At 42.6% G+C, this 254,407-nt stretch overlaps 25 protein-coding genes, 1 long non-coding RNA gene, 27 other non-coding genes and 2 pseudogenes across 59 annotated transcripts; 23 read left to right on the top strand and 32 right to left on the bottom strand.

Moving 5' to 3' along the window:
* Window positions 1-2,886: 2,886 nt before the first annotated feature.
* On the bottom strand, window positions 2,887-5,430 carry ABT1 (activator of basal transcription 1). The gene is made up of 3 exons (XM_020904441.2): window positions 5,146-5,430; window positions 4,269-4,474; window positions 2,887-4,113 (listed from the first exon to the last, which is right to left on the bottom strand). The coding sequence occupies exons 1-3, from the start codon at window positions 5,384-5,386 to the stop codon at window positions 3,733-3,735; spliced, it is 828 nt and encodes a 275-aa protein (XP_020760100.1). The 5' UTR covers window positions 5,387-5,430; the 3' UTR covers window positions 2,887-3,732.
* Window positions 5,431-17,335: 11,905 nt separating this feature from the next.
* TRNAY-GUA (transfer RNA tyrosine (anticodon GUA)) lies at window positions 17,336-17,427 on the bottom strand. The gene is given in 2 exon segments: window positions 17,336-17,371; window positions 17,391-17,427. It is a non-coding gene; the product is annotated as a tRNA-Tyr (tRNA).
* Window positions 17,428-17,805: 378 nt separating this feature from the next.
* On the bottom strand, window positions 17,806-17,895 carry TRNAY-GUA (transfer RNA tyrosine (anticodon GUA)). The gene is given in 2 exon segments: window positions 17,806-17,841; window positions 17,859-17,895. It is a non-coding gene; the product is annotated as a tRNA-Tyr (tRNA).
* A 6,160-nt stretch (window positions 17,896-24,055) lies between these two features.
* Window positions 24,056-24,145, bottom strand: TRNAY-GUA (transfer RNA tyrosine (anticodon GUA)). Its single transcript is given in 2 exon segments — window positions 24,056-24,091; window positions 24,109-24,145. It is a non-coding gene; the product is annotated as a tRNA-Tyr (tRNA).
* Window positions 24,146-36,361: 12,216 nt separating this feature from the next.
* Window positions 36,362-36,434, bottom strand: TRNAK-CUU (transfer RNA lysine (anticodon CUU)). Its single transcript has one exon. It is a non-coding gene; the product is annotated as a tRNA-Lys (tRNA).
* Window positions 36,435-37,685: 1,251 nt separating this feature from the next.
* TRNAP-AGG (transfer RNA proline (anticodon AGG)) lies at window positions 37,686-37,757 on the bottom strand. The gene has a single exon. It is a non-coding gene; the product is annotated as a tRNA-Pro (tRNA).
* A 1,127-nt stretch (window positions 37,758-38,884) lies between these two features.
* On the bottom strand, window positions 38,885-38,958 carry TRNAI-AAU (transfer RNA isoleucine (anticodon AAU)). The gene has a single exon. It is a non-coding gene; the product is annotated as a tRNA-Ile (tRNA).
* A 456-nt stretch (window positions 38,959-39,414) lies between these two features.
* Window positions 39,415-39,486, bottom strand: TRNAA-CGC (transfer RNA alanine (anticodon CGC)). Its single transcript has one exon. It is a non-coding gene; the product is annotated as a tRNA-Ala (tRNA).
* An 815-nt stretch (window positions 39,487-40,301) lies between these two features.
* Window positions 40,302-40,374, top strand: TRNAK-UUU (transfer RNA lysine (anticodon UUU)). The gene has a single exon. It is a non-coding gene; the product is annotated as a tRNA-Lys (tRNA).
* Window positions 40,375-49,191: 8,817 nt separating this feature from the next.
* HMGN4 (high mobility group nucleosomal binding domain 4) lies at window positions 49,192-56,047 on the bottom strand. Of its 3 annotated transcripts, none has more exons than XM_070456276.1 (3): window positions 55,862-56,047; window positions 55,569-55,755; window positions 49,192-50,271 (listed from the first exon to the last, which is right to left on the bottom strand). In XM_070456276.1, the coding sequence occupies exon 3, from the start codon at window positions 50,204-50,206 to the stop codon at window positions 49,934-49,936; it is 273 nt and encodes a 90-aa protein (XP_070312377.1). In that variant the 5' UTR covers window positions 50,207-50,271; window positions 55,569-55,755; window positions 55,862-56,047; the 3' UTR covers window positions 49,192-49,933. The 3 variants fall into 3 exon arrangements, with proteins under 3 accessions (XP_070312377.1, XP_070312378.1, XP_020760103.1); XM_070456277.1 differs by having other exon boundaries at window positions 55,569-55,709; XM_020904444.2 differs by lacking the exon at window positions 55,569-55,755 and having other exon boundaries at window positions 55,862-55,944.
* A 200-nt stretch (window positions 56,048-56,247) lies between these two features.
* Window positions 56,248-56,320, bottom strand: TRNAV-CAC (transfer RNA valine (anticodon CAC)). Its single transcript has one exon. It is a non-coding gene; the product is annotated as a tRNA-Val (tRNA).
* Window positions 56,321-57,237: 917 nt separating this feature from the next.
* On the bottom strand, window positions 57,238-57,310 carry TRNAR-ACG (transfer RNA arginine (anticodon ACG)). Its single transcript has one exon. It is a non-coding gene; the product is annotated as a tRNA-Arg (tRNA).
* A 3,473-nt stretch (window positions 57,311-60,783) lies between these two features.
* Window positions 60,784-60,857, top strand: TRNAT-AGU (transfer RNA threonine (anticodon AGU)). Its single transcript has one exon. It is a non-coding gene; the product is annotated as a tRNA-Thr (tRNA).
* A 4,524-nt stretch (window positions 60,858-65,381) lies between these two features.
* On the bottom strand, window positions 65,382-65,464 carry TRNAL-CAG (transfer RNA leucine (anticodon CAG)). The gene has a single exon. It is a non-coding gene; the product is annotated as a tRNA-Leu (tRNA).
* A 2,303-nt stretch (window positions 65,465-67,767) lies between these two features.
* Window positions 67,768-74,077, bottom strand: BTN1A1 (butyrophilin subfamily 1 member A1). The gene is made up of 7 exons (XM_070456932.1): window positions 73,965-74,077; window positions 73,239-73,586; window positions 71,558-71,839; window positions 70,566-70,715; window positions 70,040-70,060; window positions 69,907-69,933; window positions 67,768-69,499 (listed from the first exon to the last, which is right to left on the bottom strand). Exons 1-7 carry the CDS (start codon window positions 74,041-74,043, stop codon window positions 68,826-68,828), a joined length of 1,581 nt encoding a protein of 526 aa, XP_070313033.1. The 5' UTR covers window positions 74,044-74,077; the 3' UTR covers window positions 67,768-68,825.
* Window positions 74,078-86,675: 12,598 nt separating this feature from the next.
* On the bottom strand, window positions 86,676-100,161 carry LOC110151754 (butyrophilin subfamily 2 member A1-like). 5 transcript variants are annotated; one of them, XM_020915177.2, is made up of 8 exons: window positions 99,942-100,161; window positions 99,352-99,645; window positions 98,237-98,584; window positions 94,999-95,280; window positions 93,273-93,494; window positions 92,863-92,883; window positions 92,737-92,763; window positions 86,676-88,503 (listed from the first exon to the last, which is right to left on the bottom strand). In XM_020915177.2, exons 2-8 carry the CDS (start codon window positions 99,440-99,442, stop codon window positions 87,887-87,889), a joined length of 1,608 nt encoding a protein of 535 aa, XP_020770836.2. In that variant the 5' UTR covers window positions 99,443-99,645; window positions 99,942-100,161; the 3' UTR covers window positions 86,676-87,886. The 5 variants fall into 5 exon arrangements, with proteins under 5 accessions (XP_020770836.2, XP_020770834.2, XP_070312375.1 ...); XM_020915175.2 differs by having other exon boundaries at window positions 99,352-99,479; XM_070456274.1 differs by lacking the exon at window positions 99,942-100,161 and adding an exon at window positions 99,708-99,838 and having other exon boundaries at window positions 99,352-99,479.
* A 2,298-nt stretch (window positions 100,162-102,459) lies between these two features.
* On the bottom strand, window positions 102,460-114,398 carry LOC110151753 (butyrophilin subfamily 3 member A1-like). The gene is given in 12 exon segments (XM_070456272.1): window positions 102,460-102,661; window positions 102,663-103,330; window positions 105,066-105,092; window positions 105,568-105,594; window positions 105,981-106,007; window positions 106,091-106,111; window positions 106,292-106,492; window positions 107,478-107,759; window positions 109,138-109,485; window positions 109,720-109,809; window positions 113,244-113,304; window positions 114,234-114,398. Coding segments are annotated over 11 exon segments (1,782 nt in total). The 5' UTR covers window positions 113,272-113,304; window positions 114,234-114,398; the 3' UTR covers window positions 102,460-102,598.
* Window positions 114,399-116,713: 2,315 nt separating this feature from the next.
* On the bottom strand, window positions 116,714-131,100 carry LOC110151755 (butyrophilin subfamily 1 member A1-like). The gene is made up of 7 exons (XM_020915178.2): window positions 130,519-131,100; window positions 129,680-129,933; window positions 127,273-127,437; window positions 126,983-127,003; window positions 126,867-126,893; window positions 122,928-122,954; window positions 116,714-121,471 (listed from the first exon to the last, which is right to left on the bottom strand). Exons 2-7 carry the CDS (start codon window positions 129,870-129,872, stop codon window positions 120,954-120,956), a joined length of 951 nt encoding a protein of 316 aa, XP_020770837.2. The 5' UTR covers window positions 129,873-129,933; window positions 130,519-131,100; the 3' UTR covers window positions 116,714-120,953.
* A 14,430-nt stretch (window positions 131,101-145,530) lies between these two features.
* Window positions 145,531-145,602, top strand: TRNAW-CCA (transfer RNA tryptophan (anticodon CCA)). Its single transcript has one exon. It is a non-coding gene; the product is annotated as a tRNA-Trp (tRNA).
* A 1,004-nt stretch (window positions 145,603-146,606) lies between these two features.
* On the top strand, window positions 146,607-146,678 carry TRNAM-CAU (transfer RNA methionine (anticodon CAU)). Its single transcript has one exon. It is a non-coding gene; the product is annotated as a tRNA-Met (tRNA).
* A 1,969-nt stretch (window positions 146,679-148,647) lies between these two features.
* TRNAR-ACG (transfer RNA arginine (anticodon ACG)) lies at window positions 148,648-148,720 on the bottom strand. Its single transcript has one exon. It is a non-coding gene; the product is annotated as a tRNA-Arg (tRNA).
* Window positions 148,721-149,039: 319 nt separating this feature from the next.
* On the bottom strand, window positions 149,040-149,121 carry TRNAS-AGA (transfer RNA serine (anticodon AGA)). Its single transcript has one exon. It is a non-coding gene; the product is annotated as a tRNA-Ser (tRNA).
* A 4,595-nt stretch (window positions 149,122-153,716) lies between these two features.
* On the bottom strand, window positions 153,717-153,789 carry TRNAR-UCG (transfer RNA arginine (anticodon UCG)). Its single transcript has one exon. It is a non-coding gene; the product is annotated as a tRNA-Arg (tRNA).
* Window positions 153,790-156,052: 2,263 nt separating this feature from the next.
* TRNAW-CCA (transfer RNA tryptophan (anticodon CCA)) lies at window positions 156,053-156,124 on the top strand. The gene has a single exon. It is a non-coding gene; the product is annotated as a tRNA-Trp (tRNA).
* Window positions 156,125-160,861: 4,737 nt separating this feature from the next.
* TRNAG-GCC (transfer RNA glycine (anticodon GCC)) lies at window positions 160,862-160,932 on the top strand. Its single transcript has one exon. It is a non-coding gene; the product is annotated as a tRNA-Gly (tRNA).
* A 338-nt stretch (window positions 160,933-161,270) lies between these two features.
* Window positions 161,271-161,342, top strand: TRNAM-CAU (transfer RNA methionine (anticodon CAU)). The gene has a single exon. It is a non-coding gene; the product is annotated as a tRNA-Met (tRNA).
* A 445-nt stretch (window positions 161,343-161,787) lies between these two features.
* TRNAS-UGA (transfer RNA serine (anticodon UGA)) lies at window positions 161,788-161,869 on the top strand. Its single transcript has one exon. It is a non-coding gene; the product is annotated as a tRNA-Ser (tRNA).
* A 1,095-nt stretch (window positions 161,870-162,964) lies between these two features.
* On the top strand, window positions 162,965-163,036 carry TRNAQ-UUG (transfer RNA glutamine (anticodon UUG)). The gene has a single exon. It is a non-coding gene; the product is annotated as a tRNA-Gln (tRNA).
* A 496-nt stretch (window positions 163,037-163,532) lies between these two features.
* On the top strand, window positions 163,533-163,604 carry TRNAQ-UUG (transfer RNA glutamine (anticodon UUG)). The gene has a single exon. It is a non-coding gene; the product is annotated as a tRNA-Gln (tRNA).
* A 1,642-nt stretch (window positions 163,605-165,246) lies between these two features.
* On the top strand, window positions 165,247-165,328 carry TRNAS-GCU (transfer RNA serine (anticodon GCU)). Its single transcript has one exon. It is a non-coding gene; the product is annotated as a tRNA-Ser (tRNA).
* Window positions 165,329-168,203: 2,875 nt separating this feature from the next.
* Window positions 168,204-168,276, bottom strand: TRNAR-UCG (transfer RNA arginine (anticodon UCG)). The gene has a single exon. It is a non-coding gene; the product is annotated as a tRNA-Arg (tRNA).
* Window positions 168,277-169,621: 1,345 nt separating this feature from the next.
* Window positions 169,622-169,693, bottom strand: TRNAM-CAU (transfer RNA methionine (anticodon CAU)). Its single transcript has one exon. It is a non-coding gene; the product is annotated as a tRNA-Met (tRNA).
* A 235-nt stretch (window positions 169,694-169,928) lies between these two features.
* Window positions 169,929-171,881, bottom strand: LOC110151757 (uncharacterized). The gene is made up of 2 exons (XR_002318158.2): window positions 171,357-171,881; window positions 169,929-170,296 (listed from the first exon to the last, which is right to left on the bottom strand). It is a non-coding gene; the product is annotated as an uncharacterized lncRNA (long non-coding RNA).
* LOC110151756 (histone H4-like) lies at window positions 170,459-170,981 on the top strand. The gene has a single exon (XM_020915179.2). It carries the CDS (start codon window positions 170,471-170,473, stop codon window positions 170,921-170,923), a length of 453 nt encoding a protein of 150 aa, XP_020770838.2. The 5' UTR covers window positions 170,459-170,470; the 3' UTR covers window positions 170,924-170,981.
* Window positions 171,882-174,608: 2,727 nt separating the features above from the next.
* On the bottom strand, window positions 174,609-175,063 carry LOC110143294 (histone H2B type 1-C/E/F/G/I). Its single transcript, XM_020902920.2, has one exon. It carries the CDS (start codon window positions 175,041-175,043, stop codon window positions 174,663-174,665), a length of 381 nt encoding a protein of 126 aa, XP_020758579.1. The 5' UTR covers window positions 175,044-175,063; the 3' UTR covers window positions 174,609-174,662.
* Window positions 175,064-175,384: 321 nt separating this feature from the next.
* Window positions 175,385-175,897, top strand: LOC110143292 (histone H2A type 1). Its single transcript, XM_020902919.2, has one exon. It carries the CDS (start codon window positions 175,438-175,440, stop codon window positions 175,828-175,830), a length of 393 nt encoding a protein of 130 aa, XP_020758578.1. The 5' UTR covers window positions 175,385-175,437; the 3' UTR covers window positions 175,831-175,897.
* Window positions 175,898-177,165: 1,268 nt separating this feature from the next.
* H3C8 (H3 clustered histone 8) lies at window positions 177,166-178,157 on the top strand. The gene has a single exon (XM_070456270.1). It carries the CDS (start codon window positions 177,663-177,665, stop codon window positions 178,071-178,073), a length of 411 nt encoding a protein of 136 aa, XP_070312371.1. The 5' UTR covers window positions 177,166-177,662; the 3' UTR covers window positions 178,074-178,157.
* Window positions 178,158-185,541: 7,384 nt separating this feature from the next.
* On the bottom strand, window positions 185,542-185,994 carry LOC110132950 (histone H2B type 1-C/E/F/G/I). Its single transcript, XM_020886597.2, has one exon. It carries the CDS (start codon window positions 185,965-185,967, stop codon window positions 185,590-185,592), a length of 378 nt encoding a protein of 125 aa, XP_020742256.2. The 5' UTR covers window positions 185,968-185,994; the 3' UTR covers window positions 185,542-185,589.
* A 959-nt stretch (window positions 185,995-186,953) lies between these two features.
* On the top strand, window positions 186,954-187,452 carry LOC139031533 (histone H3.1). Its single transcript, XM_070456931.1, has one exon. The coding sequence runs from the start codon at window positions 186,990-186,992 to the stop codon at window positions 187,398-187,400; it is 411 nt and encodes a 136-aa protein (XP_070313032.1). The 5' UTR covers window positions 186,954-186,989; the 3' UTR covers window positions 187,401-187,452.
* Window positions 187,453-192,335: 4,883 nt separating this feature from the next.
* LOC110132952 (histone H4) lies at window positions 192,336-192,731 on the top strand. Its single transcript, XM_020886599.2, has one exon. It carries the CDS (start codon window positions 192,363-192,365, stop codon window positions 192,672-192,674), a length of 312 nt encoding a protein of 103 aa, XP_020742258.1. The 5' UTR covers window positions 192,336-192,362; the 3' UTR covers window positions 192,675-192,731.
* Window positions 192,732-195,540: 2,809 nt separating this feature from the next.
* On the top strand, window positions 195,541-195,614 carry TRNAI-AAU (transfer RNA isoleucine (anticodon AAU)). Its single transcript has one exon. It is a non-coding gene; the product is annotated as a tRNA-Ile (tRNA).
* A 1,702-nt stretch (window positions 195,615-197,316) lies between these two features.
* LOC110132955 (histone H4) lies at window positions 197,317-197,730 on the bottom strand. The gene has a single exon (XM_020886604.2). It carries the CDS (start codon window positions 197,689-197,691, stop codon window positions 197,380-197,382), a length of 312 nt encoding a protein of 103 aa, XP_020742263.2. The 5' UTR covers window positions 197,692-197,730; the 3' UTR covers window positions 197,317-197,379.
* A 4,614-nt stretch (window positions 197,731-202,344) lies between these two features.
* On the top strand, window positions 202,345-204,880 carry LOC110132943 (histone H1.3). Its single transcript, XM_020886588.2, has one exon. The coding sequence runs from the start codon at window positions 202,534-202,536 to the stop codon at window positions 203,197-203,199; it is 666 nt and encodes a 221-aa protein (XP_020742247.2). The 5' UTR covers window positions 202,345-202,533; the 3' UTR covers window positions 203,200-204,880.
* Window positions 204,881-206,298: 1,418 nt separating this feature from the next.
* On the top strand, window positions 206,299-207,241 carry LOC110132944 (tropomyosin beta chain pseudogene; annotated as a pseudogene).
* On the bottom strand, window positions 207,004-222,794 carry LOC110132946 (histone H2A type 1-H-like). Its single transcript, XM_020886591.2, has 4 exons — window positions 222,280-222,794; window positions 210,978-211,112; window positions 210,179-210,267; window positions 207,004-210,062 (listed from the first exon to the last, which is right to left on the bottom strand). The coding sequence occupies exons 1-2, from the start codon at window positions 222,662-222,664 to the stop codon at window positions 211,045-211,047; spliced, it is 453 nt and encodes a 150-aa protein (XP_020742250.2). The 5' UTR covers window positions 222,665-222,794; the 3' UTR covers window positions 207,004-210,062; window positions 210,179-210,267; window positions 210,978-211,044.
* LOC139031409 (histone H3.1) lies at window positions 210,437-211,783 on the bottom strand. Its single transcript, XM_070456268.1, has 2 exons — window positions 211,727-211,783; window positions 210,437-211,112 (listed from the first exon to the last, which is right to left on the bottom strand). The coding sequence occupies exon 2, from the start codon at window positions 210,905-210,907 to the stop codon at window positions 210,497-210,499; it is 411 nt and encodes a 136-aa protein (XP_070312369.1). The 5' UTR covers window positions 210,908-211,112; window positions 211,727-211,783; the 3' UTR covers window positions 210,437-210,496.
* On the bottom strand, window positions 215,460-216,660 carry LOC139031410 (histone H4). Its single transcript, XM_070456269.1, has one exon. It carries the CDS (start codon window positions 215,829-215,831, stop codon window positions 215,520-215,522), a length of 312 nt encoding a protein of 103 aa, XP_070312370.1. The 5' UTR covers window positions 215,832-216,660; the 3' UTR covers window positions 215,460-215,519.
* On the bottom strand, window positions 217,535-222,276 carry LOC110132947 (histone H3.1-like; annotated as a pseudogene).
* A 165-nt stretch (window positions 222,795-222,959) lies between the features above and the next one.
* LOC110132949 (histone H2B type 1-C/E/F/G/I) lies at window positions 222,960-223,418 on the top strand. The gene has a single exon (XM_070456930.1). It carries the CDS (start codon window positions 222,990-222,992, stop codon window positions 223,368-223,370), a length of 381 nt encoding a protein of 126 aa, XP_070313031.1. The 5' UTR covers window positions 222,960-222,989; the 3' UTR covers window positions 223,371-223,418.
* A 7,658-nt stretch (window positions 223,419-231,076) lies between these two features.
* LOC110132951 (histone H2B type 1-C/E/F/G/I) lies at window positions 231,077-231,561 on the bottom strand. The gene has a single exon (XM_020886598.2). It carries the CDS (start codon window positions 231,509-231,511, stop codon window positions 231,131-231,133), a length of 381 nt encoding a protein of 126 aa, XP_020742257.1. The 5' UTR covers window positions 231,512-231,561; the 3' UTR covers window positions 231,077-231,130.
* Window positions 231,562-231,796: 235 nt separating this feature from the next.
* On the top strand, window positions 231,797-232,327 carry LOC110132948 (histone H2A type 1). The gene has a single exon (XM_020886595.2). The coding sequence runs from the start codon at window positions 231,832-231,834 to the stop codon at window positions 232,222-232,224; it is 393 nt and encodes a 130-aa protein (XP_020742254.1). The 5' UTR covers window positions 231,797-231,831; the 3' UTR covers window positions 232,225-232,327.
* Window positions 232,328-234,154: 1,827 nt separating this feature from the next.
* On the top strand, window positions 234,155-235,457 carry LOC139031407 (histone H3.1). The gene has a single exon (XM_070456267.1). The coding sequence runs from the start codon at window positions 234,155-234,157 to the stop codon at window positions 234,563-234,565; it is 411 nt and encodes a 136-aa protein (XP_070312368.1). The 3' UTR covers window positions 234,566-235,457.
* On the bottom strand, window positions 234,726-235,603 carry LOC110132945 (histone H1.4-like). The gene has a single exon (XM_070456266.1). The coding sequence runs from the start codon at window positions 235,402-235,404 to the stop codon at window positions 234,775-234,777; it is 630 nt and encodes a 209-aa protein (XP_070312367.1). The 5' UTR covers window positions 235,405-235,603; the 3' UTR covers window positions 234,726-234,774.
* A 2,626-nt stretch (window positions 235,604-238,229) lies between these two features.
* On the top strand, window positions 238,230-238,668 carry LOC110132954 (histone H4). The gene has a single exon (XM_020886603.2). It carries the CDS (start codon window positions 238,296-238,298, stop codon window positions 238,605-238,607), a length of 312 nt encoding a protein of 103 aa, XP_020742262.1. The 5' UTR covers window positions 238,230-238,295; the 3' UTR covers window positions 238,608-238,668.
* A 3,542-nt stretch (window positions 238,669-242,210) lies between these two features.
* Window positions 242,211-243,258, bottom strand: LOC110132942 (histone H2B type 1-C/E/F/G/I-like). Its single transcript, XM_020886587.2, is given in 2 exon segments — window positions 242,211-243,182; window positions 243,184-243,258. Coding segments are annotated over 2 exon segments (381 nt in total). The 5' UTR covers window positions 243,244-243,258; the 3' UTR covers window positions 242,211-242,861.
* Between the last annotated feature and the right edge of the window lie 11,149 nt (window positions 243,259-254,407).

Here is a 254,407-nt window from a genome sequence, read left to right as displayed (position 1 = left end):
AATACATTTTCTTGTCCTTCCCTCCCCTTTTATCCTTCCCCTGTGGTTTCCAGGGTAATTCCAACCACGCCCTCTCCCATCTTGCAGTATCCTGGGACACAACTGGCGTTTGTGCCTGCACCAGGCTCCTCTGTAAGTTCTTCTGTATCCTCTTGAGTTGACAGCATGCCTGAGAGGGGAGGCTGAGGAAAGGGAAAGCCGAAAAACTACACTGCTGTTCATGGAAGCTTAGTTCAAGTCTGGGGGTATTCCGCATTTTAACGTATTAAAAAAAAAAATTAAGAGCCTAGAAAAGCAAACACTTTAACCTGCTTCTTTCCATTTCATTTCCCCTGGCTGAGTTTATTACTCAAGATAGCTTTGTGTTGGTGTGAGAATGGTGGGCACCTTTACTAAAAAATTACCGCTTTTGCTGGGAATTGGATGTGGGACTCTCTCTTAAAGGTTGGGAAATCTAATTAACACAGATCTTCCTCTGCTGAGGATGGGGTCACATCAAATAAACCCATCTAAGTTGAAAGCGTCTGTAATTCAAAAATGCATTTAATACACCTAACCTACTGAACAGCATAGCGTAACCTGGTGGTGGTGGTTTAGTCGTCAAGTCGTCTAGGCTCCTCTGTCCATGGGATTCTCCAGGCAAGAATACTGGAGTGAGTTGCCATTTCCTTTTCCAGGGGATCTTCCTGACTCAGGAATCGAACCCGAGTCTCCTGCATTGCAGGCAGATGATTTACTCCACCCTAAAAGTGCTCAGAACACTTTCACTAGTTGGGCAAAATCTAACCTAAAGCCTATTTCATAACTGTGTTGATTATCTCGTTATTTATTGAATACTGTACTGAGAGTGAAAAGTAATCATTTATCCTTATGATTGAATGGCTGCCCAGCTCCAGGAGAGTATCACACCACTTTTCACTAGCACTCACTAGCCATGGAAAAGATCAAAATTCAAAACTGGAAGTAGTTTCTACTGAATGTGCACCATCTTTGCATTGAAGTTGAAAAATTAAACACTGAACAATTTTAAGTCAGGGACCACAAGCAATCCACTGAAATATTAACTCTCTTAGGGAAACAGGGCACATTCCTGAGGCTTAGACAAAGGATTTTTCCCCTTCAACTCTACTGTAATACCAGTATTATGTTACAAGACTACTTCCAGAGATATGAAGAACAATGGAAAAGTAAACTGAGGAAGAGTGCTTGGTGACTTTTGGACATTTTCAAGGATAATTTCACAAGCCTGGACACACCTATCAAGAGCCCTCCTACTCTCTTAAGCAGGATCCCATTCCTCATTTTACCAATTTATTTAATTTTCTGCAAATGCAGGGTCCTAGCTTCTTGGATAGGGTGGAACTAAGTTGATTCAAAGAATTCATTGCAACAATAGGTTGGTAACTTAGTCTAATCATATAGAGGATGGTTGAGCGTTAAATCACCCAGTTTGCAACACTTGGTATTAGATTAATCCATTCATATTTGCAGTAACTCTTCACTATAAGTCACATGATGTTCATGCAATAAATATTTACCATATACACTGGGGAAGACGCTGGTAATAAAAAACATTAAGGAGCAACTTGTGTCATAGATGAGCCTAATTTTAATAATGGAAATGTGGCGATGGTATGATTTTGTATGCTTATTAAACAAGTTAATTCACATAAAAAAACTTAAGCATTGTTCAAATGCGGAGAAAACTGGAAGTATAAAAAAGGTATTTTCCTTTCAAAGGGCTTAGAAGTGAGGGAATCACGATTATAGTTCCTGGGAAATTGATTTTCTTCCACCCATTCTTACTTTCATTTTTCACTTCACTTGTGACTTACTCACCCATAGGTGTGAGCTCTACATGCAGAACTGTTTAAACTTGAGACTGAAATGCCGACTTTGAATATCCTTATATATAACATCAATCTGGAAACACAAGTTCGTTCCTTCAAAAAATTAAGCCCTATGTGTTTTACTGTTAGTAACTTAGGTTTCTTCATCTTGGTATTCTCTATGTAGGAGAGGTGACAACAGAACTTTGAATAAATGAATATGACAGCTTGTCAGATTCTGAAACTGGATCTTCCTGGTTCACATGGAAGACATCATTAAGAGTCCACATGGAATAAACCCACAAAATGAACACAGAAACAAAAATACCAAGTTCCTAAGATGAGGGTATAACACTACACAGATGTGTTTGTGTGCTGGGTAGGAGGCATAAGGATTGTGAAAAATGTTACACCTAACAGACCATAATTCATTTCTCTCCTCCCAAATAAACTGCACCTATCAAGCTGAGATCTTAACAAAACTTGGTTATTTAGAGCCAAAGTAGATGAATCCACTTGACCCAAAGAACACACTGATAATTATATTGATGACAGTTAAGCAGAAAGTACAAAAAGAACCTAAGAAAATAAATGGTGCAAGCAAAACTCAAATGACTTATTATTATCGTTCTAACACTTCCTGTAAATTTAAAAGCCAGAGTTTTAGTCTATTGTGAGGCTGTGTGTAGATGTTTTCCAGTTTTTTGTTGACATCTCAGTTTTCAGTTCCCCTCAGTGGTTTACATGCACTCTATCACCTCCAGAACTGCTCTGCATGTTGTTTGTGAACTTCCCTGGTCTAAGGGTAGACAAAATGTATAAATGCACCCGAAGGGCATCATGTGTGCACAACTAGCTCCTAGGCCTTGCTTACCTTTACAATGGTCTGAACCCAACACGCCATCCGTGGAGCTTTGTTCACAATTATAGGAGTGCATCAGGCTCTGTCAGACTTCGGTTCACTTCTCAGGATGTTGCTTACTTTCCCAGATAGAATCAATCAGGCCTTCCCATGGCCTCACTCTACCTCTTAAATACATCTGGCATGATGCCTATAGTACTTCTATACATTTATTTCTTAAGCATCTGTCTTTTTCAGCAGTCTATAAGACTTACACCAAGGGCCATGTGTCCTCATATAGTGACTTAGTAAATGCTGAATTAAATAAATGTTAACAACAAGGCCTAAGAAATTGATTAGATAGGTAAAGGTTGAATTAGGTAAGTGTTAACAACATGGCCTAAGAAACTGATTAGATAGAAAACTATCCAGGTTAAAACAGAAGGAGGTATCCTGTGTCCAGGAGATGGAACGAAGGTGGGTGAATTCTGTTCAACACACAGAAGTTGGAACTTATCCAATGACCATCTCCACTCCCCACCCCATAAACTACAAAGGCATGTTTAAAAATATGTTATTTACATATATCTTTTTCTATTCTATAAATACATGTTGAAGGTGGCTCCCAAGCCACTCTAGCCCATTAACCCCTGTCCCTATTAACCTTTTCTAAATAAAAAAGATGTTGCTGCTGCTCAATAATGTGGTTGGTAAACAGCCGTCTGGACTAGCCATTATCACTCTAAATCAAGGGAAAGGCTGTTCCTGGGGCAAGAAAGTAGGACTTTTAAAGGGTCCCAGTGGGCAGGAGACAGGAAGCCACGAACTGAACAAGGTAAAACAGACATGAGCAGTAGTCATAATCATGCTAGTAACAACTAAGTGCCTCAGCCAGGCATGTACAGGAGCTGGGAGGAGGAAAAGGAGAGGCCTACAAAACTTCTGTCTGAGGAACTCAGACTTCTGGTTTGAGAAACACAATAAAATGTCCGCCTGGGTAGTCATTATAAGGTAGACAGGACGCTGGACTGGGCTAGGAGGTGGAAGGGGCCTCTCTGACCCTCAAGAGTTCCTGACCAGTGAGGCGTCCTCCCTGCTCTCTGAGGGTGTAGGAGCTCCAAAGATCTTGGCAAGAAGCCCTCGGTTGGAGCGGGCCTGGTCCTGAGCGTTAGCCAGGCGAGCTCGTTCACGTCCCCCTGGCCGAGCTGCCTTCCGGGCCCTCAGCTCCTGCTCAGTAGGACGCTGGGCAAAGGCCCAGGAACCATTCGGGCGGGTAGAGTCCCCATCAGCCGCAAGGAAACGCTGTCCGCGCTCCACACTTCGAAGATAGAAGTCAGTCTCACGCTTGGCCTGGGCAACCTCAGCCCTCAGACGCTGCCTACGCACCTGGCGCTCAAAAGCAAGATGCTCGCTGAGATGGGACCAGGTAAAACGGTGCAGGTACTGTGGACAGGAAAACAAGAAAACATCTGAGTAGGGCAGATCAGAGATGGGGAGTCGATGGAAGGGATGGGGGCCAAAAAGATGATAGGGGTGCGTGGGCTGTGGCCGCAAAGGCGAGAGAATGAGTGGTGCGGCAGACAAGCCAATCCCCTCACCTTGAGGTTCCACAGGTCATAACGGAAGGGGCTGCGCCTGCGGGAGCCCATGGGCGTGTTGTGAAGACTGGCCGCCACACGCTTGGCTACTCGCTTGTCCCGGAACTCCACCCAGCCCTCCGTGTAGTCCTTGCTGTATTTGGACCGCTTTTTCCCTCCAGCCGCGGAGGCAGCTGCTGCCTTCTTCTTGCGCCGCACGAACCCGTCTGGAGTCCAAGACAAAGCAGTGGTCAAAGAGGCCCGTACAGTATCCATTCAACAGCACCTCCCACTTACCAATTCTCCAGACCTCCCCGCAGGCCAGGATCCCACCTTGTCTTTGCCCAGAAGTGGCTAACTGCATAGTCCACACTTTACCCCTTGTCTAAACTCAACCTTTTCCTCAAATGTTAATTCTTTCATCATTACGTCTGCCCCAATCTTTCTATTTAAAACCTGCACCGGCCCCCAACCCCAGTTCCAATTAGTGACTGAATGGGAGTTGGGCGCGGCCTATCACATACTGTCTCTTGACCTGGGCCTCGACACGACAAAGAGATACATTCAGTTTTGTGGAAAAGTCACTGAGATTTTAATTCAGGCCGTACTCATTTAACAAACTGGTAAATTCGCCTCAAGAAAGTAGCGTGGGCGAAGCCAAGATTAGAATCCAAAAAGTAGCGAAGAGCTTAGGCTCAGCTAGGTATATAGGGCTACCCACATTCCATTTCAGCCTTCTAAGAAACGTGCGCGTCACCTATTTACCAAAGAAAACAGACGCAGGTCCCCGACCCCGTCAGAGCCTTCACGAGCAGCTGAGGCAACAAAACACGCACTGTGTATTCATTGCCAGCGAGTACCACCCCTCTTCCCTCACCATCAAGGCCTGAGCACTTACCCTCCGCCTGGAAAAAAACACGCCCGACCTCCCCGTAGGCGCTGAGAAGGTTCCGTACGTGTAAAGGCCTAAAGCGGGGCGGGATGTGGCCCAGGTACACAATGCCCGGCACTACCCGTTTCTTGCTGCCGCCAGCCGCCTCTTCAGATTCCTCCTGTTCCTCCAATGCCTCTAGTTTCTGGTCACTCCCTTCCAGAGGTCCCAGCTCCGCAGCGCCCGGCTCCAAACCCTCTGCCTCCATGCTTGCCGGTACGTAAGACGGAGCAGCGTAAAGCGCCGCGCCTCTGACGCACTTGTGTGCGACGGCCTGCGTTGGGTGGGCGGGGCCAGCTCGTCTGACGTAAAACGGCAAGAAAGAACTGGGCCGTGCCCGACAGTGCAGGACTAGCGGAGAGGGCGGAGGCAGGCCCTGGGTCAGCCGCGAGATTCAAAGCCTGAGAGCCCTTGTCTCCCGAGCTGAAGAGACAAAGGCGAGGTAGACCCTCAAGTATAATTTACCCTAGAGGATTCCGTGGTGAGATGCAAAAGGAGGAGATGAGGCATGCTCTTCCGGAAATTTTGGAGAACTATTTTGGAAGTGAGGGGAGTTTTCTTTGTATTCCAGAGGTCAAAGTAGCATTTTACCCAAAGGACTCGGGTGTGGCTCCAGTTGGGGGATGGCTCAACTTTTGAAGTTTACTGAAATTTCATTTTTTTAATTAATTAATTTTGACTGTTAACTGTTTTTCAAAATTTAATTTAGGAATTTGAGTTTTTAAAATTTAAGTTTTCAGACTGTAATTTACCTTTGCAAATAAAAGTTTTAGAAATTTAGTTAGACTTAATTTTTTAAAAATTCCATTTGTGACCTTTTCACTTAGTTAAAATCTTTTTTACTTTAAAATATTAATTTAAAATTTGATTTTGTGAATAAATTGTCTAAAAGTTGTAACTTGCCACAGTTATTTCTTTTATTTTAAAATTTGGCGCCTAAAAGGAAATGGCAACCCACTCCAGTGTTCTTGCCTGGAGAATCCCAGGGACGGGGGAGCCTGGTAGGCTGCCATCTATGGGGTCACACACAGTCGGACACGACTGAAGTGACTTAGCAGCAGCAGCAGCAGAACTTAATCCTCTCCTTACCCCCTCAGCCTCCTCCATGGAGCTGCTGGGTGATTTCTTTCAGCTCTGTCTTCCACTTGGCTGGTTCTCTCTTCAGCTGTGGCTTATCCACCACCTGAACCCATTAAAAGTAGGGCTCCCCAGGTCGCTCAGCGGTAAAGAATCTGCGTGCCTGTGCAGGGGACGCAGGTTCAATCCCTGGGTCAGGAAGTTCCCCTGAAGGAGGAAATGGCACCCCACTCTAGTATTCTTGCCTGGGAAATCCCATGAACAGAGCAGCCTGGTGGGGCTACATGGGGTCCCAAAGAAGTTGGACATGATTAAGCACACGTGCACAAACCCATAAGTACTTAGTGTTACTGGTTCTGCAAATATCTTTCTTTTTCAGATCAGTAGCTCTGTTTTGAGTGTATGGCCCCTTCTGTTTTTGATGCCTTCTTTTCCATTATTAGTTTAAACATCCTTATCTTACAGTCTCCATCACACTCACCTAGTACCTGAAGCAGACGGGCACCCTGTTGTTTTCTGATGCCTCTTTATGATTGTGTTTGTGACGTGGGATGGGGGACTCGTTCCTAGTTCCAGGTTCTGTCTGTGGAGCTCCTGGGTGGCCTGCTTTGCAGGCAAGTTCTTTTTTTTTTTTTTTTTAAATAATATTTGTTTTTATTTATTTATTTGACTGTGCTGGGTCTTAGTTGCAGCATGTGGGATCTAGTTCCCTGACCAGGGATCAGACCCTGGGCCCCTGCATTGGGAGCATGGAGCCTTAGCCACTAGACCACCAGGGAAGTCCCAGGCAAGTTCTTCCAGATGGTTTTTGCATGTGCCTACCAGGTGCCCCAGAAAAAAATAAAATAAAATTTGGCGCCTGTTTTACATTTGTGTTAATGCATGATTTGTATTTATACTTCTGTTACAAACATCTACTGGCAGATGTATAGTTAGCCTTGATTTAAGCCACCCGCTAGGACAGGGAGCTTTATTCTCCCTGGGATTTGTGTTTTCACAGTTTTGGGGTCCAGGGTACCCAAAATGTGCCTCAATGGTATACTGATTATGTTGAATTAAAGTTACTAAAGAATCTGGTACTACTACAAGAACGACACTCTTAAGACTCTTCTTTCTGTCTCCCTAAAAGCAAGAAATCTCTCTTGTGAAAGGTGTACTCCATGCATTTGGTGGAAAGACACCATTAGCACCAAAAATATTCTGGGTTAAGGTTATATAAACAAACCTTACTTCTTTAATTTACTATCTCAAGCCTAAACTGTATTTAGATTCTTCACTAACTGGGCACCCAGAACCTAAGTTTCTTTGTCTAAAAAGTATAAAAGCTGCCTGATTTGGCCACTTCTTAAGTCCCATTTCTATGGGACCTCCATGCTCATGAATTATATTTCTTTCTTTTTCTCCTGTTAACATCTTGCAACCACAGGTACTCAAGAAGAGAAGGGGAAATTTCCCCCTCCCCAACAACAGATTTGCTGTTAGATCTCAAACTAATTTTCCCTCTTGTAGTCAAACACTCCAGAAAGCAAACTCACTCAGAAGGACAGCGTGAATAGTGGAGTGCAGTTTGTTACACCGGCTGGTCTGAGGTAGAGTTTCCTCTTTAGCCAGGGTTCCTGACCAATTTTTGTGACAACCTTTTATGCCCAAAGTGTGCCAAGCCCACATCCACAAATTCTTTAAAACCCACTCTGGACAATGTTAGTAAGAGATACAGTCAGGTTTTAGCCATAAATTCACATTCTAAAGCTATCTGGACATACAGTTTAGCCCACATCAGTAGGTATTAAGATTACAGAAGATAGTGATTGATTACATAGTGGGCATTGCATTTCTTCTGGCTCTGGAAGGTCTAGGTACGGGGTCTGCCTGGTCTGGTTTTTATCTGTTCCGGAGATCTGTTCAGCCACTGGTATTCTATCTCCGTGGCATCCCAGATGTACAGTCCAAAAGTTTGCTGAGAGTGTAAGATGAAGTTCCTTTTCTTTTAAAAATTAACTTAGTCCAGTCAGGGCAACCTGCTCCTTTCCTCTTTCATTCCCCACTCTTGATGCTCTCAACTTCTAGTGTGAGTATCACTCATAGGGACATATTGCACATTAGGTCTTTTGGCATGTACTTGGGTAAATGCAGTCAATCTCAACGACACAAATTGGACAACTCACTGTAGAATACAAGGTCCACATAACAAAATTAACAGAGCAACTGTAACAACGATTGACAGTCTTCCACCAATCACCCTTTATCCATCACAAAACAGAAGCCCAAAAAGGTACTGAGTCATCTGACATTTGTTTTACAGGAGTTTGCGTATCTCTAAGAACCTCAGTAACATTTCCAGACAAGACTGGGATATACACACAGCACCCAACCTTTATTTTGGCACAAGTCTCTCCTTGAGCAGCAGTCAAGATGTCCAAAGCCATTCTATTTTGAATTACTGCCTTTCTCATTTGTATTTGTTCAGTATTTAATGCTTGAATTACCCTCAGGCTGTCATTTAGGGCCCTTTGGGTGAAATTAGTTAGGACTTCAACTCTAATGATTATAACTGTAGTGCCCAACGAAGGAACAAATGCAGCAGCCAAATAATCATACCAATGGAAAACTGATCATGACCATCTGGCCAGTAGGGAGGGTAAATTTAAGGGCTCCTGTATTGTTGGCCTAATGTTCCCATGGGCAAAGGCAAGACCTAAAGTACATCTTCCTACTCACCCTGTGGGTAGCCATGGCCACAGATTGGTCTTGCATAACCAATGAGTGCTGTTTGGGGCAATCCACCTGATTCTGGGGTTGACTCCCTAGTCCATCCCAGGCCATTGGGTGGATTAATTGGTATCATAAATAACTTTACAGGTCTTGTAACACTGTTCTGTCCATAGAAAGCCTACTGGCTTCAAGTCCATTTTGTCTGTTGTCTGGTTATATCCAATAGTGTGTACATCCTGTTCCCAGCAAATGTCAGCTATCATAACAAGTTATCCCTTTTCAGGAGTAATCCACATATATTCATTTCGTATCTGGTAAAATTGGTCAAAATACCTGTTTTTTTTTTTAATTGTTTGGACTTATTGGCTGTCACAATATTGATAAGCATTTTCTGAGCTAAGAATATAATTAAAATGTATCCCATGACCTTTTGTCAGATCATCAGCCTTTTTATCGAACCAATGAGTAGTGGCTGCTGTAATGACAGTTTCCACACTTGACTTCTGTTGTTTCATCTGAAGAAAATAGTCACATAAACTAGGCATGTCACCCCTTCGTAGAGGCGACACCCACCATGGGAGTCCATTCATGACAGACATGGGCATAGCTCCACACACCCAGCAGTTAGATCTATTATGGAAGTCAGCGTAGGAGTGTGCCCATGAGATGAAAACATTGTCTTGTGCTGAAATTATGGTTAGTCCCAGGATACCAGAAAGTCCATGTAGTAGGAGTTGATTGCAGAGCTTCATTTTTTTCTTTTTAAGATGATCTTGGTTTCACGGAGATCAGTGGGGTCCTTTTGTGTAGTCCACTTAGCGTCCTCCAGGTCTGTATGGTATGTCCTCTTCACCCTCGTGTGATGGATCCAGGGAGTGACACCTGCAACTTTAACTGCCGTAGGTGTAGTTAGTACAACAGTATATGGACCTTCCCAATGTGGGGCCAAGGAGTCATGCTTCCAGTCCTTGACCCACACTTGATCACCGGGCGCAAATTCATGAATCTGCTCCCCAAGGGGGAATGACACCCATTCTTGGACACACTTAGTTACCTGGTTTATCACTTTACCTAATTATTCCATCCTCTGGGACATCCCATTCCTCTCTTACGTGGCAAATTTGCCAACACCTGTCTTACTATGGGAGGGGGTCTTCCATAGACAGTTTCATAAGGAGAATAACCATGGGAACACAGGGTCATTCTTAATTTGAGCAAGGCCACCGGAAGTAAGTCCATCCATGAGCAGTCAGTCTTTATGATCCATTTTGAAAGTGTATCTTTTAGGGTTTGGTTAGTTCTTTCCACCATTCTGGAACTCTGGGGCCTATATGCTGTATGTAATTTCCATTTGACATTTAGAGGTTTACATACTTGTTGAATTAAATCGGCTACAAAAGCAGGGCCATTGTCAGATCCTATACTGGTTGGGAACCCAAATCTGGGGATTATTTCTCAAATCAGACAATGAGCCACTTCATTTGATTTTTCAGTTCAGGTGGGGAACGCCTCCACTCAACCTGAAAAGGTATGTTCCATGACTAGTAAATAATGATAATACCAGTAGGGTCTCATTTCAGTAAAGTCCACTTCTAAATGTTCAAAGGGCAGAGTACCCTTTAATTGTATTCCCGGAGATTTCTGCTTATGCCCAGGGGCAGCATTGACCTGTGAGCAAGCAGAATAGTTCTGGGATTCCATTTTACACAAGGAAGAAAGCCGTGGTATTAAAAAATATTTCCGAATTAATTCTTCCATTTTGTCACATCCCAAGTGGGTTGTCTGGGGTACCTGAGACACTAATGAAGAGGCCATTATCTCGGGAACCAGCAACCTGCCATCCAGCAGTTCCCATCAGCCCTTTTCATTCTTGGTGGCCCTTTCTGTTTCAGCCAGCTTGGTCTTGGGCCAGGGTATACTGTGGGAGAGTTGAAGTTAACTCAGGCATTCTCAAGAGCACAAGAGTCTTAACAATCCCACCCCAGTGCCTCCAAATTCTTCAGTGGCTGGTTTTGCAGCTCTGTCTGCCTGTCGGTTTCCCCACGCCTGCAGGGTGCCCTCTTTTTGGTGAGCCCAGCAATATATTATCGCTACTTTTTCAGGTTCCCATACAGCATCTGGTAGGGTCAAGATTTCTTCCTTGTTTTTAATGTCTTTTCCGTTAGCTATCAAGAGCCCTCTCTCCTTGTATAGGGCCCCATACACATGCAAAGTAGCAAAAACATACTTAGAGTCAATATAAACGTTAGTCTTCTTACCTTTTGACAACGGGAGGGCCCGAATGAGAGCCCATAATTCAGTCTGTTGAGCAGACCAGTGAGGTGGCAGAGAACCAGCCTCGATGATTCTCGCATACCCTGACAGCCGTTGTCCTTGTTTCACCAGGCTGGCACCATCAGTGTACAGGACCCAATCTGGGTCCGGGATTGGCTGGTCTCTCAGGTCAGGTCTGCTAGCATAAACTTCTTCCAGGATTTCTTCACAATTACGTGAGGGTCCGCCTTCCCCCACAGGAAAGAGTGTAGCCGGATTTAAGGCCTGACAGAGCTCAATAGTAACATGGGGGTTCTCACATAAAACTCCCTGATATTGGGTAATCTGCTATGTTGACAACCATTTGTGGGGATCCCCTCATAGGAGAGCATTGACCTCATGGTGGACCTTTACAGTTAAGTTTTGGCCCAAAGTTAGCTTGGTTGCTTCTCAGACCAGTAAGGCAACCGCAGCAGCGGCCCAAAAGCACCTGGGCCACCCAGTGGCAATGTTGTCCAGCCGTTTTGAGAGATAGGCCACTGGTCTATCCCATGTCCCCATAGCCTGGGTTAATACCCCCATAGCCACTTTGTCCTTTTCAGTCACATAAACAGTGAAGGGTTTAGTAAGTTCTGGCAGACCCAATACAGGTGCCAATGTAATTGCCAATTTTAACTTTTCAAAGGCCTGTTGCTGCCTCTCAGTCCAATATAGTGAATCCCCTTCTGGCCCTGTTAGGAGTTCACATAAGGACTGGGTCATCTGAGAGTATCCTGAGATCCAAATTCTACAGAACTCAAAGGCTCCCCAAAATTCTCGGACCTATCGTCAGGTTTTTGGTCGTGGGATTCTCAAGATTACTTCTTTCTTGGATTGGTCCAACAGTCTTGTGCCCCCTATCAGGACAAACCCCAAATGTCTTACCTCCTCCTTGTAGATCTGTGCCTTTTTCCTCGAAACTCGGTGGCCAGCCTCCATCAACAGTTCTAGCAAAGCCTTAGTTCCTTCCCAGCAGTGTTCTTTATTCTCTGCAGCCAACAGCAGGTCGTCCGCGTGTTGCAGCAGCCAGTATCTAAACCTTTCTGGTTGGAATGAGTCCAGATTGGAAGCCAAGGCTTCCCTGAAAATGATCGGGGAATTCTTAAATCCTTGTAGGAGGCAAGTCCAAGTGAGCTGCTGTTTGGTGCTCCCTGCTGGATCTTCCCATTCAAAGGCAAAAATGGGTTCAGATACCGGTGCAATGTAGAGACAAAATTTTAGATCCAGGCAAGTATAGATCTTATCACTTGGTGGGAGGAGGCTGAGTAAGGTATATGGGTTAGCAACAGTGGAGTGTAGAGTTATGGCTGCTTGGTTGACCAGTATGAGGTCTGGTACAGGCCTGTCCTCCTGTCCCCCTTCCTTCTTAACTGGCAGGATCAGTGTGTTCCAGGCTGACTGGCATTCAATCATGATGCCCGCCTGCCGTAGCCTATTTATATGCGGCAAGATGCCAACTTGGGCCTCCAGCGGTAGCGAGTACTGACATTTCCTGACTGGTATGGCACCAGGTTTGAGTTCTCTTACCACCGGAGCTTGATGTTTGGTGAGCCCGGGCTGGGGCGTTGTGGGGGGAGGGGGGTGTATCTTTTGCCCAAACCTCAGGGAATTGTTGGATCAGCTCTCTCTCTGGATTGTTTAACCCATCTGGCTTCCTTTCCGAAGGATCATGCAGCCTCCATTCATCTTGAGGGGTTACCAAGAGGATAAGTAAATAGGTGGTCGAGGCCACTGGAGAATGGGTCTTTCTTGGGGGGAAAGGTCACTTGTGCCCCCAATTTAGACAAGTCTCTCTACAACAGACATACTGGGCATTCAGGTATGTACAGGAATTCATGAGTCACTTGATTCCCAGCCCCCCCCCCCCAAATCTGGCATTTTTGGGGTAGACAGAATGGTCTAATCAGCTTGTCCCTGGTTACTCCTGCAGCAATGGACCTTCTCTGGGGGGCTACCAGTTCGGTCACCACTGATATTTCTGCTTCAGTATTCACCATAAAGTCAATAATTTGGTCCTCCACTTTTAGTTTTACCATGGGCTCTTGGGGACCTTGTGTCTTTGAGCCCCAGCACCGCTATTCAGCCTCCAGTTCAGCCAGCCCTAAAACAGCCAATGCCAGTTATTTTTCCCAGCTTTTCTGGGACCATTCATTTTTCCAATGGCCAAAGCCTCGGCATCAGGCGCATTGATTTGGTTGCAGGGCAGTCCTGGGCTTCCTTGTAGGAGGATTGCCAGGAGACCAACGCTGATTTAGAGGGGGTGGAGGTTTTGGGGAAGGCCCAGGGAAGGGCCTTCCCAAGGCCTCCGCCAATAACTCGATCCTCTGATCTGCTCTCTTGTTATCTTCTCTCCTTTTTTTCTCAGCCTTCTTTTTTGCCTACATGTCTCTTTTTCTGAACACCTTACTAGCAATCTCTATTTGTGAGCTGCTCATGGCTAATACTCCATCTACCTTTTGGAGCTTGTGCCTGATATGAGGGTAGGCTTGAGATACAAAGCCTGTATTTATCACAATTTGAGACCAAGCTGCCTCTGAATCTATTAATGTATAAAGTCTATGGGTCTTGCATAGTCTTTCATAAAACTCAGTAGGTGTTTCAGTTTGCTTTTGGACTACTTCAGTAGGTTTTGCCATAGTTGTAGGAGTAGGGGCCGCCCTCTTGAGACCTTGTTTACGGTACACCCGGGGGCCACTTCTTGTAGCCATTTTCTAGCATCAGTATGGATCCTGTGTCTTTCTTCAGTGCTAAAGAGGGTGACTAGCAGCTGGATTATGTTGCCCCACGTAAGACAGTAGGTTCGAAAAATAGTCTCCATCAGACTGATATGCCTTGTGGCTCCTCCGAGTACGGTGGAGTGAGTTTCTGCCAATATAGTAGGTCCATAGAGGAACATGGTTGGTAATAGTAGGTTCAGGGAGGCTGGTGGTAGTGTCTGTCTGCTCCCTGAATCGGAGGCTGTTGCAGCTCTCTGTGAGGCATTCCCACTCCCCCTTGGAGGAGTGCAGCCTCTGTCTAATTCCTGTGTCTCCTTCCCCCTTTGCGTCACTACTCACCGGGAGAGGCGGATACTGCTAAGGAGGTTCGGCTGAGGCTGAGCCCTGTGGACGATGACCAGAGGCTCCTACAGCCGGGATCGGAGCCTGCCGAGATGGCGGCTCTACGATCTCCCCGGGAGTTGGCGGGGGAGCAGCTGATGGAGCCCCAGCAGGCCCGGGATCGGTGATCATTAAGGCGGTCTCCGGTCCTGGTAAGCATTAGGTGGCCGGAGCGTCATCCAGGATGGGGGAGAGGGCAAATCGCGTCCGTCCGGATCCGGCAAATTTCTTGTTTGTCATCAGTCGATTTTTGTGCCATTAATGTTTTCCCTCTCTCTTTCTGAATGGAGTCTTGCCCAAGGGGGAGGATCTCGAGCCAACCACAGCCATGAATCAATATATGGAAATTGATCCGGGTGCCCCGGCTTTCCTGTGACTACTACAGAGACTGCTTTTATTGTTTCTAAGTCCATGGTGCCCTCTGGTGGCCATCCTACTCCCAAAGAGGGCCATTCAACCTCAGACTGCGGAGTCGGTTAGGCGTCATCTTCACCCCACAGTCTTCGCCAAATCCCTTAAAATTCTTAATCATGCACTCCAATACAGTTGCCTTAGATTCACTTCCTCCCATCTCGCTTACCTTCTCGGACCTTCTTCTTCCTTCCCTTTTCGTTCTGTCCACGAAGTTCTCGGTATCCTAAGTCCTTCTTGATTTTTCCACTCAATGAAACACTTAAATTGCCATTCCGCCTCCTTCTTAATCGGGGTGAGTAGAGCCTTCTTGCCAGAAGAGGGATCGGCGTGTCTTCACCTGCAGGTCCGCACGGCCGAACCAGAACACCAAGTGGTCCAAGATTGTTTCTCCTCTGACTTTGAAAGTCCGTTCTGCCTTGGCGGACTTGATCGGGTGCAGACGAAAACATAGATGGATTCCCACGTCCCAGACTGTCTCCGGAAAGGTCAATTTGTATTCACTCGCATATCTTCCTCCTTTTAGCCTGACAACCCTGAGAGGATCGAGCATTCCACAGCAGATGGGACCCCTCCTCTGGGAGGGCAGAATATAAGCACACAAAGACCAAGTTTCCTCCCCCCAAAGCCCTCTCGCAATCGCCTGGTAATAATTTACCCCAAGACGACGCGGACACCACCTTCTTTATGACTTTGACGGTCAGTGTGTGTCCCCTATTCCCTCCCAGGGGGTTGATCAGGCACCCTCTTCCACCCCGCAGGGTGGGAACCTCCTTACCTGAGCGCTTAACTCCCCTGCTGCCGTCCACTACCCACTAACGTGAAAGATTTCGGCGTGGAGAAGCGGAATCTTTCCACAAGTGCGAGGCGCCTTCCCCCTTCTAGAGAATCCGCGCCGCGAAGCCTCGGAGTAGCCCCAAATGGGACTTGTCTCTCACAGTGAGGGGTTTCCCGGCCAAAGCACGAAATGTAGCCAAACGCTCCGGGAAGCAAACTCACTCAGAAGGAGAGCGTGAATAGTGGAGTGCAATTTATTACACCGGCGGGCCCGAGGCAGTTTCCTCTTTAGCCAGGGAACCCGACCGATTTTTGTGACAAGCTATTATGCCCAAAGTGTATGTGCCCAAGCCCACATCCCCAAATTCTTTAAAATCGGCTCTGGACAATGTTAGTAAGAGATACAATCAGGTTTTAGCCATAAATTTACATTGTAAAGCTATCTGGACACACAGTTTAGCCCACATCAATAGGTATTAAGATTATAGATAGTGATTGATTGGATAGTGGACATTGAATTCCTTCTGGCTCCAGGAGGTCTAGGTATGGCGTCTGCCTGGTCTGGTTTTTATCCGCCCGGGAGGCCTGTTCGTCTGCTGGTACTTTATCTGCATGGCTTCCCAGATATACAGTCCAAAAGTTCACCGAGGGTGTAAGATGGAGTTCCTTTTCTTTTAAAAATGAAGTCAGTCCAGTAAGGGCAACCTGCTTCTTTCCGTTTTCACCTCCTTGAGCTGAACAACCGCTAGAACGGACTAGGCCCTGGCCGTTCCCAACTATGGCGCGGCCTCGAACGCGGTCCCTTCATCAAACCAGAGGCCGCTTTCCCGGCTCGCTCCCTTCATTTTGTGTCTGGAGGACTTGTCCGTTTGTGCGCGCTCCCTGTGTCCTTAAGGCGCCAAGGTTCCTCCGACCCACATCTGCCTTGGGGTCGACTGCAAGGCGCCCTGAATGCGTACAAATACTTGGGCCGGCTTCCTGGAAGGGGCTGTGGACGAGTTTGTGGCTCAAGATTTCCCATCCCGCTGGAACTAGGGAGGCAAGAAAGCCAGAGGATGGAAGCAGTCGTAAATCTATCCACACTCATAATCCGAGATGACCGTCCTTGCGGAACAGTACTCCAAGTATATTTTCTAAAGTTAACTCGCCGCGCTCTTTGATGGAGTGGTTCTAGAGACTAATAAACTGTATTTCTCTAGTTCTCATATGACTGTTTCATTCACTTATGAACGAGAACTTTGTCAGTTGCTTCCTACTTTTTTGGAATGGAGAGAGAAACAAACTAGGTTTCGCTTTTAGCTCTTGACACCGACGTCTTCAAACGTCTTCAAAATACTGAGCCACAAAGAGTGAAACGAGAAAACTTTTGGGGATTGACTGAAAGGATGAGGGAGGTGGGTCTTGTGCAGGAGTAGATGATGTCAGTTGCCACTGTGATGGCCACAATGGTAAATTATGCTGTGTTCTTTACCTTGGGTGTATTTGAAATTGTCATTGCTAAAACGTTTATTCACAGAAGTCTCAACAGAGAGCTCTAAAGGGACTTTGAACCTTTAAGAAAAATGAAAATGAAAAAAAAACATTGTGGTAGGGTGACCTTTACCCCCTTTGCCGTAACCCCTTCTCAATTCCTTGAAAAACCACTTTCTGGAGACTCTTTAGCGACCCAGATGAAAAAAATCTTTACTGACTGCTTCCTGTGCCTACCTCAGGTTCACGTGTTTGTTTATATATCTATTCCTACAAGGTCCTCGTTTTTAGGCCTGCAATGGTTTTCGTAAAATGAGACCTCCTTCGAGCCGGATTCGAACCAGCGACCTAAGGATGACCACTAATCCCGTTTCACTACAGTCCTCCGCTCTACCAACTGAGCTATCGAAGGAGCCGCTAAGAGTACTTAGAATACTTTTAATAATCATTATTTATTATAATTTTGTTTTGACTAAGTTTATTTAAAAAATAGAGGCAAACATGCAAGGTGCTAGAAATATTCTAAAATTAATATGGGTAGTGATTATAGAAGTGTATTTTTAAAATTAATTCCCTTGAACACTAAGGAGCTTTGTTACTCCTGCTGGTCTATCCGCTTAGATCCTCTTCTCTCAATCAAAAGTGAGACACGACTGATAAGGTTTTCCTAAATGCGTAGGAGAGGGACGTATTATCTTAAAGCGGAGTTACTGTCAAATTCATTTGAACAGGGAAAGATCTTTGTCCATTGACTTGGTTCGGTTCGGCGTGTAATTTCCAAAAACTCTCCTCCTTCGAGCCGGACTCGAACCAGCGACCTAAGGATGACTAGCAACCACGTACCTACAGTCCTCCGCTCTACCAACTGAGCTATCGAAGGATCACCTCTAGGTTGCCTTATAGACTTCCTTTTCTAATGTCTATCCAGATGATTTCTGCTTTGATAATATGCATTCATCTTTAAAAGTATAATTAATTTTAAGCAATCTTTTTAAATGCTAAATAGGTCCTATATCATGATCTGGTTAGTTGCTTTCACAGATTTAATAAATATCTAAAATCCATTGGGTTGTACATCTAGGACGTTTGGATATTATTCTATGTATATCTTGAACAAAAATTCTACCGGTATCCCATGTCCTCCTCCCTAAGTATTATATACCTAGGGTGGATTTCTTGCATTACCCCTGATTTCCTGCTGTTCCCTCTAATTACCATTTCCTTTTTCTCTAGAAAAAAGTGTCTAGGTTTGTTGGATAAATGATATAATTACTGAAAACACAAACAACCGGGTTGAAGAGGATCCCTAAGTTGTGAATAGAGCAATATCTGGTGCATTTTCGTATCATTGTGATTCTTTCTGAAAGTCTAATGGGAAATCGTGTGTGTTCATAGCTCTAATGATGTGGAGTGTCCATTTCTTTTAGTTGGATAAATAATTTGGGTGGTTCATATTAATGAATGAATAATAACGAATGATTCAGTTCAATTCAGTCACTCAGTCGTGTCCGACTCTTTGCGACCCCATGAGTTGCAGCCCACCAGGTCTTCCTGTCCATCACCAACTCCCGGAGTCTACCTGCCCAAACACATGAACATCAAGTCGGTGATGCCATCCAGCCATCTCATCCTCTGTCGTCCCCTTCTCCTCCTGCCCCCAAATCCTGCCAGCATCAGGGTCTTTTCCAATGAGTCAGCTCTTCGCATGAGGTGGCCAAAGTATTGGAGTTTCAGCTTCAGCATCAGTCCTTCCAATGAACACCCAGGACTGATCTCCTTTAGGATGGACTGGTTGGATCTCCTTGCAGTCCAAGGGACTCTCAAGAGTCTTCTCTAACACCATAGTTCAAAAGCATCAATTTTTCAGCGCTCAGCTTTCTTCACAGTCCAACTCTCACATCCATACATGACCACTGGAAAAACCATAGCCTTGACCAGACAGACCTTTGTTGGCAAAGTAATGTGGTGCAATTAAAGTGAAACCAAAATACCTATAAATTTTAAAGGCAAATATAAATAAATGTTTTTTCCAGAGAAAATCGTCAAACATTGAGGTTCAACAGAGATTGCCTTAGACTAAAGCAGAAATAGACATAAGTGGGGAGTACACTAAATTATCTGGAGAGAAAAGGCTTTCTTAAGGAGAATATTTTATAAATATCTGTGCTTATTTATACAAATTTATGCAAAACTATATTGTTTCTACAAAATGATAGTATTGAAAAATATTCCAAAATTTTCCTTAAATGGCAATTGCTAACGCCTTCTATTTAGGAATATTGAGAGCATGTAGCCAATATTGAATTCAGTAATTAAATCCCTTTTCATGAAAAAACTACGAAAATATCTAGCAACTTTCAGTGTTCCTGACGTAACAGAGAATTAGCAGCTGGAGAGGAGAGATCCTAGAAAGTGAAATTTCTCTTTCATTGTCAAGTGTCCTATCCTTGCTTCAAATACAAGGTGGAAAATAGCAGATATGCCAAGAGTAAAAATTCAGCATGGTGCTGGATTCAATTGCTGCTTCAGAACTGTTGAGTCTGTTGGGATGCAGAAGTCTTACTGGGGTGATACTTAGAGGAGCAGGAAGCTCCCAGAAAGGAAACTGAAAAGACAAGTCCACCTTGCCTCTTCCTCCTCCAGCCTTGCATTCTCCCTCTAGCTTCCTTTTCGGCAAAGGAAGGGGACAACAGAGGATGAGATGGTTGGATGGCATCACCGACTGGATGGACATGAGTTTGAGTAAGCTCGGGGAGCTGGTGAGGGACAGGGAAGCCTGGCATGCTGCATTCATTGGGGTCACAGAGTCAGACATGACTGAGTGACTGAACTGAATAAAGAGCCTAGTAGTAAGTCAGCAGTATGGTTTATAGAGTCCTACCTCCTTTATCACAAGGCAGATTAAACGATGAGTGTCTTAGTCTGCACCAGCTGCTATGACAAAGTACCATAGACTGGGTGGTTGAAATAACAGAAATTAATTTTCTCACAGTTCTGGAGGCTGGGATGTCGGAGATGAAGATGACAACCATTCAGTCCCAGGTGAGGGCCCTCTTCCTGATTTGACAGAGAGGACTCCGACGTCTCCCATTATGAGGATAGTACTCCTACGGGGCCAGGGCCCCACCCTAACTACCACGTTAACCGTAATTACTTTCTAATTCCAAATACAGTCACATTTGGATGTGGGAAGAACACAGTTCAGTCCAGAGCAGTGAGCTTAGAGTTCAGTCAATAGTTTAACAACTGGTAAAACGTCCGTGTGAATTTTAAGACAGTATTCTTGATCTTCATTTTACCTCTAATGGAAGCTAAGAGGTTCGAATTTTAATACCTAATCCAATGCTATTGGAAACTAGAACTTCTAGCTCATGGTTGAAAGCTCCAAGTTGGTCCCAGTTCATAAACAGTCATCCCAAAGCTCAATCCATGGATCTGAATTGTGAAATTAGGCCACCTTTTTCTTTTTTTCTCTCCAGTTCCACATTTGCACCCCTAATATAATCATGGAAAATAAATGTTAAAAAAAAAAAAAAATGAGTGGAGGCCAAACTGACTATTGTACCTGGGTAAATTCTATCCAAGGAAGAGTAAAGAGAGAACACATAGATGGAGAGAAGGCAAGGCTGACCTCTAGCCAAATTTTGAGATAAACGGATTTCTACAGACACTTGGAATATTTGCGTTTTGAACTCTTTTGTCTCAAATGGAGTAGGTGCAGGAAGATGGAGGACTTTTTCTTACAGAAAATTATTCATTTTTTTTTTTTTTTGTCAGCCCTGATTGCAGTGAAAAAGAAAAAGGCAGAGCAAGCTTTTAAGAGGATTAAGAGGGTTCTAGAAAGGCCTGTGCAGCATGCATACACAGCATAGGAACATAGAGTCACTTTCTTCAGTAAAATGCTCCATCTTCTCCATTTCAATTTTATCACTTTGCCCCAATTTCATTGAGACTAGAAAATAACATTAAACAGCAACAACAAAAAGTTTCTAATGATGGAATTTCAGACAAAGAAGCAGTTGATGTTTAGATGTTGGAGAAGGGCTTTCAGATGACTTTACTGCAAGTGATGGGCCTCTGACAATGCCCAAGAGTTCTCTCTTCAGGACTAACTGTACAGTACCTAGTACCTAATACAGTAGTTGGTACCTGGTACTCCACAGGCCCAGAATAAAAAGTGGCAACTACTACTTTTGTTTTTGGTTTGAAGAAAATCCAGATCTAAGGATGTAGCCATGGTTATATTCTCTTCTCCTATTAATATTTACCTTAGAAAAATAACTTGTACACCCTTGATCGAAATAGGAACTACACGAAATCAGAATGAAGGGAGGAATTTCCTGGGACGCACAATCCATCGTGACCTTGGGTCCACCGACAGAGTTTGTTTTTTAAGCCAGACAGAAAGCAGATCTTAGGGGACATTTGTACGAACTCTGGAGAATCTGTTTCTGGGGCTAGCAGAGTCAACCGGTGGAAAACTTAGGAGTGAGGGAATTGGCAGGAACTGTTGGGATGGCCAAAAGTAGAGTCTCATTGGTTGAGAAATTTGAATTGCCCTTCTGGATGCACCTGCAATTTCCTTCCTGTCCCCAGTTTCCGTAGATATGTTTCCAGTGTGAAACTCTTGCCCAATACCGAACACAGGTACAAATCACAGTGGCCACGAGTTCTGAATTACTTTCAGATATTAAAGTGAGTGAGGGAGGCATCCTTAGCTAGCCCTGTGGGGAATTAGCTCAAATGGTAGAGCGCTTGCTTAGCATGCGAGAGGTAGTGGGATCGATGCCCACATTCTCCAGCTTTATGTTCCACCTATGCTTTGGCCTTTATTCCCATACTTCTAAAAATACTAAACACCTTGCGTAAACATTACCACTTAAAGAAGCAATTCAGTAACATTGATGACCTCTCCTTTGTCTTCAGTGATAGGGTAGGCAAGGTTGGATTCTTTGGGTTTTCTCTCCGTTTCTGAAGATTGTCTCTACCAGGTGATTTACACATCTACATTCCAGTTATTTATACGTTAATGTTACATTTTTATTCTCAGAATCTATTTCCCACATGTCTGACCTCTTGAAGGTAATCTCACATTCTTACACTGAAACAGATGATTTCCACTTTTTAAAAAAACTTGGGGGATAATTGCTTTATGTACCTCTTAATAAGACTGTAAAGAGCTAAAGAATATGTAGGTATGTTTGAGGTTTGGGGGGGTTTTTGTTTTGTTTTGTTTCTTAGCGTTCATTCTTCCTCTTCTGAAGTCATCTGGCTGTTTCTACGGAGGTGGTGGGGCTGCTGCTGGCACTGACACTGCAATATTGCCCAATATGGCCCAATTATGAGAGGGAAGCGCTTCCAGGTGGCGCTAGTGGTAAAGAACCTACCTGCCAGTGCAGGAGACTAAGAGACGCCGGTTCGATCCCTGGGTTGGGAAGATCCCCTGGAGGCGCGCACGCAACCAACTCCCCTATTCTTGCCGGGAGAATCCCCTGGACAGAAGAGTCTATAGGGTTGCAAAGAGTCGGATACAACTGAAGAGAGTTAGCAGGCAAGTACAGCATGGGAAGGAAATCGCAGTGGAGAACTTGTTTGAACTGGAAGCTAGGGTGCCTTGGTGAGAATATCCAGGACTATCTAATAAGCTTTGCATCCAAGACCCATGTTATCTTTGAAAAGAAGATTGGACCATTTTTCTTGTTTACTCTTCTGCCTTCAATTCGCTTTCAAAGAGCAAGGATGCTACCAGTTTCTAGCTGTTAATACTGGTGGTTGCCAATGTGTTATAGGCAGTGTCTCTCAAACCTAGTTCAATAAGCCTGGACTTCTCTGTCCTACATTAACTCTCTAGGTGGTTCACTCACCAAAGTTTGAGAATTGCTTACTTAAAGAATAAAAGTTCTGAAGCATGGGAAGGAACATGCAGAAGTTTCAGGCACAAAATCCTCAGACAACTCTTCCTTACTTAATATCTTTTATAGTTGGGGACTCTTCTGTAGGTATTCCGAATCACATTTATCAGATGGGGTAGAAGTGTGGTTAACATATTTTAATGAATTGGCATAAAATTAACAATTATTTTCTATTGTTAAGAGAACTCAACCTCGAGCTCATTCTCAAATTGAATAAAAATTTCCCCCTTGTCTATTAATTTTGTAAAAAACTTCTATTCTGCAGTGGTTCTCAAATCTTGCCACACGTTCAAATTACCTGGGAGCTTTTAAAACTACCAATGGCTAGGTCCCATCGCCAAAGTGGCATAAGTATAGGCGCTTTGTAAAATATTCCCAGGTGATTCCGACATCCACCCACGTTTCCCAGCCAGTAATGAGAATCACCTTTCTTTGCATAAGTAAACCTAGAAGGGGAGGTAGTATCTCAGAATTTCATCCCTCCTCCGGGGGTTGTAGTGGAGCATCCACCCGGAAAGAATAGAGCAAGTTCCGGGAGTTGGTGATGGACAGTGAAGCCTGGCTTGCCGCAGTCCAAGGGGTCGCAGAGTAGCACTCGACTGAGCGATTGAACTGAGGGCTCTAGTAACATCAGGGGGCGCTCGTGCTCCGCCAGTTACTAACCATTGGTGAGCGTGTTCTAGCAGGCCGCCGCCCCCACCCACCCGGGTTCTTCCCGCCCGGGTCTTCGGATCCCGAGGGGTGTGGCGAAGACTTGTCACTGGATCCCTCGATCCCTGGGTTGGGAAGACCCCCTGGAGAAGGAAATGGCAACTCACTCCAGCATTCTTGTCTAGGAAATCCCGTGGACAGAAAAGCCTGGCGGTCCACAGTCCCTGGGGTCGCAAGAGTCGGACATAACTTAGCGACTAGACCACCAACACTGATCCCCCTGGTCGGGGTTCCGAACACCCCGCAGAGAAGCACCCCGACAATGGTGCTGAAGTTTGATCGTGCGTGTTAGAAATTGTTAAAGAAACATATTCTCTGCACACACGTGAGTCTTCAACAGATGCACAGCAAGTATTTATATAACTGACAAAGGCCTTAAGGTTGGGGATTTAATTTAAAACCACACAAAACATGAATTCCTTCGAGCCGGATTCGAACCAGCGACCTAAGGATGTCTATGACGTTTCACGCTACAGTCCTCCGCTCTACCAACTGAGCTATCGAAGGAATTACGTTCCGTAGCTCACCCGCAGAGGATGCCATCGCTGCCTAAGGTTGGGAGACTATTGGTGTTTGCTGTTTTGTTCGCCCATGCCGTTGATAAATCCGCTCTGGTGGCCTCCACGTTTTCTTTCTTTATAAAAATAACCTAGCACTCCTTCACGGGTGACTGGCCCGGGCCAAGGTGAAAACGGTAGCACCCACTGGTTTGCAAAAAGAAAATAAAACAATGAGGCATGAGGAACTAACAAAAATTTAGCAATGATTGTCTTTTACTGTGATGAATGAATTTAAATAACCAGTCTTAGAATTTGAAGTACTTTAATCTGCAATTTTAACAGATAATTAATAGAAGGAGGAGGAGGAAGAAAACAAGTACCGGTTTAAACTCTTCAAACCATACTAAGACTTAATTGACATTAGTCCTTGTAGATAAATCAGACTATCATACTAATTCTAAACTCAGAAAACAATCTGTCCATGGGGAGCTAAAATAACATTTTAAAACTAACTAGAGGTAGAAAGTACTGTCATTCAAATACTAGTGACTTTTGCAAAGTGTGAGTCTAGACTAATTTTCTGTGACAATCTGAACCTCAAAATGGCTATTACTCGCTCTTAAATGAAATCAATCCACTTGAGGTGGCAACCGACATGAGGAACGTGCTGTGGTCTCTAGCTTCCACTCAGGATCATTACATTGTCATACTGTTAGGGGAAGCACACTAATTAAAACCGCCCACCCTGGCCAGGCACCATAGTAACCATTTGCATGAGTTGTTTTATGACAGGAGGTTCTGGTAAGAAAGACAACTAATAAGCCTCCATCAACCGGAAGAGTTCGGGAAAGGTCAAAAGGAGACACCACATGTGGACCACCTCCGGGAATCCTCCTGTCTGGCATCCATCTTGGCTGAACAAGGCGTGCACCACCAGGAAGGACTCTGAGTCAGACAACCCGGAAACTATGATGGCACTGTAACACTGATTTCTCTAAGAGCTATAACACGGTCAGTTCAAGACCCGAGAGCTGTGACACGCCGAGGGGGGCTTTAATGTCCGTCACTACAAATCTTTCTTGTGACGAAACAAAAACTGAGAAGCATACACTCGCCTGACAGCACCATGAAACTCGAGACTGCAAGCCCTGTGACAGAGCAGTTCTCCTGGCTTCCCTTACCCTCCTTCTCTCCACCCTGGTCCCCTTTCCCAGTAAAATCTCTTGCTTTGTCAGCACATGTGTCTCCTTGGACAATTCATTTCCCAGTGTTAGACAAGAGCCCAATTTTGGGCCCTGGAAGGGGTCCCCCTTCTTGCAATAAACTAACAGCCCAATTTTGGGCCCTGGAAGAGGTCGCCCTTCCTGCAACAAACTAACAGCCCAATTTCGGGCCCTAGAAGAGGTCTCCCTTCCTGCAACAACATGGTGGAGCCATACACAGTGGACAAACAAACCCCTTGTGCAAGTAGAACACTGAGACTAGCGTTCACTCTTCCATGGCACAAATATTTGCCTTTTGTTTGTCAGTTTCTGAATAGGTGTTAGGGAAATTTAAATGGAGGCAGTCTTATTCAGGCTTCAGAAGCAGGATAGCAGGCCTCTGAACAGTTTCTAACCTGCCTGGACCTTGCCGGGATTCCGAGCCTGCCTGCAAGCGTACCAAGTCAGGGGGTACTTTAGACAAGAAAGGGAGCAGGTCTTGAAATCCTTGAGCCCCGGCAGGTCTGGCCAACCGTGCCTGGGGTTTAACCTATGACTGGCAAGATAAAACAAAAAGCATTGTAATAATGTAAAAGTAAAACCAGAGCTGCTCTTTTGCAGCCTGGGATTACAAATTCAGTTCCGTTCTGTCGCTCAGTCGTGTCCGCCTCTGTGCGACCCCATGGACTGCAGCCCGAAAGACACCGGGAGACCCCAGAAGCCGGAAGACAACAGGCCTCCCTGTCCATCACCAACTCCCGGAGCCTGCTCAAACTCACGCCCGTCGAATAGGTGATGCCATCCAACCATCTCATCTTCTGTCGTCCCCTTCTCCTCCCGCCTTCTCTCTTTCCCAGCATCAGGGCCTGCTCCAAATGTTAGGTAGTTAGAATAGGAAAAAGGAGTTCGAAATTGTGGTGGCTAGAAGATAAAGGAAAAAGCCCGCGAAAAGGAAACAAAAGAGTCTGTGGACCGGAGTGACAACCTCTGGTGAAACAAACAGTCCTCCTGGCTAGCCCAATTTACAGAGGGCAGGCTTAGGGGGAAGGAGATAAAATTTATAAAAAGAGGAAGCCAAGAAGCATGGAGGTCTCCCTTTTGGGGTAGGCCCGCCCTCATGCCTTGAGGGTGTATTATACTTTGCTCCCCGAATAAAACTGAGTTGTAACTGAGCTGAAACACTGGTCCTCCCTGTCAAATCTTTGTTTCCTGCGAGACAGAAAGGAGGAAATTACACACTCCCCTCACACAATGAGTCAGTTCTTCGCATCAGGTGGCCAAAAGTATTGGAGCTTCAGCTTCAGCATCAGTCCTTCAGTGAATATTCAGGACTGATTTCCTTTAGGATGGACTGGTTGTATCTCCTTGCTGTCCAAGAGTCTTCTCCAACACCACAGTTCAAAAGCATCAATTCTTCCACGCTCAGCTTTCTTTATGGTCCAACTCTCACATCCATACATAACTACTGGAAAAAACATGGCTTTGACTAGATGGACCTTTGTTGGCAAGTGGAGCCTCCAAAGCTGCTATTTGAAGTCTCTCGGGTGAGAAGGATGCATTGCCTGGGACACTTTCCCAACTGGGACTCCAGATTGCTGTCATTTGGGACTTCCCAGTGCTGTCCAAGTGAGGATGTAGGTTGTCCCCTTTTGATGATATATATGCTGTTGAAGGAGGAAATAGAGCAGGCTCTATCTTGAAAGCAGGACTCTTATCTTAGGCCAGACTGTGGACTTTGAGCTATATGCCCAGTATCTATGGAAACCACATACCAACTGGAAAACCAGGCCCCTGGAAGGAAGAGCCCCAGGGCTCTCCATCACCTAAAAGAATGCCCTAATTATCTGTGTATCCAAATAGAATCATACATTCTATTATGCTTATTGGGGTATGATCACAGGCCTGTTGATAATTGTCCACTGTTAACTACCTAGGCATAAGGCATATGATCTCGGGTTAACTTTGATTGTATCTTTCTTTTTCCTTTGTTCAGACTAGTTTCAGAGAACCTTATACACTTAGAGTATATAAGGTTTTCACAAAAACTGGTTGGGGTCCTTGGCTAAGAGGAGACTCTGCCTTGGGCCCACCGGTGTAATAAACTGCGCTCCACTGTCTGCATTGTCCTTCTGAGTGAGTTTGTTTCCCAGAACTCGTGGCTACAACACAGTTACTTCTCTATTGTTTCTATTTCTTTTCTTTTAAGAATTAAGTCAAATGATCTCTGTTATAAATTCAAATTGTTTATTTGTGTGTAATGAATGGTTTGTTTTGTTAATGAATCCTTCTAACCTAAAGCGAAAGTAAAACTTTCCACTAAACCTTTAAAAGCAAGTTGCTAATCACTTAATCTGGTAGTTTACCCCCTCAAGTCTCCATAAAACTGAATCATCTGTTTTGAGAGGGGCTAATCTGAATGTTTTAAATATGAAATTTATCTCCTCCCCAACTCCAACTGATGGGATAAGTTATCCTATTTTATAGATGTACTTAGTACTACCCATTTTGTAAAAGTAAGTATCCATTCCTTCCTTCCTTTTCTACCACTCCACATTACAATACAGAAGATTCAGGCAGTTAAGACAGGCCTTAAGGAGCTTTCAGGAAAGAAAAAGTAGTAGATTTGAGAGATTCTGTGAAGTGTGTGTACGTACGTGAATAACTTGAATTCTTGTAGGTCAAGAATCACGTCTGGTTCTTCCATATGTCGACTGAGAAAAAATGGACATGAGAGTTGCGAGTTGTTTTATTTGGCACAAAATGAGGACTGCAGCCTGAGATAGCTCTGAGAAGCTGCTCCAAAGAAGTAGGAGAGAAGGTCAATACATATATGATTTTGGTAAGGGGGAAGTACATGCAATCAAACACAGATTCTTTTTTTACAGAAAGTTTCTGCTGGTCTCGTGAAGCTTCTGTTACTCATGAAGAGCAGTCATCACCGTGAAGGATTTTAGTGCTGTTCTAGATTTGAGGAGATGCTAGAATTGGGTTCATAAAATCACCTCCTGATAATATCTAACAGTTGGAAGACCTGTCCTACCAGCTTTCCTGGAGCACAGGCTGCCTCATTTCTGCACTCCACCCGGAACTCCTTTCAGGGGGTGTTGAAGGTCAGCAGCTGCAGCAGCACATGATTTAATTCTTGTAGAGTTAGATGGCAAGCACCCATGGCAAGTGCCAATTTGTAGTTGAGACGTAGGTTACCAAGTCCAAACTCGCTCTACTCCCTGCAGACCAATTAACCGAGAAACCAGGTGTTGAGGCAAAGAATAGGACTTTATTCTGAAAGCTAGCTGATGGAGAAGGTGGCAGATTAATACTTCAAAAGAACCATCTTATTTGGGTCTGGATGCCACGTTCTTTTCTAGAACAGAGATGGAGGGTGTTGAGGAAGTAAAGTAAAAAGGGCCATCAGTCTTGCAAAACATCTCCAGGAATGGCCACCTTGTGGAAGGGATGTGTTCGTTTCTTCTTTCCTGCAGCCATTCACAAGTAGGCAGCATCAGATTATTTCTCTGAGCTGAACAAAGGCACCTGAGTTTGACAGTCAGGCACTGAGGCAGGGTTCTCTGAGGCAGACCATTACATATGATTATAATAACAAAAGCAACACAAAGCAAGTCAAAGAAACAGTTCCAAAAAGGAGTCAGAACTGGCTCTTCCCTGCAACTGAAAGGTTGTTGCTGAACGATTAGACGCGGGATTCTTGGCCTCCGGAGGAGACGAATTCAATCCGGGGCCAGAGACGAGGCTGGATCGCTCAGAGCTTTTGTGTAATAAAGTTTTATTAAAGTATAAAGGAGATAGAGAAAGCTTCTGACATAGGCATCAGAAGGGGGCAAAAGAATACCCGCCTCCTAGTCTTTAGCTGTCTGTTATATAGTCACTCACAGTCTGTTAATGAAAAAGATGTCATAAAATTTAGAATGATACCAGATAATTCATCCCTGGCCATAAAACGATTGACTTGAATCTTGTAGAAGGGCAGAATACCAACAAATAATTTCATTTACATAGCTTAGGGGAACAATACCTGAGTAAGTAAATTTAGGCCATTTGGAGGAACCAACTTGAAAATAGAGTCTGGGGTTCATTAACATAGCTTAAGACAACATTTCCATACAAAAAAGAAACGTATTGGTCAACTCAAGGTTTGAGAGTAGTTAGCTTCAGGTGAGACCAGGTGTCATGGCAACACAGCACTTTAAGTGAAACCTCTTTTAAATTTGTATAGAGAAGGAAAGACATATCGCTGGTTTGTTTCTTCCAGCCGCTTAAGAGAGATAAAAATGTCTGGCACCTGCAGCTTCTTTTTTCCATTTGGAGACCCCTGGCCTTCCTGCCTGTTACCCTCTCACAACAAACCTACTTTTCCATATATTTACACAATAAAGTATAACAATGTGAAAATGTTAAGAAACAGGAAAGTTTTGGAGTTCCTTTCTTTTTTGCCTTCATAGGTATTCTTAGATGCAGGTGGAAGGCGAATTTTGAATCTTACTATAACAGGAAAGAACAAATCTGACTCCATTTTAAACATATTTCTTTTACTTTAACCTTTGAACCCACATTCCTCAGTGGTAAAGAATATGCTGGCCAAAGCAGGAGACTGCGGGTTCAATCCCTGGATGGAGAGGATGCCCTAGAGAAGGAAATGGCAACCCACTCCAGTATTCTTACCTAGGAAATCCCAAGGACAGAAGAGCCTGGAGCGTTACATTCCAAGAGGTCACAAAAGACTCAGACTAGACTTAGTGATTAAACACTTTAACCTTTGCATTCTATTAGCTTCACTATAAATTAATCACTAAAGGGAAGTTGCCTAAGGATTAAAATATACGTAAAAGCCCTTCTCCAGGAACCATGCCTCCCAGGCCTGAGGGCTTAAGGTGAAAAATACCTTTGTTTAGCTTCTGGGGAAACACCCTGACCCAGCCCCCCTGTGAAAGGATGCTGGAAAGAAAAAATTATCAAATCCCCTCCGGAGTCTGGTGAAAAGGAAATATTTGCAACAACTTACTGGGTTTTTTTGTTTGTTTTAACTTTATTGCCTCACCTTCCCCTCTTTGTTCCATAAAAGACACAAGCATCCAAGCCAGGCCGGAGGGTTCTTGAGGCCATTTGACCACCATCTTCTGCAGTCGGTTGGCTTTGGGGATAAAGTCACTATTTCCTTCCCCAACACCTCATCTCTCTATGGATTGACCTGTGTGGGACGAGGAGTAGGAGCTTGGACTTGATCACAAACTTTAGTGATGCCAGTCAGGGCCTTGCTGCCAGAGGCCAGCAGGTGGGTTGCCCAATTCTAGGATAAGGCCCTAGCGGCTGCAGGCACCACTTGTTCTGAGAATCTTCCCCTTCAAAATCCCCTGAAGCGGCACCAAATGCTTGCAGCAAGGGATCAACAAACTTCTAGGAACTGAAGAACTCGCTCTCTTGGTGAGTCGCTCACGATGGACAACGGGGAACACCCTCCCCCACATAGCCAGGGCTTTTCCTCCACCAGGCCGGCCAATTTGTTTTGCGTTTGATTGAGACACCCTGTTGGAGAGAGCAGTTGTTGGACTCTATCCTTGTAAACCAGCTTGTTTGCTTCTACTGTGTGTTCATTCTCGTTGGGATGTGTGCTTCCAGTGATGGGATTTGTTTGTGCTTTGGGGGCTATGTTGTTCTTGAACTTTTAAATATGGGAAATACTCCATCTGTCCCTAAGGAAAGCCTTTTGGGGGGGGTATCTTTAAAAAGTGCGCAAAATATTGCTGTGAACCTATGACTAAGAAAGAGATGATATTGTATTATGATAATGTGTGGTTCCAACATATATTAGGATCAGAAAAGGGACGACACCTGAAGGGCTCACTCAGTTACCATGCAGTCTGGCAGTTGGAATTGTTTTGTGAAAGGGCAAGGGAAAAGGGTAAGATTCCCTATGCACGGCATTGATGCTATTGCATCGAGGAAAAGAACTCAGATGACTGCCAGCCTACAGTGCAGCGGTCTGAAAGGAAATCCAAGAGAAAATCTGTTGTATGAAAGGGAGCGGGAGAAAATGAGAGTGAGGGCATGTTATGTCACACCTTAAATCCCACTCTGGCCAATATGGCTCCCCTATCTGACCATCTGACAGTTCAGATCGCTCCCATGCCGCGGACCTACTCACTCCTTCCACCTCTTCATCTTTTCCCTACTTACGGGGAACGATTAGAAGTGAAGGAGTCTTTTGGGCCTAGAAAAGAGAACAGCAGTCTCAAAGGCCCTTTGCTGAATCATCTAACTTCGGAGAAAACAAAGCATAACTTTAGTTCCATCCTGATGCTCCAGGCCAGTTGCATCTATCTGGGACTTATCACCCCCTGTCCGGAAACCTACCATCCCCTCCACCCGCCCAGAAGACTTATCACCCCCTGCCCAACTACAAGTGTCATCTCAACAAAAGAGTACTCAAAATAGCCCGCCTGATTGACGTTTCCCTTATCGCTTCCACAAACCTCCCTATAAGTATGAAGCCTCCCTGATCCCTTTCGGCGCTCAGCCTGTTCGTTAGGCCGACTGTCGCCCCTCCTTGCCTGAATAAAGGTAACCTACTTCTGTTGAGGTCGTCTTTCCTTTTCTGCCTCACCGGAACTATGCCTTACAAGAAGTTCCTATGCTAATCCCTGGGGTACAGGGCACTTAGTTTCATATCACCATCTAAGGCCCCATGGGGCACTCAGTTTGGACCAGGAGCCACTTTCAAAACGGGGCATTGTCTCTTGAGCGGATATCCTGTAGGAGGCTTTAAGGCAAAAGGCCAACCAGCCGGATGTCTATAGATGCACAATCCATTCTCAACTTCAGATTTAACTGGAAAAACCATAACCCTCCTTACTGAGAGGACCCACACCACCTGACTGAACTCTTCACTTCTGTCTTTGCCATTCACCATCACTCTTGGGCGGACATTCACACCCTTATGAATTTGATGGTGACTGAGATTAAAAGGAAGATGGTCATTGACAAAGCTAGAGAGGAAGCGCACCAGCTTCATCTAGCAGACCCAGATGGAACTCCAGAAGCAAATCAGGTAGTTCCTACCACTGAGCCTCACTGGGATCCTAAAAACGGAGACATGCCACATCTAGAGCATTACAGAAAGTGTATCTTAGCAGGTACCTAAGCAAAAGAGCTTAAACAAAATTCTGGAGATACCAATAAAACCCAATGAAGATCCCATTAGAGTTTCTAGAAAGAATTTATCAAGCTTATGGGCGCTACACTGATGGAGACCCTAAGGCCCCTGAGAATATGATGGTAAACATGACCTTCATTGGGCAAAGTGCACCAGATATAAGAAGAATGTTACAAAAGTTAGATGCTGCATTTGGAATGAACCCTTCTCAATTAGCAGATGTGGCTTTTAAACTGTTCAACAACAGGAAACAATGACAGAAAAGAAAATGCAAAACGGCTGGCAGGGGCCCTGGATTCCTGGAAGGCAAGTAACTAGAAGAGACTTAAGCCACAATTGAGAGAGGAACAACGTTCTTACTCTAAGGAGAAAAGGAATTGGAAAAAAGATTGCCCTAGGCTAAAAAATAAGAAGGAAAACAATAAAACAAAGATAGGAGCCACTCAGATGGTTGAAAGAGAGGAATATTAATGAATGAACAGGACCAGGGGCTCCATTGGACTTGAGGCCCAATTCTAATTTCCCCACATTCCTGAGTAAAGTTGACTGGGGAATAAGTTGACAGACTTTTGATACATGCAACTGCAACATACTCTGTAGAAAACACCAAGGTAGCACCAAAAAAAATCTCAATTCATCCTGCTCATTGGAGTCTCTGGAGAAGTACAAAATTGTAGACCCACATATTCACAAAATTGTGATTGTGTCTGACTTTACTTTTCTTCTAGAGACTGTCCTCCCAAGTTCAGATCTAACTGTAGGCTAACATGTTCTTGTAGGCAGCCTCTTAAATTACTGACCTCTGGCTTTTCTTTGATATCTGGCTCAATCCAGGATCAGTTAAACTGTAGTCATGAACAGAAAGTCTGGACTCTGCTTTCAGATTATCTGTCCTAAGAAAAAGCCACTTAAGTTTTTTTTTTTTTTTTTTATAGGTGGGATTTATTAAACAATGTTATATGTATAAAAGATTGTGCTAAGTATTCTAAAGTCGATGCAACTAAATTATTCTTTCAACAAATATGTGAGAGCTTACTATGTATCAAATTCCTGAATTCCAAAATGTCATAATGTGTTTTTTTCTTTTGTACCCCCACAGTGTGGCTGTATTTGGAATAAGGAAGTAATTAAAGTCTGATTGGTGTTCTTGAAAGAAGACACATTCAGGAAGCTCATTCCCTGTTTCTGTCTTTGAGGACACAGCAAGAAGACAGCCCTTTATAAGCCCAGAAGAGTGCTCACCAGTAATTGAATCAGCTAGTGCCTTAATTTTATACTTCTCAGCCTCCAGAACTGCAAGAAAATAAAAAAATTTTAATTTAAGCTACCCAGTCTGTAGTATTTTGTTCTGGCAGTCCAAGTAGAGTAAGAAACCAGCAGGAACCTATGCTCTTTTTAACCACCTTCCTTTGCAGTTGAAGTGTTAGGTCTAAGTTAGGTTAGCTTGTGTTCTGGACCAAGTTCAGGGATGGTCTTGGCCTTGGAGATGTTTGCATGGGTCTTGGGTTCAGAAATTCAGTTTTTAAGTAGGTCAACTCAATTTTAACAAGATAGCCCAATGGCCATAAGACTGGGAAAAGGCAATCTGTTCTAAGCAACACAAAAAATTGTTTATACACCAGAAATCCATTAAGGTAATTGACAACAGGACATATGACTTATTAACACCAGTAATATTTGTTCCTCTGTGTAGGACATCCCTTTATAGTTTTTATCATACCAGGAAACCAAAACATTAAGCAGAGGCTACTGAGTGAGCAAAGGGAAATCAGGCTTTACAATAAGACTTAGGGTTTGATATCCACAACATGTGGTCTGTAAATGTTCAATGAGTGTTCTCTCTAGTAAATAAAATGTTCATATAAATCAGAAACAGGGTCTCAGTTCCCTTGATTTTAGTGGATAAATACTGGTAATTTCTTAACTCTATTTCTGTCACTGTCACCTATTTTTTTAAAAGTCACTTCAACCACCTTAATTTTGTAATAGGTATCCAACTTGGAAAAGTTGCTTAATAAAAATATGTTCATCAATTGATTTGAAAGACTTCTTGTCTTTAAAGGAAACTGGAAAACAGTTACTTTCCAGGAAAGCTGCTGGTTGTCCATCCATTTTCAGTTGACTCGTGATTCTCAGTTTTACTGTGTTTATACTGACAATACTTCCAAATAGTAGGGTATCAACTTATTTTAAAACGTGATTCTATATGCCCAGCCATAGGTGCTATTGATTTAAATAGGTGAAATATGGAATAGTTTTAGAAATGACTATAACATTGGATATCTTAATAACAATATTCAGGTTCCTGAGTAAAGAAAAAAGCAAGATTTGGATGGGGAAGGTTGGAGAGTGGTAAACAGTCATGTCTCCAGCATGCCCAGAAATGGGCACTCTTTCAATACAGTTATCAATAGTTCTGGGGCTTTGGGTCTCAATAGGTACAGTTAAAATTATCAGGTTTTCAAAGCGACATAGATAAGGTTAACATCTAACTCCTTTTGCTCTGATATACACTAGGCAAACTTTCGCACGAATTTTGCCTTCCGAAATTTGAAAGCAATGAAAAACACACTAGGGAAATTTCCCAGGTAGTGAAATGGATAAGAATCTGCCGTACAGTGCAGGGAACAGGGGTTCGATCCCTCATCTGGGAAGATTGCACTTTCCGCAGAACCCAGCGCCACAACTAGTTAGCCTGCCCTCTAAAGCCCAAGGGTTGCAATTACGAAGTCCACGCGCCGTGGAGCCTGTGCTCCGCAAAGAGAGGAGCCCGCGCACGGCATCGAAGGGGCAGCCCCTGCTCTCCACAACGAGAGAAAGCCCGGGCACAACAACGAAGACCCAGGGCAGCCAAAACACACACACACACACACACACACACACACACACACGGGCACTTAGTGGTTGGTTGGTTTTTTTTTTTTAATTTTAAATTTATAAAGCTGATATTCTGACTTTAAAGTTGGTCTTGACTATCCACACTTCCATTAAGAGAGAATGGCAGAAATGCAATTTGCACTTTAAAAACCAGGCTTAAATCTTTAGATTTTATTATGTAGGCAGTTTCAATCTGTTGTGGGTTGGATTTTCATCTATGTTGTGTTATTGTTGTTTAGTGGTTAAGTCGTGTCCGACTCTTCTGACCCCATTGACTGGATCCCGCCAGTTCCTTCTCCAGGGGTTGACCAACCCAGAGATCGACTCCACACCTCCTGCATTGGCAGGTTTCTTTACCATGAGCCACCAGGGAAGCCCCCATTATCATCTATAAGGAGATCCATTGTGATGTTTATGTGTGGGTGATCAGGAGCTGAAAGGGTATATGGGATAGTGGTAATAGAAAATCTGTCTCTCGTTACTACATAATGACACTTGCTTGAACCAGAATGTAGAATCACCATTCTCAAAATTCCATGAACATTGCTGCCTCTGCCCCCAAAACTTTCTTTTGTTTGGATTTTCTTCTCCATCCTCACACTTGACCTTTCCCAACATCCTTGCGTCCTAAATCGTTTTTGATGGGGAACCACCCCAGAAGTTCAAATATACAAAGCCAATGCCCTACCGGAGACCTCGTATCTCTAAGCAAAATAAAAGCTCTAATAAGGCCAGAAAAGATGCGTTGCCGCCAGGGGGCGATGAGGCTTAACTTCGTGGAGCCAGAAAGCTGGCCCGAATAGTACAACAGAGCCAGTAAACTGTAGCGGGTCACCAGGATTACATAATTCAGTACTGGATAGTTTTGGAATCCAAAATCTCTCATGTCTGGCAACGGTAGGGAACTTCGTTTCGGAGATTAGGAAAGTGTGGAAATCTAGCTGAGAGAAAAGATTGAAAAAAAGAACTACTCCGTCGCCCAACGTGGGGCTCGAACCCACGACCCTGAGATTAAGAGTCTCATGCTCTACCGACTGAGCTAGCCGGGCGGCTGGTTACCAGCTTGCTCTTAATGAATTAAGAGACTATGTCGAATAGACCTCCTGGATCGACGGTGATTATAGGATTCTAAATTTTATTTGACTGCTTTGTTATATAAGCCAGATGATATGAAACGGCAAAGAATGTAAGCATTATTAGAAATTATTGGCGCGCACTCCAATCACTTTCACCACTTCTTCGTCTTCCTCTCAATTCTTACCAACCTGTACTGATAGACCACAAACTGTTTCTGAATTCAAGAGTGGTAATCTGAACGTCCTAAGGTGACCCCCAACTCTGGTACTCCCAGAGCTTCAGGCCTGGTTGACAAGGCGGGTGGTTACAAGCTCAGTCCCAAAGGCCTCAGGTCCTCGAACACAGACACTGCACAAGGCCTTCTCCGTAACCCGCTGAGACATTCCTTTCCTATTTCTATCACCTGTCAACCCTGGCCCCTCTTGCCACGCTGGGTAGCTGTGGTCCTGAAGGAATTCCCTGCTGTTTTCTCCTTCCTTTTCAGGCCCCTTATGCTCGTTCATTTGTTGTCCTTCTGCATATTCAAAGTTTATACACATAGAAAAATGGGGTGGGAATGGGGTGTTGCAACTGTATTTTAACATAAAATGTTTGACAACCACTGTAATATAGAATCCAATGATTTTTGTGTATTTTGTTTGCCACAGACTGCAAAAGTTCATTGATTGTAATATGCTAAACAAATATCTGTTTAGAGAGTATACCAACAGTAGGTTCCAGCAGTACGGAAAAAGTGCCCCTTCTCCATAAACAAGCAGAACCCCTATTCCTAAATAAGGCAGGAAAACGCAACAAGGAAAGCTGAAAAAACTTGTCCAAAAGTTTCCAGCCTCACAACTCTATAGGTAAATATTTGATTTTTCCATTTGAACCCATTTCTTTGATGTGATGAATGAATGATGGATAACATTGAATTGAGATGTGACCATCGTCTTCCTATACATTTCATATGGCCACAACCGTGGAGTTGGAACTTCTAGAATAACCAGAAATATTTGGCTTTGCAAGAGTCAGTTTATAGCTGTTGGAAAAGTGAATAAGAGCCAAAACTGAAAAGTACTTGCCTCTCTTAAATTATCAAGTTACTTATTGGAATCAAGTGCGTGCACAGCCTCCATACTTCTACACGAAAATACAACAGTTTAACTTAACAGCAAATATACCAATTTCTTTTGGGTGAGTTTGACTTAACAAAAATTCTACAGCGTGGGCAGACAAAACCTGGGCTCGTCCGGGATTTGAACCCGGGACCTCTCGCACCCTAAGCGAGAATCATACCCCTAGACCAACGAGCCCCCATTCGTAGTGAGTTTTTTTTTTAACGGATTAAATATTTAGCTTCTCGCTCTTCATTTGTGTTCAGTTTCATTTGTAGATGTACATAACTATAAACTACATTTCCTCCACTGTTTCTCTTTCCCTTCTACCCTCCCTTTCTAGTTTCAAAACCAGATCGACTTGGCTCAGAACTTCCCTGGATTTCCCCGCAGCCCAGTTCTTCGAAGATTGGTTTGTATAAAGCCTTATTTCTCAATTCTTTGTAAGAAACAACTGTGACATTTACTTAAAATGCAGAAACTTGTAGTCTTCTTCAAATCTACTGAGTCAAAATCCCTGCGGGATGAGGCCCAATAAGCTGCATTTTTGACGAGCTTGACTTCTTAGTATTTTCGACGAAAATAGTAAAAATTCACTCAACGGGATATAAAGCTCTGAGGTGGTGAATAAAGAAAGAAAATTCGTTGCACAGGGAACAAGGGGATACATAATTAGGGTCCTGAAAGTCGATTTTAGTGGAAAACGAGACTGATTCAGGAGGCGTTAATATCAAGGAGTGGAACAGAGGGACAACTGGTGGTCTACCAACCTGGACCGAATGGTTGCTGACAGACGGCAAAAGGTAGATTCTGGAAAAGGGCTTAGTCCTTTCTTACTTAAAAAAAAAAAAAAAAAAAAAAAACTACAAAATTCAAAGTAGAAAGAAAACTGTTCTCAAGGTGAGAGTCCTCCCTTCAGGTGAGGGATGATCTAGTCAAAAAGGAATCCTCAGCTGAGCAATCAGAGATCATTGACACTTGCCCTGCATCTCAGTATGTTTTCAGACTATTTTGAGGACAGTGGCCACTAAAAAACTGGTGACAGTTTTTCCTTCTAATAAATTTAATAATTCCTAAAATGTCCCGCTCTTCTGTCCATGGAATTTTACACACACACACACACACACACACACACACGGTGTCCTGCTGCTTTTCTGCTTCTCTAGGGCAAAACTTCGAGCACTCTGACTTACTCAAAACACAGGTGGCCCGGACTCCCTCGGAAGGTTTGGTCTGTGGCAAAACCATGTAGCAGGTTGTCTCGTGGGTCAGTCCCTGAATTGGTAAGTAGTCAAAACTACACTACAGAGTTAAAAGTAAACCTGTGGCCCGTACGGGGATCGAACCCGCGACCTTGGCGTTATTAGCACCACGCTCTAACCAACTGAGCTAACCGGCCACTCGCTGCCCAAGTTCTTTCCAAGCTTTAATAAGAAACTATTCCGGTTCTCGCTATTTGTTTTCTTTTTTCTTTTCTGCTCTTATGAATAGAGTGATGTATCTGAGCCACTGGATTTACCTACACCAAAGAAGCCTTCGTTCTTTTCCCATTTGTCCTACTTTTTAGTACCATGACTCAGCAACAATAGCCTCTCCTCCCTTTTCAGTGTTTCCGGACCAGTTAACCTCAGGTAACCGTTCCGTTTCCAGGTTGTTCCTCTTCGGCCAAATGTCCACTGAGTGTTCTGCTGCGTTTTCAATTTCATTCATTTCGGATAAAAATATCCTAAACTACCTCAAAGTTATCCTGCTTCCCTCTCTACGTATACAGTTCTATACGTCGTGGCTACAAGGGAACCATAGAAAAATTAGACTAGGATACAGAATATTCATAGATTAATTACGTAAAAGGACCTGGAGATGCCGGGGATCGAACCCGGGGCCTCATACATGCGAAGCATGCGCTCTACCACTGAGCTACATCCCCGACCCCTAAAATAACTCTTTGCAGTTGTTCCCAATGCTTTGAGTTTGATTTTTCCTCCTCTGTAACTAAGATTTTCTGAATGCTTAAGTTAAATTCTTCTTTGCATTTTCAGTGAAATCTTGCAATGGTTAATGGTGCAACATTCATCGGCATCCCGAGTGGAGAGAGCCTTACGGTGACTGGACCCCTGTCAAGCATTTAACGTAGAGACCGAAGGATATATGACGAGGAAAAAAAAAAGAGTGGGACTGTCCTTTTAAAGCTTCTTCTTCTTCTTTTTTTTGTCTTTTTCAAAGTTTAGCTGAGACCCAGTACGAAATCATGTCGCTCCCTCAGTCCCTCGACCCACATTCAGGTGTCCAAAGTGCGACCGAAAGATGATTTACTTACCCCTTAAAGTTATCAGCTTTGGATTGACTTCCTTTTGAAAGTACTTTGGGCCCAGATATAGACTATTTGACTTATTTCTCTGGGAAACTTAGGAACTAAAGGCCAACATTCTGCAGTTTTTGACTGTGCTGAATTCTGTATAGTACTATTGTATATATCTCCATATGCAACATAGAGATATAGTGCTTATTTATACATAGAGCGTTTATCTATACTAGAGAGAGAGAAAGAAACTGGGGAGACATTATAATTAATGTAATATGGTTATATCTCGGCCTAAAAGAAGACTGTGGCTGAGTTTCTATATCAAGCAGTTTTCGAATAGCCAACTCTGAACCGTAATCACAGTCGAAATGTCTAAAATGGCTCGTCTGAATGTATACATAAAATGACCATAGCCAGTGTATTAGATCTCACCTATGTGAGCCCGGATAGCTCAGTCGGTAGAGCATCAGACTTTTAATCTGAGGGTCCAGGGTTCAAGTCCCTGTGCGGGCGGCTTTGTTTTCTTCCCTCTTGTTACATGTTTATCCCCAAAAACAGTAACGGAAAGGAAGGTAAGCTCAAATCATAGACTGATTTCACTAACGAAACAAGAAGGGATTATGAGCATAGTTATCATAACCCAAGATATTTTCAGACTGTAGAAGGGCCTTTTAGCCAGAAGTCAGAGCACACATTTCACCTAGATTCTGGAACACAATTAAAAGTTTCATTGGTCACAATTTACCAAAGGCCAAACTCTTTCTTGAAAAGCAACCAGTGTGCAGAACTGCTCTCTCTTCCCTACATTGGTGAGCTCCGCTCAGCACTCAGCTTTGAGGATGCCCAGGTAAACTGTACAGAGGAGGTGGTGCCATACTCAGAAATCATGGCCCAGGGTCAGAGCTTTCCAAACTTCTTTGGCCATGATCAATTTGTACTTTAGTTTACATCTGGACCCCTACACACACATGTAACGGGAACAAAAAGTTGCCTGAATTACCACTTACCACATGTATTGCATTCTATTTTGGATTCTATGTTAGTCTCAAAAATGCTGCATGATACCCATCCTTAAATTCATTTTATATCACCCTCATTTGGAATCACTGGGCTGTAGGGTGATAATAAAAATGAAATGTAACATACAGTACAGAACAATAGGTACTGTGCTTGTTACCAAGACCAGGCCCATACTGCTTGCAGAATGACAGACCAATAAATTGAGAAACTAGTTGCCAGGGCAAGGAATAGCAACATTATTCAGTGTCAGCAGACTGAGAAGATGGTGGACTAGTGTCCCAAAGAACCATCTTCTCTAAGTTAGAAATCAGGTTTCTTTTATACTGAGAGGGGAGGGGGCAAAGTCCTGGTTCTGGGATATATTAATTTCTTCCTTTCTGCAACCATTCCCTGTCGGGCCTCGTCAGGTGTCCTGTGAGCTAAACAAAGGTATTTTAGTTTAATATTCATTACATGGGAGGCAGGGTTCCCAGAGATGAGCTCTCACCTATAATCTAAGCTAATAGCCAACATCCCTTTAGTGACTAACTTGTAGCAAAAGCAACAGAATACAAACGTGAAAGTCACTTATTCTTTCCTATTACACCCTGAGTAATCTGCCAGCATTGCCTTTTCCTCTAAATCCAAGCTCTCTCTTCTAGAGACCCCTAAGCCTCAGGTCACCTCAGCACAGCACCAACACTATCTTTGCCCTGTTAGGAACTACTGAAGAAGCATAACTTGGCATTTGGTAATTCCCCAAAGTGGAAATTTCATCCTAATGGATCCAGCAAATAACAGACAAATAAGATTTTACCTTGCTATTAAAAATAATCAAGGACTTCCCTGGCAGTCCAGAGGTTAAGAATCCAGGCTTCCACTGCAGTTATCAAACAATTTATAAAACATCTAGAAAAGGATAACAGAATACTCCTTGTCAGTTGACTTGTTGGCATGGTAGGCAGCATATCAGCCTAATAATGTAAGAACCTTGAGGCCGTCCTCAGAAAATGCAGCATTTGCAGCAAGAAAAATACTGCAGAAGAAGTAACCCAATCTAATCATCATTATTTTTTTTCTAATCATCATTATTATTGCAATGAGTCACATAAAAAATTTCTCCTTTAAGCTCTTACCACCTTAGAACTTTGATAAGGCCACTCAACTGTCGATGAAGTCTTTTTCTCTAAGAAAGTGCATTTGGGCTGTGACTCCATAGATTTTTGTTTGTTTTTTAATAATGCTCACAGTTTTTTCAAAAGAAAATAAACTTCTTCTAACTTTAGTTAAACATGATAAGTGGTGAGGGGGGGTGGTCACAAAATTGAATATTTTCAAATGTTGAGCTGCTACACTTCTTGAGAAGATGAAAGTCTTACCAATAAATCAGTACATATAGATAGATGAGAGTCCAAGGATTCTACATGCAGCCTTTGGGGGAAGTTTGAGCTAGAAAGAGAAGTTAACCACTTGAACTTTTCCATTTTGCAGCTTGGATCTTAGTGGGCTAAAACACCACACTCCTGAGGTGTGTGCCAACAACAAAGGTCTACTTGGATGCTAATTCAGATGCTACAACAAAGGGCTATGTGGCTAATTGACAGACTTGCCAAGAATGTTACTCCAGTTCCAGGAGGTGAGCAGTTTATATGTTAGTTATAAAATGACACTGTATTAAATTATATACAGACAAATTATATCTTCATTCTATACTATTTTCTTCATCTCTAAACCTGTCCCCACTAGCCTATATATCTTGAAGCACTTAAAGTCAAATGATTTCTAGGTAGAGGATTAAGAGGTGTAAGCTACTATGTATAAAATAAGCTACAAGGATATATTGTACAGCACAGAAGATATAGTCAATGTTTTATGATAAATATAGAGTATTATCTTTAAAAATTATGAATCACTATGTTGTATGCCTGAAACTTATATAGTATTGTAAATTAAATATGTGTGTGTGTGTGTGTGTGTGTGTGTGTGTGTGTTCAGTCACGTCTGACTCTTCGTGATCCTACTGACTGTAACCCATCAGGCTCCCCTGTCCATGGTATTTTCCAGGCAAGAATATTGAGGTGGGTTCCCTTCTCCAGGGGATCTTCCCAGCCCAGGGATCAAACCAGCATTTCCCGCACTGTGGGCAGATTCTTTACCGCTCAGCCATGGAAGACTTCAATTTAAAAATATCTTTTAAAAAAAGTAATTCTAATCATTTGCTTTACCAGTCAAAACCTGCATCCTCCACTCATAAAGCCTAGGTACCTTGAGGTAGTTCCACTGGTTAAGGCATTGTACTATAGAATTAAAAATGTTTTATTTTTTGTGTGAAAAGTGTTTTAAACCTATTACAGTACAGTACTATGTAGCCGATTGTGTTAGCTGGGTACCTAGGCTAACTTTGTTGGACTTACTAACAAACTAGACTTAACAAATATGCTCTCAGAACCAAACTCGCTTGTATGTAGGGGACTGACAGAATTTCTCTCCAACCTGTTTCTTTACTCTTATGCTTCATCTAATCTCAAATTGTGGCTGCAGGGTTGTGGAAAGACATGGGCACTTTCCAGGTCTTCTCATCAAAGGTCATGCCTAAAGCTAAATCCTTTGTGCAAAGCAGCCTTTGAGTTTTTCCTTGCAAGGATGAATGGTTTAGAAACTAAGGAGTCAAACTTTGGAACTTTTCACTTTTGCTTTTTCCTACTCTTCTTTGCAGATGGGTGAGCTTTTTCTCTGTCTCTGGAAGCTGAATACCATCATTCTCTGGTGAAGGCAAGGCCCTTGGGCCTGTCTTTTAGCCTTGGCACATAATGGAAGCTCTAAAAATATTGCTGGATAAATCAATAAATTTAATCCTTAAAAGCATATCGTCTTCTCTTTCTTTTCACTTTAACAACACTATACTCCCTACAAGCACCAAATTCAAATTTTCCTTTCCTTTATACCACACTTGGCTAGAGTGTGCAGACAGCACTTTTCAGCTCTCATATCTAAATGAATATATATATATATATGTGTGTGTGTGTGTGTGTGTGTGTGTGTGTGTGTGTGTGCGTATATATACATAGCTAAATATGTTATATATTTAGCTATTGGTTTTCCCAGTTGCTCAGCAGTAAAGAATGAACCTGCAATGTGGAAGACATGGGTTCCATGCCTGGGCTGGGAAGATCTCCTGGAGAAGGGAATATGTTATTAAATAAAATCAATTTAGTTAATAACACTTCTTCATATATTTGAAAGTTGCTGAGAAAGTAAATCTCAAAAGTGTCATAAGAAAAAAATTGTAACTGCTAGGTGATGGATGTTAACTAGGCTTATTGTAGTGATCATTGCACAATGTATACAAATAGTGAATCATTACATTGTACCTCTGAAACAAATACAATACTATATGTCTGTTATACCTCAAAAAAAATTTTAATGACTAAATTAGTGGCTTAAGCATTTATTTCTGTGCTCTTTCAAGATTTCATGTGGTTAACTTCATCATGGTCACCTAAAAGAAATTTGAACAGATGTGACAAAAATAATAATAAAAGTACTAATATCTACATGTGTGATGGGACTTTCAATGTGCCAGGTACTGTGTTAAGCATTTTTGCTGGGTTTCTTAACTTGGGGACTGGTGAACTTGGATAGGAAAAAAAAAAATTACATCTTTAAAACCCCTAACCTCTAACTGAAATTTTGCATATCCTTCACGGATGAATGTAGGCAATGAAGAACTGTAGGTCAGAAGAACTGTAGAGCAGAACTGTTACATTTCCATAACCCATACTTGAGATACAAAGTATGTTACAGATATCTCATACTTAACTGTTTCAAAGTTACAGTAGTCATAAGATGGGTCTTGATGTTTAATATTTAATAGCTGGAATCAAGATTGCTGGGAGAAATATCAATAACCTCAGATAGGCAGATGATACCACCCTTATGCAGAAAGTGAAGAGAGACTGAAGAGCCTCTTGATGAAAATGAAAGAGGAGAGTGAAAAAGCTGCTTAAAACTCAACATTCAAAAAATGAAGATTGTGGCATCTGGTCCCATCAATTCATGGCAAATAGATGGGGAAACAGTGGAAACAGTGACAGACTTTTTATTTTATTGTGCTCCAAAATCACTGCAGATGATGACTGCAGCCATGAGATTAAAAGATGCTTGCTCCTTGGAAGAAAAGTTATGAGCAACCTAGACAGCATATTAAAAAGCAGAGACATTACTTTGCCAACAAAGATCCGTCTAGTCAAATCTACGGTTTTTCCAGTAGTCTCGTATAGATGTGAGAGTTAGACTGTGAAGAAAGCTGAGCGCTGAAAAATTGATGCTTTTGAACTGTGGTGTTGGAGAAAACTTTTGAGAGTCCCTTGGACTGCAAGGAGGACTGCAAGTCAATCCTAAAGGAAATCAGTCCTGAATATTCATTGGAAGGACTGATGCTGAAGCTGAAGCTCGAATACTTTGGCCACCTGATGCGAAGAACTGACTCGTTAGAAAAGACCCTGATGCTGGGAATGATTGAAGGTGGGAGGAGAAGGGGATGACAGAGGATGACGTGGTTGGATGGCATCACCGACTCGATGGACATGAGTTTGAGCAAGCTCCGGAAGTTGGTGCTGGACAGGGAAGCCTGGCATGCTGCAGTTCATGGGGTTGCAAAGAGTTGGACACGACTGAGCGACTGAACTGAACTGAACTGAACTGAAAAAGTACACATTGATATACCGGAAATTATTTTGTTTGATAGCTTTTTCTGTAGTATAACTGGTTTTCTTTGTTATCCTATTTTAATGCTTTTTAAAATGTAATTTGAGAAGGGCTTCGTTGGTTTCAGCTGCAGGCCTGAGGGCTCCCAGGCACCTTGGAAGCCCCGCACCCGTGGGGACCTCCCAGTGCTGGCAATGCCCTTGGCCCAGACTTTACTGAAGGGAACTGGAGGTTGGAGCTCCGGGCCGGAAGCCCGAAGGTCTGAGAAGGCTGTGAGGAGCAATCCAGGGGAAAAACTTCACGGTCTTGGCCTCCCCCATTCGCCTGGGGAATCACGATGCACTCCAGCCAGGACTGAGCGAGGCGGTCGAGCAGCAGGGACGGCCGAGCGGCCTAGATTTGCTCAGAGGTGTGTCCCGGCGCTTTGGGGCTTCAGGAAGTGGTGGAGAGGCGAGGACATCAGGGTTCACGTCCTCGTCTTGGTGCAGTTAAAGTAGCATGTTTGTATGACCCTGGGTGGAAGGCGCGGCGGGGCCTGGAGAGGAAGGACGTACATTTTCCAAGGAGCACTATGACTGTGTTGAGAGAACAAGAGCAGACCCGGAAAGTAAGTTTCCCTGCCTCCTCTTTCCAACTCTTTCAGGACCAATGCCTCAGTTTTGACGGTCAGAAATTTTATTATTGAAAACGCTAATACTAACACATATATATGGGATTTAGAAAGATGGTAATGATAACCCTATATGCAAAACAGAAAAAGAGACACAGATGTACAGAACAGACTTTTGGACTCTGTGGGAGAAGGCGAGGGTGGGATATTTCGAGAGAACAGCATCGTAACATGTATATTATCTATAGTGAAACAGATCACCAGCCCAGGTTGGATGCATGCATGAGACAAGTGCTCGGGCCTGGTGCACTGGGAAGACCCAGAGGGAGCGGGTGGAGAGAGAGGTGGGAGGGGGGATCAGGATGGGGAATACATGTAAAACCATGGCTGATTCATGTCAATGTATGATAAAACCCACTACAATGTTGTAATTAGCCTCCAACTAATAAAAATAAATGAAAAAAACAAACAAACAAACACAAGAAAAAGAAATCAGTTGGAAAAATTATAAAAAAGAAAGAAAAGAAAACGCTGGATCCCTCAGTCTGTTTCGCGTCAGACACCCAAATTCTCGAAGTATTAATAAACCAGAATGTTAATTTATGAATTTACAGATAAGAATGTAAATGCTAAGTGAATCAGGAGGGTGGGCAAGAGAGGTTTAAAGGCTAATTTGTAATTTCCTAATTTGTTCTTCTCCACTTCAGAAATATTTATCTAAAAAATTCTCCTCCTGTACAGAAATAGTATCCCTTCTAGCTTTATGTTGGTAGAGGTACACTAAAATTCTGAATTCCTATGGCCACTTTCCCCCTTCCAAATTGTCCTTGCATTACTAATCTTCACTGGAAAGTGCAGCTGTTTAGCTTGTAGAATATTGTTACTTACATTTGATTTTTTTCCTAATGGTATCTGGGGAAATTCCTTAATCAGAAACAGCAAATTATTCTTTTGGATGGATTATCTTTGAGGTTGGGTTACCAGTGATCTTTTTAACAATGGGGAGCCTTCTAGATCCTGGAGTTATACACCTGGGTCTTAATCTGGATTTTACTCACTGTATGACCTCAGGGAAATTATTTAATTTCTGTTTGCCTCAGTCTCACTAAATGCTAAAATGGGGATAGTAATATGATTCAACTCATACAGTCATGGAAATAAAATTATACATGTAAATCACTGAACAGAACAGTGTCTGGAAAACAATAAGCACTTAATGAGAAATATCTTATTACTGTTGACTAACTTCTGTTTTCATTTCACTGCTTAGGTGTCAAAATGTCTCAGAAAGTGTACCCTTTCATGCTCTGGCATCAAGGGTGAGGGCCTTCCTTCTGTGGGATTATCACAACAAACACACAGTGATGACTTTCTTGAATTTGATTTTGGATCCTTAACAACAGGGAATATTGATCTTTGATACTGTTCTGTGGTTTGGCAAAGAGAAAACACACATATTTGTAATTTACCAAATAAAATGGGGTGGGAATAGTTGAACAGAGGCAGGATAGTAATATAGCATGATAAGAGTAGAATTTCCAGCAATTCAGTTGGGACAGCCATCTAACTGGTTTCCTCCTTCAACTCCTTACACCCTACTGCCCATGCATCAGTCACACACACACACACACACACACACACACACACAGAGATAACTTAGATTGTGTAGATTCCCTATTCAGAAATTTAATGGCATTCCATCATTTGCAGAGAAAAATGACAATGTGGAGAGTCTTCCATTTTCTGGCCTCTCACTATCTCTGCTACCATATCAACTATCACTCTTACCCACCCTCACTCCAATTCAGTCACTTCTGCCTCCTTGTTCTTCCTCGGCACACCAAACACATTTTCATCTCATCTCTGCGCTTGATTTTCCCTCTGCTGGAATGCTTTCCCCTCAGAGACACTCTTATTCCTTTACTTCATTAGAAGCTCTGCTCAAATGTCATCTCATCAGAGAGGACTTCTCCAACCACCCTATCTAAATAGCACCCTTACACTTGTTATTTAAAGCACTCCCTCACATAAATTTGTGTATTTTCTACACCCTCCCCCACTAGAATATCAGCCTGGTGAAAGCAGACTTTGTTTTGCTCACTGCTGTACTCCCAGCACTTGAACAATGCCTTAAACTAGAAAAAGGGAAGACTTAATGACTGTAAAGAAACAAAACAAAACAAAAAGAATGTATGGTTATCTATGTAGAAAGCCCAAAAGAATATACAAATATAAGAATGAGTTTAGAAAGGCTGATGAATCAACTTCAGCTGAAAACAGAAAATGTAGTAACTAAAAATATACTGTATAAAGGTAGCATCCAACAGTGTACTCTCCCTAAGAAATATTAACAAAAGAAAACATTTAATGGAGAAAATTATAAAACTTTATTGAAAGATATTTTAAAAGCCTAAATAAATGGAGAATTATACCATGTTCATGAATTGGAAGACTCAATATTATACTTAATCTATAAATTCAATACAAATCCAATAAAAATTTCAACTTTTCATCTGATTTGGAACTTGTCAATCTAATTCTAGAAGTTGTATAGAAAAGTCATTGGCTAAGAATAGCCAAGATACTCCAAGGAAGGAAAGTTTGTTGATGTTGAAGGTGGAGGTGGAATTGTCCTGAGATATCAAGACCTTTCTCTAAAGTGGTAGTACTCAGGATTGTATGGTACTGCCACAAGGTTAGACAACTTGACCAGTGAGTCAGAACAGAAACCATCAACAGACTCCCCCACCCCTCTACACAAAGAAAGTTGATTTATGAAAACAGTCAGTGTTATAGATCATTGGGGAAAGGATGAACTTTTCAGAAAATGGTGTTGGAACAACCACTTACCATATGGAAAAAAACATACTGAATTACTATCTCATGTTTTTGTAAAAATCAGTTCAGAGAGGACTAAAGACAATGTGAAAAGCAAACTATAAAACTTTTTAAAGGCAGTAAAGAGTAGCTTTATGACTTTTGAGTAGGAAATGATCACTCCCCTACCACGAGTCTAACTTGTATCCAGCTTTATAAGAGACTTTTCAAAAATAGTTATTTCCAGGAGCACATGGGTGACATTCCATAACATCTTACAACTTTCAAACTCCCCTCTCCAAAAAGTCAACAAAGTCTATTGTTACAATAAACAGGAAAAATTTTCAAAAAGGGTGATTATTTCACATGAGGCATTTAAGAGATTTTCACAGGTCAACTCTGACATGGAAGAAAGGAACTAAAAACTCCAGGATTATAAATGAGATGATTCACAAACTACAAACAGGAATCCTGATTCTTCTGAGCAAAACCATCTTAATGTCATCACCAGAAAGCCTGAGTATTGTTACCTGATGCAGCTGATTCTAGGGGTGTCAAGGCCGTATCATGACTCCTGGTTTCAGGAAGTCAAGAATGTGCTGATGACATCAAGAAAGGAGAAGACATGAAGTAATTTTTCTCCATCGCAGTAAGGCTTCTGAGCCACAGTGGCTGACATGTGTGAATGTCAGAGAATCTCTCCCGGGAACCAAGAATAATCTTCAAATACTTCTATTTCCCTCCATTTCAATCCAGCTTCTGAAACATTCTACTAGTGGTTATTTGCCCTTTCCACAAAAGACAACAACGAAGTATCTCATGTGCTAACAACATAACTTAAAAAAAAAAAAAAATCTACATTTTTATAAAAGTTGATTTAAAAATAGTATTTCAAACAGTAGAGTCACTAGAAGTACAGAGCCATCAAAAAGGTACACTTCATTTGGCATCCCCAGTGCCTTCTGCTTTCTGTGACTGGACTGCAGAGGCATCTCGGTTTTTCGCAGGGTTGTTCCCATCCTTGCCGACTTCTGCTTTCCCCTTTCTCCCTTTGGCCAGCTTCTCTCCCTTCTTTGCAGGGGCCTTTTTTGGCCTGGGCTCTGGTTTTGGAAGGGCAGGTTTAGCAGACAACCGTGCTGATCTCCTCTGTGGCTCATCCTTCACCTTCCCTTTGTCACCTTTAGCATCTCCTTTTGCCTTTCTCTTGGGCATGGTGGCAGCAGCGCTTGGCAGCCCAAGGGGTTCTTCTGTCTTTCTCACTGTTCCTAGAAAGATTTCTTTGACAAGACACAAAAAGTGTAAGTCATAAAGAAAAAGACTGATAAATTTAACTATGTTAAAAATTCATGCTTAACTATATTAAAATTTGTAATTTATATAGCAAAAAGATGTATAAGAAAGTTAAGTTACAAGCTGGGGAAAGATCTTCATAATACATATAACTGACAAAGGATCAGAGTCCAGACTATGTAAAGAATTCCCACAGATCCATGAGAAAAGGATGAAAAGAAAATTTAAAAACAATGGGCAAAAGTATTAATAAGTACTTCTTAGAGAAAGCATAAATGGTGAATAAGCAAATAAAAAGGTAAACTTCATTAGTAATATGGGAATGAATACAAAAACCAAAGGATATAGCATTTCATATCCATCAAATTGGTAAACTGTCTGACAATATTAAGGGCTCAGCAGATGTGGAACAATTAAAATGCATACACTTCTAGGGTGTGTGTTCATATGTGTGTAAATTAGTGTGTGGCATTATTTAAAGCAATTTCACCTCTAGGTGTTTACTTGGAGGAATTCTTGGAGGTGTGCATAGGAGACCCCTACAAGAATGTTTATAGCAACTCTAATTTAAAGAACCTAAAAAGCACCCAATGTCCTTCAATAGAATAAATAAATTTTGGTAATATCTGCACAGGGGAATACTATGCAGCAGTAGAAATGAAAAGATTACAGCTACATGCAAAAATATGGATGAATCTCAAGAACACAATGTTGGGCAAAAAAACAGAGTTGCAAAATGGATCTACAGTATAGATCCACTTCTAAGTGTAAAACTAAATGACTTTTTCTATGCGGTTAAGACTAAAAAGAGCAAGGGATAAATACAAAAATCAAAACTCAAAGGAAGCTGAGAAAAGGATGGTGTTCATCCAGAAATAAGAGGGTGGGAGTTCTTTCCCTTAAACTAGAAGAGGCTGGGGAATGAAACATGAGTAATGCACCATTATTCTCTATATTTTACAGAGAGTAATTTTATGTGTCTGCTCAAGAATAAAAGTCACTTTAAAAAGGTGGATAGCCCAGAGCACAGATTCAAGGTCACACAGAATAGAAATGATTTGAGTCTCAGTAATTAGGACTTGGGCCCATGGCTGGTATTCAAACACTATGGAAATTTTTTAAAGTTTTAGGCCAAGATTAGCTACTCATCCCTGTGTCCCATCCTTGAAAATGTTACCTGGGGAATTCTGTAACCCTATGCCCTGCCTTACTCCATATTTTATTTTAAGAAAAAAAAATTATCTTTTATGTAAATTGCTCCAGAGTTTTGTTTGGTACTTTTGCTGGATCTCACCATCTAGATAGAGTGGGCAAACATGGTCCTTGAGTAAACTTAGATTTTTTTTGAGCAAACTTAGATTTGATTTTTATATTCCTTGGCTAACAAAGGCAAGTGACCACCTATAAATGGTGCTAAAACATCAAATTACTATTTTTCCACTCTGACTAGAACTTCTGGAAATTTTGTAGTTTTCCTTCCTTCTTGTGGAACAGAGTGAGAAATGACTTAAAATAAAGAGGCTCAGTGGTAAAGATGTGCTTACAATGAAGAAGATGCAGTTTGATCCCTAGGTCGGGAAGATCCCCTGGAGAAGGAAATGGCAACCCACTCCAGTATTGTTGCCTGGGAAATCCCAGGACAGAGGAGCCTGGCAGGATATGGTACATGAGGTATGGCCAGTTATTCTCCTTCCATCTCACTCCAGCTTGTTTCTTAGCCCATGTCCTATCCTGGGAATGCTCACAGTCTGTTTCCTAGGCTCAGTCTTCATGTTAGATCCCTTGAAATCCATCCCAAGCAGAGGAACCAGGGTCACCACATGTCAAAGGCCCAAACACAGCAAGTGACAACAAAGATAAATTCAAGAAAAACAGGCCACAAGCTGGATTCTGGATCTGAGTATATGAATAAGGGTTACATCCTTGAAACTCACACTTAGGAAGTTTATCAGGAGAAGAGGTGACTGACCTTACAAATATAGGAGATAAATGCACAAATAATGAAAAAGCTGGCAGGATAAACGTTGTGTCATTTTCATGAAGACCAAGGATATCGGGGAGGAAAAGGCTCTCACCGCACATATTAATTTAACATAAATTATTTGAGGTAGAGTACATGGAATTTTTTTAGGTCAATGAAACTATTCTGCATGCTACAAACTGTAATGTTGGATAATGACATCACACATCAGAGAAAACCCACAGAACTACGTACAAAGCATGAACCTTAATGTAAACAATAATTATAATAATTAGTTATTAATAATATATAAATATTGGCCCATCCATTGTAACAAACATACCACACCAATGCAAGTTGTTAATAATGGAGGTAGAGAGAGAGGAAATATATGGGCACTCTCTGCTAAACCTAAAACTGTTCTAAAGAAATAAAGTCTACAGTTAAAGTTAAACAAAAACATTTTAAAAAAGAAAGAAATAATTTGCTAGGTGATAAAATATATGTGTCACAGGACTATAAATATTCCGTCATGCATGTGAATGAAAAGAAAAATTATTAATTGACAGATCTTTTCTAAGATTAGTTTTTACTTAAAAAATGTTTAATTGAAATATAGTTGATGTACAATATGATTTTAGCTTCAAGTGTGGCAGATAAATTTTTAAAGTAAAATAACTTTTGGGAATACAGAGATAAGACTTTCAATGGTATCAACGAGGCAAGAAATTATCAAGACAGATACTGAGGTTGTTTTCCCAAGACATGGCAACAATTTTAAAAGTTTTAGGAATCTAACAATTCCCTTTTGTTAAAATAACACTTCTCATGGCTAAGTTTTATTAACAGACAACAAAACAAGTTTGTGAAAGTTCTGAATCATTGCAATTCATATTGTAAAGAACTGGACTGAAATTCTTGAGAAAATCTCAATTTAACCCTTCATTTAACCAAATTGCTTGTTTTATGATGTGGAAAGGTATCTCTCTTAGTAGCCTTAAGGGAAGGGGTGGTGGATATCCTTTTTTAAAAATCCTTTTCTTAGCTATGAAGATTTGTGGGGTTTTTTTATATTAGAAAAAGACCTATGATGTTTAAATATACTGACAGAAATAGTTTTTTAAAAAGACTAAGAGAAATAAAAAGCAAATGATGTTTTTCTTCTGCAATAAAAATATACAAATGGCTAGTAAAATGAGGAGATGCAGGTATATTAAAATCTTCTGCAAAGTTAACTTCTGGGAATTCCCCAAACTGTGTCAATAACATATAAAATGCATCAATCTCTGTCCCCAGAAATGGGCTGAATTTGTCCACCCCCCACCCCCAACCAAATTCATAGGTTGAAGTCTTAACCCTCAGTACCTCAGACTGTGACTGTATTGGGAGATGGGGCCTTTAAAGAGATGAATAAGTAAAATGAATTGATATGGGTGGGTCTTAATCCAATGACCGTCATATTGGATATTAGGACACAGATAATACAAACAGAGAGGACCACATGAGGATACAGCAAGAAGATGCCATCTGTAAAGCAAAGAGAGAGGTCTCAGAATAAGCTGAACCTGCCACCACCTTGATCTTGGACTTCCAGCTTCCAGGACTGTGAGAAAATAAATGTCTGTGGTTCAAGATGTTCAGTCTGTGATGTTTTGTTATGGCAGTCCTAACAAACAAGTATAGGAGGAAAGAGTGTAAAGGCCTCAGTGACTTATGACGTATCTTGTATTAGATTAATTCTGATGTTTTGCCCAGCTCTCAAAAATCTTTTTTCCCTGCTTTTTTTTTTTTCCTCTTTCATCATGAGCCTGTCTCTACTATCCCAGGACCAAATCCCACCTCATCCCATACACACCCCACACCTTCCCAGCAAAGGCACATTTCAGCAGCATCCTTTTGCTCCTTTGATTGTTACTGAACTGGGTTCTAGGAAGTCTGTTCTAACTTGGGTTCTGGTTTCAATCCTACCCCAAAGTCAGAAGGCCACCCTCTTCTCTCCGCTTCTTACTTATGGCAAGACAGTGCCTTGGGGTTGGAGGGAAGACCTGGAAGATGGTTACAACACCAAGCTTAGGAAGGAGAGAATAGATATAGTATAAATAAATAAAAGATCCTATTCAAGGTGCGGTACACTCTCTACAGGAGCAAGAGGTCACACAGTGTCACTCTCCAAGGCCTATTTGTTCTCCACATTCCAAGGTGGGCAGACTGAGCTTCCAATGAGGTTAAGTGAGAGAGACTGGGGGAGGCAGGGAGGGTTAGTAGGTGAAGGTAAGAAAGGGCAGAGTTTAAAAGGGTAGGGCTACTGCTAGATCTTGTCAGAACACACCTGATTTGAAGAGAAGGAGACAGCCATAAGCTTCCAGACAAACTGTCACCCATCTACAACACATTGGCTTGGGGCACACTCAGCTTCCCTGCTAAAGAACTCCTGCTCCTTGGCATCAGAGAAAGATGGAGAGGATGAATCCTCATCACCTTCTGGGCCCCTGAAACCCTTGTTCCTCTCAAGGCACCACATTAACTCACCTGTATTTCTGAGTAGTACAGAGGAATTTTAAGTGAAAATGTCTCAGATAAGTTTGCATTGAGCATCTGCCAAACTTACTGTCTTGCTAACAAGCGAAACTATTAGAAGATGATAAAAGCATAGGTCTTCCAGAGAAGGTATGAAAATGGAGGAGTAATAGGGCTGGGGAAGGGATGCCTATACACATTGTGTGTTAAAAAAACGGAAGAAAAAAAAACAGTTCACAACAGTTTATTAGTAAGTATTGTCCTTTCTTGTCTTAAGGCCATAAAAACATCACATTCATATTAGTCATTTGAGGGAACCTGGAGCAATGTGATCTGAAAGACTGGGCTTGGCTGTTAGAAATAGTAACAATAATAATACTAATTCATCTAAGAAGAAGATCCTGAGGATATACCCAATGCTGTTTGGTGTTATAGCAAGACTTCTTTCCCAGAAAAGCGTTTGATTAACTCACTTAACATGGAAGCAGGTCATGTCAGAAACAGAGTTAAAAAGCCAGACCCCAGGGCACAAATACTGGTTTTAAACAAGTGCTGCCAGTGACTTCTCAAGCTTCAAAACAATACGCAAAATCCACAGCTGGCCCATTTCTTAACTTTGGGATCTTTTTCCTTGGTGACAGGGAAAGGCCAAAGTGGAGGCAGACTCAGCCCTTCGGTGTCTCCTTTAGGAGGGGGTTCTCAGTGGCGAGGCCTCGTAAGCTGGGGAAGGGCGGTGAGAAAGAGTCCAGGCCAGGGCAGCCCAGCCCACAGCCCTGCTGGCTCAAGGTTTTCAAATCCCCTCCTCACCTCCCTTTTTTTCTGCCCTAGCGTCTCCGTGAGGGGTCTTCTCATCCCTGAAGGACCTGAAATCTCTGTAACCTTCACGTCCCGGATTCCGCTTTTCCCAAAGATTCACAGTCGAAGGCCAGGAGAGCCACGGCAACTGTTCTGGAGAGTGGAAGGCAAGGTGGGGCTGTCGGGGGCCCGAGGTCACCTAATCACGACAAGGGCCAGATTGCAGAAGGGTCGCCAATCTACGGAGGGCAGCGGGATCACCCCGGTTTTCCGGAGACGCAGGCTCAGGCTCCCCGGGTACTCACCCGAGTCTCGCGGCCGTCCGAGGGGCGCGGGACTCCCAGCTGCCGGCCTGCAGCGCCGGTGCCCGGGGCTGAGGCGGGGCCGTCGCAGACCGCAGGCTGGCGAAGAGACGCCCGGAGCTGGGCGCTGCCGGGAACAGGAAGGCAAGTCAAGGCAAGGATGCGCTTCCGGGGCTGCGGGCTGCGGGCAGCCTCGCCTAGCCCGGGACTGCCCGGCTCTCCCCCGCGCGAAGCGTGTGTCCGCTTCCGGGGCCGCGGGCTTCCGACCCACTCTGAGCAGCGTGGCCTCAGCACCACGGCCTGGGGCGAGAGAAATAAGAAAAGGAGGTGTGAAGATTGTTTACTACCTGAAGTTTTAAAGGTGAGCCCGGGTCGCTAAAGAAAAGACTTGTTTCCGCCCGGTTTCGAACCGGGGACCTTTCGCGTGTGAGGCGAACGTGATAACCACTACACTACGGAAACGCCACAGGAGCCAACCTCCCCAGTAGATACTTTCTGCTAAAAACAGACTCCTCCCATTTCCTCCCCCCCTTCCGATTTCTCATTTTTATCCTTGCAATTGTGCATTGTTAATATGCGAGTGGTTCTTCTACTACTCTCCCAAATAAGAGAGGCCAATTAGATGCGCAAACCAAGCCCCTGTAGCATACAGATCTTAAGCCAAATTCTTAATATATTCTTATTCTGGAAATGACCGGATGGGGGAGAAAAAGAGACTTCAACCCCTTCACTCTTACTTTTCTTCCTCCCGCCCCCCTCACTATTACTTTTCAATCTGAACTTTTGGATTTTAATTTCTTTCTCTTGCCTTACTGCTGGTGCTGCTGCTAAATCACTTCAGTCGTGTCCGACTCTGTGCGACCCCATAGACGGCAGTCCACTAGGCTCCTCTGTTCCTGGGATTCTCCAGGCAAGAATACTGGAGTGGATTGCCATTTCCTTCTCCAATGCATGAAAGTGAAAAGTGACAGTGAAGTCGCTGACGACTCTCAGCGACCCCACGGACTGCAGCCTACCAGGCTCCCCGGTCCATGGGATTTTCCAGGCAAGAGTGCTGGAGTGGGGAGTCATTGCCTTCTCCCTTGCGTTACTAGGTTACCTCACCATCTGTCAGTCAAAATGGCCTGGCGGGGCTGGGCGGGTCACCCACCCAGGCATAGTTCTCTGTCCGGCTTTGGCTAGCGCCACCGCATGGTTGACCGCGGAATTTGCTCTGCAAAGGAGTTCTGACCCCAGTTGTGGTCAAAAGCGGGTCCTTCTCGCTCCTGAGACCTACAGGCAGTGGAAGTTGAAACTTCACCTTGCAGTGGATTTTCTAACTCCACCCAGTTTCTCAGTGGTCAGCAGAGGTAAATAAGGAAAAGTGAGGATGCGCACTACGAGCCAGCCAGGAGTCGAACCTGGAATCTTCTGATCCGTAGTCAGACGCGTTATCCATTGCGCCACTGGCCCCAGCACGTGGGTGGCTAGGAGGCGGACCTACCTTCATCAGAAACTAGGCGGCGGCACATTTCCACTTTTTGGAGTGCGCTCCTGGGCCCGAAAGCCACGTTTTCTTGGCTAATTCAGACTGCAGAGCGTAAACCCTCTGGCGGCCACTTCGTCTGCACGCGTCCCAGCGTCTGTGCTCCTTTCTCAGTATGTCTATACCGACCCCTGCACCCTCTCTGTCCCCAAATCACCTCTCCCTTCATTCATTCATTCATTCAACCAGTATTACCATTCAAGGCACTGGAAATACGACCAAAGAAAACAAGTTGTGATCTTTGACCGCAAGAAGATTGCATGGACGTAGCTAAGACGGTATTAGAACACCCAATAAATGAAATAACTGTGATAAGCACTTAGAGGTAAAAAAGACAAACGGGAAAGAGAATTAAAAAGTCCATCAAGGAAAGGGATGAATGATAAATAAGGTATCTAGGAAAAGAGCAATCTGGAACTGTGGAAATCTCCAGGGCAAAATCCTGGAGGTGGGAGCTTGCTTGGGACATTTCAGCAGTGTCGAAGAGGCCAGTGCTGGGCGGAGAGGGGTAGGAGACCTCGGGGAGATAACCTCGGGCTTTGTACGCCCTTGTCTAGACTTTGGCTGTTACTCGTTAAGAAACTGGAAACCTTTGTGATGCCAAAATCTTGGCTCTCTGTCCACCCATGCTGAACAGAAAAACGGAAGCAGTCATAGAGGAGAGGGAAAGAGTGGCTTCATTTCTTTGTCAGGCAAAGGGGGAACACAGTAGGCTGGGCCTCAAGAACTGTGCCCCCTCCCCCGCCCCCGCCCCTTCCCTGGGGAATAGGGAGAAGTTATACAGTCAGGCAGAGGTTTATGATAAGGATCAAGGCAGTAACAGTCTAGCATTCTTCTTCTTCCAAGTTTCAAAAGGGTGGGGTTGCTGACAAGATTAGGGTGTGTGCCAATCTTGGGTGATCAGGTTTCCTAATTCTGATGAGCCTCTCTAGTCCCTTTAATCTTGCTTCGGGTGGTCTCCGGGCTGCCCCTCCTTTGATTAACACTGTTAGAATCTGCTCTTTGGAACTCAGAGAGGGTCATGGAGGCTGGAGTCTTACCTTCAAGAAATGGGGGACAAAAAGGCCTCCCTCCATGCCCAGGATCCCTCTGCTCCACATAATATCTGCAAAGACCTCCCTTTGTTTTGAAGCTTTTGTAAGGTTGGTTTTTTTTTTTCTTTCTTTTTTTGGCTTCCTCAGATTTCTCTGGTGTTCTGACATGAGCTGAAGCTTGCTTTAATTTTGTTTTTAGAGATCTTCTACTGGGTCTTTTCTTCAGGGTTTGTCCCAACTAGAAAAAGAGAAACAGAGAGTCCAGAAAAAACATAACCAGTAGGAAAATATACATGTATTTCTAGAAATTGGCTTATGTGATTGTGGTGATTGACAAGTCTGAAATCTGTATTGCTGGATGGCAGTCTAGAAAAATCTCAGCCAGCAGCTGATGCTATAATCTTCAGACAGAGTTTCTTCTTCCTTAGGAAAACCTCCATTTTGCTCTTAAGTTTTTCAACTTGTTAGATAAGGGCCATGCACATTACTAAGGATAATCTCTTTTACTTATTATAGTCAACTAATTGTAGATGTTAATCACATGTATAAAACACCTTCACAGCAATATGTACAGTACAGTTCATTCGTTCAGTCATGTTCAACTCTTTGCAATCCCATGCATTGCAGCATGCCAGGCTTCCCTTCCCAACTCTCACACCCATACATGATGTACATTAATGTTTAATTAAATAACTGCAACATGTACATTAATGTTTAATTGAATAACTGGGCTCTGGAGACTAGCCAAGTTGACATGTAAAATCAATCATCCCTGTGGTGGAGTCTCCTCCTCCCTGGGTCACAGTGCACTAGTCTTCCAGTTCTCTCCCAAGTATTTGGGAAATAGTAGCACTGCCAACTATTTCCACTCTCAGGAGTCTATGACAGAGATCTACACCTTCTCCAATTGCAGTTGTGTGGAACAGAGTCTTTGCAGATCATATCCAGATTTTCGAAAATGATTGCTCTTAGTCTCACTTTTTCTCCCAAGATTTGTCTCTGGCTTGTTAAAAAACTCCTTTGACTTCTCAGAATTTCTGTGCAAATTTTGAACACCTGCCAGTCAAAGGAAAAACCCAAACCAAATATTACTGGCTCTGATGTCTTTCTAAATGTCCACTCCAGCTTGAACAAAGTCATGTTAGGTGTGACTGTGCTGTTTATGATTATCTTGGCTCCAAGCACATTAATAAAATGATGGTTAATCTTATATTATTAAAGAAATCATTGCTTACTTATTTCATGGAGTCAATCAGACTGTGCGTCAAGTTCATAGACTCAATCGTTTTATGAAAAAGAAATCTAGCAGAGTCAGGGCTTTTTAACCTCTCCCTCACATCATGTTTGCAGGCAGAGATTCATGCCAATGGATGGTTTAGAGTGAGACAGAGATATCCTTTAATATTGATACAGTTTAAAAATACCAACATGTTAATTTCAGCGTTTTCAGAATGGTCAGGGATTTCAAGCAAGCAGCCGATTATAATTACAGGTTTCATTTGGGAAGTTACTTTCACAGCTATGGCAACAATTTATAAAACTCTTGCCAGTTCCATTAAAGTCCTTTGTCTAAGGACATATCTATTTCACAGAATAGAATGAATTTGGAACAGTTACAAATGCACAAGCACCTATGAAAATATAGTACTTCTTGTGGATGCTTTCAATTTAACAGTTTTATCAAGTAGATCCTTTGGATAAGTTATCGAACAAGAAAGCTTCTCTTCCTCTAGCTGCAGAGGAGAGGAGATTGTTCCTTTACCTCTTTCCAAGACTAGGTTTTAAAAATGAAATCTTGAATTTTTTAAAGATACGACTTAGTCAAGCAAGAAGCAGGCAGGTGGGAGCCAATTTTACGGAAAGAAATGGGGTAAGGAAGAACTCGAGTTTTAATTAAAATCCATGAAATAAAGAACACAGGGCGTTCTTTCTGCAGGGACCAGTTTCTGGTGCAGAAAGTGTTCTGGTGCAAATGTGTTACACGACTCAGAGGGGTGTTCTCGTGTAAATGTGGCTAATTTCCTTTCCTCCAGGGGCCCCAGGTCATACTTCACCCAAGGAAGCCTTAGCTGTTGAACTCTTGCCCTTCCTGGCAATTTCCGGAGACTCCTCTGGCGCCGCCCAGGGCTTCAGGCTCGCTCCCGAGATTCCCTCACCTCACTCCTGCACGGAGGGTCTCAGTTTTCCAATGGCCGCGCGGTTTTTTAGGCCTTTGGGGGCAGAAGCAGGGGTTCATCTTTAGGATTGGGGAGATCATCTGGGGAGCTCACCCGAGCGTCAATACAAGGAAATACATGCACAAGGGAGGGGAAAAAAAGCTAAGATCATTCCTTTTCTAGGTTGATTTGGAAGCTGGCAAGCGTGTTGGCTCCGTGGCTTAGCTGGTTAAAGCGCCTGTCTAGTAAACAGGAGATCCTGGGTTCGAATCCCAGCGGGGCCTTTTGTGGTTTTCCTGCCCCCAAAAAAGGATACAGGGAGATCGCAAACTCAATCAACTTTAAGGTGTACATTTTCCCTATGGTGTTTTACGAAAGTGCTTTATGTGGCTCTGAGAGTGGGGACTGTTTTAGTGTTTACAAAAAAAGAAAAGAGGATACCAAGATAAATTTGTTTTTCTTTCAGAATAATTTCTACCTTTCTTACATTTTCATGTAATTTTTTTTTCAGCAAGTACCAAAGGAGCCAGGGAAAGCATAAGGCAAAGGAACCAGATTTAAACTACAAGCGGCATAATAATCTCTAGTCATTCTATTCTTATCCCTGGTGAAATCCTAAATGGATGCACTTTCATAATCTACAGGCAATATTTTTAATCAAGATCAACCTCTGAAATGATCTATAAATGTGTTGCTGAGAAGTCTTGTTGTTGTTCAGTCAGTAAGTGTGTCTGACTCGACTCGAGTCCGTGGGCTGTAGCCCACCAGGCTTTTTTGTCTTTCACTATCTCAAATGTGCTCAAATTCATGTCCATTGGGTTCGTGATGCTATGTAACCATCTCATCCTCTGCTGCGCCCTCTATTTGCCTTCAATCTTTCCCAGCATCAGTTGGTTCTTGGCATCAGGTGGCCAAAGTATTGGAGCTTCAGCTTCAGCAGCAGTACTTACAATGAATATTCATGGTTGATTTCCTTTAGGACTGACTGGTTTGATCTCTTTGCTGTCCAGGGGACTCTCAAGAGTCTTCTCCAGCACCACCATTTGAAAGAACCAATTCTTTTGAGTTCAGCCTTCTTCATGGTCCAACTCTCAAATCTGTACTTGATTACCGGAAAAAAATTTAGCTTTGACCATATAAACCATTGTCAGTGAAGTGATGTCTCTGCTTTTTAATACACTATCTAGGTTTGTCATAGCCTTCCTTCCAAGGAGCAAGTGTCTTTTAATTTCATGACTGCAGTCACCATCTGCAGTGATTTTGGAGACCAAGAAAAGAAAATCTGTCACTGCTTCCACTTTCCTCCCTTATATTTGCCATGAAGTGATGAGACCAGATGCCATGATCTTATTTTTCTTGAACCTTAGAGAATGCTGCAGCATCTCAATTCATACCAACCACTGAAATCCAACCATATAACATGAGTTGTAAGTGACTATTTTAAAAGGTGGTCTTGTGCTCACAGTTTTTTTGGAAAGGAAAATCAAAGAGGAAAATACTTGTCACAGTGATTTCAGAAAGAAGTTATCAGGAGAAGCATCCTTTTGATTGTATACCCACAGGATGGATATCCCACTAGAACAGACTGAACTGAAGCTGTTAGTTCTTCAGGCTGACTTGAAGAAGCAGTCCAGGAGGGTCTAGGGTGCCTTCTTCCAAACTCTATAAGAGAGAGGAAGGAAATATGAGAAGTGGAAAAGAAGTCTAGAGTCTTGCTCATAATTTGGCCCCTTTATATAGAAACTCAAGATCAGGGAAAGGAAGTTCATTGTAACTGTTACCCACTTGCTCATCTCCCAAGACCAACCCTTCTACCACCTGGCCCAGAAAGTCTCACCAACCTGACTTCAGAGCACATGATTTTGTGTAGATGGTCAACAGTTGAAATATGATCTTCTGTTCTATCTGCAGAAACAAAATGTCCCAACACTTTGAAGAATAGTTCAGAAAACAATTCCACATTCATGGAGACTTCCTCCACTCACTCTGCAGGTTAATTCCCCACTTTTCCTTATAGACATCACAGAGCAATGGAAGTGTCAATGAAAATTCAATAAATAATCAACTTAAGAAGATAAAAAAGGGAATTTTATTTGAGCTAAACTGAGGATTAGAACCAGGAGACAGATCCTCAGAAAACTCTGACAACTGTTCTACTTGTTAGAAGTTGAACGAACAGTCTTATGCATTTTTGAGACAAAGGATAGTACATCAACATGACATGCTGATATTTTATGTGAAGTTCACGAAGGTTATACCTAGTCCATAGAAGCACATACAAAGCAAGCATACAGTTACCATATTCCCTACAAAACTGGTAAAGAATGCTATTCTTTTAAGAAAAGGAAAGAGGGTAAAAGAAAGAGGGAAAAAATGATCTTTATGGTGGAGCAGTCACTTCCATCTTTGAGGTGCTCTGGTTAATGTGCACACTGCACATTAAGGAGGGAGGAGGGCCAAACAAACACACAAAGAGAATTTTATGTTTAATTTTTCTGCCCTACTTTAATATACAAATTTTATTTCATCAAGAGACAGACCCTCTTTTTCATATGCTTCTATATTCTGCACAACAAAGCCTTTTTCCCAGGCCCAGATTACAGACCTCAAATGGTAAGGCCAGCTGGGTCATGGTAGAGATGTCCACACTAGATCACTCCTTAATTCTGTTACCAAATCTGCCTTAACCTTCACCCTTCTGCTCCATCAGGCTCCATGAATAACTTTATGAGGATGCTTCCAGCCAAGTGACCCTCAATAGATTGCCTGATATGTACCGTTGAGATAGTGTTACTGGCTACGGAAGCTATGGAATATTCCAGGTGAAGAATTTAGCCATCTCTTCTAAAGTCTAACTCTCCATGTATCCATCGTGAAAGCGATTTACGTATACAGTGGAAATGATTTACAATTAAATACTTGTTTATCTACTCAGTGCTTATCATGTGGCAGGCACCATGCTAATCTCACTTTGGTCATGAGTTCTGTCCTAAGGAGGCTGATGGAAGGGTGAATCAAACAGTTCAATGGCAATTACAGTATAGTGAGATATAACCCCATTGAAGTGGAGGGTACAGTAGACCACACTTTGATACTCAGCTCAGACTGAGTGGAGATAGGAGGTGGGGAAAGACTTCCTAGAAGGAGTGATAGCCAGACTGAGCACGGAGGAGATGTAGGCGAGATCCAGACAAGAAAGTGGGCTAGAGATGAAAGGTTGTTTTTGAGCCGTGAAAGATGTGGGGATTCTTGGCCTCCAGAGGAGAGGAATTCAATCTGGGGCCAATGATGAGGCTTGATTGCTCAGAGCTTTTGTGTAATAAAGTTTTATTAAAGTATAAAAGAGATAGAGAAAGCTTCTGACATAGACATCAGAAGGGGGCAGAAAGAGTGCCCCTCTGCTAGTCTTTAGCCGCAAATTTTTTGTCTGTTAGGAAGCTATTGATCAGATAAGAGAGACACCTCAGGGCTGAGTTTCACCGGGCCCCTCTCCCACAATATGCATTTTTGAGATAGGATGGCATGAGGTGTGTCATCCCCCAGCCATAAAACAATTGATATGAATACTGGTTTGTTGAGCTATTATCAGCCCAAGGTTTGAGAAAAGAAGAAAAAAAGTTAGTCTTAGGTGGAACCATTTTAAAGAAAGGCAAATTCCATAGCAAATGCATAGTTTCATTAACATAGCTTAAGAAAAACATTTCCATAAGAAAAACGCTTTGGTTAACTCAAAGTCTGAGAAAAGTTAAGTTCAGGTGGAACCAGTGTCGTCGTGGCAATGCAGAATTTTAAGAGAAAAAAAATCTGACACTTTCAGGCCATCTCCTCCTTTTGGAGACCCCTGGCCTTCCTGCCTGTTACCTTCTCAAAGAGAGGAGTAGAAGAGGTGCTCCAGGCAAAGGGGACAGTGTGTGGTGAGGAAGAGGATGCTCAGATTGGGTAAGTGGAAGCAGTAAGAGAATAGAGTGTGCAGATCTTGAAATTCTTCTTTGTCTGGAGATGACCATAGGCATCCTCAGTATTTATGGCATCATGAAAACCACAGGTGGACTTGATTGGACAGCTGATACAGTTCAGATGTTTCAAAGATCATATGTTACCAAAGCAGTATGGGTGGAACTTGAGTTTAAAAGTTATGCATTGAGTGGGGCCTCTAGCTGGGCTGCTGAGGTTCTCTATGGGGTCGGATCCTTCCGACCCAAGGATCAAACCCTGGTCTCCCACAGTAACTGAAAGTAATTGTTCTAGATATGATCTAGGTGTATGCACAACATAGGCTAAAAAACTGTGGCCAAAAGGGACGAAGTAAAAATAGAATGAGATATATGACACAGGGGCATTTATGTAAATTAAAAATGTATCTAGTGAAACCAAAAATGTGTTCTACAAAAACACACAGCAAAAAAGAAAAGGATGATCTTTCCAATGATTTCTTAAGGGGGAGTGGGAGATGAGAATTAAAATTGAAGAAAGGCAATTAAAAAGGAATCTATAAATAAATAAAACAAAAGAATGGCCCTGTAGACATCAGTGAAAGGAGTAACTTTTATTCAACTCCTTGAATGTAAAGGAGAGAGGGACAGACAGCTAGAGACAGGGAAAGGAGGTTAAAATGATTGGATCTTAACTTGTGTCCTGGGTACAAAGTGCTTTCATTTTAGAACTTGGCTAATTTCTTTTCTTTAATATTTAAAACTGTTTTTTATTTTGGATAATTTAGGAAAAAAGGAAAAACATATTAGCCTACAGGGTGAACGTGGGGGCAGGCTGGTGATACAACCGTTTGACCGATTCAAAAACGTATGCAATGTCAGGAGTGGGATTCGAACCCACGCCTCCAGGGGAGACTGCGACCTGAACGCAGCGCCTTAGACCGCTCGGCCATCCTGACTCGCTGTGTTCAAGCTGCCCTCAAATTTCATTTCAATGTCTACATGAACGATAGTCTTTTTTTTTTTTTTCCCTTTTTCGGAGGATGCGGAAATTTTTCAATTAAAAAAGGCGACCACCAGTTTACGTACGGCCCCGGACGCCGACCCCGAGTGGAAACACGGAGTCAAGTGCCGGGTTGAGGGGGCCGCCGGGCAGTGTCTTCTGAATGAACGCGGATTCGATTCCAGGCTGCAGCCGGAGGGGCGGCGCTGGGCTGGGTACCCAAGAGTAAGGGAAATTTCTCTCCACTCTCGACAGAATTCTTGTTTATATAATGGCACCCATATTACTGAAATTGCCTTACTTAAACTGACCTGCTCCTGGGAAGGCTTACGCTATTCAGTTTGGTGCTTGCTGGGACCCAGCCCTCGGGTGCTCATTAACTTCTCCCTCCTTTTCTTTCTGTCCGCTAGACCCTCGAGACCTATGTAAGAGGGTCCCAGTGTCTTGCTTCTTGATCTGAATTTTCTAGCTGTACCCTGAGGATTTGTGGACTTTTCTGAATGGATGTTATGCTGCTCTCAAAAAGGAGGCATCAAACTAAAACCAGTTCTGCCTTTCTCTTTCTACAAGGTTGTCACTCTATCTTCCCTTAATTCGTAAGATTTTCGTACATCTGTGTTTATGTCCGGCAAAGCTGAACCTCAAAGACTTTCCAACTAGTTTGAAACACTCCTCAAAAAGTATTTAGTTTAAGTCCTTTGAACTAAACAATACAGATTCTTTTTATTTTTTAAAGGAGAGGATGAACCCAAATATTGGTATCGGTTATATTTGAGTGAGATTTGGGATCATTTTTTCTTTTTAAAATTAACTTTCATGTGTATTCAAGGAAAAAGACTATTTCCATTTTAAATTTTAAAGTGGCATTTAAAATTTTAGAGTGGCAAGAGTAAAGGCACGTATAGTTGAGAGTCGACTCGGAGTTTTCCAGAGGGCAATTTCAGGAGACCTGAATGTTGTTTGGAGGCAGAAGGAGCAGATGAATAGGGATATGCAGAGAGATGGCACGGAAGAGCTGTTGTTGATTAGTGATGATAGGAGTTGCACAGTTATTTTTCTCTTAATGTGAATATCTGAATCTCTTTTAAAGAGAGGCAGGCCCTTTCAAACATGTGATGGCCAGAGTTGGGTTTTGGTGTGTGAAATGAAGTCCTGTTACTATTATTTCAGGAGTATTTGCATTTTAAAGGCTGGTCTTTAGCTGTGGGGTGAAAGGTTTTAGTTTCTGGTTTAAAAAGAAAGTCAGGCCTTGGAAATACTACAGTTAATTATTTGCAGTGGTGGAAGAGGCCTTTCTGGACCTTCTGAAACCACAGCATCACTGATTCTGCTTCAGGTCATTAAGACAGTCTTTGACGAAGCATCAGCAAGGCCACCTTTCTTCTCTTTCGGAAGATTTGAAAATAAAGCCAGAGCTACCAAGACTGTTTATTTCCTCATCCAGGCACTGGTATCTGGTGCCAGATGGAAAGGGAGCTGCAAGGCTTATCACATAAGTTCAGAATCTACTGCCAGCTCAGTACGGTGTTTGGTAACCATTTTCCTTGAAGACCATGAGGAAATAGGAAGGGGAGGGCAGTTGCAGAGCTAATTGAAACCTCTGACTATTTTTCTTTCTATTCTCAGAGAGGGGTTCCTGTGGCAGCCCCATTTATTTAGGGTGAGATTTTATATATACATTTCAGGATACACATTGTACATTAAACTGGCAAAACAACTACTTAAGATTCTCATGTATTTTTTAAAGAAGTTTGGACTTTTAAAAAATCTTTTACTTTCTAAAAGTAGAATTTGAGCATAAATGAATACTTTGAAAGCAGAGGTAAATGGTGGTCTTCTCTCAGGAGTCCAATGTAGGGTAGGGTGAATACAGCTTGAGGAAGGGGCAAGGAAAGGAGGATCACCCAAGTTTATTTGTTTTTCCAGTTACGAGGCATCACCAAATATTTCCTCTAGAGGCTAAGGGCGGGTAGCCGCTGGCACTGTGGCCTTTTTGTAAGTAGCTGGCCCTTCCTGGGACAGGAGGCCCTGTGCTGTCTGTCCTAGTGAGCCTACTGCCATCAGGTCTGGGGATGGGTCTTGGATAAACAGAACCACAGTGCTTTGACCCACTGCATTTCCATACAGGTTTCTTCTCTCTGTTTTGTGTCAGTTCCATTTGTTGGATAAAGAAAGGGAGGTGCAAAAAAAAAAAAAGAAAGAAAGAAAGGGAGGTGCAGAAGCTGTTTTCAACAATCAGACAGACTTATTTATTAGGTTAAGACCATGGGTGACATTGATCCTGGAAAACCCAATGGAAATGGAAGGTGGGAGCCTGGACAAGACACACATATACAGGAAAATGCAAATACAAACAAGTGCAATCAATCTAGCTGTGCTGAGCACAATGACACAACTTTCGGGGTACACTGAGAAGCAGCAAGTAGGAAAGCTGGGTGGGGAGAGAGTGATTCGTGGCTCAGTATGGAAGTGGATGGTGGTTAAACCTAATTAAAGGTGTGGTTGAGCAGTTTTAAACCACATGTTGGTGAGACATGGCCACTGGCCATGAGACAATGGCCAATAAAGTGGTGATATCACTGAAAGATGACGCCTCAAAATGCCTCTAAAGTGGAGAGATTCTAGATCAAAAGGAAGAAGAGAACCAGCAACTTGTGGAATCAGCAAAGTGAGGTTGGAAAGAGCCCCTTTGCATTTTGTTTAAAATTCTCTCCTCTCTCATTCTATCTGACCTCCTCACCTTCTTTACTCCCCTTCCCATTGCTCAGATCCACCCTGTAGGAATGACTTAGAAAATCTGAAGTGTGGGCCCTATAACTCTAGGGACAAGTCAGATGTCCATTGCTGGCCTGAGTTCACCTCATTTTCCTCTATCATGATGTCCCCTCCAAGTTCCTTTATGGGATTTCAGCCACCGGTTTTCCCTTCCCAGAACCCTTTGGGTTTTCTGCTTCCTTAAAACCTATTCCTCCATAACCCCTATCCTGGACACCAAGATGTTTCTGTCATAACCCCATGCCGACCTAACTCCATCTCGATCCCGAACTGCAATTCCCTCTCTAGAAGATTTGGCCTCTGGGATGGGAGACCATAAGAAGCAGTTTGAGTCACCTCCCTGCCCCTTAACTATTGTTACAGAAACAGATTAGGAAGGGCCTATTCCTCACACTCTATCAGCAGCAACACAACCTTCTCAAGATTAATTAATCCCTACCCAACAGGAAGAAACAGGGGCTGAGTAAAGCTGGCAGATGAAGCCCTGGGAGTGGTGGAAGAGGGGGTTAGAGTAGAGGGAAAGAGCTGAGCTGGAGCATTTCTTAAGGCACCCCTTGGCTGGGCTGGAGAGGGATTAGTTTAGAATGGAGGGTTTCTATATCCCCGGAGGCAGAGTCCTCCCCCATGGGGGACAGTGGGATCTCCTTCGAAATGTCCTTGGCATCAGCAACTACTGTGACTCCCTCAAGCCCATGAGTGACTGGGCAGATAGTCAGGGGCTTTTTACCACAGGACCACAAGCAGAAGAAGGGCCGGAGGGGACCAGAGAAAGAGGCCTTGGAGAAAGTATAGATATGAGATCCATCAGTCATGTTGTAGAAGAAGATGTCTCCTGATTCATAGTCAAGGAAGACCCCAACCCGGCGGGGGGGTCCAGCCAGTGGGAGAGGGGTCCGCAGTGGGGTGAGAGCCCAGTACCCATTTCCATACAGCTCCACAGCCCAGAACCCATTCTCGGGAGTCATGGGGTCAAATCCTTTCTTCGTCACATTCTCCCTACACACCCCAACTGCCCAGTCCGTCCTGTCTCCCACCTCCACCTCCCAGTAATGTCTCCCCGAGGTGAAGGCCTCACGACCCATCACACAGGGCCAGGAGTCAAATCTCTCTGGTTTCTCAGGAAGTTTCTGACGTGAATCTTCCAGTCGGACAGATTTTGAATCTTCATACAGAAAGAGGTGGGGGTGGGCAGTATCTGGATCCAGAGTCACGTCCACTAGAGGTAGAAAGAAAGTGAGTCTGAATATCAGTGAATGTCACTGATGGTTGAAAGAACCATCCTTTCTTCTCTGAAGAAGTAGAGACCTGCTCTAGCAGTTGACAGGTCTTCTCAGGAAGGGAATTGCTTGGCCTGCTCAGCTGTCTCTTTTCCCCTCTTCCATCCACAGCCATAGGGTGATGTATCAACTGACTGTCCCCAGTACCCCATGGGACCCTGTCAGAGGGGGCTTGCCTTCTAGCCATCTTCCAGGGGCCCTTTATGTGCCTCAAGGATAATGTTGAGGCCATTTGCCATCACCTTTCCCCTCTATATATTAGTGGTTTTTATTTCTAAGTATTGGAGGACTTTGAATACCCGCAGGGTAGCACCTCAGAGCCCTTAAGATATTGAGAGTCACTGACCTGCATGCAATGTAGCCTTTTTCCATTCTGTAGTGAGAGAGGATGGGGGAGGGGGAAAGAGTGTTATTGACATGTTTATAATAAGAGAGAGACAACTTTGTGGATGAAAAAAGAACAAGAACATAGAACTTACTGAGCTCTTCCAGGAGTTTCTCTGGAAAACAAACAGAAATACCTTAATGACCTTCTAGCCTGGGTGTGTGTGTGTGGGGGGGGGGGGGACAAAACAGGTGTGAGAAACAGATAATGGAGAAACCGTTTAATTCATGACTACCTGATTATTGAGGCATTATCAGCAAATGAAGAACAAGGATTTTGTTTTGTTTTCTAAGAAATATGCAGGAAGTTCCTACTCACTTGGTATCAGATCTTTAATCATTACTGAGAAACCAAGTTAAAAGTAAGGATAGAGTCTGAAGGTTAATAATGAATAAACATCAGGTCTATTATCTCAATTAGAATTGCTTTTGACTCATCTTATACCCAAACCTCTGTTATTCTTCATATTGGATGCCACTAAATTCAGGAGCTTTATAATCCCCTCTGATTTTTAGAATTCTGGAATCAATTATCTTCCCATTGGCAGTCATCCTAAAGGACTTGGGTTCGACCTCATGTGGAAGCACTCATGACAAGTAAACTGGGATTCTATGACTTACCTTTAGAGCTGAGTTCATTCCTCCTCTGTCTGGATCTTTCCTTGTATAGTCTCCAAGTGAAAAATATGGACCCAATTGTGAGAAGTCCTAGGACCACCAAGATGACAGCCACAGCCACCATCCAGGGAGTCAGCCTTGGGAAGAAGGAGGCTAGAACAAAATCCCCAAGAAGGACATCTGTTGAGAAACTCAGAGCAAATCTAGCTCCTCTCCTGATTCCAAAGGGGGCTGGAAGAGAGGATGATCTGGACCTCTCACATTCCTCCCATGGCAAGAGAGTCCCTCCAATACCACTCTGAGGTTTTCAAATAAATTTTGGTCTTAGGTAAGAGACAGCAGAGAAAAAGAGGAATGAAGATGAAGAAGAGTCATTTAGGGACAGGACCTGTGGAATAAAGAATATAATAGACCAATTCATGTTATCATGGAAATTTCTCCTTAGCCATCAATGCAGGATGGGAGCCAAGGGGATGAAGGAAGTAAATAAGGAAGGGGAAATATCACTTCTGTGTGCAACAGAAGGGGACTCAATGACCCAAGAATAAGGAAAGTTCCTGAAGGAACCAGAGGTAGAGTGTGAAGACTCTGGAAACTTAGAGCTCTAGCATGGGATAGGGAGGAGGGGGAGGTAAGGATGGAAAGAGGAGAGCTAATTTTGCTAGATCCAGAAGGCTTTGAATCAGGAAGACCACACCCTTCAGAGACAAAGGTTTTCCGAGATATATCTCCTAAGAAAATCTGGAAGACTTTCCTATCTAAGATACATCTTCTAAGATGAAAAATCTGGAATGTCTGTGAGATCTATGTATAAAACTTATGCCTTCAGAATCTCTAGTGAAGTTGGTGGGGCTCAGCAGGCAGGAGTTTAGGTGGGGAAAGTTTAAGGTGAGGAAAATAGACAAGTCTGCCAGGAGGTTGTGGCTGGGCAGATGTCCCATGTGATGTTGCCCTGAAACTGTGTCAAAAAGGAACCTAGCACCTGTTTTACTGACCTGGTATGGAAATCTCTACTTCTTTCTCCTGGCCAAGAAGGAGGTTCCGGATACAGCAGGACACATTCTTCATGGAGGTGTCCCTGATGATCACTGAAGCTCTCACAGTAAACAAACCTTCTTCATCAGGATTCCTGGACTCTGACATGGATGGAAACTCTTCTCCCTTGTGAGTTCGCCACTGTACTTGGGGCTCTGGGTACCATCCCACTGAGGTACATTCCAGCTGGATCTCTCCACTGTCTTGAACTTCCATACTGATGTGAGGATCAGAGCCCAGAGCTATGGAGAAAGAAGGCGCCTTACTCCTTTATTATTTATTTATTTATTTATTTATTTTTCGCCTTACTCCTTTAATGGACACCCTCTGGGAGCCTTATAACCATAGGGCTATATAGTTTGAGAAAAAGAAGCCTAAAGGAACTGGAAATGAAAGGGACCCATCTCCATGTTTTACTACACAAAGGAACTGAGGTTTCCATAAAAGAAGATATCTTATCAGAGATGAAACAACTATTGGCTTAGAGTCATATTCCAAGTCATATTCCATATATTATGTATATATGTGAGAATTAGTATTCTTTTCATGAAAAGGGCCACCATTTTCAGCAGATTCTCAAAGGTGTCTATCATTCGTAAAAGGTAACAATGACAGTTTTATGCTATCAAATCTCTAGGGCTTTATAACCAGTCTTTAAGAAACTTCCTTAAAAAGGAAAGATGAATTATATATGATGCTACCATGTGGGACACCCTGTTATGAAACAGGGACCTGCATTTCACCCAGGTATTTTTCAAACTTCATCTTTATTTGAATATATGCATAAAAAGCAATATACATTGCACAGTAATATTTTACAAATATATAATGCTTTTAAAATTCACAAAGCAGTTTCTCATATTCCAGGCATGAGGGATCTTAGTTCCCTGACCAATGCCCCCTGCATTGGAAGTGCTAGACCGCCAGGGAAGTTCCTATATTGATTTTTTTTTTTTTTTTTTCATTCTTGCAAAATCTTGTTCGGCAAGTTTTACGGTAGGAAATATAGCTCAGAAAGAAACTTGCTTGGTGCCAGGTGGGAAAATCAGACTTCAAAATGTACTTTGTTTCTGAGTGTTTACCATTTCCTTATAGTTTCACTCTGAATTCTGGCTTGAAGCAAAAAAGAAACAAAACCAAAACTTTTGTAGGTAGGTCAAGACCCTTAACAAGCCACTATGTTCTACAATCTCACAAAATCAATCTTTGGGTACTAAGCCACCAAGTAAGCATTGGGGTTGCTCACTACAGCCTTACTGTAAATGGTGAATAGCAGACACAACTTAAATGCTCAATTTTGGGCTTTGACCAAGCAAATTGTGATGCACTAATAGAAGACAATGTTATACAGTCATTACTTCTTACACTTATTTAATTAACATGGGGAAATGATTATCTTACAATTGAGAGAAAAAAGCAGGACATCGTGGAAACAAAGTTCCAAGAAGAAAAATCACTCGCTGCTCCCTGTCTACTCAGCTCAAACCCTCTTCCCACTAATCTCCTACTCTAGGCCTGCCAACCCCTTCCAGCCTAAAACGGATTTGGGGAACAAGTCTGATGGTTTCCAAAGTAACAGAGCCACAGGAAAATATTATCTCGCATGGAGTCACTGGAGAAGGTCAAGACCCATCCACTCACCAGCCACCTTCAGATGCACGGTGGCCTCTTCGTAGTTTTCGTCCTGCCTGAAAAAGCATCGGTACTCCCCATCATCAGAGGCTTTGACCTCCTGGAGCCTCACAGCGACGCTGCCCTCGGCGATGTGGTCCTCCACCAGCGACACTCTTCCCCGGTACTCAGCCATCTCCTCTCCCTCCTGCTCTCGCCCTTCTCGGCTCACGAACACCGCGGGCGAGACCTTCTCCCGGAACCAGCGCAGCTCCATGCCCTCCGCGCTCACGTTGGGGGAGAGGCGACAGGGCAGCTCTGCATCTTCACCCACCATCGCCAGGATGGGCTCCGGGGGTCCGATCACGTCAAAGCGAGCTGCCAAAACACCAAGAGAGTCGGACGGAATGTGGAGGTGGGAGTTGAGGACTGATACAGACAAGGATCCCAATGAAGGGCACTCTCCCACTACAGCTTCAGGGAGTCCATCTGGGCCCTTGGGGAAGTCGCTAAGGACAGCCAAATGGGATTGCTTACAATTACTGAGAAATTTCAAGCTTGTAGGCTAGAAATTATCCTATAATTGAGAGAAAAAGACAGGACATCATTGAAACAAATTCCACCCAGAAAGATAATTTGCGGCTCCCTCTCTACTCAGCTCAAACCCTCTTCCTACTTATCTCCTAGTCTAGGCCTGCCAACCCCTTCCAGCCTAAAAGGGATTTGGAGAACAAATCTGATGGTTTCCGGACCTACCAGAATCCAACTTGGGCAGCTGGAGGAGAATGAAAATAAGCAGACACCCCGGGAGGCAGGAGTTTGGAAAGACTGCCATCTCCAACCTTTCTGGGCAGCAAGATGCTGGTGGGCTTGAGTTTGTTGGGAACTTCAGCCTAGGAGAGATGAAAGAATAGGCAATAACTAGTGGTTGTTGAGACACCGTGCTCCTGCATCCTCCCAGCAGTTCTTTTCAACTTGGAAAGCATCATTTGCACATTAAGCTTCCTCCTCTCCTTCTGCTATGGGTAGACTTTCAGTCCAGGCTGCCGTCAGCACACATCCACCTACCACCCAGGTTAGGTAGTACCTAACCACACAGGTTAGCCAGTCATGTCTGTCCAAAACAGCAAAATGGGCCCTAAGCGCCCAAGAGAGTCTTAGGAGAAGGCAATTGTGATGCATAGTACCCATTAACGGTTTCATGTATTATAAATAGACAAGTCTTGGAGCCACTGTGTCAAAAAAATCTTTTTTTTCAAACACAATAATTTGACATCTGCTTGTAGCAATGATAATAAAGATACAGTGATGGAGGCAGAGATGGAGACCAGGGAAATAAGCAGGAGCAGGAAAGAAGAAAGGCTGGAGGAGACAGAACAAGAAAGGGGAGCTGAAGAGAGCTAAAGGGCTTGAGGAGTAGGGGGCCTGGGACTAGGGAGGAAGGAGCCCAGCAAAGAGAAAATGACTCTGGCTGCTGGCTCTCTCAGGGGGTGAGAATAATCCCAGATACTGACCTCTGATATTGGAGGAAAAGGCACCATCAAGCTTCTGCTACCAAATGAGAAAGCTGGTTGTGGCCCCATTGGCAAAAGTTAAAGGAGAAGGAAGGGGGAAGTACTCTCAGGAAAGCCTGCCTCCCCGCACCCTTCCACCCCAACACACACTCCCTCCTCATCCCTGATGTATTTACTTTGGGGGAAAAAAAAGTTCCAGAGGGGAGAAGGGTCTATGGATTTGTGGTCTTCAGCTTAGAAATTAGGATATGCATTGATAATCTTTACAGAAGGGGACAGAGTGAAAAAGAAAGAGGATTTAAGAAAACACTAAAATAAGATGCAAAGCCTTGGGCCATCTCCAATCCTGACTTTTTTAATCTCTAAAATGGAAATATTGTTAATAATACCTTCTTTGGAGTAGTGTTGCAAAGATTAAATGAGATTAAGTATGTTAAGTGCTTAGCATATAATAGGGATTTAGAAGAGGGGAAGTTGTTATTCTATTATTATTTATATGAGCTGAAAACTAAAGATAGGCTGAGAATGCATGGGTATGATTCAGTTTTCAGGGCCCAGAGTTGCCTCTCTGCAAAGCTACCTCCCTAAAAGCAATTTATGAGGCCTACAACTCCCTGTTTTGGGTTAAACCCCTTATTGTCATAGAAAACATTTTAAAGATATGTATTTTTAAAGGTAGAAATCACTCATAATGTCAACAAGTAATGATAGCCTCCAGTGATAGAACTGTTGCTTTCTATAATTTGATATACTTTTATATAATTTGGGCTTCCCTGGTGGCTCAGACCATAAAGAATTTGCTTGCAGTGCCAGAGATCAGGGTTCGTTCCCTGAGTTGGGAAGATGCCTTGGAAAAGGGAATGGCTACCCACTCCAGTATTCTTGCCTGGAGAATCACATGGACAGAGGAGCCTGGCAGGCTACAGTCCATTGGGTCACAAAGAGTCAGACATGACTGAGCGACTAACTAACGCTTTTATGTAATTTGCAACACTGTTAATAGCTATATTATATCATATTGAAGGTTCCTATAATTCCTGAGATCATGGCACATCTTGGGTTTTTTGCCTATTATAAATAGTGCAGTTTATACACAAGTCTTTGTCCACATCTTTGTTAACTTACTGATACACTTTCTGCTGAATTCCAAGAAATACCATCATTAGGCCAAAGGGTATGAACATACTGTCAAAGCTTCTTCCTGAAATGTCAATCCAATCACACCATCAGTGGAAATGTCCTTCTCACCAGCACTGAGGTCTGTTCTTCCTCCTCATCACTAATGGGCTGGATGAAACTGACCAAATTATTACTTTATTATGCATTAATATGATAGTGAGGTTGGTCATTTTTCATATTTATATATTTTAATATATTCTGGAAGTAAACTTTTCAAGTAATTGCCTTTTTTTTTGACAGAGTGGTGCTTTTTTTTAAAAAAATCAATATGTGTGAATTTTTTAAAAATTGAAAACATCAGCTCTGTATTATATTTGTGGCAAAAACCCTTCACCACTCATTTGTTCTTTTCCTTTTAATTGAGCCTGTGATCAAGACCAACAAAAGAGAACTGCTCAAAAAAGAGAAAAGAAAAGAAAAAGATATTTCCTTCAGTGGATATGCCCGAGTGCCAGGAGAATGAATTTTCTCAAATACAAATCTGATCTTGTCATTTTGCTTAAAAATGTCTGCATGTCTGCTTAGTGACCCCAGTATCCAGTTCAAGCACCTTAATCTGGTCAAGAAAATGCTATAAGATCTAGTGGCCTTCCTGCTTCCTTTCTCTTTGCCTTTTCTCCCTAGTCTCCCAGCATTGGCTAGCTCACGTGAGAAACACTTCTAAAGTCTTCAGTGTTATCATAACATTTAAGGTAAATTAAAACATTTTACTGCATTAAATGTGAAATTTCAAAAGAAATGTGACTCTGACTAGACTTTACCCCCTCCAGCTGAAATCGATTCTCCAGGAAGATGGGCCAGGTTTATCCTGTGACATGGACAACTTCCTGATCCCTCTTTGCTGGCATGAACGTGACCTGAATCCTACTCTGAGATGCACATGCATTTATTTTTGTCTTTTGTTTCCAAGTCTCTCTTCCCCTCCTAAACTGAGCTCTTCGAGTTCATACTCTCTGATTTCTTATCAGCATATAGACTGAAGTAGAATTTGCAGCTTAAATCACACCAACCAGTCCTTGGCTTTCCTAGTTTGAGATGTACCCGCCTCATTTTCAGCTTTCGTTTGTGCTTAACTTTCACAAATATCACTGATGAGTTTCCTCTCCTTAATTCATTCTGATTAGACTTCTTTCCTTTGCTCTGCATTGTCAAAATATCTAATAATAATTTGGGAAGAGGGGAGGGGGAAGAACTTATTTTCACCTAAGAGAGCTAGACTGAAGGAAAGGAGCCAGGAAATAGACAGCTAATAGAACTCAAGCTATTATGTGGCAGCCAAGATTCCGGTTGGATAATATCTGAGTCATTTCAACAGAAACCAACAACACTGGACAGGATCTCTGAATTTTCCAGGCTCCATCAGCGAACAGAGATTCTAAATGCCCCCACCTGTCATGACTCCCATTGTTTGTGGGGTGCCTTTGTTATGTGGGGCTGCTATGAGCAATTTCCTGCTGTTCTGGAGACTAGACACATAAATTTTTTCTCTTAGACATGAAACCATTTGGGCTGAAGAATGTGATGTGCTCTGTATAAGAGCAAATTGAATGCAAAAATAGAAGGGCTTCTCCCCACCCCACTCCGCTTTTCGTCACACGCCATTCAAATTTCCCGATATTATAAACTAGTCGGAGCCAGTGATTACTCTCACCCTTGTCTTGACCTCCAACTGCATTTTACTGAGGTAACCACTAGCATTTTTTTAAAAAAGAAACAGTCAGTTTCTATTCCGTCAAGGTCATCCATACAAAGCTTTTTTTTGTTTTTTTTAAACAATAGTATAAAGAGCTTATAAGAAAATCACCAGTCTCACCGTATGGGTCCTCATTCCCTAGAAACAGCCTTTTCAAATGTTTTGTTGCCTTATCTGGTATTTATCTAGGTATTCATTCTCAAGAGGAACAATTTATGTTGCTATTTCTTGATGAATTAATTTTTAGATATTACTTTTTGATGCTCTAGTATGGTCAGTGATGATTTAGTTCTTGTGATGGTTGATTTCATGTGTTACCTTGATTGGGCTAAGGACTACAAGGTACCTGGTAAAGTGTTATTTCTGGCTATGTTTGTAAGGATATTGCCAGAAGAGATAAGTATTTGCATTAGTAAATGAGGAAATTGCTCTCACTAATGCAGGTGGGTATGTATCATCCAGTCCTTTGAGGGCCTAAATAGAACAAAAAGATGCAGGAAGGGCGAATTTGCTCTTTGTCTGATCTGAAACTTCCAGGTCCTGCCCTCAGATGTTGGCACTTCCGGTTCTCTAGCATTTGGACTCTGCCTGGACTTACATCACTCTCTCCCCTGCTTCTCAGGTCTTCATGTTTGGACCAGAACTACACCACCAGTTTTTCTGGACCTCCAGGTTACAAAGGGCAGATTGTGGGACTTCTTTGCCTTTATAATTACATAAACCTATCCTTCTTAATAAACCTTCTTTAATATGTATCCTATTGGTCCTGTTTCTCTGGAGAACCCTGACTAACACCATTCTTTTAGATCACCAATAGAAGTATGCCATTTTTGTTCAATGTTTCCTATACCATGGTTATGTGGCTATATTTTTATGAAACCAAGTTTTGTATGTAATTACTTTTATTTTCCTGTGCAATTTTTTTGTGTGTGCTTAGGGGAGATGGGGAAGGGAGGGAGTTACATGATTGATCTTATTTCCTTTGTTTGATTTTCTGTGTTCCCATCACAGATTCTCCCCACCCCTTTAACAGCCTCTAAGTACAGTTTCCATAGTCAAACATCTCAGATAATTTATTAGTGCTATTACAACCCCTCCCCATTCCCATCCCTCCCAGAGCAGCGCTTCTCTAACTTAAGCGAGCATATGCTCCACTGGAGGGTCTTATTAAAAACAGATTCTGATTTAGATCTGGACTGGGACCAGGTTTCTCCTGGCTGCTGCTGGCCCACAGGAGCTTTATCCTGTTCTTTACAAGGACGCTACAGGTGAAGAGGCAGCTGCTGGCTCTGCACGAACTGTGGAGATGTCCTGGGTGATGGTTCTGGCTCAGGGTCTTGGGCTTAAGTCTTTCGCATGTGGCTAAATTGAGCTAAGACAAAGGGCTGGGGGAAACAGGCACGTGATGCATAGCACCATATCCTGTGGCTTGTCATGAACTTTGTGGCCAGCCACTTTTTCTCAGGGCACACACTATTGGCATGCTAGTAATAATTAGATGTGATCTAATGATATGTTGACATTATAATGCTGACACAATTCCCCCATTTATTAAGCCTGTATTAAGTTCATGTGCATTGTGTACTGATCACTTTGTAATGTACAGAAATATTGACTCACTATGTTATGCAGCTTGGACTAACATGCTTGTTAGGTTGTAGGTCAGTTATGCTTCAGAACAAACAAATGAACCAACTCATAGAAAAAGAGATAGATTTGTGGTTACCAGAAGTGGAAAGGTAGGGCGTAGGGGGAATTGAATGAAGGTTATCAAAAGGTACAAACTTCCAGTTTTAAGATAAATAAGCACTAGGGATATGAGGTACAACATGATCAATATAATTAATACTGCTGTATGCTGCATATGAAAGTTGTAAATAAAGTCAGTCTTAACAGTTTTCATTACAGGGAAAGAAAACTTTTTTCCTTTTTCTTTTATTTTGTATTTGTATGAGATGATGGATGTTCACTAAATTTATCTTGGTGATCATTTCCTGATGTATTTAAGTCAAATCATTATGCTGTACACCTAAAACATATACAGTGCTCTGTGACTTAGAGCTCAATAAAACTATAAGAAAAAAATTATGTGCATTATAGCACAACAGATTTGTGTATGTAAAGAGTGAGTAGAAAGGAACTGAAGAAGCCTGAGGAAGGTGTGATGGATTTTTGTGTAGAAGGGCAGCATTCCTGGGGTAGAGTGAGGTTAAACGTGTCCCCCTGAAGCAAGAGTCTGAGGACTGGTTGAGGGGTGACATCTCTGAGTCATATTCCTGGAAATACTTTTGAAACAGGGTTCCTAGAACAAAGAAGAGACTCAGGAAGGGAATGTATGGGAGCCAATAAAGTGAGATTGGATTGTGCAAGGGATAAATAAGAGGATATAAGGAAGAAGTTGGGGTTACAGGAGCCACTCTGAGTAGTTCCCAGAATCCCCCCACTGACCCTCTCTTTCTGTTACTTGGTGGGATAAAGTCCTCCAAAGAAGGGCTACATTAGCCCTCTGGAGGACAGGCTATAGAAAACATGAAAACACAGAGTTTAGAATGTTAGAAGCAGGCTATGAATTCATCAGGGCTTTCCTGGTGGCTCAGCAGCAAAGAATCCACCTGCCGATGCAGGAGACGTGGATTCAATCGCTGGTTCGGGAAGATCCCCTGGAGAAGGAAATGGCAACCCACTCCAGTATTCTTGCCTGGGAAATCCCATGGACAGAGAAGCCTGATGGGCTACAGTCCTTTGAGTTGTAGAGAGTTGGACACAACTTAGTGACTAAGCAACCAACCAACAATCATGAATTCATTATTGGTCTGATCTTACTTTGAAGTTTTCACAGAGAGGTTTTATAAGAAATACAAGGCCTTCCATGCTACTCTCTTATGAAAAGAGAGGTGGTGGGGGGAGGGGGAGAAATACAAAGCCTTGTTTATAGAACAATGGAGGGAACACCAGAATTCTCCAAGTTCTTGTATGAATTTCTTTGGAAAATTACCCATTAAGATTTGACTTAAAGATGTAGGAAAGAGGATGGAATGTGAGCATGAAATGCACAATGGAGTGACTGTTCCCTTCTGTGAATACTTGATTACTGAAAAATTATAGATACATCATGAACAAAGAATGCTTTTTGTTTCAATTTTTGTTCTGAGAAATCTGTGGGAAGTTCCTCTTGGCTTTAGACATTGAGAGATTTTGCTGTATCTGAGGAACTGAAAGTCTGGGGCCAAATTTGATGTGGATGGGAGTGAGTGCTGGAGGCTGATAGTGGGGCCTGGCTTGCCTGTGACCATGTTGAAGGCCACAGCCAAATCCCACCTGTAGTTGAATGAAATTGGATTTGTTGGTTCTTGTTACAGTAGTGTGGATTCCACACACCATGTGGGGCTGGGAGGTAAGGAGTGTATCAGTGAGAGCAGGTGCACTAGATATTACAGGATTTAGGACTGTGTTGGATTTGGGGGAGGTTCAAGGAAAGAAGGGTTTGTTCTGGATGAAAGCTGTCAGAAAGCAGTGGGCTGTTGTAGGAGTGAATATTCCAATAATTTTTATTAGAAAGTAAAGGAACAGAGTGGGCGAAAATTGCAATTGGTGGGAATTTCCTGGCAGTTTAGTGATTAGGACTCTGAGCTTCCATTGCAGGTGCCCAGGTTTCATCCCTGGTTGATGAATCAGAATCCCACAAGCCTGGCAGTGGAGCCAAAATTAAATAAATAAATTGCAGTTGGTAAAGATGTAGCAATTACTGCAGTTAGCCGAAAGAGGGAGGTGTATGGTCAATTTTGTGGCTTGCTTCGTGTCCTTGTTTTGTTTTTGCCTGTGCTGACAAGATCATAGAGTGGATTTGTTTTTGTCTCTCTCCATCACAAGCACAGAATGGTCTTGTCTGATGTTGGTGTCTGTGAGATGTTTAAGTGAAGAACACTATAGCCTCTGCTAGGCTTGTTTCTCTCTTTCTTCCTCAATCAGAGTCTGCATTTTCCTTCAGATCTAAACATATTTGGGGCATTATAACCTTTAGAGTCCCTTCCAACTTTGAAAAGTCTGGAATCATATTCCTTAATTTCTAGACTAGGATGACTTTTGAGTGGAAGTTATCTAAAAGGGTATGAAATACCAGCCCATGTCTAGAGATAGGAGGAGCACTGGGGATGGAAATACTACTAGAAGGTTTTGAGGAAGATATAGAAATTTGGTGGATCTTGAACAGTGGTGTGAAAGATTGAATTACTAACCTCAGTCCTTCCAATCCTCCCGGAATCCTCATCTTTGGTATGGTCTCATCATGGCAAAGTATATTTCCCCACCTCTTACTTTTGCATTTGACCATGTGATTTACTTTAAGCAGTGGCATGTAGAAATTGACAACATGTCTATTCCAAGACCTCTTGAGGTGCCTTGCCTGTTTCCATTCACCTTTTTTTTTTCCTTTTATCTTTTGGCCACGGCATGTGGAATCTCAGTTCCCCAACCAAGGATTGAACTCTCTCCCCTTGCATTGACAGTGCAGAGTCTTAACCACTGGACCTCCAGGGAAGTCCCCGCCATTCACTCTTGAACACCATAAGGAACTGACTGTCATAAGAAGAAACTGCTTTGATCAGCCATTTAGTCTTAGGATAGGAGACAAGTGGAATAGTTGTCCCAGCCAACTCATAGACTTGTCATGAGAAGCTGAGCTGCTTAGCCACAGCAGCTTCAAGCAGAAAAGCCCAGCTGAGTTGAGGACTAGATTAGCTACACTCAGCTGACACCTCGACATATGAATAATAACAACTGAGTGTTATTTTAGGCCAGTAACATTTAGGATGATTTGTTACTTAGCAATAAGTACCCATTGTAGAAACTTGTTCCTAGAAGTGCAGTGGTATCTTATTAAAAAACAACCTTCAAGGAGGTGCAATATAGGGGTAGGGGAATACTATTACGTATAAACTACAAGGATATAGTAGTTCACAATAGTTAACAATAACTAAATATACTATAACCTTTACAAATTGTGACTCACTATATTCTACACCTGTAACTTATATAATATTGTACAGCAAATACACATCAATAAAAAAATTTTTTAATAAAAAATAAAAATCAACTCTCTGAGGATCCCTGGCTGTGAAAATTAAACTGACAAAGACAAATTAACAGGAGAAAAGCATACAAATTTATTGAATGTTTACATGTGTTACTTGAGAGATCTCACAAGAGATTGAAGACCTGAAGAAGTGGCCAGAGCAGGAAGTTTCAATCCATTTTAGGCAAAGAAACAATAGTGAGGAATTGATGAGACAAAGGGGCTCAGGGTAAGGGTCAATTGTGAAGTAAATTGTGAAGAAATAACAGGTTTGTTTATATAGCCTTCCCCTTGGTGATAAAGACATCTTCTTGCTACCTGGTACAGGGAAGTTACCTTTCATATGTGGAATTTATATTTCTGCTTTCAGGGAAGAAAAGGTGAGAGGCAGGTGCCTTCCTCCTGCAATTTTCTTAGACTTCTTCATCTTAAGATATTCTATATGCCAAGGTGCTATGTTCTGGAGCAGTGTGCCCAGCACTAGCTTCTGGAGGCTACCCATTTCTCTAACATCAAGTTCACTAGTATAACATCTTCAAATTTTTCTATTTTTCTCTTTTAAAAGGAAATTCTTTCTTTTCTTTCTTTCTTTCTTTTTTGCCTCACCCTGCAGTGATCTTATTTTACCCACCTCAAACTGAACTCATCTTCAGCAGTGAAAATGCAGAAACCTAATCACTGGACCACCAGGGAATTAACAGAAATTGTTCTGTTACTTCCTTGTTTACAATAATAGTTTCCAATTATAGTTAGAAGAAAACACAAACTCCTTTTGCTACCTCAAGAGTCCATACTGAATTGGCTCTCCCTATTTCTCTGGCCTGTCCACTATTTTCCCTACCATCCTTTGGCTGCTCTGATCTTTCTATTCTGGTAGTAGCCCAAATCCAACTGCACCCTAGTCCTTTCCCCTTGATATTGTTTTTCAAACTGTGTAGTAAGAGGTCTGGCCTTTGTCTAATCTCCTGGGAAATAACCTAAACCCTTAGAATTTCCTAAGTATTAAGAGTGTTGTGTTAGTCCTGCTGAGCTCACTGGACTGAACCTGAGAGTTTATTCTAATGAGATGGTGAGTCAGCAAAACAGAAAGGCCAATCACGTGCCAATGGGATTGAGGATTTGAACTTTTTGTGTTCAGCTTGACTCAGAAAGAGAGAGGGGCCGGAGAGGAGTTCAATCATTATGTGGTCCATGATTCAATCAGTCAAGGCTACATAATGAAAGGTCAGTAGAAAGTACGGCCACGAAGCATGGGTGTGCTCCCTAGTTGAAATACTCCATGCATGACACCTGTCATAATTACTGTTATTTTCATCAAAGCCTAGACAGTGCTTGGCTCATGGCCAACAGTCAATGATTGTTAGATGGATATAAGAATAAGCTACATGTGTGCTGATTCATAGTCCCAAGAGACTGCTTGCATTATAAATGTTAGCTTATTTACTGATAATTGTACATATACTTTATCTGTGTCAGATTATTTATGTCTCTAATATCAAAGTCTTCTAAGCTTGATCATTAATAGTAACTATAATTAAAAAGTCTTGATTATATACATACCTTGTGTTTTATGGTATGAAAGGGTTGATTTAGAGCTAAGCATCAGGGAGACTGGGGAGAAAAAGGAATGATCCTGTGAACCAGCCTGGCAGCAATGTGCCTGGCTGTTACCTGTCAAGCCTGTGTAAATAGTTATGTGATTAAGGAAAGCTCTCCATGAGTCCAGGGATATGTAAGTTTCACTTTCCCTTAAGCTGAGAAAACTTCTAATAATGGCAGGATGTGCCAAGAAGACCTAACTTCCAAACCCCCCACCGCACCTCCCTCCTTGGCCCAGCCCACTCTCCTCCACACGAGGATCAAAGGGGCACAAGATTAACCACTGAGGAAACTATTACCCAGTAATCACTGGTGATAACTCCCAGTCCATCTGAGGTAAAAGATTAAAGTCTCTCTTTGATATGTATCATTGAGTTACGTTGCTGTACAGCTGAAACTATCACAACATTGTTAATCAACTATTACTTCAATATTAATTTTTTTTAAAGTTTCTCTTTAATTAAACTAAGATGCCAAAAATCTGAAAAACTTCCACTAGAAGGTCTTGATTCAGAATTCTTTGAATCTGAACAGAAGATGTCTGGAGTCACCCGACATTTGGGGGTTGAATCTCCTCTTGGGGTTGAATCCAAGTCACAGTCAGAACCAAGAGTCCGGATGGGAGCCGCAGACACTGTGGCTCTCAGCCCTTGAGAGTGCTGGGCTCATTATACCGGGCTCAGCTCGTGACACCCAACGGAAGGGCGAAGTCCCCGGGGGCCATTCCCCCTTTCTCCATACTCTACTCCGCCTCCCTGCCAGGCCCCAAATCCAGGAAGAAGGAAATTCTGGATATTTAATTCCCCATGCTGTTAAGAATGAGTAATCTGGTACCTTCCTGATGGTCCAGTGGTTAGGACTCTGTGCTTTGCAAGCTGTGCAGTGTGGCCAAAAAAAAAAATAATCCTTTTAGGAAGAGGAAATAATAACACTTGGGTGACTCCAGACATTTTCTGTTCACTTGAGGTTTGATTTTCAGTAAGATTCTGCTTCAGTTTGGTTCTCAGCACTTTGCTATGAGGCCCCAGATAGTCTGTCTGCTTTCTACCTATTTCCTGTTGTTCCTTTCTACTTGTTTGTCCCATTCTCAGTCTTTGCTCTGGCAGTAGGGGGTTATGTTCTTTAACTAGTTAGTTTATTTCTGCTTTGGAGCCCGTAGGCACAAGATTCCTGCCGCTTGGGAATCTTTCTTAGTCCTCAAGTCTCAGAAGACCCATCACTTCCTTCAGGAAGCCCTCCTTAACTTTACCATCTAATTTTCTATCTAAAGTAGCCCTCCTCAGCTCCCACCCATTCCTCTCTATAATATGATCCTGTTTATTTATTTCCTTCATGGCACAACAGACTGCACATGGTCAATACATTAAAGGTGATAAATTTCTTGAGAGTGAATGAATAAGTAAATATATGAATGAAAGATTGAGTAAAGGAAGCTGGGAGCTGAGCTCTATGCTATTTTGTACAGTGATTAGCAGAGCATTGGGTTCATGTTTAGTTTCAATAAACACTTAAAACATCTAAATTTTATGTTTAGAAGGTGCCTTAAAGATGAGACAATTTTTTTTAAAAGTATGAATGAAAACTCTATTTTCCTTAAACAATGACAAAAATCACTTTAACTTGCTAGACAACACTGTTTCACTGTGAAATGGGGATCAGTATATTTCTTATGAGAAAGCAAGGATACTGAATGAATAAAAGTGTTTTGTAAACTATACTAAAAGATATGCAAACCCACTCAAAGTCTTATTTTATGGAATGCCAAAACACTGAAAAGCTGTAACTTTTCTAAGATTAATACAGGCAGGTATTAGTAGCACTTGTTTCCTGACTCGCAGTCTGGTGCTTTTAGTTAAAACTGCTCAAATGTTATCATGTCAATAGTACCAAAAATAAAACACACGCACATTAATAAACCAGTTTTCCATCTCAACAAATCACCAAGTTCAATGTTCCAGATTCTTTTCTAGAACGTGTCCATCGTGACGCCTTGTTTACTGTAGGAACTGCAGTAATACAATTTTGAACTTTATAAGTATCTTTTAAATTTTTCAGCCAGGTTTTACAATTGGATGACTGAATTACATAAAGTCCAAAATACTCCCATTTATGTCATAATTTTAAATGCCTGACTCAATTCCAGGATCCTCTATCCTGGTTCTCAAAGGATGTTTTACAGATTTTTGGGGGGGCCATCTCTGTTACATTTTGAGTCTACAAAGTTAATACTGGTCCATAATAATAATACTAAGCTCTTATTTATCATTTTTCCTCTCATTCTCTCACTAGTGTAGATAATGCTTTCTAGAGCCTCCATGACCTGTGATTCCAGCATTGAATACAGAGGCAGATGGTGAGGATCTAGCTACCTTCTAGGAGCCAGACATTAGATTTGCAAAAACATAAAAAAATACCACACTTCTCAATAAACTTTATTTTACATGGGAAACAACAGATAGTGATCATTCCTGAAACATATTTTTCTTTTTAACCTATAATTGACTTGATCCTTTTTTAATATGTTAATAAATAAATTAAAAAAGTTCTTAGTTTAATCTCTAATGCCACATATATTGATAGATATAACCCAAATGAGCAAAAGCACTTTTCTGTCCTCAATAATTTTTTATGTGTCTAAATGCATCCTGAGGCCAAAAAGCTGGAAAGCACTGCTCTCCTCACTGAACCTGAACTTTGAGACCCACTTGGTCCAATGCTTATCTGCTCATCTGGGACCTTAAACCTTAGGCCACACCCAATAACAAAGTACTGATGCCTTGTTTATTGTAGGGACACCTGAGCCAGGCCAGGCCAGGCCAGGCCCAGATGCATTCTTGTCCTTCATCCTCCTTCATCCTAGATCATCCTGAATCTAGGCCTGTGGAGCTTTACTGTGTGCTCTGGAAATCCTGGGGGTGGACCTTCTGTCTTACTTCCTCCATCTCTGACCTCCATTTCTGGCTCCCTGCCCCTCTTACATCTAGTATGTCCTGTTGTCCTCGCCCCAGATCCACAGTGAAAGTGAAAGTGCAAGTTGCTCAGTCGTGTCTGACTCTTTGTGACCCCATAGACTTTACAGTCCATGGAATTCTCCAGGCCAGAATACTGGAGTGGGTAGCCTTTCCCTTCTCCAGGGGATTTTCCCAACCCCAGGATCAAACCCAGGTCTCCCGCATTGCGGGTAGATTCTTTACCAGCTGAGCCACAAGGGAAGTCCAAGAATACTGGAGTGGGTAGCCTACCCCTTCTCCAGCAGATTGCAGGTGGATTCTTTACCAACTGAGCTATTAGGGAATCCCCAGATCCACAATACCTGATGTCAATTCCAGTCTCAGGCTGAATGCGTCATCCAATGTTAAAGCAGCTGGTTCTCTGCCTGTCACTTTCTCACACTTACTTGTTGGTTGGTAGCTATGCGGCAGCACTTAGCGTCCCTGAGACTGGCCCCTGCCCCATGGTTACATGCAACAAGCTACTAAAGCAATAGCCTAATGAGGGAGACACATGCTCTGGGGCTTGAAGACAGGTCTAGGGGAACCCTGGGGGAGAGTCTCCTGTGACCAGAAGGAAGGAGGGTGGTATTCCTCCAGGTGGTGCTGTGGTAGAGGTGGCCTGAGTTTCCCTACCTGGCTGTGAGACCAGGGAATTGGCGGTTGTGGTGGGTCTCTGCCCTGTGAAGGACCAGGCCCCCCTCAGGCACTGTGACCCCTTGGGCCCCTCTAAACGATGGACAGATACAGAGGGCGCTGTCATCAGAACCCAGTCTGAAAAAGGGCCTCAGGGGCCCAGAGAAGGGTGAACGTGGACATGTGTAGATGTGTGACCTGTCCATCATGTTATAGAAGGACACATCTCCAGCTTCATAGTCCAGGAAGACGCCCACCCGGTGAAGGCGCTCTTTCAGGGGGAGAATCTTCTCTGGGGAGGAGAGGGCGCGGTATTGGTTCTCAAACATCTCCAGGGTCCAGAAGCCGTTCTGAGGAACCAGGAGGGCCTCCCCTTTCCTCTCAACATTGTCTCTACAAACCCCCACAGCCCACACCATCACGTTTTTGACTTCTACCTCCCAGTAATGTCTCCCTGAGGAGTAGCTCTCCAGGCCCAGGACACAAGGCCGGCAATCAAATCTCTCCGGGTTGTCAGGCACGCTCTGCCTGGAAGGGCCCCTTCTCACACTTCTCCGGTCCTCTGACAGGAAGAGCTCGGGATGAGAGGTGTCTGGGTCCAGGACCACATCAGCTGCAGAGGAAATCTCAGATTTAGGCCTGGGATCTCATAAGACTGTGAGATCCTGAGACCAGGACCTGACTCCTGATCCCCTGAGAGATCCCAGAAAGCATAGGGAAGATCCCCTGGGTAACAGCCTTTTCCATGAAAGCCCCTTGACCCCAGATCCCAGGGAGCTCACAGATAGAATTGAATTACTGAGTCTGCACTTCTCTCTCTTGAGTGGCAGGAGGCCTGCCTCGGGTAGAGGAGGACTGGGGCTCTAAGAAATACAGAAAGATAAGCCAACAAGCTGAAATGAATGGCTCCCACTTTCTCTCAAAGTTCTCAGATCTGTCAGCTTTTCTATTCAAGATATATGATCTCTGGGGCTCGAGTTAGAATAAAGTTTCCCACTTGGCTTAAACTAGCAAAGAGGATCCATCCTCTTCCCCTCCCTCAATTAAGCAAATAAGGCCAATTTTTCCCTATACAGATAAGGGTGATAAAGGGTCCCTACATGGTCCTCTGTGTCCTACTGGTTTAACCCGCTGACAACTGATTTAAATGACTAACAAGAGCACCCTTCAGAGGCTAAAAAAGGAAGGTAATGTCCCCCAAAGTCATCCTGCTGCCTGAGAGGTAAGTATGGCAAAAGGTAGGGGAAACTATAGCCATCCATTTTGCTTTAATAATATAGGTGTGCACTACTCTTCAACATAGTGTTGGAAGTGTTGGCCACAGCAATCAGAGCAGAAAAAGAAGTAAAAGGAATCCAGATAGGAAAAGAAGAAGTGAAACTCTTGCTGTTTGCAGATGACATGATCCTCTACATAGAAAACCCTAAAGACTCTACCAGAAAATTACTAGAGCTAATCAATGAATATAGTAAAGTGGCAGGATATAAAATTAACACACAGAAATCCCTTGCATTCCTATACACTAAAAATGAAAAAACAGAAAGAGAAATTAAGGAAACAATACCATTCACCATTACAACAAAAATAATAAAATACTTAGGAGTATACCTACCTAAAGAAACAAAAGACCTATACATAGAAAACTATAAAACACTGGTGAAAGAAATCAAAGAGGACACAAACAGATGGAGAAACATACCGTGTTCATGGATTGCAAGAATCAATATTGTCAAAATGGCTATTCTACCCAAAGCAATCTATAGATTCAATGCAATCCCTATCAAGCTACCAACGGTATTTTTCACAGAACTAGAACAAATAATTTCACAATTTGTATGGAAATACAAAAAACCTCAAATAGCTAAAGTAATCTTGAGAAAGAAGAATGGAACTGGAGGAATCAACCTGCCTGACTTCAGGCTCTACTACAAAGCCATAGTCATCAAGACAGTATGGTACTGGCACAAAGACAGAAATATAGATCAATGGAACAGAATAGAAAGCCCAGAGATAAATCCACAAACCTATGGACACCTTATCTTCGACAAAAGAGGCAAGGATATACAATGGAAAAAAGACAATCTCTTTAACAAGTGGTGCTGGGAAAACTGGTCAACCACCTGTAAAAGAATGAAACTAGAACACTTTCTAACACCATACACAAAAATAAACTCAAAATGGATTAAAGATCTAAATGTAAGACCAGAAACTATCAAACTCCTGGAGGAGAACATAGGCAAAACACTCTCTGACATAAATCACAGCAGGATCCTCTATGACCCACCTCCCAGAATATTGGAAATAAAAGCAAAAATAAACAAACGGGACCTAATGAAACTTAAAAGCTTTTGCACAACAAAGGAAACTATAAGCAAGGTGAAAAGACAGCCCTCAGACTGGGAGAAAATAATAGCAAATGAAGCAACAGACAAAGGATTAATCTCAAAAATATACAAGCAACTCCTCCAGCTCAACTCCAGAAAAATAAATGACCCAATCAAAAAATGGACCAAAGAACTAAACAGACATTTCTCCAAAGAAGACATACAGATGGCAAAAAAACACATGAAAAGATGCTCAACATCACTCATTATCAGAGAAATGCAAATCAAAACCACAATGAGGTACCATTACACACCAGTCAGGATGGCTGCTATCCAAAAGTCTACAAGCAATAAATGCTGGAGAGGGTGTGGAGAAAAGGGAACCCTCTTACACTGTTGGTGGGAATGCAAACTAGTACAGCCACTATGGAAAACAGTGTGGAGATTTCTTAAAAAACTGGAAATAGAACTGCCATATGACCCAGCAATCCCACTTCTGGGCATACACACCGAGGAAACCAGATCTGAAAGAGACACGTGCACCCCAATGTTCATCGCAGCATTGTTTATAATAGCCAGGACATGGAAGCATCCTAGATGCCCATCAGCAGATGAATGGATAAGGAAACTGTGGTACATATACACCATGGAATATTACTCAGCCATTAAAAAGAATTCATTTGAATCAGTTCTAATGAGATGGATGAAACTGGAGCCCATTATACAGAGCGAAGTAAGCCAGAAAGATAAAGAACATTACAGCATACTAACACATATATATGGAATTTAGAAAGATGGTAATGATAACCCTATATGCAAAACAGAAAAAGAGACACAGATGTACAGAACAGATTTTTGGACTCTGTGGAAGAAGGCGAGGGTGGGATGTTTCGAAAGAACAGCATGTATATTATCTATAGTGAAACAGATCACCAGCCCAGGTGGGATGCATGAGACAAGTGCTCGGGCCTGGTGCACTGGGAAGACCCAGAGGAATCGGGTGGAGAGGGAGGTGGGAGCGGGGATCGGGATGGGGAATACATGTAACTCCATGGCTGATTCATGTCAATGTATGACAAAACCCACTGAAATGTTGTGAAGTAATTAGCCTCCAACTAATAAAAATAAATGAAAAGAAAAAAAAATAATATAGGTGTGATGACTACAGTTATGACCTGTCCGGATATAAGAAATGTTTCAGACCCCTGACATTCTGCAGCCGTCTCTGCAGTTACTTTTGGGCAGTTACTATTAGTCAGTCTACATCTAATACAATTGTGTTAAAATGATTTTCTTCTTTCTCCAAGTTTATATGTCTGATGGTGATAATTTTGAAATTTGAAAGAGGAAACGTCTGAGTGCTGTGGGATCCAGCAAAGGCTGTACTCTTTGATGCTCTTGAGCAGAAGGTGACAAATCATAAAACTCAAAAGTGCTCACTGGGACCAGGTCATTGGACCCTGTGCTTTCCCTCTTGCCCACAACCCCTCCCCTATACACAGAATATCAGTGCTCTCTTGGAGCAGGAAGGCATTTCTGGCCTCTACACACCCCCGAGCCAGGTCTGGGAAGTTCACTGCCTTTCCCACACATGGCTCTTCCACTGTGTAGTCTATATACCATCTCCCACGTTAGAGGCAGCTAAGCCAGTATCATCGTCTTTCAAATTAATTAGGACTCAGAGAACAACGGCTACTAAAATGTAACTTTTGGGGGGCTCTTCTATGTATGGTTTTCTGGGTTTCGGCAGCTTCAGTGTTTATGCATTCCTGGTGGCTAAGACAGTAAAGAATCTGCTTGCAATGCAGGAGACCCGGGTTCGATCTCTGGGTCGGGAAGATCCCCTGAAGAAGGAAATGGCAACCCACTCCAGTATTCTTGCCTAGAAAATTCCACAGACAGAGGAGCCTGGCGGGCTATGCCTAAGGGATCGCAGAGTTGGATACGACTGAGCGACTTCCCTCACTCACTGTGTATGGTAGACCTTTGGTGATCATGGATGCTGCTGCTGCGGCTAAGTCGCTTCAGTCATGTCTGACTGTGCAATCCCATAGATGGCAGCCCACCAGGTTCCTCTGTCCCTGGGATTCTCCAGGCAAGAACACTGGAGTGGGTTGCCATTTCCTTCTCCAGTGCATGAAAGTGAAAAGTGAAAGTGACGTCGCTCAGTTGTGTCGGACTCGTAGCGACCCCATGGACTGCATCCTACCAGGCCCCTCCGTCCATGGGATTTTCCAGGAAAGAGTACTGGAGTGGGGTGCCATTGCCTTCTCCGGATTATGGATGGAATTATTCTAAAAAGGAAAGGATGGTCAGGAGTAAACTATAGAATTGGTTAAGACCTGTAGAGTATCCCTGACAGCAGAGATAGAATCCAGCACTGGGTGGGATCCTGCTAGTGCACTGATCCCAGGCTCCCACTTCCCCAGCCAGCCTTGGGCCCCCTTGCTCCTCTAATGCATCCTGTTGGCTGCCTGGTGGGGAGAAAGCTCAGGATCCCAGGGACTGTTAGAGGCGCTCACCCGCATGTAAGAGGCTTCTTCTCCATCCTGCAGTGGGACAGGCAGAGAGACGAACTTCATGAGATAATGGCTAACCGAGCAGAATTCAAATCATTCAGGGAGTAGTTCAGGAAATGCTAAACTTACGCAATTCTTCTTGAAGTTGCTCTGAAAAAGAAATAGAAACAAATGAATGTCTTTAAGAGAAGAACTAAGAAAATCTGAGTTTGTCTTAAATAACGAAAAGTTGATCTTTTCTATGAATACCACCATCCTCCTCCCCCACTGCCTACGGAGCTGTCAAGATACCAGAAATGATATATGATCAGGTGGCTAGATACTATCAGTACTTATTTAGATTTGCTTTTGTTCAACAACATAGGGCAGGTGAATGGATGCAGCATTTGCAGAGTGGAAGAAAGTCAGGTCTGAGGGATTCATTACTAGGATGTGAGAGTTCCAAGCCCTTGCTGCTGCTTTTATTCATGCCCGCTCTGTTTCCCAGGCTTTTAGCTGTCCGAGTTGTGTCCTTTATGACACAACTCCTACTCTTTTACCTTTTGTTTGGAGTTCTTTCTCTTTTTCCTCACGTTGTTTCTCCAGTTCCTTATGTGCAATTTCTTTCTCTTCATTTTCAGCCTCTTTTTGCATGGACAGAATATTTTTTTCCAGCTGGAGTTTCTTGATGAGATAGATGCTCCCAGCAATGAGGAGAAGCAGAGAGGGCAGGATGACACCCAGGGCCACCATCCAGGGAGATGTTCTGGGAATGAAGGATTCTGAAAAGGGAGCCCCAAAATCCTATTTAGGATTTTGAGAAAAAGGAGCTCCAGAATGAGAGCCCCTCGGCACAGATCTGAAGAGCTCTCTCAGGTCCCTGCTCCACCAGCTTCTCTCTGAGAAACCCCAGCGAGGGAAAGAAACTTCGACTCTGCACTGGCTCACCCCACAGTGATTGCCAGGATTGGGGGCTCAGCAGATAAAAAAGCAAGTAACACCTTGAATCACCATGGGTGGGACCAGGCTGACTAAAAGCTAACCAGCCATATAGAATCAGTACAGCCACCATGTGATATAAGCCACCATCCCTTCTTGCCTGGAACATTACAATACCTTTCTCCCTGCTTCTGTCCATACCTTCTGCCCTTCTGCTGTCTGTCCTCAGCACAGCAGCCTAAGTGAGATCATGTTATTTCTTTGTTCAAAACCTTGCAATGTTTCCTATCTCATTGAAACTAAAAGCCAAAGTTCACTTGTGTCCTACACTGCCCCATACGATCCAGACCCATGGCCTCTCTGGATTCATCTCCTCCAATTCTCCCCGGCCCAATTCATTCCAATCATATCTGTGTCTTAGGGGGTCTTTGAAAACTGTCAGATAAGCTCCTGACTCAGCCCTGTGTCTACGCTGTTCCTGCCACCTGGCTTGTTCAGTCCTCAAACACCTGTGCACGGCTCACTCCTCACTTCCTCAATGGCCTCTTTTCCCCTGAAGCCTTCCCAGATCATTCCATTTACAATTACAATGCCTTATAGGCTAAAGTCCATAGGGTCACAGAGTCGGAGATGAGTGAAGTGACTGACCACACAAGCACGCACGTCCCTAATACTCCCTATCACCTTACTCCCTAATATTTTTCTACAATGCTTATCACTATCTGATACAGTCCACAGTTTAATTACTTCACTCCTTGTTTGAATTAATGATTTCACTTATTGTCCTCTGGTGTTCTAGAATGTGAGACCCATGAGGGCAGGCATCTTCTTGTATGTTGTTCACTGATTTATCTTCGATTTTGAGAACAGTACCTTGAACATATGAGATACTTGTTTAGTACTTCTTTAATGCATTTATGAATGTCTATAGACAGACTTTCTTCAGCACTGTCCCTTGGGAAATCTCATGGGGAGGAAGGGAGGGCTTCAGCAGACACCACCCACCCACACCATCATCCATTGTTTTAGGACTGTTCTAAATGTTTGAAAATTGCTGTAGGATAAGGACCATGAAAGAGGAAAAAAAAGAAAAAAATCAAACAACTATCAGATTTATTCTTAAGGAGGCTTCCTACCCCTGTGTTTTGAGACGACTTGATTCTCCTCTTATGACAAGGAGGGGCCTCAGCTCAGCTGCAGCTTCCAGCTCTTCAGGGCTCAGGATCCTTCTACCCACCACCCTACCTCCCCATCCCCCTGCTGGGCTCCAATCTGTCTGCTGAGCATCCTGCCTCGATGAAATGAGCCTCCAGGGAAAAATGAGCCTCTAGGGAGCAGGGAACTAACCTGGAATGAAAATCACAGTTTCCTTCTCCTGGTTGAGCAGGGTGTTCCTGACAGAGCAGGACAAGTTCCTCACCGAATGGTCCCTGATGATCACAGACACGGTGACCAGGAAGAGCCCATCTGCACTCACAGTGTAGGCCTCTTCCAGGGGGGGCATGGTCTCACCATGAGGGTCCCTCCACACAGCATGGGGCTTTGGGTACCACCCTGCAGATGTACATTCCAGCCGGATGCCTCCATCCTCGTGGCCCTTCATTTCAACAACAGGTTTTGAGCCCAGACCTGGAGAGAGAGACCAGGGCTCAGTGAAAGAGGTAATGCTGTCTTAGCCAAAATGTCTTAGGAGAGCACCTCTTAATGATGAAGAGGTGAGAAAGCAAGAGGCTGGTGTCCAGAAAAAAATGATTAGGCACATTCCATGCACTCTCTTCTATGAAGGGAGAAAGAGGGAAGGATGAAAGAAGGAAGGAAGAAGACAGTAAGCAAAAAAGGAAGGAAGAAAACCTTGATTTTGAACACCAGGAGGTGAACATGTGCAAAAAAATTGTGAGATCTCTAAGAGGGGAAATGCTTACGTTGCACTCTTCTTTGGGCTTTCCCTACGGACTCCATCACATGAGCAAGCATCTATCTGCCTCCTAATAAAGGTTGACTGATTCATTCAGCTAGAGATTTTAATTTTCTCACTTCTGGGTGGGTGTGTCCACTCTGATCAGAAACAAACAGGTCTAGGCTTTTACCTTCTTCCCTGAGGGGACTTCTCAACAGCTCTGGCTTTTTGAAATTTTAGCTCAATATAATAAGGACAGAAACCTGCCAGGCTGGCAGAATTTTAAGAAACTTTTTGACTTCAAGGTACTGTCTCTCTTCTCCTGGTTTAGGGCTTCACATTGCCACAGCTATCTGATAATCCTAAGGAGGTGTTGGTTTTTAGGAGAATTGACAGAGCTAGCGTGCAAAACCAGGCCTTATGCCCCAATTCAGAGATATTCACCTTCCACAAATTATACCAAAGACAAACTTAAACCTCACTTAAGTCTTACTGATTCTTCCTCAATTTGATCTTTTCAAGATGGAAAATGAAAAAAAAACAACTTGTTGCAGAATGAAAGGCTGGCACGGAAACTCTGAAGTGGGATAAGATTCAAAAGAATTCAGCAACTTGGGAAGAAATTCTACAAAATGTTTCAGGGGGGTTTAGTAAGGGCAAGTATGAGACAACAGATCTAAGGACAAAACCAGCCAGCCAATTAACCAAACCCAAAAACCAGTAAAACAAACAAAAAATTGTACAATGACTCAGTTGAGAGCAGGGTAGGCCAGGCCAGGGTCATGTTTACCGTAATTTGCCAAGCTCTCTTTCCCTCTGCCAAGGTGAACCATAAAGTTCCAGGCAGGTCTGTATGAAGTAGAGCCCCACCAGACTCTTGAAGGATATACTTCATGTGTCAGAAATAGATTTTTGTTGATTTAACCTACTAAGATTTGAGGGCTGCTTGGACCAGAGCATAAGCTCAATGATCCTGACTAAAGCATATGTCAAAGATGATTAAAAGCATGGACTGGTAAGAGGCTCACGGGGAAAGGTGAAAAATAAAATAGATCTCAGGCTTAGAATAGAGATAGCTCAGGTGTGATGTGATGACCACTTACAGCTTTATGGAGTAGATTCACTTATTCCTTCAATAATATTTACTGAGCATCTGTTAAGCTCCAGGTTCAGTTCTAAAGATGTGGATACAGCAAGAACAAAAAAGAGAACAACCCTTTATGAAAACTACATTTTAGTGGAAGAGACATAATAATCTGGATAAATAAGTAAAATGCATACTATGTAAGATGGTGATATGTCCCAAGGCAAAATGCAGGGAAGGGAAAGGAAGTGAAAAGTGTCAAGAATGGTATTTGATCCTCACAGTCATAGAAAATAATTTACCAGAAAGAAAAAATAGATTGAAGTCACATGTGAAAAACTTCTCTTTGGACTTAATGAAAAAGGTGTGGAGCATCCTATATGATCGGTGAGAGTGTATACTGGTACAAACACTTTGCAAAACAAATGCGTAGTATCTATTAAGGATGAAGATAAATATTTCTCATTATACAGCACTTTTACTCCTAGGAACCTGTCTCAGCTGGGGATTTTGAAAAGCGGCACATTATGGATTGAACTGTGTCCCTACAAAATTTTTATGCTGAATCCCTAACCTCCAGTCCCATAGAACATGACTGTATTTGGAGACAGGGCTTTTAAAGAGGTAATTAAGTCAATATGAGGCTGTCAGGGTGGGTCCTGATCCAATCTGCTGGTGTCCATATAAAAAGAGATTAGGACACACAGGGTTACAAGAAATGCACACCCATAGAGCAAAGGCCACATTAGGACCCAGAAGACCAGGTGAGGACCCAGCAAGAAGGTAGCCACCTGCAGGCCAAGAACAGAGGCTGCAGGAGAAACCAAACCTGTTGACAGCTTGATCTTGGACTTAACAACCTCCAGAACTGTGAGAAAACACATTTCTGTTATTTAAGCCACCCAGTCCGTGGCCTTTCGTCATGGCAGCCCTAGAAAACTGACACTGTCAGTAGAAGGCAGTATCCTATTTGTTGATATGAGGAGTGGTTGTAGCTCATAATAATTCAGTAATCTGTAGGTTAAAGTTCTAGGAGCTTTTCTGCATGAGTACTCTGTTTAATGGGCCTTCCCCAAGTGGTTCAGTGATAAAGAATCTACCTGCAATTCAGGAGATGCAGGTTTGATCCCTGGGTTGGGAAGGTCCCCTGGAGAAGGAAATGGCAACGCACTCCAGTATTCTTGCCTTAGAAATCCCATGGACAGAGAAGCCTGGTGGGCCACAGTTCATGGGGTCACAAGGAGTTGGACACAACACACAGGCTAAACAACAAATTCTATTTAACAATAAAAATGTCTAATTCTAAAACATGGTACTGAGAAATATGCTTAGAGATTTCTCAGAAGTAGGCATAAGGATAATCTGTAGGGATTAATCATTCGCCCCTGCTCAAGATGACAGCTGTGTGTGTCTCAAGAGCCGATACCCACAGTAGCAGAGCAAACCCATTCAGTGAGCCCTCGAGGAGGGAAAAGCCACCCTCTCTCTTTACAGGGAATTCTAGGCCCCAAAATCCCTGAACTGCAGGGGGCCTGGAGTGAGGAGAAAAACTTTCCCGAGGAGTCAGGCTGTGAAAAAGCAGCTCACAAAATGAAAGCACGCACCTGCCACTGTCAGGAGCACGATGGCCTCATCGTAAGATCTGCCTTCTTGAAAATAACAGCGGTAGATGCCGTTTTCGTGGGCGGTGACGTTGTGTATGATCAGCCCCACGCTCCCCTTGCTGATATCTTCGCTCACAAAAGTTGTCCTTCCCCGGTACTCCTCCATCTGCTCCTCTGTTCTCTCCCGCCTGCCCTTGTACACGAACACCGCAGGGGAAAACTGTGTCCGGAACCACCGCACCTCCATGTCCTCAGCGTTTTTCTCAGGTGACAGGTGGCAGCGTAACGTGGCGTCTTCTCCCACCATGGCCAGGATTGGATCAGCTGGTCCCAGGACAGTAAACTGGACTGTTACACAAAGCGGTAGAATCAGACAAGGGCACCAGCCATCAACTCTCTGAGACAGAAGAGGAACTGGGTGTTCCAGGGGACAGACATGTTCTCCCTAAGGCCACAGGGGCTTCCTGGACTGAGGACTCTGGGGACCAAGGGATGTGGCTGGTCAGTAGTTAAAAAAAAAAAAAAAAGCCTCCTAGTAGGGGTGTCTACTGGGGGTACTAATGCTTCATGAACAACACATTGAGAAGGCTACCCTGATCACCCCTCATGAACCCTGAGCTCACAGAGGTTTTCTTCTGTTTCCCAAACCAGCACAGTGCCTGGGGTATAGGCTATCAACTCTAGCTGTCCAGTGTGATCACTACTAGCTAGTCCCAAATTGGCATGTGCTGTAATGTAAAATACACACAATTTTGAAAATTCAGAATACAAAAGTTAAACATCTCATTGTTCATATTTTACATTAATTAAAATTTTAAATAATAATACTTTGGTTATTTGGAGTTAAAATGTTTTATGAAAGTTTGTTTCATCGGTTGGTTTCCTTTTCCTTTTTAAAATGTAGCTACTAAGGATTTTATATACAGCTTGTCTATCTGGCTCTCACGCTACTGGAGTGCGCTGGGATCCATCTGATGACTGTGATCCATTTGATGACTGTGTGCAGAATGAAAGGGTGAGTGTGCACAACCGCAGCCCTTCTATACCCTTTGCAGACTTAAGTGTTGATTTTCCTTTCTGAGAAGTTGATAGGAGTTAGTGGCGTACACCCCTACCTGAGACCGGTGCAAACGAGCTGAGGAAGTGGAAGAAGAGAAGGAAGCCTGGCAGGGAAAAATACAGAGACGCAACTGGCTCCATAAGCATCCAAGAGGTGTCACCCGGAGAGGCAGCGACGGGAAACCTAGAGAGATGTGGAGAATCAGCCAAGGAGACTTGGCACCATAGTTCTGATCTAGGTCATACTTTCCTGTACCCGTGTTGGTATCATCCGCGCCCCAGCTTCCGTCCTGGGCCGCCCCCTTCGACTCCCGGTTCAGGTATTTCCCGATAGATTGATCCTTTAAACACTGCATGGAATGGTCAACAATACAGCGATCTGGAAGGCAGTTTTCCCCTCTCCTCGGCTCACTTTTCCAGCCAGAGATGAGTTTCTTCAGACGTCACTTGATACTCTTCCAAACCCTCCCTCCTTTTTCTCCTCCCAGCGATTCAGGCTAGACGGCAAGATAAGTCCACCCTCGCCCCCTGAAGCCTCCCCACCCCGGGTCCCCGCCTTTCCCCTTATTGGGTTTTGTTCCTCCCATCTACCGCCTCCCAACCTCTGCCCCACCCCTAGCGGTCGCGCATCCCCTCCCCTTCTTACCTTCTAGAATTAATTTCTGCGTTTTCTTTTCTCCTCCCTCCGCTCAAATAATGATTCTCTGGCTGTCCCTCTTTCCCCTAAACTCGCCCATGGGCACATTCACCACCCTCCGGAAAGCGGAGAAAAAAACTTTTCTTCGCCTCCTGTTAGTGGCGGCGTGGGGCTTGCGGGCCCCGGGTCCCGGTCCACCTGGTGATCACAAAGTCACAAGATTTTCAATGAATGATTCAGAGCCGACTGTGGGTCAGCCAGCCAATGGCATCCCTGAGCTTGCTTTCTCACCAGTTACTGGGCAGAACACACAGAAACAGTTTTGGAATTGAAATCTTAGAGCTGTGCAGAGCCTTTTAATAATTTTTCTTTTTTTTTCAGAAGCGTGATACTTTCCTTTTTCTTTTGAAGCCTTGAGATTTCCCCAAGAATTTTGGCTTTGCTTGTAATCACCAGGCGAGGCCTCCCCATTTGTGTGTGTGCGTGTGTGTGTGTGTGTGTGTGTGTGTTCAGTGGTTGGGGTGTGGGCAGGTGATGATGTCAGCATAGCACATCTCAGTTTCACATGTTTCTTGGTGCTGGATGGATGGGATGGAGCCCCGTTGCCACATGACAACCAACTGATTAATGTACCCTTTATGTCATTTTTCTTTTAGTTGGCTTTCTCTTTTTATTTATTTTCGAACTTGCGTTTCCTGGGATTACATCTCAGACAACCTGATCCAAAATCCTTGACTCAGAGTCAGATTTGGGGAACCAGAACTAAGAGATGAGATCAGTAGAAATTTCATCAGACATCATCAACAGGGAGAATCATCTTTTCTGCAAAGGCATACTTACATACATACCTGGGTCTAGTAACTGAATGAACAACTATAGATTAAATTTCTGAAAAGAGTCCCTCTGGTTGAGTCACAGGAATGAATCTCCAATCATGGAGGCCCTTAGCATGTACAGAATAGAGACTTCCTTCAGAGTGAGCCAGGCCATGGCTATGTGTGCTAGGCTGAAGAGTTCACACCATAGTCTTTATAGCCTCTGATTATGATGCATTATATGGCAAAAAGAGACCTTACAGGTTGGAATTAAGGTTATGGGTCTTAAAGTAGAGAGATTATCCTGGATTCATAGGAAGATTATCTTGGATTATCTGGATGGACAAAATCTCATTACATAAATTCTTTAAAAATGGAAAAAAGCAGGAGAGTCAAATAGATCCAGTGGAAGAAGATCCAGGGTGGATTCCAAGATGGAGAGGGATTCAATCTGCCACTGCTACTTTTGAAGATGGAGAAAGAAGACCAGGAGGTAGGGAATGTGGGAGCCTCCAGAAGCAGGCAAGAGCCCTAGGCTGACAGCCAGCAAGAAATGACCACCCCAGTCCTACAACTGCAAGAAACTAAATTCTGCCAACAATTTGAATGAGCAAGGAAAAAGATTCTTTCCTAGAGCCTCCAGAAAGGCATACAGTCTGCAGGCACCTTGATTTTAGCCCAGTGAGACCCATGATGCTCTTCTGGCCTCCAAAAATGTGAGATAATAAATTTATTTCTGTTTTAGGTCACAAAATTTGTGGCAATTTATTACTGCAACAATAGAAAACTAATACAAGGAGGATTGTGTGAAAATATTGTGAGATGAATTGTAAAACTTGTAGGGGCTTAAAATCTGGAAAAGATTCAGTTAAAGAGTGAGGATTATTAACATGTTTATTTAACAAATGTAACTTGACAACCACATGTCAGATAGAGGGGATCCATTGGTGAACAAAATAGTGATGATGATGAAGAGTAACTTCTGCCTGGTACCCGTCAGCTGAAAGGAACATCCATTAACATCAATAACTGATCAAGTGTGGAAATATCCCTTTGCTAAAAATGGACTCTACTGTGGGATTAAAAATACCACTACAGTTCATCTGGTTTCATTCCTCCCAAATTCTTGTTCTACAGACAATCTTTAGGTATTAAGTTAGGCTTTCTAGACACCTTGAACACAGGAGGATTGGTTCTGGCTCCCGGATTGCACATCACATTGACAGGGGAGGAGCGAAGCAGGGCATACATGCCCTTTAGTAGTTAAGACTTTGGCCTTTAGTCCTTTTGCACTCCTGTGTATTCATTCTCTGGACCAAGTCACCCTGACGAGCTAACCCAATGAAGTGCTGGAACTATAGGTGTGACAATTAACCCTGAAGGAACCAAGTCGGGTGTGGCTTTCATAGGCACCTACAGTGATTGTTAACTTGGAATGCTTAGGGCTGCACATGGTCCCTCCCTCACAGGGGCAATCGGGGCTGGAAAACAGGCTAGGGGTAGAGGGGACAGAGGTGGGGGACAGGTGCCCCAACAGCACTGACTTTTTGATGAATTATGTAAGTTGCTTAACTTGGCCCTGCCTCAGTTTCCACACTTTTGAAATGAGGCTGTGACATAGGGTTGCTATGAGGAGTGAAACATTTAAAGCTAAAACAAAACAAAACAAAAAACATTTAAAGCTTTTAGCACAACACCCAGTACATTGTAAATCATCTGTAAATGTTTTATTATTCAATGCCCAACCATCAGTTACTAGCTGAGTAACCTCTAGAAAGTGAGACAATATAGTGGTATCAAACTTAACTGTCCATATAGAATAAATAACTGTATGAATATTAGTAGAGTGCTTCACACTGTGTGTGCCTTTAGCATTTTATGGTTGCGATTTGTCACTGCTGTCAGGGAAGAGACCCTCAGCTGCAGGCTGGGCAGGGAGAAGCAAGGATGTGACTTCAGCCTGAGGCTCTCCGTTCTCGTCGGCTGAGCCCAGGACCACTGGGGTTTCCAAGGAAAGGTCAGGCACTAGGTCAGGAACCCCAGGACTCCCTGCTCCTGTTGACACTGGGCAAATGGTCAAGGCAGTGGGTTCCAAGGTCAAAATCCTGAAAACAGGCCACAGAGGCCCAGAAAAGGAGGTGTTCGGGAAGGTGTAGATATGAGATCCATCCACGGCGTTATAGAAGGAGACCTCACCAGTCTCATAGTCCAGGAAAATCCCCACTTTTTCAGGAGGGCTGGCAACTGTCAGTTTGGTCCGGGGCTCAGTGAGAGCCCTGTAGTCATTCCCACCAGACAGCCCCATAGTCCAGAAGCCATTCTCCGGGGTCATTTTAATCCAGGATTTTCTCTCCACGTCCTCCCTGCATACCCCCACATGCCACTCTTTCCTGTCCCCAACCTCCACCTCCCAGTAATGTCTCCCTGATGTGAAGCTCTCACAGCCAAGCACACAGTAGTGCCAATCGAATCGCTCGGGGTTGTCTGGCAGATTTCGGCGTTCCTCTGCCCGCTGCAGGCTCCTCTGGTCGTCAGACACGAGCAGGATGGGGTTTGCTGTGTTGGGATCCAAAATCACATCCTCTGCAGAAAGTTTGGGGGGCAGGATTGTGGGTGAACCATTGTTCCTAGATCTCAGAGCCTCAGCCCTCAAGCCCTGGGTCTGGTTGAGGAAGCCCAAGTCCAGGGGTGGGCCCACAGCCTGCCCTGAATGTGACCCTCTCCGCAACACCAGAGGAAAGCCCTAGGGGGCTTGTGTTCAGTAGGAAAGGGGAAAGTGATGAGCATCAGGGTCTGCTTAACGAACATCTAGAGCTGCCTCCTTCCAGCTACCTTTTTTCTGTTTCTCTCCCTGAAGTGACTCTGCCCACCTGTACTTCATAGGCGTAGATGCTTGCTAAGTCACTTCAGTAGTGTCCAAGTCTTTGTGACCCAGTGGACTGTAACCTGCCAGGCTCCCCTGTCCATGGGATTCTCCAGGCAAGAATACTGGAGTGGTTTGCTGTGCCCTCTTGCTGGGGATCTTCCTGACCCAGGGATCAAACCCAGATCTGTATTAGCAGGTGGATTCTTTTCTACTGGTGCCACCTGGGAAGCTCATGCTCCATTAGGCATATGGGCTTACATTTCAATCCTTGTGCTACCACTCATGAAGTGAATGTCTTTTCTCTTTTTTCCATTGACCCAAGCTGTATAATACTTTAAGCCTCAACTTTCTTATCTGAAAAATGGGGCTAAAAAAATTACTAATCTTTAGAGTAGAAGATAACACACGTTGTGTATTTGGTTCAGGGCCAGGCATGGAAGAAGTCCCTGATGTTTTAATAGCTGTCAGTCCATTTCTGTGCTAAGGGGCATTATGTTGAGGGCTTCATGTGCTCCCAGACCTACTCTCCATGTTCTTCCACCCTCTTCTGGACCCCGGAAATCTGTCCTTTTTGGACAGTGGCACTGGGCTCCCTTGCCTCTGGTCACCTGTTGGGTTTGGTCAGTGGGAGGCACTAGCTGAAGATTGGAAGGAGCAAGAAGAGAGGCACGGCATTTATTTCCTCCTCCCCTTCTTCCCTGCCAGCTTCAGGGGGTGATGCTTGACCAAGGGGATGACTCATCTCAGGCTGCCCTCTTTGTGAGCTACAGGTTCCTGGGGGCCAAACGCTCTCCTCCCCTTCTCTTTAGGTCCAGCATGGTGACAGCACCCGACTGTTGTGAACCCTTGGGGACTGAATAGTCCTTCATCGGTTTCCCTTTGCTCTCTTTCTTCCCTTTGTAAATAGTTTATTCTTTAAGCCCTCTTCAACCACCCATTTTGAATATACCATCTCTTTTTTCCTGACTTTTTGACCAAGTACACATTCGTTAACTCATTTAGTCTTTATCTCAACTCTCACATGAATAGCAACAACAATCATTGTCTACAAGTGAGGAGACTGAAGCTCAAAACATCAAATAACTTGAGGACACACAGTGGCAAGAGGTGGCATATGGACCTTGGGAAAGGACATGACCTTTGAGCATTGCTTTCTTTCCTTGCTCATGTTGCATCTGCACTCTCACTGCAATATTAGTTCACCCTGCCTGTCCTTGCCTTCACCTCCATTGTTGATGCCTCTTCCTTCCCATAAAGATCTGTGGAAGCCCAGGAGAGCAATTCTCCCCAGTTCTCTGGGTACTCAGTGGAAGGCTGCTGGAGACTGAGATCTCCAACTAGAACTCTCCCAGTCCCAGGGACTTGCTGTCCCAGAATCTCAAGAGTGGAACAGAAAAAGGGAATATGGTCCCTTGGGTTTTTGTCCTAGGGGATGTACAGTGATTCACTCACCAGCTTGGAAGAGGGCCTTCTTCCACTCTGAAAGAAAGGAGACACAAAGAGGAACATTCATTAATTCTGATTTTTCCCTCACCCATTCTCCTCACTGAGCCTTTTCTGTGTCCCTTTCTTCAGTCTCTTCCTTCATCTATAGCTTGGGTAGATCAGGCATAAAACCTCTCAAAAATGGTGGATTTTCTTCACTTTATTGTGTTGGGGCTGCAGGTGACATGGCCAGGCTATACTAGGCTGTGTGTGTGTATGTGTGGATGTGTGTGGGGGTGTGGGTGTGTATGCTGGCAGAGCAGGGAGTGGTTATACTGCCCAGACACTATATCTGAAGGTCCCCTCTGAGGCTGTAGAAAAGCAGGGGTGGTCCTCCCCACAGAAAATGAGCCTCTGGGTTAGATCTGAGTATTCCTACTGCAAATGCCAATGGGTCACACAGCAGGGAAAAGGTTTAAATGTTTATCTACCTGTGCCAGGAAACTCAGAGAACATCCGGGTCACTCACCTGGATAGGTTTGAGACTTCTCCCCACCTACAATGGAAGAAAGGTAGAGACATCATCTGAACTCTGTCATTTCTGAGTCGTTTCCTTTCTCTTACTTTTGCCTCATCTCGCCTTCTTTTTGACCACTCCACCCTTCCAACCTTCTGTCTCTGCCTGTTCAACTCTCACCTCCCCTCTCTTCTTTAGGAAAGGAGATTGAAGGCCCCTTTCTCTATTAAAAAAGGAAACACTCTCTATTCTCCCTACCAACTACTTCCCCCTCCCCAATCACCCATATTTCTTTTCCTGGAAAAAAGGATCCAGAACATTCCTTCCTCCCAGGGCAGAGTTAGGGGCTGAGGAACCCGGCTGGAAAATATTCTGCCAGAGACAGTCTTATATGCGAATTTAGAGAAAATGTCAGAGCTACTCACGAGCCATGAACTGGACCTTTCTCCACTCTGCAATGGAAGAAAAGTGGTGAGTCATTAAGTGGTAAGTCATAGGAAGATGAGCACGGGTCCCTGGGGGAATCAGAACTTACTGAGCTCATACTGGAGCATCTCTGGAAAAGAAGCAGAAAAAAAAAAGTACTGTTATGGGGGTGGAAGGAGGAGGACCTCTAGAAAATAAATCTTAAGGATGACCAAGTGCTGGGTTGGGTGTGAGGGGTGGGGATGGGGTGAGGTGATCCAGCTCCCTCCTGCAAAGCATGGGCCTTAGACTCCCTCTCCAGGTCAGATACCTTTTTTTCTTTGTTCTTGCTCCTTTTCTGCCCAAGCTCTTTCTTTTTCCTTTATTGCTTTTTCTTTCTCCATGAATAGAGCCTCTTTTTCCTTCCTCTGTAGCCACAGGAAGTAACCAGCTCCAGCGAGAAGCAGCAGACAGACTGTCAGGGTCCCTGCAAAGGCAGTGATCCAGCTCTGGGCCCTCCTGAAGAACGGGTCTGCAATGGGATCCAGTCTTAGTCTCTCACCCTCAGGAGAGGGTTCATGGAGTTCATCTCCTGACATCAAAATCTTTCTCTTCCTAAGTTCTCAGAGACCTTTAGGTAAGACTTCAGCAAGCCCTGCTAAGGTTTTATAGATACAGTACTAACATAATACCAGAACTTGTCCTGAAATGTCTTTCTCACATGTAAATGTGTTACTTAAGCATCATAATCAAGTTTTTTTCTACTTAAAATTTACAATATGTTACATTCACATGATTCCTGTATCAAGTAAAAGCACATAAAACATCATCTGAGTCTCCTGTCCACTCGCACAAGTTTTAATACACATTTCTCTACTGTGTGAGGTTGGACACTCTTTCATGTGTTATTCCTTTCCTGTGAGCTAATAATTCATATCCTTTGCTCTTTTTTCTACTGGTTTGTACTATATTTTAATGGGATTAGCATTTCCCCTAAATTATGAGTTGTACATGAACCCACCCACCCCCAACTTTGTCATTTGTCTTTGCTTAAGGATCCAATCTTCGCCACTTCTCTCCAGTTCCTATTGCCTGTCACCGTTCCTGGCACATAGGAAATGCTCAGTAAATCCTTCTGACATAAACAAGAGGAAAAAAAAAACCAAAAAACTAGTTCTATAAAAGGCTCTGGAACTCAGCTCAATGACTCACTTTCACTGTATACCACAGAGAACAACACATCCCCCTTTCTTTTCTTTTTAAAAATTTATTTAAAACATTTTTTATTTGTTTTTATACTTTTCTTTAATATGGCTATACTAGATTTCAGTTGGTTAATGTTTAAGTTGTAATTTTGTCTAATTTTCTATATTAAATTTTACATATGTCTCTTTTAAGGAATTTTTTTAAACTGAAGTATAATTGACTTCCTTATATTAGTCCCAGGTGTTCACATCCTTCTTCTTCCAACAGCCATGGCTCCTCACAGTATACCTGCAACTAAGCAGGGTACTCACCTGCGATGGAAATCTGGGCTGTCTTTTCCTGATTGAGGAGGGGATTTCTGATGATACAGGACACCCCTTCCCCAGAGCCGCCTTTCACGATTAGAGATGATGTGACTGCATACAGGCCTGCTCCATCTGCAGCCGGAGGTGCTGTCATAGCTGGCATGTTCTGGCCCTTGGCATCTCTCCACCGAATCTGGGGCTGGGGATACCAGCTGGCGGACTCACACCCCAGGTGGATCCCTCCATCCTCATGGCCCTTCACTTGAATGTGAAGATCAGAGCCCAGTGCTGTGGAAAGGATGAAAGAGTCTCAATTCTTGGAAGCATCCTGTGTCAGTGAGGGTCTCAACAGGAATTGGATGGCACACTCAGAAAATTAAACTAGAGTTTTCTAAGAAGCTGTTTGCCAAAAGGTGGTCATAGTGAGGAGAAAACTACATGGAATAGAGCAGTACTCCAGGGCCAGGAACAATGGAGTGCTACCACCCACCCCTAAACCCAAAGGGGAGTGAAGAGGGAGCTGTTTTGAAGACCTAAAGTGGGAGAGTCATGTAGAAAGAGCTTTCATAAGAGGAACTGTGATCTTCTGGAAGGGCATGTAGCCAGCTAGAGGTGGCCCTGCAGTAAGTAAGCCAGGGGCATAAGTACCCTGACCCCTCTCTCTCCCTCCTTCTACCTTCTGCTATGGCTCCCCATGGACCAAACCCAGCCAGAAGCTACACGGCAAGAGCAAGAGATATGCAATCCTTAAGATGGAATATGAGTCGAGTCTTGGTGTTCTGTGGAACACAAGCAATTTCATGGAATATCAGCATCAGAGGGGCCTTTGTCACTATGACAGGTGAAGACAAAAGACCAACAACAATCATGTTTGAAGATAGAGAAAAATACGAGCACTGTCCTAAACATAACCTTGACCAGACATGCCCCTGTCCTGGCTGAGTGATGCCACTCCTTTACCAGTCCCAGACTAGCCTCACTCTAGTCTTCCTCCTGGGTAAGATTTATGAAGTTATCCACCCACAGAAATATACCTCCTCCTCTGACAGCATCCCATCCAGAGCAAAGCCCACTTGCATAAACCTTGCCCTAAATCCCCTAACAGAAGCCCAAAGTCTATAATAAGTCTCCTCTGTCACCCTCTTCCTGAGACACCCCATGCTCCCCCAGGGCATGCATTACCCCTCCTGCAGCAAGGATTGAAGTCAACTGGTCCAATTACAAGTGTGCTCCGAGGGGGTGTGGTGTGGGGAACAATGACAGCCAGATGCTGCCCTTACAGGTCAGCCTCCCAGGGCTCATGGCGGTGAATACCTGGATGGGCCCCCAGAAGCCACCTGGAATGCAACTGAACCCAGACAACCATGCACCATCTCCAAGGAGATGTTTTCTTATCCTTCCCATCCTGACCTTACAATTCCCAGCTTAGACCCTGGCAGTCGGCAGGAGGGAGCTCTTTACTTGACACGATAGCATACAGGAGGGTGTCTTCCTGGAGGAAGACCTGCTTCTTTCCTGAGGGTCTCGGAGAAACAAAGTCAGAAGACAAAGGAGGCAGTTCCTGATGATCAGCCAAGAGCTCTGAGAGGTGGATTTGGAGCAAAAACTCTGTATCTGCTCCTAGGTCCCAAGAGGAACACACTCAGAACAGAAACTGGAGGCTCACCTGCAACCTTCAGCTCCAATAAGGCTTTCTCGTAGAAGTTGCCATCTTGGAAATAACACAGGTAGTTTCCACTGTCAGAGGCTCTAACGTTGCGTATGCGGAGAACAGCTTTCCCTGCAGTGATGCCATCTCTTAAAATCTCAGTTCTCCCTTGGTACTCTGCCGTCTGTCTGTCTTCCACTTCCTTGCCATGGGTGTACATTAAAACCACTTGCCTGAGGCTGGACCGCACCCACTTCAGTTCCATGGTCTCCGCGCTCATCTTCGGGGACAGGTGACAGGGCAGCTCGGCGTCTTCACCCACCATGACCAGGATGGGCCCAGGGGGTCCAATCACAGCAAACTGAGCTGGTCAGAAAAGGGGGGGCAGGGAATTCCATGAGGCCGTGATGGGAAGGGGGTGTCTCAGGCTTAGAAAAGCCTAGAGAGGAATAGGATCCTGAGAGAAGGACATTTGTCTTAATGGCATGTGAGCCTTCAATTTGCAACAGGGCTTCAAGGAATGAGGGGATCAAAGGTTCTGACTGGGTGCCAACAGGTAATTATCTGCTTCCAATACAAAAAAGCAACATTGTTTCCTACCTGAGCAAGGAGTGAGCAGTTGGTCAGAGATGAGGCAGATAAGGAGGTGGAATGGCAGGAAATCTAGGGGCCAAGCCATTTTCATCAGAGCTGCAAACAGAGAGATGCCAGAAAGAGTCAGGCAGAAATACCACCTGGAAGAAGATGGAGAATTCTGTGTGGGAACCTCCACCTCTCCAGGGCCGACTCACGGAGAAACACAGGATAAGTAGTGTGAGGACTGATGATCCTCCTCTGCCAAAATGTCTGCTTGGGAGTCTCTTCAGCTTTAGTTACCACATGGAAAATCTCCTGTAAAAATATGTATGTTAAGTGTGCAGACAGTAACCCTAACCCATCAAGAAATCCTTGGCTCTACTGAGTATGTTCAGAATCTCTACACTCGCCCACACTTCCCCAGCTATATCAGGTCCAAGCCTCCACCATCACACCCTGATTAATATAAGATGCTCCTCTCTGGGTCCTCCGATTCTGCTTGTGTTCCCTGCAGTCTCAGTACAACATCCAGAACATTCCTTGAGTTACATCCTGTCACTCCTCTGCTCAGCACCTTCTGCGGGCTCCCATTTCATTCTGAGTAGACACTGAAGTCCTTCCAATGGTTGGCATGGCCCTCCTGGAGCTGCATGCTTCTCTTCATCTCCAGGCACTGTCCTTGCTACTGCTCCTTGGACAGAACATGACAGAAGACCTCGACCTCGACTCTTCCCTCTACCTGGAACCCTCTTCCCCATACATCCACAAGCTCACTCTCTTGCCTCTTTCAAGTCTTTCCTGTAAAGTCAGTTCCTCTATGAGACCCTCTCTGATCACAGAGTTGTGGCAAACTGTTCCCATCCCCCTCAACTTCTCTCTTTTTCCCATTGCATTTTCACCAGTGAACATATCATACGTTTATCGTCTGCCTCCACCTGCTAGAATGTAAGTTCCACAAAGCAATGATATTGGTCTATTTTGTTTCCCGATGTGTAAGACACCTGTAAGAACGGTGGTGGTTCACATGGAACCCTCAGTGAATATTTGTTGAATTAGTGAATGGATGAGGGCTGACATATTAAACCATCAATACTCACTAGCATTTCAGTTCAGTTTAGATGATCAGAATAGTTGGGTGTCATCCAACTAATGAGAGGAAGGGAGGTGGAGAGTTTATGGAGATAAGCATTTTACTGTATAATGATAATGCTCTTTTGGCCTGGCTTAGAGAGCAGAGCCTGGCCTCCTGTGCTTCCACTGGGAACTTAGTTGTATTAAAGCATTTATTCTTATTTTTCAATAAAGTGGTTTCAAAGAGCAAGCCTATCCTGGACATGCAAGTGTTGCAACTTGGTAAACCTTTAGTAAACTCTTTTCACAACTGTTCTGGGAATTCCCTGGTGGTCTAGTGGTTAGGACTCTGCATTTTCACTACCAACTTTGATCCCTGGTTGAGGAACTAATCTCATGTGTGACCAAGAAAAAAAAAGTTATTTGGGGGGAAACATCTGTTCTTTAGTGGGAGAAACATCTCTGGAAAGGAAATGGTTCTCTTTCTGTTTTCCCGTTCCTCCCGTGTTTATCAATGCTCCTTGGCAGATGGCCTGCCTCTGGGCTCACCAGCAATGGATAATTTCCCTATCTTGGTCTTTGCACTGCTAGGGAAGTGCCTTTTAGGGGTGGAGATGTAATTTTTGGCACTTGCACAGAAGGGCAAATACGTCAACTTCCAAACTCACAGCAGACCAGCGCAGCTCATGCCTCTATGAAGTGCTGGGGCTCTCCCAGCTCAGAGGCAGGGCCCCTGCAACTCCCCAGTTCCAGCCCAGTGTTTCCAAATGTATCTTGGTCCATAAAAGCACCTTCACCTTATGTGATAAGAGAAGTGTGGGGCCCTTGACAGCTAGCCAGGCTTGATTATAGCTGGAGTTCTAACTTGGCTTCCACTCCAACCTCACCAGAGTTGTCATCCTCCCTAGATAGTGGAGAGCCTGGGAGTTGATTATTCCAAGACAAGACTAAGAACTCCAGATGGAGCCCTTTCCCTCCTCCCATCATGTGTTCTTTCCTTTCCTGAAAATGTCAGATGGAATGGTGTGCTGACGAATGACTCAGGGTGTGCCCATCTGTCTCCTTTAGGCCCAACCCATGGCCATCACAAAGATCACATCACTCTCCCATCAGACTTTGGTCAAGATCCTGGCAGATTCCCTGGGTCAATCAGAGGCTGAACCTACCACTTCTTTTTTTTTTAAAGTTTTGGCCAAGCTTCCTGACTTGCAGGATCTGGACCACTGCCACTGAAAGTGACTAATCCTAACCACTGGACCTCCAGGGAAGTCCCGTGAACCTACTACTTCTTAACCCCAAGGCGAGTGACTTAGAGAGTTAAGAATAAGGCCAGGTCTCACTCAGGCATTTTCATTCCTTCAACAAATGTTTGTCGAGCACTCACTGTGTGCCAGAGCCACTATGTGTTAGATGTTGGAAATGAAAAGGGTGTGGGAGGTAGGTCATGGTGCTGTGATTCACCAGCTCTGTGATTTAAAAAACCTGTTTGAACTTCAGTTACTCATGACACATGATGAAACAGAAAGTTTAGAATGTACACAATGGACTTAGCAACTTCACTTCCGGATATCTGGTCAAGCAAAACACTTGCATGGGTGCAGAGAGAATTGTGTGTAAGGTTGATACTGAAACATTATTTTTAAAAGTGAAAAAAAAAAGGGGGGGTAAACAAGCTAACCAGCCACTCTAACCACTAACAGAAGACTGGTTGGTTAAATAAAGGCTGATCTGTATGAGGGAACTCAGTGTGGCAGTTAAGAGTAATTTATAGTTACTAACCCAGAAAATCAAGATATATTAAATAAAAAGCACACTGCAGAGAAAATTAATGATTATATTAAAACAGAAAACCTAAGTTATGAATTTGTATGTACCTGTTTATACCTTGGACTTCCCTGGTGGCTCAGATGGTAAAAAATCTGCCTGCAATGTAGGAGACTGGGTTTGATCCCTAGGTTGGTAAGATCCTCTGGAGAAGGGCACGGCACCCCACTCCCCAGTATTCTTACCTGGAGAATCTGCATGGATGGAGGAGCCTGGCATGCTACTGTCCAAATCACCTTAAAAGAGTGCATGCTAAACTGAAAATTGAAGATTGAATGAGAGACACTTTTATGCTTTGCCTCCCACCTTTGAAAATTATTCAGATGTTTTCAGTTTTAAAAGTTTTCATGTTTTACTCAGCAATTAAAATTTTTTTACAATACTTACTCTGACTGCAACATATTAGTGGTTCAGAAAATACCAATACCTGTAAATCAACTGTATGTCAATACATAAAATTTCTTCACACCAATTCGCCCTAAACAAACCAGTATAAGGCCTGCATTCATAGTACCTGCTACTCTTAAACCTGTGCCAAGAACTCTCTTTGAGAACAAGGCTGGCAGAGGGAGGTGAGTGGGTTGAGGAGGAGCTGGGAGCAGAAATACGTCTAGCTGGGAATTCTTGGGAGCCTGCATGAAACTCGGACATACCCTCAGACAAAAGATTGCCTTTCACCATATCTTCTGCTCTTCGAAACTGCTCTCTAAGATGCTAGAGAGAGGACATTATTATTATTATTGTCATTATTATATAGGTAACAATTTCAATGCTGTCTTAAGAGTGAGGAATATATTTTCACTAATTTTGGGGGGATATTATTGGTTTTTTTTTGTTTCTGATTATATACAACGTCAAAACAGAGAAAAATATGAAGGAATAAAATTTAAATAATCTGTGATAGTAATCATATACTTTGCTTCATGGGACTATAAGGATTCCCAGAAGTATTTTGACCATAGATATATACTCAATGCCTGAAAATTGTCAAAATTATCATTTGACCCAGAAATTCCACTTGCAGGAACTACTCTTAAAGAAAAAAAAGTCAAGTATTAAAACAAACATTCACGTTTAAAGCTGTTCATCATAAATAAGATTCAATAGCAAAATGTAGATGCAATTTAAAGCTCCAAATTAAATCCAGCTTTGTTACAATTAGAAACAAAAACCCTTTATTAAAAACATGATTCCAAAAGCCCGTTCATGATTGGACAATGTGCTTGTATCCATTTTCCAACTGTTGCATATGTTGGTTCAGATTTTTTAAATTGCAAATAATTCTGTAATGAACATCGTTACATGCAAATCTTTAAGGCATATCTTTTTTTCAGAATCTCTTAGAACACTTTCCCAGAGATGACTAGGAGAGATAAGAGTCCTTTGCTCCTTTCTGATCACAGTAATCTCCTAAGAACATGCAGTCAGCAAGCTTTTTTCATTCATATTGTGACTCTCCCACAAATGCTCAAATTCAGGTCTTTAGCCTTTGCATTGCCCTGCTGTCGTCACCCTCTCATCCCCTGACTACAGCTCACTCGAGCCCCAATCACTTTCTTTGGGCAAGGCCCACTCTCAGCTCTTCAGCCTCCTTCTTTTCAGGGCTCGCATCCCTGGATTTTACCTATTTTCCCCACACTTACCTCTTGGCAACCCCATCTGAAAATTACAGCCCACAGAGTAAAGATAATCGATAGTTCCTCATTATAAATAAGAGTCTCTTTTCTCTGGAAGAAAGGAAAAAGAGAGATGCATGCTCAATGACAAAGAGTAACAGAGTCTGTCTGTGAAAGAATTAGTTTCTGATTGGCTCAGAGGGCTGTTTCTCATCAGTTGCTGGGCAGAAACCAATGAGGAGGTTTGAAAACTGAAACTATATTGGATTGTGGGGGGAAAAAAAAAATCCCAGCGTAATTCTCACTTTGTATCACTCTGTTTCCCTAATTGAATCATTTATGCATATGTATGTATGTACAAATCAGTATTTATTATATACACCTTCTTTATGTCTTACATATGGTAATAGACTTACTTTTTGTCATAAAAGATTTACTGAGTAGAGAAATAAAAGGTTTGAACGTGTGAAGAGATGTAGACATGCATTAATTAAAACATTTCTGTGGCTTTTGGCTAACGTCTGTTTGCATGTACAGGGCACATGGAGGCGAATATATTTTACAACAGAGCAAAATGAACAGAAAACCAGACCCTCTCCACCTTTTTTAGCACCTCTGAAATTCAGGTCTCAGATTCATTATCAAATAATATAATTTTCACATTTTCCAGAGCAGTGTTCTGGTGATGGATTAGCATATTTTCCATTTTCAGAAAAATTCTTATTTGGGGTGTTGCTGAGAAGGCTCATGAACCCTCTGAGCCTTATTTGAGCTAAATTTGTATTTTCATATGTATTTCTTTCTTCGCTACCAGCAGGATTCTTATTCCCTGAGGTTAGAGTCTGGCTGGTCTGTGGATACTGTTTCTAATAGTGGTTTTTGGGACAAAGTGGTCCTATCTGTGGCCTAGAGGCTCCCAAGACAATTTGTTTGCCTCTTGGGACAATGATTAAAGCTTAAAGGACTTCAATATGGCTTTGCTGATGGAATTTAATTATATATATGTATATATGTGTATACACACACACACACATATGCATACATACACACATATGGGCTTCCCTGGTGGCTCAGCAGTAAAGGATCTGCCTGTCAATGCAGGAGACATGGTTCAGTCCCTGGGTTGGGAAGATTGATTCCCTGGAGAAGGAAATGGTAACCCATTCCAGTATTCTTGCCTGGGAAATCCTTTGGACAGAGGAGACTGGTGGGCTACAATCCATGGGGTCACAAAGAGTCAGACAGAACTTGGTGACTAAACAACCAACAACACAACATACACATGTGTGTGTGCCCAGGCGTGTTGGACTCTTTGAAACACTATGGACTATAACCCACCAGTCTCCTCTGTCTAAAGGATTTCCCAGGCAAGAATACTGGAGTGGGTTGCTATTTCCTACTCCAGGGGATCTTCCCAACCCAGGTATTGAACCCTCATCTCTTGCATCTCCTACATTGGCTCTTTACCACTAAGCAATCAGGGAAGCCTATATATATATTTTATACAGGAAAGCCTATCTATCTATCTATATATATTTTTTTCTTTCCCCAAGCAGGGATCTAACCTGGGCCCACATCAGTGAAAGCATGAGTTTCAATCACTGGATCACCAGGAAATTCTTGGAATTTAGTAATATTACAAAAGTTTGAATTTAGGCTCTGTGGTAGAGATAGCTGGATGCTTACGAAAGTTCTATTTTCTGCCTTTTTTTTTTTTTTAAACTTACAAAGAGTTAGCATTCTTTCTGCAGTAAGGTATGATGTCTTAGATGACACATTCAAGGAAGATCACAGAGTCCGGCTTAATGAAGCCTATGTACCTTGCATCCTGATAGAACACTAGAGGCACATATTGAGGCAATATTTCTGGATCAGACTGTGTGGGTATGAGCAGATACAACAAGACAGCTTTTGCCAAATTTTCTCAGATGGTTCCAGTAGAACTGGTGGTGAACCTTCTTGCTTTCTCATTTGCAATGGGGCAAAAGGTCCCTGCTTCTTAGTATTCAAACCCAGTTTTGGGAAGTAGTACAATGAGTCCATTCTTATAGATAAGAGAGTCCAAGGGATTTAAAAATCTGCCCTCCAAGTCATCAGGCTGGAAAAACAGACAGTTAACAGGAAGTAGTGTGTCTTCCAAGGTTGTAAAACAACTGCAAAAGGGCATATCAACCACTTTCTCAGACTGCTTCCTGCTTCCTGACTCACTGCGAAATTTCATTTTTAAAATTCATCATCTATCAAAAAGCTTTGCTGCTGGAAATTATATCAGTAAGAGTGAAATAGTCCCCTCTTGTCTGGAGGATCCAAACTACGCTGACATTGAGAAGCAGCCTTGTGTTTCAGCATAGATGCTGAACTTCAGAGAAGGGGTTTCCAGGCACAACATTTTGTCCTCTTAACTTTACAGTTTCCAGAGAAATAGGCTCCGGATCTACTTCTTATCCAGACCTTTACATAAAGTCATGAGAGGGAAATATATATGAAATGGAACAAGAAAGAATTCATTGATTTAACACACTTTTATTGAGAATACTTTTTTTTCTCCATTTATTTTTAGTAGTTGGAGGCTAATTACTTTACAACATTGCAGTGGTGTTTGTCATACATTGACATGAATTAGCCATGGATTTGCATGTATTCCCCATCCCGGTTCCCCCTCCCACCTCCCTCTCCACCCGATCCCTCTGGGTCTTCCCAGTGCACCAGGCCCGAGCACTTGTCTCATGCATCCAGCCTGGACTGGTGATCTGTTTCACCCTAGATAATATACATGTTTCGATGCTGTTCTCTCGAAACATCCCACCCTCGCCTTCTCCCACAGAGTCCACAAGTCTGTTCTATACATCTGAGTCTCCTTTTCTATTTTGCATATAGGGTTATCATTACCATCTTTCTAAATTCCACATATATGTGTTAGTATACTGTAATGGTCTTTATCTTTCTGGCTTACTTCGCTCTGTATAATGGGCTCCAGTTTCATCCATCTCATTAGAAACTGATTCAAATGAATTCTTTTTAATGGCTGAGTAATATTCCATGGTGTATATGTACCACAGCTTCCTCATCCATTCGTCTGCTGATGGGCATCTGGGTTGCTTCCATGTCCTGGCTATTATAAACAGTGCTGCGATGAACATTGGGGTGCACGTGTCTCTTTCAGATCTGGTTTCCTTGGTGTGTATGCCCAGAAGTGGAATTGCTGGGTCATATGGCAGTTCTATTTCCAGCTTTTTAAGAAATCTCCACACTGTTTTCCATAGTGGCTGTACTAGTTTGCATTCCCACCAACAGTGTAAGAGGGTTCCCTTTTCTCCACACCCTCTCCAGCATTTATTGCTTGTAGACTTTTGGATAGCAGCCATCCTGACTGGCGTGTAATGGTACCTCATTGTGGTTTTGATTTGCATTTCTTTGATAATGAGTGATGTTGAGCATCTTTTCATGTGTTTTTTTGCCATCTGTATGTCTTCCTTAGAGAAATGTCTGTTGAGTTCTTTGGCCCATTTTTTGATTGGGTCATTTATTTTTCTGGAGTTGAGCTTCAGGAGTTGCTTGTATATTCTTGAGATGAATCCTTTGCCTGTTGCTTCATTTGCTATTATTTTCTCCCAATCTGAGGGCTGTCTTTTCACCTTGCTTATAGTTTCCTTTGTTGTGCAAAAGCTTTTAAGTTTCATTAGGTCCCATTTGTTTATTTTTGCTTTTGTTTCCGATATTCTGGGAGGTGGGTCATAGAGGATCCTGCTGTGATTTATGTCGGAGAGTGTTTTGCCTATGTTCTCCTCTAGGAGTTTTATAGTTTCTGGTCTTACATTTAGATCTTTAATCCATTTTGAGTTTATTTTTGTGTATGGTGTTAGAAAGTGTTCTAGTTTCATTCTTTTACAGGTGGTTGACCAGTTTTCCCAGCACCACTTGTTAAAGAGGTTGTCTTTTTTCCATTGTATATCCTTGCCTCCTTTGTCGAAGATAAGGTGACCATAGGTTCGTGGATTTATCTCTGGGCTTTCTATTCTGTTCCATTGATCTATATTTCTGTCTTTGTGCCAGTACCATACTGTCTTGATGATTGTGGTTTTGTAGTATAGTCTGAAGTCAGGCAGGTTGATTTCTCCAGTTCCATTCTTCTTTCTCAAGATTACTTTGGCTATTCGAGGTTTTTTGTATTTCCATACAAATTGTGAAATTATTTGTTCTAGTTCTGTGAAAAATACCGTTGGTAGCTTGATAGGGATTGCATTGAATCTATAGATTGCTTTGGGGTAGTATAGCCATTTTGACAATATTGATTCTTCCAATCCATGAACACGGTATATTTCTCCATCTGTTTGTGTCCTCTTTGATTTCTTTCATCAGTCTTTTATAGTTTTCTATGTATAGGTCTTTTGTTTCTTTAGGTAGATATACTCCTAAGTATTTTATTCTTTTTGTTGCAATGGTGAATGGTATCGTTTCCTTAATTTCTCTTTCTGTTTTCTCATTGTTAGTGTATAGGAATGCAAGAGATTTCTGTGTGTTAATTTTATATCCTGCCACTTTACTGTATTCGTTGATTAGCTCTAGTAATTTTCTGGTAGAGTCTTTAGGGTTTTCTATGTAGAGGATCATGTCATCTGCAAACAGCGAGAGTTTCACTTCTTCTTTTCCTATCTGGATTCCTTTTACTTCTTTTTCTGCCCTGATTGCTGTGGCCAACACTTCCAAAACCATGTTGAATAGTAGTGGTGAGAGTGGGCACCCTTGTCTTGTTCCTGATTTCAGGGGAAATGCTTTCAATTTTTCACCATTGAGGGTGATGCTTGCTGTGGGTTTGTCATATATACCTTTTATTATGTTGAGGTATGTTCCTTCTATTCCTGCTTTCTGGAGAGTTTTAATCATAAATGGATGTTGAATTTTGTCAAAGGCTTTTTCTGCATCTATTGAGATAATCATATGGTTTTTATCTTTCAATTTGTTAATGTGGTGTATTACACTGATTGATTTGCGGATATTAAAGAATCCTTGCATTCCTGGGATAAAGCCCACTTGGTCATGGTGTATGATTTTTTTAATATTTTGTTGGATTCTGTTTGCTAGAATTTTGTTAAGGATTTTTGCATCTATGTTCATCAGTGATATTGGCCTGTAGTTTTCTTTTTTTGTGGCATCTTTGTCTGGTTTTGGAATTAGGGTGATGGTGGCCTCATAGAATGAGTTTGGAAGTTTACCTTCTTCTGCAATTTTCTGGAGGAGTTTGAGTAAGATAAGTGTTAGCTCTTCTCTAAATTTTTGGTAGAATTCAGCTGTGAAGCCATCTGGTCCTGGGCTTTTGTTTGCTGGAAGATTTCTGATTACAGTTTCGATTTCCTTGCTGTGATGGGTTTGTTAAGATCTTTTACTTCTTCCTGGTTCAGTTTTGGAAAGTTATACTTCTCTAAGAACTTGTCCATTTCTTCCAAGTTGTCCATTTTATTGGCATAGAGCTGCTGGTAGTAGTCTCTTATGATCCTTTGTATTTGTGTTGTCTGTTGTGATCTCTCCAATTTCGTTTCTAATTTTGTTAATTTGGTTCTTCTCCCTTTGTTTCTTAATGAGTCTTGCTAATGGTTTGAGAATACTTTTATTGATTTACATACAAAGATATTTATAGTAGCTTTATTTCTAATAGGAAAGAAACAAAACCATCTTGATTGCAAATAATTATAGATTAGTATTTAAGATTTGTGTTACTCAGTCATGTCTGACTCTTTGTGACCCTATGGACTGTAGCCCGCCAGGCTCCTCTGTCCATGGGGATTCTCCAGGCAAGAATACTGGAGTGGTTTGCTATTCCATTCTCCAAGGGATCTTCCCAACCCAGAAACTGAACCCAGGTCTCCTGCATTGCAGGAAGATGCTTTACCGCCTGAGCCACCAAGACTTGGTATTAAGTAAAAGAAGCATGTCATGGGACAATTATATAACAAAGCCCAATTTTCATTAGAAAAACTCTGTGTGTGTATTTGCATAAAGCATAGAAAAAAATTAATATGCACTTAACTGTTGATGAGGTAAAATAGTCTAAAGGTAGGAAGATAATTAGGGAAAGGAGCAGTAAACAAATTCACAAACTAGAAAAGTAAATCTTGGATCTGGGGTAAAAAGCGTCATTGAAAGGGTCATTGCAATCATTTTATAAGGAATGATTGAGCTCTTAGAGGCACTCTATGATTGGCATTAGATGTAAAAATGTTGAAGGTGCCATCAAGTCCCAGACCAACAGAGTGATCTGGAAAAGTGACTTTTCTCTGTGAACTTTATTTAGTCTCTCCCCAGGTTGCATGTGGGTCAAAATGAAATAAAGTCTTTGTATGAAAAGAGGGTGAAAACAGCCAAGCACCATCCAGATTCAGCTTCCAGCTGTTCTGTGATGCAGACATTAAAGACAAGGAGCTCAAGACCAGAGATCACACTCCACCCAGGTAGTCTTTCCATCAGTATCTTGTCTCTGGTTTCTCTAGGGGTCCCTTTTTCAGTTTCCAGCTGGGATGGCAACACCAGCCCCTCTTGATAACATTCTAGGGGGTTGCATTATCCTTTTTGGCCTCTGTACCACTCAACTCTGGAGAATTATTAACTGTCTCCAGTCTTTATCTGCAGAAAAGGTCAGGGGGGCTCAGCTGGAGCCTTGGGGGCATTGTCCCCAGAAATGTGACTTCTCAGTCCCAATGATGAGTCCATCCTTGTGCGTTCAACTGACAGAAAGGATGGGGACAGATGGGTTCAGTGGCAGATGGTCAGAGGGGTTGGGTGGTAGAACCAGAGGCAGAAGAAAGGCCGAAGAGGACCAGAGAAGGAGGCCTGGGGGAAAGTGTAGATGTGGGACCCATCAGCCACACTATAGAAGGAGACATGCCCAGCTTCATAGTCCAAGAAGACCCCCACCCGGCTGGGGGGCTCACTCAGTGGGAGGGCAGTCCGAGGGGAGGTGAGGGCCTGGTACTTATTAGCATAGAGTTCCACAGCCCAGAATCCATTCTGAGGTGATTCTGCGATCCCCCAAGCCCTATCCACGTTTTCCTCACAAACCCCCAGCTCCCAGTAAGTCCTGTCGCCCACTTCCACCTCCCAGTAATGTCTCCCCGAAAAGAAGGACCTATGGCCCAGCACACAAGGGTCAAAAGAAAACCTCTCAGGTTTTTCAGGAAGATTCTGCCACAAGTTTCTCCGCTTCACACTTTGGTGATCTTCAGACAGAAAGAGTTCAAAGAAGGCAGTATTTGGATCCAGAGTCACATGAACTGTGGAAAGAGTGAGAGAGAACAGATGTCCTGTCAACTCTGGTATCCCAGGGCCCTCAGTAACTGGGAAGTGGGGAGAAAAGAAGCCATTCCTAACCCATGAAGTTGCCTTCCTTCCTCCATAAAAGAGCTGGAGTGATAAGCATCTCCCCCAGATGTCCTCAAGATCATACTTCAAAGAGCTGTTAGGAGAGTTCAGAGACTTACAAGGAGGAGATAATCCAGAGGTTCCAGGTCCCTGGGAGCAGGGGTGGCTAATCACAACCCCCTCACCCCATCCTCTCATCCCTCACAGCATTTTGTACAATACCCTCTCATGTCACTGCACTATTATTGTTTATTTCATATTTCTCTCCTCTACCAGACCAGGACCCCCCAAAATACAGACTATGTTTGTTCATCTTTGTATTCCTACTGTCTAGCATTGTCAGACTCTGCCTCACAGTTGGTGCTTAACAATATTTGCAGAATAAATGGCTAGGGAAGGTCCTTGGACAGCCTCTAGCCACCTCTCTCTGCCAACCTGAAGCCCCAGGACATTTCATGGATTATCTGGCCAGAGATTTTTGGCCAACTGTGTAAAACATCTGATCAAATGAATTTTTAATAGACTGTTCCTGAATCTCACAGGTTAGAAGAGTCGTATGGGAGAAATTTTTATGGGTTCATTAAACATTGGCTCCTTTTCCTCCTAGGTGCATAGTGAGATGTCTGGTCCCCCTTGGGTATCCAGCAGAAGAGTTGGCTGCTTCCAGGCCTCACCAATAAGAAAACCTTTACACAATATTTGCATTCCTTTTTCTGCCATTTGCTGGCTTAGTGTAGAGTAGAGTGAGGCCCTAGGTCAAAATCTAGCAAAGCTCCCACATCCCCATCTGATCTGTCCTGAACACTGAAGAGATGGAGTAATATGCTATTGTTGTGTTTACCTAATGAGATGCTCTGAGGGGAGAGAAGCTAGGTGGACAGAATGGCCACATCTCCTCTAAGATGCACAGAACCCACTAGAAACGGTATGTCATTTGAATGTAATCTTTCTAGTTGTACCCTCAGGCCCATGATGCTGAAGATATTGAGTGATAGTTGCTCATTCATGTCTGACTCTTTGCAACCCCATGGACTGTAGCCTGCCAGGCTCCTCTGTCTATAGAATTCTCCAGGCAAGATTACTGGAGTGGGTTGCCATGAATAGTAGAGAAACTCAAGAGAGAAAGTAGATGAGGAGCCCTTTAAGAAGGAAAAAAAAAATATGGTATAAACTTCAGGAAAGGAAAAAGGTGAAGGTGCTGAACTGAAACTGGGTAATACTTGATCTTGATGTTACTTGGATCTTCCCTGGGTCTCCATTCATTGCCTGCCCAACCACTATTTGGAGCTGGAAGATGGAGAAAGACCACTAAGATCTTCTTTTATGGAGTTCTGGGCCTGATACCGTAAGAATCAGATAGTCACTCACCAGCATAGGACCGAGCTTTTTTCCAGTCTGCAATAGAAAAAAGAGAGGTGAGTGCTCCTGGCGAGAGGCATACATTTCTTTGCCCTTTCTCTGTGCTGGTTGCCTTTCCTTCCCTCCTTGGCACCCTCATCACTCATCTCCAGAGCTTATCTGGGCTCCTTCCCTCACGTTCCTAAAAGGGAAAATGTCTAGGAGGAAGGAGGCCAGACAAAATGTATTCTTCTGTTTCCCCTTTTTGTTTCCTAAGCACAGGCTCCAACTCCACAAGGAGCTCTTCACTCATCTCTCTGCATTCCCATACCGGACGGCTTTGTGCCTCAATAGCTGAAAGGCACGAGCTTATGCAAACACGTGAAGGCTGCCATTGCAGGGGACATGGTCCTGGATACAGGACAGAACTCTGAGGGATTCACTCCTTTCTTCACTGTGATCATGCGTTAGCCATTCCCACAGCCAGGCACCTGATCCCATCTCCTGCATCTTTTCCATGACCTCCATACACTGTCCTGCATGGAGTAAGGATGGCTAGCTGCCTGGAAATCTATCTCTTATTTAGCTAGTCTCCGCAGGAAACATGTCTTTTTCATAGTTAATATGTCACTTCTTGCTGTGATTAGGGAGTCCCATATTATTTATTTATTTTTGTACCCTCACCTGGGGCGCTGCCCGTGTGCTCTGGGCACTGTATCCACTATTAGCTCACAGCTCTTGCCTTGATCCCAACATGTTATTAGCCACAACTCATTAGCCATGAAACCCAAAGCCAGTTTAATTAACTATTCAGTGTCTCCATTTCTACATCTGTAGGATGGAGATCAGACTAACACCTGCTACTTAATTTATCTGGGGGAGGACTTAGACTAATACCTGCAAAAATACTGAATCACCATGCTGAACACCTGAAACTAACACAATATTGTAAATATATTATACTCCAATTAATAAAATTTTTTAATCTAAAAAATGCATTTTAAATTACAAAAGGTAACCAAAAAAAAAAAAAAAAGAAAGAGAAAGAAATAAAGAAAAAGATACAGAGGAGAAGTAAGAATAGCTTATATTTCTAGCCCTGACCTCCTGTATGGACTACACACTTGATTATCCAACTGCCTACTCTGCATCTTCACTTGAATCACTAACACCCTCTTCAACATTTTGATTCTGTGCTTGCCCCTCCCCTTGCCCCTTGGTTTTCTTTTGGCTTCCCCATTGCAGAAAAATGGCAATTCCATTTTTATAGTTTCTTAGGCCTAAAAACCGTAGAGTCATCCTTGATCCACTCTTTTACTTTTGCACTACACTATCAACAAGGGTATTTTTACTGTTTTAAAAATAAATCCAGCACTGAGGCCCCTCTCACCACTTCCAGCACTCCCCCTTGGTAAAAACCATCCTCATTTCTCCCCTTGATGTCTGCAGTAGCTCCCAGCTGGGCCAGTCATGTCCAACTCTCTGCAATCCTATGGACCGTAGCCCGACAGGCATCTCTGTCCATGGGATTCTCCAGGCAAAAATACTGGTGTGGGTTGACATTTCCTCCTCCAGGGATCTTCCTGACCCAGGGATTGAATCTGTGTCTCTTATGTCTCCTGTATTGGCAGGTGTGTTTTTTACCTCTAGCGCCACCAAGTCAATCTCAGCGTAGTATCTAAAGTAACTTCTCAAAGCATAAGTCAGGTTCAGTTCCCCTTCTGCTCAAAACCCTCCTTTCTCAGAAGCAAAGCCAAAGCCAGCATGGATGACTTTGAAGGCTGTGTGATCTGGCTCTCCAAACCCCTCTGATTCTACCCTCTAATCTACTCTGATTATCCTGATCACTCCTGCCTTCCAGCAACACCGGCGCCTTTGCTACTCTTCAAACAAACTAGTGTGTTTCTGACTCTGGGCTTTGGCACCATTGTTCTCTCTACTTAGAATGCTTTTCCCTCAGCTATTCCTGTGGCTTGCTCCTCTACTTCATCATCACTCTATTTTATCATAATTTTTTAAATTGAAGTATAGTTGATGTGCAATATTTTGTTACAGGTGTACAATTCACCACCCTATTTTAAACTGCACCTTCCAATGCAATATTCTGTTATCTCCTGAGTGCTTATTATCATGTGCCAAACTATGTATTATACTATTTCATTTTTTTTCTATCTTCTTCCACTAGAAGGTAGATTCTTTGTGAATGGGATATTTCGGTTGTGTTCATTTCTGTGCCTAGGGCACTTAGAAGAGTAACTTAGTTACTAGTTACTAGTAACATAGTTAACAGTTGTGGATCTTTGTTGAGCTGATGAATGAATGAATGAAATGAATAGAGAATCCATGAGGGAAGCAGGAGAGTAAGTGATCCAGGACAAGAATGAAGAAATAGCCTCAGAAAGGGAAAAAGATGCCTGCTCTGTTGAAGTCAGAGCCTACAGATCAGAAAGTGCAGGTGCAGGTGGCAGGGCAGGAAGTTTGCCCCCCTCCCTTCTCTTTTTTTCTCTGAGGTGGGGGGTTGCATCACCTTTGGAGGTGTGGGAAAAGGATGTGGTGATGAAGGATCAAAGCTAATGTTCACTGAACTTAGCTACGTGCTATGACGGTACTGGGTGTCCTCCACACCTTTATCTCATTTCCTAACATCTGCTCAAAGTAGTAGTTGCAACTAAGTCAATTTCTAGGTGGGAAAAGTAAAACTTCAAAGAGGTTAAGGAGCCTGTCCCAGTTTGTCTGAATGAGTAGAACAAACAGGGTCAGCAGATGTGATGAACAGACAGAGGAAATGGGCACAGAAGTGGGAAAACGAATGATACATGTGGGTCACTGCTGGTGGTGTGGTCAGTCCAGTGTGGGGTGGCACGTGTCAGGGAGTGTCCACGGATGAAACAGAAATTGGACTGGACCATTAAGGGTGACTGCATTGTGGGGATAAAAATTGCAGATTGGACTTTACCTTTTAATGTAGTGTTTCTTCAATTGAGTTATGTAAAAACCTCGGTTAGACACAAATTAATTTCCTCTGAAAATAAATCTTCAAAGTCCTGAGGGAGCCAATTAAAAAATGTAGCAATGAAAGTTAAAATCTGTCTTTGGTTCCTTTGTCACTAATGCAGTTATGAACACAGCAGTTAGCTTGGAAACTAGAACCATTCACACAATAACTGATTATCAGGAAAAAAAAGGATATTAAGCAGGTGATGTAGAATCTGCTTAGGTTGTGTTAGTTTTGACAAAAATTGACATCAAGACAATTTTTCTTAGAAATTTGAAAATCCTTTTAGAATTTACAAATATCCACCCCAGTAAGATGGCAGAAGGCAATGGGAAACCAGAGATGGTTTGGGGCTTAAGAGGAATGTAATCAGATTTCTATTTAGCAAGTTTATTCTGAAACTCTAAACTATGGAAAACTTTTCACAGACAAGGTCTTGTTTATGCTGGTTGTTTTTTAAGATTTTTTTTGTCTGTTTCTTAATATTTATTTAAACTAAAAGTCTTAAAAGGGAAAAGGGCAGCAGTAGCTCTTGAGGGAACAGAAGCAGCTTGCTGTTGAGAGAAGGGTCTTGATAACCTATTCCCAGGGATCTGTGACAAAAGAAGAAAGAAAGATTGGGGGAGGTATTCTATGCCTGAGAAGGGGTCCTAGACTAAGCAGTAAAAGGGTTTGCCCTGAGGGAAGGAGAGAAAGGAGCCCCCTTGGGTGGGTGGTGGTAGCACTGGATGGTGAGGGGAGGGGAGGAGGAAGGGCAGGTTGACAACAAAGGGAATGGAGTTCAGTGTTGGTCATAGGTTTGAAAAATCTTTGGGGCATCCATGACATATCAACAGAGCTATTGGGGTTATATGGCTTAAGTCCAGATGGTGCAAGAATGAGCAAGTCCTCAAAGGAAAGAATCAGGAGAAAGGCACTTATTAAATGAAGCAGATAAAGCCTTAGATGAAAAACAAAAATTCCGATTTACTCACCGTCCACTTTCTGGGCTTTTCTCCAGCCTGAAGTAGAACAAAGAAACTTCGTGAGATCAATGACACGTGAGAGGGTCTCAAATCGTACACACAGGAGGAGGAAGTACGGAACTTACGGAGCTCTCTTTGGAGTTGCTCTACAAAAGGACAAGAAATGAATCAGTACCATTCACAGGCCAGGTTTAGACCCTTTCCTGCATCATATGTGCAGTGAGTCCGGAGAGCTGTCCCCAGACTGGAAAAGCCAGGGCACAGTCAGGGTCCCAGGAGGTGGGGGTGATGGTATTGAGGAAAGAAAGATTGAATATAAAAACCTCAACTTCTGGTCCTCTCCTTTCCCCTCTGTCCAATCCCTTTCCCATAGTCTTCTTTGGACCTCACTACCTCGGTCTTCTGATTCCTTTACCTTTGGTCCAGCATTCTCGATCTTTCTCTCGGCGAAGTTTCCAGATGAAACCAAGAGCAGTCAGCAAGAGAAGTCCCAGAAGAAGCAGGAGTGAGGTCTGAGCTGTCGCCCAAGGAAAATCCTTCAGGAAGACAGCGCCGGAGCCGGCAGTGCTGGACATCATTCCTGCAGTGAAAAGCGGGCAAAGGCCAAGGCCTGGGGGTGCTAGGGCGCCCAGAGGTGTCTGGGCCAGACTGGCAGCAGAGGGGCCTGGCTGGGAGAATGAATGACTCCAGCTCTGCCCCATTCTCTCCCACCGGATGGCTGGGAAACCAAGGTACTTTGAGAGTCATCATGGAAAAACAAGCCTTAAGTATAAAGGCTCTGGGTGTGTGTGTGTGTGTGTGTGTGTGTGTGTTAGTTGCTCGTGTCTGTGTCTTTGCAACTCCATGGACTGTAGCTCGCCAGGCTCCGCTAACCATGGAATTCTCCAGGTAAGAATACTGGAGTGGGTAAGCCTTTCCCTTTTCCAGGGGATCTTCCCAACCCAGGGATCGAACCCAGGTCTCCTGCATTGCAGGCAGATTCTTTAAGTGTTAAATCAAGGAGCTCCAAATCACTCCTGAAATATGGAACTGAAACTGGGGTCTGGAGGAAAGGGTGGCAATTGTCCCCTTTTCCTCAAATCGTGAGAAGAGATGCCTTCCACTGAAAATCACTCTGAATGTGGGAGGAATGTGGGAGCCCCTGACTTTATTTGCAATTGTTAACAGAAGTATATTTTTGGTAGGGAAGTGGATGATGCTGGGAATTAGAAGCCCTGAGTACTAGTCCCACCTCCACTGCAGACTCTATATGTGATTTCAGCCAAGCCACCCTGTGTCCCTCTGCCTCCACAATAAAATAGAGAGTTCAATAATATTACCTGTGCTATCAGTACCATCAGATCAACAGGCAAGCTGCGAGAAGAGAACTTAGCTATCTATATGAACTTTTATGCATGTGTTTCTTTTAAATCTCCCTTAGCACCCAGGCCATGCTATTCATTTAATTGCTGTCTAGTGGCTAAGTCACATCTGGCTCTTTTGAGACTCCATGGACTGTAGCCCACCAGGCTCTTCTGTCCATGGGATTCCCTAGGCAAAAGTACTGGAGTGGGTTGCTGTTTCCTTCTCCAGGGGATCTTCCCCATCCTTGGATGGAACCTGTGTCATCTGTATCGGCAGGTAGGTTCTTCACCACTGAGCCACCAGGAAGCCCAGTAAATACCATGGAGTCAAAAAAAAAAAAAAAAAAAGAATGTAAACCTTTTATTTCTCCATCAACAAAAGGATTCCATGTAACTAAAGAGCCTTTCCAAAGAGGTTTTGCAAATTCAGTGACACATTTTATGTGCATGAAAATTTAAGTCAATAAAATAAAAACTACCCATACAAGCCAGAACAGTCATAACTGGACATAAATATAACAGCCTAAGGCCAATGCCATTGGCATATCTGATGAATGTCATTGTTGTGAGCATTAAAGAAACAGTGAACAACCAGTTGTTGTTAACCTTCTTAATACAGTAGAGTTTTTATTGACAAAATAGGTTCTGGAAATTTTCCTGAGACTAAAACATCATGGTTTTTTGTTTGATTACTCATTACGTCTCACAGAAACCTACTTCCTCATTTGTGTACATTTGTCCTTTCTCCATAAAATTTAACCCTAGATTGTGTACTGTTTGTTTTGTATCATTTCCTAGCTATTTTGTACTGGTAATGGCTTTACAGTGAATACACTGTACGTCCTAATAAAGGATAATTTTTTAAAAGGTAAATATAAAAAAGACTGTGCAAATAATTTATTTAACTTATTTAATAAGAGAACCAGTAAAAATGTTAAAAGTGAATTAAATGAGGATTTGATTTGCAAAATATTATATTCTCTATCAGAGAGAAGTCATTTGCATCACTAAGGACAGGAACAATTTGAATTACTCTCAGTGTTCTGTAAATTAACATCTGTCTCTACAAAGTTGTAAATGATCTAGAAAAATAAGCAATGGCTTAGTCCTATGGAATCAGAGATCCCTAATGTGAGAACTACCAGACAGGGTTAGTATTCCATAGAAGAGACACCCAGTCATCTTTTTTAACCGCTGAAAATCTTTCACAAATTTTCCTGGCCATTCTTTCTTTTCCCTAGTGTTGAGCACAAAGCAATCAGGGATGGTTTACACAGAGGCAGCAAATATTTGTTAAACAAATCATTTCCTAAGAAATACTGCAAAGTAGTGCTTTTAAAAAAACCAAGAACGGAAAAAAAAAAAAAAAAGACCAAGAGGACTTCCAGAAATGATTCAGACCATTTGAAAAGAGGCTAAAAGGAAGAGAGAGAACTACACACGTGTACCACCCTCTGTCCCTTTAAAGACCATCCTCACCTGCATCCCTCCGCCCAGCAGCTGTGGCCTCACAGAAGTCCCATCCCTGGGCAAACGGTGAGTACTCAGGGACTCTGACTTGGCATCTCCCACGGGGAGAGCTACAGGCCTGCCCTCCATGGTGCAGATGGGTCCCATCCTTGTCCCAGCTCATGACCCGAGAGGACTGCTCCTGCTGCTGCTGGATATCCATGGGCTCCTGTCTCACTCGCGGGGAGAGGGAACCAGGAAGTTCACTGATCTTCTTACCTTGGCTGCAAAGTCAGTCATTCAGCAGGGTTACTCCCTGCCGAATGAGCTGCTTCCCAACCAGTAAGAGTGACAAGAGGAAGAGACAGGTAGGAATGAAGGAAGGACACTGGACCAACCTGAAGAAGGGTCACACCTCTCCCTCAGGAGTCTGGGAGAACAGATACATCTGAGTCCCTGCTTCATTTTTGTCCATAACTCTTACAATGTTTTCATCTCTATATATTGGTAGGATCACTAGGTAAAATACCCCGTATTACAATTTGTTAAATCAGGGAGCTTTAAACATAGGAGACTCTCAGTAACCATTTTGCAGAATGAATGAATATAGTTTTCTGTCTGGAGGTTTAGTGGGGGATACAGAGAATCCAAGCAAGGCAGCAGGCAGAGGGGAGCTGGCCTGGGAGGCAAGGAAACTGGCTTGAGTTTCTAAGCAGAGAGCACTGTCTGTTTGCTGTGGGCCAGACCTGTGCTGAGCACGGAGGCAGGAGCAGAGGAGTAGAGAGAGGAGTCGGAGGGCCTGGGCCTTCCAGAAGCCTGTGGCTCACACCTGCTGGCCGTCTCCCCACCGCCAATTCTCATGCACTCACATTTCTCTGCTCCTCGGGGTGACTCAGTCTTTGAACCACTTTGCGATTCAGACACTAGGCTGGACCTGGGCTCCAGTTAGGATTGTCCGCTGCCTGGTCTCTCAGGCGGGAGCACAGGCAGAGGCTGGGGAGTACTCACAGGCTGGATCTGCCCTTTGCAGGGCACCCTGAGAACTCCAGGTAGACGTATCTGGTCACGGTGCCCCTGCCCCGATGGTGACACTGTCTATGATGGGGATGAACTCTGGACTGTGAACCCCTTTCCTCTACATTTATGATGTAAGATATCGATGTTTTCAGGGAGAGAAGCAAAGTCTAGAGATCAGCCTGCACACACCTGAGTTGGTCAGTTTTGCCGCAGCACTGCCTACTGGGAATGCATATCACCTGCCATGAGGCCTTTGAGCTCAGCTGGCTTGTTGGCCATATTTCATGGGTCACTAGAGAGAGGGCAGTGACATGGCTGGGGCACCTAGGAATGAAGAACAAGCTGGACGCAAATAATTGTATATTAAAACAGAAACAAAAAGAAAGCTCAATGCAGGATGTATCTGATACACATTTTTCACTTCTTTAGTCCTATAGGGATTTGCAGGATGGTGAGAGGACAACAGGGGCAGGAGCTAGTGCTAGGAAGAAAGTTCAGGTAGGGGTGGAGTCAGAGAACGTGCAATTTTATTATTATCAGGAGACAACTTTCACGGATAGCAGGCAAAGTGGATAAAACTACAAAAATGATGCGCCAGAGCAGTTAGAACCTGGGAAAGACACAGATCAAATGATTCACCAAGTATTAATACCCTCAGTAACTTTCAGTGGGATAAATGCTCTGCAAAAGTCCCTTCCAAATCTGAGCCTCTCTCTGGCTGAGGCAGCTTTTTAAGGCCCACAAACCCAGATGATACCCAGATGTGGGTGGTAAATGTGTTCTTGACCTAGAGGCACAGCATTTTGGCTAAAAGGGCAAGTATTTCTGGGGTTATGCCATCTGGATTCATGTTTGAATCCACTTGTTTTGCTGGCTGTGTGACCCTGGGTGTGTTATTAACTTCTCCAAGCTTCCGCTACAAAACACGTTGAACTGTAGTGATGGCTTCGCAGGAAGGCTGTGTGTGTGTTTGAAAACCCAGGTGTGTTTGTGAAGCCTTGGTGCAATGCCTGGCACAGAACACTCGGTAAGTATTAGCTATGGCTCTATTAGCTCTCACTCCAATCAACTCAATACTGCGGTTGTTGATTAACATTAAGCTATTCCTCTAGATGGCAAATCCTTGAAAAGAGTTGTCTGGGCAGTTAATCTTTGAACTCTCACCCTCCCCCAGCCCCAATCTACTCCTTACATTTTCCCATCCGCTGACCCCTGAGGGCAGATTCAGCAGTCTTTGCAGTCTGGTTTCTGGAGGGGACCTGCCCAGAGGGGACGACAGCAAAATCCAAAGGGGAAAACTGAGACTCCAGAGTCTCAGTCCCAACTGGGCAGCAGGTGACAGTGGCTGTCTCCCTGCTCTAGAGTCACAGCTCTGTTGGGACACTACTGCGGCTGCAAATCTCACCTGCTTGGAAAATACTCTCCCTTTGCTCCTTCAGACCCACTAGTGATGTTCCTGCACTGACCTCAGAGTATGTCACCATTCCCTGCTGGTGTCCTTTCCCTGACCTTTGCAAACGGTCCCTCCATTAAGCTCTCTTCAATTGCCTTTCTGGACTGTGCCAGGACCGTGACTGGTTTGGGCCTCTGTTGTTATTGTTCAGTCACTAAGACGTGTCTGACTCTTTGTGATCCCATGGACTGCAGCACACCAGGCTCATTTGATTGTGTCTTCAAATGTCACCTCACCTATGAAAGTCTTTGATCCTTACAGCGTCTCCCTCCTAAATCTCCTTCCTATAAACCTTCAAAACTTTTTGTAAGTCAGGAGAGAGGTCCTGGCACTCCATTACCCTTATCAATGCAACCGTTTTAGAGTCTAGGCTTTCTCAGAATTCATAATATCACAGATCTCACCTAGTTCCCCTCCCTTTCTCCCTATCCTTTTGCAGCAGACAGTCCTGGCTAAGAAGCTTTAATGGATGTATCCAAGGTCACAACACAATTGGCTTTCAGACTTTTAGCCTAGTGATCTTTCCCTGGCCCCACGCTACTCCTGTTTTATTCTGGGAATCTGATCTGGAGGACTTCTAGTGGTGAAGAGACCCTGGTCCCAGGTATTTGGAGACAGGAATTGGCAGTGCTGCTTTTGCTTCTGGCTAAAAGATCTCCCATTGAAGGGATCATTACATAAATAGAAAATGAAAGCAGCCCCTGGTGGTACAAAGGGAGGTAACCCCCCAGGCACAGGAAAGAAATGTACTGGAATAGACTGGAGAGGCAGGGCTTGGAGAGGAAAGGAAATGGTGGAGAAGGCGGAGGGTAGGGTTGCTGGCTCACTTCTGATGTGACTTCTTGCTGCAGGTAGCACCCTTTACATCCCATCATTAGTCTCCTTTCAAAATGCTTCCATCTCAAGTCTCTCTCTTCTCCATCCTCTCCTCCTATCTCTGCTTTGTTGTTCAGTTGCTAAGTCATGTCCGACTCTTTGTGACCCCATGGACAGCAGCATGTCCTCTGCCCTTGCACCAAACCTTAATTTTCTGAAAAAACTAAGGCTGAGAGAAGTTGAATCATGGAGTAAAGTCACTCAGCCAGTGAGCAGCAATGCCAGAGTGAACCCTGCTCTGTCGACCGCAAAGCCTGACTTCTGAACCGGTTCAGCTGTGCCGCAGGCCTGCCCTGTTGCAGAGCCTGCATGTGGTGACCCTGACCCTGACCTCAGCTCAGACAGACTGATTAGGGGGCCAGCTGGCCTTTGTGCAGGCTGGTGAGTCAGGCAATGAGAGCAGGAAAGGAAGCTCCACCCAGTTGAGAAGTGTCACACAAATGCATAGTTCCTTGGCTTTGGCCCAGTGGGTCTTTTTCTTGCCCAGATAGAGTTTATTAAAGAATAACATGAAAGGAATTTTTTTGTACTCCAAGAGAAGTGAAAGGCAAAGGAGAAAAGGAAAGATATACTCATTTGAATGCAGAGTTCCAAAGAATAGCAAGGAGAGATAAGAAAGCCTTCCTCAGTGATCAATGCAAAGAAACAGAGGCAAACAATAGAATGAGAAAGACTAGAGATCTCTTCAGGAAAATTAGAGATACCAAGGGAACATTTCATGCAAAGATGGGCTCAATAAAGGACAGAACTGGTATGGACCTAACAGAAGCAGAAGATATTAAGAAGAGGTGGCAAGAATACACAGAAGAACTATACAAAAAAGATCTTCACAACCCAGATAATTATGATGGTGTGATCGCTCACCTGAGATAGATATCCTGAAGCGTGAAGTCAAGTGGGCCTCAGAGGCACCACTATGAACAAAGCTAGTGGAGGTGATGGAATTACAGTTGAGCTATTTCAAATCCTAACATATGATGCTGTTAAAGTGCTGCACTCAATATGCCAGCAAATTTGGAAAACTCAGCAGTGGCCACAGGACTGGAAAAGGTCAGTTTTCATTTTAATTCCAAAGAAAGGCAATGCCAAAGAATGTTCAAACTACTGCACATTGTACTCATCTCACACAAAGTAATGCTCAAAATTCTCCAACACAGGCTTCAACAGTATGTGAACTGTGAACTTCCAGATGTTCAAGCTGGATTTAGAAAAGGTAGAGGAACCAGAGATCAAATTGCCAACATCCACTGGATCATTGAAAAAGTGAGAGAATTCCAGAAAAACATCTATTTCTGCTTTATTGACTATCCTTTGACTGTGTGGATCACAACAAACTCTGGAAAATTCTGAAAGAGATGGGAATACCAGACTACCTGACCTGCCTCTTGAGAAATCTGTTTGCAGGTCGAGAAGCAACAGTTAGAACTGGACATGGAACAATAGACTGGTTCCAAATTGGGAAAGGAGTACGTCAAGGCTGCATATTGTCACCCTGATTATTCAACTTACATGCAGAGTACATCATGTGAAATGCCAGACTGGATGAAGCACAAGCTGGAATTAAGATTGCTGGGAGAAATATCAATAACTTCAGATATGCAGATGACACCATCCTTATGGCAGAAAGTGAAGAACTGAAGAGCTTCTTGATAAAAGTGTGAGGAGAGTGAAAAAGTTGACTTAAAACTCAACATTCAGAAAACTAAGATCATGGCCCCATCACTTCATGGCAAATAGATGGGGAAATAATGAAAACAGTGAAAGACTTTATTTTTTTGTGCTCCAAAATCACTGCAGATGGTGACTGCAGCCATGAAATTAAAAGGCGCTTACTCCTTGGAAGGAAAGTTATGACCAACTTATACAGCATATTAAAAAGCAGAGACATTACTTTGCCAATAAAGGTCCGTCTGGTCAAGGCTATGGTTTTTCCAGTGGTCATGTATGGATGTGAGAGCTGGACTGTGAAGAAAGCTGAGCACCAAAGAATTGATGCTTTTGAACTGTGGTGTTGGAGAAGACTCTTGAGAGTGTTGGACAGCAAAGAGATCCAACCAGTCCATCCTAAAGGAGATCAGTCCTGGGTGTTCATTGGAAGGACTGATGCTGAAGCTGAAACTCCAATACTTTGGCCACCTGATGCAAAGAACTGACTCATTTGAAAAGATCCTGTTGCTGGGAAAGATTGAAGGTGGGAGAAGGGGACGACAGAGGATGAGTTGGTTGGATGGCATCACCTATTTGATGGACATGAGTTAGAGTAAACTCCAGGGGTTGGTGATGGATAGGGAAGCCTGGCATGCTGCAGTTCATGGGGTTGCAAAGAGATGGACATGACTCAGCGACTGAACTGAACTGATAGATGGTATGAACAAGGCAGCTATATAATCATAGCATTTAAACACAGACCTTACCCAACATGCATGTAAGTAAGGCAAATTTACTGCGACTTGTTGCAAGGATGGCTTAATACTTCTATGAGCAAAGGCAAATTGTAATGTGAGGTGGCCTACCCAACCGACTGGAAGCCATGGCCATAGGTTTGATCCACACAGCCACTGAGTGCTGTTAAGGGTGCCATCTAATCCCAGGGTTATACTTCCAGTCTGAGCCAGGCCAGCCGGCTGGTAAATCTGGGTCATAAGTGACCTCTAATATTTGTTCACATTGCTCAGAGGACATATATCCCACATATTTCAATTATTTTTGATCTATGGGATGGTCGACAAATCCAGCTTTTTGTTCCCTTTGTTGCCAACAGATAAGGGCAGGGACAATAGGTTGACCTTTTTCTGGGGTCAACCAAAAATATTCATTCCATATCTGGTAAAATTGTTCAAACTACCTGATGGATTGGCCCTTCTTACTGGCCATTGAGTTCTCATTCTTTTTATCTTTTAAGTAAAAGGTATAGGCTTTGGCCACTTTTGTAAGGCTTGCATTTACCTCAAATGTTACCCCATGGCCTTGATCAATTTGGTTAAAGTCCAGGTTATGCCAAGTAAGAAGCTGCAGGTTGTGTTACCAAGGAAGCAAATGCTTCTCGTTGCTGTCTCAAAAACGAACAGAGAGAGCTAAAGTCCCCTCTGCATATGGGAGACACCCACCAAGGAAGTCCATCCATCACTGACAAAGGCATGGCCCCCAAAACCTAACAGTTAGAAGTATTATGGAAGTTTGCATACGAGTGGGCCCAGGACAGGAACACAGTATCCTGAGTTTGCAGTCCCAGTAGGGTCATCGTGCTGATCAGGAACAGCAGAATTATTCACAGTGGCTCCATCCTGAATCTGTGGTCACCAATGGAAGACAAGTCAGTTCTTCAATGGCTCCTCTGAATTAGAATGGGTGGTCCAATGTCCCTTTTCCTCTGCTGCTGTCTTGAGCCGGCTGTGGTGAATCTAGGGAGTAATACCGGCAACTTTAACTGCAGAGGGAGTGGTTAGTACAATTGTATACGGTCCTTTACAGGTGCAGGACAGCGTCTGTTGCTTCCAATCTTTTACCCATACTAAATCTCCCGGTGAGTATGGGTGTACAGTAATGTCTAGAGAAAATGGAATGCTTTCTTGAACATAAGGGGTGATGTCATGGATCACCTTTCCCAATTGTTCCATTGCCGTGACACCTCCATCCCTCCTTTCTGTAATAGATTGCCCTTTACTTTCCGAATAAGAGGGGGAGGCCTCCCGAACATTACCTTATAGGGAGAATACCGGGGGTGGGGGGTGTCATTTTGATCTTCTTTAACCCTAGTGGCAGCATATCCATCCAGGGGGCTCCAGTCTCTTGCACCCATTTTGCCAGAGTTACTTTGATGGTCCGGTTTATTTTCTCAACCATCCCTGAACTTTGTGGTCTATACGCTGCATGTAGTTTCCATTTGATATTCATTGCTTTGCAAACCAATTGGAGTAACAGCCACCAATGCGGGCCAGTTATCTGATCCTATACTCAGAGGGAACCCAAACCTAGGAATAGTGTCTCTCAGCATGCCTCGGGCCACTTCCTTTGCTTTCTCAGTCCTGGTGGGATATAAAGGTACATACCATCACCAGTAAATATTTGTATCCTCGGCATGGCTTTACCTCAGTGAAGACCAGGTGTTCAAATAGTGTGGTCCCCTTTAACTGTATTCCGGGAAGGGCTATCTCCTTGGAGCCGGGTTATTCCTGGCACAGGTTACCTATCATCAGCTTGCATCTGCATACAAAGCTGTTAGACGTGGTATGACAACATAACGGGCTAAAATTCACAAGTCTTGTCTTTTTCTAAATGGGTGGACTGATGGAAGTCCATAACTAGTTCAAGGGCCAACCTACAGGGGATGAAGAATTTCCCACCCGGGAGCTCCCACCATCCGTCCTCCCGCAGTGTTCCTGTTCAGTCGGCACCCAGGCGGTTTCTTCCTTGTCACAGAGTGGGGCCGCTTGGCCGGTTAGTAGGCTAGACACCACAGGCGTCTCCATAAGTTTGGTTGCTATGTTGTCCTGGGCAGTTGCTTGTTTGGCTGCTCCATCAGCGAAAGTTCCGTTTCGCCTGTGGTGTGTCTGCCCTCTGGTGGCCCTTACAGTGCATTACTGCCACCGCAGCAGTTTCCACACTGCTTCCCACGGCAACGAAACTTCCTCTTTATTTTTTATCTCTTTGCCAGTTGCAGTCAATAGCCCCCTTTCTTTATATATGGCCCCGTGTACATGTAACATAGCAAAGGCATACCGTGAGTCCGTGTATATATTTACCTTCTTACCTTTAGCCAATTTCAGGGCCCCGTATGAGCGCCCAGAGCTCTGCTGAGACGACCAGTATGGGGGAGTCGTCCTGCTTTGACTACTGCATCTGTTACCGCGTATCCAGTTGTCCTGTGTCCTTGTTCCAAGTAGCCGGTCCCGTCTGTGTAGTAAGTCTCACCTGGTTGACTTAAGGGGATGTCTCTGAGGTCTGGTCGGCTAGAAAAGACTTCCTCTAGCATCTCCTCACAGCTGTGGTTGGGAGTGCTTTGGCTCACCGGTAAATAAGTTGCTGGGTTTAAAGTCTGACAGGAAAAAAAAAAAAAAAAAAACTCTGACAGGGTTCCACCCTTAAGTTGGGGATTTTCGTATAAAAGCTCTTGGTAATGCAGCATCTGAGAGGTGGAAAGCCACCTTGCCCAGGCCCCATTAGGAGAGTGACGATGGCATGTGGCACTTTGATTATAATAGTCTGTCCCATAGTTTGTCAGCCTCTCTCATTAAAATGGCGGCGGCTGCCACTGCTCTCAGACAAGGGGGCCACCCAGAGGCTACAGGATCCAGCCTTTTGGGTAAATAAGCCACAGGTTGCTACCGTGAGCCTATTGCTTGTGCTTGCTAGCACTACCATTCTCCTTGTTCTTTCTCATGGACGTATAAAGTGAAAGGTTTGGTTAAATCAGGGAGGCCTAGTGTGGGGCCCTTTACAGCTCTCTTTAATAGCTCAAAAGCATGATTCTGTTCTGGACCTCAAATTAGAGAGTCATTCCCGGGGCCTTTAGTGGCGGCACACCAGGGTTTAACTATCTGTGAAAAGCCAGGTATCCAAATCCAGCAGAACCCGTCCCCAGCTCCCAAAAATTCTCTCACTTGCCTTTTGGTGATAGGCTGGCTTATCTGATTGATCTGTTCCCTTTCTAAACCCAAGGCACGCCTCCCCTCCTTTATAACAAATCCCAGGTACTTTACCTTAGTCTGGCAGATTTAGGCCTTTTTCCATGACATCTTATATCCGGCCTGTTCCAGCAGGCCCAGGAGAGTCTGAGTTCCTTCCCAGCATTGAATATGAGTCTCTACCATCAGAAGTAGGTCGTCCACATATTGCAGGATCTGGCACTTAGCATCTGATGGGAAGGAGAGGAGGTCTGTTGTCAGGGCTTCCCCAAATATTGTAGGAGAATGTTTGAATCCTTGTGGCAGCTAAGTCCAAGTCATCTGGGTCTTTCGACCCATCCCAGGGTCCTCCCATTCCAAAGCAGAAATCCTTTGGCTAATTGGAGCCACTCTTATACAAAAGAAACCATCTTTCAAGTTCAAGCAGGTAAAATACTGAAGAGGGTGAGGAGAAGCTGGGCTCTGTCCTCCCACACCGAATGGTGGGTCCTAAAATAGTCTCTATTAGGTGAATTGTGCCCTGCGGCTTCTCAGAATAGGGAGGGGCAAGCCTTTGCTAGTTCAAGAGATCCATGGTGGAGAGCGTCTGTAGTAAACAGCAGTGGGGCCAGGTTGGATGTGCTTGACTGGCCCCATCTACGGTGCCTCTTGGGCCTCCCTGAGAGGCACCTGCAAAACCTCTCACTCTTGTGGCTCCTTTGTAGACCTCAGCTGCCTCTGAACACTTGGCTCTCCCTTTTTTCCCTCTTCTAGACTGGGGGGGAGTGGGTATAATGCTGGTGCAGTTGCTCCCACCACAGTCAGTGGCGCAGTAGGAGGGAAGGGAGCCTCTTCCATTGGTGGAGATGGGGGAGGAAAATCTCAAGGGGGATATCTTCATTGTTAATCTAACTGGGGCAGCCTGACCTTAACTCCAATCTTGTTTTTTGACATATTTGCTGTCTGTGGGGAGGGAGGTCTCCAAGGAGACCTGGCTTTTCTTTAACAATGGTTTCCTCATTCTTGGGCAAAGTCCAGGCCCAGTTCATATCCTGCCTTAAGATAGCTGACAGGCCTCAGAGTTCCTCCTCCCCTCCCCATAGCGGCCCCAACAGGATGACTTCAGAGATGTGTCACCTATGCAGGAGCACAGGATCCATACTCGGTAGGGCGCCACTGTTGGTTTAAGACTCTGCTGTTGCCATCTTGAAATTCTTAACAATTTTTCTTTATATATTTTAAGTGAAGTCCAATGGGCCACCTGAGCAAGGTCATGAGGAGGGGGGGTATGTGCATGTTATGCCCGATGCCCGAATCCCCGAGCGGGAAGAGAGAAGGCTTCCAAGACAATGCAACTCGCAAAAAAAGGGAAGTTTGTTGCTGACTCGAGTCAGGGCTCCCGCCGTGCGTCCAACGCAGTGGTACGGGGTCAGAGAGCGCTGAGCTCAAGCTGTTACCCAATTTATAAGGTGTGCATAAGCAGTTGGTAGCTGGCTTAAGCCGACTGGTTACACGTTTGCAAAGTAATCTTATTGGCCCAAACCTTCGCGGGCTTTTTTCAAACTTGGGCGCTCGCGGGTTTTTTTAGCTTTCCCCTGATAGGTTCCCTTTTTCTTGCTAGGCGCATGTTGATTGGCTGGCTCCAGGTTACCTGATGGGGGCGGGGAATCCCACCATTTCAGGGGAAACCGAAACCCAGGTCCGGGCCGCCTGCCAGCCACAGCAGCCCCACAGTGCACAGTAAGTGTGTCCACCATTTCGAGTTATTTACGAGGCCCCATGAGCACAGAATTCCAGGGGGCCACAATGTGGGGGAGTTCAGGGAGACTGAGAGTGAGTATCAGTTCAGCAAGTTGCACATACAACTGAGAAAATGAGCTGCTGACAGGCTCTAGGGACCATGCTTCCCTTTTGATCCAAACTTTGCTTCCTGTGTGAAAAGAAGCCAATGAAGTCCTAAGAAGCACAGTCCTATCGTACCCTTTCATGTGCTACTTCCTTGTATTTGCTAACCATTTATGCTGAAGATGGAGAGGGAAATGGCAACCCACTCCATTATTCTTGCCTGGAGAATTCCATGGACAGAGGAGCCTGGTGGCTGAAGTCCATGGGGTCACAGAGTCAGACATGACTGAGAGACTAATACTTTTGCTGAAAATGATGACATAGAAAGTCAGGAAAAGATAGGGCAACACATCCTTCCTTTTCCTCTCATTCCTTCTTATTTATCAATAAGTCAAAGACTGTGTCATAGGAAGAATATAAGTGAAGAAGAGAAATAATGGCAATGGGGTTAGTTTTGTGCATAGTTTCCACTGTTCTGTTAAGAGTGAAATGTATGTACATGATATGAGATACAAATGGCGTAACTGTTACTGGGTCTAAGTGGTGTAATTGTTACTGAGTCCAAGCTTTCCCTGCTCACCACTCAACACCAACAAACCAATAAACACCAAAACCCAGTAAACCAATCAATACCAATAAAGATGAGATGTTGAGACAAGGAATGGCAACTGTATTGGGAAAGCTGGCTATTTTCTCAGATAGCAGGCTAGTGTCTCAAAATAACCACCTTATTGGGATCTGAATGCCTGTTTCTATAATAGCACAGAGAGGGTGTGGAGGTGAGGAAGTAAAGTAAAAAGGCCATTAATCTTACAAATATATCCTGGAATGAATGGCCAGCCTCAGGGAGGGGATGTTTTCATTTTTTCTTTCTTGCAACCATCTACAGGTGGACAGGATCAGGATATTTTCCTGAACAAAGGCACTTTGGTTTAACTTCCCGGCAAAGAAGCAGGGTTCCCTGAGGCAGGCAGATGATGTATAGACATCGTCCTTTTAGTGAATAAAAGCAATGGGAAGCAAAGGTTAAAGTCAAAGAAACCAATCCAACATGATGTAGTCAGATTTTGTTCTTCCTTGTAACATAATTTTAGTGATTTTACTCGGGAGTTAAGTGCTCTGATACTTGTATTTAAAACTGAAAGTGCACATTGTACAGTCCAGTAAAATCCATGTTAAGAATTAAAAGTCTGATCTTTCTTTACTTACAATAGTATTAACTAGCAAATAAAAGTCACTATGATGAGTTGAGGGAAAGACAGGCTATGGAGGATTCAAGAGAAAATCTATTTTAGTATTTTTAAAAGCACTTTCCCCACTTTAATAAACAATAAAGGGACCACACATTTTTATCATATCCTGCAAAGTCTGTAGGCTCAGCTCTGTATAGAAATGGCGTCTGCTGGAGGTAGGGTAGAGAGGGTGAGTTTTCTGGCTTATTCCAAGGTCATGGTTTGGTGACAGGTGGGCAATAGTACTGCTGGGACAGAATAGCCAGAAGGAAGAGCTGAGCAGGTGATGTTGGCAGCCCAGTATCTGTTGTGTCGGAGGTGCCTGTGCATCATTTAGACAGAAACATCCTCAGATGGAGAGGCAGGCCTGGGGCTTAAGAGAGAGATGGGTTATACATGGGAAGGGGGCCTAGTGTAAACTTCAAGGTCATTCAAGGCACAGAGAGAGTAAGGGCAGGAAAGCCATTTACATTTGCTCAGCACTTGCTAAGGCCTATAATAACACATTTGTTCCTTGAACCTTTGGAGGTGGGGGCTCCTGGCCCCATTTTACAGATGAATAGGCTGCTCAAAACCTTCTCCGACCACTCCCTCCTCCCTGTCTCTCTTTCTCTCTCTTCTGTGCTTAATTTTTCTCCATAATATTTAGATCACTCTCTGACATATTGCATGTTACTTACCTGTTTTCTTTGTCTCTCTCTGCAGCATGCCAAGTCCCTGAGGGCAGACTTTTGTTGAGTTTTCAGTACTGCTATCTTACCCTTTTGTCTGTGTCTGAGGTCTGACCTGAGGACTCTTCTGAGACGGGTTTTGCAGAATTACCTGTACAGAAATAGATGAATAATACTGTAAAATATAGTAAAAGTTCAATACTCTTTGATCCCCCACCCCTGCATGTTTCTTTTCATTTTGTCATGTATAACGCATTCTATTTTCTTGATTCTCAATATTTCAGGCTGAAATAAAATAAAATGTAGGTATTAACATATACACACTACTCCATACAAAACAGATAAAAAACAAAAACTTACTGTGTAGCTCAGGGAGCTATATTCAATATCTTGTAATAACATTTAATAGAAAAGAATCTGAAAAAGTATATATATTTATGAATTCTTTTTCTGTACACTTGATACTAATACAACATCATAATTAACTGTACTTGAAAATAATCTTTAAAAATGTAAGTAGGAATCATTATCTATCTGCGTTGTTGTGTGAGGAGAAAATGAAACAGTATCTGTAACACTTCATAAAGGTCCCTGACGAATGCCAAAAGCTGCTGTTGAGGAAATTATTTCTTCCCTTCAATAACTTGTCTCTCCTGCTTTTCCTATCTCTCTTTCCTCCTTCCAGCCCTCCTCTGCCCCGTCTTTATCCTCCCTTCCCTTCCTCCCCGCTCACCCTACTCTTTCTTTCTCCCTCTTCCTTCCTCTCCTGAGGGCTCCAGTCCCTTTTTAGGCCTCTTCTGTTGATACTCTTTAGGCTTTCCCGCCCCCCCCTGGTGGCCAATATGCATCACTGCATGTACTCTCTAGACGTTTCTTTCTGCCCAGCTTGGATACAGGATATTGGGTGAGGAAGTGAAGTGCAGCAAGAATCATAAATTAGTTTACAAAATATTTATACATTGTTAGTGAGGTAACACTTTGTAGAATTTTGGAAAAATTTGTGAATTTTATGTCATATGTGTAACATTTGTGTGCTAATGACTCCCCCGTTACATTGTCACTTCGTGTATTACATAATGTAGGTGTAATTACGCTATCTAGAGTTAACCACTAAAATGTGGAACACTGATAAGCAAGCGACAGTGAAACTCTATTGTATGAGTGATACTAATTGATTTATAACACCCATAAAAAACGATAAACAAAAAATAAAACCCATAAATCTCAGTTTTTCATCTCAACAAATGTTTGCTTTTCTCTCGGCAACATCTAATGCAGATTTTCTGGTTGGTCTTCACATGGTCGCTGAGAGACTATTGAGTGACTCTAGAGTTGAGGGCTATGGAGTCCTCTGCATTTGACAGATATAAAGGCAAAGGGAGAAAAGATGAACCCCCATAAGAGGTTTTCCTGGGTTAAGTTTCAAAGTTGCAAACTGGCTGGTTACAATTTTCTTTACATTGCATTGTCCAGATCTCAGCCACAGGGCCAAAAGTATTCACAAAGGAGGCTAGGAAATGTAGTTTAGACTGAATGTTTCTGTCCCCCTAAAATTCATATGTTGAAACCTAATCCCTGATGTGTTGGTATTTGGAGGTGGGGTCTTTGGAGGTGATTAGTTGGAGCCCTTATGAATGGGATTAGTGTCTTTACGAAAAAGAACTCTGAAGACTCCCTGGCCCCTTCCACCATGTGAGAACACAGTCATACTGAACAGCAGATGCCTTGATCTTGGACTTTCCAGCCCTCCAGAACATGAAAAATATATTTTTTTGTTTGTTTAAGCCATCTACTCTATGATATTTTTGTGATAGCATCCCAAAGGGAAAAAGACAATTGTATATCCAAGAAGAAAAAAAACAGACTGGTAACTACTCTAGTAGCCTCTGCTACAATAATTTATGGTATGTTCAGCGTCACAGAGGATCCACAACCAAAAGGAGGGACATATATCAACTCTGAAAGCCTGAGTTCTTAGACCACTACCATCCCTCAGGTAAACTTCCTGGTGTTTGTTCTTAGCGGGTAGCAGTAGCCAGGGAGTGGTGGTGAGGTGGGTGTGGTAGCCAAAGGGGGCATATTAAGTGGAGTGCAAGCTGACCGCTCAGATGGATCTTGGAAGAGGCTGTGCCTTAGCTTTTAGTCTAGTTACTTGTAATAGGTAATAAATAAATATATAAGTAAAATATATGGTATACTAGATGCTGATATATAGTATGCAGCATCTAACCTAGGAAAAACAAGGAAAAGAGATAAAGACAATCAGAGGTACACAGGTTAGGGACTACAGGACAGAATATTCTGAAAAATGATCCACTACTATAAAAAGGACACTGAAAATTAAAGTTTCCTTTTCTTAGTCTTGAAAAATGAGTCCAGAGCTCAAAATTCATTTTTCAGAATATCTTTTTCTAGTAGTTCAAAGAGACCTCTCTACTACTTAGATCTTGGAAAACAAGTTTATTGAGATTCGACATCCAACTACAGTTTCTCAGACAGGTGCTTTAACCAGCCTAACCACCGTGCCAGAATCACTTGTTTCCTTGGGCCAAATTAAAAAAAAAAAAGGTTTCTTGCTCTTCTTAGGGGCAGTTTCAGATACAGTGTTGAGATTCAGAAGAACTCTTGCAATGTGAAATTGATCATTTCAAGGAAGCACAAGAGTGGGTGTAAGAAGATGATGTTGTTTTGCAGATAGGAGCTGCACAGTTAAACCAGCCGGCCCCGGATAAATTCGTTTCCTCGAAACACTAGTATGTGGTTAGCAACTACCAGCAACTTTGGTAACAAATTCAAAACCCTGATCAGCCTCCCTGATTAGGGGGAGGGCTACGGGGTGAGGGGAGGGCACTCTTTGTTACTCTTACTCCAACTCAGAACGCCCAACTTTAAACCGAATGTTTGTTATTTCTAAAGAGACAGAAATGAAAACAAACCCTGAATGTCTATTTTTGACGTATATGGAGAAAATTAGGTAAGAAAAGGAAGGAGATAGAATAGGAAGCAATGGAAATAGAAGCATTTTCGGAGGCAGAGAGAATCAGTAAGTGATTGAATGGACAGCTGTTTTAATCCAGGAGACCACCAGGCATTATTTTGTATCCAGTTGCATGGTCTTCAGTGAGTGCCAATAATTAATTTCATAGATCAGGTTGACAAGTAAAGGAGCCAAGTGCCCCCGCAGGACCTCGTGGCGCAACGGTAGCGCGTCTGACTCCAGATCAGAAGGTTGCGTGTTCAAATCACGTCGGGGTCAATTGTTTTTAGTGTCTAGGGGATGCACTGGTCTGAAACTTGGAGGGAAAAAAGATGTTTTCTCCAATGCTAGCTGCCCTTAATGCTGCCCTTTAGAAAGTAGGTAAACACGCAGGTGTATACTATAACTGTGCTTGGGGGGTTTATTTCTGGGTCCAGAAAGACATTTTTATTCTTTTCTGCAAAAGATATTTTTCTTTTATTGCAGACATTCTGAATTTCAGTCTTTGCCAACTCCCAGCTCACTTCTGTGCTTCATGTCCCATTTCCTTATCCACATGTCTCTCTCCAACAGTCAGAAGCTTCCCACATCTGACATTACCTGCTTCACACCCAGATCAGCTTTTCCTTGCCAGAAAGGTTACACAGCAAGCAGAATCTTGGCTCTCTGCAAGAAGGAAGTCAGTTCATCTCCAGATGCAGAAAACCTGAACATAATTTTTTGTTTGGTTTGCCAAATTGAGACTAGAGGAAATGAACCATTACATCAGAGACAGTAGTCCCCTGGGCTAGAAGTTCCAAGAACTCCTTAAAAATCTGTGTTTTTAAAAAATGTACAGGACCGTGTATTTTTTTCTTACCTGAGACTCAAGCACCCTCCAACAGATTATGAACAAATACATTACAGCGCAGAAGAAAAGGAAAGCACACTTATTTTATCAGAACCTATTACTCTGTATAACTTAGAATGGCTTTAAAACATGACATATGGAATATCAGCAGATGTTTTGTTATTGATGTAATGTACATGTTTACATAGCACATGGTAACAGACATTGCACCTAAGCTTGCCAGAATAGTCATTCTCTATTTCTTATTAACACTTTTCTTAGCAGGTAGTTTAGGCCCTTGGCCATCACATTATAAAACAGAGATTACTGCTCTGGGGGAAAGAGAAAGATAAAACAGAGAAGAACAGTTTAAGAACACACTCAGCTCTGTAGAGTTGGAAAAAAACAAGTCTGTAGAAAGCTGAATATTAGGTATGAGGGCACAGTTTGTTGCAGCAGAGTGGCGCAGCGGGAGCGTGCTGGGCCCATAACCCAGAGGTCGATGGATCGAAACCATCCTCTGCTAAGATGTTTCTTTTCCTCCTGAAGAGAACTTTGCGAGTAGAGAAGAGAGATTATTAAGAAAATTTGGCATTGTATATCTTCTTTAGTGAGGTGTTTGGCCCGCTTTTTAAGCACATGAAAAGCCTATGTCTTGAGAACAAAGTAATTGTGAGATACCACCACACGCCTATAGGTTTTCAGTTGATCAGTCCTATCCGACTCTTTGTAACCCCATGGACTGCAGTATGCCAGGTTTCCCTGTCCTTCACTATCTCCTGGAGTTTGCTCAAACTCATGTCCATTGAGTGGATGATGCCATCCAACCATCTCATTTTCTGTCTTCCCCTTCTCCTCCTGCCCTCAATCTTTCCCTGCTTCAGGGTCTTTTCCAATGAGTCAGCTCTTTGCATCAAGTGGCCAAAGTAATCCACTGAACATCAAATGCTGGTGAGGAGATGGAGTAACAGGGACAGTCATTCAGTGCTAGTTGGAATGCAAAATGGTACAGCAACTGTGGAAGACAGTTTGCCAGTTCATATGATCCAGCAATTGCCCTCCTTATTAAATTGCTCAAAGGAGTTGAAACTTCTGTCCACACAAAAGCCTGCACACAGTTGTTTATAACAGGTTTATTCTTAATTGCCAAGTCTTGGAAACAACCAAAATGCCTTTCAGTAGGTGAATGGATTAACTGGTACATGCAGAGAATGGAATACTATTCAGCCTTAAGAAGAAATGAGCTACTAAGCCATGAGAAGACATGGAGAAACCTTAAATGCATATTACTAAGTGAAATAAGCCAATCTGAAAGGCTGTACATACTGTATCATTCCAATATATGACATCCTAGAAAAGGTAAAACTACAGAAACAGTAAAATCGTCATTGGTTGCCAGAGGTTGGTGAGAAGAAGAAGGATGAATAGGCCAAGCAGAGAGGATTTTTCAGGCAGTGAAAATCTTCTGCGAGATGCTATAACAATGGATAGATACATGCCTTTCTATTGTTCAGTCACTCAGGTCGTATCCGACATTTTGCAACCCCATGGTCAGATTTGGAGAAGGAAACAACAACGCACTCTTGTATTCTTGCCTGGAGAATCCCTTGGAGAGAGGAACCTGGCAGGCCATGGTCCATGGGGTCACAGGAACACAACTGAAGAGACTAAGCACGCACGCACGCACGGACTGTAGTATGCCTGTTTCTTTGTCTTTAGTTATCACCCAGAGTTTACTCAAACTCATGTCCATCGAGTCGGTGATGCCATCCAACCATCTCAACCTCTGTCATCCCCTTTTCCTCCTGCCCTCAATCTTTCCCAGCATCAGGGTCTTTTCCAATGAGTCAGCCCTTCTCACCAGGTGGCCAGAGTGTTGGAGCTTCAGCTTCAGCATCAGTCCGTCCAATAAATAGTCAGGGTTGATTTCCTTTATGATTCTACATTTGTTTGAACCCTTAGAATGCACAACATCAAGGGCCAATTGTAATGAAAACTATGGACTTCAGTCCACAGTAGACTCATCATTTCTAACAAAGGTACCCACTCTTTTGATGATGGGGGAGACTATACAATTGTGAGAAGGTGTGTGCACCTTCCTCTTGATTTTTCTGTGAACTAGTAATTGCTCTAAAAAACTAAATCTTAAAAAAAAAGAGAGAAGAAAAAACTACTATCAAGAAATCTTCTCTTTGTGAGACTTTTCAATCTTAACTCTCTGAGAATGATGCATTTGAAAGGTGTTCCCTCTTTTATGTTTCCCTCATACACCTGTTTCCCTCAGTTTCAAAAAGAATTTAGTGATGTGATTTAAAGAAAATTAATGTATGTAAGAGAAGAACAGCGAGCTATAGCTGAAGCCTGTGTGTTAACACTTTTGTCACTTTGTATAGAGTGATATTGTAAAATAAATAGAAAATTAGAAAAGCTTAACACGGAGGCCTGGAGAAGACGGGAATTTGTGGAACTTACAAAAAGGGTGTTAGGAAAAGCAACGAGCCAGCCAGGAGTCGAACCTGGAATCTTCTGATCCGTAGTCAGACGCGTTATCCATTGCGCCACTGGCCCAGCTGTGAACAGTAGAAGGATTACAGTTTTAGAAAAAGGGAAGTTGTGGCATCACTGTTGCTCAAAATATGAATGTGTGAAATCTTTCCTTTCAGTTTGAGAACCTGAGAAAGCTCAGAACTGAAATAGAAGAAAGTCTTACTGGTTCTTTTTTCTAACTCATAAAATATGACTCCTTCGTGGTCTATGAGAACCCTGTTTCGATGTAATTTGTAAAAGATCTGACAGAGTGTTTAATATTTTAAAAAGTGTCTTGAAATTGAAGGTCAATCCGACCAGGCAGAAATTTTATTATGCTCAAAAAGAGGAAAAACCAACTCGTAGTCGGCAGGATTCGAACCTGCGCGGGGAGACCCCAATGGATTTCTAGTCCATCGCCTTAACCACTCGGCCACGACTACATATATATGTAGTTTCTTTCAATGTTCTCCATGTTACTATATATCATTTATTTTAAGCAACTTCAGTGTTTAGTCATTAAAAAGGTCAATACAAAGATGGTAAGCTCCATCAATAGTTGATAAAATCGAAGAGGAGTCAACCAACTTTATTTCCAGCATGTATTAACTGAGAATGGTCTTTTTCTAGAAAGCAAATCGCCATATATTGCAACAGTTTTTAAAAAACCCTCTTACTTCTGCTGGAGTAGGAAATTAATGCTCAATAAATAATCTGGCACAGCTGTTCCTTGCAGACACTTTATACCTTTAGACATTTGATCTAGTGCCTGGAATATAGTAAGGACTCAACAAAAAGTAACAGCTTTTGTAACTGATATTTGTAACTGTTAAAAATAACTGTTATTTGTAACTTATTTTAAAGTAACAGTTATTTGTAACTGTTATTTTTAAGTTCAAGAATGAGGATCTATCAAAATATTCCCCATAAAGCCCTATCTCCCATCTCTTTGTAAAGCTCAAAATATTTTAAAACAGTAGGTAGAATATTTTTGATTAAAATAGTAATATGAAAATATTCCTGAGAATCAAATCCACTTCATCGCATGGGACTTTTTCTCACAGAGTATTTAATACTCTATGGATAATGTTTAAAAATATTTGCAGAGACCACCTCCAAAGCAAGACCAGAACCCTAGTATCTTCACTTCTCTGAAACTGCACAACCATCACCACAATCTTAACTGTATGTGCATGCATGTGGATGTGTTAGTGTACAAGTAGAAGATTTCTGTATTTCATCAACAACTCCATTTCATGAACAGAAGGAGGACAGGGCATGATTTATAAACCCCTTCTTATGTGCTGATAGGTTGAAAATGACCTCCTGCAGCACAGACCTCATGTCTGGGCTCCAGAAAATACAGTTGTCCTAGTTACTTCTTGTTGCATGTCCATGTGCATCTCAAAACAATACATCCCCAAATGAAAGCTCCATTCTTTCCTTCTCAACTTGGGTCTTTCCCAACAACCTAGACTTTTGTTTGACAGGAGCACCCAGGTACCAAAACCAAAGACTTAGAACTCCCCTTATATCTGTTCTCTAATTCCCTTTCCAGAGGCCACAGGTTTCCAGGTCTTTAGTTCAACCTTGGAACTCAATCTGTCTTTTCCTCCCAAGTGTCAAACCCATTTTATTTTATTTTTTTTTATTTTTTTCCATTTATTTTTATTAGTTGGAGGCTAATTACTTTACATCATTACAGTAGTTTTTGTCATACATTGAAATGAATTAGCCATGGATTTACATGTATTCCCCATCCCAGTCCCCCCTCCCACCTCCCTCTCCACCCGATCCCTCTGGGTCTTCCCAGTGCACCATGCCCGAGCACTTGTCTCATGCACCCAACCTGGGCTGGTGATCTGTTTCACCCTAGATAATATACATGTTTGGATGCTGTTCTCTTGAAACATCCCACCCTCGCCTTCTCCCACAGAGTCCACAAGTCTGTTCTATACATCTGAGTCTCTTTTTCTGTTTTTCATATAGGGTTATCATTACCATCTTTCTAAAGTCCATATATATGTGTTAGTATACTGTAATGGTCTTTATCTTTCTGGCTTACTTCGCTCTGTATAATGGGCTCCAGTTTCATCCATCTCATTAGAACTGATTCAAATGAATTCTTTTTAATGGCTGAGTAATATTCCATGGTGTATATGTACCACAGCTTCCTCATCCATTCATCTGCTGATGGGCATCTGGGTTGCTTCCATGTCCTGGCTATTATAAACAGTGCTGCGATGAACATTGGGGTGCACGTGTCTCTTTCAGATCTGGTTTCCTCGGTGTGTATGCCCAGAAGTGGGATTGCTGGGTCATATGGCAGTTCTATTTCCAGCTTTTTAAGAAATCTCCACACTGTTTTCCATAGTGGCTGTACTAATTTGCATTCCCACCAACAGTGTAAGAGGGTTCCCTTTTCTCCACACCCTCTCCAGGCATTTATTGCTTGTAGACTTTTGGATAGCAGCCATCCTGACTGGCGTATAATGGTACCTCATTGTGGTTTTGATTTGCATTTCTCTGATAATGAGTGATGTTGAGCATCTTTTCATGTGTTTGTTAGCCATCTGTATGTCTTCCTTGGAGAAATGTCTGTTGAGTTCTTTGGCCCATTTTTTGATTGGGTCATTTATTTTTCTGGAGTTGAGCTGGAGGAGTTGCTTGTATATTTTTGAGATTAATCCTTTGTCTGTTGCTTCGTTTGCTATTATTTTCTCCCAATCTGAGGGCTGTCTTTTCACGTTGCTTATAGTTTCCTTTGTTGTGCAAAAGCTTTTAAGTTTCATTAGGTCCCATTTGTTTATTTTTGCTTTTATTTCTAAAATTCTGGGATGTGGGTCATAGAGGATCCTGCTGTGATTTATGTCGGAGAGTGTTTTGCCTATGTTCTCCTCTAGGAGTTTTATAGTTTCTGGTCTTGCATTTAGATCTTTAATCCATTTTGAGTTTATTTTTGTGTATGGTGTTAGAAAGTGTTCTAGTTTCATTCTTTTACAGGTGGTTGACCAGTTTTCCCAGCACCACTTGTTAAAGAGGTTATCTTTTTTCCATTGTATATCGTTGCCTCCTTTGTCGAAGATAAGGTGACCATAGGTTCGTGGATTTATCTCTGGGCTTTCTATTCTGTTCCATTGATCTATATTTCTGTCTTTGTGCCAGTACCATACTGTCTTGATGACTGTGGCTTTGTAGTAGAGTCTGAAGTCAGGCAGATTGATTCCTCCAGTTCCATTCTTCTTTCTCAGGATTACTTTGGCTATTCGAGGTTTTTTGTATTTCCATACAAATTGTGAAATTATTTGTTCTAGTTCTGTGAAAAGTACTGTTGGTAGTTTGATAGGGATTGCATTGAATCTATAGATTGCTTTGGGTAGTATAGCCATTTTGACAATATTGATTCTTCCAATCCATGAACACGGTATATTTCTCCATCTGTTTGTGTCCTCTTTGATTTCTTTCATCAGTGTTTTATAGTTTTCTATGTATAGGTCTTTTGTTTCTTTAGGTAGATATACTCCTAAGTATTTTATTCTTTTTGTTGCAATGGTGAATGGTATTGTTTCAAACCCATTTTCTAAGATCAGGTTCTAACAGTTTCTTATAGGCATAACTGCAACAATTTCTTGGAAGCTTTCTGACCTCTGGTCCCTTGTCCCTGAAGAGATTCGTTCCTTTCTTCATTGTTTCAAAATTTGTATTCTGGGCCAATCACAGGACAAACATTTTGCTAGGTGCTGCTTGTTCAGTGGAGAGCCACAAAAATATGGCTACTGTTCTGAGAAATATTCAGAATGAACAATTGCAAAAGTGAATATTTACCACTGAGTTTGATAAGTGAGGGGTCCAGTGTGCCACGTAGCCCACAGGAAGAATGTAGATTCCAATCATGAATATCTTAGGTGGTTCCCTGGAGAGTCACTCAGTAAACACCAAGTTTCCTGAAGAATGTTCCAATTATACTTTATCTCTGGCCAAATGGATACTCAATAAATATATGTGGAATGAATCATGTTTAAACTTAGATCTGAAGGATGTGTGAAAGTGAGCCAAATTGGAAATGGGAGCAGTGTTCTAGACTTAAACCTTGTGAAATACAAGATAAATAAAAGAAAGTGTTGTCTGGCTGGAATGTTGCTTTTTTGGAGGGGGAGAAGGAGGGAGAGTAGTGAGAGATAACACCTTGGAGATGTAATTTAGGGCAGATTAGGTAGGCAGGGTTATGTCACCATTAACTGATGTGTTAATCTGAGACTGCAAATCAGATTGGGTCTCTCCCCTCCTTTAAAGTCTTTAAAGTTACTTTGTGGCTTTCAGGGAAGATCACAAGTGGCGTAGGAGTCCCTCATCACTGGCATCTGTCTAGTTTTCTTAGCTCTTTTTCTGACTACTCTGTCAAGGGAGCCTGGATTCCTGAGGCAGGAAAGGATCTGCCCTTCCTCGCACAATGCTGGTTTCTTGATGTTGACCCTCTGTCTTGTATCCTAGGAGCCATGTGCTCTTCTCCCAGGGCTTTTGTTTAAACAGGACAGCTTCTGTCAATCCCCCCCCCCTTTTATTTTCTTTAATTAAACTTTTACTGTAAAAAATTCAAACATTTAAAAAAGTTGAAAGAATCAGGAATTATCTATATATCCACCACCCAGATTCAATAATTGTTACCAGATTCCTGAGCCCCACTCCCCAAATTCTAATTTTGTAGTTCAAGTATAGTGCTGAGAGGGAACCAGGACAAGCTGGGAAAGTTTGCATTTCTAGGGAGCTCCTGGATGTTGCCATTGGTTCGAGGACCAAATTTTGAGAAGAGCAGACCAGGGGAACTAACTAGATACTGTGGATAGAGAAACAGACATTGGACGGGTAAAAAGAACCATAAAGCAAAGGAAAGGGTGTTGAGAAGAAATGCATGGAGTATAAAACTACTAAGGAGAAAAGGAGATTTCTGATTACGAACTTTAACCAAGAAAATTGGATTTTTAAGAATGATCATTATGAAAATGTACAGCTTATGAGTAGTAACAATTTAAGCATTTAGCAACCACGAAGGGATTCGAACCCTCAATCTTCTGATCCGAAGTCAGACGCCTTATCCATTAGGCCACGTGGTCTGGCTACAGTTACAGGGCTGTGTTTGGATAATTCATTGAAAGGAAACAATCTCAACTATCCTTGTAGCATGTGTTACTGTTCTCTTGCATCTGCAGGCAGATTGTTTACAGCTGAGCCACCAGGGAAGCCCATAATTGTAACATAGTGAGATATTGTTGCAAAAAAGGACATTTCCAGCTCCTCAAAAATCCTACTATCTAGTTGTGGAACTAGGTTGAACCTGAGGGTTAAAAATGCTGTAAAGTTAAAACAAGGAGATGACACTACAATAGCTAATAATAGAGTGCTTTATCTTTTGATGCGAATCTGGGAGAAAGGCCACAGTAGGGAAGGAATGCTTGAGCTGAGAGCTGAAGGAGAGGAATAGAGCTGGATTGTTTTATTTACTCAGGGGATCACCGCTGCCTTGCGGGGGTGGCTTTCAGGTAAAAATTGTGGATGAAAGACAAGAATTCGCTTTTGTGCACTCCAGAAATCCCACTCAAAACAGCCCCCAAACTTAAATTCAAATAGGATCAAAATTTCGGGAGAGAAGGCAATAGCAAGAAACGTGTCATCTGGAAAGCCAATTGAAATGTGATACTTTGTTGACTTGCCAGACTTGAGAAAGCTGAATTCTAAACACGGGGTGTAGGAAAAGTGAAGAGGCAATCGGATACACACCACAGAACCTCCATTGTCACACCCCTTGCCAGGCTGAGGAATTGTCAGCAGTGGCTTCACCTGGAAACTGGCTATTAGGGGCTGAATTGTGTCCTTCTGTCTGCTTCCCCTACTCCCACCTGCACCTCGTATGTCGAAGCTCTAACACCTCAGTACCTCAGTACCTCAGTACCTCATGTCTCAGACTTTGGAGACATGGCTTTTAAAAAAGTAACTAAAGTAAAAAAAACAAGGTCATACGGGTAAGCCCTGATACAATGACTGGTGTCCTTATTTTAAAAAGATCAGGACACAAACACACAGAGGAAAGACCATGTGAAGACCCAAGGAGAAGAACCGCTGTCTATAAACCCACTGACAGGGTTGTTCTTGAACTTCTAGCCTCCAGAACTGTGAGAAAATAAATCGTTGCTTAAGCCATCCAATCTGTGGTACTTTACTATGGCAACAAACTAATATCACCTTGCCTCTCCACCATCCTGGAAGAAAACAGAAAATTATTATTATTTTGAGTGAGCAAAGTACCCAGTTGCTAGGCTCGGGCAGTGATGCTCAGGCTTTCCCCTTAATCACGATCAGGGATGTTTTATTAAAACAAAGGCTGCTGGGGTCCGCCTCCAGACTTTCTGATTTTATAGGCCTGGGGTGTGGCTGAGGACTTGCTTCTCTTAACAGGTTCACAGCTGAAGTAAGTGCTCCTGGTCTGCGAGCATTCTTTAAGAATCACTGGCTAGAGGAGACTCTACTAACACAGAACTGGTAGAAAATGCTAAGAACTCAGTAGATACTAGCGATTTGCTTTGAGTTGTTGTGACCTGAATGGCAAGTGTACAGTACAGACAGCAGAAGGCTCTCGGAATTCTAGTGAGAAGTGAGGGGTCAGGAAGACAAGCCTACACTTGTGAGGATAAAGCAGTTTTTTTTACCAGGTTGAATAATGGGACCTGGTGAGCCCTGAGGTAGGAGGGGTGTGTGGGACGGGGTGGCGGGTGCAGGGTCAAGGACTGGACACTTCAGGGCAAGGAAGGCTGGGAATCTTTTTGAGAAGAAAGACCCTGATGCTGGGAAAGATTGAAGGCGGGAGGAGAAGGGGACGACAGAGGATGAGATGGTTGGATGGCATCACTGACTCAATGGACATGAGTTTGAGTAAACTCTGGGAGTTGGTGATGGAAAGGGAAGCCTGGGGTGCTGCAGTCCATGGGGTCGCAAAGAGTCAGACACGACTGAGCGACTGAACTGAACTGAACTGAACTGAGGTCTAGTGAATTTATAGGAAAAGTGGCAGTTCTTAATCCTGTTTCATTGTGGATCTAAACTGAGTACGTACATAGTTATTCTCAAGACAGGAAAGTTTAGACAGGTGGAAAGATAGAAAGTGAGAAACCAATGAGTTTCCCCTATGCAGAGCACTGGGGCTTTTAAAAGGGTTAATATTTAATCTTTCTTATCTTTCTCTACCAAGCATTAGCGAAGCTATGAATAGTGGGGAGAAAAATAATCAAGTTTACCAATAAAAAGATAAATCTTTAGGACCTGGGGGTGAGGAGAAGGCATTATTTAAATCCTAATTTAGAAGGGCATCCCCCACTCATCTGTGACCTCGTGGCGCAACGGTAGCGCGTCTGACTCCAGATCAGAAGGTTGCGTGTTCAAATCACGTCGGGGTCAACTTTTGGGGAAAGGAGCTTTCTTTCATAAAGTTGCTGGCCAGTTTGTGTTTGACTCACATAATCTCTTAAAGAGGAACCCTTCCCAGAAATTATTGAAGATCTGGCAAATAGAAGTAAACAGAATGTAGATCAACTTAAAGCATTAAGCTTATGATTTTTATTTTGCTTTTCAGGAATACCGAAGAGTAAGTAAATGGATGGAAATGATGAAGGAGGTGGAGGAGGAGGAGAAGGGGGTTAGGGGAGAGAAGATGGCAGAGGAAGAGGAGGGGGAGGAAGAGGAGGAAGAGGGGAAGAGGTATATACTCCAACCCCAAGTAAGCGGATGCCTGTAACTCTTGACATCCTGTTTGCTACCTTGTAAGAGACTCCCACCTGGGTAAGCCAGATTCACAGAAAATATGAGATAGTAAATGTTTGTTGTTTTAAGCCACTAAGTTTTAGGGTAATTTGTTACACAGCAGTAGACAATGAGTACGTTTTATCTCAAAATCATCTCCTGTGTCTACCAATACTAATATATATTACGATCCTTATCCAATCCTTATTCACCAAAAATCCAGATTTTGAAAATCTCACTAAATAGTTCAACTTTGCCTTCTCACTCTGAGACACTATTGAGATTCCTGACATAATGTTCTCTCTTGTCCAATAGCCCATCTTAGCATGAAATTTTCCCTTGGTATCTCTAATTTTCCTGAAGAGATCTCTAGTCTTTCCCATTCTGTTGTTTTCCTCTATTTCTTTGCATTGATAACTGAGGAAGGCTTTCTTATCTCTCCTTGCTATTCTTTGGAACTCTGCATTCAAATGGGAATATCTTTCCTTTTCTCCTTTGCTTTTCGCTTCTCTTCTTTTCACAGCTATTTGTTAGGCCACCTCAGACAGCCATTTTGCATTTTTGCATTTCTTTTCCACCTGGACTGTCTTGATCCCAATCTCCTGTACAATGTCACGAACCTCCATCCATAGTTCATCAGGCACTCTATCAGATCTAGTCCCTTAAATCTATTTTTCACTTCCACTGTATAATCATAAGGGATTTGATTTAGGTCATATCTGAATGGTCTAGTGGTTTTCCCTACTTTCTTCAATTTAAGTCTGAATTTGGCAATAAGGAGTTCATGATCTGAGCCACAGTCAGCTCCCGGTCTTATTTTTGCTGACTGTATAGAGCTTCTCCTTCTTTGGCTGCAAAGAATATTATCAGTCTGATTTCAGTGTTGACCATCTGGTGATGTCCATGTATAGAGTCTTCTCTTGTGTTGTTGGAAGACAGTGTTTGCTATGACCAGTGTGTTCTTTTGGCAAAACTCTATTAGCCTTTGCCCTGCTTCATTCCATACGCCAAGGACAAATTTGCCTGTTATTCCAGGTGTTTCTTGACTTCCTGCTTTTGCATTCCAGTCCCCTATAATGAAAAGGACATCTTTTTTGGGTGTTAGTTCTAAAAGGTCTTGTAGAGATAAGATAAATTAGAGACACCAAGGGAACATTTCATGCAAAAATGGGCTTGATAAAGGACAGAAATGGTATGGACCTAACAGAAGCAGAAGATATTAAGAAGAGGTGGCAAGCATACACAGAAGAACTATACAAAAAAGATCTTCATGACCCAGATAATCACGATGGCGCGATCACTCACCTAGAGCCAGACATCCTGGAATGTGAAGTCAACTGGGCCTTAGAAAGCATCACTATGAACAAAACTAGTGGAGCTGATGGAATTCCAGTTGAGCTATTTCAAATCCTAAAAGATGATGCTGTGAAAGTGCTGCACTCAATATGCCAGCAAATTTGGAAAACTCAGCTGTGGCCACAGGACTGGAAAAGGTCAGTTTTTATCCCAATCCAAAGGAAGGCAATGCCAAAGAATGTTCAAACTACCGCACAATTGCACTCATCTCACATGCTAGTAAAATAATGCTCACAATTCTCCAAGCCAGGCTTCAGCAATACGTGAACCATGAACTTCCAGATGTTCAAGCTGGTTTTAGAAAAGGCAGAGGAACCAGAGATCAAATTGCCAACATCCGTTGGATCATCGGAAAAAGCAAGAGAGTTCCAGAAAAACATCTATTTCTGCTTTATTGACAATGCAAAGCCTTTGACTGTGTGGATCACAATAAACTGTGGAAAATTCTTAAAGAGATAGGAATACCAGACCATCTGACCTGCTTCTTGAGAAACCTATATGCAGGTCAGGAAGCAACAGTTAGAACTGGACATGGAACAACAGACTGGTTCCAAATAGGAAAAGGAGTACACCAAGGCTGTATATTGTCACCCTGCTTATTTAACTTATATGCAGAGTACATTATGAGAAATGCTGGGCTGGAAGAAGCACAAGCTGGAATCAAGATTGCTGGGAGAAATATCAATCACCTCAGATATGCAGATGACACCACCCTCATGGCAGAAAGTGAAGAGGAACTAAAAAGCCTCTTGATGAAAGTGCAACAGGAGAGTGAAAAAGTTGGCTTAAAGTTCAACATTCAGAAAACTAAGATCATGGCATCTGGTCCCATCACGTCATAGGAAATAGATGGGGAAACAGTGGAAACAGTGTCAGACTTTATATTTTTGAGCTCCAAAATCACTGCAGATGGTGACTGCAGCCATGAAATTAAAAGACGCTTACTCTTTGGAAGGAAAGTTATGACCTGCTTAGACAGCATATTAAAAAGCAGAGACATTATTCTGTCAACAAAGGTCTGTCTAGTCAAGGCTATGGTTTTTCCAGTGGTCATGTATGGATGTGAGAGTTGGACTGTGAAGAAAGCTGAGCACCGAAGAATTGATGCTTGTGAACTGTGGTGTTGAAGACTCTTGAGAGTCCCTTGGACTGCAAGGAGATCCAACCAGTCCATCCATTCTAAAGGAGGTCAGTCCTGGGTGTTCATTGGAAGGACTGATGCTGAAGCTGAAACTCCAATACTTTGGGCATCTCATGCGAAGAGTGGACTCATTGGAAAAGACCCTGATGCTGGGAGGGATTGGGGGCAGGAGGAGAAGGGGATGACAGAGGATGAGATGGCTGGATGGCATCACCGACTCGATGGACATGAGTGTGAGTAAACTCCGGGAGTTGGTGATGGACAGGAAGGCCTGGCGTGCTATGATTCATGGGGTTGCAAAGAGTCGGACACGACTGAGCGACTGAACTGAACTGAAGTTGTCCAATAAACTCAGTTTTCTTTCCCAATGAGATTATTGGAGATTATTGGAAGATTCTCTGGAGAAGGAAACAGGCAACCCACTTCAGTATTCCTGCTGGAGAATCCCATGGACAGAGTAGCCTGCCAGGCTACAGTCCGTGGGGTCGCAAGAGTCAGACACGATTTAGCATCTAAACCAAATGCAATCTGAGGAAACAGAGTGCACATTGTAAAAATTACTTTTATATTACAAAGAACATACTTTTAGATATTTGTTCTAAAATAGCCTACAGTATGTAATCAATTCAGTACAACTAATGTGAGCACCAACTATGTGCATTACACTAAAGATTTCTGTTTATATTAGAAGATACAACTTCTGACTCCCAGTGGTTCATTAAAAAGTTCCATGAAATAAAAATCAGTGGCTAATATTTATCTGATAGTTTTATACTATTTTTCATGGCTTTAACAGGCATCATTTTATTTTATTTTTACAACCCCTAGAGGAATGTAAGTTAAATGACTTACATTCAACTCTTCTAGGCTCTATTTACATATGAATAAACAAATTAGGAAACTTGGCTGGATTTATTTATATCTCTCATACTCTCCAGTTATACATTATTCTGTTGCTAGGATTTGGAAGAACCTAATTTATGGCCCAAATTCTTCCTTTATGATCAACATTAATAACCTCTTAATTTACTAAAATGCTTTTTGCCATTCTTCCCCTTCAGAGCATCCTAATCATAGCCGCCTATTAAATACTGCAATTTCCCTATTCTGAAGAAGAGGTGAAGAGATTTCTAGAGTGAAAAAACCTCCTGGGCTTTCACATGCTTTAATAATCCAGGCTGTCAGATTGTGCTACTTCCCTAAAGCCCACACTCAAGAGTCATTTCAGTAGAGATTATTTTCATTGATTATCAGTGGTTTTCTCTGTGTTGTTTTTTCCCTCTGAACCAGCTGAAAAGTCCTGAAATAGGATTTATTTCTAGGCCCCATTTGTCTTTTGCTTCCAAAGTGCCACAGTGACCTCGGCAACCTGTCTCCAGGAGCAAGTAAGGAGAAGGAAGTGGGAGAATTCTTTTTTCCTTTATTATTTTCTTTTTTTATCCTGTTACCGTTGACAATATCCTCCCTACCAAACTTGGGTCTCCATAAACAGAATGACAATAGGAGGTCTTTTTTCCAAAATGAAACAATTTGGTGCTTCAAACTTGAATTGAGCACATTGGCCTCGTAAGTAACTGAACTGGCTTTCAGCCTTGATGAGAAACTTTCAGAAAGTGTTTTCATTAAAGATATAAATTGAGGAAGGGATGGAGAAAGACATTTTTATATGTCGGGTGTTTTTAGGTATTTTTCATTTTCAAAAGGCTCAAAGTCATATATCAGCAGTTTCAGTTTCCTTCTAGTTCACAGGTTTTCCCAGAATATTTAGATGTAATCTGTTATTTGATGGGATTTAGGAATATTCTGGGGAGAAAAAAAACACATCCTCATTATTTTCCTAATAATTTAGGAATAACATAATTATATGAACACAAATAAGTAAAAGTAAACCCATCGAGGCATTGGTGGTTCAGTGGTAGAATTCTCGCCTCCCACGCGGGAGACCCGGGTTCGATTCCCGGCCAATGCAGTGAGTCTTTTTTTTTTTTTTCCCGAAAAGCCACAAACAAAAAATATTTTAAGGTAAGTGTACTTCTCGTAATTTACAATTTCAGTTTTATAAATTATACCTATTGGCATGCATTTGGTTTTCCAACAACCAAACAAACCTCAATTGATAGAAGTAATCTTTAGAAGGTGATTTCTGAGTCGGTGGTATTTGGAGGTGGAATGCGGCTACGTACAGACATATATGCAGTATTCCTACTCTTCGAAGCAGCTTTAGAAAGATATTCACGATATCTTAGCTCTAGGAAAGTGCCAAAATTTATCCCCTTGAAATGAATTAAAAAAGACAGGGTACGCATTAGCAGAGTGGCGCAGCGGAAGCGTGCTGGGCCCATAACCCAGAGGTCGATGGATCGAAACCATCCTCTGCTAATTGGGGTGTGTTTTTGTTGATTGAAACCTGACCTTAAAAGGGACTGAATGCTATTTACAACAGACTATCACATCTAGCTTGTGGACTAGCTCTGAATGTGTAAGAATCCCAAAAGTTGCTTGTTAGAAATATCTCTTTCCCATCTTTAACGGAGGAAAATCTTATTCTTTATGTCCGGTAAATCTGTTGGAATTTGATCTCTCAGATTTTGGGACCACTACACCTCGTAGGGATTGTAATGTGACCTTCGTAAGATCCCTGGTATCTTGCACGTCAGACAAAGGTTACATTTTGTGATAAGGTCTGTAACCAACATCTCAATCTTCAAATTGTTGATATTTTTTATCATGGTGGCAGGCATTCCAGAACAGCTGTTAAAATGAAAGATTTGTAACAGGCAAGATATTCCTCATGGGAATATATCTAGACAATCTAATCAGTTATGTAGTCGTGGCCGAGTGGTTAAGGCGATGGACTTGAAATCCATTGGGGGTTCCCCGCGCAGGTTCGAATCCTGCCGGCTACGTAGCTTTTTTTCTTTTTTTTTTTTTCCTTACCCTCGTCTCCAGGTCCAAGTTCCAACTGTGGAAACTTTACACGAAATACAGTTTCCCTGATTATTATTATCTTTCTCCATAAAATTGGATGGAGGAAATTTTAGTCCCCTAGTATAACTGTCTGTAGAGAAAATCTTTGAAATTTACTCTGGTAAACGCTAGGGATTTCTGAGACCATTATAATTTTTTTTTTTTTTTTTTTTTTTTTTTTAAAGCTCAGGCATTAATTCATTTTGAATTACTATCTCCCGAACTTAAATTCAGTTCAGGTCGACTTTCGATCCTCGCCTGCCTCTTTTTTCCCTTAATGAACTTCCAAGAATTTGGGTATATCCAAGGTATCACTATTCTCCTCTTGAATATTTTGACGTTTCAGAACCACTATTTCAAACAGAAATTTCCAACATTTCCTTCTGGAGCCCTCTTATCATTCCATTTAGGAGGCCAGATTGTAGGGAGGAAGTACCAGTTGAAGAATATTCAAAGTTGTTTTCAGATTTTGGCTAAATTTTATTAAAAAAAACCCAAAACACCCAAACACACCAAAAACTGTTTCGCTTGCTAAAACTCTTTCTAAGACATACGCACACAGTATATGCAACAGAAATAAGAATGAATATAACAAAATTTCAACTTGTATTAAACTTGCAATCGATCTATTAGGACATGCAGATAAGCAAAAAGAAAGATGTAAAAATACTCCAAAAGCTTTTCCTTAATTTCAAAATTACCAATAATTTCCTAACTTATCTTGAACGTTTTTCTTCTTTTTCTATTTCACACGTGTCCTATGGAATTTTTAAGTGTAGACACCATATATAGACATTCACGGCCCAGGTCAGAAATTCAGTGAGTGCAGTTTTGATCTTGCAAGGAAGGCAGGTACTTAAACCCTACGTGAACTCTGAGAAAAACTGGAAGCAAAGTGAGCTCTGTTATGCTTTTCGCACTGCGGAGCACTGATAATGAGGCCTTCATTCATCCAAGACAGAAATCATCAGAATAAAGTGCATGTGACACATTGCAATCACGTTCTTAACTGCTTGCCTGGAAGAGGATGTGATGGCCCCATGGTGTAATGGTTAGCACTCTGGACTTTGAATCCAGCGATCCGAGTTCAAATCTCGGTGGGACCTGACTTTTAGTGCCTTCCCTCCCCATCTCTTCAATCACTGTGGTACCTCGAGGAGGCCAGACACCTAATCGCTTGCGAGGCTAGACACCCCATCCCTGTCAGCTAGGAGGCAATGTCCTGCAGAACAACTTTCTCTATCCTTTCATCTGAGATTTCACATCTGTTGTCTTCTTCTCTATTTCTTTCTCTGGACCACAGAATCCCCTCAGATTGTAGTAATTTAGATTGCCATCTGCTTGACTATTCGCGTTTTATACCCCTGACCTCAGTTCTGGGTCCAAATTCCATCAGTTTTTAATATGAACTGGGTCCTGAGAAATTTGTAGTGCCTGTGAGCCTTGGTCGTTGCATTTCACTCGGATCCTCTGCTGACTGGTATATAACTGATTCTTTAGAAATATTTTTAAAATAAAAATTTTAGTTCACAAAATCCTGAAGAGAAGCACAGGCTCGTCAATGAATATTCTGAAATCTTCCAGCAAGCACGAAGTTGTAGTGGCCCCATGGTGTAATGGTTAGCACTCTGGACTTTGAATCCAGCGATCCGAGTTCAAATCTCGGTGGGACCTTCCTTAGTTTTGGTGGCCAGCCAATTTTCTCTTGGTTTGCATCAAATTGATAATGTATACATCAGTTTTCAGGCATAATCTTCCCACTCATGCATCCTTCTCCGGAGAAGCATCCTTCCTTACTTTCTTCTGGGACTCCTATGAAGTGGGTCAGATTTGTAAGTGAATTATGTACTTGAGTGATTAAGAGTTCAAATATCAGAGGCCTTTATAGAAGTGTCAGAAGACAGGCTCCACCTGTGACCCTTTTCTCCTCTGGAGCTCAGGCAAATGCTCTGTAGCCTGTAAAACTCTGCACACAGACCAGAAAATGTCCAAAACATAGAAAAAGATTCTAAGCTATCAGTCATTTGAGAGCCTCCACTGTCTCTTTACAGGAGGCTGTCTCTTAATGTTCCCATAGAATCTATGCTGAAGCCTTTTAAAGATCAACTGACCAGGATACAAATCTTCCTGTGAAGGTTACTTATATCAAGGTCCCATGGTAAAGTGGTTAACCCTCTGGTCTCTGAATACAATATCACCTGTCAGTGGGACTCTAAATTCCTTCTGTTGACTTTCTCACCACAATTTAGCATATGTCCTCCACTACTACTCTCAATGACAGCAAATAAGAGTCCCCACAAACGCCTCTGGCATTCTAGATAAAGTTCTGCAAAGTTCTTCCTGCCTATTAAGCCCCAGTCATGGAAGTGCTTTAGAACCTCTGCATTAATTTCCTATTGCTGTTGTAGCAAATGATCATAAATTTAGTTACTTAAAACAACACAAATTTACTAACAGTTCTGGAGTTCAGAAGTCTAAAATCAAGGTATTAGAACAGCTATGTTTCTTCTGGAGACTTCAGTGAAGAATATTTCAAGAGACTTCAAGAATATTTCCTTGCTTTTTTCCATTTTAATGGCCTCTTCCATGCATTGCCTCTTGGTTCTGCAATCACATTTCCTACTATTGAATCTGATCCTCCTTTGGGTCCACTTGGATAATCCAGGATACTCTTCCATCTTGAAATCCTCAATTTAATCATATCTGCAAAATCTCTTTTACCATGTAAGGTAACATATTCTTAGATTACCATGTAAGTTAACGTATTCTTAGATATTATAAGTGATATCATACAGTATTTGTCTTTCTTTGTATGTCTTATCTCACTTAGCATAACTCTCTCAAGGTCCATGTTGTCTTGAATGGTAGAGTTTCCTTCTTTCTTGTGGCTGAATAACATTCCATTGCACACACACACACACACACACACACACACACACACACATCTCATTTTCTTTATTCATTTCCTGACAATTTTCCCCCCCATATCTTGACTATTGTAAACAGTGTTGTAATAAACATAGGAGTGCAGATATATTTTGATATCCTGTTTTCATTTCTTTTGGATAAATACCTAAAACTGGGATTGTTGGATCATAAAATAGATCTAGTTTTAAGTCTTTTGAGGATCCTTCACACTGTTTTCTTTAGTTCTTGGAGTGTGGTCTTTTATTTTTTCTTCCTTTATCAAAGCAAGAGGGCCATTTATAGGGAGAAAAGACATTTTCTTCATTAGTTTAAAAAAACAACGTAATTTCACAAATAGAACTCTGTTGTGTGGAGAAATATTATTTTATCGGAGAACAAACATGTGGGTGACGAGGTGGCCGAGTGGTTAAGGCGATGGACTGCTAATCCATTGTGCTCTGCACGCGTGGGTTCGAATCCCATCCTCGTCGTCCTGGCCCCTCCCGCTATGTGTGGGAGTGAGGTTTTAGTGCCTTACGAACAAGGTATAAGTCGGTGTTCCGTTACTACGGAACTATCAATAACGCTTCCACTATCAATAACGCATGTTTTTATCCCCTTTTATAGAGATTAGGAAATGCGTCGCGTGGATGAGAGAGTTAAGAAAGCGCTGCCTCTGCTCAGGCTCAGGTGTGCTCACCGATTCTCCTGCTTCTCCACCGGAGTCAAAAACTGATTCCGGCCCTTCTGAGTTCCGTTGTCTGTTAACACCCTGCCCAACCCGCTGGCCGCCTCCTTCCTGCCTGCGTTCCAAACAGTGGAAGCAAATTACACCTATCAGGAGTTTTCTCAAAATGTCCCCGTTTCCGCCACACCTTCGACACAGCTGAATCAGTAAACCTGAGGGAGACGTCTCTGTGGTAGCAGGCACCACAGGTGACTCGGATGGGCTGAGAACCACGGGTCATTCTTTTCATTCACTGCTCCCAACAGCTCTCCAGCCATGGTTCCTTGTCTCGGCAGTTTTTGTGTATATATTTGCCTTTTAAATCCCAGGCAGCACGTTTCCAGGTCCAAGGCACTCTTTCCTCACACCTCATCACTTCCTACCCGCCCCGCCGCCGCCCCCAATCTCTTCGTCAGACTCTAGCTTTATCTGATCCCGGGTCCCTGCTTTCAGAAACTATTCACATGTTCTGCTTTCGTTCATGCAGTCACTTCTGCCTGGAAAGTCTCTACTCCTTGGTGGCAAAATATTTTTGCAAGAGGCACATCAAATAAACCTGTTCCGTGAATTCTCAAATGAAAGTATCATTCTCCTCTTTGTATTTTGTATGAATGAATTTAGTCAAAGACCTTTTCCAGGAGTTCCAGGCTCTATGTGTTTCCTTCCTTATTTGATCATCTTCTGCCACTTATATCTTAATTTTAGCACATAATCCCACAAAATCTCATCTGTTCCCCTCATTTCTTTCACCTTACAGGAAAACTATAGCAAAGGGCTGAGTACATGGTGTGGAATAACAAAATTTGAAGGGACCGAAAAGATGATATTTTGGAAAACCCTCCCTCCCATCACCTGTCTCTCTTTTACGGATGAGAAAACCAAGGTAGAGAGCAGACACATTGCTTGTTAAAAGAAAAATCATGTAACCAACTTTTCCTTACTAAGGTTCATGGGAACCAAGTTCTTTTAGATCAAGAGGTTAAGGTGATAAGGTCTTTCTAACGTGTTCAAATCCAGTGACTGGGATTATGATTTTTGAAATTTGGAAAATCCTTCTAAAGTACACGTCATAGGCCAGCAGATCTTCCAAAGGCTCATGAGGATTGAGACCTATGAAGTACAAATTTTGCAGTAAAATCTGTTTTTGAATTTTATTTTACAAGATATGGCTTCTGTGGTTCATGTGGTTCAAAGATGGCTCACAAACTATAACCCATTTTATTTGGAAAATTAAAACTGAGGAACGATGATTCAGATTGGAGGCCAAAGTGGAGACTTGAGGAATTGGGTAATATGTTTTTTTATATCTTTGAATTTTCTCCAACAAATAATCACAGGTATTGGATATCTGAGCAGTCAGTCTTAGCCCTCTTGCCTCTCCATCCCCATGTTACCTTGTTTGAGAATAAGGTTGTAGGGGTACCACCCTTTTAGATCCTTGTCTCCTCAACTTTGCACACTGTAAACATTCAAGAGATAATCATAAAATAACAGGATACTGTATATGTGTATATGTATACATGTGTATGTATACGTGTGTGTGTGCATGATGTTGACATGGGAGGAAAAAAACCTTTGTCCAGGCAGAATATACCTAGGGTTTTTGACACTTCTTTTAATACACATTAAAGGATTATTTGGGGCTTCTCAGTGGGTAAAAAACCCCGCTCCCTTGGTGCAATGTAAGAGCAGGAGACACAGGCTGCCTCCCTAGGTTGGGAAGATGGCAGCCCATAGTATTTTTGCCTGGAGAATCCCATGGACAGAGGAACCTGGTGGGCTACAGTCTGTAGGGTCGAAAAGAGTCCCACGCAAAAGATAATTTTAAATGTGCTAATCTCTTCTATTGTTTTCCAAAAAGAGAGAAAGAAAGAGGAATATGTTTAGTAGAAAAGAGCTAAGCCTCCATATGACTTGAATCTGGGAACATCATATGTTTCACTAAGAACTCAACATTGGAAAGTTTTCTTCATCCTAACTATTAAATTCAGTTATTTAGGTACAGAAAAAAGTTTTTGTATATTTTGTGTGCTTGTCTTCTCCGCCTTCCTGTTCTGCATACACACTTTGCAAACAGTCCAGCTCTTTAATGACCTTAATATTTTCTTCTGTAATTTCGGTTTGAATAAAAGCTGTTCTCATCCTTTTGATGGCAATAAAACCAAAGGAAAAAAAGGAAGTTAAGATGGAAAAGACAGGAGAAGAGTGGAAACCAGGGACAGATTCCTGCAGCCGGAACTCAGGACCGATAGAGAAGAGGTTGTGGCTTTGGAGGAAGCCATGGGAAACGAGAAGCAGCAGGTTTCCCCCTGTGCTACCAACTGGGGGCTCAGTTGGAGAGAGTTCCACTTACAGATCGGAATTCCCTTTTCAAGGACAAGCTGAATCTGTGAAGATGAAACTCAGGAGCTCAGATCCAAATTTAGGGAGAACGTGAGGGCCCCCAAATTATTGGAAGCTTTGTTAGAGTTTTGATTTCCAGCCACTCTTCACTCTGGTTCTCCGAAGGCTTTTGAGAATAACCTCTTAAAAATAGGGCAGAAAGAAAAAGGTTTGAGACACAGTAAACACAGGGTTTTCGATCGCCTATCCAGGAGACATAGCTATTAAATTTTATTACAGGATTGAAAAGTCAAAACTAACCACGAAGGGATTCGAACCCTCAATCTTCTGATCCGAAGTCAGACGCCTTATCCATTAGGCCACGTGGTCTCCGAAGACAGGCGCTTCCTGAGACACTTAGTAAATTTTCTGGTCCCGATTCGTGAAAACTGCGTGATAGCAAAAAGGCAATGGTCCCCGCGCCACCCGCGCCCTGTGTTTAGAAAAATGGAAATTCGAGATTACAGGGGTTATTTGGGACCAAGGAGTACCGCCTTGTGAAAGATAAGAACTGACAATTATTTTGGTCTTGGGTACTCCATGGAGGGAGTATATGGCACATAAAGGATGCCAAAACGTTGCATATACACACACACACACACACACACACACACATGAAGTGGACACACACACACACGCACACACACACACACAGCCTTGTTGGAGACTCCATCTTATTTTTGAGAAAATTATTGGCCTGGAAATTCAGCCAAAATGATTTTTGAGCATGATTGGTGTCTTTCTTTTCATGACTTTTCCACTCAAGCAAGCAAGAGTGTCCGTGTCATCCTTGAAGATGGAGGACAAAGAAGGCTTCTGTAGTATTTGCTTGTGTATATCTTTTCCTTTTTGTGTCTACACTTTTTTCTTTGCTGTAATAAATCTTAACCTTGGATATATCTTGATTCATGTGAATCCTTCCAGCGAATCACCAACTACTGGGTGATCATAGGGCTACTGGAAACATCATCTTCCCTTTCCCCCGTTGCACTTAGTGTACAATCTTTTAAAGAAATATCTGTACTGTACATAGGTGTACTATATATAGTTACATATTGTTTTAAAAGCATATCTATGCTTTAGGCTACTTAATGAGTTTTCTTAGTTCTTAGCACAGTATGTAACATAAATATCTGAATAGCAATCCTTTCTGAGAGAGGAAAAAAAAATAAAACAGTCCACACATATATTTAAAAAATAAGCATTGAGAATAGTTCTATTAGAGGTTGAAAAGGAAGGTAGAGGGTAGAGACACATTTACAGTAGCGGCCGAAGTGGTCTTCTCAGGTCAGCGTACAACTAAGGTCACCAAACTCTGCACTGTGTCTCAAACTGTTACTTATTTACTCCGAAGATTAAAACTCTAGTAGTTGCAAAGAATCTGCGTAGGAATGGCCCAGGAGATTTTTAGTTTGTCACTTTAAATAGCCTCAATTTCTTACAAACAACTGTGCTTTCTGAATTATGAATAGAAGGAAGCATAACAAGATCTGGGCTTCCACTCCTGCTCTCTCTTTAATTCAGCACTTTCGCAGCATCACAAGACGATGAACGCTGTCATGAAAAGTGGAGACAATAATAACACGGTTACTTTGGCAAACAGAAGAAATCACGGAAACGGTTTCACAATTATTTTCAGGGTATTTTCTAGTGGGAGTTCAGAAAAAAGTGAACCTAGCAGAGGATGGTTTCGATCCATCGACCTCTGGGTTATGGGCCCAGCACGCTTCCGCTGCGCCACTCTGCTCCACGGCTCAAATAGCTTACTAATAATATCCTTAACTGTACTAGGAAGCACGCCTCTAACTTTAGAAAACTGTAAGGGCGGGGGCGGGGTGGGGTATTTATTTCAATACTTTGGCTACAAGATGCCGACAGCTTGGATTAATGTCGCTACCAGAATCAGAGAAAACAAGGAGTAGAAAAGTAAACATTAATACGTAATTAAGTTACTGGGCGCAGAAGGAGGAATGGTTAGATAATTAAATGAGAATCACAAGCTTTAATAATCAGAGAAGAAAACGAAAATAAGATGTGAGAGGAACTTTGGTTCGCGCGGCTGGCGAGATTTCTATCGGAGGCTCGCTAAGCAACCATGTATTTGCCATTGGGGAAAAAAAATCTTTTGGTTAGATTTCCCTTGGCTTGCTGATGGAAAAGGTGAGGTCTTGAAACTTTTAAACTTCTCTGGAGAGGGCTTTCGATTTGAAGGGGTTTTGTTACCGGGAGGGAGCAGCAGTGCTGAAGGCCCCGTAAACGTGGAGGTAAAGCGGGGCCCTAATTTCCAACGAAGGTTACAGCAGTTCCGGTCATGTGGGCCAAGGCTCCAGTGCAACCGTCCCAAAGCATCCTAAGCGGCAAAACAGAATTAGTAAAAAAATGTTAACTTCTTTAGTCTGACCCAGTTTTAAAATGCGTTCGAAAATTCCCACTTAAGGAACGAGGATCCACAAGAGAATCCTCAGCGAAGGGCCCGCTCGGTCGGCGGGGACTAAGTTGTCATGACGTCACCCAGAACTGCGTCATGAGGGGAGGGGCTGGCAGGCTAAATGAATGTGCCCGCGAAAGCGATTTCAGTTCTCACTTCGGTCCGGAACCCGCTCATATAAAGGAATTGCCTCTGCTTTGTCGGTGCTGTTTTGAAAGTTCTCTTAGCAGCTTTACCATGTCTGGACGCGGCAAAGGCGGGAAGGGCCTTGGAAAAGGCGGCGCTAAGCGTCACCGCAAGGTTCTTCGCGATAACATCCAGGGCATCACCAAGCCTGCCATCCGTCGTCTGGCCCGGCGTGGAGGAGTTAAGCGCATTTCTGGCCTCATCTACGAGGAGACCCGCGGGGTGTTGAAGGTGTTCCTGGAAAACGTGATCCGCGATGCGGTCACTTACACCGAACATGCCAAGCGCAAAACTGTCACCGCTATGGATGTGGTCTACGCGCTGAAACGCCAGGGCCGCACCCTCTACGGCTTTGGCGGTTAAGTTGCCGGTTTTCAGCGTTCTTAATATTTCCACCAAAGGCCCTTTTCAGGGCCGCCCACATATTTCGATGAAAGAGCTAGCTAGCACTTCTTGCTGTTTCTGTTTCCTAAGGCACATCTCACATGCTCAGTTTCTCCTAAACAAAGCCTACCTCTCGGAACCTAGCACTGGAGGATGGCATGGTAGCCCACCCCATTATTTTTGCCAAGATGATACCATGGATAGGACTGCACAGTCGGACATGACAGCACGCACACACGCAGGAAGTTTTAGAGGTGGAAGTTCACTGTAGTTTTAGGTATAATTTCGGCGCGTTTAAACGTTTTATGAGACAGTCTACCCCAGAAAGATTTTCTTAATTTTGGGGTATTTCGAACTTGGAATCGAATATCCACGGTACTTGAGTATTACAGAGAAATCGGCTTACACTCACCGCGATGTAGCGATGCCTGGCTCTCCCCCGGCGGTGGCCTGTGCTCAAGATGGCGGCGAGGCAGAGGAACAAAGAAAGCCCGCGCCCGCGGCGGGAAGCAAGACTCGGAACAAAGGCGAATTCACGAGTAGGGCGGGTCTTCCCCTCAGCGGGGGCGCGCCTCTGGGCTCGGCTGGCGTGTGGTGCTGCTGCTGCTGGGCTCTGCTGCTGGGCTCTGCTGACGAAAACTTGTACCCATGCATTGAGGGAACAATTAAGATGGACCCGCCGGGAGAGCTACCATGTATTAGGTATAGAGGACATTGTAGTCCGAATTCCTGTTTGAAAAATTTGAAAAGTCGACAGGAAGTATGTTTTTATATGAGCAACATAAATGGCACTCAGGCTTAAGTGAGCAAAAAAAGTACTATAAAGACATCAGGATTTTTTACCTCAAAGGAAATATGCACTGTTTTTGTTATTGTTTGTTTTTAAAAGTTACCGGTATACTTACTGCCTAATTAAATACCTAATAGTCGGTACACATGAACAAATCCTTGTTATACCTTAAATGTCTTAGAGATCTGGTTTGTTCAGAGGAAGATCCAATCTTACCTTTTGTTCCGTCTCAGGTCTCTTAATGCATTGATACATGTTTTCTCCAGATTTCCTGGATCTCAGTTTTCTGACTGATTTGATGTAGACCTGGCCTATAGAATGTCCTCCTGGTTTGGCTTGTTTCCTGATGGGGTTATTTTCCTTGATTTCTGTACCCTGTATGTCCTACAAAGTAGAACTGATTTTCCCTAGACTTGACTGAAATAACATTAATTCTCTAGTCAAGGAACAGGTTATAGATCATTGTATGTAAATACTATTGTACAACAGGGTCACTTGTTAAGGGGATTATGTGGGTTCTATCTAGGTCAGTCATTGGTTTAGAATAATTATTAATAGCTTCTTCGTAAAATCTGATTTCTCCTCCTTATGGCTGGCAAGTAGTTTGTAGGGTGATACTTTGAAAGCCAGAAATCAAATGGAGTCATTTGGAATGTCATCTCTTTCAAAGATATGGGCTCTGGTGTTTAAATATGAAAAGAATCAGATGTTATTGGAGCTAAGGCACTGATTTGAGGAGATAAATTCATACAATGATGTTAATTTAACAAACAAAATTGAGCAGCTGTCATGTACCAGGCACTGTTCGATGCTATGGAATTATAGCAGTGAACAATGGTGAACAAAACAGTATTTCTAAGTTCATGGAGCTTATATTTTGTTGGAAGGGGCACAGACAAAACAGGTAAAACTGTTTGTTAGATGGTGCTATGAATAAAACTGAAGCTGGGCAAAACTTTATAGTGTAGAGGAGGGAGATGGTACTTTAAATGACATAGGAAGATTTGGGGAAAAAATCTGACTCTAATTCAGAAGATGCGGGTTTGATCCCTGGGTCAGGAAGATCCCTTGGAGAAGGAAATGGCAACCCACTCCAGTATTCTTGTCTGGGAAATCCTGTGGACGGAGGATCGTGGTGGGATACAGTCCATGGGGTCACAAGAGTCAGACACGATGCAGGGATTAAACCAGCACCACCAGAAGGCTTTACTTGTAAGTGATGCTTGGGGAAAAGAGATTGAGAAAGTGAAGTTCCAAATGGAAAGAGGACTAAGTAGCAAAGCCTGGAGGTAGCAAGGGAGTTATCTGGTGAGCCGAGGGAGGCCAAGGGGGTGTGGAGAAAAAAGAGACCAAGTTTGAGAGGCAAATGGAGGTGAGTAGTTTGCTATGGCCTTGGAACCCAACACATCTGACTATTAAAAATACCTCTAATCCTAGCGAGGCATGAGAAAATCCCTGGAAAGTTACACATATGTTGTTTGAACTGGCCATCAAAGGCAGGGAAGACTTAGAGTCACAGGCACTAAGTTGTCCTCAAAACTGTTGAGGGAAAAGAATTGTTTTTTTCAACAGGGGCAGGCCTGTTAGAAGCGGTTTGTATTGTTCACAGTGCTAGACAATGAATCCTAACTTGGTGTTAAATGCTAGTAGTCTTTCCAGCCCACTGCCTTGTTCAAAGCCTCAGGATTCTGAGATTCTAAAGTGGGCAGACCCGACGGCAACTTCCCAGAACTGCAACTAGCTGCTTTAGCAACAGCTAATATTTTAGAGTTCTCTGTGCCAGCACCACCCTACGGGCTCTTTCAGTGATCACCCCAGCCATATCACATAGTAGTTGTTAATTCTTATTCCCATTTTAGAGGTAAGGAAATGCTCGCAAAGGGTTTAAGTACCATGTCAAAATTTAGCGTTCAAAGAGGCTAAATATGCTGGGGGATTTCCCCTTAAACCATGCTTATCTATTTCTTAAATATACATATTTGCTTTCCAGAATACATTTTTTTAAAAACTGTAATTACAGTTAACCATGTAAAGTGAGAAATGAATGCTTTAATTACATGTAGGCTTTAGGGAATTTCCTTCACAAGCACCATGACAAAATGTAGTAACATTTAATGTTCACAAAAGTCTGTGTAGACATAGGGAGAAAAATTTCCCCCTTCTTTCTGTCCATATTCTTTGGTTGGTCTAATTGATACAAAATATATCAACAGGGGGAAGACAAACTGAAATACCTAATTTGTATTACCTCCTCTGTACACTGGAGATCCCCAGTAAAACTGAGAAGACTACAAAATGGCTGTCACCTTAAAAATACCATCTTCAGATTAAAAAATACATGATGGGAGAGGGTAGTCAATTGTTTTCAGAGGTAACCAGGAAAAGCAATGTAAACATTGGTAAGATTGTTATGCAGATTTAAGTAGTATCCTTTAACATAAGAAAAGATTCTAGACATTTGGACATTTTCTTCCTTGTAAAGCAAGGGAAACATGCTTACAAATGGACTACTTACTTTATAAATGTAAATGTCTTTTTAGGAAACACAGTTTTCTACTAAGTATTAAGAGATTTTCCTGCTTCTTAAAAATAGCCAGCTTAGAATAACTGACATCCTTTCTATTAACAGACGTTTACAAACACACGTGGCTAATATGTAGCAAATTAGAACTTTTGCGGTCAGGATTAGTGTTGCTCAAAATTAGCTTCTCAAAATTAGCTTCTTTGGTATTAGTGGTTGGGGCATAGACATAATTTTTCCTCACACCACAATGGTAAGAAACCTTTACCCTAATGGTTGTATATTACCTTTCTCACTACTTGACCTACCCATTTTAATACAGTCTGGAGAGTTACAGATCCTTTGAGACAACGTGGGTGGCTCTTAAAAGAGCCTTGAATTATTTGCGTTGTTTCAAGTGACGAAATTTACTTGGAGCTGGTGTACTTGGTGACGGCCTTGGTGCCCTCGGACACCGCGTGTTTGGCCAGCTCCCCGGGCAGCAGCAGGCGCACGGCCGTCTGGATCTCCCTGGATGTGATGGTCGAGCGTTTGTTATAATGGGCCAGGCGCGACGCCTCGCCCGCGATGCGCTCGAAGATGTCGTTGACGAAGGAGTTCATGATGCCCATGGCCTTGGACGAGATGCCGGTGTCCGGGTGGACCTGCTTCAGCACCTTGTACACGTACACGGAGTAGCTCTCCTTGCGGCTGCGCTTGCGCTTCTTGCCGTCCTTCTTCTGCGCCTTGGTCACCGCCTTCTTGGAGCCCTTCTTCGGGGCAGGAGCGGACTTGGCTGGCTCAGGCATCGCAAAACGCACACAGGACCAGGAGGCGAACACAAAATACACCCACAAGCAAACGATCTTAGTATTTGTTTGGCCTGTATGCAAATGAGGGATGGCATAATTACAATTTATGATTGGTCTTTTCATCTCATCCTAACCTGTGATAGGCTCTTTATTGCAAACTCTTATTGGTTCTTCCCTTAGTTCACCGTTACATAATTTGACCTTTTCACCACAAAGTCCCTATGTAAATTAGCAGCGGTGTTGTTTCAGATCTGGCTTTTGATTGGCTTAAGTTTGTGTTTGGCCAATCGCATAGGCTGTTTTACCAAACCTCCGGAGAGTATAATTACCTAGCTTCTTGTGGCTCAAGAATCCATTTTTCTGGGTCTCAGCTTGTTTGTGGTGTCTCATTATGTCTGGTCGTGGAAAACAGGGTGGCAAAGCACGCGCTAAGGCGAAAACCCGCTCCTCACGGGCCGGGCTTCAGTTCCCCGTGGGCCGAGTGCATCGGCTGCTCCGCAAGGGGAACTATGCTGAGCGGGTTGGGGCCGGGGCCCCGGTGTACCTGGCGGCGGTGCTGGAGTACCTGACGGCCGAGATCCTGGAGCTGGCGGGTAACGCGGCCCGGGATAACAAGAAGACCCGCATCATCCCGCGCCATCTGCAGTTGGCCATCCGCAACGACGAGGAGCTCAACAAGCTGCTGGGCAAAGTCACCATCGCTCAGGGCGGTGTCCTGCCCAACATCCAGGCGGTGCTGCTGCCTAAGAAAACCGAGAGCCACCACAAGGCTAAGGGCAAGTGAACCTACTTAGATCTCAGTTGTGTGTCGCTACAACCTTTTACCCAAAGGCTCTTTTAAGAGCCATCCACATTCTCACATTGAAAAAGAGCTCGTAAACAGTATTCCCGTCTTCGCGTTATAATACTTAGATTAAAGCTATTGGATAGAACCTACGGCATTTTTACCCGAAGTTATCTTTTCTCCTTGACGGGACTGCTCCAAATGTGATTCAGGGAAGTGAATTTATACAGGAAAGTGGGTAGTTTCAAGAGCAAGGGTAACGTTCACAAAAGCTAGAGTGGCTGTTTCTCTAGAGAAAAAGGATACATTTGTATAGTGCCAAAAAATGCGGGTAGTGGTCTGGTATGTCGGGCTACGTCTTTTGAAACAGCAAAACGAAAGGAACGCTGGGATCAGCGCGGGCTTTTCAAATGAATTGCTGTTCACTGGTGCCGAATGGAAACCTGGCGACAGTTAGGGCGAAGTAGAAAATGGTTGCTTTTATTGCTTTGACTCTTCTTTCCCTTGAGATAGAGTAGGAAGAATTTTTTTTTTTTTTTAAGCAAGAAATTTTATACGGTCTCCGTTCAGTTCAGTCGCACAGTCTTTCCCACTCTGCGATCCCATGAACGGCAGCACCCCAGGCCTTGTCTATCACCAACTCCCGGAGCCTACCCAAATTCGTGTCCATTGAGTCGGTGATGTCACCCAACTATCTCATCCTCTGTCGTCCCTTTCTCCTCCTACCCTCAGTCTTTTCCAGTATTAGGGTCTTTAGAGTCAGCTCTTCGCATCAGGTGGCCAAACTATTGGGAGTTTCAGCTTCAGCATCAGTCCTTCCAATGAACACCCAGGACTGATCTTTAGGATGGACTGGTGGGATCTTCAACACCACAGTTCAAAAGCATCAATTCTTCGGCGCTCAGCTTTCTTTATAGTCCAACTCACGTCCATACATGACTACTGGAAAACATACAGTCTAGGAATGGGAAATAGGGCCGTCGGTAAGGATGCAAGTTTGTGCTCTTTTTCACTTCAGGGAAATTTCAAAATTAGCAACGCTGGTTAAGTTAGGCCCGGGTGGTTGTCTCCGGTGGTCCTTGAACTTATTCTACCGATACTTTCTGGAATGAAATATGCTCACAAAAGGTGTTTTTTCGGAGAAGTAAACACCAAGTGCATAATACATTTTAACCATAAAGTAATCAAAGTGCGGTTAAGCAAGAAAGAAAACCATCTGTCAGAGTGGGCTCTAAGAATAGAGCCTAAAATGGAGGCTACTAGTATTTGCTATAACAAACTGAAGCATAAATCCCATTTGGCCACCGCGGGAAAGTAAATGATTTTTCTTTTTCTTTGTATTTTTGTTTACCACTCATCTGTGGCCTGTCGCTTTCCCTGTGATTTACTAGTGGAGCTAGGAAGTGACTGTCCAGGGCAATCTAAATTCAGAACTGAAAAATTAACCATTGAGAAGAAAAGAGAATACAAGTAAAAGTGTTTCTAAAGCTTGATGCTCGGAATTTCAGCCCCATTACATAGATCTGAATCAAAACAGGCATCTTTCACGATGTTCAAGTAGTTCCTTATTTACAGTTTGAGAAGCCCTGAATTTAGAACTAGAATACTAGCTCCTTTGGATAGCAGGCTTCAACAAAAAGGAGGATCGAAAAGTGAACGAATTCATCCAATCAGAATCTTTAGAAATTGACCAATCACTTCAGTGACTGTTCAGCCAATGGAGTTGTTTCGCGGGAGTTTTGAACTAGAGTAAGACCAATCAGACTGTTTCTGAGTATATATAAACCCAATCTTTGTAGATACTTGGCTAGTCTTTTTCGCTGTGTATCGCTATGGCTCGTACTAAGCAGACAGCCCGCAAGTCCACCGGCGGCAAGGCGCCGCGCAAGCAGCTCGCCACTAAGGCGGCCCGCAAGAGCGCGCCGGCCACCGGCGGCGTGAAGAAGCCGCACCGCTACCGGCCCGGCACGGTAGCTCTGCGCGAGATCCGCCGCTACCAGAAGTCCACCGAGCTGCTCATTCGCAAGCTGCCATTCCAGCGGCTGGTGCGTGAGATCGCGCAGGACTTCAAGACCGACCTGCGTTTCCAGAGCTCGGCCGTGATGGCGCTGCAGGAGGCGTGCGAGGCCTACCTGGTGGGGCTTTTTGAGGACACCAACCTCTGTGCCATCCACGCCAAGCGCGTCACCATCATGCCCAAGGACATCCAGCTCGCCCGCCGCATCCGCGGGGAGAGGGCATAAAGCTTCCACAACTTCCTCACTCCAACGATAAAGGCTCTTCTAAGAGCCACCCACAATTTCTTTAAAACAGCTGTCATTTTAAAATCAGTGTCTTGAGTGTTTTGGTTCGGGATGCAGGTAGATTTAAAGTTGGACATGTTTAAATCTTATTTCTAAAGGGTGTCTTCAAAGACAGAAAAGGATCTAGTCGGTTGCAGCTTTAAACCCTCCCTTTGGCTGGGTTTGTGGTACTGTCGATTGGTAGTGTGCCAAGTTTTCTCGAAGGTAGTAAGTTGGTTTCTGCCTCAGAAAGTGAATATAAGTACCTTATTTTTGCGTGGTGTTAGTGTCAGGTTGGGTTACTTGAGCACATAGAAAACAAGGCTGAATTTGGGTGGAGGTGATTGTGGGTTTCCTGTTTATCCTTTTTAGAGCTATATTTACATATTTGAATATTGACAATTGAGAAACTAGAGCATTTGCTTTTGCTGCCTGTTTCTGAAACCTCAATTTGCTCAGTTCCAATCACATCCAGGTTCAAAGTGAGACAGTTTTGACTTCCCTATAAAAGGTCGTTTTACACAGAGAGCAGTGAGGGCATTGTTTGTTGACAGCGACTTATATAAAAAAATATCAATCAGTATTTCTGATAAGCTTATTGGCGGCAGTAGTCAAGGCAGAGCCATGCTGACTTCTACAATTTCACCACTCATAAAGTGTCTGCGACTAGCAGCATGAACATCATTTGGAAATTTACTGAAAATGGTAGGTTTTTGGACCCCACTCACGTCTACCGAGTCACAGTCTACATTGTACGAAGATTTATGAATGCTAGTTTCAGAAGTCTATTTGTCAGTCATGTTTAAAAAAATAAATTATACCTGGAGTGGGGTGAGGGATGGTAGTTTTGGTCTCTTCAAGAAAAGCATACTGTGAACTCTTACCAGGAGTAAGCATTTGCAAGGTACATTTATTTATATAAATTGAAATTTCTCTCAATGGCACATAACACCTAAGGGTCTATATTGAGAATGTGAGTCTATACAGAGAAATGGGCTTTCCTTGTGGCTCAGCTGGTAAAGAATCTGCCCACGTTGTGGGAGACCTGGGTTTGATCCCTGGGTTGGGAAGATCCCCTGGAGTAGAGAAAGGCTCCCCACTCCAGCATTCTGGCCTGGAGAATTCCATGGACTGTAGTCCATGGAGTCGCAGGATCGGACAAGACCAAGCAACTTTCACAGCCAGCAGCATATTGAGAAATGGAGCTGCCTTCAGCAGTTGACATTACCAGGTTTTCAGGGATATTACAAGGAGTATTACCCTGGATCTGTGTTGTGTGCTGTGCTTAGCTGCTAGTCCTGTCTTTGTCTTCACATTGGGTCTTTCCTGTACAGATCAGCACAACGTCCTATTTGGGCTTTCCGATGGTCTTTTAAAGACTTCTCCATAGTCTTTTAAAAATTTGTCAATTTATCTCCCCTTGCCCATATAATTTCATTCTCAATTTTTTTATTATGCAACATTTGAGAATATATGGAAGTAGAGATAAAAGTTTACCCATCTTTAACATCACCAACACTGGGCAAATATGTTTTATCTATTCCCCTTCTACCTTGATTGTTGCCTTGAAGACTGTTGAGGAAATTATATCATTTCCTCTGTTAGCATTTTAATATACATCTACCATTTTAAAACCTAATTATGATGTCATGATAACTCTCTCAACAAACAACATCTATGATTGATATATGTTTAATTCATTCCACATATATTTATTGAGTTTATAACAGTACCAGATGCTGTTCTGTGCATTGGGAATATACTCAGATGAGAACCAAACAGACAAAATTCTGTGCTCTTATGGGATTTATATTTGACTCTGGGATAAACAATAAATCAGATAAACAAATATCATATGTAATATCTTAGATGGTGAGAATGAGTGCAATAAAGCAAGAATAAGGATTTTTATGGAGAGTTGAAATTTAGATAAGGTGACCAATGAAGATGGCACTAAGAAGCTAGTTATCTCAGCAAAGCGCTGAAAGGTGAAGAAGCAAGCTGGGGAAAAAGGAGGAAATGCTGAAGAGCTAGGGTGGCTGTGTGGAAAGGGCTGGGCACTGCAGGAGGTGACTAAAAAGGAGAGAAATGAAAGGAAGCATGATCCTGTAGGGGCTTGTATACGACTGTAAAGAATTTAGCATTTGCTCTGAGTGAAGTGGAAGAACTTGAGAGAAGCTGAACACAGGAGTTTTTGTGTCCTTTTCTCTCATTTAATCAGGTTCTGCTTTATTCTTACTGCATGTGTGCCCAGTCAGTCCTGTTTAGCTCTTTTGCGATCCCATGGACTGTGGCCTGCCAGGCTCCTCTGTCTATGGGATTCTCCAGGCAAGAATACTGGAGTGGTTCTTCGTTGGCTCAACTGTGCTCCAGCACAAAAATCAAAGCCCAGTTTTCTTCATTTTGTGCTATTCAGACCTTGAAAATAGAGGCTGATCTGGGAGATTTATAGTTAGGGAGAAAAGAGAAAATTATTCATAAAATATAAACCTTTGGAGTTAAAGTTGATTCATAGCATAATACTTCAATTTACTAGTTTTATAACCACAGGCACATTGTTTGCTCTCAGGTACCAAACTGGATTTATTTGGGTTGTGAATTCAAATGTCTTTCAGAACCAGGCAAAGAGTTTCTGTATAAGGGAAAATGGTGAGCTCTCCAGCTTTATTTCCCTGGGTCCTTCAGTCAGTAGCAGATCTGGCTGAATCCAAGCTGTGCTCCATATAGCACTCTTGATTGTTATGTCAATTGCAGAAAAGAGATGCTAACAATAATGGCCTTTGGAGCTGTCCAGCTGGTAAAAGATTCATGACTTTATAAAGTCAAAGTCTAACTGAGTTTCTGCATGGATTATTTAATTTAATCCTCACAATAACTCTGTGGGTTGGGGATGCCATTGTTAGCTCAAATACTATGTTGAAGAAAGAGCATAGTGAGGGGGAATACCTTCTATAGTGGTTCATTTTATTAAATCTGTCATGGATTTTATCTTTGGGGCTAGAGAATGGAGGGCATTTTGTGTTACATGCATATTTTCCTTTTACCTCATCCATCCATTCATGAAAACCTTTTTGAGTGATTACTATGTGCTCAACAATGTTCTAGGTGCTGGAAAGAACAGTGCATAACATGGCAGAGATCCTTCTGTGTGGAGCTCACCGACAGAAAATGAACAAAGATCAACACAATATTCTGGCAGGTCAAGAGGATTAAGAAAACATAAAGAGTCCAAGGGGATTAAGGACTGTCATAGAGTGGGAGATGGGTAGTGGACAGTTGCCATTTTAAATAGGCTAAGTGGGGAAGCCTTCACAACTGAGATGAGACATGAAAGCCAGTGGTATGAAATCTGGAAGGGAGTGGGATCTTCATACTTCTGTAGAAAGATCATTCCTCACAAAGGAAACAATGACTGTGAAGGTCCCATGTTGGGAGCATTACTTGGAATGATGGCCACAGGTCTGTAAGCCAACTAGATAGAACCAACTTTCTCTTCTCTCACAAACTGGAGTTTCTGGATAGCTCATCAGTGAGTTTACACATTTTCCCCCAAAAAAATCTTACTCCAGTTTCCTGAATACATTAAATTCAGATGTTGTGGAATCTGGAATCATCAAACACACACTTCGGAGGACACTCAAGCCAGTGGAGCACAGTTTATTATGCCAGCGGGTCCACGGGGAATCAGTTCCCAGCAAGGACCCTGATGTTTCTGAGAGGTCTAGTTTTATGCCCCCCACTATGTGAATGGTTACATGTTAGCAACCTCTCTCTTGTATATGATTGAGTTTTACAAGTAGGTGCTAGGAGAACAAACAATTAAGGTTAAAGCAGGGGAACAATGGATTATACATCAGGGGGCATGTCTCTATGGTTAATCTAACAGGGACAGCCTGACCTCAACTACAATCTCCATTTGTCATCTGTAGGGAGGGAAGTCTCCAGAAGACCTGGTTTTCACTAGCAATGGTTTTCTCACTCTTGGGCAGAGTTCAGGCCCAGTTCATATCCAGTCTTTAAGACAGATGACAGGCTTCAAAATGGAATCTCTCCTGCTTTCCTCACACTGGCCCCAACACAGAAAATAAACTGAGGCCAGAGCAGAAACAGATGAGTACTAACCCCAGGGAGACGACTGCCAGCCAGTTCAAGAATACCAGTCATTAGGAGCAGTATTAATTCTGTGATAATTTATTTAAAATGAAAAGTAAAATTAAAAAAAGGAATTTAACCTAAATGAATCTTAGTTGCAGCACATGGGATTTTTTTTTTTTTTTAAGTTTCAGCATGAGAGATTTTTATTATCAGCAGAAATATCTAGTTCCTCAGCCAGAGATGGAACCTGAGCCCCCTGCATTGGGAGCATGGAGTCTTAGCCACTAGACAACCAGGGAAGTCCCAAAAGTAAGATATTTTGAGGTTCCAAATAATCACTACCATCGTTTTACTTTTCAGCAAAAAGAGAATTCAAATGTAATATTTCTAAAAAGGCTTTATACACTGTGATAAGTACATTTTTTAAGATTATATTAGATAATTACTAATGAGTCTCCAAATATAAATAAAACTGTTCATCTTTTGGCTGATGGCTAATAGAACTTCATATGAAAACCTTCAAAATGGTGGTGAATTGATGGCCAAACCCATGATTTTTTGAAATAAAACAAAATTAAATTTTATTTATTTATGATAAAAATGATGCATGTTATCAAGTGCTGATCTAAGCTATAACTGAACCTTGGCATTGAGCCAAGAGATCACATATCTTTTGAACCCTTCCTATTGGGAAAGATTGCAGTTCAAATGCAGAGACTTTCACTAGGGTGTGTAGGCTGTTAATTACTCTCATGTTTTAGAAGTAGTGTTCAAGGAAGGACAGGAAACTGGTGTTGTTCAGGTTTTGCCAAATAACTATGAAATTGTCTTGGAAGAAAATTTCCTCTATCCTTTGCCAACTAAAGAATGTTGCTAGCCATCTGGTTCTACAAGGTTTGAGATCCAGCAACAAGTGACTGAACTTCTTTTTAGAAAATAGAGATTATCATGCTGGAGGGTATATTAAGGTAAATTTCCAAACTTTGTGGATGAAGAATGTCACTTGCTGTTTCAGTAAACAAAGGATGTGGCAGCCATCTAGCCTTAAGCCTCTGATGCTGCCACCCCATCCCCACAACTGTGCACCGAGTGGATTCAGGATGAAGAAAAATTGGATACTGGCCCTAAGTAGTTAACTTACATATTAAAGGAATGATTTCAATGAGCCCAGACTGTTGGATCTTCTCAGACATAGAAAAGTATGCAAAATTCACTAGATTGAAATGTCTGTTTTCTTTAATTAACAGTAATTTTTGGATGTTTCAAGTACCTGCTTCCCTCTTCCCATCTCCAACTCCTATATATCCTGGTTCTCCCTTACGTCTTCAGAATAGTCCCTAAGAGCTTTCCGAGAGGCTGTCTCATGGGTTTCAGTCCTTGGTATACCTGCTGAATAAAACATAATTCTCAACTTTTGGTTTATTTCTTTATTTTTAACTGATAACCTTAAAGGCTTATTGCAAGTTTATTCTCTGCTTTTGTGAGATCCAAAAGGGTATTCTAGATCAGCGGGCAACTCTTTCTTCCAAGCAGTGATTCTGGAGCCCATGTGCCTTTTTTTTTTTCCTGGCCATGGGATTTTTAACTCCTTGACCAGGGATTTAACTCCTTGACCTGTGCCCCCTTCAGTGGAATCAACGGAACCTTAACCATTGGCCCGCCAGGGATGATGCCCCCACCCCCGTGTCCTTTTATCTTTGCATCTTAATTATCTTAAACACATTGCTTTCACATGTTAAAAATAGAATTCCACGGACTACATATTAAAAATGTTATTGGCTTTATTCAGTGACTCATGAATCTGGCAGCTGTCAATCTAGCAGACGGAAAGGAACTCCGAGGAGCTGTATGAAATGAAAGGTTTTTCTAGGCAGAAGGGAGCAGGAACAGGGAAATTCTACTAGGAAGAAAAGTGGGTTGATTATTGCAAGGATGCCATCCTTTAGTGTAGGGGACCCTAACCTCCAGAATCTAATGTTTGATGATCTGAGGTGGAATTAATGTAATAATAATAGAAATAAAGTGCGCACTAAATGTAATGTGCTTGAACTGTTTACAATAGCTAGGACGTGGTAGCTACCTAGATGTCCATCGGCAGACGAATGGATAAGAAAGCCGTGCTACATATACACAATGGTATACTACTCAGCTATTAACAATGCATTTGAATCGGTTCTAATGAGGTGGATGAAACTGGAGCCCATTATACAGAGTGAAGTAAGTCAGAAAGAAAAACACCAATACAGTATATTAACGCATATATACGGAATTTAGAAAGATGGTAACGATGACCCTACATGCGAGACAGCAAACGAGACACAGAGAACAGACTTTTGGACTCTGTGGGAAAAGGCGAGAGTGGCATGATTTGAGAGAATAGCACTGAAGCATATATATTACCATATGCGAAATAGATGGCCAGTCCAGGTTTGATGCATGAGACAGGGCGCTCAGGGCCAGTGCACTGGGAGGACCCTGAGGGCTGGGATGGGGAGGGAGGTGGGGGGGGGGGGGGTGGTCAGGATGGGGAAGACATGTATACCCCTGGATGATTCATGTCAATGTATGTATGGCAAAAACCACTACAGTATTGTAAAGTAGCCCCCAGTTAAAATAATTTTTTAAAAAAGAAAAAAATAAGCAACCCAAAGAAGTTGAGCACACAGCATCCAAAAAAAAGAAAAAAAAAAGTAATGGGCTTGAATTATCCGCAAACAATTCCCCCACCCAGTATGGGTCCCTGGCGCCAATCGATCCCTGGCGCCGAAAAGGGTGGAGACTGCTGCTTTAGGGGATGACAGGGGTCTGTTAGTCTGATTAACTGGTGATTACGCAATTTCTGGTTGAATGGTAAAGATTCCATTTCTAGGGAAGCCAAAGTTGTACTAAAGTCTTGGTCTGGTAACATGGGGGTTAGCGTTAGTTTGGGCCTGTTTCTAAAATACTTTTGCCCTGGGAAGAGATAGAACATGTAAAGCCTTTCTGGGAGGCTATTATGCCCCAGAGCCGGAAATGTAAATTGAATTACTAGAGGCCATATCTAACTACAAGGGAAACAGGCAAATAAAGTTGCTAATTGCTCAAAGAAAAGGTTAGTAGCTGTTGTGCTTCAACCTCCAAAGGTTTACAGTTTATACTAGTTAGAAATGGTCTGCACATCTGAATTGAAATAGCCCATTTCTTTTGAGCTTATCAAGTTACGCAGCTATGTGAATTACTAAAAGAAAACTTTCTTAAAGATTAAAACCAGAAATTCGTAACATAGCCAATTTTGAAGTTGCTTTTCCCCTAGAGGTTACAATAATATCCAGCATTAGAGCCCTTTGGGAAAATGTGAGTGGCTCTGAAAAGAGCCTTTGGGTTTGCCAGCTCCTAAAAACATTTACTTGGAGCTGGTGTACTTGGTGACGGCCTTGGTGCCCTCGGACACCGCGTGTTTGGCCAGCTCCCCGGGCAGCAGCAGGCGCACGGCCGTCTGGATCTCCCTGGATGTGATGGTCGAGCGCTTGTTGTAATGCGCCAGGCGCGACGCCTCGCCCGCGATGCGCTCGAAGATGTCGTTGACGAAGGAGTTCATGATGCCCATGGCCTTGGACGAGATGCCGGTGTCCGGGTGGACCTGCTTCAGCACCTTGTACACGTAGACGGAGTAGCTCTCCTTGCGGCTGCGCTTGCGCTTCTTGCCGTCCTTCTGCGCCTTGGTCACCGCCTTCTTAGACCCCTTCTTGGGAGCAGGAGCAGATTTAGCCGGTTCAGGCATGATGGAAGAAGATCAGACGAAGTTGACAAAGACAATCAAAAGAATGCGGCTTATACTGCCGGCCTATTTTTGTAGGGCCTCTATGCAAATAGGTCCTTAACTAATCGCAATAGCTGATTGGATCAATTTAGCCAGTGGAAATGGAGTATGCAAATAAGGTGATTTCGATTCTGTTTCTTGATTGGCTGTTTAAATGGAATGAACTCTGTATATCCTCCCCCACCAGCTAAGAAAAAAGTTTCCGTTTTCAAAACAGTGCAAACGATTAATGTTTTGTATATAAATATCTACTTGTGAGCCTTGTTTCTTCCTCGATGTGGACCTAAAGAGACAAAAGCTCAATATAAATTTATGATTCTAGTTTTGGGCCAAAATTAAGTTACCGAGTTAGTAATTGTAGGAGAGCATAAAATTTTCCTAAATACTGAAACGTTTTATAAATTAAGTCATTGGCATTTCCAGTTTGACTTGATCAAACATTTAAGATTTACCAAGATCCAGCATCGTCACATTTCAACAGCGGTAGTATTTTCATGTTTCCTAGGAACAGTGTCTGGAAGTGATGGCAATGTTTGTTGAAGGGCTTGAAATTCTGTAATACGATACTTTCATTGCAAAAATAAAACATTTATTCAAAATTAGAACCTTTGATAAATGACGAAGCTGGACTAGTTCAATAACATTCAAAAAAAGTTTTTGAAAGGGCTCAGATCTGTTGAACTTTCTTTTTTGTCTCCTCCCAAACTTAATTTTGAGCAAGGGGATTAAAACCAATTAAGGTAAATATAAGGCATATAAAATACAGGATGACTACATGGAGAATTTATAGAGAAAATTCAGGACATACTTCAAAAGATCAAGGGTTCCAAAGTGAGAACTGGTAGCCAATCACAAGGCTTATCCAGTTGCTTCTTTCACCGCGCGAAATTTGAAGATTCGGACCAATCAGGATGACTTCGCCTTTATAAATAAGAGCAAGAAGAGCAGGGTTTGCGTTACAACAGTGTTTCCAATCCCTCGCGATGGCTCGCACTAAGCAGACGGCTCGCAAGTCCACCGGCGGCAAAGCGCCGCGCAAGCAGCTCGCCACCAAGGCGGCTCGTAAGAGCGCCCCGGCTACCGGCGGCGTGAAGAAGCCGCACCGCTACCGGCCCGGCACGGTAGCTCTGCGCGAGATCCGCCGCTACCAGAAGTCCACCGAGCTGCTGATTCGCAAGCTGCCGTTCCAGCGGCTGGTGCGCGAGATCGCGCAGGACTTCAAGACCGACCTGCGCTTCCAGAGCTCGGCTGTGATGGCGCTGCAGGAGGCGTGCGAGGCCTATCTGGTGGGACTCTTCGAGGACACTAACCTGTGTGCCATCCACGCCAAGCGCGTCACCATCATGCCCAAGGACATTCAGCTTGCCCGCCGCATCCGCGGGGAGAGGGCATAAATTGCCACCAAGTGCCAGTATCAAACCCAAAGGCTCTTTTCAGAGCCACCTACTACTTCACTTGGAAGAACTGTATCACAAAGGTAATATCCTAAGAAACCTCTAACAAAACAAGGTCGGTGAGGGGCATAACTCCACGTGCTCCATGTATCAATCCTATGAAAGGACAGTTGGCCTGCATCCTCATCCATGTAAGAACCGGGGATTGACACCTGAAATTAACGTTGCAATCCGTAAAGTTAAGAAACAGCGAAAACAGTGATGCGATCCTCTTAAACTCTGAAAAATGATAGTAATCCTCCTCCATAAGCAGCAAATAGTGTGAAGATATTTTTATACCAGTATAATAGGATGCATTATGAAAAGTAAATGCTAAGACACTTAATCCTCTATATACTAAAGATATATACAACCTGCTTTGGTTACTTCTGGGGTCTTATTTATAACTAAGTGACTTACCTGTGTAAACCCCCCCCCCCCCCAGCTCAGTCTGTCATCTCAGTTTAATTGTATTTTTCACTTCCTGTCATGTTGGACTCAGCAATCCCATCAAGTGCAGCACTCCAGGCTTCCCTATCCTTCACTATCTCCCAGAGTTTGCTGAAACTCGTCCATTGAGTCAGTGATGCCACCCAACCATCTCATCCTCTGTTGTCCTGTTCTCCTCCTGCCTTCAATCTCCCCAGCATCAGGGTCTTTTCCAGTGAGTCAGTTCTTCACATCAGGTGGCCAAAGTATTGGAGCTTCAGCTTCAGCAACAGTCCTTCCAGTGAATTTTCAACACTGATTTTCTTTAGGATTGACTGGTTAATCTTGCTGTTGAAGGGACTCTTGAGTCTTCTCCAGCACCACAGTACAACAGCATTGACTTAGGTGCTCAGCCTTCTTTATGGTCCAATTCTTATATCTGTATGTGACTGCTGGTAAAACCATAGCTTTGACTGTACGAACCTTTGTCAGCAAAGTGATGTCTGCTTCCGAATAAGTTGTTTAGGTTTGTCATAGATTTTCTTCCAAGGAGTAAGCATTTTATAGTTTCATGGCTGCAATCAGTGCTGGCAGTGATTTTCCAGCCCAAGAAAATAAATTCTGTCGTTGTTTCCCCATCTATTTCCTTTGAAGTGCTCAGACTGGATGCCATGATCTTAGCTTTTTGAATGTTGACTTTGAAATCTACTTCACTTTCCTCTTTCACCCTCATCAAGAGGCTCTTTGGTTCCTCTTCACTTTCTGCCATTACAGTGGTATCATTTGCATATCTTAGGTTGATTTTTCTCCCAGCAATCTTGATTCCAGCTTGTGCTTCATTCAGCCTGGCATTTCACATGATGTACTCTGCACAAAAGTTAAATAAGCAGGGTGACAATATACAGCCTTGACATACTCCTTTCCCAATTTTGAACCAGTCTGTTGTTCAGGTCCAGTTCTAACTGTTGCTTCTTGTCCTGCATACAGGTTTCTCAGGAGACAGGTACGGTGGTCTGGTATTGCCATGTCTTTAAGAATTTTCCACAGTTTGTTGTAATTGACAAAAGGGGTTTACTGAAATCAATGAAGCAGAAGTAGGTATTTTCTTTGGGATTTTTCTTCTTTTTCTGTGATCCAATGGATGTTGGCAATTTGATCTCTGGTTCCTCTGCCTTTTCTAAATCCAGCTTGTACATCTGGAAGTTCTTGGTTCACATAAAAGAAGCCTAGCTTGAAGGATTTTTAGCGTTAACTTGCTAGCTTGGCAATGAGCAAAATTGCATGGTAGTTTGAACATTCTTTGGCATTGCCTTTCTTTGGTATTGAAATGAAAACAGACTTTTTCCAGTCCTGTAACCACTGCTTAATTTTCCAAATTTGCTGGCATATTGAGGGCAGCACGTTAACAGCATCATCTTGTAGGATTTTAAATAGCTCAGCTGGAAATCTACCACCTTCACTAGCTTTGTTTGTAGTAATTGAATTATTAGATCAGGCAAATAGTTGAAATTTTCCTGTCCCTGAGACAGGAAGTCCAGGGATGATGTAGTATATGATGAAAAGCACTGGTCCTTGAGTAGCCGGAAAGTGGCATGCACACACACTGCTATTCAAGGACCCATGCTGAGTACTACTGGAGACTAGTTTGCTGCTAATCCATTTGTTTTTGTGCTGCACAATACATCATTTGGTAAATGTAGTCATCCTTTCTGTACTAAAAATAGATATCTGGTATCCAAAACATTGGTTCCGTGGGACTTCCAGAATTCAGTTTCCAGCAGCACCCCCAGCTGAGTGCACAGCGGTGCTGTTAGTGATGCAGATGGGGAGAGCATAAGTTCACCAAATCTGGGGCCCGGACTAATAAGTATGTTCAGCACACCAGGAATTTAGAGCTTGTTGCAGGAAGTTACTGAAAACTCAGATTGTGCATAATGTGTCTGCACTCTGCATGAAAAGCATGATGTAGTCACTAAAGCAGAGTTTGCAGTCATTGCTTATTATTAATCCTCAGAAAAAGAGCCGATGAGACAACAGCGCCGAACTTTCTTCCGACAAAGGCAGAATCCTAGGATAAACCCTGGAGCAGTGCAAGATTTGTGGATTCTGTCAGGTTTTATAGACATTAGCAATGGGAACTCCCAGCCTTATTGCTGGGTTTACTCCTAGCCTGGGGAGATTAAGCAACACTGGAACCTCTTGAGGCCCTAAGCAAATAGTTCTGCATAGCATTGAAAGTATTAGTCTCCTGGAGGAACCAAGAATCTGGACACCAACAGTTTAATTATTAAACATTACAGACTGTTGTGGAGCAAGTCCTCAGCTATGGAAACCAGAAGTCAGATTTCAGAAACAGCTGGAATAGCTCTGTGCAATGTTTTTGAATCTTGAAACAAACTTTCAAGAGATAATGACAATGCTGTGTGATTTCTGTGTGCTGACTGAAAGGCCTATTAGCCTCCCGTTCATCATAGCAGCATTTCTGCCATTTAAAAAAAAAAAATGTAATTTTCAGGTGGCATGCAGGATATACTAAAAGCAAACCAAATGGGGTGGGGGTGGCTGGGGAGAAAGAAAACTGTTCATAACAGCTTCATTTATAAATTAGAAACAAGTTCGTATCTTTCAACTGGTCATTGGTTATATTATTTCTCAGACACCCATACAATGGCATCCTACTCAGCAATAAAATGAGAAGCTATTGATATTAATACATGCAACTGTCTACATGGATAATGCTTAGTAAAAAAGCCAATCTTAAAAAGTTATATATTGTATTATTCCATTTATATAAGATTCTCAAAGTGATGATACTGAGATGAATAACAGATTAGTGATTGCCCCAAGACAGGGAAGAAGATGTGGGTGGATGTAAGTATAAAACACTAACATTGAAGAGTTCCTTGGTAATAATAGAATAATTTTGTGTCAAAGTTGAGGTGATAGTTACATGAACCAATGCATGGTTTAAAATGGCATGAGACTACACACACACACACACACACACACACACACACACACACACAGAGGCAATATGAAAATCTGTGAGAGCTGAATAAGGCTTGTATGCTAATTAACAGTACTTTGCCAGTGTCAGTTACCGGCTTTGATATTATGATATAGTTATATAAGATGTCACCATTAGGGGAAAATTGGCTAGAGGAACTCTAGATACTATTGTAGCAACTTTTTGTGAATTTTGTTATTTCAAAACATATTTTATTTGACAACGTAAAACAAGCTGTGATAATTCTTTAGGAGTTGCTACTGTGTGTGTATTTCTGTGAATTTCAAGGCTTGTTTAACAAATTAATGTTCTTTTTTGGATATGTTTGTTTTGTTTTTCTTAAACAGCAATGTTTTCCTTTCTTCTGCCTGTTTTAGTGATGATATGTCCACTGAATTGAAATTTGGCTCATTTATGTTGGTGTGTGATTTTTTTTTAGCTATTGGTGCTGCTACCTCAAAATAAATTGTTCTGAAATATGACATTCATAATCTCAAATTTTCTGATGGAGCACTTGGCTGAGCTAATCTATACTCTTTAGGGCAGTGTGCTTGGTATATCATAAGTGTGAATTTTAAAAAAGCTATTTTGAACATTCTATTTATTTTAAGGGCATCATTTAAATCAGTGATTTATGTGCTCAGCAAAAAGAAAAAAAATTTTTTTTTAAATAATATAAAAACCTAGGAAAGATCACATTTTTATTTCTGGCACTTGTGTAAATTTCTTTGCCCACCACTGGAGTTTATGATATCTTTGCTTGAATTCCATGCACCAGCTACAGGAAAGGACAATCACCCTTCCACTCTCTGTCCTCTACACAAGAAGAGGTTATTAGCCCCTGACAATTTGCATTCTTTTCCTTTGCAATCCTTCACTGGTTAAATGTGTATGCTTAATTTGTATAAATTAAAGCACACTGTACAAACTAGTATTATATTAGAAAGTTTTGAAATCTTTCAATGTGTGTTAGCTATTATACTTTGTTTTCAGTAAGATTCCAGGAACTTATTGTTCGCCAACTAGATGCTATTTTGTTTACAATAACTGTTATTAATAGCATTTATCCTATTTTACGAAAAAAGCTGCTAAGATTCAGATATATTAATGGAGTGTCTGCGTGGTCAGTCTTGTCGGACTGTTTGCCCCTTTATAGACTGTAGGTCGCCAGGCTCCTCTGTCCATGGGATTTCCCAGGCAAGAATACTGGAATGGGTTGTCATTTCCTTCTCCAGGGGATCTCTCCGACCGACCCAACCCTCGTTTCCCGCACTGCAGACGGATTCTTTACCTCTGAGCCATTTTCTAAATAGCAGTAAATCTCCCTAGCCTGTTTCCCTTTAAATTTTAGAAGGGGCGGGGACTCGGTGCAGTTTCCCGCCTTTCTGATCATCCAGTTTTCACAAAGGTCCGCACTATCGCTACATAATAGACTGCAGGGCCTTGTATTAGGCACATTCGGCATTGGTGCTCAGTATTTAGATAACATGTCTGGACGTGGTAAAGGCGGAAAGGGCCTTGGAAAGGGGGGCGCTAAGCGTCACCGCAAGGTTTTGCGCGACAATATCCAGGGCATCACAAAGCCGGCCATTCGCCGCCTGGCCCGCCGTGGAGGAGTCAAGCGCATTTCTGGCCTTATCTACGAGGAGACCCGCGGGGTGCTGAAGGTGTTTCTGGAGAACGTGATCCGGGACGCGGTCACCTACACCGAGCACGCCAAGCGCAAGACTGTCACCGCCATGGACGTGGTCTACGCGCTCAAGCGTCAGGGCCGCACTCTCTACGGATTTGGTGGTTAAGTTTGCACTTTGTGAGGCTCTTGTAGTAAAGCTAAAGGCCCTTTTCAGGGCCACCTACTTTGTCTATGAAAGAGCTTGCATTTGGGTGTTCTGCAGGTTAGCCTGATACAGCACAGATGGTAAATTATACATAAATAATACTTTTGGCCTTTGGTGTTTGTAGTACTACTTTAATTCCTACTGTATTTTCTAGTTATTGTTCACCTAGGACCAATAGGTGTCTAGTGACTGAATAATGGTCCTCCAGCTGGTAAGTTAAGGTTCATGGGTTCTTTGAGTAGAAAAAATTGGGGGCTCTTTCAAACACCGTTAGATGGTAGCTGTTAAGTTATTTCTGTAATAAATTACACTGATGACAACAGTAAAGGAATTTTAGGGTAGGTAATGGTAGAAAAAGAAGGGTTAATTTCACAATGCAGATTTCTCTACTTAAAGTATATCTCTGTCATAATGCTATTTTTCTCTGGTACATTGGAGTTTGATTCTGTGCGTTTAGGACAAAAATGAAAGGTGCCTTTTTGCACCTGTTTTTCAAGTCCTTTTAGCTCAAATAAGTCATGCCAAAATGGCAATTTTATGGTGGCAGTTTCACCTTCAAGTGCACCACACAACTCTCTCAGAGGTCATTTTAGTTTTAGAATTTTGAATCAATGTTGCAAAAGGCACAGGGAAAGAGATGGGGTTGCACAGCATCCTCAGGATAAGACAAATAGGTGGGAGGTCCTGCTAGATGAATCTTGTCCTAGCACAATGTTCATACATCTTTTGCTCTCTGCCTCATTAGCCTTCCTGTGTGATGATGGGCTTCTGAGGATCAGAGTTAAGTTGAACAAGAGGACTGAGCAGGTCCCAGGTAGCTGGGTCTGATCATGTGGGTATTTTTGCTTGGTCTATAGTTGTCACTCACCAATGGGTTTTATCTGCATACCATGGGTTGGGGACAAGTGGTTGGCCAACTTAAGGTTTCTTAAATATGAGATACCTCATAGATGCTGAGTTCTTTATGTGCCTCATGAGTGTGTGGTGCCTGTTTTGTCCTTGAATCCCATCCTCTGTGTTTAGAACACATTTATCTCTGAGTCCAATATATACTTAGTATCCTTTGCAGAACTGCACACTCTTCAATAACATAGTGAATCTCCTGCCTCCTCTCCACTCGGCTCTTTCCTCGGCCTAACACTTGCTACTCCTTCTGGGCCCATGTCCCATATGACCTTCTTTCTCATACCCTCATTGCTACTTTGCCTGCAAATGGGCTCTAACAATAAAATCTCTCACCATCAGTGTCCCTGCTTGAGCATATTCAATGTTAGTTTTCTGAACACAGCGTTGGAAGAGGCAATCTGCTTTGAGAGTTCCTGCCTGTTCTTACTGGGTGTGTCAAGAATGCTACTCATCAGGGATGAGGGACCTTAAAGAATAGGGTAGTGGTTGCCCCCAGACAAACAGCAGGTTTGCTTGCCACACTCACTTTAAGCCACCAGACCCCCCAGCTGTCCTGTGGCTGTGATGCAAACACACTGTGCATGCAGCATCCACTTGGGCCCCTCCAGGTCGCCCCTGTGGGGTGAGCCAATGCAACCTGGTTGCTGCTGTGCTGTGAATAATAAAACCTCTGGTCTCTGAGCTAGGTGTTGTGTCTACTACCTGCAGTCATGAAAAAGTTACAAGTTATCTTATTATCTCCTAAGTAGGGTAAGATCTCAGACTCTTTACAATTTCTGACAAAAAGTGAAGAAGAAGAATAGGAAGGAGAAGAGGAAGAATGAAAGCAGGAGGAGGAGGTGGAGGAGGAAGGGAGTGGGGGTGGTGGCGGCAGTGGGGAGAGAGAGAGTCGAGCTCTCTGCTCCTCTTGGTGGCACAATCAGGCCTGGAATAAAAGTTAGGCTCTCTGGACTCGGAATCTCTCTTCCTATAGGGAATAATGAAATCTGCTGTGGGAGGAAGTGACCATAGATTGGGAATAATGCAGGTAGAGAGACCTCTCAGGCCACTATAGGGATTGGAAAGCTGTGTAGGAGGAGTGAAACTTTCTTCTACCCTTTTAGGGTTTCTAGCCAGGCTTGAGAATTTAGTTGACCTAAGAGATTAATAGCAGAAAAGAATGCAAATTTTATTTAATATTATTATATGTATATGGGAGTCTTCACAGGAAAATGATGATCTAAAAAGCAGTTAGGCCTAAGTGTTTAGTTTGTACAAAGAGTAGTAATTGTGAAATAGCAACTAACATACATGAGGAGACTAGGGAAGATAAGGATTATTTTAACAAGGTGTGTTTGTACAGATTTCTCTTATCCTGGACTCCCCATTTTTGGTGACAAGATTGTTTATTTTTTCCTGGTAAAGGGATGGCACCTTTCACATGGGATAATTATCTGCTTTGGGGAAGAAAAAGGGAAGTCAGTGCCCCATTCTTACATCAGTTGTTCTTCAAGTTCCTTGGCTGAAAATAGTTTTCATGCCATAGTGGCATATTTTGGAGTGCCATAGTCTCCGTTATAGTTGATATTCAATTATTTTTTGGGTGCCATGTGTCTTACCTTTTTTTTTTTTTTGCTGTCTTACCATTTATGGCACATTCTGGAAGAGATGGCTCAAGGAAGGTCTACAAGTTGATAATGGAGAGCAAGTTTGTTGTGTGGGACAAATCACAAACGAGGAATAGGAGCCGAAGAAGCAAACTGAGAAACATCACGGAGAACATAGGATCTTGGTGAGGAAGAAAGGTACAACAAAACACTGTGAGAAGGTTATGAAGTAATAAACAGTCTCATGTAGCAAGATTAGAAATGCAGTTTTAGATTCACCCATTCGAAGGTCTCTGAGAACTATTGGAAGGATATTTTCCCCCCATGAATAAGAGGGCCGGTTAGCTCAGTTGGTTAGAGCGTGGTGCTAATAACGCCAAGGTCGCGGGTTCGATCCCCGTACGGGCCACTCTCTCTTGTGCCTAGGAGGCCGACAACTCTTTTCTGTGGAAATTTGCTTCTTAACCTACACAGACCTGGGAGTAGAGTAGGGAGATCTACTCTTTGCTATCTCTCGGACCGTAGGACTCCAGGCTTCTCTGACCAGCACTGTGTCCGGGGGAATGCTGTTTAACTGCTCATCCTTTGGCGCCCCCTCCTCCCTTGGGCTTCCCACGTGGCTCAGTGGTAAAACTAACTGCCTGCTAAGGCCGGAGTTGCTGGCGACCCCATTTCGATCCTTGGGTCCGGAAGATCCCCCAGAGAACGAAATGGCAACTCCCTCCAGTATTCTTGCTTCTTGCCTGGAAAATCCCATGGGCTAGAGGAGCCACAATGAAAAGATATGCAGACAGTGACTCCAGGTTATCCAAAGCTAGGAGATTTCATAAATGGGAAGGATCTAGTAAGTGACACACACTGAAACATCCACAGGAAGGAGTTAGTATGAAGAGTAATTTTAAAAAATTTAAGCTGGGACATCACTATTGTTAAATAAGGATGACCAAGTAATTCGTTGTCCAACCAAATAAGTTACTGAGAGTGGAAGTAGGCTCCATTAATATCTATCTTAAGAAAACAGGCACAGAGTGAAACTGTCCCTGGATGTGTTCACCCACACCAGTGTTTCCACTGACACAAATACAAGTCCTCAGGGACTGAAAGAGTTAGAACGCAGGTGGTAGGGAGGTCTGAAGACAATCTCTTCTGCCTAGTGGGAAAATGGAGCGGTAAGGATACAGTCAGATGAGGTGGGAAGGCCATAGGTTGACCTAACGCAGGAATTTAAGGCACATTATCAATATTTTGGAAATAAAGTATTAAGATGACTGATGACCTCTTAAGTCATGTTACATTTCTAACGGGTCCTTCAAGACTGCATTGGGTAAGGCTAAATTTTAATTGATCCTCCCACCCGGGTTTATTAGCTATGGATCCATCTGTCTACGGCTATCTGTAAGGTTCCTGAGATCAGTCCTGGGTGTTCACTGGAAGGACTGATGCTGAAGCTGAAGCTCCAATACTTCATGCCACCTCATGCGAAAAGTTGACTCATTGTAAAAGACCCTGATGCTGGGAGGGATTGGAGGCAGGAGAAGGGGACAACAGAGGATGAGATGGCTGGATGGCATCACCAACTCGATGGGCATGAGTTTGAGGAAACTCCGGGAGTTTGTGATGGACAGGGAGGCCTCGCGTGCTGCGATTCACGGGGTTGCAGAGTCGGACACGACTGAGCGACTGAACTGAACAGAACTGAACGTTTCCTGTAGGAGGTAGGCCGCCTCAGGTGCCCTCTACAGGACACCAAGAGCTGGGTCCGTGGAACATTCTAGCAAAGTTAATTTTAACATTTGTGGAATGAGATTAATTCAAACACATCGAAATTAGAAAACTAACTTCTAACTACAATCCACTTCTAACTACAATCCACTCGGATTGAAGGAAACACAAAAACCCAGCAGCCGCACTGCCCGAGGTTTTCTTCGGCCTTGTTCTATTAACATGTCTGAGAGCCGCCATCTTGAGACATCAAACTTGGGGGGGGGGGGGGGGGGGGGGGAGAAACGACGACTAGCTTTCAGTCAAACCGCACATCTTTTGCCCCTGGACACCAAGCATAATACCTCTGGCTTATTCACTTGTATGCAACAGCCCTTCTCATGACCACGTGGGTGGCCCTGAAAAGGGCCGTTTGTGACAAGCAGAAGCTGCGTAAGTAACTGCAAAGCAGGTTAGCCGCCGAAGCCGTAGAGGGTGCGGCCCTGGCGCTTGAGCGCGTAGACCACGTCCATGGCGGTGACAGTCTTGCGCTTGGCGTGCTCGGTGTAGGTGACCGCGTCGCGGATCACGTTCTCCAGAAACACCTTCAGCACGCCGCGGGTCTCCTCGTAGATGAGACCAGAGATGCGCTTCACACCACCGCGACGAGCCAGGCGGCGAATGGCCGGCTTAGTAATGCCCTGGATGTTGTCCCGCAGAACCTTCCGGTGGCGCTTAGCGCCTCCTTTTCCGAGCCCCTTTCCTCCTTTGCCTCTACCCGACATAGTGAAAAGCAGTTACTGTCTTTTGCCAATACTCGAGCGCCAGATGCAGCCCTCTATATAGCAGTTTTGCGGACCTTTTAGGAAACTGAAACAGCGAGGGCGGGAACTAGACTTCTGCCCCCGCCTCTTCCCTACCTTACTGGGTGTTTGCTACTGCCAAGAAGAAAAGGGGGCGTGGAAATACTGTTGGGTGTCTGACCCTCCTGTTTCCTGGTTGGGGTCCAGAGTCGCTGGTTTTGTGGTCTCTAGACATGTCCCTGTGGTTTTTCTCAATTAATATTGTACAAGTTTCCTCACCATTTTTATTATTTAATAGAAGGAGGCTGTTCTGCCATATCTGTCTATAAAAGGGAGAGAAAGCAGAATAAAACTAATTGTAAATGTAAATGGGAAGATACTTTAAAAAATGTATTTCTTAAAAACGTAGCAATACTTATCAAATTTGGCTGATCGTCAACATTTCCGTTTGCTAAAGGTTTAGATATACATCGTTTCAACATTCCTGATAAAGCGGGAGCTTTAGGAAGGGGAGAAAAGTTAGTTGAATTTCTACTCTATGCTGGAAAAGCACTATTTACATTGTGAACATGAAGAATCCGAGGCTTGAAGACCTAATTCTGTTCTAATAAGTAGCATTGTTGGGGTTAGAACTGATGCTTTCTGATTTTGGGGTCTAATATTCTTGCCATCTACCACGAATCTATGTCAGTGAAGTATTGCCGATACAGCATGATGAATTGTGGTGGTGGGTTAGTGACTAAGTTATGTCCAACTCTTTCGATCCCATGGATTGTAGCCCTCCAGGCTCCTCTCCATGGGATTTCCCTGGCACGAATACTGCAGTGGGTTGCCACAGAATAGGAATTTGGAAATTAACCGAATTTTTAAAATTATTGACCGAAATGCTGTTCATGGTAAAAGGATAACTGAAGTTCTACACACCAGTGATAGGTATTGATAAGTTTACTAGGCAGATGCTAATATTTACTCACATTCCACAAATTCACATTGAATGCCTTTCATGTAACTACAGAGGTCGAGGTTGTTAAGAAAAAAGTCCTTTCTTTGCTGGTGTTTACCATATAGGCAGTTAGAGGATTATTATTTCCTGAGTTACAAACTTTTGAGATTTATTTCAGGTGTGCTTACCTGTGGATTTAGACAATTTGTTCTCCCACACTCTCCTTTTTGAGAAAGGCACTAAACAAGAATCATTGATTATCCATTCAACAATTCAGGGTCTATTATATCCTAAATGCCCATGTACAAACAGTGCATAGTCACAGGAGACACAGATTTGATCTTGAGTCAGGAAGATCTGTTGGAGTAGGAAATGGCAACCCACTGCAGTATTCTTACCTTTGGGAAATCTCAAAGACAGAGGACCCTGGCCGGCTGCAGTCCATGATGTCACAAAGAGTCAGACATGAACGGTCGAGTAGGCCGGCTCAGAAGCTTAGACTTAGAGAATTTCAGGACCAACCCCAAGTCTACTGAAGTGATACAGCATTTTAAACAATATCTCTAAGTGGGTCGTTTGCTCAAACCACTTGGCCGGTTTGAGAGAGTTGTTTTAGAGCTGTGGTTTCCCACATTAGCCACTAGCCACATGTGCTCATTTAAATTTAAATTAGTGACAATGAAATCAAATTAAAGAAATAATTTCTTCAGTCACTAACTACTGTTTAATAGGTGCTCAATAGCCACAGGTAAGTGTAGTGGTTATGCAGATACAAACACTTCTATCATTGTAGTATGTTGTTTTAGGCTGTAATTTGATAGAAAATTTCTTCTGGAGAACTTCTAGCCCAGTCTGAGAAATGGAGTGTGGTAGATTATGAGAATGAGACTTGATGCCAGAACTGAGGATTGGTGTATTTTTGAAGTATAACAGAAATTAGTTAACTTCTAGATGTATCAGATATTACAGATAGAAGGACATTTAAAGAAGGAAATTGGAAATTTGAGCATAGTAATGTTGTTTTAGGAAATTAAATTAATAATATATATTTATGCTTGGAGGGGATTTTCAAGCAGGAGCATGTCCTCAGGTGAGATCATCTGACAGAAAATTAAAATGGATGTGATTTCTCATTACCTTTCTGAACACATGATTATAACACAATGCTCTATTTGTTATACAGCCCTTATTTTAAATTTGGCCTTTTTGATATTTAGTAAACACAGTCACTTTTTTCCTTACATTTTTGAAAGTTAATGAATTTTAGAATGCTTACACACAGCCCCCATGACTTGCCCTGGTCCATACTACCTATATCTTTTACGGTCACTGGCTATGGTTGAGTGGGGTGTTGACGCCAAAATTGAGAAGACATGAAGTTGTGAGATGTCCATTACTTGTCTTACTTTAGTTTTTCTTACTTAGTTTTTACATCTGTAAAAATAGTCGAATTCTTAGTCTAGCAGAAAAATTCACGGTTTTAGGATCGATGTAGATTTAGGATTGAAAAGTAATAAACACAAGTTTTTTTTTTTTTTTTTTTTGTGGGCTATAATAATAGGAGAAACTTTTCAAATTTATAGTCCCATGGGGATGATCCTGCTTTCAAGAACCTTGTCCACACTATAGTTAAGAGTGTAAGTACTTGGGTCTCAAGCAATAACAGTATCTATATGCAGCACAGCTCCATCATTCTATAAACATCTGGGGAAGAACTTTTCAGGTGAAATCATGTCTCAATTATTGTCCTCTAGGAAACGCAGAGACCTATAAACAATGAAGGGAATGGCCCTGAGCCCAATGTCTTCTCACTTATTTGGTACCTAAATATGCATGGAACCAACAGTAGTTGTATAAAAAAGAAATTATGACATCTGCTGTAGGAAGAACTTTTCACCTATCTTAAACTGAGTACATATAACTTAGGGAACAAGTTCAACAAGTATCCAACAAATGATATTATGACTACAATGATTATCAAAATAGTAAAGTTTTAAACATCTGAATTTTACTTGTATCTTGAGGACTGATAGTATTAGGCTCTGGCCTAAAAAGGAATAGGGCCTATATAATGTGCTTGAAAAGGAAAGGGGCCTATATTACTGTTACTGTTGCTATTGACTGTAGTATCATTGAGGATGACAAGTAGCCCTTCTTTCCAGACACTCATAAAATACCTGTCCTGGGGAAATTGGAATGTTCCATAGCCAAAATTATAAGCTTCCCTCTTTATACACTGTATTTGTATTTGGTATATATCATGGTCTCAAGTCCCAGAGATTTAGTTTTAGACAGTGACAGTCCACAATAACTATTGAAAAACAAACCAAGTGATTTCTCTGTAGTTAGTTAAGTATGCAGAGATGACATTTTAAAAACTGATTATCCTGTCTTGGAGTTATATGAGAAAATTCTCAAGTTACTATTGAACGTAGGCCAGAATAACTAGATTTTTGAAAGTAGGGATATTTACTAGAAAAAAAATTACAACACCAAAATATCTTTCCTGTTTATTTACTTTGACAAACATGAGGCTTAGTTTCAGTATTTGATTATTTGATAGATACTAATTTTGTGCTTAATAATCCCATATTTATGCAATTCCATTAGTTCTGCATGTTACAAAGAGATGGAGTAAATCAGTCATATTTGCTATGAAATGTTACTTCAGCTCCTTAGGTGAACATATTCAGCCAATTAATTTAGGTTGTGACAGTCAGCTTTGTATTTTGCCAGTAAAAACTCAAGGAAAGTTATGAAGACTCAGGAAGTGATTTAAAGGAGAATTTTTTCTTCTAACCCTCTGTGTGCCTATTTGCAATGTTGAAAACAGTTAAGTCAAATATGTATTTTAAGTATCATTTTGGAATACAGGAAATATGTACACAATTGTATGCTAAATATTGGAGAAAAAAGGCAAAGGGATAGATTGTCATTAAGCAATTTACAATATTAACCCAGGTGTCTGTCTTTTGAGCTTAGAGCTGGTTAATTGTTATAGACTGCCATTCTAGGTCTTCATGATTTCACTTTTCTTCATTGAGGATGGCATGAGGGATTTCTAATGCCTATTTTGGGTCTAAAAAATCTGTTACACTAAGTTTGAAAGAAGGTTTTAAAGACTCTGTTTAGGGCTGTTTATCTAGAAAAACAAACGGAGCAGCCCCACACCCCATCCTTCCAAAAAACCCGTTAAAATCACGAAACACTGCAATCAAACCCAGTTTATAGTCTCGCACTCATAAACTCTTGTAAAAAGTCTATTTTTGCTAAAATAGTTATCCATCTTGTACGTAGAATTTTCTACCCCAGTGCCAATTCCCAGTGCTTAGTGCAAACAAGTTGCAGGAGAGCTGTGCTATTGCTCCCGCGAAAAAACCGATTTTCCTTGTATATTTCAGTAAAAATGAGGTTATTTATATAGGGTTGAAAAGAAAACAATGTGTATGACAATGCCCTGGAAGAAAGATTTGCAAAGGAAACAGAGAGAACTAGTAATTTTAAGGAAAATCTGAAAGTTGTCTCAATTTGACCGAAGTTTCCAAGAGAGTTGGGGGAATCAGGAAGGTTTCAGGGAGCCGGTTTTGAAACTAGGTATAGCAAATAAGGCAGAAATGAAGCCTGAACAGTCTCGGATCAGTTTCCCCCACACGCCTAATTATTTCGTGCCCAGATTTCTTATATTTTTCTTCTTTTTTGAGGGGCAAAAAACACAGCCACTCGGCAGAGCCGAGGAGTCCTCCCTAGCCGCGCGGCGCACAGAGCAGGCAACCAATCATCACTCAGCAACTCTCTATATAAACCCCCAGCCGGCGGCGCCCGGGACACGCCGTTCTGACAGTTTACGCTTAGTTTTTTGTCTTTTCTGGCTAAACAGAAGCATGTCGGAGACGGCTCCGGTTGCTCCTGCTGCTCCCGCACCTGCAGAAAAAGCACCTGTTAAGAAGAAGACAAAGAAATCCGGCGCGGCCGCTGGAAAACGTAAGGCGTCTGGGCCCCCAGTGTCCGAGCTCATCACCAAGGCTGTCGCTGCCTCCAAGGAGCGCAGCGGCGTGTCTCTGGCTGCGCTTAAGAAGGCACTGGCGGCCGCCGGCTACGATGTGGAGAAGAACAACAGCCGCATCAAGCTGGGTCTCAAGAGCCTGGTGAGCAAGGGTACCCTGGTTCAGACCAAGGGCACCGGGGCTTCCGGCTCTTTCAAGCTCAACAAGAAGGCGGCCACCGGGGAGACCAAGCCCAAGGCGAAAAAGGCGGGCGCGGCCAAGCCCAAGAAGGTTGCCGGGGCGGCTAAGAAGCCCAAGAAAGCCACGGGTGCGGCCACTCCGAAGAAGGCTGCCAAGAAGACCCCTAAGAAAGCCAAAAAGCCGGCGGCGGCTGCTGGGGCCAAGAAAGTAGCCAAGAGCCCGAAGAAGGCGAAGGCGGCCAAACCGAAGAAGCCGACTAAGAGTCCGGCCAAGGCCAAAGCCCCCAAGCCTAAAGCAGCCAAGCCTAAAGCTGCCAAACCCAAGGCTACAAAGGCCAAGAAGGCGGTCTCCAAGAAGAAGTAAATCTTGAGTGGCACCTCCTGCTTTGAAAATCTCAAAGGCTCTTTTCAGAGCCACCCACTAATATCAGGTGAAAGAGCTTAACCGGACATATATCTCTAGGTTTACCAGCGAGTTCTGTAATAAAGGTAATTCCTTTTTTTTAAATTTGCCGCTCTACTGTGATTGGCCAGCTGCGTGTGCGTCCGGGTGCGCGCGCACCACAGCATCTGCACCATGATGGTCGTCACAGTCCTCTAGTGCGAGCGCAGTGCTTCTGAAAAGCGCCACTTGTGATGGCTCTGGGCCTTGGCAGGGATGCTGAGCAGGACGCTGCACTGTGCGATGGTAACGCGACCCAGAAGTTCCTCGATGGAAGATTTTAAGCTTTGAGGGTGGGGTGGGTAGTGTATGTCTTGTGGTGGGCCCCGTTCCCCGCCAGCTCCGGTATTTCTGCCTTGTGCTCCAGCACCGCGGTCTGGTACAGCCGGACCCCGGCGCCGACCCGGTCGGAGTAGTTATCCTAGGGGAGCAGACGATGCACGCGGCCTTTGGGATCCTCGAGGAGCTGCTTTTTGGCCTTTGCTCGCACTCTGCCTCCCTGTTTTCCTCCATATTTGTTAGGGGAAAAGTGCAACCTGAAGAATGGGTTATTACAGCCTGGATGTTTGTAAGGTTTTCTTTCCCATTGGTTTGTAGAGTCTAAGGAGAATTAGCCAATCAGGACGCACTCCTGGGCTTGGTCTCCAGGAAAAAATACTGCGTCAATTAAAGATTGAGATATAGAACTTGTGTATAGTTTGAAACAGTTGAAAACCTTGCATTTTCCCCCCTCCTTCATGAATGTAGTCCTATTCGATGGGATTTTGATACTATTGATATTCTGCCTGAATCTGCATAATTGTTCCTATTATGCTGACAGTGTGAACTGCTCAGTCCGACTTTTTTGCGACCCCATGGACTGTAGCCCACCAGGCTCCTCTGTCCTTGGGATTTTCCAGGCAAGGATCCTGGAGTGGATTGCCATTTCGTTCTCCAGGGGATTTTACCGACCCAGGGATCGAACCCGTATCTCCTGCATTGTAGGCGGATTTTTTACAGCTGAGCCACGGAGGAGGCAACCCTAACATTAAGGTATAGTAAAAAAAAAAAAAAGTTAAAATGTTAAAAAAAAAAATGTAAAAGCTACTCCTGGCAGTTTATAATTTACCCGTTTATCAAATTCTTTCCCGCTAAAATGTTGATAGGGGCCAGGGAGCCATGGTTGGCAATCTCATATCTTTTGGTGGATAAGTAATAAATAGGGAGATAGAAATAATTAAGCTTTGGGAAACGCAAGGAGAATGCTTAGAGTGCTCCTCTAGCCTACTAACCAGGGCAAAATAAATGGCTCTAGGAAGATGGATGTTTCATTATTTCCACTTTATCCTATTTTTAATTTCCGTGGAATGCCACTGATTTACTGATGAACCTTGAGAAAAATCTCAGTTCTGTAGGCCATTAAGGGGTTGTAAACATGGATGGGGAAAAATTACATCTTATAGCAAACTAAATGCAGTTAAGCATTTCCTTTTAGTATGTAAGCACACGCAGTTCCTCACAATGGACTTTGCAGACCTTATTGAATTTTTCAACTGTGGCTGTCACAGATGTTTTTATGTCACTATGATGAAGATATCTTGAAATAAAGTTGACGTCATTCTGAGTCCTTGAAATTGACATTTGTTATTCCACCTGTTGCTCCTTGTTATTTGATATGACTAATGAAGCACATTATATGTATTTAAATACATTTTAAAATTATATTTTAATATGCCTGTCTTATCCTGTATTGGTATCCTAAAAGATGATATTAAAAAGGTGTTTATAGGTTTCCCCAGTGTGTCCATAGAGTCTGCCATACAAGTCATGAGTCCCTGAGCAAATTGTCAGTGGGCAAATACTTCATGGTTGAAAAGCTCCATCTTATTTATTTGCTTACAGCATACCCCCCACCCCCAAACACACACACACATACACTACACACACACCCCTTACTGGTTAATAGTTTATTCAATTTTAGTTTTTCAATTTTAAAGATAAAAAATGTAGCCCGTGATTATCTTTCTAGCTTTTCTAAATGAGATTTTATTTTTCATCCATTGCAGTTGCATTCCATACTTTATTCTTTATAGAAAGAGCCAAAAACCCTGTCTCTTAGGAGAGTGGTTTGGTTGAAAAGGATATTTGGATAAATGGGAATATGTGATACGGTTACTCGAGTCTTTTTGAATATAATAGATCGCACCAAGGGGGAAAGTTAAGAGGGAAGAGAACTGTGAGGTCTTTATTACCAGAATGAGTTTGGCTTTTGATGAAGAATGATGAGGAATAAGAATTATGTGGGAATGTGACATTCAATAAGAGTGGTACTATACAGTATCTGTAGTTAATTACATTTTACAAAGCTCTCCGATGCCTACCTCACTATAAAGCTCTTGCAGTCGGTATAGCTAAAGTCCTTGTTTTATATTATTATTAGTGTGTACCAGGTGTCTTTTGGGATCTTAGTTCCCCAAGCAGGGATTGAACCCAGCTTTTGCTGTGAAAGCACCAAGTCCCAACCACTGGACTACAAGGGAATTCCCAATGCTATGTGTTTTACAGTTATGAAAATTGTGCGTTAGAAAGATGAATGGCCAGCACTGTCTTGTCAATAAATAGTGCACCTGAGTCTCACAGTTTCTTTCTTCCTAGTGTCATTTTCTGTGCACTGCTCCCCATCTGTTATGCCTACTGGAAAATGAGTTGTCTATTTCATTTAGATGCCCATCCAGAAAGACATAACATTAATGTATTTCTGGTTTAGACCCTTTGTGAACTATCCAATTCAGAATCCCTTTGGAATGTACCAGAAGCAATTAAACATCATTCACTCAATGCTCTTCTCGTTTTAGTCTGGTTTCTGTAAATTAATATTCATATTCCTTTCCCTTGGATAGTTTCTAATTTCCAAGGAAATCAGAACTTGTTTAAATCTTACTCCAAGTCCCGCTTGGTGCTCCTCACCCGCCACCCGTGCGCCCAGTCTGCGAGGCCAGCCCAGTTCTCCCGGTCCGCACTGCCCGCCGGCCAGCCTGTCTGTCCCCCACCGCAACCATGGACGCCATCAAGAAGATGCAGATGTTAAAACTGGACAAGGAGAATGCCATCAACCGCGCAGAGCAGGTCGAGGCCGACAAGAAGCAAGCTGAGGACCGCTGCAAGCAGCTGGAAGAGGAGCAGCAGGCCCTCCAGAAAAAGCTCAAAGGGCCGGAGGACGAGCTGGAAAAGTATTCTGAGTCAGTGAAGGATGCCCATGAGAAGCTGGAGCAGGCTGAGAAGAAAGCCACTGACGCTGAGGCAGATGTGGCCTCCCTGAACCGCCGCATTCAGCTGGTAGAGGAGGAGCTGGACCGGGCGCAGGAGCGTCTGACTACAGCCCTGCAGGAGCTGGAGGAGGCTGAGAAGGCAGCTGATAAAAGCAAGAGAGGAATGAAGGTCATCGAAAACCGAGCTATGAAGGATGAGGAGAAGATGGAGCTGCAGGAGATGCAGCTGAAGGAGGCCAAGCACATCGCCGAGGATTCGGACCGCAAATATGAGGAGGTGGCCAGGAAGCTGGTGATCCTGGAAGGAGAGCTGGAGCGCTCTGAAGAGAGAGCTGAGGTGGCTGAGAGTAAATGTGGGGACCTTGAGGAGGAGCTGAAAATTGTTACCAACAACTTGAAATCCCTGGAAGCCCAAGCAGATAAGTATTCCACCAAAGAAGATAAATATGAAGAGGAGATCAAACTGCTGGAGGAGAAGCTAAAGGAGGATGAGACCCGAGCGGAGTTTGCCGAAAGGTTGGTGGCCAAGTTGGAGAAAACCATCGATGACCTGGAAGAGACCTTGGCCAGTGCCAAGGAGGAGAACGTGGAGATCCACCAGACCCTCGACCAGACACTGCTGGAGCTCAACAACCTCTGAGGGTTAGCCCTGCCCCAGCCAGGCTAGCTGCCACCCCACCAATAAACGGATGTCACCAGGAAAAAAAAAAAAAAAATCTTACTCCAGCTTTCCAAGTTTTGTTGCACTTAAAGCAACTTAAAATGAACAACTTGGAAATAGGTAAAGAAGACAATGACAGCTTGATATTCTGCACCAAGAAGATGAAAAATCAGAAAGCTTATTCCTGTACCAAAGCCACATCCCTGGGAGAGCATTCTGAAACATTCATCCTTGGAGTTCTGATGCTCTTTTGGTGAATAAACATGGTCTGTCAGGTACAGTGGCAATATCCAAGTTTAGGAAAACTCAACAGATTGACATTTAAAGATGACAAATATTGGACAGGAGCCTGTATGTGTAGTTGTCTGCAAAATATACTAAAAGGAAAAAAAAAGGTTTCTTAGCTTGGAAGGTGTGAGGGGCATGTTCATATTTTCTTAAATGCAGGAGGGTACTTAGGCAATATGGCATAAATCTAAGCCAAATGTATTAATAATCTTTCAAGCCAGCCTGAAGTTACTGTTTTTTTACTTCTACCTAGTATTTACCTGACTCCTTATAACTGCAGGAGGTAGACTGAATTCATGTACTGTGTGGAGGCCTTGATTACTCATGTCACTCTGTCACTAAAGCAGGTAGATGTTTATATAGTAGTAGTAGTGAAAGTCACTCCGTCGTGTCTGACTCTTGCAAACCCATGGACTCTAGTCCACCAGGCTTCTCTGTCCATGAGATTCTTAATACACAAATAAATATGGAGTGAGTTGCCATTTCCTTCTCCGGGGGATCTTCCCGACCCAGGAGTCGAACCCATGTCTCCTGCATTGCAGGCAGATTCTTTATTGACTGAGCTATGAGGGAAGCTGATGTTTATATAATCTGACGTTTTCTACCCTCTCACATTCTCTTTGTTCTCTTACACCTGGAATGATTCCATTGCTTTCTAATTAGTATTGTAACCAGGTTGTTCCTAACTGGTTCTTCTTAATTAGTTTCTCCAGCACCTAATTCCTCAATTCTGATCATCTGTCTTATAAAAATTATTACTTGCTCCCTATTAGCCTTTGGTTCAAGTGGGCACTTTATAGCCTTTTGTTGTTGTTGCTTTTTTTTGTTTGTTTTGACAACTTTATTCATCTGTAATTCTCTCCTTTCTACCTGGAATAATCTTTCCAATTTCATCTCAGATTCCTTCTCCATGAATAAGTTCCCCTAATTAAAAAAATCTAGTTTCCCTGCTAATGTGCTTTGATGACATTAATATTTCAGCACCGTTATTATCAAGGGAATATTTATAATGCATCTTTTCTCATTAAACCCTAGGTCATTAGTTGTTTTTGTCTTGTTTTTCCCAATAGTCCAGGTGTGTTTTTAATTGACCAATCTTTAACATCCTGTCAGATGGTGGGATTATCTCCAGATAATCAGATTCAGTGATTTCATTTACTGTATGAGGCTAAAGGTGAGAAATCTCAGCCCCTTCTATCACTGTCCTCCCAGTGGCCTCATTAGGCACTGTATTAGCTCCTTTACTACCATCCAAGGTGGGGCTTCTGAAAAGAAAGACATCCCTAAATGAAAACAAAAGAGCAAATAATCAAAAACCCCCTTAAATATAACACCTTTGCAGTAAGTTTTCAAATATACAATATCAAAATCTACCTGTGTTGCATATGTGGTAGGCAGGAAATGGGGAAAGTGTGAAATGGTATTTCTGAATCATCTTTATTTTTTAGCTATCATTTCCATAAAAGATTCTGATTATTCAGAGATTATTTACTTGTGTTTAGTTTACATGTAGTTATAGGCAACCAGCTAAGCTTGAAATGGTTATACAAGTTAATGTTCCAACAGATACCTGTAAAATGTCACGTAATTTATATTTGTGACATTTTCCCAATAAAATCAAAATTCATTAAACAAGGTCTCATATTAAGCACTAGCCTTTCAATGTATTTAAAATTTAAAAAAACTTGTGTGTCAGCTAGCAACATCATTGTTTAGATAATGAGCAGAAAGGCTAAAAACTATCTTAGTGTTTTATTTTTATAGCTGTTCAATTCTATTTCTGTGCAGCTGGCTGTAATAATTGTAGTATAATTGAACACAGTTTTATGTGACCCTGTACATTTTCAAAATCTACCCATTTCCTTTAACATATATGAAACCATTTTGACAAACATGTCAGTTTTCCTATGACAGCTCAGCCTGAGGATCACACTAATACTGTTGTTAACTATAGTAATGCTTAAAGGGGAAATGGTTTTGGTTCTACTCCTTTTTACCTAAAACTTTTTTAGTTTCAGTCTCCTCATTTGTAAAGCATAACAGAATAATAATAATAGACATTAGGAGATAACTATTGAGTTTACCTTATATTATGGAGCTTTCACAGACTAATACAGGACTTCTGGCCAACTCAATAATGCAACTGTCAATTTATATTATTTCTATGTGATAAAACTATTTAATATTAAACTAACATGAGCTCTATCAATCTTTTACTCCTGTAATCAGCAATACATTGAATGGTAATTCCTGTTTGTTCAATTTTTATTTTAATATCTAATTTCTCTAAATTTCTTGAGAATTTAATACAAAGAACTGTTCTAGATGTTCTGGTGGATTTAATGTAACTAGATACTTTTCGTGCCTTCGTGGGCCTCATCTCTTGACATCCATCATCTGATGAGACAGAAGCAGACATTAAAAAATTCACTGTGCTATAATCTCAAACTACAGAACATGGGAAATAAAGTTCTAATATGGAATGCTTTTATTTGGCATTAAAAATCTTACTTCATTATTGAAATTATGAATATACTTTCCTTACAAGGGTCAAGGCCTTCCACTTCTCAGCATCCAAGTCTGAATACCTGACAGAACCCCAAGAACATTTAATATATATATTTCATATATATATAAACTTATATTTATTACCATGGCTGGCTAACTTGGCCTGAGCATTTTTAAACTTGTTTGTTGCACTTACCTCCCAGTTCTTGTTTTTCTGTTAGTGATTCACAAGGTAAAACAGCTCACACACACGAAATCCATGTACCACGCCTAAATGCGCAGAACCTACATACAATAAAGCAAAATGGAGGTGTTTAAGTTGTGGAGGTAGTTGCTATATTGAAAACTTGCAAAGAACGTAGGGCTTCCCAACCAGCTGCATACACATAGGTTTCTTTAAACTCTGCCAAACTTGTGTTCTACTAAAATATTACAGCACCCTTCATAGATTAAGTGATTGGCTCTGAAAAGAGCCTTTGGGTTTAAGTTGTTATCACTCGACAATTAAGCCAATTTATGCCCTCTCTCCTCGGATGCGGCGGGCGAGCTGGATGTCCTTGGGCATGATGGTGACGCGCTTGGCGTGGATGGCACAGAGGTTGGTGTCCTCAAAGAGCCCCACCAGATAGGCCTCGCACGCCTCCTGCAGCGCCATCACAGCCGAGCTCTGGAAGCGCAGGTCGGTCTTGAAGTCCTGCGCAATTTCGCGCACCAGCCGCTGGAACGGCAGCTTGCGGATCAGCAGCTCGGTGGACTTCTGGTAGCGGCGGATCTCGCGCAGAGCCACCGTGCCGGGTCGGTAGCGGTGCGGCTTCTTCACGCCGCCGGTGGCCGGGGCGCTCTTGCGGGCCGCCTTAGTGGCGAGCTGTTTGCGCGGCGCTTTGCCGCCGGTGGACTTGCGAGCAGTCTGCTTAGTCCGCGCCATAGCTAGCCTGAAAGACAATGGGATTAAACTAGGAGAGGGTGCTCCTGTATTTATAAAGGACCAGACTCACTCTGATTGGATTGTGGGCAATTCCTGTTAGTCACGAGCTGCTTAATTCCGGAAGTGCTTCGAGCTATTTAACATTGGTTCATCCATCCGGTGCAAATTTCTGATTGGTTCATTTCAATCAGCAGCCATCTTCCCCCTTAAGAAAAGAAAAAAAAAAAAAAAAAAAACAAAAAACATTTTCCGAGTTGCTTTATTGATACTACACTGTCGTGTGATCCACAAGCACATTAATCATTTAGTTAGAATTCATACACCTGCTATCTTCTGCATAGTTAACTTTGTTTCATCAGGATTCTAGTCCCAATGATTGTCCCGTTTAAGAATTCACCGTCTGTCTCTCGAGTCCTTTTGCACATCTACAGTTAATGTCTCATTCTCTGTAACAAGGTCTTTTAGTACATATTGTTAAGATGTGAAGAATTTTGTACTATTAAGGGGACACGCAGCAAAATCCCAATATTCTGGAATCTCTAGATCTTTATTTTCCTGTTTTACTCAAAACTGGTAATTTGGCTCTCTTCTATGGTTTTGACGCACTTAAAATGTCAATCTTGGGTTAATGGCGATATCCGTCAACAAAAGGTTGGCATTGCGGAACTTTAAAAAAATGGCGGCGATCGAGAGACTTTCGAACGCTGCAATGGGCTAGAATCTCGGGATTCTTTCCGAGAGTCTCAGGGTGTTCGAGACAAACTCACAGTGCTTTTAGGAAGACTTGACTCGGCTAGATAACAGGATTTCTTTACCTACTTTTCACACCGCAACGCGAAGTTTCCTGTAATTAGAAGCTTTATCGATTTTTAATTGAATGATTTATGTCACCTAACAGTGTTCTAAATCAACCTATAGGAATACATGAATGCCTTTCTTTTAGAGCCAATAAAGAAAGCGGTTTTTGAACCTTAATTTACATACTATTTATCTATTGGTCAGTTTTTGTCCAATTGAAGATTAGATTTGTGAGTCTTTCTTTGTATCCGTGATTTAATACTTGTGATATCTTGTTCTCCTCGGGTTTGTTTCCTCACTTTTCTTGCTTTGTTTTCCACGCCACAGATAGCTAAGTACGCCCCAGCCTCAAATCATATTAATCACTCAGTCGTGTCCGACTCTTTGCGACCCCCATGAAATGTAGCCCACCAGGCTCCTCTGTCCATGGGATTCTCCACGCAAGGAAACTGGAGTGGGTTGCCATTTCCTCCGCTAGGCGATCTTCCTGGTCCAGGAATCGAATCCGCCTCTCCTGCATTGCAGGCCACTTAGCTACCAGAGAAGCCCCCAGGCTCAAAAAAGGGGTCCAAAAAAGAAGGTGGTGACAAAGGTCCAGAAGGAAGATGGCAGGAAATAGAAAACTGGGCTTAAGGAGGGCTGTTCTGTATAGATCTGTCTATAAAATGTGTAAGTAGTTTCACCTGGACACTGGCATCTTGTCCAAGGACTTGGGCATCAAGAACTCGTTTGTCAACTTCAACATGTAGATACTGGGGGTGAGATGTCGCGCCTGGCACATAAGTGCTTGACCATCACAAAGTGCTGGACCATCACATTCAGGGTGATCCAAAGGGCCATGTGCCTGCTCTTGTACTTGGAAGTGGCCAAGGACTCAGTGTCCAAGAGCACCAAGGGTATCACCAAATTAAACCAGCTCCAAGTAAAATTTTTCTCGATGTCTAGCATTCCTCAATGTCTCTTTATAGAGCTACTCATTTTTGTGTATTGAGAGCTATAATATCAAGATTTTTTTCAGCTTTTTGCAACATTTCTTTTAAAACAGTCATTCTTTAAAACGCAGGAAACCATAATACAATAGGAGAGGTTAAATTTTTGTTCAGTGCAACAAAGAATTTGAAATAATTGTGTACTGTAATAAGTATTAGGTAATAGTATCCTACTATTCTGGCTTTTGTGTTTTTGTTCCTTAAAATCTTTTAAATTGTTCTTATATGTACTCATTGTTTAAATTTAAAATTTTTCCGGTGAGTACCTGCAGACTTAAAATTGTTTAATGATGGCACCTGTGTTTGGGGTCCTTGTTTCAAATAATCTTACGTGTTTCACAAATATTAGTGATGAGAATGTGTTTGTACAAAGAGGCCCGAAGTGTCATTTATGCAGTGTATAGAGCTAGGGTATTTAGTGGAATCTCAAAGAGTTTAATCTCGACCAGTAGGGTGGACTATTTCAAAGGTGATTGTTGAAATTTACATTAAAAATTAAAAAATTTCACTTTATTTTCCTTGAGTCTAATATTGATGTAATTAATCCTACATTGTGCTGAAACTGGGTATGAAACCCTCATTTTGAGCCATTTTTAATTTTTATATTCCCTACCTTCAGTCAGCGGTAGGTTCTGTATTCATTTATGCAGGTAAAGAAAAAAAAAATCAATCAAAAGAAACAGAAGTAAGATGTAGAAGTGCAGGGAGGACAGAGGATATGGAAAGAAATGCATAGTTTTCCTGAAAATTTGATAGTTTCTGTATCGCTGAAAGTAAAATAACATTGATAAATTGTTTTCAGTACTTTTCATGACTTACAGATTTGCTATTTGGTACATCAGCTAGGCACTAGGAATGTACATGCCAGAGTGTATTGTGTGTTCCTGTGGAATACGGAGGTTCATCTAATTGTGAAACAATGTTTGCATTAATGTTTTTGCTTTTAAATTGTTTTCCCCTTAGCTAAAGATTGTAGTTTCAATTAAATATACCTGTTATTTTAGATGACATGGTAGAATCTTTAGAATCTTAGATGGTTCCAAACGAGCTGGCTGTCTTTATTGATGGATAACAGATTGCCTTGAAGTTAGTAGCTTCACACATGTATTATTGCACAGATTCTGTGGGTCTGGGCATGTTTTATCTGGGTCCTCTATCAGGATGCTGTTGAGGTGTTATGCAGGGTTGTGGTCTCTTGATTGTTTGGGGGAAATATGTGCTTCCAAACTCACTTAGTGGTTGGTTCTTTGTAGTTTTAGGACTGAGAATCTTATTTTCTTCTTGACTGTTGGCTTGAAGCCCTTATAGGCTGCTAGTCTTCCCTCAGTTCCCAAAGAGCCCTCTGAGTTTCTTGTCATTTGGATCTGACAAGGATGCTTGGTTTGTGAAAACCAGAATGCAGGACTTCCCTGGTGGGCCGGTGGTTAAGAATCTGCCTCCCAAATTAGGGGATAGGTGTTTGATTCCTAGTCCAAGATTCCACAAGCCACAGGGCAACTAATTTTGAGCCCTTGAGCCAGAGGTACTGAAGCCCGGGCACCCTAGGGCCTATGCTCTGCAACAAGAGACACCATCACAATGAGAAGCCCATGCACCACAACTAGAGAGCGCCTGCGTGCAGGAATGAGGACCCATCGCAGCCAAAAATAAATAAAATTTTATTAAAAAACCAAACTAGCATGCAAGAGATTGGAAGATGTTACGATCTTATTGATAACCTAGTTATAATCACAACTTTTTTTACATCCTGTCACCTATGGTCACATGCCTTGACGGGTAAAGAGGTCACAGGTCACATCCATGGTCCAGGGGCTTGATCACACAAGGGTGAACATTAAGACCAGAAATCGTTGTGGGCCACCTTGAGAGACCATCACAGGACCCAGTAGGACCAAAAAGCAGTTACCTAACACTTGTCTTTTCCCTCCTTCTTCCCCTCACACCTGCCCCCACAGTACAGAAATGGCCTGCAGATAGGAAATCTACTTAAGGGCACCTTGAAGTCGTTTTAATCAGGTCTTTGCCAGTTACTTTGTCTTGAAGCCAAGACAAACGACTTTGTTATTACTTTGGGCACTTCGTTCCCCTTTTCTTTGCAAATGCTGACATATGAAAAACCCCGGTGTGGCTAAGTCCCAGCACAGGGATAGATGTCCATGTGTTTATAGCTAGCTTTCTGAAGTTATACATGACAAAATGATCCGGAGGGTTCATCAGATGTTGCTTTATTATAGACTACCAGGGAGTAGATTTGACAAGGCAGGAAAACAAATCCCACATTCTTGGTATATTAAAAAAAACCTTGAAATAGTAGTTTATGGTCCTCGTGCCACCTAAGCCTCATCACGGGTGCCTTCACCTCCTTTAGGTTAGTCTTTCATTGTACCTCGTCTTGAGTTTCTTTCCGAGTAGCTGTTTATCAGCTTTTCTTGAGATGCAAGGAGTCTATTAAAGTAGTACTTGCATTTGCTCACCAATGGCACTTACGGCTTATTATCAGAGAATGTCTCATTTTAACAACTCATTAATTTTGCAGACTAAGGACTCCTAGTAACAGAGTTCCCCAATTTAAAAGCCATTGTGTGGCACTGTTAAGTGCAGCACAGGGTAAACATTAAATGCACAGGTACACAAACATGAGTTATATTAAAGCAGTTACTTACACCAAGAGATCACAAGCTCCCCAAGCCCCATTTCCACACAATGGAAAAAATAAATACAAAACCACTACAGCTTAATGCCACGAACTCTTTCAAATGAATAGATAGGTGGCCCTGAAAAGGGCCTGGTAGACTGATACAGAATCCTCGTTTGTGGGTTCCGGCTTAGCCGCCAAATCCGTAGAGAGTGCGTCCCTGACGCTTCAGTGCGTAGACGACGTCCATGGCCGTGACCGTCTTTCGCTTGGCGTGTTCGGTGTAGGTGACCGCGTCCCGAATCACGTTTTCCAAAAACACTTTCAGCACCCCGCGAGTTTCCTCGTAAATGAGGCCAGAGATGCGCTTGACCCCACCGCGACGAGCCAAGCGGCGGATCGCAGGTTTTGTAATACCTTGAATGTTATCCCGCAGAACCTTACGGTGACGCTTCGCGCCTCCTTTCCCAAGCCCTTTTCCACCTTTACCGCGTCCAGACATTGTCCAAGATAGATCAGAAAACCTATGCACAAATTTAGGTCTGTGCCAAATTCTTATTTATAGTAAGGTCGCGGACCTCTTTGAAAACTCCGAAAAAGGCGAGAAGGGGGAGGGGCTTATTCGTAACCTAATTTATTCCAGCCCACAAACGCCTGAGAGTCTGTGGGGCGGAGTCGAGGAGAGAAAATTTCTTTGCTTATTCCCTGAATTTCAGCTGGAAGAGTCCTGTGTAAGGGCGTTTAAAACATTCTTTTATTTATTAAGGGGCTGTACCTATGAAGGCAACATCTATTTTCAACTTTGAATATTTAAGCTAAGTCATTGACCGAGATTTTATATTGCCTCATTCTTTAATCGCATATCTAAAATGCAAACGAGTCTCTGGGAAGCATTTTTGTACAATGTAAATGAAGGTGAAATAATTATCGTGATAAACTGATCTTAAGGAGCAAGGAAATTGCCGATATTCATTGGGAAACAAGGTTTTCTCGCACATGTGTGTTACTCGGAGGCATGATTTTATTGCCTGAGCCCTCACTACTTGCTACTTTTTCACATTCTGAGGTTTAGGATCAGGTTTGTGACAGGTGTTTCCTCATTTTCAATTTTTGTTTTTTTTTCATTTGCAGGATGAGAATGTTAACTCTGATATCATAAAGGAGTACTACTGTAATTACCTGAGGAAATTCCATCTTCTTGCTCCAGAGACTGACTTTCTCCCCAGTATTATTTTTAAATTTGTATTTCACTTTTGCTTTATCTTAATTTTGTGCCCGCTGCCTGACAGCATGTGGGATCCAGTTCTCCAACAAGGATTGAACCGATTTCTTCTGCAGTGGAACTGTGAATTCCTAACCACTAGAAAGGTGGGGAAGTCCTGCTCCCCAATATTCTTAAATCTCTCAATCTGGTATTTTGCAATCTGGGCCTATGTTAGTTGCTCTCATAACTTCCACACCCCTATGTGTGCAAACTTTTTGTTTAAGAATTCAGTGCTAAACTCTTGTTGTTTAGTTGCTAAGGTGTGTCCAGCTCTTTGCAACCATCATGGATATATATATATATAGTTCGTTCAATTGAACCAGCTGTATCCATTGAGATCTCCATCCCTTACTATGGGGTGTCCCTTCCCCATTTCACCCATTTCACGCCTTTCTGAGCTTGTGTAGATGGAAGGTCTTGACCTGGAGGATGAGGAATATGTGGTATCTTTATCTTTTATCTAGGCAGGGCTCAACTCCTCTCTGTTTCTGGTATGACTCTACTCTTTGTCTTGGATATATATTCCCTGTATTCCACAGGGAACAAACTCCAACTGCTCAGCCTGGCGGCATCTCTCTCCTGCCTCTATGTGTGAAAAATTGTCTGAGCCTTGGAAGCAAAGAAAAAGACAGAGTCCATGATGTCCAATATACAAGGCCACTGAAGGATTCTGTGAAAATGTACTTTGATCATCTAGTACTAAATTAAGTGAATTTACTTCATTTGCAAAGCCCTTATTTGGTAGAAAAGCAAATCACTTTGGTCAGGTGAAACAGATATATCTCCAAAGATTTATAACCTTTTGGATTAATAAAATAATTTTAATAATCTTATCCTAACATTTCTTTCTACATTGTCTATAAATACTCCAATATCTTAAAGGTTCTTTGAATTTAATACAGCATTTTACCTGTTGGTTCATTTATTGAAAAGTGAAGCTCTTTGACACAAATTCATTTTTATTTGTTGATCATGATTTTTTGTTAAAAAAAAAATGAGATATTATGTGCTTGTGACTGGAGACTGTGACACTGGAAATAAAGACAGTCTACTAAGAGATAAGATGTTCCTGTCATCTTCATCCTTAGGCCCGGGATATTACACACTCGTCTCTCAATGCCATGGCAAATCATCATTGATAAGCAGCACACAGTATGGTGGAAATTGCAGACAGGAAAGCAGATTCTTCATCAAGCATGGGTTCATTGTGGACCAAGAAAATGCTCTGGCCACTACAGAAAAACCTGTGAAATCTGTTAAGATATATCTAAATATCAAATTAAAGTAAAAGAATGGACCGAATTTCCTTTTGTTGTCATATGAAAATGTAGTCTAAAAAGTCTGCAGATATGTTTTTTAGTTTTTCTAAAGAAGGTATTTCTGTTTAACTATGTATTATGCTGAATCTACAATACATTGGCCACTTGATGAGAAGAGATGATTCATTGGAAAAAACACTGATGCTGGGAAAGTCTGAAGGCAAAGGGAAAAGGAGGTGGGAGATTTTTACCCATTACAGAGAAATATTATCTCTATCCAGTAGAAAAGATAAAGGTTATAATATAATGCAATAAACCTTTTTGATCTAAATTGCTCTGTTGACTTTAATTCAATCTTCTTCCCTTCTTACCCAATTGTGATGGTGGTGGTGGTAGTAGTGGTAATGGAGGTTGTAAATATTTCCTCTATACATCTTGATTTTGGATTAGCAAAGGAAAAATAAATTAAATTCTATTTCATACATACAGAGGAAGAGACCCAGTTCGCTTCAGTTCAGTTGTTCAGTCACGTCCGACTCTCCGCAACTCCATGGACTGTAGCATGATAGTCCTCCCTGGCAATCAACAACGCCCGGAGTTTACCCAGACTTATGTCCATTGAGTCGGTGATGCCATCCAACCATCTCATCCTCTGTCGTCCCCTCCTCCTCCCGCCTTCAATCATTCCCAGCATCAGGGTCTTTTCAAGTGAGTCAGTTCTATGCATTAGGTGGCCAAAGTATTGGAGTTTCAGCTTCAACATCAGTCCCTCCAATGAACACCCAGGACTGATCTCCCTTAGGATGGACTGGTTGGATCTCCTTGCAGTCCAAGGGACTCTCAAGAGTCTTCTGTAACACACCAGTTCAAAAGCATCAATTCTTCGGCACTCAGCTTTCTTTATAGTCCAACTCTCACATCCATACATGACTACTGGAAAAACCATAGCTTTGACTAAGTGATGGACCTTTGTTGGCAAAGTAATGTCTCTGCTTTTTAATATGCTGTCTATGTTGGTCATAACTTTTCTTCCAAAGAGCAAACCTCTTTTAATTTCACGGCTGCAGTCACCATCTGCAGTGATTTTGGAGCTCAAGAAAATAGTCTGTCACTGTTTCCATTGTTTCCCTATCTATTTGACATGAAGTGATGGGACCAGATGCCATGATCTTAGTTTTCTGAAATGTTGAGATCCAAGCCAACTTTTTCACTCCCCTCTTTCACTTTTATCAAGAGGCTCTTTAGTTCTTCACTTTCTGCCATATAAAGTTGGCGTCATCTGCATATCTGAGGTTATTGATATTTCTCTGGGCGATCCCGATTCCAGCTTGTGCTTCGTTCAGTCCAGCATTTCTCATGATGTACTCTGCATATAAGTTAAATAAGCAGCATGATAATATGCAGTCTTGACATACTCCTTTCCCTATCTGGAACCAGTCCGTTGTTCCATGTCCAGTTCTAACTGTTGCTTCCTGAGATGTGTACAGATTTCTCAAGAGGCAAGTCAGGTTGGTATGGTATTCCCAACTCTTTCAGAATTTTCCACAGTCTGTTGTGGTTCATGCAGTCAAAGGTTTTGGCATAGTCAATAAAGCAGAAGTAGATGTTTTTCTGGAACTTTCTTGCTTTTTTGATGATCCAATGGATGTTGGCAAGTTGATCTCCAGTTTCTCAGCCTTTTCTAAATCCAGCTTTAACAACTGAAGTTCCCAGTTCCTGTACTGTTGAAGCCTGGCTTGGAGAATTTTGAGCATTCCTTTGCTAATGTGTGAGATGAATGCAATTGTGCAGTAGTTGAACATTCTTTGGCATTGCCTTTCTTTGGAATTGGAGTGAAAATTGACCTTTTCCAGTCCTGTGGCCACTACTGAGTTTTCCAAATTTGCTGGCATATTGAGTGCAGCACTTTTACAGAATCCTTTTTTTAGGATTTGAAATAGCTCAACTGGAATTCCATCAGCTGCAGTAGTTTTTTTCATAGTGATGCTTCCTAAGGCCCACTTGGCTTTTCATTCCAGGATGTCTGGCTCTAGGTGAGTGATCACTCCATTGTGATTATCTGGATCATGAAGATCTTTTTGTATAGTTTTGTGTATTCTTGCCATCACTTCTTAATATCTTCTGCTTCTTTTAAGCCCATACCATATCTGTCCTTTATTGTGCCCATCTTTTCATGAAATGTTCCGTTGGTATCTCTAATTTTCTTGAAGCGATCTCTAGTCTTTCCTATTCTGCTTTCCTCTTTCTTTTCATTGATTGCTGAGGAAGGCCTTCTTATCACTCCTTGCTATTCTTTGGAACTCTGCATTCAAATGGGTATATCTTTTCTTTTCTCCTTTGCCTTTTGCTTCTCTTCTACTCACAGCTATTTGTAAGGCCTCCTCAGACAATCATTTTGCCTTTTTGCACTCTTTTCCCTGGGGAAGAGACATAGGAAAAACTAATTTAAAGAGGTGGGTTAGAACTTCAGCTTACATAGCATCTTCATCAGAGAATAGATTTATAGAGAAATGACAGTGCAAAGAAAAGCAGTTTTAGGCTTCTAAGGGCAGCAAACTGTGAGAAGGTAAATACATGGGAGCAAACTAACCCAGATTTGTTAGCAAATTTCTGTGCAGCCTCTCTACTCTGACATGTCTACAGCCGTCTCCAGGACAGAATTTATATCTTGCCTTAAGGCAGAAGAAGAGGAGTAGAGAGGGCTTTTTCTTGCCATTATTGCTTATTAACTGCCTGCTGCTGCTAAGTCACTTCAGTCGTGTCCGACTCTGTGCGACCCCATAGATGGCAGCCCACAAGACTCCCCCATCCCTGGGATTCTCCCGGCAAGAACACTGTTGTGGGTTACCATTTCCTTCTCCAGTGCGTGAAAGTGAAGATGCTCAGTGTCAAACTGTTAGCGACCCCATGGACTGCAGCCTAGCAGGCTCCGCCGCCCATGGGATTTTCCAGGCAAGCGTACTGGAGTGGGGTGCCACTGCCTTCTCCTATTAAATGCCTAGGGAGGTAAAATAAGGGAAAGCATCACAACAATTCTTATCGACAAAGTAGGTGGCTCTAAAAAGAGCCTTTTTCAGGACAGAGAAAGCAGTAGCCTTGGATTACGCCCTCTCTCCGCGGATGCGGCGGGCAAGCTGGATGTCCTTGGGCATGATGGTGATGCGCTTGGCGTGGATGGCGAACAGGTTGGTGTCCTCGAAGAGCCCCACCAGATAGGCCTCGCACGCCTCCTGCAGCGCCATCACGGCCGAGCTCTGGAAGCGCAGGTCGGTCTTGGAAGTCCTGCGCGATCTCGCGCACCAGCCGCTGGAACGGCAGCTTCCGGATCAGCAGCTCCGTGGACTTCTGATAACGGCGGATCTCGCGCAGAGCTACCGTGCCGGGCCGGTAGCGGTGCGGCTTCTTCACGCCGCCGGTGGCCGGCGCGCTCTTGCGGGCCGCCTTGGTGGCGAGCTGCTTGCGCGGCGCCTTGCCGCCGGTGGACTTGCGAGCCGTCTGCTTCGTGCGAGCCATGGGACTAACAGAAAACTGGCAGGAGAGTGTTATGCTGCCAGTGCTGCCTCTGACCTTACTTATAGGAACAGTCAGTTTGATTCCTAGATCCCGCGCTGTGATCTAATTGGTTCTCACTTTGCCTTTCGAAGAAATATGATCGGAATTCCTTTAAAGATTAAATGTATAATCGAATTTTTATCCGGAGTCTATAGTCCAGGATAACATGAGTGCATAACAGTAATAAAACAGTGAGGTTTCATTTCGTACTGATTTTAATGTAGTTCATTCATTGCATTTTAGGAACAGAAAAATAACCAACGGACTAAACAATTCTAATCTCGTCATCAGCAAAATTTAAAAAGCCCGCCCTGACATGTCATTGGCCAGCTATTCCTCCTTTGTTCTCTTGTTTATTTATATTATACTTTTTGACAGGATATTCATTTGAGTATGCATATATATGTAAAAACATATACATCATGTACAATACACGCAAAAACCTCTCAATGAGGCATTACGGTCTTGTTATTTACGTACATATACGTCATTCATAGTCTACAAGCCCAAATTTATGTCCTGATACGGAATTCCCTCAATAGTTTTTGAATTAACAAACTATATCTTTTGTTTCAGTTATAGGGGACGGTAGGAACCTACTAACATTTTTCAGACTTTATGATGCGTAAGTGACCAATGGTTAACAATTTGGCACCTTTGTTGCAAATATGGGAGATGCTCTCCCCTGTTTAAACACAACACTTCACACTATACTAGTAAATAAAAGTTAGCTCCAACAATTCATTCGTTTTCATTGGAACACGCCCCCTATACTCCGTAAGTATTCCAGCACTTCCGTGAAAAAGTGGGTGGCTCTTAAAAGAGCCTTTGTTTTTCAGAACTGGGAATATAATACTGCTAAACGTTTCACTTGCCCTTGGCCTTGTGGTGGCTCTCGGTCTTCTTGGGCAGCAGCACCGCCTGGATGTTGGGCAGGACACCGCCCTGAGCGATGGTCACACGACCCAGCAGCTTGTTGAGCTCCTCGTCGTTGCGGATGGCCAGCTGCAGGTGGCGCGGGATGATGCGGGTCTTCTTGTTGTCCCGGGCCGCGTTGCCCGCCAGCTCCAGGATCTCGGCCGTCAGGTACTCCAGCACCGCCGCCAGGTACACCGGGGCCCCGGCCCCGACCCGCTCGGCGTAGTTACCCTTGCGGAGCAGCCGGTGCACTCGGCCCACGGGGAACTGGAGCCCGGCCCGCGAAGAGCGAGTCTTGGCCTTGGCGCGAGCTTTGCCTCCTTGCTTCCCGCGCCCAGACATGGTATGCGTTGAACAACAGTACAACCGCCACAGGAAAAGCAGAAAAAAAAGTGATCTGTAAGCAGCAACAAGATGGCAGTTATAGTGCTGCGTGGAATTGCTGCAAGCGAGATAGGATTGGTTAAAATCTTCCGTTTTCTGTCTAACCAATAAGAAAAGAGATGTGGTGGAGGTAAATTTACATAATCTCGTCACCAATGCGTTGTCAAATCAGATATGAATATTCGTAAACACCTTATTTGCATAGACCACCTATAAAAGAGCAGATTCTAGTTATAAGCGGGTAGTTCCTGATCTTGTGTTGGTCGGTGTTGTGTTTTTAGACATGCCTGAACCGGCTAAGTCCGCTCCCGCCCCTAAAAAGGGTTCTAAGAAGGCGGTGACTAAGGCGCAGAAGAAGGACGGCAAGAAGCGCAAGCGCAGCCGCAAGGAGAGCTACTCCGTGTACGTGTACAAGGTGCTGAAGCAGGTCCACCCCGACACCGGCATCTCGTCCAAGGCCATGGGCATCATGAACTCCTTCGTCAACGACATTTTCGAGCGCATCGCGGGCGAGGCGTCGCGCCTGGCGCATTACAACAAGCGCTCGACCATCACATCCAGGGAGATCCAGACGGCCGTGCGCCTGCTGCTGCCCGGGGAGCTGGCCAAACACGCGGTGTCCGAGGGCACCAAGGCCGTCACCAAGTACACCAGCTCCAAGTAAATTATGCCTGGCCGCTGTTAAACCAAAGGCTCTTTTCAGAGCCACTTACATTTTCATTTAAGGAGTTGTATATACTTTTTCTGTTCTTTCTTTCCTGGGCATTAAAATGCAGTTACGTTTGGTGCCCGAGATAGTGAAGTGAGAAGCTTATATTTTGGGAAGGAAGCTGTTAATATTTCCCCAAACCCGTTCTGTACTAAAAAGGCCAGTTTTTTTTTTTTTTTTTTTTTTTTTCTCATACAGAAAGGAAGGCTTGCTGGCTAGGTGACGTTAAGAAGAGGGAACTTACTATCCTAGCAATGGTCTGGCATCCTGGTACCAAGAATTGGTTGTAGTTCCCAGCTTCCCCCAATCTCTTTCAGGCCAGATTCTATGTTTCCACATCAACCTGACCCACAGAGTTAGGATCCTTAACTTTTATCAGGCCTCCCCTCCAGAGTTAAAGATGCTCTGCTCGCCTGCGTATGGCAGGACCCCTTGATTACCTTTGTAAAAACAACCAATAGTTTTTTAGTTTCGTGACGGGACATTGAAGTGTTGCCAACCCTCCCTTGATTTAAAGCTTTTCCTTGTTTTACTTAGTTCAAAAGTATTAGGCACTTTGATAATCATTGCATTTTCCTTAATCTGGATGTCGAGAGATTTCAGAAAAAACAAGAAATTCACCAAGAAGAGAGTTGTAGCCTAATGCTGAGAGAGGAGGTTATTCTTGTAAAAAGACTTCTTGATGTGTTGAGAGATCTGTAGATGTGAAGTGTTTTTCAGTTCTATCTGGACATCTTTGAAAGAACATTGTCTCAGAAGAACATTAGTTTGAATTTAAATTTTGTGAGGTAAATAGTCTTTGGTTCTCACAGCCTCAGTTTCTTACTTTAAAAATGAGAATATTATGGGAGTTCCCTGGGTCGTCCAATGGTTAGGACTTGGCTTTTTCACTGCCTTGGCCTGTTCAATCCTTGGGAGGGAAACTAAGATCCTGCAAACTCTGTGGAGCAGCCCCGCCCCCCCCTCCCCCCCATTATTGTAACCAATTCCATTGACAACACTTTTGTGTGAAAAAAATGCAATAATTATAATAAATACAAACATGTTAGATAGATGTACAACTCATGAAGTTATTTATGGACATTATGATGTCTTTTTTTCATCATTCCTACACTTAACATATAATAAAGACAAGTTTTTGAAGTACTATTATACTCAAAGTAATAATAATACTATAATGAATGAGGAAAGTTCTGGTCCATGAAATTAGATATTCTTTTGTTTAGTACTACCCTATGTGGACTTCTGCGGAAAATTCTTCAAGAGATAGGAATACCAAAACATCTTACTTGCGTCCTGAGAAATCTGTATGCAGGTAAAGAATTAACAGTTAGTCTGGACATGGAACAACAGACTGATTCCAAACTGGGAAAGGAGTACAAGGCTGTATATTGTCACACTGCTTATTTAACTTCTATGCAGATAATATCATGTGTAATGCCAGGCTGTATGAAGCACAAGCTGGAATCAAGATTGCCAGGAGAAGTATCAGTAACCTCAGATATGTAGATGACACCACCCTTATGGCAGAAAACAAAGAGGAACTGAAGAGCTTCTTGATGAAACTAAAAGAGGAGAGTGAAAAAACTGGCTTAAAACTCAGCATTCAAAAAACGAAGACCATGGCATCTGGTCCCATCACATCATGGCAAATAGATGGTGAAACATTGGAAACAGCGACAGGCTTTCTTTTCTTGGGCTCTAAAATCACTGCAGATCGTGACTGCAGCCATGACATTAAAAGATGCTTGCTCCTTGTAAGAAAAGCTGTGACCAAACTAGACAGCATAGTAAAAAGCAGAGACGTTACTTTGCCAACAAAGGTCAGTCTAGTCAAAGATATGGTTTTTCCAGTAGTCATGTATGGATGTGAGAGTTGGACTATAATGAAAGCTGAGCGCTGAAGAACTGATGTTTTTGAACTGTGGTGTTGGAGGATACTTTTGGGAGTCCCTTGGACTGCAAGATCAAACCAGTCAATCCTAAGGAAAATCAGTCCTGAATATTCATTGGAAGGATTGATGCTGCAGCTGAAGCTCCAATACTTTGGCTACCTGATATGAAGCACTGACTCATTGGAAAAGACCCTGATGCTGGGAAAGATTGAAGGAAGGAGTGTAAGGGGACAACAGAGAATGAGATGGTTTGCTGACATCACGGACTTGATGGACATGAGTTTAAGCAAGCTTAGAGATTTGATGATGGACAGGGAAGCCTGGTGGGCTGCAGTGCATGGTGTCACAAAGAGTTAAACACAGCTGAGTAACTGAGCTGAACTGATGGGGCTTTCCCCCATAACCTTTGTTTTAGATCCTCTCTGATGTATCTTCCCTGATAGCTCAGTTGATAAAGAATCTGCCTGCAGTGCAGGAGACCCTAGTTTGATTCCTGGGTCAGAAAGATCTGCAGGATTGGGACAGGCTACTCACTCCAGTATTCTGGCCTGGAGAGTTCCATGGACTGTATGGTCCATTGACATGTATATTCTATAGGGTCACAAAGGCTTGTCAGGACTGAGTGACTTTCATTGAAGTATCCACATTTGATGCAAGCTTCGTGACTTATTTTGCAGAAGTGAAAACCCTTCCACTGAGTGGAAGATGTTAACTACTTCATGGCCATGACCACCTAGCTCCATGCCTCCTGGAGCCTAAAGTGAAGTGAAGAGGCTCAGTCACGTCTGACTCTTTGCAACCCCGTGGACTGTGGCCTAACAGGCTCCTCCATCCATGGGATTCTTCAGGCAAGAATACTGGAGTGTGTTGCCATTTCCTTCTCCAGGGCATCTTCCTGAACTAGGGATCAAACCCGGGTCTCCTGCATTACAGGTAGATGCTTTACCCTCTGAGGGAAGAGGGTAAACCTTTTCCCTAAGATCTGATCAATTTAACACTTGTAACACCACACTGTTACTCTTTATAAGTCAGTGAGAGAATTTTGTATAATCTAATCAAGTAACCTGGGAGACCACTTCCCTCAGCCAGTTTTTAAAAACCCTTCCAAGAGCTTGAGGCTTTTTAGGGGCTGAATCACCTCTCATTGCAAGGCTTTAGATTAAGCCTTTCTCTATTCCCAATGCCAACGTTTTAGTTTGGCCTCACTGTGTGTTGGGAACAGGAGACTGAATTAACATTTTTGCTGTTAAAACATAGACACCCTAGCTACAAAAGGAAATGTAAACTGTTGCTGTTAAAGCAATGTCAAAATTACGTGAGTCTGCAGCATTTAGGAAGCATTTACTAGTATCTATGGAGAAGGCATGGCAACCCACTCCTGTACTCATGTCTGGGAAATCCCATGGATGGCGGAGCCTGGTAGACTACACTCCGTAGGGGTGTGAAGAGTTGGACAGGTTTGAGTGACTTCACTTTCACTTTTCATTTTCATACACCGGAGAAGGAAATGGCAACCCACTCTAGTATTCTTGCTTGGACAATCCCAGGGACGGGAGCCTGGTGGGCTGCCGTCTATGGGGTCGCACAGAGTCGGATACGGCTGACGTGACTTAGAAGCAGCAGCAGTACTAGTATCTATAGTCATTTTCATATTTACCCTTCTAAATTTCAGATATGTAGTTATAATCTTAAAGAACATCATTGAATAAATACATTAATCAATAATTCTTAATTAGGTGCACTAATTCTTAATGTAGGTGCATTAATTTTTGGTTGGTGGTCTGACAAATAATCACAGTTACAGAGGCTTAAAACAATACATTTATAATTTTATGGTTCTTTAGATCAGCATTCAGAAATGAATCTCATTGAGGTAGAATGAAGCTGTCAGAGGGCTTTGGCCTTTAAGAGTGAACCCGTTTCCATGCCTTTTGTAACACCTGGAGTGTTGTCTTTCTTCCTTAGCTCATGGCACCTTTCCTAGATTTCAAAATAAGCAATATCTGGCCAAATCATTTTCATGCTGCTTTCTCTCTGGATATGCACTCTGATTCCTGCTGGGGTCCAGCCCCAGCAGGATCCAGGGGGCACCCCCAGGATGAACAGCGTCGGCGAGAGAGAGAGAAGACACGTTAGACCCGCCTTGATAGGGCCAAGTCTGCGAGGGAGAGAGAGAGAGAGTGACCAGACGGGGCGTGCAGCCGAGTCTGGCAGAGTCTGGCAATGCTTTATTTTTTACCGTGGCTTTTATACCCTAAATTAGTACATTTCTAAGGGGAAGATAGTTTAACATTACATCACTTGTTCTTCACTAAACCAGGGTGTTTTCTGCATACTTCTTTGTTTATGAGGGTCTTGTACATTATCTTCTGGCCTTGGGGCCTATTAGCATTTTATGCAAGTCAGGTGAATGTAAACCTATTTTCTGTTTCTATGGTGACCTTAACTGAAAGGTAGCAGTCTCATAGGGCAACAGTACAGAGTAGAAGTATAACCTTGTTAACACAAAAATTAATCCTTCTGCAAAAGTTGTCAGTTGAGTTTATCTAAGAAGTTTACCCCACACTGACTCTGTGGCTTTGGTGAGGCAGCTTCTGCCTAGCATTCCTGGCTGACAATTAACAACCATTTCATTGTTACCACACTAGGGCTAAGTTCTTATTTCTCTAGATCTTTAACTATATTAACAATGGTTTCTATTACACAACCTTAGCACATTAAAAGCAAAAACACAGCAAGCAAAACACAGCAAGCAAACATCAACCCAATAACCACCTTTAGAATAATTTTTCTTATGTTTTCTAATAGGACTCCTTCACCCCCCAAAAATGCTCTATGTCTATTAGGGCTTTTATATACCCAGGTTCTTTATGCTATTTTATGATTAGGGTATTATAAGCAATCATGCATATTAGTACCAAGGGCATAAATGCATTTCGCTAACAAACTACCAGCAAAGGAGTTTAAATTAAAACACTCCTTTCACCCTGGATAATCTCATAAAATACCACCACCTGGGAAACTTATTGATTAAAGTTCTAAATTGACTCTTACTTGGAAAGAGATCGGGAAAGGCCTTCTGCCTGTGTCACAGAAATTAGGGAGTAGTCTATTGAAGCAAGCATCAGAAAGACAGATATCATCTTTAAGGTGAGCACCGGGGGCAGCTTTTCGGAACTCCTGAAAACCTGATCCGCCTTGCCTGTCAGGTTTTCTCTGTCATGACCTTGTCATGGGTAGGGTCTCGTGTGTTGGCTTCCGGCAGATTCCCTCTTCCATTGATAAGGGCCCTTGAATTATATTAGGCTCACTTGGGTTGTCTAGGATAATCTTCTATTTATGTATTTGCCCTCACCACCCAGCATGTGGCATCTTAGTTTACCAACTAGGCATCAAACCCCTACCCCCTGCAGTGGAAGCATGGAGCCCTAACCACCGGACCACCAGGGTACACCCTAGGATAGCCCTATTTAAAGTCAAATGATTAGTAACATAAATGGCATCTGTAACCTTAATTCCAATTTGTTATGTGTCCCAACATATTCACAGACTACAGAGTTTAGACAAAATTGTGGAGGCATCGTTGTATCTAGCACAGTAAGTGACAGTATTTTTAAAATTTGACAGAATGCTATATATTTTGCTTTTTGGTGGGAGGAGGAACATATGGACACACTATTGTATGTAATTTCTGGGAGTTCATATACTCCACTAAAGCTCATGTAGTATATCTGGTTTAGATATTTACCTCTGGGACTACAGAGAGCAAAAATTGTCTATTTACGATAATATGAAGTCTTAAGTACAGCTATATGGTTTTTTAAAATTCTTTCAGTATATATAATAAATATATATTATATAATAAACATTTATATAATGCATATATATGTTGCTTTGTTTTTTATGTATGTTGTGTTATTTGAATGTTTGCATACATTTTTGTGTATGTTGTGTTGTTAACTTAAGTGTTGTGCTTTGAGTGGGAAGTCTGCAATTCATGAAAGTAATTTACACAATGTTATAGGCTATTATGATTTTTTTCCTACCAGGGTTGAAATCCTAAAGTAGTTTAAAATACACTCCTAGCATTTGTTCAATATGGGATGTCATTTATAGCGGTTTATAACCTTAAGCAGGTTTGTAAATGGGGCTTTTCTTGTGGTTGAGCAGTAAAGAATACGCCTGCAAGGTAGGAGATGTGGGAGAGGAGGGTTGGATCTCTGGTCTTGGAAGAAGCCCTGGAGGAGGGCATGGTAACCCACTCCAGTACTTTTGCCTGGAGAATCCCATGCACAGAAGAGCCTGGTGGGCTACAGTCCAGAAGGTCACAAAGAGTTAGACACGACTGAAGCGACTGAGCACACACACTCCTAGGTCTGTAATTATGAGAAATGGTAAGTTATAATGACTGTCATATATGTGATCATATGACAGGAGAGTGGTGGTAACTGGAATGACGTATGAATTGTTTTTTCATTAATTTTTTGTTGTTGTTGTTGACCAAGATGAAAACAATCATATGAAATCCACCTTGCCAGAAACTAACATAGTTTAAGGGAGAGGATGCACCAAAATGCCTTCTGGGCATTTCTTTCCTGAACTGCCAGTGTTATGAATCCTAATATGGTAGTTCGGCAATGGCCTAATTTTTCATCAGAGAAACCTTGGACAAATTCTCTTTACAACTAAATGGCCCTGTTCTGGAAACGGTGATACTCACTTTTCAACCACTATGTTCATTAATTGCCCTGTTCCCATTAATATTTTGAAAAGTTACATTGCTTTAAGCAAATAAATCGAATACATGTACATTTTCTTCTTAGCACAACACTAATAAAAGAAGCATTGCATTACATCCCCCATATGGCACATACCACATGGTCAGCCTGCTCCTGGTGTCACAGCCAGGATCACACCCCGAACACAGGGCGCCTCCTGCGGAAGATGGTGGTCGGTGGGTTCTGCACCCAAGGCTCCAGATCCTGGGCAAGCCAGGCCTTCCCCCGCCACGCTCTGCTTCCTTGACTGGTAAGGGCCCAGAACTGCCTCACAGGTGCTATACTGGCTGGAAATTTTGGGTTTGATGTGGGGCTGCTGGGTGAGGTGAGGGTGGGAGCTTTAGCTCTCTCCTGCTCAGCAAGACCTTTCAGAGGCTGGACACTCTGGGACTGGGAAGCCTGCCGGTTCTTGGGCTGAGAGCAGGTGCCGCTCCCCACCAAATCGCATCTCCTCACCAGTAAAATGGATGCGTACACTAGCCCCCGGGAGATTGCAGCAGATTGCGGTGCCTCCCTGCTTACCCTGGTCAGCCTGTCACAGGCTCTGCCCACAGCGGGTGTCTTCCCAACTGCATGCAGCTTGGTCTGGTGTTTGCAACCGCCCGGCCCTGCGTGCAGTACGCTCCGATCACCTTGTCCATTACGGACCTGGTAAGCCCACCTTGCACTGATAAAAAAAGAGCATTGTAAAACTAAAGTTGCTCTTTCATGAATTGTTTGTAAGGCACACTATCACACCAGTTTAGATGATACTTGCATGTCCACACTTGGCTAGCCTTGAGCTAGTGAGCAGTGAAAAGAAAAAACAAAACAAAACAGCCATGTTGCTAATGACCGAAAGTAAAGAAACATTATTATGCTTTCAACGGAATGGTGTGTGTATCGGGAGTGTTAACATCCCACAGGAACAAACTGCTTTGGGCAAAATAATGGAAAGAAAAACGAGTTTTGGCAACTGGCAGTTGCTACAATCCTTCTGCTGAAAAAGTGGGTGGCTCTTAAAAGAGCCTTTGGAATATGAATAGACGCCCCTTTGTCGAAATCACTTAGAACTGGTGTACTTGGTGACGGCCTTGGTGCCCTCGGACACCGCGTGTTTGGCCAGCTCCCCGGGCAGCAGCAGGCGCACGGCCGTCTGGATCTCCCTGGATGTGATGGTCGAGCGTTTGTTGTAATGCGCCAGGCGCGACGCCTCGCCCGCGATGCGCTCGAAGATGTCGTTGACGAAGGAGTTCATGATGCCCATGGCCTTGGACGAGATGCCGGTGTCCGGGTGGACCTGCTTCAGCACCTTGTACACGTACACGGAGTAGCTCTCCTTGCGGCTGCGCTTGCGCTTCTTGCCATCCTTCTTCTGCGCCTTGGTCACCGCTTTTTTAGAGCCCTTTTTTGGGGCAGGAGCGGACTTGGCTGGCTCAGGCATAACTAACAAACAGTGCACGTTCCAATCAAAGAAAAAACTGTGCTACTGTTACATCGGTCCTGATATTTGTAGAAGCAGTATGCAAATATGGTATGTAAAGTTTGCAGTCTGATTGGATAAGTTTTGTAAGTAGTATGGAGGTATGCAAATTATGTGCCATCAGTTCTCGTTTTTAATTGGTTGCTACTGTTAAGACAGTTTAGCCAATCAAACAGCTTAATTTACAATTCGGCTTACAAGTATAATTGCCTCTGATTTGCTAAGCTAATTTGTGTTCCTATTTTTTTTCCTTCCCTCGCGGTGTGGTCTAGATCGTTAAGATGTCTGGACGCGGAAAACAAGGTGGCAAAGCCCGGGCTAAGGCCAAGACACGCTCCTCGCGGGCTGGACTTCAGTTCCCTGTGGGTCGAGTGCACCGTCTGCTTCGCAAAGGGAACTATGCCGAGCGTGTCGGTGCGGGTGCACCGGTGTATCTGGCGGCGGTGCTGGAGTACTTGACTGCCGAGATCCTGGAGCTGGCGGGCAACGCGGCCCGGGACAACAAGAAGACCCGCATAATCCCGCGCCACCTACAGCTGGCCATCCGCAACGACGAGGAGCTCAACAAGCTGCTGGGCAAAGTCACCATCGCTCAGGGCGGCGTCCTGCCCAACATCCAGGCCGTGTTGCTCCCTAAGAAGACCGAGAGCCACCATAAGGCCAAGGGCAAGTAAACTGGAATAGTCTAGTTCTTGTTCCTTGAGTATTCGATCTTAGCCAAAGGCTCTTTTCAGAGCCACCCACGTATTCATTAAAAGGGCTTACATTTTTTTTTAATCCGAATGCTTTTCAGTACAGTTTGTTCATCTTTATGTCAATATTTACATTTTGAAACGCCAGTCACCTGGTTTAAAGTTAGAAAAATTTATCTGCTATGTATGTGATCTACAGAAGCCTTCTATAACAAGTAACTTAAATTGATCAATTCAGCAGGTTCTCAGGGTTGTAAATCTTGAGAAAAGAGTTGCAGTAAGATTGAAAAGTAGATACTGAAAGTTGACATGGAGATAGTGACCTACAGTTGTTAAAGCCACTCTAGTGCTACTCCTTGTTGAAAGGAATTATTTTCCATTTTAATGGGACAAATTGATCTGCAGTTCACACTTTCGCTTTTAATAGCCAGTCTCTACTGAGCTGTGCCCTAGTTAATTGTGAATAGACATACAGTACTTCATAGACTGGAGCTAAAATTCATTTAGGTAGGCTTAATACTGGGTCACCTTGAGTTCAAGGAGCAAACAGTTACACTTGGTTTAATACAATAGGAAGTGTGAGATTATTTCAGGGTTAATGGTTTTAGTGCATTCTCGAAAATTCTGTACAAAGAAATATCAAGAATCTCTAATAAGAATTGAAGCCTGCACAGGCCCCAGTCTGTCTGGTTTGGGGTTACTATATGTTTCAGCTTGTCTCCCAGGAAGACAAAGTCCTCTTTAATAGAATATCTAACAAAGTTGGGTTTCGTATCTTCTAGGCAGAGGAGTTCAGAGATTGAGACCTGGACTTTCATTTGAGGTAGAGGTAACCAGACCATCCAAACTGGGATGATTAACCCAGTTAACCCACTGTTAATCCAGTCTGGATTCATAACAGTTATAGTAGTTGACTCTTTAATAGTTCCTAAAAGGTGTTATGTCTTTCCAGAAGGTGTCTTTCCTCTCCCTTTCCCCCATATTTTAGAGATATAATCAGATCACAACCTATATGAGTGTAAAATCTGAAACTTTTATATATCATTATTATACACTGTACTGTAATTCTAGGGATTCTTTTCTCTTATGACCACAGCTCTCACTCCAACAAAAAATTGACACTGGTACATGATGGCTTGGAATGAACTGCAAGAGCCCATCCAGTGACTGCCAAGGGAAAGCCATTTAGGTCTTATGGGGAAGTTAGAGGAGGGTGTGTTCAGGGGGCCTGGTTTGGGGGTTACAATACGTTTTCAGGCTTCTTTCCAACTTCTGCTTTCTTATGATCTCTGAACCACTAAAGTGATGGTTCTCAATCCTATTATGTCTAACACTCTTTCTGTAACAAATACTGTAGATACTCCCTTTCTTATACTGAAGTGGAATTTATAGATAATACAATCTACCAATACATAGCTGTAATATAAAAAAGAAAATAAAAGGAAAGTACTTTGTTTAAAGAGTTCAAAAAGAGAAATGTAGAAATTGATGCAAAATTAGCTTTACTAAACTTGAATGAGGATATAAAAATAACTTGACCAACCACATGCAACATACGCCTTTTCAGAAAGTGATTTAAAAAAAAAAAGCCAGTCTCAGGTGCCAAATTTTAAAATTTTTATTCCACGAAAAACATTAAGCATTGTGATAAACTGTGTTAAATTCTGCGGAGAAAAGCCACAGAACGTTGTAGAGAAATGGCATAAGGAGACATAGGCGAGAAAGGGTTGAAAACAGCCATTCAAAAGAAGGCTCACGTTATCGGAGAGTGAACTTGTCTACCAATACGTTCACTGCGAGCCATAAGGAACAGTTGACTTGTCCAATCAGAACGGGACTCTCTTTATATATACTGGAAGAAAGGGGCAGGGCTTCGTTTTTCCATCAGTTAGCCGCTTTTGGGAAATCTGTCATGGCTCGCACCAAACAGACTGCTCGCAAGTCCACCGGCGGCAAGGCGCCGCGCAAGCAGCTGGCCACCAAGGCGGCCCGCAAGAGCGCGCCGGCCACTGGGGGCGTGAAGAAGCCGCACCGCTACCGGCCCGGCACGGTGGCTCTGCGCGAGATCCGCCGTTACCAGAAGTCCACGGAGCTGCTGATCCGCAAGCTGCCTTTCCAGCGGCTGGTGCGCGAGATCGCGCAGGACTTCAAGACCGACCTGCGCTTCCAGAGCTCGGCCGTGATGGCGCTGCAGGAGGCGTGCGAGGCCTACCTGGTGGGGCTCTTCGAGGACACTAACCTGTGTGCCATCCACGCCAAGCGCGTCACCATCATGCCCAAGGACATCCAGCTCGCCCGCCGCATCCGTGGGGAGAGGGCCTAGATGTTTTTCCCCCAATAAGTACCAACTTTGAACCCAAAGGCTCTTTTCAGAGCCACCACTTTTTCTGTGAAAGAGTTGTGTGCTGGCATCTCCATTTCGAGGGAAGAGAAACCCCCCGTAGCTCAGGTAAAATAGGTATCACAAGCTCTTTTAAGAGTAGTTGGGTGGCTCTGAAAAGAGCCTTTAAGAAAGTAATCCTCTTAATGCTGCTACTTCTTGGGGATCGCCTTTTTTGGCTTGACCGCTTTAGGCTTAGCTACCTTGGGCTTATGAACTTTAGCCTTGACCGGGCTCTTGGCCGCCTTGGGCTTGGTTATCTTCACCTTTTTCGGGCTTTTGGCCACTTTCTTGGCCCCAGTAGTAGGCTTCACCTTCAAGGTTTTCTTAGCGGTTTTTTTCGGGGCGGCCACACCCGTGACTTTCTTGGACTTCTTAGCCGCCCCAGTAGCCTTCTTGGGCTTGGCCGCGCCCGCTTTCTTCGCCTTGGGTTTGGTCTCCCCGGTGGCCGCCTTCTTGTTGAGCTTGAAAGAGCCGGAAGCCCCGGTGCCCTTGGTCTGCACCAGGGTGCCCTTGCTCACCAGGCTTTTAAGACCCAGTTTGATGCGGCTGTTGTTCTTCTCCACATCGTAGCCCGCAGCCGCCAGTGCCTTCTTAAGCGCAGCCAGAGACACGCCGCTGCGCTCCTTGGAGGCGGCGACAGCCTTGGTAATGAGCTCGGACACTGGGGGCCCGGACGGCTTGCGCTTCGCGGCACCGGTGGACTTGCGGGCCTTTTTCTTCACGGCTGTCTTCTCCGCAGGAGAAGGAGCAGGAGGCGCGGCAGGTACAGTTTCAGACATGATTGTCGATTTGGTTGTCTAACAGTAAAAAAATAAAGTATCTGAGTTGAGTAGCCGGGCCTCCGAACGTCTCTGTATTTATACACAGAGCGCCACCGCGCGCTGATTGGTTCCCAGCTGTCTTCATCTTGACAGCAACCTAGTCTCAGCTCTGTCCCGGAATTGTGTTTGTTACAATTCAAGAAAGCAAAAAATAAAAAATTTCCTGTGGAGGCATCACACCAAGTATATTCTACAATGAACCAGGACATCTCATGGTTTGAGGCTTTTGTGGTTACTTCCTCCAGTTTTTATCACGTTGTTCAAAGCCTTTTTCAAAAGCCCCTGACAGTCATGCAGATTCAGAGGTCAGAAGGCCAACTTTTTGATTTTCTTTTAAAATACGAATGTTCTCTTTGTGTCTTCAATAACATGCTCTCAAGCGACATTCTATAGATTCTTGGCTTTTCATGCCTTCAACAACGCCTTGATTCTTATTGAGATTTACCCAGAAAATCTGTTTCATATGAAGAGAAATAACACAGACTTTTTCAGGACTTCCCTACATAAAACTGTATAGTAAAGGCTCCTTGGAATAGTAGCAATATCTGATAAGAAAAGTCATTATTTAGTTTGAAAAAATTTTATCATAGCTTCTTGTGACTATTTAGAGCATTAGTTAATTTGGGGCCTTAAGGCATTCAAAATTTGTCTAGGAAAATGGCAAAAGCAATAACTAATGATCATCTTGTCATGACAGTTGTGCTTGTGTTGCACTAGCTGATGGCAGAGAAGATCCATGTAAAGACTGCTTTATGGGTTTTAAAAATTATTTCATATACCTTGATTTTACTAAGAAGGATCACTTATTAAAATGTTCACAAGCTCTTGAGTTCTGAGTTCTGTCATGCTTCTGGAAGATCACTTTGGGAAAGTAAGTAACAGAATTAAGGAATATACACATGCACAACACTCACACACCTACATAATTCCTTTAAGAGAGTGACATTTAAAAGCATTTATATTCACTACTATGTTTCTTATTTAATCAAGGATATACGTTTATAGGAAATATATTGTAACTTACTTTCTGTTCACTAGGAAATAGATTGATGGGAAAAAGTAAAAAGAGCTTTGATTTTCTTTTTCACTCCTCAAAATATGTCTTTAACATACTGTGTTTATATTTAAGTAGCCTGGACTTCTTTGTATTTTTGATAAAGCTTATGTGCCCCTTTCCAGAGTAGTACTTTTTAGTGCTTAAGTTAATATACATAGGATTACAAAGGAAAACAGTTGTATTAAAATATCATTATCAAATTTATTAAAAAATGAAAATTGCTGAGGTATGCATGTATTCTTTATTAATTCACTACATAACAAGATTACCCATATGACCAAGTTTAGAAGGTGTAATATATTTAAACAATATGAGAGATGGAGATTGACAGCTGCTACTGCGACTTGATATGAATATAGCTCAGGTTCTGTCACCCAGACTGTTTGTTGCCTGCATTCAGAATAGGAGGAAATGCTAAGGTTTGGTTGTAGTATAATAAAAACAAAGTTGGAGTTTTTGTTCTATACAATGATCTGAATCCATCTATATGTCCCAGGTTAAAAGTCTATTCTGGAATTTGTTTCTGTGCACTGCACACTCATGGAGCAGGTTTGATAATCTTGGTTGTCCTCACAGACCATAGAGCTCTGATGATCTTGGTTCTCCTCGAAGATCATGGAGAAAAAGAAAAAAAAAAAAATCTAAGTCAACTGGAACTCAGAGGAATAAACCATTTATTAAATCTTTATGTGAGCTTCCTTGGTGGCTGAGACACTAAAGGAACTGCCTGCAATGTAGGAGACTGGGGCTTGATCCATGGGTGGGGAAGATCTGGAGGAGGGAATGGTTACCCACTCTGGTATTGCCTGGAGAATTCCATGGACAGAGGAGTTTGGTGGGCTACAGTCCATGGGGTCACAAAGAATCAGACAGGACACAGCGACGAACACATTAAAAAAAAAAAAAATCTAAATTTTTATGTGCTATTTTGTGGAATCCTCAAAGGAAGGTTGTAGTAAGTTAATTACTTAGACTTTCACTTTAGAGGCATGAGTTTTGAGTGGAGTTGAGAGAACACAGGAAACTGTAATATGTCATAATAAATAATGCTGAATAATTGCTTATTTGCAGATGTTTTAAAAAAGTTGTATTATCTCTTTTAAATTTCAGTGCTCATAATTTACACTTTCTTATACATTTAAAAGGGGAAAAAAATGTATAGACTGCTCAAGGTTACAAGCCAGTATGTGGAGCATGCTGTCTCCAGAGCGTGACTGGAGTAATGCCACTGGCTTGCAGAAATAGAATGTGGTTACAGACATAATGCCAGATACAACCTGTCTGTAAATTAATTTATAATCATACCACAAATTTTAGGCTTACAGCCCAATAAGTTTTTTGTAATTCACTTTAGGGTATATATATTTATATATCTCCAGTGTAGCACTCAATGGCTTTGTTTAAATCTGTAGTTAAAGCACTTCATAAAGGACAATAGCATGTGTTATCTGATTATGTAATATTCTAGGAAGTCTGAAGAAGGTATCAGGCTTCTTTGGGGAAAGTGTATAAACTGTTGCCTCAGTTAATGGCTGCCCGTTTTGTATGCACGCACAAACACAGGTATCCATAAATAGGAAAAAAATTTATATTCCATCTCCAAGAGCCAGTCCCCGCAGGCGCCTTGCCTAGCTGCTACAGCCGTGACCAAGCGACAAATAAAAGAAGGGCGGGAACTGAACGTGGTTACCGCCCCTGCTCTTGCGGTTTTCAAACAGGTCCGTTAAGTTACTATAAATACTCTAAAGGCGCCCTTAACCTTGTTCGCTGTCGTTCAATTTGCGGCTCCAACATGTCTGGACGTGGTAAAGGAGGAAAGGGTCTCGGAAAAGGTGGTGCTAAGCGCCATCGTAAAGTTCTCCGTGATAATATCCAGGGCATCACTAAGCCTGCCATTCGTCGTCTGGCCCGCCGTGGTGGTGTTAAGCGGATCTCTGGGCTTATCTATGAGGAGACTCGCGGCGTGCTGAAGGTGTTCCTGGAGAACGTGATCCGGGACGCGGTCACCTACACCGAGCACGCCAAACGCAAGACTGTCACCGCCATGGATGTGGTCTACGCGCTCAAGCGCCAGGGCCGCACCCTTTATGGCTTCGGCGGCTAAGTTCCAGGCTGCTATTTGGCATAGCCGAGTAAAACCAAAGGCCCTTTTCAGGGCCACTTAATCCATTCACTTAAAAGAGTTTGGCGCTTTGTGGTGTAATATGGAGGTGTTTAGGCTGCTACTGGGTTTAGTCCATTGGCTTAACTTTTTTTTTTAGCCCCCTGCGTTTCAGGTTGCAGACCACCAGAGCTGATTCAACTGCCATTTAATATACTTGAACTGTATATTTAGCGAGTAGTAGTGAACAGGCCGGAGAAGGCAATGGGCAACCTACTCCAGTACTCTTTCCTGTAAAATCCCATGGACAGAGGAACCTGGTAGGGTGCAGTTCATGGGGTCGCAAAGAGTCGGATACGACTGAGCGACTTCACTTTCACTTTTCAATTCCATACACTGCAGAAGAAAATGGCAACTCACTCCAGTGTTCTTGCCTGGAGAATCCCAGGGACTGGTGGATCCTGGTGGGCAGCCGTCTATAGGGTCGCACAGAGTCGGACACGACTGAAGTGACTTAGCAGCAGTAGCAGTGAACAGGCCAGCTCAGTGCGGTAGACACTTAGCACAGCCGTTAGTGAAAAGCTGAAAGGCGCCTAGAAACAAAAAGAAAACTGATGCTAGGAAGATGGAAAAATCTAGATACGCATTGAGCTTGAACTGAAGATACTAAAACAGTATGTCTTCTCGGACATAATAAAGGGGAGTGTGTGATCATAAAATATTTTGAAGGCTGTTAAATTCTACTAGAGAAAACTACTTGGTAATTATTGTAAATCGACTGTCTGTATTATATATATATTTAGCCGTCTACGGGGTTGCAAAGAGTTGGACACCACTGAGTAACTGAGCACACTGCACACGTTTACAAAGTCATTATGTTGGCTCTAAATATTTAGAGTTTAAATATTTAATAATCTATGCCATTGAATAAATAGTTTATTAGGTTTTCAAGAAAGAATCTCAATATCCCTCTTCAGAGATAAAAAGGAGAAGGAAACTGTGCACAGGGATGCTATTCTTTGTCTCTCGTTGGATAAGCCATTTAAACCTCTGTATGACTCTTTCCTTATCTGTAAAATGGAGATAAATTTACTTCCAATCTTACAGTTTTGGGGGTGAATGACATTAACTAGTACTTCATATTTTGGCTACTGTCTGTCACATGGTAAATGCTCTATGTTTTGGCTGTTGTTATTTGCATTATTGGTATTCTTATTTTTCATGACATCAAAGAGACATGGAGAAAAAGAATGTGGCATTTGAACCATGATGACATACACTTGAAGTCTTGAATAATCATTTTCTATAGGTCTTTAGCAAATTGCTAACCACTGTTCCCTTATCTGTAATGTAGGTGTAACTTAATATTTTTGTGAGGATTGAGTGAAACAACCTAGGAATATGTTTATGTATATATTCAACAAATATAGTTTACATATGTTCTTAAGAAATTGAAAGTGTACAAATGGAAGTTCTTTTGGATGTAAACATTAAAAAACCAAACAATTCCAGATAATTAAAAACTTTCCAGAAAGTTATATTTGCTGACTATATTTAAGGAATTACTGAACACTTAGGCCTTTTTCTTCAGTCCCTTTTTTCTTCAATTTTAGGAAAACAAATCTGATTAATCCAGGTGGGCAGATGCGTACATTAATCAAATATGATGGCCCAAGACAGAAGGTAACAAGATAATGGCCACACATGGGTCTCAGTCCTAAGTGGAGTTGTTTCCAGGCCATAAACTCATTTTTATCACCCAGAACTCCTGTGTTAGCTTTTTCTTCTCCATATATTACATGTTCTCAAAACCTACTACATAAACAGCATCTTTATTTGCTGGGCACTTTTTTTGTAAGCCAAGCTCTCACATCCCCCCAGAGCTAATGAAACAGAAACTTTGGGAATGGGGCCAGCAATCTATCCTTTAACAAGCCATCTGGGTGATTCTGATGCACACTCAAGTTGTTTATAGATTCAGTACATAATTCAGCTCTTGGCACTTGAATGTACAATGAACTTGGTGGATGTACCTTATATCTGTCTAGAAGGTTCTTACATCAGGCAGTGCATGTGCCATCTCAAAGGTCATTTGCCCTCTTTGCTTACTAATACAACCTCAGTTTTTTTAAGGTCTCCATTTTCTCCCTGCTTTGTGACCCAGGGAAAGCAGAGTCCCTCTCTTAGGCTCAGGAGTGGGGTTCTGATTTCACCCAAGTCCCTCAGTATTGATTAATTGGGGGGGGTGGTGGTGAGGGTGGGTATACAGCCAGTTGTTTGTGGCTCTGAGAGCCTTAAACAGTGGAGTTCAGCTTCCCCAAGAATGTAGTCATTAGGCTGAAATTGGAGTTGCAGTCAATAAACTGTGTATATGCTGGGGATGGATGTGGAATCAGGAACACTTCAGGCAAAAAATAATTGCAGAGGCCTGGAGGCTGGAGAAAGAGGCCCACAGTTTAAAGGATGCAGGGGAAGGAGGGTGGTGGGAACAAAACCAAAAGCAATGAAGAAACACAAAACAAAATAGAGAAAAAAGAAATCATTTTAGTTTGGGTTGGAGAGAGATGAGGGCCAGACTTTGCAGGGCTTGTGGCCATAGCATAGATTTTTTGATTTCTGTGTGATGGGGGATCCCAAAGGCTGTGAGCCAGTTAAAAAAAAAAAAGCGAAATATAAAGCCCCCCACGGTGACTCTGGAATAGAAACCAAATTCACTATGGACAGAAGAGTTTCAGTATCACCACAAACTCAAAGCAAGGTGATCAGAATCAGTCCAAGAGCAATTGTAATTGGCAACCTGAAAATAAACTGGTTTGTATCCTTGTGCTTATTTTTTACCTTTTTTAGACAATAAAAGGGAACTCGGATAGACTGGCCAGGGAGGCCGCCTAGGATTGTTTCTGAGACAATAATAGCAGTTCTTGGGTGGATTTGGCATTTCCAGGTGTGGGTGAGGTGCCCTTAACCGAACCCTTCATTCCTAACTTCCAAAAGGACGCCTCTACCTTGCAGTTTCCGGAGAAATGAGTAAGAGCCCTGCCTTTTATATTTCGGGATTTATTCTCTTGAGCATAAACCGTAGGCTTTCAAACCTCGGTGTTCGGCTCACAACATTAAAAAGCATCTTTAAATCCACAGTTCTTGTTTGCGTTCTGAGCCGGCGCTGAGGACCCTTTTCTTTGTCACCAGGATCGCTGCCTTTTCTGAACTGAGCGCGGGGAGGACTAGAGGCAGGATAGGGGGATGGGCTCGGAAGATCACAGTGACCGGACGGAATGGAGATTGTTGAGACAGGTTTCATAGTATGTGGCCGCACCGGTGAGAAGACTGAGTCGGCTGAACACAGAATTCTGTGAACTTTCCAAGTTTAGTTTGTAAAATGAGTCAGGAGACTGGGATGATTGTATTCTTAAAAAAAAAAAATCGAATGATGAGAGCCTCTTTAAAATCCAGGAGGAAGATAAAAAAATAACTTGTCCCCTTACTGGAGAGATGCAGCCAGCAAACATGTAAAGAATCTTAGATAAAATGCTTAGCCAGTACTCGAAAGCCCTAGGCAAAGACCTAGGGTAGGTGAGAGGGAGTAAAAGAAAGTAGTAGTAGTGAAAAATCAGTCGTGTCCGACTCTTGCGACCCCATGGACTGTGTAGCCCGCAAGGCTCCTCTGTCCATGGGATTCTCCAGGCAAGAATACTGGAGTGTGTTACCATTTCCTTCCTCAGGGGGTTTTCCCGATCCAGGAGTCGAACCCATTTCTCCTGCATTGCAGGCAGATTCTTTACCGACTGAGCTAGGAGGGAAGCCCTGGATCCACACAAAAGAATCTGGGTAGAGACCCACAACGTCATACTTACAAAGTTCCGGTTTTAGAGAGAGGGATTTTCAAACCTAAAGGCTGCCTCTCGAATTCCGCAGAGTGACAGTTTACAAATAACCAAGATCACAGATTCATAAAGTGCCCATAGAAGCCAGCGGAGGACCCTGTACAAACTTTATGAAGATAACTTGGAGCTCCAAGAATTGAGGTTAGCAGGTTATTTCAGCCGACATTCAGTTAGGCTGCTGGGGACCTTTGTAAGTGGAACCGTTGGTATAAAGCGTAGGCATTAAGTCGGCTACCTAAGTGCTTTGATAAATCAGTGTTTATGATAACACGTATTTTACGGCTCGTATTCACTCTCGTGCGCAGCTCTGATAGTGAAAACATGAGGTGGCTCTGAAAAGAGCCTTTGGGGTTGATAGTTACTACAAATATATCTACTTGGAGCTGGTGTACTTGGTGACGGCCTTGGTGCCCTCGGACACGGCGTGTTTGGCCAGCTCCCCGGGCAGCAGCAGGCGCACGGCCGTCTGGATCTCCCTGGATGTGATGGTCGAGCGCTTGTTGTAATGCGCCAGGCGCGACGCCTCGCCCGCGATGCGCTCGAAGATGTCGTTGACGAAGGAGTTCATGATGCCCATGGCCTTGGATGAGATGCCGGTGTCCGGGTGGACCTGCTTCAGCACCTTGTACACGTACACGGAGTAGCTCTCCTTGCGGCTGCGCTTGCGCTTCTTGCCGTCCTTCTTCTGAGCCTTGGGTCACCGCTTTTTTGGAGCCCTTTTTAGGGGCCGGTGCGGACTTGGCTGGTTCCGGCATTTTGAACGCAGTTTCCTCTGAGAGAAAGTAAAATGGCGTCTGCGCCACCGAATTTGTAGGCAACGTTATGCAAATGAAGGCCTACTTTCGCAATTGCTGATTGGTTCACCTGCATGCAAATAAATGATTCCAGATCTACTTTCTCATATCCTGTAACAGTTTTCCAGCAATCAAGCCAATTTTTAAAATCTAGTTAAGCTTTTAATAATAAATTCCGTTTTTTCGCGTTTTTTAATAAAGAGGAGAAAATAAAAAATAAATAAATTCCGTTTCGTTTATAACAATTCAGACTAGTTTGTTTTAAAAACAAGAAGTCACTCTCGCCAGTGCTTTGAAATTACCAAAGATGCAAAGCTCGAGGCACAGTTCTGCTATTTGCAAGGCCCGTTTATACCTCCTTGAAAGCAGTATCTTTACATCTGAATCTAGATTTTAGACCAGGGAGAGGGAAAGAACTATGGTCATCCAGACAATTCCGACTACAATGTTTCCTATTGTACACAAGATACAGAAATAGCGAGTGAAAATAAAGGGTGGGGGGGAAAGTGCATCACTTAAAGGGAGATAAGGAATTTCGTAGCCCATATGTCTCCAATCCTTCGAATTGGAAAGGATCAAATAACATCTAGTTTAGCTACCAAGGCAGGTCACAAATAGTTCTTCAGTCTAACCAGTGAAAAGATTATACACACACACACACACACACACACACACACTGAAATGGAAGAACCCTCTGTTTAACGCCTGTTTAACCCTGTGTTTAAAGTTTTTATTACTATCATCATCATCTTCGACTGAAACCAGCTCTTGGCTAATTCTTACAATACCATCTATCTTTTCTGCAGAGAGGTGTGCTCCCTGAATTTGCCTTTTTTCCTAACATTCCCCAGGCTCCTTAGCCTTCCACAGACAACCCCTAACCCCTAGTTTCAAATTTGTGAGCTAGGTTCGTAGCGCCTCCTAGTGCCTTATGAAGGCAAACATAAACTCCAGGCGGGAAGCCTCTTCACCACCTACTTTTCTAGATACAATGTGAACAGGTTGATTGTGATTTATTTATTCAGCAATTATTTATTTAGCGTCTATCACGTTGGGAACATTCTACCAGGAACTTGGGATGTCCAAATATAAGATTATAACAAATAGTATCAAATCGAAGAGGAAAAGAGACACTATAGAGGTAGGGCTTCCAAAGAAACAACAGCCTTAGATTCCGTCTTTCCCTCAGACAATGATTTCCAGATGCTGAAATTATCAGATACTATGAAATAACAATTTACTGAAAGTTTAAAGAAATAAAAATCTGATAATGCAATCAAGGAACAAGGTACAATCAAAACCAACCTAATTTTAAAAAATAAAAAAACAATAGAAATTCTAGAAATCAAAAAGAGCTATATTCCATACAGATAAAATTAAAATCTATTGATAAGATGAAACATTCGGGACCTCATATGCCCATGATTACACAACCACTAACTAAATAAGGTAACAACTGACAGAATTAGCAGGAGAAGTTCAAATTTAGAGCTGTTGGTCAAGTTTTCATTATATTAAGCTTATAAATTCTCACAGCAAATAATAAAAAAAAATGTGTATGCTTATAGAAAGTTTGGACAACACAGTCAACAACCTTGATCTGTGTGTGATTCTTGTACTTCACACATAGAGAATGTCCAGCTTTTAAAGCACACATTTAATAATCTCAAAAACTCAACACTGGCTTCAGAAAATGTCACAATGAATACAAAAGAATCAGTTTCATATATATGACACTCTTTTGCATTATCTAATTAAAGAGCAATGGAAAAGATATTTTTAGGATAATAAAAATAAAACAGTCTTGATATACGATTGGAAACTAAAAGCGCACTTCTAAATACAATGAATTAGAATATTATAAGGGAAACTATGCAATGTTATGAGATAACTATAAATGGAAATAATACACATGAAAATTGTTGGATGTATTAAAGGTATACTACAAGGGACATACATAATATTCAAAGCATATTTTAAGGAACAAGAATCACTAAAGATATACAAAATAGGTGTTCAACAATAACAAAAAGCTAGAAAAAAACAAAGTAAATCAAAATTAAGTTGAAAGAATTGGTTTTAGAATTCTTAGAATGTGTTGTACTGCTGTGAACGATGCTCTGCTTCAATTCCATATAGGCAATTACTAATGTATAGAAAGGTCATATATTTTTATGTGGTGCACATATTTACCAACCCTACTGAGTTCTTACTTGATTTCATGGTGTGTTTATAGGTTCTCATGGATTTTCACATTGACATATTATTTTAAGTATGTCAACCTTAAAATTAAAAAAAAATTTTTTTAATGGAGATAATCCACAAATGACAACCTTGTCCTTTGAAAAGTCTTATAACAATAGACAAACATCTAAAAAAATTAATGAGGAAAAAAAATTAATGAGGAAAAAAAGATCATGTGTGTGAAAAAATTACACAAATAGAAAAAGGACAGTTGCTACCAAAAGAAAGATACTAAGCTTAACAGAAAGCAATAATTTTCAAGAAAAACTTAAGTAATGGGCTGAATAAACAAGTGATGATTATGGAAATAGGACTGGCAGTTTAAAAAAATTTTTTTTCTTGTACTCTTCAGTCTAAGTGATACCACACTTGGCTGGGTTTTACAGGTACTAGTGAAATTTAAGTAACTGACAATCTCTATTTTATAGATGTTTCAGTAGAAAAATAGCTATCTTGTTTTTTTGTTTTTTTTGGCAAACTGTTTACCCTTACCTAAACTGGACAGGAACAATACTGAAAAAAAGAGAGAAATAGATGAGAAAAAGCTATAGTCTCATTTTACTTATGAAATTCCTTTTCTTTTTTTTTAAAGCTCTATTTAGAATGCAACCAAATGAAATCAAGAGATATCATTATTTAAGAAACAATAGTATATTATGTTGGGTTTATTATAAGAATGGAAGAAAAGTTTAACATTTGAAATCTGCCACTGTAAGAAATTAATAGAGAAAAAGCTGTTATCATTTGCACAGATACTAGGAAAGTATTTGTTAAGAGTATGAAATGCCTTCATTATCAATATTTTCAATAAACTAGAAGGATAAGGAGTAGCGAGTCACTTCATAAGAAGAAGCTACAGTGAGCACAACATTTAATAGTGCAATTTTAGAAGGATTTCAAAAGTGTAAAAAGACAAAAACTTTGTGGTCCTACTCTTATGCAACACAACACTGAGGGCCTGGCCAATATCATAAGACAAGTACAAGAAATAAGAAGGATAAGTATTCAACAGGAAAACATGTTATATTTATTGTTTGAAAATAATATGTCATTGTAAAAATTAACAAGAATCTATAAACAATTAGATCATCCTGAGCATAAGAGAGTTACCGAATATATGAGTACCACATAAAAATTCATGGCCTTTCTAGATTTGAAATAGAAAATTCAGACATTATTTACAACAATGTAATACAGTCTAAGGATTCTAAATCCAAGAAAAAATATTCCAGATCTGTATATATAAAACTATGAAATCCTGAAATAAAAAACAAGATTCACTCAAACTAGGAGACAGATATATGTTAGACTTCCTTCCTCAGTGATCAATGAAAAGAAATAGAGGAAAACAATAGAATGGGAAAGATTAGAGATCTCTTCAAGAAAATTAGAGATACCAAGGGTCATTTCATGTAACAATGGGCACAATAAAGGACAGAAATGGTATGGACCTAACAGAAGCAGAAAATATTAAGAAGAGGTGGCAAGAATACACAGAAGAACTATACAAAAAAGATCTTCATGACCTAGATAACCACGATGATGTGATTACTCACCTAGAGCCAGACATCCTGGACTCCTAAGTTAAGTGGGCCTTAGAAAGCACCACCACGAACAAAGCTAGTGGAGGTGATTGAATTCCAGTTGAGCCATTTCAAATCCTAAAAGAGGATGCTGTGAAAGTGCTGCACTCAATATGCCAGCAAATTTGGAAAATTCAGCAGTGGCCACAGGAATGGAAAAGGTCAGTAATTCTAATCCCAAAGAAACGCAATGCCAAACTATGTTCAAATTACCACAGAATTGCAGTCATCTCACACACTAGTAAAGTAATGCTCAAAATTCTCCAAGCCAGGCTTCAACAATATGTGAACTGTGAACTTCCAGATGTTCAAGCTGAATTTAGAAAAGGCAGAGGAACAAGAGATCAAATTGCCAGCATCTGCTGGATCACGAAAAAACCAAGAGAGTTCCAGAAAAACATCTACTTCTACTTTATTAACTATGCCAAGGCCTTTGACTCTGTGGATCATACCAAACTGTGGAAAATTCTTAAAGAGATGGGAATGCCAGACCACCTTACCTGCTTCCTGAGAAATCTGTATGCAAGTCAAGAAGCAACAATTAGAACTGTATATGGAACAACAGACTGGTTCCAAATCAGGAAAGGAGTATGTCAAGGCTGTATATTGTCATCCTGTTTATTTAACTTATATGCAGAGTACATCATGAGAAATGGTGGACTGGATGAAGCACAAGCTGGAATCAAGATTGCTGGGAGATACATTAAAACCTCAGATATGCAGATAACACCACCCTTATGGCAGAAAGTGAAGAGGACCACCCTCATGGCATCCGGTCCCATCACTTCATGGCAAGTAAATGGGGAAACAATGGAAACAGTGACAGACTTTAATTTTTCAGGCTTCAAAATAGCTGCAGATGGTGACTGCAGCCATGAAATTAAAAGATGCTTGCTTCTTAGAAGAAAACTTATGACCAATCTAGACAGCATATTAAAAAGCAGAGACATTACTTTGCCAACAAATGTCCATCTGTTTAGTCAAAGCTTTGGTTTTTCCAGTAGTCATGTATGGATGTGAGAGTTGGACTATAAAGAAGGCTGAGCACCTAAGAACTGATGCTTTTGAACTGTGGTGTTGGAGAAGACTCTTGAGAGTCCCTTGGACTGCAAGGAGATCCAACCAGTCCATCCCAAAGGAAATCAGTCCTGAACATTCATTGGAAGGACTGATGCTGAAGCTGAAACTCCAATACTTTGGCCACCTGATGCGAAGAACTGACTCATTGACAAAGACCCTGATGCTGGGAATGATTGAAGGCAGGAGGAGAAGGGGATGAGAGAGGATGAGATGGTTGGATGGCATCACTGACTCAATGGACATGAGTTTAAATAAGCTCCGGAGGTTGGTGATGGACAGGGAGGCCTGGTGTGCTGCAGTCCATGGGGGTCACAAAGAGTTGGACACGACTGAGTGACTGAACTGCACTGACACACTAGACTATGTTTATTTATTTATTTATTTTTGATGACTCAGTATGGTAAAATGTTCTTAAACTCCAAAATAACCTAAATAATTCAATGTTATGTTACAAAACTTCACTATGGTAAAGCATTGTAAAATTCCCATTAATTAGCAAAAATAGGATGATTCTCCAAAACAAACAGAAGAGAAAAGGAAGAAAAAAAGTGGATTTTGATTTAGGACAGGCAATCTAAGACTAGCTAGGGTTATCCTAGGCCTTGAGCTTTCAGAAACTACATTAAACATTTGTTTAAATCTTGGTAGGCCAAGTCAAGAAGAAAGCTCAGAGTAGCTGGATTCAGTGCTAAGTGGATTCAGTCGTGTGTCTCTTTGACCCTATGGACTGTAGCCTGCCAGGCTTCTTGCTCCATGGGATTTTCCAGGCAAGAATACTGGAATGCATTGCCATTTCCTTCTTCCGGTAGCCTGGTTAATTCATTCTAAAGTGACAATATCTCATGCAATGGTTTAGAGCCTGGTGATACAAAGGCTATGACTCCCGGCTTCCACTACAGTTGGTGCCAGTTTGATCCCTGGTGGGGATGGGTTTCCATTTCCTTCTCCAGGCAGACTGGTTAGTTTGTTCTAAAGAGAGAGTGTCTCTAACGCAATAGTTTAAAGCAAGGACTCTGGATCTAAACTTCTTAGGTCAGAATGCCCTTTGCCATTTATTAATTAGATGATATTGGATACATTTTTTTAAGCTTTGAGCACCTCAATAAGTTCAATTCAGTTCAGTGGCTCAGTTGTGTCCGACTCTTTGTGATCCCATGGACTACAGCACACCGGGCCTCCCTGTCCATCATCAACCTCCGGAGCTTATTTAAACTCACATCCATTGAGTTGGTAATGCCATCCAGCCATCTCATCCTCAGTCATCCCCTTCTCCTCCTGCCTTCAATCTTTCCCAGCATCAGGGTCTTTGCCAATGAATCAGCTCTTCACATCAGGTGGCCAAAGTATTGGAGTTTCAGCTTCAGCATCAGTCCTTCCAATGAATATTCAGGACTGATTTCCTTTAGGATGGGCTGGTTGGATCTCCTTGCAGTCCAAGGGACTCTTAAGTCTTCTCCAACAACAAAGTTCAAAAGCATCAGTTCTTAGGTGCTCAGCCTTCTTTATAGTCCAACTCTCACATCCATACACGACTACTGGAAAAACCAAATCTTTGACTAGACAGATGGACCTTTGTTGGCAAAGTAATGTCTCTGCTTTTTAGTATGCTTTCTAGGTTGATCATAAGTTTTCTTCTAAGGAGCAAGCGTCTTTCAATTTCATGGTGACTGTAGTCACCATCTGCAGTGATTTTGGAGCCCCCCAAAATAAAGTCTGTCAGTGTTTCCACTATTTCCCCATCTATTTGCCATGAAGTGATGAGACCAGATGCCATGATCTTGGTTTTCTGAATGTTGAGCTTTAAGCTAACTTTTTCACTGTCCTCTTTCACTTTCCTCAAGAGGCTCTTTAGTTCTTCTTAGCTTTGTGCCATAAGTGTGGTGTCATCTGCATTTCTGAGCTTATTGATATTTCTGCCGGCAATCAATGCATATGGCTAAAATAGCGATAATAATAGTTCACAGGTGTGTTGAGAAGATTAAAGGAGTTAACATCTGGAAAGCACTAAGAAATGTGTACGCCAAAAAAAAAAGTAAATAGAAGTAATTGGAGATGGTTGTGTGTTACCAGCACCCAAGGTTGCACTGTGTTTTGTGGGCCCCACTCTCTTTTACCTTCCTGGGCCGTCTTCTCCATAAAACCAACAAAAACAGTAACATTATTAAAATTACATAAAGTATTAGTACCTTTAGCAGAACGGTTTCATCGTTCTAGTTTTATGATATATTAGAATGTTTTCATTGACCTAAAAGTTCATTTTTAATTCTTATTTTAGAAGAAAATAAAATACATCCGTGAGCCTCTAAAAATACTGTGTGCTGTATGCTCCGAGTCAACTCTAGCCTAATGGATGTAGGTCCTTCATGCATATGAAGATGAAACTTAAAACACATGGTTATTCAAGTAGGAAATAATAATAATCCACACATACATACACATACACCCACTTAACCCTCAAAGTGCCGTAGAAATATGAGAACGAATAAACAGGTGGTGCAAGGAAATTGTCTTGGGGACTAGTTATGAGGGACAGTGCATCTTCAGAACAGGTTTTGAGAGGAGGAAAAAATTAAAAGAGGGGTGATGTCTTGTTTCTCGGCCTTCAAACAACTCGCTTCTCCGTTTCAATAAGTGAATGCCCCCTTAGACTGTTGGGGCCTCTCGTTTCCACTGGCAGATGGAAGAGAGGCTGGGGGTCAGCTGCGCCTGCGCACCAGTAGGGGTTGGTCACGAGAAACCTTGCGGTGCGAAAGTGGTGGGCAGAAGCCTACAGCTTACTGGCGACTTCGTAGGGGAGCTGAAGTGATGTACGCGTATCGTGGGGCTCCAGGAAAAACAGCGGAGCATGAGGTGGGTTGGAAAGACCCAGTGAGGGAGACAGTGTGGAGGGCTGTGGCTCCTGGAGGTGGGGCAGATAGAGGCGGGGCATGGAAGGCCCACGCTATTCTTTCCACTCTTGTATGGCCACACCAGAAGGAGGCGCTAATTTTCAGGACTTGACACTTGAAACTCAAGGTGATTTTCCAGGTTTGGGTGACTGGTAGTATCATATCGGGTGGCGCAGTGGTAAAAAATTCACCTGCAATGCAGGTAGACCCGGGTTTGACCCCTGGGTTGGGATCCCAGGAGAAATGGGATGGCTGCCATGGGGTTGCGAAGAGTCCAACACAATTGAGGGGGTTTCACTTTTTTTTTTTCCCCTCCAAGTGTGATCCCCGGATGCATTTGCATCACTTTGATAATTTAGAAATGCAAATTATTGGCCCCTACTCCAGATCTAGTGAATCTAGTGAAACTTAGGTGGGGCCTAGCAATCTGTTTTTAAAAAGTCCTTCTTGGTGGCTTAGACCGTAAAGCGTCTGCCCTCAATGCGGGAGACCCAGGTTCGATCCCTGGGTCGGGAAGATCCCTGGAGAAGGAAATGGCAACCCACTCCAGTATCCTTGCCTGGAGAATCCCATGGACGGAGGAGCCTGGTAGGCTACAGTCCACAGGGTCGCAAAGAGTCGGACACGACTGAGCGACTTCATTCACTCATTCATTCATGTAGTGCACACTTAACTCTGAGAGTGCTTCAAAGTAATGTCTTCCCGTTAATTCAGGTGTTGAAGGTGACTTACCATTTGTCAGCTTAGATAAACTAAGTTGTTTACCTTCGAGAATGTTACCAAAGCCAAAACACTTCTTAGGCCTTACCCACTCAAAACTTAATGGCAGAAAATAAACTGAAAAATGAATAAATTGTTTGTATAGAAAAGGGTTATCTAAAGAGAAGGATTTGAATTAATAAAAGCTGAATTCCAGTTACCCACAGGTTTTATTAAATGTGGAATCTCATTTACAGATGTTTTGCCATTCTCTCCTTTAGACTTCCCCCACCTAAGTAAGTAGATGGTAAATAATAAATTTCCAGTAATTAGGCCTATGACAAATAAATTCTATCTTCATGATTTAAATAAAAATAAAATGAGAAAGCTAAAACATCTTGTTTATGCTCTTCCACCCAGGTATTGATCTCCTTCTCCTTTGCAGATAAATAAATGTGCAATAAATCAGGATGGGTAGGATTTTATTGGGATATACACACTAATCAATTATTTCGGGCAGATCAGACATCATACCTCATAACTTCTATGGCCAGATTTTCATTTTCAGTTACTGTTTGCATTCATTTCTTCTCTGTACTCTTATCTCACCCCTGATTGAAGAAACAAAAATGATTTATATGTTAGCTGCCATTTTTCCATCAGTATTAATATTTGCTATACAAAAAAGAGGGTTTTGTTTACATATGCTTCTATAATGTGCTATGAGGAATCTCTGTTCCAATGTTACCTACACTTTATTAGCATCAATAGGTAATAGTCATTGTTAGCATCAATAGATAATGACTCAAAACATAGGGCTTCCCAGGTGGCTCGGCAGTAAAGAATCTGTCTGTTAATGCAAGAGAAGCAGGAGATAAGTGTTCAACCCCTGGGTTGGGAAGATCCTCTGGAGGAGGAAATGGCAACCCACTCCATTATTCTTGCTGGAAGTGTTTGGACAGCAGTTGGTATAAGTCAAGGAGAAGACTGCTGAAGTTGCTCATCTGAACAAAGTACAAAAAATAGTCTTCCATAAGACATAATTTGTGGATTCATAGTTGATTTAAACATGCAAAAGTATGTGACAGAACAGACATAAGAAGCAAATAGTTGTAGAACTCAAGTTATAGTCAATGATAGATGAAGTGAAATGAAAGTCGCTCAGTTGTGTCCAACTCTTTGAGACCCCCATGGACTGTATAGTCCATGGAATTCTCTAGGCTAGAATGCTGGAGTTGGTAGCCTTTCCCTTCTCCAGGGGATCTTCCCAACCCAGGGATCGAACCCAGGTCTCCCAAGTTGTGGATGGATTCTTTACCAACTGAGCCACAAGGAAGCCCAAGTATACAGGAGTGGGTAGCCTATCCCTTCTCCAGGGGATCTTCCTGACCCAGGAATTGAATGGGAGTTTCCTGCATTCCAGGCGATCTTTACCGAGTTATCAATTCAAAATTGTAAAAATGTAGTTTTTCTTGTGACTCTGTGCAGAATTAGCCTAATTTGAATAGATATGGCCTTTCCCCTTTGCTAGAACGTGATCTGTAGGCTCTTGGAATGTATTGCTGGATAAAAGATAAGAATATCTTTGTGTACCACAAGGCCTTGAGCTACACTGGGTGGTCTAATAGAATCATTTTTGGGGGGGTTCTTTGGGTCATACCATATGTACACTAGATCCACAGGGATTGGGTACTAAAGATCCAGTCTGGACGCCAAGGCTTGATTGAGTTTCCCTAGTTAGCAATACATACTATGTTTCACACATCGTTGCAGGAAGGTATTGTTAACAGTTGGTGACTGCTGGAAAAGTACTACTGGAAGCTCTCAGTTTGGAACGCCCTTAGACTCTGATCCACGAGTCTCTTCCCTTTGCTGATTTTGCTTTGTGTCCTTTTGCTATAATGAACCCCAATCTTGTGTATAATAACTTTCAGTGAGTTCTGTGAGTCCTTGTAATAAATTATGTCATCTGAGTGTAGTTTTGTTGAAAACTCTGAACCCTGCAGTTGGTGTCAGATACGAGTGCAGTCCTATGGACCATCCCTTAGCTTTGCCACTATATTTACAGTGGTATTAATATTACCATACTGCTTATCACCAAAAACTTGGGATAGTTTGTGGGGTTTTTTGCCTTAATTTAATGAGTTTGGTAGTTCTCATGTGAATCTAAGTCTATTCGCCTGCAAATTTCCAAAGAGTGATTAACATTTGTTCAGGCTTTGGTGAAAGATAAAGGGATATGAAAGCAGTTAACTGTAAGCATTCTTGATAGTCTTACAAAACTGAGAGCTCCTTGAAGTAAAGGACAAACTTATTTCTCTTTGTATCGCCAGTACCCATGTCAGTGACTAGCCTAGAGACATTCAATGACAATCTCTTAAATAAATTGATGTATAAATAAATAACTTGCCATGGTACAATTTACTAGGGTACTTTGACATACACCAAAATCTCCTTATAAACCTTCATAACTTAATTCTTCTTTAGTTTCTTCTTTTACCAAGCTTCTGCTAACCCTCAATTTGTTACATTTTTTAAATATTGTATTTTCTTTCAATCAGTCATCAGTCTTCACTCCTATATTTTAAATAAATTTTTATCTTCTTAAACTTATCAATTTTAAATTTCATT

Source organism: Odocoileus virginianus, chromosome 27 (genome assembly GCF_023699985.2).
Source record: "Odocoileus virginianus isolate 20LAN1187 ecotype Illinois chromosome 27, Ovbor_1.2, whole genome shotgun sequence".
In the NCBI taxonomy this organism is placed as follows: Eukaryota; Metazoa; Chordata; class Mammalia; order Artiodactyla; family Cervidae; genus Odocoileus; species Odocoileus virginianus.
This window is presented reverse-complemented; position numbering and strand designations above follow the sequence as displayed.

Bases quoted from the DNA above. Each gene is read 5' to 3' on its own strand.
- LOC110151755 (XM_020915178.2), bottom strand. From the start codon at position 129,872: ATGGATATCCAGCAGCAGCAGGAGCAGTCCTCTCGGGTCATGAGCTGG. The intron at 126,894-126,982 runs GTAAGTTCCGTA...GTTCTACTTCAG, and splicing joins GCAACTCCAAAGAGAGCTCC to GCTGGAGAAAAGCCCAGAAA. The intron at 121,472-122,927 runs GTGAGTGACTAT...CTCTTTCCACAG, and splicing joins AAAAGCTCGGTCCTATGCTG to TTCATGTGACTCTGGATCCA.
- LOC110151756 (XM_020915179.2), top strand. From the start codon at position 170,471: ATGAGGGGAGGGGCTGGCAGGCTAAATGAATGTGCCCGCGAAAGCGAT.
- LOC139031407 (XM_070456267.1), top strand. From the start codon at position 234,155: ATGGCTCGCACCAAACAGACTGCTCGCAAGTCCACCGGCGGCAAGGCG.
- LOC139031410 (XM_070456269.1), bottom strand. From the start codon at position 215,831: ATGTCTGGACGCGGTAAAGGTGGAAAAGGGCTTGGGAAAGGAGGCGCG.
- LOC110132945 (XM_070456266.1), bottom strand. From the start codon at position 235,404: ATGTCTGAAACTGTACCTGCCGCGCCTCCTGCTCCTTCTCCTGCGGAG.
- LOC110132950 (XM_020886597.2), bottom strand. From the start codon at position 185,967: ATGCCTGAACCGGCTAAATCTGCTCCTGCTCCCAAGAAGGGGTCTAAG.
- BTN1A1 (XM_070456932.1), bottom strand. From the start codon at position 74,043: ATGGCAGTCTTTCCAAACTCCTGCCTCCCGGGGTGTCTGCTTATTTTC. The intron at 71,840-73,238 runs GTGAGTGGATGG...CTTTCTCCATAG, and splicing joins CGTGCATCTGAAGGTGGCTG to CTCTGGGCTCTGATCCTCAC. The intron at 69,934-70,039 runs GTAAGTTCTATG...CTCTCACTACAG, and splicing joins GAAACTCCTGGAAGAGCTCA to AATGGAAAAAGGCTACATTG.
- LOC110132949 (XM_070456930.1), top strand. From the start codon at position 222,990: ATGCCTGAACCGGCTAAGTCCGCTCCCGCCCCTAAAAAGGGTTCTAAG.
- LOC110132954 (XM_020886603.2), top strand. From the start codon at position 238,296: ATGTCTGGACGTGGTAAAGGAGGAAAGGGTCTCGGAAAAGGTGGTGCT.
- LOC110143294 (XM_020902920.2), bottom strand. From the start codon at position 175,043: ATGCCTGAGCCAGCCAAGTCCGCTCCTGCCCCGAAGAAGGGCTCCAAG.
- LOC139031409 (XM_070456268.1), bottom strand. From the start codon at position 210,907: ATGGCGCGGACTAAGCAGACTGCTCGCAAGTCCACCGGCGGCAAAGCG.
- LOC110132951 (XM_020886598.2), bottom strand. From the start codon at position 231,511: ATGCCTGAGCCAGCCAAGTCCGCTCCTGCCCCAAAAAAGGGCTCTAAA.
- H3C8 (XM_070456270.1), top strand. From the start codon at position 177,663: ATGGCTCGTACTAAGCAGACAGCCCGCAAGTCCACCGGCGGCAAGGCG.
- LOC139031533 (XM_070456931.1), top strand. From the start codon at position 186,990: ATGGCTCGCACTAAGCAGACGGCTCGCAAGTCCACCGGCGGCAAAGCG.
- LOC110143292 (XM_020902919.2), top strand. From the start codon at position 175,438: ATGTCTGGTCGTGGAAAACAGGGTGGCAAAGCACGCGCTAAGGCGAAA.
- LOC110132952 (XM_020886599.2), top strand. From the start codon at position 192,363: ATGTCTGGACGTGGTAAAGGCGGAAAGGGCCTTGGAAAGGGGGGCGCT.
- HMGN4 (XM_070456276.1), bottom strand. From the start codon at position 50,206: ATGCCCAAGAGAAAGGCAAAAGGAGATGCTAAAGGTGACAAAGGGAAG.
- LOC110132948 (XM_020886595.2), top strand. From the start codon at position 231,832: ATGTCTGGACGCGGAAAACAAGGTGGCAAAGCCCGGGCTAAGGCCAAG.
- LOC110151754 (XM_020915177.2), bottom strand. From the start codon at position 99,442: ATGCTTATGGAGCCAGTTGCGTCTCTGTATTTTTCCCTGCCAGGCTTC. The intron at 98,585-99,351 runs GTAGGGGTGTAC...TTTGTGTAACAG, and splicing joins CTCGTTTGCACCGGTCTCAG to TCCAGTTTACTGTCCTGGGA. The intron at 88,504-92,736 runs GTGAGCGCCTCT...TTTCCTCTGCAG, and splicing joins AAGAAGCCTCTTACATGCGG to CTGATGTGGTCCTGGACCCA.
- LOC110132943 (XM_020886588.2), top strand. From the start codon at position 202,534: ATGTCGGAGACGGCTCCGGTTGCTCCTGCTGCTCCCGCACCTGCAGAA.
- ABT1 (XM_020904441.2), bottom strand. From the start codon at position 5,386: ATGGAGGCAGAGGGTTTGGAGCCGGGCGCTGCGGAGCTGGGACCTCTG. The intron at 4,475-5,145 runs GTAAGTGCTCAG...CTTGGACTCCAG, and splicing joins TGTTTTTTTCCAGGCGGAGG to ACGGGTTCGTGCGGCGCAAG. The intron at 4,114-4,268 runs GTGAGGGGATTG...TCCTGTCCACAG, and splicing joins ATGACCTGTGGAACCTCAAG to TACCTGCACCGTTTTACCTG.
- LOC110132955 (XM_020886604.2), bottom strand. From the start codon at position 197,691: ATGTCGGGTAGAGGCAAAGGAGGAAAGGGGCTCGGAAAAGGAGGCGCT.
- LOC110132946 (XM_020886591.2), bottom strand. From the start codon at position 222,664: ATGTCTGGGCGCGGGAAGCAAGGAGGCAAAGCTCGCGCCAAGGCCAAG. The intron at 211,113-222,279 runs GCAAGTGAAACG...TCTTTTCTTAAG, and splicing joins GAGCCACCACAAGGCCAAGG to GGGGAAGATGGCTGCTGATT.